At 47.1% G+C, this 283,965-nt stretch overlaps 6 protein-coding genes, 3 long non-coding RNA genes and 1 pseudogene across 60 annotated transcripts; 4 read left to right on the forward strand and 6 right to left on the reverse strand.

Moving 5' to 3' along the window:
- Positions 1–1,485: 1,485 nt before the first annotated feature.
- On the forward strand, positions 1,486–51,953 carry ADAR (adenosine deaminase RNA specific). 14 transcript variants are annotated; one of them, XR_013397760.1, is made up of 18 exons: positions 21,471–21,690; positions 26,995–28,577; positions 31,018–31,201; positions 31,628–31,776; positions 32,315–32,459; positions 32,587–32,777; positions 39,989–40,214; positions 40,474–40,645; positions 40,931–41,024; positions 41,722–41,844; positions 42,138–42,271; positions 44,031–44,213; positions 44,526–44,638; positions 45,095–45,222; positions 45,396–45,685; positions 49,207–49,466; positions 50,681–50,759; positions 51,507–51,953. XR_013397760.1 is itself a non-coding variant. In XM_077945380.1 (16 exons), exons 3-16 carry the CDS (start codon positions 27,862–27,864, stop codon positions 45,631–45,633), a joined length of 2,796 nt encoding a protein of 931 aa, XP_077801506.1. In that variant the 5' UTR covers positions 1,486–1,531; positions 26,995–27,236; positions 27,373–27,861; the 3' UTR covers positions 45,634–48,373. The 14 variants fall into 14 exon arrangements, 11 of the variants coding, with proteins under 11 accessions (XP_077801506.1, XP_014966287.1, XP_077801474.1 ...); XR_013397762.1 differs by having other exon boundaries at positions 39,989–40,136; XR_013397761.1 differs by lacking the exon at positions 51,507–51,953 and having other exon boundaries at positions 39,989–40,136; positions 50,681–51,107.
- LOC144330983 (uncharacterized) lies at positions 1,563–21,347 on the reverse strand. Its single transcript, XR_013397767.1, has 3 exons — positions 21,292–21,347; positions 3,882–5,333; positions 1,563–3,061 (listed from the first exon to the last, which is right to left on the reverse strand). It is a non-coding gene; the product is annotated as an uncharacterized LOC144330983 (long non-coding RNA).
- CHRNB2 (cholinergic receptor nicotinic beta 2 subunit) lies at positions 50,349–62,721 on the reverse strand. Of its 6 annotated transcripts, none has more exons than XM_077995239.1 (6): positions 62,409–62,721; positions 60,915–61,060; positions 60,686–60,730; positions 60,155–60,264; positions 58,241–59,333; positions 50,349–54,748 (listed from the first exon to the last, which is right to left on the reverse strand). In XM_077995239.1, the coding sequence occupies exons 1-5, from the start codon at positions 62,470–62,472 to the stop codon at positions 58,277–58,279; spliced, it is 1,422 nt and encodes a 473-aa protein (XP_077851365.1). In that variant the 5' UTR covers positions 62,473–62,721; the 3' UTR covers positions 50,349–54,748; positions 58,241–58,276.
- A 9,660-nt stretch (positions 62,722–72,381) lies between these two features.
- Positions 72,382–81,640, forward strand: UBE2Q1 (ubiquitin conjugating enzyme E2 Q1). Of its 6 annotated transcripts, none has more exons than XM_077945426.1 (14): positions 72,382–72,471; positions 72,599–72,831; positions 75,095–75,199; positions 75,531–75,635; positions 76,281–76,331; positions 78,441–78,581; positions 78,798–78,882; positions 79,156–79,216; positions 79,437–79,527; positions 79,643–79,701; positions 79,803–79,851; positions 80,127–80,222; positions 80,615–80,681; positions 81,152–81,640. In XM_077945426.1, the coding sequence occupies exons 4-14, from the start codon at positions 75,606–75,608 to the stop codon at positions 81,181–81,183; spliced, it is 762 nt and encodes a 253-aa protein (XP_077801552.1). In that variant the 5' UTR covers positions 72,382–72,471; positions 72,599–72,831; positions 75,095–75,199; positions 75,531–75,605; the 3' UTR covers positions 81,184–81,640. The 6 variants fall into 6 exon arrangements, with proteins under 6 accessions (XP_077801552.1, XP_077801546.1, XP_077801536.1 ...); XM_077945420.1 differs by having other exon boundaries at positions 72,382–72,464; positions 72,568–72,831; XM_077945410.1 differs by having other exon boundaries at positions 72,382–72,464.
- LOC144330984 (uncharacterized) lies at positions 76,045–78,004 on the reverse strand. The gene is made up of 2 exons (XR_013397768.1): positions 77,941–78,004; positions 76,045–76,417 (listed from the first exon to the last, which is right to left on the reverse strand). It is a non-coding gene; the product is annotated as an uncharacterized LOC144330984 (long non-coding RNA).
- A 1,830-nt stretch (positions 81,641–83,470) lies between the features above and the next one.
- TDRD10 (tudor domain containing 10) lies at positions 83,471–138,437 on the reverse strand. Of its 12 annotated transcripts, XR_013397989.1 has the most exons (14): positions 136,869–138,434; positions 132,700–132,728; positions 132,290–132,369; positions 130,906–130,964; positions 111,730–111,800; positions 110,628–110,784; positions 89,411–89,453; positions 88,640–88,730; positions 87,378–87,525; positions 86,972–87,117; positions 86,540–86,694; positions 85,936–86,058; positions 84,129–84,199; positions 83,471–83,933 (listed from the first exon to the last, which is right to left on the reverse strand). XR_013397989.1 is itself a non-coding variant. In XM_077946131.1 (13 exons), coding segments are annotated over exons 2-13 (1,239 nt in total). In that variant the 5' UTR covers positions 132,702–132,728; positions 136,869–138,437; the 3' UTR covers positions 83,471–83,900. The 12 variants fall into 12 exon arrangements, 10 of the variants coding, with proteins under 10 accessions (XP_077802257.1, XP_014966257.1, XP_077802295.1 ...); XM_077946131.1 differs by lacking the exon at positions 85,936–86,058 and having other exon boundaries at positions 87,378–87,708; positions 136,869–138,437; XM_015110771.3 differs by lacking the exon at positions 85,936–86,058.
- On the forward strand, positions 136,987–169,636 carry SHE (Src homology 2 domain containing E). Of its 9 annotated transcripts, none has more exons than XR_013397973.1 (7): positions 136,987–138,484; positions 140,693–140,819; positions 151,383–151,688; positions 153,717–153,873; positions 154,342–154,461; positions 156,053–156,583; positions 158,144–161,044. XR_013397973.1 is itself a non-coding variant. In XM_077946077.1 (7 exons), the coding sequence occupies exons 1-6, from the start codon at positions 137,894–137,896 to the stop codon at positions 156,237–156,239; spliced, it is 1,488 nt and encodes a 495-aa protein (XP_077802203.1). In that variant the 5' UTR covers positions 136,987–137,893; the 3' UTR covers positions 156,240–156,245; positions 158,450–161,044. The 9 variants fall into 9 exon arrangements, 6 of the variants coding, with proteins under 6 accessions (XP_077802203.1, XP_077802192.1, XP_077802196.1 ...); XM_077946077.1 differs by having other exon boundaries at positions 156,053–156,245; positions 158,450–161,044; XM_077946066.1 differs by having other exon boundaries at positions 156,053–156,240; positions 158,459–161,044.
- A 322-nt stretch (positions 169,637–169,958) lies between these two features.
- On the reverse strand, positions 169,959–232,677 carry IL6R (interleukin 6 receptor). Of its 10 annotated transcripts, none has more exons than XM_077945897.1 (11): positions 231,874–232,660; positions 209,618–209,866; positions 208,460–208,583; positions 204,406–204,587; positions 203,951–204,117; positions 202,688–202,829; positions 193,611–193,658; positions 190,671–190,717; positions 188,845–188,914; positions 183,954–184,047; positions 169,959–174,320 (listed from the first exon to the last, which is right to left on the reverse strand). In XM_077945897.1, the coding sequence occupies exons 1-11, from the start codon at positions 232,643–232,645 to the stop codon at positions 174,074–174,076; spliced, it is 2,142 nt and encodes a 713-aa protein (XP_077802023.1). In that variant the 5' UTR covers positions 232,646–232,660; the 3' UTR covers positions 169,959–174,073. The 10 variants fall into 10 exon arrangements, 8 of the variants coding, with proteins under 8 accessions (XP_077802023.1, XP_028684429.2, XP_077802030.1 ...); XM_028828596.2 differs by lacking the exon at positions 193,611–193,658 and adding an exon at positions 192,962–193,054 and having other exon boundaries at positions 231,874–232,168; XR_013397961.1 differs by lacking the exon at positions 193,611–193,658 and adding an exon at positions 205,970–206,080 and having other exon boundaries at positions 173,066–174,320; positions 203,951–204,141; positions 204,378–204,587; positions 231,874–232,677.
- On the forward strand, positions 223,423–224,448 carry LOC106992606 (26S proteasome non-ATPase regulatory subunit 8 pseudogene; annotated as a pseudogene).
- On the reverse strand, positions 225,797–231,734 carry LOC144331136 (uncharacterized). Its single transcript, XR_013398076.1, has 3 exons — positions 228,799–231,734; positions 226,652–228,373; positions 225,797–225,899 (listed from the first exon to the last, which is right to left on the reverse strand). It is a non-coding gene; the product is annotated as an uncharacterized LOC144331136 (long non-coding RNA).
- Positions 232,678–283,965: the final 51,288 nt, after the last annotated feature.

Raw genomic sequence — 283,965 nt, forward strand, 5'->3', positions numbered from 1 at the left:
CAGGCATTTTAGATATAACCCAACTAAGCAGATTTTTAGGCATTTAGAGCTGCTTGCCTGCTTTGTACACCTCATGAAACTGTGCCCAACATCTGTTAGTCATAGAAAAGATAAATCCATGGTTCATGAAGACTCCAATTTACTGCTGCCCTTGGGAGCTTTCTGAAACAGAGACTTCCCACAGGCCGCTGAACAACATCACCTGGACATGGTAAGGCCACTCCCTTCTGGAAGTTTCCTTCTCTCCTCCCTTTTTGGATGGTTTCTCTCCACCCCCAATCTCTGGATCTTCTCATGCTGCGAGGGACTTCCCTTAAATGCAAACCTGTCAAAGCTCACACAAATAAAGCTTGAGTGTGCTAATGCCACCTTTTGGTCATATATTTTTTTCTTGCTCAGTCCTAAAATCCCTCAAATGCCCTACACTGACATTTTACCGAAGAGAAACTACAGATGGACAACACACATCTAAAAGAGATGCTTAACCTCAATAAGGCCAGTTTGAGACCATGCATTAGCAAAAACCAAGAAATCTGAGGTGTTAGAGAAGATGTACATGCTGGTAGGAGTATAAACTGGTACAACCACTTTGGATAAAAATTTGGTACTATCATATAAAGTGGAATACTGGCATTCCAAAATCCTATCAATTTTATTCCTAGGTAAATACACCCAAGAGACATTTTTGCACGAGGCACCAGAAAGCAATGCTGATTTCCAACACTGTTGGAAATAGCAAGATACTGGAAATTGCACAAAGATTTGGCAGCTGGAGAATGGATCAATTATGGTATATAATGGATTTTTATGTAGCAGTGAAAATGAACAAAATGTAACTTCAGTCAACAAAGATGAATCTTAGTAACATGTTTGTAAAGAAAAATGTACCAGGCCCAGGACTCTAGATGAAAGTTTGGAAACATACACAAAACTAAAAAAGTAAAAATACATTGCTTAGTAATATATATAAATGCGAAAAATAATAGTTGTGTAAACACAAATTCAGGATGGGGGTTACTTCTGATGGAGAGGCAGTGGCAGAAGATGGGGACCACTTAAAAGTTGATGAAAGTTAATTGATAATATTTTAGTTCTTAGCATGTCAAGTTAAAGAAGGTGTTCATTATATTATTTTAAAAATGAATTAGTTTAATTTAATTTAAACGATCCATTCAAGGTCTACTGGTTATAACGTATTATTGGCTAATTCTGTGGTCTATTTTTAAAAAGAGGATTGTACCTACGTATCTTCTCAGGCCTTCCAGCCCAACCATGTTATAAATGACTAAGAAGGAGTTCAATCAAGGCCGTGGGCAAAAATGCAGCATCCTAAACCCATGTACCTACTCCCCACCCTACCCAAAACAGCGGCATTAACACAACGTAAAAAACCAAGGAAGACTTAGCAACAAAAACCTTGATTTCCTAGAGCGCAAACAAAAGAGGGTAGAATCACGTGGTTCTTCCTCCCACGCCCGGCGCGCCAATGATGTCACCAATCTGCGACCACACCATTGATTCCCGACTGAAGGTAGAGAGGGCTACGTGGTGGGGGAGGGCGGGGGGAGGGTATCGGCCGCACTGGCAGCCTCCGGGTGTTCGGCCGTGTCCGGAGGAAGTACAAGACCCGGTAAGAGGCTCTGTCCTTCTCGGCCACACCTTCCTGGGCTGGAACGCCCGGCGCGTGCGGCCTCTCCAGTCTCTGGCGTTGATGTTAGAGGAAGCGCGGGGGCGCCCCGGCGGGGCACTGAGAGTGGCCTCAGGGCTGGGTGGGGACGCGGCTGGTAGGGGCATAGTGGCCGGTCTCGGCAACTTTCCAGAAGGCGGACGCCCAGGGCCGGTGTACTTTTGTGCGTGTGTGTGCGCCCGTGTGTTCGCCTGTGTGTGCGCGGGTGTGGGCGGCAGAGGCTGCGCACGGATGCTCCGGCGCTCGTGCCAGCCGGAGCCCAACAGCTGGGTACCAAAGGCCCTTGTTTCCCTCTCGCCGACTCCCCCGCCTCGGAGAGTGACTGGAGAGCGAGGCTCCTGGGACTCGCCCCGGTAGGCGCTTTGCTGCGCCTGCTGCCACAAACTGCATTAGGACCGGCCCTTTATCCCAGAGATAACATCGCCGCCCTGGCGTGCCTTCCACAGGGAAGGCGTAGGAGGCCACTGTGGAGAGCCCACTGCGGGGTCACGGCCGCCGCACTCAGCCTGTTTGGCGCAGGAGGCCTAGTTGCGTCACCTCCCCTTCCTTCTCTGTTTAGCTTGATTTGGGGGCCCCACTAGAGGGTAATCCGGCCCCAGGTGTTTCGTGTTGGTGTCAGAGTTTGGGAAACTTGCCTTCCAAAAAGGGATACCTGTCATTGGATTTTGAATGTTGTGTGGAGGAGCCCAAGCATGCAGTTAACGGAGGGAGCAGAGTCTAGGCTGCTACGGGAGGAGACTTGCAAACAGAGGCCTACATAGTGTCTTCTTGCTAGCGAGGGAAGCAGGATTGCTAGAGCGGGTCATTGGGAGCAGAGAAGGCAAGGGCGTCAAACTGTCAGCAGTTGTGATGCCAACTTCTTTTTCTACCAGAGAAGCCTTGTTTCCCATCTTTTTAAAGATCTTGAAATATCTTGTTCGTTATTTACAAACAGTTAGTGCTTGCTATATGGGAAGCAGGGAAATAGAGTGGAAAGCAGACATGAACTTTGGAGTCAGGTCTGCCACTTAGCAGCTGTTTGACATTGAATGAGTTATTTAACCTCTCCATTCCTACTTGGGCTTATCTACAAAATGAGGATAATTATATCTACCTTGCCCTGGGTGTCAGAATTCGAAGTGTCTAGCTATTATTAGTAAGGGCCCAGTACCCAGGCGCTTGGACTTGCTCCCTTGCTTAAGGTTTCCTATTGGTACAGCTGCTTGAGAAGCAGGATAACTTTTTGCTATTTTAGATGTTTGCTATACTGCCAGATATGATACGTAGACTTGGGGGTGGTGGTGGGGGGGAATCTCAAAATCTGTAATCTCTCTGCTGTAAAATCTCTCTGCATTAAGTTCTAGAACTGCAAAGAGGTGAAAATCTCACTTTAGGCTGGGAGCAGTGGCTCATGCCTGTAATCCCAGCACTTTGGGAGGCTGAGGTAGGTGAATCACGTGAGGTCAGGAGTTCAAGACCAGCCTAGCCAACATGGTGAAACCCCGTCTCTACTAAAAATACAAAAATTAGCCCATTATGGTGGTGCACATCTGTGATCCCAGTACTCGGGAGACTGAGGCAGGAGAATCGCTCGAACCCCGGAGGTAGAGGTTGCAGTGAGCTGAGATCCCGTTATTGCACTCCAGCCTGGGTAATGAGAGCAAAACTCTGTCACAAAATAAAAACAAAACTCACTGTATTAATTATAGCTTCTCATTTTATTTTATTTTATATTATTTCTCATTTTATCCCAAGTAGCTGGCATCACAGATGTGCACCACCATGCCTGGCTAATTTTTTTTTTCTTTTTTTGAGAAGGAGTCTCACTCCATCCCGCAGGCTGGAGTGCAGTGGCGCGATCTCAGCTCACTGCAAACTCTACCTCCTGGGTTCAAGTGATTCTCCCTCCTCAGCCTCCCGAGTAGCTGGGATTACAGGAGCATGCCACCACGCCTGGCTAATTTTTGCATTTTTAGTAAGACAGGGTTTCACCATGTTGGCCAGGCTGGTCTCGAACTCCTGACCTCAGGTGATCCACCTGTCTCGGCCTCTGAAAGTGCTGGGATTACAGGTATGAGCCAATGTGCCTGGCCCATGCCCGGCTAATTTTTGTATTTTTAGTAGAGACGGTGTTTCACCATGTTGGCTGGGCTGGTCTCGAACTCCTGACCTCAAGTGATCTGCCCACCTCGGCCTCCCAGAGTGCTGGGATTACAGGCATGAGCCACCGCACCTGGCCTTTCGCTTCTCTTTATATAGCACTTGCTGTGTACCTGACACTGTGTCAAGCACTTTACATATACTAACTTATTTCATCCCTCCAGCAACCTAGTGCACTAAATATTATCCCCATTTTACAGATGGAGAAGTGAATCTTGGCTAAAGTCCTGACACTAGTTAACGACAGAGCTGGAACTGGAAGCCAGCTATGTGGTTTGAGTCTTGCTCTTTCTCAGTGACTAGTATCCCAGCAATGTAAACCTGGTGTGGTGGGGGAAAGGAGGCCCAGAGTTTAGTGGGCCAGCACTGGCTGCAAGAGTAACATCTCAAATTGTCCAATGATACATTACTTTTTATTTTACATTTTTTACTCAGTGTTGTCCAGATATGAACCAAGGTTTGGCCTTTTCACCCAGAGAAAAAGGAAAGGCTCATGGGCACACAGTGCTGGGATCATGGGTACAAAGTAGGTATTCGGAAAATGCTTGTGGAAAAAAGAAATCCTGAGGCATTGTTATTTCTGCCAGAAGGAGGCCCAGTGCTTATGACACAAACGCTCCTTAAGCCAGCTAATTTTATACTATAACACTGTAATATGAGCATTTTTCTGATTCTTGGATTTAAAGATTTGAAGCTGTGTTTCAGACCAAGATTGGTAGTATTATCTGTGACCAACTGATTAGAGTTCTCAGACATGTGAACAACAGAATCTGAGCTTTTGGGCTTCTGTAGTAATCTCTTGAGATAGAGCAATTTGTTTTGCTATAACATCTGTTAGACTTGGACCTTAATGGGTACAACTGCTTGAGTTTTCTGGAGAGCACTGGATGGTTGTTTCACATCAGGGATAAAGAGTTCAAAATATTGTATTTGTCTCAAAATTAAATATTTGGGAAAGACCTGTGATTGATGTGCATTCATTGTAGGAATAGTACACTAGTTTCAAACAGATGATATTCCTGGTATTTTTGATGAGCTATTCTGTGTCTTAAAGATATTTAAAGATGACTTATGGTTGCACAGTGAACTATTAGGAACATACAAAATTTATATAAGCCATCCATATAGACTGCGACTTACACACACACTTCTCAGTTTCTCCATCCAAGGAGGTCTAGTTGCTGCTTCTATACCCTCTGGTTACCTTGAAGCTACCTATTTCACCATATTTATCAGACTTAATAGGTGAGACCCTCTGACATCAGCCTCCCTTTCCTTCTGTACCACCCCTTGCCACATGCACACAGAATGAAGCTCTTCTCCAAAAGGACTGTATATTAATCTACTTGCAAGTGGCACAAACCCAGTGTAAATTAACTTAAGCAAAAGCAGTTTTTTTCCTCCCTTTGATTATTTAACTAGAAAGTCCAAAGGCAATCTTCAGGCATGGCTGGATCCTGGGTCTAAAATGATGTCATGAGGGCTTTCTTGGTCATTCCTTTTTCTACTCCGTTTTGTTTATTGACCTCATCCTCTTTTGCTGCTTTCTTTTCTTTTCTTTCTTTTTTTTTTTTTTAGATGGAGTCTTGCTTGTCTTTCTCTGTCGCCCAGGCTGGAGTGCAGTGGCACGATCTCAGCTCACGGCAATCTCCACCTCCCGGGTTCAAGTGATTCTCCTGCCTCAGCCTCCTGGGTAGCTAGGATTACAGGCACCCATCACTACCCCCAGCTAATTTTTGTATTTTTAGTAGAAACAGGGTTTCACTATGTTGGCCAGGCTGGTCTTGAACTTCTGACCTCAGGTGATCTGCCCACCTCAGCCTCCCAAAGTGCTGGGATTACAGGCATGAGCCACCGCGCCCGGCCTTCTTGCTGCTTTCTCTATGCATACTGAAAAAGCTCCCAGTCAGCAGCCCCAAGCCTATGACCTGATGGCTGTCTTTTAGCATTGTAACCTAACCATTGCTGACAAATAGGGAGACCACAATTGGAGAGGTCTGCATCATAGACTCACTCCTGGGATGAGAAAGTAAACTGCCCCTCCATAACCTTATGGGATGGGAAGTTCAGAGGTCCTAGGCAGGCAGAAACAGCACATGACTACTGCAGGGGTGTGTGTATGCACACTTGTGCTTACATGTGTGCTCTTATCTCACTTCTTTGGGGTCCTTCTAGAACCTTCCAACTGGAATGAATCCAGTGGGTTGTGTTTGTCCATCAAACTTAGACTCCCACTGTGGTATCCATTATGTGCTCTCCATCCTTTCTGTACCTTTGCATCTGCTGTTTGGGTTGCTCTTCCCCATTGCTTCATCTATCTGATCCTTATAGATTCAGGTCATGCTTCTCCCAGAAGCCTTCATTGACACCTTCCTTAATGATCGAGGCATCCCTTCTCTCTGCTCCCATAAACAGCTGAGCACAACCCCCTTTTAGATTTTATTTCTGTTTGATAATTGTCTGTTTATTGGTCATTTCTCCACTAGACTGAGAGCCCGTTGAGGACAGAGTGCCCTTTGCTTTGTATTCCTTATCTCCTACCCTTAGCTAGCATTATTTGTCTTCATAGCACTCATAACTGACATTGTATATTTATTTCTTTATTGCCTATCTCTCCTCATTGACTGTCTCTCATTAGCTCCATGAGAACAATGTGGAAAGGAATTTTCTTTGTTATCAGAGCAAAACAAAACTACCTTGAGGCCTAGGACAGTGCCTCATACTGGCATATAGTATATGTTCAGTAAATGTTTATTAAATGAATGAATGGAAATCTTCCCACAGGAAGAAAACGCTGGCATTATGTTGATGAACATTCCAATCTGCATGATAGATACACTTCTCACTGTAAAGATCTGAAACTTGAGTACCGTGGCATCCCAGGAAGGCAGCACACCTCTACCCATATGTGTTTGAACCTGCAGAGGTCAGGCCCAGGGAGTCTCCAGCTGGAAATTCTACCCTGTGTGATGTTTCACTCCTCTCAAACCTTTCTGAACTTTGATGGGTTGTATATTAAGGCTTTCTCCATATTTTCAGGCCCTTTCCTTGGAGTATTTATTTTTAAAACATTTATTTAAGAACTTACAAGGTGACAGGCACTGTTCTTAGTCCCTTATAAATAGGAACTCACTCTTGGACTGGAGTTTGGGGACCAAGGGTTGTCAACTTTAAAACTTTTTTCTTTTTAAATACCAAAACACTCAAGAACAGAAATAAGACTACTCTGCATCTAGTCCATCTCGCCCTCCATTAGAGCTATCTAACAGCCTGATATAGGTCTTGTCCCTGCCCTTTCCTCGAGTTTTTACAGCCATAGCTAGTAATTATACTGCATCTCATCGCCTTTGTTTGGTCTTCACCCAAATGCAGCCATGCTCTGCCGCAGGATATGTAGCAGAGCCAGGTGGGGAACCCGTGGCTCAGAGCCCACTCTGCTCTTCAGGACATGGGTTGCTCAAGCATCTGTCTTCAGCCTTCCCCCAGGAAGGGCCTAAACCCACATCCTCAGGCCCCTGCAGAGCACATCCATCTTCCTGGTTACATGTTACGCCTTATCTGCGGGAACCCTAGCCATGCCACACCCACCCCTCAACACATGAAGAAAGGGAAAAAATACCTCTTTCTTTCTTTCAACAACAACAACAACAAAGTACTTTTCATACAAATAGAGACTTGAAATGACAGGGTTATTATTTAACCCTGCTCTTACTCCAAACATCCAAGCAGCAGTTTCAGTCTAGCTACAGTACTCTGTTGTAGGGCTTAGTCCTGATTTGCTTCCTAAAAAGTGAATACCAGTTTCCACTGCCATCAGCAATGCCTGAGTACTTACTGTGCCTCTCCCTCACCCTACCCTCCTCTCCAGAACTGAGTATTTTACTAAAAAGGGAAAATCTTAGCTAAATTTGAAATAGCATCTCATTTTAATTTGCATTTTTATTATAATTAAGTTTGAGCCCTTTTTACCCATACTTAGCCATTTTTATTTTTACTTTTTAAATTTTTGGTTAATGTTTTGTCTATTCACTTACTGCGTTTAAGTGATTTCTTAAATATACAAATATTCTAAAAAACATGAGTTTGTCCTCATAAAAAGCAAACAATTTTGTTTGCAGTGAATTTTTTTTAGTTTATTGTCATCTAATTTTGGCTTTATCATTAAAAATACAAATCTAATTTTCACTCTTTTGTAGACAAATTTTATCCTTTTTGATTTCTTTTGCTTGTGAGCATAAAACGGTTTTTTTCCTTATTCCGTGTTCTAGTTTTTTTTTTATGGCTTGCATTTTTACATACGACTTTTAAAAAGCTAGCATTCAGTTTTATTTCAGATTTTAACAAGATATTTGATGAAAATAGTATAATATTTTAAATAAAATCAGTTTTAATTAAAGGTCTGTTTTGTTTTAAGGATGTTTATATTACTGTACTTATGTTTTTTCTTTTTAAATAATTTATTAAAATAGTAAAAAGCTTGCTTGACAAAACTAAGATTCACATATATAGATAATCATAATTTTAGTATTCTTAGTGTTTCCATAAATTGCTGCATGAAAATATATTTATGTATGGCTGTCTGGTTTAAAGAGGCACTTGTGCCTGGCAACAGCTTTTCAGCATGTAGCCAAGATGAGGAATTCAGCCTCTTCCAGTTCCCCTTCCTCACTATTTCCGTAAGACTTTTTTCATGGGGGTATATCTATGTGTACCTCCGTGCACAGATTTTATGTGTACCTTTCAATGTATTTTAACAAAAATATATACCATTTAACTATCCAAATCAAGAAGTAAAACATTTTTCATTACCTCAGAAAGCACCCGCAAAGGCCAACACTATTGATGTCTGATATCTATCACTATAGATTAGATTAGTTTTGCTTGTTCCTAAATTTCATGTCAGTATGTGCTTTTGTGTGTGGCTTCTTTCAGTGAGGATCAACCGTGTTGCATGTGTCAGTATCCATTGTGTGAATATGCATCAAGTTATTTATTCATTTAGTTGATTGACATTTGGGTTGTTCTGATTTGGGGCTATTAAGAATAAAGCTCTATGAACAGTTTTTTTCGTTTTTTTTTTTTTTTTGAGGAGGAGTCTTACTCTGTCGCCCAGGCTGGAGTGCAGTGGTGCAGTCTCGGTTCACTGCAAGCTGCGCCTCCCAGGTTCACACCATTCTCCTGCCTCAGCCTCTGCAGTAGCTGGGACTACCAGCGCCCACCACCACACCCGGCTAACTTTTTGTATTTTTAGTAGAGATGGGGTTTCACCGTGATAGCCAGGATGGTCTCGATCTCCTGACCTCATGATCTGCCCGCCTCGGCCTCCCAAAGTGCTGGGATTACAGGCGTAAGCCACTGCGCCTGGCCTCTATGAACAGTTTTTTTCCTGTCTTTTATTGTGGTAAAATACACAACATAAAATTTACCATCTTAAACCATATATATATATATTTTTTTTTTTTTTAAGACGGAGTCTCGCTCTGTTACCCAGGCTGGAGCGCAGTGGCACGATCTTGGCTCACTGCAACCTCTACCTCCCAGATTCAATTATCTGCCTTAGCCTCCCAAGTAGCTGGGATTACAGGCACCCACCACCATGCCTGGCTAATGTTTGTATTTTTAGTAGAGATGGGGTTTCACCACCTTGACTAGGCTGGTCTTGAACTCCTGACCTCGTGATCCACCCGCCTCGACCTCCCAAAGTGCTGGGATTACAGACATGAGCCACTGCACCCAGCCCTTAAACCATTTTTAAGTGTACAGTTCAGCAGTGTTAGGTATAGTCACATTGTAGGTATAGTCACATTGTTGTGCAACAAATCTCCAGAACTTTCTCATCTTGCAGATCTAAAACTATATGCATTAACAGCTCCTCTTTTCCCCCATCCTCCAGCTCCTGGTTCTATGAACATTCTTGTACAAATCTTTTTGTGGCCATTTTTCTTGGGTAAGTACCCAGGAGTATAAATGCTGGGTTTAGCCTTAGAAGAAACTGCCTTACAGTTTTCTCAAATGGTTGTACCATTTTATGTTCCCACGGTATACAAAAATGCTAGTTTGCTCCATATCCTCACCAACATTAGGTATTGTGAGTCTTTTTTATTTTAGCCATTCTGTAGCCGTGAAGTGGCATCCCATTATGGTTTTATCACATATTCTAGTCAGTTATTTACATGACTGTTCCCATTACTAGACTGTGAGCTTCATAAAGGCAAGATTCATGCAGTAAGTAGTTGGTTTTTGTTGTTGTTGTTGTTCTTACTAACCTTCCTCTTCTTATTTTGAGGGTGATACATGCCTTATTATTAAAAAGAACTTGAAAATTATAGAAAGCTATTAAAAAGTCAATAAAATCACAGGTTAGCCCACCTCTCAGACATCATCAGGAGTATTTTGGTCTTTCAGGCAGTGTTGTGTTGGTTCGTACAGATAGAGCAGTTCCCATGATGGTTGATTCAGCAACCCAGCAGTGTTCCAGCCCGCTGCCTTGCCGTCCTCTGGACATCACTTATTCCCAGCGAGGAGCCCTTTCTCTCAGACAGCCCCAGACAGATTGTTTTTGTGGTTTGCTGGTCACAAATGTTTCACATGTATCACTGACAAAAGAAGTGGAATCCTCAATACTGGATTAGATTAGATTAATTAACATCCTTCCTCTGGGGCTGGGGAGGGAACTTGGCCTTCTTAGGAAAGTGGACAGAATCACGGCACTCTCAGAAAGGGAGGCATGGTTCTAGCATAGGCCACTAGCACTATCTGCCTCATTTTTTTTTTTTAGATGGAATTTCACTCTGTCGCCCAGGCTGGAGTGCAGTGGCACAAACTCGACTCACTGCAACTTCTGCCTCCCGGGTTCAAGCGATCCTCCTGCCTCTGCCCCCCTAGTAGCTGGGATTACAGGTACCCACCACCATGCCCGGCTAATGTTTGTATTTTTAGTAGAGACGGGGTTTCACCGTGTTGGCCAGGCTGGCCTCAAACTCCAGACCTCAGGTGATCCACCTGCCTCGGCCTCCCAAAGTGCTGAGATTATAGGCATAAGCTACCGTGCCCAGCCTGTTTCTTGGTGTTTTTATTTAATTTTTTTACACTTAGTCTTTCAATACATTTGCAATTTGTTTTGGCTTATTAATATAAGGCTAGACCCTAGACTTTTTTTTTTTTTTCAAATAGCCATCCAGTTAGCCCAGCTCCATCTGTTGAATAACCCTTCTTCTCACTGCTGTTTTTGGTTCCTCCTCTTGCATTGGATTTCTGCACACACTAGGCTCTGTTTGGAGGGAGGTGGTTCTTTTCTGTTAGTCTGAAGCTCTACCCTTGCTTTATACCAGTGCTGCTTTGGTTTAATTAGCATAACTGTCTTCTTTTTTTAAAAAAACTGTTTTCTTTGTTCTTGTACTTGAACTTTATTTATTTATTCCCATCCAGTGACCTATCAATTGCATCTGAACTTTAGAGTAATCATTTTGTCAGGTATCCATTCCTTCCTGCCCCAACCTCATAGTATTTGCAGTAAATCGTTATTTAATTTGGTATTAATTAGCATTCATAAAGTATTCTGCCATCACATTTGAGACTGGTATGTCCTTCTATTTAAGACATATTCCTCAGCAGAGTTTGTACTTTTCCACATGTAAGCGCTTCACTTAGGGTTATTCCTAGATACTTCTTTTTTTTAATGTTTTATTTGCTACTGAGAATATGGTAATTTTCCCTGCATATAAAGAAGCTATTGTGTTTTATATATTTCTCTTATATTCAACCATATTCTTTGACTGGTATTGGTTCTAAGAGTTTTTCATTTGATCCTCTTGGATCAACTAGGGTTATGATGATATCATCTGCAAATAATCTGTTTTTCTTTTTAATAGTTTATCTCTTATTTTTGTTTTGTAATGTAGAATATGTAAGAATTTCCATATATGTAAAATATATTAAATATATATAGTAAACATGTGTTAAATACCATATTTCTTTTAAGACCATTGAGCATAAGGACATGCTATTGATTTAATAACAGATTTGGGGGACACTGTATTAAATGTGTACTTATACTATAATTCATATTCCAATATCAGAAATGTTAGGATGTAAAAAGCAGTGCATCTTAGAATTAAGGAAAATAGCAATGGTAATGGTAGCCCGCCTTTTTGTTTCTCATCTGAGTGGTAGTGTCTAACTGTTCCATTCTACGTATGGTATTGGCTGTTGATTTATGATAGATGGTCTTTATTATATTAAGTATCCTCTCACATCTTCCTGTTTGGAAGAGGTTTCATGTTGGTTTAATCAGCTTAGGAGGGAAAGGTGATCATTAGCGTCAATCACTTTCATGCAGAATCCCACCTCTGCCCACAATGCCTGCCTTCTTTGGACTTTGTTAAAGTAAGAATCTAGACTCTGGCATCAAAGATTGATATGCTAAGCAGAAGTTTTACTGCCCAGCAGAGAAGCAGTTCAGTGCAAAAGTTAGGCTCTGAGATGTAAGTTTTGGGGGTGGCAATGAGGGATGAGGTAGGTTTTTAAAACTCACAGTCTCTGTCCCATATTAGGGAATCAAAGTCTCCAAATGCTACTTATTGGCCAGTGTTATCTGGACTAGGCACTGTCTAAGCAACAAGCAGGACAGGATGCTTGCAGGGGCTTTTGATAAGTTCTCTCTCACTGTGTCTATGAGTCAGGATAATAGTGCCCCAGTCATTGTTTTGGTAGAAGTCCAGTCCACTGGCTAGGCAGCCATGTTGGGATTCATCACTTTGTAGTTTTTAACTTTTCACTGTACTCCATATTGGGAACTTTAGCCCTCCTCTGAGATACCCATTATCCACTAGAACTCCAGACAAGTGCTGGAGAGGGCAGTGGGCCAGGTCAGGAAGACATAAGCCAGAGTTGAAGTACAACAGTGGAAAGAACAAAGTCTTTAGAGCAGTGCTTCTTAACCTTCGATTTGGGTACACAGATCTATCTGGGAGTCTGAAAGCTATGGACTGTCTCTTGAGGGAAATGCGCATGTTGAGTTTTTCAGTAAATATTTTTGAGTACGCTGAAAGCAAAACACTAGTATAACCCTAGCTTCTTGGAACTTGTAGTAAGAGAGACGGACATTTACCAAAAAAACCACATGAAAAAATGTACAATTACAAATGTAAATATGAGAAGGGGAGCTTGAAAGCATGCAGTGGGAGGGGGTAGGGGTTAGAGCTCAAGCTCTTCCTCCAGAAGTGTGGACTACGCAGAGATCTGAAGGGTAAATCACAGTATAGTGAAAAGGATGGGAAATAATCCAGAGAGAGGGGCAAGTATGTGGCAGGAGGGAGCATGGCAATCTAGAGGGAGGGAAAGAAGGCTCAGGGAGGCTGGGGGACAGAGAGATGGGGCATGGTCCAACAGAAGGGAGAAAGGTGGCAGGGCTAGGCCATGTAAGGCCTTGGAGCCATTGTGTAAAGATGTTTGCCTTTATCTTAAGAGCATTGGGAAGCCATCAAAGTATTTTTTTGTTAATAATGTAAATATTTGATTTGCATAAAAGATTCCTGCAGCATATATGTATCACTGAAATACAATAATGAAATGAATGTGCGTGAACCTAACACCTTCCCCCGAACGAGAACCTTATCTGTATTGCTGAAGCCTCCCTTGTCCCCTCTTGGAACCCATCTCCCTGTGTTCCCCCTCCCCACTTAATTGCTAGTTTAGAATTTTCTTGAATTCCATGCATAACATGATCAGATTTTGGTTTTCAGAGATCACACAAGCTGTGTCGAGAAGACTGGATAGAAAAGAGGCCAAAGTACATGCGGGGAAACCGGTTAGGAGGTTGTAATCACAAAACACAATCTTTTTTTTTTTTTTTTTTTTTTTTTTTTTTGAGACGGAGTCTCACGCTGTTGCCCAGGCTGGAGTGCAGTGGCGCGATCTCGGCTCACTGCAAGCTCCGCCTCCCGGGTTCACGCCATTCTCCTGCCTCAGCCTCCTGAGTAGCTGGGACTACAGGCGCCCGCCACCGCGCCCGGCTAATTTTTTGTATTTTTAGTAGAGACGGGGTTTCACTGTGGTCTCGATCTCCTGACCTTGTGATCCGCCCGCCTCGGCCTCCCAAAGTGCTGGGATTACAGGCTTGAGCCACCGCGCCCGGCCCACAAAACACAATCTTACTAAAAGTTTGTCTGCATTTTATTTTATTGCCTTGGAAATTTATTTCTTTCACAGATGATTTATTTTCATCATTTAAAAAAATGTAAATTAATGGTATCTTCCTAGAAAAAAAAAATGAAATCAGACAAAACTAAAAGCACTAATTCTGTTGGACAATAACGAGAAGGCTGTACTGTTTGGTTTAACTAAAAAATGTGGCCAGGCATGGTGGCTCACGCCTGTAATTCCAGCACTCTGGGAGGCCAAGGCAGGCAAATCGCTTGAGCCCAGGAGTTCGAGACCAGCCTGGGCAACATAGTGCGGCCCTATTTCTACGAAAAAAAAATGTTTTTAATTAGCCGGGCATGGTGGTATGTGCCTGTAGTCCCAGCCACTCAGGAAGCTGAGGCAGGAGGATTGTTTGAGCCCAGGAGTTTGAGATTGCAGTGAGACATGACTGCACCACTGCACTCTGGCCTGGGTGACAGAGACCTTGTCTGTTTAAAAAAAAAAAAGGACATCATGGCTGTGTATAAGTACATCTATGACATCTAATCTGTTTTGGCCTTTTCCCTTTGATGTACCCAAATGCAGAAATTCCTGTCTGGCCTAGCAAAGCCTCTGGCAGCCCTGGACTTGGAGCTCCCTGGTTTGTACTGCCCAGCAAAGATGCTGTAGTAGTTTCCCATGGCTGTCTGCTGTAAAAAATAACCACAAACTAGGTGTTCTAAAACAACAGAAATTTATTCTGTGACAGTGCTAGAGCCCAAAAATCTGAAATCACTATCACTGGGCCATGTTGGCAGGGCTGTGCTCCCTCCAGAGGCTGTAGGGGAGAATCCATTCCTTTCCTCTCCCAGCCTCTGGTGGGTGCTGGCATCGATTGTCTTGCGGCCGCGTCGCTCTAGTCTTCAAGGCCAGCATCTTCAAATCATTCTCTACTCTGTCTTCACATGGCCCTCTCCTCTGTGTGTGTAGACGGAAATTTTTTTGAACTTGCCAACACTAAAAGAAACGCTTTTAAAGACAAGTGATCACTTGGAAATGGCTCTCTGTCAAATTCCAAGAAAACCAGTTCACTGAAAGTTCTACAAAAGCCTCTCCATCCTATCCCTTTGCCTCCTCAGTTTTCTCCTCAATCTTCTGCTCTGCAGCAGCAGGGAGAGAGCAGAGCACATTTCCTCTAAATTCTATTAAGAAGACAGAATAGGCCGGGCGCGGTGGCTCACGCCTGTAATCCCAGCACTTTGGGAGGCCGAGGCGGGCGGATCACAAGGTCAGGAGATCGAGACCATGGTGAAACCCCGTCTCTACTAAAAATAGAAAAAATTAGCCGGGCGCAGTGGCGGGCGCCTGTAGTACCAGCTACTCGGGAGGCTGAGGCAGGAGAATGGCGTGAACCTGGGAGGCGGAGCTTGCAGTGAGCCGAGATTGCGCCACTGCACTCCAGCCTGGGCGACAGAGCGAGACTCCGTCTCAAAAAAAAAAAAAAAAAAAAGAAGACAGAATAAAAACTGGTCAATTAAGACTGGGGAGATTTAAGAAAAAAGTAAATGCAACATATTGGTTGTTTCGTAAATTGGTTATTCAAGGAATTGACCATTTGGCAAATTGACTTTCCGCAAATTGGCTGTTGGTGAAATCAGCCTATTTCCCTGAGAAACACTGCAGAACTCAGGGCAGTGGCTGCCTTGAGCCTGCCCAGGACAGGACTGTGATTGTCCCCTCCTGTTTTCTACAAGCCATGGAGATGGGGGCATTGCTCTTGCATGAGGCTGGGACTGAGAGCAGCCCCCACAGGCTGGATCTGAATCCTAGGGAAGAAGAAGATGGGAGATCTCCCACTTTCGGTCCCCACTCAGTAGAACCCAAATGTAGGCCAGTAGCTGAACATCTGTGTTGGCCAGAGCCCGGCCAGAAGTCAGTCACGTGCTGCATCCAAGACCAATCTAGCATTGGAGAGGCGGCTTAAGGGTATCAGGATATAATGTATAAAACCACAAGTTGTATAGGGTCACCCTGTGGGCTAATTATCAGACTGAATGTACATTTATTGGTTATACATACTTGCAAAAGATTGTACACAGGCCTGTTAGTCATTATTATTAGTATTATTTTACATATGTAATATTATTACAAATGTTATATCTTTATTATATAATACTTAAGCCTGGCACGTATAGATAGTTGATAAATACCACTTTTTTTCTTTTTACTAGATAACTTACTGGATTGGATAAAGGCACTTAATAGCTCTTAGATACCTCTTTTTCTTCTGGAGGTACCTGAGGTATTTCTTTCTTTTCTTTTTTTTTTTTTTTTTTTTGAGATGGAGTTTTGCTCTTGTTGCCCAGGCTGGAGTGCAATGGCGCGATCTTGGCTCACTGCAACTTCCGCCTCCCAGGTTCAAGTGATTCTCCTGCCTCAGCCTCCGTAGTAGTTGGGATTACAGGCATGTGCCACCACGCCCGGCTAATTTTGTACTTTTAGTAGAGACGGAGTTTCTGCATGTTGGTCAGGCTGGTCTCGAACTCCTGACCTCAGTTGATCTGCCCGCCTCAGCCTCCCAAAGCACTGGGATTACAGGCATGAGCCACTGCACCCGGCCACATTTCTTGCTTTCTTGTAACTTCAAAAGCCAGTTGTAGCTGGGAGCAGTGGTTCACGCCTGTAATCCCAGCATTTTGAGAGGCCAAGGCAGACGGATCACCTGAGGTCAGGAGTTTGCAACCAGCCTGGCCAACATGGCAAGACCCCACCTCTACTAAAAACACAAAAACTAGCCAGGCATGATGGCGCATGCCTGTAGTCCCAGCTACTTGGGAGGCTGAGGCAGGAGAATCAGTTAAAGCTGGGAGGTAGAGGTTGCGGTGAGCTGAGATCACGCCACTGCACTCCAACCTGGGCAACAGAGCAAGACTCTGTCTCAAAAAAAAAAAAAAAAGAAAATTAATGTTGATTGTTAGGAGCTGTTTTAGTGGAATAAAGAACTCAATGATAAAGAATTGAGGAGAAACAACAGTAACAAAAAAGGAGGGCAATAAATTTGTGCCTAGCAACTCTGAATTGCTTGCTATGCATTTCCTAAGAGTTATTCTAAAATGATGCCCTGGTACTTAAAAATAACTGAGTAATTTATTACTTTCTTTGATAATATGTTGCAGATTGTTTAGGATACATTCACATGCAGTACATTTCTGTCCCAGTATCACTGTATGAGCAAATACTGAAGGAGTTTGCAGTTTGCAGACATCTGCTTTACAGTAGACAGGGAGATAGACGTTCCAATTGGATATAGCCCATATGTGTAGTAAAGTCTGGTTATAGGAAATTATAGACTAAAAAAGACTGTTGTAAATATGTATCCCTGCACGCAGTAAGGTTAAACAGAAGATCCACAACAAACCAAATTAACAATTACTAAGCCAGACTAACAGTTACTTATAGTTAAAAAGCAAAAATGGCAGGGATTGGAAAACAAAACCAACTCAGGAACCCTGATAATAGCATGTCCTTTCCTGTAAGTGGGGAAGTCTCACCCCCTGAATGCAGTTATGGAGCTAGAGCTTGGCACAGCTATGTGGAAGCCAGACTTCTGAGAATACTGAGTTTCTGAGTGCTTCATTTTTAGACAGTAACTCTTAATCATTTAGGTGGTTTTTATAAGTAACCCTAGGTGGTATAGACACATCTGGGGTCATTTCACAGGCCCCTGGGGAGGTGAGCCATTCTTTATAGGAAGAGCTCCTCCCTTGGGAGAGGACTGACCACCCATGTGTTGGCGGTGCCTTTGAGTGTTGGTGGTGCCTTTACGCACAGGGAAACCGCTGAAAGGGTAGGCACGGATGAATGATGAATTAACAATGGGTGATTTTTATTGTGTTTGCTGGTCTGTATTTTCTGAAATAAACCTATTACTTTTGTTTACTTTTTTAAAGACCTTCATCCAACTTGTCAAGTTCCTACAATAGAACAGTTAAAAAAAAAAAAAAAGACATCACCACCTCTCAACCTTGGGGGAGTTAAAACAATTACTGAGGAGGAGGAGAAAAAACATTTATGAATAAGACTGCAGTTACTTGAGCTGCTAAGATTAAATGACAATAGGAGTTGTTCTTTCAAGGCGTAAACTGACCTTCTTTCTGTCGAGGAAAGGTCACTGCTTCGCCACTGTGTCCTATGTTAGATTAAAAGGGATGGGGGGAGCAGCGGTCCAGCTTCCCTAACACAGTAGTTGTGATTAAAGCTTTTCTGGATCATTTCTGAAGAAGGGTTAAAGGCTTTCAGATTGTCTTGCCTGAAGACAAGAAAGCAGAGGTAAGATATAACTCCTGTTACTTAAAGGAAGGGAAAAAAAACATGGGAAAGTGGACTGGAATTGCAACAGCAAGAGTTTGTTGTGGTTCTTGTTTGTTTTTAGCTTTTAAATTTGTGAAATACAGCATATATATACAGAAACGTGAATAAAACATAAATGTATAATTAAATTATTGGAAAGCAAACATATGTAGCCACTACCCAAGTCAAGAGCTAGAACATCACCAGTACCCAAAGTATTTCTTCCCAGTCAAAACTCCCACCTTTCTACCTAGAAGTAATTAACCACAATTTTGTCTTTTTTTTTTTGGAGACAGATGTCTTGCTCTGTCCCCAGGCTGGAGTGCAGTGGCATGATCTTGGCTCACTGCAACCTCCGACTCCCTGGTTCAAGCGATTCTCCCACTTCAGTCTCCACAGTAGCTGGGATTACAGGCACCCGCCACCATGCCCAGCTAATTTTTTGTATTTTTCGTAGAGACGGGGTTTCACCATGTTGGCCAGGATGGTCTTGATCTCCTGACCTCGTGATCTGCCCACCTCGGCCTCCCAAAGTGCTGGGATTACAGGTGTGAGCCACCGTGCCTGGTCTCATTTTGTCTTTTATGCAGAGCATACTATAGTTTGGTTTTGCCTGGCTTGGGACTTTCTGTAAGTGGGACCATATAGTATACATATGACTTTTCCCACTCAGTATCATATTTATATAATTAGCTACCTTGTTGCATGTTAAGATCTTTCATTTTTGTTGCTGTATCATATTCCATCATAGGCATATGCCACTATTTATCCATTTTACTTTTGCCGGACATTTGGGTTTTTCCAGTTTGGGGGCTATTACAGACATTATGAATAATGCAACTATGAACTTCTTGGGGTGTGTATAGTCAGACCTTTCTAGATAATGGTAAACTGGTTTCCTGTAGTGACTAGGAGCTGCTCTGCATCCTTGCTGCCACTGGTCTGATCAGTTGGCTAATGCTGTCTGTTGGTGAATGGACAGTAGCTCTCTGTAGCTATACTGTGCATTTCTCTGATGCGATGGGGTTGAGGACCTTTTCATATGTTTGATATTTTGTTACCTCCTGTGAAGTTGTCTTTCGATTGTTTTGCCCTTGTCATACCTACTGAGTGGTCTATTATTCTTTCAACTAACCAGCCCTCTGAAGGCGAAATAGGGATATAAAATATGCTGCCTGCCCCCGAGGAGATGGCTTGACAATTCTAGAGGCAGATATATGAACAAGAAGTACATGATAATTGTGATTACTGAGGCATCCATCTTCCCCAACAGACTAGCTAAAGGATGGCACTCTTATTTGTGTCATATCCTGGGTGCTTAACACAGTATCTGCCTCATAATTAGGTGCTTAGTAAAGTTTTGTTAAATGATCGAATGGGGCATTTTTAGCGGAATGTGCAAGTGCCCTATTAGGGATAGGTGCCCAGTAACTCAAGAAGCATGGAGTAAGAAACCACAAACAGCACATGCTCCCCCTCCCCTCTCCTACCTGCTGTGGGGAAGGCCTCCCTTGTAGATTTGAAAGGTTGCTTTACTGGAAGCAGTGGAGGAGGCATGCTAGGCCAACGAATAGAATGTGCAAAGGCCCAGAAGGAAGACAGAGCTCAGCCTGCAAGGGAATGTTAATTTGGAGTGACTAACACGGTGAAAGGGCATCAGCTGGAAATACTGCTATAAAGGGACTGCCTTGTAATCTCAGAAGCAGGGGGGTAAAATTAAGATTAAACACAGGGAAAGAACTTTCTCACAGGTGAGGATGGTGTTGAACCCTACAATAATCGTTTCCCAGATACCTTGAACAAAAATCAAGTAGTTAAAGAAGCCTGACTGGCCGGGTGCCGTGGCTCAAGCCTGTAATCCCAGCACTTTGGGAGGCCGAGGCGGGCGGATCACGAAGTCAGGAGATCGAGACCATCCTGGCTAACACGGTGAAACCCCGACTCTACTAAAAAATACAAAAAATTAGCGGGGGCGTGGCAGCGGGCGCTTGTGGTCCCAGCTACTCAGGAAGCTGAGGCAGGAGAATGGCGTGAACCTGGGAAGCAGAGCTTGCAGTGAGCGGTGATTGCGCCACTGCACTCCAGCCTGAGCGACAGAGCGAGACTCCGAATTAAAAAAAAAAAAAAGAAGAATCCTGACCATGAAGCAAATCTGACTTTTGTCCCTCCAGATAACAAAAGTTATCTTTTTGAAAGTAATGGTGTAATTTGAATGAATGTAGAGAAGCCCCGAAGACTGAGCTTTCCGCCTTCAGACGTGGATTTAGCAGCAGCGTGGCCTTAGTCAAGCCTCGGTTTCTACACCTGCAAAGTGGGTATAATGCCTACCTTGGAGGGCTGTTGTGAAGATTAAGGGAGATGTAAACCATTGCCTGGTGGGATAGTTTTTATGACCTAGATCCAAAATTGTTCACTGCTGCTGTTGCTACTCTTGGTACTTTTTACTGGCTGGCATCTGCTTAAGTTTGTAACATAGTAGGAGCATTAACAAGGCCCCACGGTGGGGACCTTCGTCGTTTGAAGAGATCCGCGCTCCCGCCCCCCCCCCCCACCCCGCCACATTGGCGACGCGGCCACCACCGCGCTGGCGCAGAGGGAGGGAGGACAGGGCCTCATGCTGTTTCTGGCCTGAAGTTTTGCGTGCCTTTGTTTTTCTTTTGCTCTATTCGTGTATTCCTGCTTAAGGCCTGTGCGGGGAATTAGGAGCTCAGTACTGGAACGGCGGTTTTCCTAAAGATGAGTACCAGCCAGGCGGGGGGCTGATGCCTGTAATCCCAACACTTTGGGAGGCCGAGGTGGGCGGATCACTTGAAGCCAGGAGTTCGAGACCACCCTGGCCAACGTTGTGAAACCCTGTTCCTACTGGGGGAAAAAAAAAAATCCAGGAGTGATGGCGCGCGCCTGTAATCCCAGCTACTCGGGAGGCTGAGGCAGGAGAATCGCTTGAATCCGGGAGGCAGAGGTTGCAGTGAGCTGATACTGCGCCACTGCACTCCAGCCTGGGCAACAAGAGCGAGACTGCGTCTCAAAAAAAAAAAAAAAAAAAAAAGTTCCTTCCGTAGTTCTCATGCAAGGGAGGGGTTCGACTTGCAACCGACCTGAAACCAAGCACTGGCGCAAGATTTGCTCAAGCCCCTCCTCTTGGCCAAACTTTCCGGAGGGGAAGGCTTTCAGAGGAAACGAAAGCGAAATTGAACCGGAGCCATCTTGGGCCCGGCGCGCAGACCCGCAGAGTTTCCTGTGCCGACGCCTCGGGCTACTTGCAGTGCGAAGCAGCAGGGGTGTGGGGGCCTCGAGGGGCTGGCGCGGCCCAGCGGTCTGGCCAGGGTCGTGCCGCCGGCGGGTCGGGTTGGGTCGGGCAATGCCTCTCCGGCGCCATGAACCCGCGGCAGGTAAGCCGGGCCGGCCAGGCAGGCCCTGGACCTTCGCCGCCGTCTGGGCTTGTCTTATAACCTCACGGGCTTTGTGTTGGAGTGTATAGCGTGTGCTGTCTTGTGAGTGTGTGTGTGTGCGTGTGTGTGTGTGTCGTCTTGCCAAGCAGCATTGCTGGTTTAGGAATTTGTGCGTCTTGTGAGTGTTAGAGTGTGTGTGGGGGGGGTGTGTGTGTTTGTGTCTGTGTGTGGGTGTGTGTGTGGTCTTGCCAAGCAGCATTGCTGATTTAGGAATTTGTGAATTTGTATCCTGCTTATTAATTCTGCAGAATGGAGCAGTGAGTGAAGAGGGCTTGAGGGAAAATGCGCCCCCGTCTGAGTAGGAAGGCCTGAGCCCATGTCAAGGCAGACACCCCGTCTCCCTTTCTGCTAGGGCCCCTTGGGAACCCCCTACCCCCGCTTTAGCACCATTTGAACAACTTTCGGACTCTGAGCAGCGCACACTATCCTCAGCGTACCCTATCCACCTCCGGAAGGCCTTCCGGGAGTTAAAAATGGCCCTTCTTAAGCTGTAGGAGAAAGCTTGTTAACCGCTTTATAAATTATAGTTAAAAACTGGAAAAACACAAATGTCCTTCAGCAGGTTAACAGATAAACTGCTGAGCAGTGAGGAGGACCTACTGTTACAGGTAACAACACGGGTGATTCACAAGTGCGTTATGCTAAGCACGAGAGGCCAGACTCAAAAGACTGCATACTATATGAGTCCATTTATATGACATTCTGGAAAAAACACACAGTTATAGGGATGGAAAGTGGATCCGTGGGTGCCAGGGACTGGGTATCACGGAAGAAGTTGATTGTTGAGTGGCATGAAAAAACTTTTTAGGGAAATAGAAATGTTCTATATCTTGATTGTGGTGGCGATTGTCAAAACTCATAAATTTATACACTTAAAAGGATAAATTTTACTGTATCTAAATTATATACCTCAATTTCGTTAAGATATACATACATACCACTTCTTTGAAAGGATTAGGGATGCCTGCCTTGAAGGAAAAGCATTTCTGCACAGGTATCAGTGTATGACACTGTGGAACCTGTGTGGTAAAGGCAAAGGGGGTAGTGCTTATCTCTTGGTCTGGTAGTGAGACCAGATCAAAGTGAAATTTGGGGAACAATGAATGTTAAACAACTTGTTATGTAATTTGCATAGAGGCGATGCTGAGAGATTTAGAAATGATCATTATGGGTTGCTTGCTCACTTTCTTGCTCTCCTGTTCAGTAGCTTTCCAAATGGCTGTTCTCAGTGGTGGCTTGGTTTTTAGGGGATTTAAGGGAGCAAAAAGAAAAATTAATCTCCCCCTCTCCCTCTAACCCTACTGCCCTAAGATATCCTTTAGCAAATTTATATATCCTTTCTTTTCTCTGTGTTCATTCCAGTGTGCACACACATACACATTCATGGATTTTCTCTTTTTGTTTAGGGGAAAAAAATTATAATGTACATATTATTCTACAACTTTTTGTTGTTTTATTTAACATATGGTTCCTAAATTATCCCCAGATGAATACAAATAGATATGACACATTTTGAAAAAATAAAATAACTGACCGGGTGCGGTAGCTCATGCCTGTAATGCCAGCACTTTGGGAGGCCAAGGAGGGCAGATCATGAGATCAGGAGATCGAGACCGTCCTGGCCAGCATGGTGAAACCTCGTCTCTACTAAAAATACAAAAATTAGCTGGGTGTGGTGGCACGTGCCTGTAATCCCAGCTAAGGCAGGAGAATCACTTGAACCCGTGAGGCAGAGATTGCAGTGAGCTGAGATCGTACTGCACTCCAGCCTGATTGCAGTAAGCCGAGATCACGCCACTGCACTCCAGCCTGGCAACAGAGCGAGACTCCGTCTCAAAAAAAAAAAAGAAAAATAAAAATAACTGTGTAAGTACTATTCCATAGAATGAATGTATCATAATTTAACTCTTCTATAGACAAACATTAAAATATTTTCCAGATTTGGGCCAAGAGTAGCAGTTTAAAAAACATTTAGCTTTTAACTGACTTTAGCCACTTTGAAACACAGTTTTTTTTTCCCAAGGTCACTCAAAGAGCTAATAGGAGAACATCTAAGCTCTGGGAGCCAGCACTCACTCTACACACATTTGCCTCTGTTCCTAGCAATATGGTGGGCACGAAGGTGCAGCAAGAGGAACAAGGAAGAAGATATGATTGCTTGCATAGCGCATAGCGGCATCTTGTTCATGCAGTCATTAATTCAACAAATGTTTGTTGAGAATCAACTTTGTGCCAAGTGCTAGGGAGGCAGAGATGATTGAAGCATAGTCCTTGATCCCAGGAGCTCACCATGGAATCAACTGAAGCCCCTCATCAATACTGTGTTGGGAATGTTGAGAATAGAGAGTTGAGTATAACTTGTAGGACACCTAATGTTAATTACCTTTCAGACACTACAATCTGTGTGTGCCATTAAAAAAAAAAAAAAAAAAATCCATAACTCTTATACAAGGTAAAGTAAATGGTCTAACAGGTACTGAGTGGGAGAAGCTCAAGGAGAGGAAACCCCAAGGGCTGAAGAAGGTGGGAATCAAGGAGTTTCTTGAAGCAAGTGGCATTTAAGGAGCTCTATAAGGAAAGGGTCAGAGTTGTGATAGGTGGCGGTGGAGGGAGATGTGCCACCTGGATTGGCATGTAGAGGGATAGGAAGATTAGAGGCCGTTGCAGTGGCCCAGTAAGAGGTAATGAGGGGCTGGAACTGAAAGAAGACATGTAAGAGACAGTACAGAGGTGGCAGACAAGGCGGGACTTAGCAACTACCTGATTAGATCCAGGAGATGAGGCCAGGAGGCGGGCAGCAAAGATGACTCAGGTTTCTAGCCTTAGTAGGCTAGGAGGAGAGTGATGCCATTAGCAATAAGAACTACAGGAGAAGGAGCTGAGTTTGAGGGGATCTATTAATTTGGTTCAGAATATGTGCTGCTTGAATTATGGCAGGATATTTAAGTGGACAGATTGTCGACATAGTTGGAAATTCAGATCTTAAGCTCCCACACAAGGTAGTGGCTGGGCATAGTAGATTTGAGTGTTTTTGCCTCAGAGGGCTAGTTTAGGTTCGGGCAGTGATTAAAGCAACCTAGGAAATAAATTATAAAGGAAGAAGAGGTCCTTAAAACCTTGGAGACTGATTATATAAAGGGTGGAACCGTTAATACAGTAGCTATTAAAAAATTATAAGGGGTGGGAAAAAGGGACAAAGAAGAAAAAAAAGGTGAAAGACCTTTGGTGCTGTGTCACCAAACCCTGGGAGGAGAATTTTTTAAAAGAAGAGCGCTCAATCCACAGTGCACTAACGCATGTTTGTTAAACAGAATTGACCACCACACAGCGAAGACCCAACTGAAGTTGAAGAGAAGGAATTTTTATGGGCCCTGTTAGCATAAGTCAGGGTCCTTCTCCAGTACCATTGGGAAGCTTTGGAGAAGAAAAGGGGTACAGTGGGCCTTGGGTGGAGAAGGGAACTGACACGAGATCCAGGTGGGGTGAGGAGGTACGTGAAGTCAGAGTGGGGAAGAATCAGGGTGGCTGAATGGCGGCTTCGCCAGGGTCATGCGAGGAGCAGGTTTCACCAGAGTAAGGAGCGGAAGTTGTAGAAAGACAGGGAAGTCACCATCAGAAAAGAGCAGGAGTCAAGAAACGATGGCCCACAGGTACAGACTACCTGTTTTTATAAATAAAACTTCATGGTAAATGAACTGTAAATAAAGGTTTGGTTATTGTGTGAGGCTGTTTTTGCGCTACAGTGGCAGAGCTATCTGGCCCTTTATAGAAAAAGTTTGTCAGCCACTGTAAAAGAGTTGCAGGATTTGAGGTCTTGGTGTGATGGCCTAGGTTACAGTCATAGTGAGATTGAAGGAGTAGCTAGACAAGCCAATTGTGTGGCAGAAAGGTAGAGATGGAGATTACTGGGTTAAGGATCCCTGTAGCCAGGGCACCGTGAGAGTGATTGACAAGAATGCTAAAATCCCCTAAGTGTGTCAGGATGTGGAAGAGTAGAAGGCTAGAGTTATGCAAGAAAGGGTCCCAGCTCTACCTGTGCAGCCTTCAGGAGAGTCTGAGGAGGGGGTGGTGAGTGTGAGCAAATGTTGCCAGAATCTCTTCTCCCAGTCTGCAAGCCCCAGGGACAGGAAGCAAGGTATTTACTGACACCCCCAGGCTTGTAAGTACTTCTTGGCTCCATCACCCTCCAATGAACAGCCCTGGGGAGAAGACAGTACTGGTTTGCAGGTGGGTGGGTGGGGAAAGGGGTCACAGGTGCTCGGTGTTGTGGTAAATGTGCAGATGAGAACATGGAGTTGCTTATGCCCTGTCCGTCAGGGTTCAGAAGAACATGCGGTGGAAGCAGCTATGGGGAGGTAGCTAGGGAAGGAGGGCTGGTCTGAGGTGGTGAGGAGCAGATGCTGCCAGCTCCACACATCCAGGAGAGCCTGGGTGGTTTGGGCAAAAGTCTCTGGCATCCCTTCTGAGCCTGGGTACCACACTGAAGAGTGAGGACAGTGTGCCATTTTTATCAGGAAACCCTCCAGCTCCCTGAAAATGGAATTCTGATCCTCCCGGGATGGCAGTGGAGAGCCACAGAGATGACTCTCAGGTCCCGTGGCCTTTTCCCACCTGGAGGTTGTTTTTGTTACTGCACTGTTACAGCCTTGGAGGACTGGGGTTCAGTTTGATCCAATCAGATTTATTCTTTTGTCATAGTCATCCAAATGATAGATCTTAGAGACAGGTGGGCGGAGGTGCACTAGCTGTGCGCTAGTGAGCCCAACTCAAGGAGAGGTCATCTCGTCCCTTCCCTAGTCCCCTCTCCCTTGGTTATTTCATGTGATTGTACTGGTTATTTCAGGTTTCTGTTTTTGTTTTCAAAACAAAATAACATTTGTTTGTTGTTCTAATTTTAAAAGGGTAATTGTTTTGACTAGAAAATTTCCTTCTCAACTCCCTTAAATTCCATCAAAGGGAAAAGTAAGTTAGGTTGCTGGAGAGGCTATGCTGAGGCCTCAGAACCTCTGTGCTCCTGGAAGCTCTGCGGGCTTTGCTTCCTGCCCCCCTCTCCGTCTTCCTGTTGGCAGGCCCCTAGGCAGGTTTTAGGAGGTAGGCAAGTCACCCTAGCTGAGTCATAAGCCCATGGCTCAATTGCCTTCTCAGCCCATCAAGGGCTGTTCCACAGGCAGCAAAGGGAGGGGCCTCCACAGGTTCACCACTGCAGCCCTAATTCATTTTCTTTTCTGCTGTCTTATTCTGCAGGGGTATTCCCTCAACGGATACTACCCCCATCCATTTCAAGGCTATGAGCACAGAAAGCTCAGATACCAGCAGCCTGGGCCAGGATCTTCCCCCAATAGTTTCCTGCTTAAGCAAATAGAGTTTCTCAAGGGGCAGATCCCAGAAGCGCCGGTGATTGGAAAGCAGACACCATCACTGCCACCTTCCCTCCCAGGACTCCAGCCAAGGTTTCCAGTACTACCTGCCTCTAGTACCAGAGGCAGGCAAGTGGATATCAGGGGTGTCCCCAGGTGCGTGCATCTCGGAAGTCAGGGGCTCCAGAGAGGGTTCCAGCATCCTTCACCACGTGGCAGGATTCCGCCACGGAGAGGTGTTGATTGCCTTTCCTCACAATTCCAGGAACTGAGTATCAACCAAGATCAGGAACAAAGGATCTTAAAGTTCTTGGAAGAGCTTGGGGAAGGGAAGGCCACTACAGCACATGATCTGTCTTGGAAACTGGGGGCTCCAAAGAAAGAAATCAATCGAGTTTTATACTCCCTGGCAAAGAAGGGCAAGCTACAGAAAGAGGCAGGAACACCCCCTTTGTGGAAAATCGCGGTCTCCACTCAGGCTTGGAACCAGCACAGCAGAGTGGTAAGACCAGACGGTCATAGCCAAGGAGCCCCAAACTCAGACCCAAATTTGGAACCTGAAGACAGAAACTCCACATCTGTCTCAGAAGATCTTGAGCCTTTTATCTCAGTCTCAGCTCAGGCTTGGAACCAGCACAGCGGAGTGGTAAGACCAGACGGTCATAGCCAAGGAGCCCCAAACTCAGAGTCGAGTTTGGAACCTGAAGACAGAAACTCCACATCTGCCTTGGAAGATCCTCTTGAGTTTTTTGACATGGCTGAGATCAAGGAGAAAATCTGCGACTATCTCTTCAATGTGTCTGACTCCTCTGCCCTGAATTTGGCTAAAAATATTGGCCTCACCAAGGCCCGAGATATAAATGCCGTGCTAATTGACATGGAAAGGCAGGGGGATGTCTATAGACAAGGGACAACCCCTCCCATATGGCATTTGACAGACAAGAAGCGAGAGAGGATGCAAATCAAGAGAAATACGAACAGTGTTCCTGAAACCGCTCCAGCTGCAATCCCTGAGACCAAAAGAAACACAGAGTTCCTCACCTGTAATATACCCACATCAAATGCCTCAAATAACATAGTAACCACCGAAAAAGTGGAGAATGGGCAGGAACCTGTCATAAAGTTAGAAAACAGTCAGGAGGCAAGACCAGAACCAGTAAGACTGAAACCACCTGTTCATAACAATGGCCCCTCAAAAGCAGGGTATGTTGACTTTGAAAATGGCCAGTGGGCCACAGATGACATCCCAGATGACTTGAATAGTATCCGCGCAGCACCAGGTGAGTTTCGAGCCATCATGGAGATGCCCTCCTTCTACAGTCATGGCTTGCCACGGTGTTCACCCTACAAGAAACTGACAGAGTGCCAGCTGAAGAACCCCATCAGCGGGCTGTTAGAATATGCCCAGTTCGCTAGTCAAACCTGTGAGTTCAACATGATAGAGCAGAGTGGACCACCCCATGAACCTCGGTAAGAGACCACCCAGGACTGTACCTAGGGTTGGGGTCAGGTGCTCTTGCTCCTGACGCAGTCTTGGCTAGTTTGTGAGCAGTGCCATTTGGTGGCTCCTATCTTTTCCTCCTTCCCTTCTGCCTTTTAGCTAAATCCCCCTTGATTGGCCCTTTCTGCAGATGTTGAGCAGGGAATATAGACCTTGGACCAGCCAGAATCTTGGCTGAACAAGGGGGAGGTTGACTCTGTTGACTGTAATGAAGCTTCTTCAGAAATGATTGGTTTTGGCCGTATGCGGTGGCTCATGCCTGTAATCCCAGCACTTTGGGAGGCCGAAGCAGGCATATCACGACGTCAGGAGTTTGAGACCAACCTGGCCAACATGGTGATACCCTGTCTCTACTAAAAATACAAAAATTAGCCAGGCGTGGTGGCACGTGCCTGTAGTCCTAGCTACTCAGGAGTCTGAGATAGGAGAATCACTTGAACCCAGGAGGCAGAGGTAGCAGTGAGCTGAGATTGCACCACTGCACTCCATCCTGGGCCACAGAGCGAGACTCTGTCTCAAAAAAAGAGAAATGATTGGTCTTGAGGGTCAGGGGCAGTGGCTCACGCCGGTAATCCTGGTACTTTGGGAGGACAAGGCAGGTAGATCACGAGGTCAGGAGTTTGAGACCAGCCTGGCCAACATGGTGAAACCCCATCTCTACTAAAAATATAAAAATTAGTCGGCGGTGGTGGTGCTTGCCTATAATCCCAGCTACTTGGGAGGCTGAGGCAGGAGAATGCTTGAACCTAGGAGGTGGAAGTTGCAGTGAGCTGAGATGGTGCCACTGCACTCCGGCCTGGGTGACAGAGCGAGACTCCATCCCAGAAAAAAAAAAATGATTGGTCTCCATGCATCAGCATCATGCCTGCCTCCTAAGGCCAGAGGTAATAAAGACTTAACTCCCTTCTATAGGCCTTCCCGTCCTCCCTAAGCTGTTTCTGAGAGAGGTGCAGGAGCAGGTGGGTTGGGGCAGGCTGTATACACAGAGTGCGGGGTGGGTTGTGCTGCTAAGCATCTGCAGGTCCACAGTCCCCCCTCTGCATAGCTGCTGGGGGGAAAGGATGGAGGAGCGCATGCACGGCTGCCTGCCTGCCTATTGAAGGTGGTGGTTCTAATTTTATACACCACCTCTGCACAGATGGGTGGGCTAGTACTTGCTGCCACTCCTGAGCTGTGAAGTCAGCAATTACCTCACTCAGATAGCTGGTCAGGCCCTACACTGTAGGTCCTAATAGGCCAGTGGACAGATTAAGGAAAACAGGAGCTGCTGAAGGGCATAAAAGAGAGCAAAACCACTGAAGCTGAGTGGCTGCAGCTGTAGCCAAAGAAAGAGCCAGTAGGATGGGGGAGAATTCCACTGACCTTTATGTTTACATAGCCTGATTTCTAGGGGTGTAGATTCCTGGCTAGGGCCCTTATTCCTTGTCTTGACTGTCTTCATGATAACAATTTGGCATTTCAGAAGAGCTGTTAAGAGAAGGGGATGTGTGTGTCCAAAAGCTGGCAAGGCCAGAGCTGGATTGTTTGGGGTAGAGACTGGATGGCCGTCATTCTCTTTTGTCTCCATCCTTCCTCCCTAGAGTTGGAGGAAAGCAGTGGATTTTGTGGTTAATCATTCTTTGGACTCACACTATAAGAAACATTGGTGCCATGTTCAAATATATCAGAAGACCTAGGAAATAAGAAAGACCTACTTTTCTAAATGAAATCGCAGACTGAGCAAAGAGCTCACCACATTTGAACGCTTGAACAAAGGGGGGCCTAGGCTAAGTCCAGAAGCCTAGAACAAATGCTTTTTTATTTTCTACATAACAAGGGGAAATTCCTTGTTATGTAGAAAATAGCTTGAGACAAATGGAGCTATAGAGTGACTCTTAACAAACTACAGTGATACAGGTCTAGGGACAAAAGCCAGCCACTAATAAGTGGCAAATGCCTGATCCCCCTAGGTAGTGGGGAGCCTGAGACTGGGTTATAAGAAGCCTTCACTATCTTTTAGGACCCTCCCTTGAGGAAGCCAGTCTATCACAGTTGCTTTAGAATGAAGGTCTTTTGGTTGCTCACAAGACTGTAATGGCGATTTTTGGCCCATCAATTTTGTGTGGGGGGAGTTTATGTTAATTCATTGTTAAAAGATAGTGGGTTTCCCCTGAGCTAGTTTCCTATCATCTGTGCCTATGTTTGCTTCACTGAGCTATGGGGAAAGAGTCACTGGCTGCTTTGTTTACAAAAAGAAAGGACAGGCTCAACCTTAAGTAGTAGGAAGGAGTTCCTTGGCCTGTCCTTCATCTTACCCACAAGTCGAAAGTCCCTTAGCGTAGCAGAAAATTCCAGGTTGAAGGTCTCTTTGGAGAAGGCAGAAGGAATGACTTAGACTCCTGTTCACACATCTAACCACTTTCCGTCAAGATTTAAATTCCAGGTTGTCATCAATGGCCGAGAGTTTCCCCCAGCTGAAGCTGGAAGCAAGAAAGTGGCCAAGCAGGATGCAGCTATGAAAGCCATGACAATTCTGCTAGAGGAAGCCAAAGCCAAGGACAGTGGAAAATCAGAAGAATCATCCCACTATTCCACAGAAAAAGAATCAGAGAAGGTAGGTGTCCTCCTGCCATCTGGGAGGCTATCAGTTCCCTGTGAGTGTCTGGATTGTAACTGACTCCCCTGAAGTAATGCCAGCCTAAAGAACTGACACTATCTCGGAGTCAGCTTCCCACTGTTCCCTCTACCCTACCTCGCCAGCCCATCTTTCCTCCTCTCATATCCAGCTCCTCTCTCTGCTCCTTCCCAACATAATTGGATTTACAGAATTTCAGAGTTGAAAGAGACCTGAAAGGTTATTGAGGCCAATCTCCTCTCTTGGAAGATATGGAATGAGAGCCCCAGCAGCTCCTTTAACTTTGGAAAGCCAACCCGTTGACAGTTGGTGGGAAGAAAGTCCCCCATCCCCATCCCCTCTTCTGTGATGGACTAACCAGTGTTTTCTTAGTTTTGTTTTCTTCTTGTCTCTCATTTTCTCTAGACCACAGAGTCCCAGACCCCCACCCCTTCAGCTACATCCTTCTTTTCTGGGAAGAGCCCCGTCACCACACTGCTCGAGTGTATGCACAAATTGGGGAACTCCTGCGAATTCCGTCTCCTGTCCAAAGAAGGCCCTGCCCATGAGCCCAAGTATGTTCCACGTGTCCTCTATCCAGCTGAGGTTTTCTCAAAAAGAAAAAGAGACACATTTTCCTCCTTGCCTCCTCAGGGATGGCAGATTGACCAATTTCTCCTGTTTCAAAATGGGATGAGGAGGGCTCTAAGGGCCTGGTCGCTGCTTGTGAGGCAGAGAATTAGGGATTAGGAATTCAAAGGGAATTCCTGGCCCACTCTATCTACAAGCACTGGGGAGGTTCATGGCTTAGAGCTCACTCACTGTTGGTGGGACAGAAAGGTACAGGACCTGAGAAGCTGTCTGCCTGTGGGTTTGTAGACTCACATATTCAAGAGAGGTGTTCCTGGAAGAGGTGAAACTAGGTTGATGCTTAAATGTTGAAAGGGGTCAGCCAGGCTAAGAGACGCTGGCTGTTGAAGGCAGAAGTGACTGCACAGAGGTGATGTGTGCAAGGAAATTACCAGTAGTGGAGGATGGCAGCCTGCCAAAGGCTAGATCAGGCTCGTCAATCAAAATCATTTTAATCCTTCTACTTGCTTCATCTCCTATCAGGTTCCAGTACTGTGTTGCAGTGGGAGCCCAAACTTTCCCCAGTGTGAGTGCCCCCAGCAAGAAAGTGGCAAAGCAGATGGCCGCAGAAGAAGCCATGAAGGCCCTGCATGGGGAGGCAACCAACTCCATGACTTCTGATGACCAGGTAGGGCATTTTCCTACTCAAAAGATACAGGCCATTTTTAGCAACTGAGTGGTTTGAGATTGCCAGTGACTCCCTCGACATTTCCTGAAGTGTTTACGGCTCCTCTGTTTGACGGATTCTCCTTTAGCCCGAAGGTATGATCTCAGAGTCACTTGATAACTTGGAATCCGTGATGCCCAACAAGGTCAGGAAGATTGGCGAGCTCGTGAGATACTTGAACACCAATCCTGTGGGTGGCCTTTTGGAGTACGCCCGCTCCCATGGCTTTGCTGCTGAATTCAAGTTGGTCGACCAGTCTGGACCTCCTCACGAGCCCAAGTGAGTGTCCTAGTCCTGGCTAACGCATGTGTCACCAGTTGGGGCGGTCTGTAACCCAGGGAGAACAAGGGTGTGCTTTAGCTGTGTAGGACAGAAGGGGCGAGTTGAGGGAAACAAGTCCAGCCCTGTCTCCATGGCCTCTTAGAAGACAATAGACTTGCCAACAGTGAATGTGTTCACTCTTCCAATAAGCATGATCTTTTTTAATTTTTTGACTTTTTAATTTTTAAAGGAATGTATATGTACATTAAAAAATCAGTCAGGCCAGACATGTCACACGCCTGTAATCCCAGCACTTTGGGAGGTTGAGGCAGGTAGATTACCTGAGGAGGAGTTTGAGACCAGCCTGACCAATATGGTGAAACCCTGTGTCTACTAAAAATACAAAAATTAGCTGGGCGTGATGGCAGGCGCCTGTAATTCCAGCTACTCAGGAAGCTGAGACAGGGGAATTGCTTGAACCTGGGAGGTGGAGGTTGCAGTGAGCTGAGATCGCGCCACTGCACTCCAGCCTGGGCAACAGAGTGAGACTCCATCTTGAAAAAAATCATTTAAGCTGATTGAAAAAGTAGTCATTTCAATGAAAAGTCTCATTTGTGTCTCAGACTTCCAGTTTCTCTCCCCAGACCCATATACTACTATAGTCATGCATTAGCAACTGGGATGCGGTCTGAGAAACATGGTTTTGTTGTTGTGAGAACATCAGAGTGTATTTATATAAACCTAGATGGTATGGGCTCCTACACACGTACAGGCTGTGTGGTACGGCCTGTTGCTCCTAGGCTGCAAACCTGTACAGCATGTAACTATAGTGAATACTGTGGGCAGCTGCAACCCACTGGTAAGTATTGGTGTCTCTATCTAAACAGAGAAAAGACAGTAAAAAGACAGCATAAAGGATAAAAAATACTACACCTGTATAGGGCGCCTGCCATGAATGGAGCTTGTGGGACTAGAAGTTGCTGTGGGTGAGTCAGCCAGTGAGTGGAGAGTGAATGTGAGGGTCTAGGACATGACTGTACACTAGTGTAGGCTTTGTAAACACTGTTCACTTAGGCTAACTACATTTATTTAAAATAGTTTTCTTTAATAATAAATTAACCTTAGCTTACTGTAATTTTTTTACTTTATAAACTTTTTTATTTTTTGTTTCTTTTGTAATAATACTTAGCTTAAGACACAAACATGTACTGCTATCCAAAAATATTTCCTTTGTTTATATCCTTATCCTATAGTCTTTTTTCTGTTTTTAAATTTTATTTTTTTTTAAACTTTTTAAACTTTTTTCTTAAAAGCTAAGATGAAAATACATTAGCCATTAGCCTAGGCCGACAGGGGGTCAAGATCCTCAGTATCACCATCTTCCACCTCCACGTTTGTCCCACTGGAAGGTGTTCAGGGGCAATAACATGCATAGGAGCCGTCATCTCCTATGGTAACAGTGCTTTCTGGAATACCTGCCTGAGGCTTTTTTTAGTTACTTATTTTTCCAAAAGTAGAAGGAGTATACTCTGAAATAATGATAAAAATATAGTAAATACATAAGGAGCGTGCAACCTAGATCCCTTGCATGCACAGTTCACAGTAGAGTTCGCACTCCCTATGAGAATCTCACGCTGCTGCTGATCCGACAGGAGGCGGAGCTCGGACCGGAATGCTTGCTTGCCCGCCACTCACCTCTTGCTGTGTGCCCAGGTTCCTAACGGGTTACAGACCCCTGCACTTGGTGATAAGAATTTTTCAGCTCCATCATAATCTTACGGGACCCCTGTCATATGTGTGATTTGTCATTGAACAAAACATTGTTATGCAGTACGTGACTATACCAGTTTCTTGAGTCCTTCTAGAAATTGCTATGCATAACTAGCACATTTTCCCTTTTGTCTTTTTAAACAGATATGTCTTCTGTTTTACATGTTGACTGCTTTACTTACCAGACTCCTTGCATAGCTGCATAGTATTTCATTGAATAGAAGCTGACAAATTCAGTTTCTCAGAAAGAAATATTTAATAGGACTTAGGAACAGAAATGATGTATTGGGTGGCTGCAAGACGGTGGATCCCTGCACTTATCCTCCAGAAAGTATGCTTCCTATAGAGACTTTTTTGGTTAAACACGCAGCTGGTCACACTTTATACTTTCTTGTGAAACTTATGAGCACTAGCTGGCGGGGAGGCTTGGTAGAAATCTTTGCGTGGAGTTATTTATGCTACCAAACACCTTGGGATGCGGGAGTCAAATATTGGTGGTCATGGTGGTTTTGCATCAAGATGGCATCATTCTTGCCATGCAACAGGCATGTTTTCTTAATCTCTAAGGTCTATCACAAAGTGGAAAAGCAAGGTGTAAAGTGAGGGGAGAGGTGAAGATTGTATATGGCTAGAATATTTTCTTGAAGGATCGAAAAAACTGGCAACTGTGTTTGCTTCTGGGGAAGGAGGGACACTTTAAAACTTATAAAATGCTATCTTGTTACTTTAAATTTGTCTCTCCTTAATAGGAGTAATGTCAGCCGGGCATGGTGGCTTACGCCTATAATCCCAGCACTTCGGGAGGCTGAGGTTGGTGGATCATTTGAGGTCAGGAGTTTGAGACCAGCCTGGCCAACGTGGTAAAACCCCATCTCTACTAGAAATACAAAAATAGCTGAGCATGGTGGTACGCGCCTGTACTGCCAGCTACTCCAGAGGCTGAGGCAGGAGAATTACTTGAACCTGGGAGGCGGAAGTTGCAGTGAGCTGAGATTGTGCCACTGCAATCCAGCCTGGGTGACGGAGTGAGACTCCGTCTCAAAAAAAAAAAAATAGAAGTAATGTCATTTCATGTATTCATATTTATGTGTTATTTGCATTTCCTTTTCTGTGAACCACCTGCTCTTGTTCTTTTCCAGTTTTCTTTCAGGTTGTTACTCTTTATTGATACGTAAGAACTTTTAACATAATTTTTTAAAGTAGCCCTTTGCCCAACATGACCCAATTTAGAACACACATCTGCCCACTGTTTAAGCCATCTGGAAAAGGAGAGGCCCAGTCTCTCTCCAGCTGCTCTTCTACTACTTCATATCCTTCGCTTTCAATAAGCATCTCCTTATCTTTAAGCACAGGCCTTCACATGATAGGTTCAGTTCATTTCCTCCTTCTCTTCTGTGAAATCTTCTATGAAATCCTTTCTAGGACTTCAAGTCAGCCATTCATTGAGAATGTGAGAACTCACTATGAACTAGATTGAAGATATGAAAAAATGTTGCCCAAGTGCGTAGCAGACATATAGCCATAGCAGTATTGAAATGTGCCATCGGGCCGGGCGTGGTGGCTCACGCCTATAATCCCAGCACTTTGGAAGGCCGAGGCGGGTGAATCACAAGGTGAGGAGATCGAGACCATCCTGGCTAACATGGTGAAACCCCGTCTCTACTAAAAAATACAAAACGTTAGCCAGGTGCGGTGACGGGCGCCTGTAGTCGCAGCTACTCGGGAGGCTGAGGCAGGAGAATGGCGTGAACCCGGAAAGTGGAGGTTACAGTGAGCTGAGATTGCGCCACTGCACTCCAGCCTGGGTGACAGAGCGAGACTCCAAAAAAAAAAAAAAAGAAAAAGAAATGTGCCATCAGAGGTGAATGCAGAGTGCTGTGGGGACACAGAGGGCACTGCCGCCAGTGTCTGCCAGGGAGTTGAGGAAGGTTGCATAGAGAGGGGAAATGCTAATTGAGTAACTACGTTTCTTAATAACATACTCTCGTTCTTTCTTAATGTGAATTATGCTGGGTCTTTTTTTCCTTTCTCTCTACTCTTGTTGGTGACATTAACTAATTTTTTGACTTTTTTTTTCTTTCTTTCTTTCTTTTTTTGGAGGTGGAGTCTCACTCTGTCACCCAGGCTGGAGTGCAATGGCGCAATCTCTGCTCACTGCAACCTCCACCTCCGGGTTCAAACAATTCTCTTGCCTCAGCCTCCCGAGTAGCTGGGATTACAGGCATCTGCCACCACATCTGACTAACTTTTGTGTTTTTAGTAGAGACAGGGTTTTGGCCAGGCTGGTCTTGAACTCCTGACCTCAGATGATCCGCCCGCCTCGGCCTCCCAAAATGCTGAGATTACAGGCATGAACCACCACGCCGGCCATGACTTTTAATATCTAAATGCTGGAGACCACTCAGAGCTCCAGATTCCTCCATCTAGTTGCTTACTTGTCACTTCTCTTTGGATGAATGTCCCGAATCTGACATGTCCAAAGCAGAACTCTTGGGTTTTGCCCCCTTCACTTCATTTCCCTCCAGTCTTTCCCAGCTCAGTAAGTGATACCACTGTCTGCCCAGTGGCTGCAGTCAGAAACCTGAGGATCATCTTTTCCTCTACCTCCTTTACCTCCTTTGTCAACTCATCCTTAAGTCCTATTAGTTATACTTAGAATTTCTATCCCATATCCCTTCCTGTTCTTTCTACCTCCAGTGTCAGCACTCTAATCCAAGCCACTATCTCATCTAGACTGTCAAAATAGCCTCCTAACTGATCTTTCTACTTTATTTACTCAATGCTTATTTATGGAGTATCTTCTTTATTTTTTTTTTAGAACAGGAGCCAAACATTAACCAATTGTCACCTAAAAAAATGTAAGATCTCATATTTGATAAGTATTCCAAAGGGCTCGAGTTGCAGTGAGAATCAGTTATAGCACAATTTGACTTAGTAAGCAGAGGGGGAAGGGCTGCTCCAAGAAGTACTGCCTGAGCTGGGACTTTAAGGACGATGAAAGACAGACCAAGGGTTCTAGGTGAAGGACACTGTTAAATCCTGTGGTGGAAGAAGAGCAGAGCTGGCAAAGGGGCTGAGAGGAGGCCCTTACGGGTGAAGCAGAGAGCACAAGGGAAGGCTGGCACTAGAGGATATTAGAGAGGTAGTCAGGGTGGCCCACCAGGGCCTGCCTTGTTTAGTCACGTTAGTGCTTTGACCACAAAAGCAGTGGAGAGCTGTTGAAGGTTTTTAATAAAGGACTGTGACTTGCCCTTTCCCCACACTCTTGTCCCTTTCCCAGCATTTTTCTTCTTAATTTTCTTTCCTCTGCTGAGAGAACCATTTCAGACCTTTGCCTCTTTCTTCAGATTTCCACCCATACCCCGTTCCTCACTTTCAACTACCTTACTTCACACTTAATTGAAAAAATAGCAGTAAGCATACAAGAAATACCTTATCTTTCCATTACCAAACTACCCCGCTACCTCCATCTGTACCAGCAAGAGTGAAGGACGTATCCCTCATCCTATCCCTGTGTCCTAGATCCCCCATCCCTCTCATCTGCTCTAAGACTTTACCGCCTTGGTTGTCTCCTCTCCCCTCATCTGTAGCATCTCCGTCTCAGATCATTCCCACCAGCCTTGAAACATGCCCATGACCGTCTTTTAAAAACCTTCCCTCTACCCCATATCTTCCTGCAGCTACCATCTCATTTCTTTGCTTCTCTTACAGCCAAACTTCTCAGAGTTATTCATACTCATTGTCTTCACTTTAACTCATTTCACTAAAAAGGCCAACCACTAGCCACATGTGGTTATTGAGCACTTGAACTGTGGCTAGTGTGCTGTGGCACTGAATTATTAATTGCATTGTAATTAACGTAAATTCAGTAGCCCCATGTGGCTAGTGGCTACCATATTGGATAGCACAGCTCTAAAGGGTTCTAGTTGCATAATTAACAAACTTTTATCATGTATGTAAATATACTATTATAAAACTTTGCACATAAGAGTTCATATTCTTTTCAAACACATAGGGCAGTCATGAAATTCTCCTGGATCCCTGAGGTAAAGATCCTACACAATCTGTCCCTGACCCCCTTTCACCATCCTCTTTTCACGCCACTGTCCCTCTCATTCTGAACTTAAGCCCACTGGCCTGCACGAGCCTGCCAGCATGGGCAAAGAAAGGAGTGAAGGCATTCAGTTGCTTCAGATCATCAAGGAACAGTGAGAAACTCCATGTGGTTGAACATAAACGTTGATTCCTTTTACTGTCCGAGCTGCTAAGTCTTGAAACTGAAGCCTCTGTTGTATGCAGTTTGAGTATCCAAAGCTGGGTTCTCAGCCAATAGATTAGGATCTGGTTGAAAGCTAGGATTCTTGATGCCTTGTCTGATACATTTCCAAGCTGTTTTGCTTCACCGTGCCCTTCCCTCTGTGTTTGTGGAAATTCCCGGCCGGAGCAGTAGAAGCCACCTCCCTGCTCCACTTGGGCACTTTATTATCAGCACAGCTCATGGGCCCAGGATCCATTCCTTAACCCAGAGTTAGCTCAAGCCTGCCAGGAGTTGCAAAACAACTCCCAGAAAAGCCTGGGTGCCTGGCCTAAGGCCGACCTTGACCTAATGACCTTTCCAGGTCAAGTCCCCTTGAGCTAATAGGAAGTAAATGAGGGAACGGAGTTGGGTGCTTTAAAAATCAGTGTATGAAGTAAGAGTCCAAGTTGGTAACGGTATCTGGTCAGAATTTTATAACATGATTTTATCATATCCCGTTTTACAGCCACTTTCAATATGTGGCAGGTGATACTGGTTTTCCATTTACAATAGTGATACGAAGTTTCCTATTTCAGTGTGTTTACATTTTTATCTCTTTTTTCATACCTAGTATTACAGATATTTACATTTTTAAAGAGTCTGTTTATTTATTTTAGAGATGGGGATCTTGTTCTCTCGCCCAGGCTAGAGTGCAATGATAGGATCATAGCTCACTGCAGCCTTGACCTCCAGGGCTCAGGTGATCCTCTCACCCCAGCCTCCCGAGTAGCTGAGACTACAGGCACACACCACCATGCCCAGCTAAATTTTTTTTTCTTTTTTAAAGAAACAGGAGTCTTGCTATGTTGCCTGGGGGATTACTACGTTGCCCAGGCTGGTTTTGAACTCCTGGCCTCAAGTGATCTCCCACCTTAGCTCCTCAGGTTGCTGGGATTACAGGTGTGAGCCACAGTGGCTGACTCTAAGAAGTCAATTTAGAGAAAAATATTAAGTAATAGTCCAAGTGATACCTGGATCTGGCACAAATCATGTGGCGATTCATGAATGACCAAAATCTAGGACATGCTGCCTTAGAAACAGCTTCTGTTTGACAGGTCCATATGTTTGCAAGACCGGCCACATCTTCAGCAAAACTAACCCTTCCTTGGAACAACTGTCAGGATCTGGCGCTTGTCTTCATTCTCTGCTTCTCATCCCAAAGGTTCGTTTACCAAGCAAAAGTTGGGGGTCGCTGGTTCCCAGCCGTCTGCGCACACAGCAAGAAGCAAGGCAAGCAGGAAGCAGCAGATGCGGCTCTCCGTGTCTTGATTGGGGAGAACGAGAAGGCAGAACGCATGGGTTTCACAGAGGTAACCCCAGTGACAGGGGCCAGTCTCAGAAGAACTATGCTCCTCCTCTCAAGGTCCCCAGAAGCACAGCCAAAGACAGTTAAGACGTCTACTTTTGGTGCCTTTTTTTGGGGTGGGGGGTCCTCCTAACTTCTCTCTAAGTGGAGGTGGCTCTTGCTGTCATGCGAGTTATTCCTAGGCTTTACTTTTAGCCTCAAGAGAGCATATAACTGGGACACTAGATATAAGAAGGAAAAGATGACTCACACGACAAGTAGAGCTTGATCTCCCTGCCATGGTGAATATGGTGGACGCAGCCTCAGCTTTGTGGTGCTGACACAGCCTCCTTTCCCCACAGCTCCCTCTCACTGGCAGCACCTTCCATGACCAGATAGCCATGCTGAGCCACCGGTGCTTCAACACTCTGACTAACAGCTTCCAGCCTTCCTTGCTCGGCCGCAAGATTCTGGCCGCCATCGTTATGAAAAAAGACTCTGAGGACATGGGTGTCGTCGTCAGCTTGGGAACAGGTGAGTGAGGCTGAGTCATGCCGCCTCCTGTGGCGCCTGAAAGCGGGTCCCTCTCATCCTCCCCTGGAGTCCATGCAAGTCCAAGGCAGGGAGAAGGGACTTCATTTTAGCTGCAGTCAATTCAGAGTGAGGAATGAGTTAGTTCCTAGAGGAGAGAATATGGGAGTCTAGGATCTGAGAAGTTGAGGCTGTTTCTGCCTTGAAGCTTTCAGAACAAATAGCCATCATCCTGTTTGTCATCAGTTTCCTTCCATTATTCTATTTCTGTTTTAAACACCTTCCTAGGGAATCGCTGTGTGAAAGGAGATTCTCTCAGCCTGAAGGGAGAAACTGTCAATGACTGCCATGCAGAAATCATCTCCCGGAGAGGCTTCATCAGGTGAGCGAGATCAGAGCTGGGGCCTGGTTGCCCGGCTCTGGAGAGCTCCAGTTCCCTGTCGCACGTGGCTCTGACATGGCCTCTCTGAATCCCCCTCTGACAGACGGGTCATGATGTGGCAGTGGCAGCCTTTGCTTTTCACCCGTCCATTTGAACCTGTCTGGTGGAATCCATCCCCTCTGTGACCTGAGCTGCCTCCCACTACTCCGCGTGGTTTTAAATGCTGTCCTTTGTTCTGCCAACTCTGCTGCTTCGTGTCCTTTTCGGAAAACACAAAATGACCTTTTAGTCCTCAGGGCCTTGGGGATGAGGCAGCTTTCCATTTCTATTTGAGGACCTACACAACCTTGATGCCCCTGCCAGCTTTCTCCTCTAAGTCACCTTTTCTTTAATTTATGAAGGGAGAGACTTGGAAAGGAGCAACAGCTTCCTGTAGTCCTTGAATCAGTTTACTCTGCCCTAGAATCCCTGTAGCTGCCATAGCGAGGAGCCCTCAGCAGAAATGAAGGAGACCCAAAAGGCTAACTATGCTTTATGAAATGCTGGGGTCTCCCCTGGAGAATTTCCACCTGAGAAACTGTGAAAGGTCTGCAACATTGAGGCTTTTCCTTACTTGCTCATTTGGAGGTCAGATTATAGAAGCAACTGTTTTTCCCAGAATTGAACCTGCCTTCCTAACCAGACTTTGTTTTTGTAGGTTTCTCTACAGTGAGTTAATGAAATACAACCCCCAGACTGCGAAGGATAGTATATTTGAACCTGCTAAGGGAGGAGAAAAGCTCCAAATAAAAAAGACTGTGTCATTCCATCTCTATATCAGGTCTGTACAGTTCTTGTTGCTGCCAGGGTGGGCCCTGCCAGGCTGTTAGAATTGGGTATCCGAATGCTCTCTTGGCCTGTAAATCGGACCTCATACAATAAGCCACACTCCACCGTGGGTTTGAGGTCCATATTCAGGTGTAGAATGACTCACGTATACTGCTGTCCACCTCCAGTCTCCCATGGTAGGCCTTAGAAAACGTCCATTGCTTCTGTCACATCTAGTTGTTTTGGAGCCCCATGAAACTGCAGATTTCCCACAGGTGAGTTTTAACAGCCACTCCTGTTTTTCAGCACCGCTCCATGTGGAGATGGTGCCCTCTTTGACAAGTCCTGCAGCGACCGTGCTATGGAAAGCACAGACTCCCGCCACTACCCTGTCTTTGAGAATCCCAAACAAGGCAAGCTCCGCACCAAGGTGGAAAACGGTGAGTGATACATGCCCCCGCCTCCTTTTTGCAAAAGGCTCTGCAAGACCCCGGGCCCCCAAGTCTCTGCAAGGCCGTTAGGATTTTACCAGTAGTCACCGGGCACAGAGGTGCTGTTTACAGGAAAGGGAAGACCTGGGTGGGGAGCTGTGTGGTAAGATCAAGGTTCTATTTTGAATGTGTTAGTTTGGGAGACCTTGGAGATCCCCAAGTCAAATAGGAAGTGGGGGTTCCCATGTGAAGCTTAGAGGAGGGAGCTTGGCTGGAAATAGAAATATGGGAGTCATCCCCCTATAGGGTCTTCACGGCCACGGGAATGCATAGGATCGCCTCGAGAAAGGGGGCAGGAAATGAAGAGTGCGGCACAACCAAGCCCTAAGGAGGTGACAGATGAGGATGCCAAGTGCCCGGGTCCCTCCTGTCTAGCTGGCAGTTGACTCTGCATTGTCCACTGGCTCCTTCTCTCCTGTCCTCTCCTGTCTCCTTACTGTCTCCTCACATCCACTCCGTTGCGTTCAGGCCACGTCAGCAGTCATCATGGTGGCCCTGAAACCCTGCTGAATACCCTAAAGTATAGACACAGTTACATGGAGCCAGTGCTCCACTCCTAGGTGGATGCTCCAGAGAGATGGAGACCTGTGTCCACGCGGAAACTAATATGTGAATGTTCATGGCAGCGTTACTCACAAGAGCCAAAAAAGTGGAAACAACCCAGATGTCCATCAGCTAATGGATTCATAAATAAAACATGAAGTATATCCATAAATTGAGTATTATTTGGCCATAAAAAGAAGTGAAGTGCTGATACATGCTTACGATATGGATGCACTTGAAAACTTGATGCCAAATGAAAAAAGCCAGTCACAAAAGATCCCATATTGTATGATTCCATTTATATGAAATGTCCAGAATAGACAAATCCATAGAGACAGAAAGTAGATTAGTGGTTGCCAGGGCCAGGAGTGGGAGGGTTGGAGAGATGAGGAGTGACTGCTCCAATGGGTAGAAGGTTTCTTTTTGGAGCGATGAAATGTTCTAAAATTGACTGTGGTGACAGTTGCAGAAGTCTGTGAATATACTAAAAACGACTGAATTGTATGCTTTAAATGGGTGAACTGTATGGCATGTGAACTATATTTCAGTAAAGCTGTTTTTTTTTTTTTAAACCCTATGGTGGTTTCCCACTGCACTGCATATACAAGCAAAACCTGCTGTGATCACCCGGCCTCCTCTCATGCCACTTTCCCCATTCCTCACATACGCTGTGTCCACACTGGCTCTCTGTCTGCCCCCTAAACAGCCAATCCGCTGGCTACCTTGGGCCCGTTGCTTTTGTCCTGTGTGCCTGAAACACTCTTACTCCAGCTGTCCTTCTCCTCCATGTCTGGGTTCCCCTGCTGCTGCTGTCCCAGGAGGTTCCCCCTGTGGTCCTCCGTCATAGCTCCCTCAAAGCCTTCAGAGCACTATCAGCATGTGGAATTCTTCTGTATGTACTGGCTACTGGTTTAGTGTCTGTTCTCTCCCCTTTCAATCTCCTCACCACTGTAGATGTTTTAGGAGGACAAGCATCTTACTTGGTTTTGCTAACCAAGTTCTTTCCCAGCACCAAGCATAGTGCCTGGCACATAGCAGATGCTGTGAAATATGTGAAGAATGAATGAATGTTGCCTGTGGCTCAAGCTTAAGGAGGATAAAAACCACGCCAGGGAGTGGTTTGGTCCACTGGCCCCTGTAAGTCTGACCCAAGTCTCTCACATAGGAGAAGGCACAATCCCTGTGGAATCCAGTGACATTGTACCTACGTGGGATGGCATTCGGCTCGGGGAGAGACTCCGTACCATGTCCTGTAGTGACAAAATCCTACGCTGGAATGTGCTGGGCCTGCAAGGGGCACTGTTGACCCACTTCCTGCAGCCCATTTATCTCAAATCTGTTACATTGGGTAAGAGGCCTGCCTTGGGATCTGGAACTGGTGTGTCGTCCTTGTGCCCAAATCCCAAACGGCATGTTTTGTTGCCAGGTGTTTTGTCTCCCCTGTCAAAGTGAGCATGAGTCACCCCTCAGTTACTGGTTGTCCAGTCTGCTGTGCTAGGGAGATCCTGGGTAGCCCCGGTCAGAAGGTGCTTCCTAACAAGGCAGCTGTTTCTCTTTCTTGACAACTGCATTTTGTACCTCCAAAATCCCCACATGCCCCTGCCTCTTAACAGCATTTGGTGCAAACACAGGTATATATGTTTCTCTTTTTTGTACACAGGTTACCTTTTCAGCCAAGGGCATCTGACCCGGGCTATTTGCTGTCGTGTGACAAGAGATGGGAGTGCATTTGAGGATGGACTACGACATCCCTTTATTGTCAACCACCCCAAGGTGCTATAACCCCCCTTCTGTTTTCCCTGACATTTTTCTCCTTTTCAAGCAGTCACGTAAATAGAGGAAAATTGTACAATGTGAGCAAGGGGAGCATTGCCCGCAGTGGTAGCCCACATTGGAACATTGCCCCCAGGGGAGCACTGCCCGCAGTGGTAGCCCACAAGGGAACATTGCCCACAGTGGCCCACCACCAACATTTGTTGGTGTCCCAAGAACTTTAACTGTCTTCCTTTTGGATGCCAAGGGCTTTCCTTCTCTTAGTCTGGAATTAATCTGAATCGAGGTGGAGTTAGTATGTCTAGAGTGTGCTCTGTCTTAGCCAAACAGAACCCTAAATACAGGAGAAAGATCATGACTCTGCATTTCCTCTTTGCTATAAGTCTCGAGTCCCTGCTTCAGAATCTTATTCCTGAAAGGTTTCCATCTTTCTCCCATTGCTTCTGGGATTCCTAGGTTGGCAGAGTCAGCGTATATGATTCCAAAAGGCAATCTGGGAAGACTAAGGAGACAAGCGTCAACTGGTGTCTGGCTGATGGCTATGACCTGGAGATCCTGGATGGTACCAGAGGCACCGTGGATGGGTAAGGAGACAGGAGAGCGCAGTGAGGACCAAGCCTCTGCCCTGACTTGCAAGGGTGCATCATACCTCTGCAGTCTCAGGGCTTGAGAGCCACCTTCCCTGCCACGGTTTCTCCACTGTGAGCTCCTCATCTTACAGGTCCCAGGTGAATAATGAGTGCTTTTGTTTCTCTAGGCCACGGAATGAATTGTCCCGGGTCTCCAAAAAGAACATTTTTCTTCTATTTAAGAAGCTCTGCTCCTTCCGTTACCGCAGGGATCTACTGAGACTCTCCTATGGTGAGGCCAAGAAAGCTGCCCGTGACTACGAGACGGCCAAGAACTACTTCAAAAAAAGCTTGAAGGATATGGGCTATGGGAACTGGATTAGCAAACCCCAGGAGGAAAAGAACTTTTATCTCTGCCCAGTATAGTATGCTCCGGTGACAGATGGATTAGGGTGTGTCATACTAGGGTGAGAGAGAGGTAGGTCGTAGCGTTCCTCATCACATGGTCAGGGGATTTTTTTTTCCTCCTTTTTTTTCTTTTTAAGCCATAATTGGTGATACTGAAAACTTTGGGTTCCCATTTATCCTGCTTTCTTTGGGATTGCTAGGCAAGGTCTGGCCAGGCCCCCCTTTTTTTCCCCCAAGTGAAGAGGTAGAAACCTAAGAAGTTATCTTTTCTTTCTATAACTCAAAGCATACATAGTCACTGAGCACCTGCAGTCCATTTCCTCTTAAAAGTTTTTTTTTTTTTTTCCATTTCCTTTCCCTTTGTGTTTGCTACACTGACCTCTTGTGGTCTTGATTAGGTTTCAGTCAATTCTGGATCATGTCCGAGACTGATGATTTCTTTTGTGGATTACGCAGACCCCTCTACTTCCCCCTTCCCCTTCTGAGGTTCTTTCCTTGTGATCAGAATTTCTCCTTTTCTCCCTCAGAGGGTAAAAAGGTGAACTTAAAGGATCTGGTGAAACATTTGTAAGGGTAGGAGTTGAAAACTGCAGTTCCCAGTGCCACGGAAGTGTGATTGGAGCCTACAGATAATGCCCTGCCATCCTCCCATCCTGCACTTTAGCCAGCTGCAGGGCGGGCAAGGCAAGGAAAGCTGCTTCCCTGGAAGTGTGCCCCTTTCCCCGGCAGCAGGGAAGTCTAGAACCAGCCAGACTGGGTTAAGGGAGTTGCCCAAGCCATAGCGGAGGTTTCACCCAGCAAGGTGACACAGACCACTTCCCAGGAGCACGGGCATGCCTTGGGATATTGCCAAGCTTCCAGCTGCCTCTTCTCCTAAAGCACTCCTAGGAATTTGCCCTGCAAATGCTGGGCGTGCACCCTAGCCAACGTAGGAAAAAATCCAGGACAAATCCTAGAGGGTAGAAAATCATCTCTGCTCAGATAATCATGACTTAGCAAGAATAAGGGCAAAAAATCCTGTTTGGCTCACGTCACTGTTCTACCCTGCATAATATCTCTCATGACAGTGACACCAAGAGAAGTTGACTAAGTCATATGTAAATTAGGAGTGTTTAAAAGAATGCCATAGATGTTGATTCTTAACTGCTACAGACAACCTATAATTGAGCAGATTTAAAATTCAGGCATACTTTTCCATTTATCCAAGTGCTTTCATTTTTCCAGATGGCTTCAGAAGTAGGCTCGTGGGCAGAGCGCAGACCTGATCTTTATAGTGTTGACATAGAAAGCAGTAGTAGTGGGTGAAAGGACAGGTTGTCTTCAAACTCTGTGAGGTGGAATCTTTTGTCTACACCTCCATGAACATTGACTCGTGTGTTCAGAGCCTTTGGCCTCCCTGTGGAGTCTGGCTCTCTGGCTCCTGTGCATTCTTTGAATAGTCACTCGTAAAAATTGTCAATGCTTGAAACTATTTCTTTTACTCATGTTGAAGGGACTTTGTTGACTTTTAGAGTGTTGGTCATGACTCCAAGAGCAGAGCAGGGAAGAGCCCAAGCATAGACTTGAGTGCCGTGATGGCTGCGGTCCAGTTTTGTGATTCTGCTTTTACGTGTTACTTGGTAACAGTCAGCTAGACACACTCAGGAGGACTACTGAGGCTCTGCGACCTTCAGGACCTGAGCCTGCCTCTCTCCTTTAGATGACAGACCTGCTGAGCCAGCACCCTCAGATGATTTCCCTCCAAACTGCTGACTAGGTCACCCCTCTGTCTGGTAGAGACATTGACATCTTTGCTTTTATTCTATACCCTCGGTACTTTTGACCAAAAAATGACCAAAATAAGAAAATGCAACTTTAAAAAATAGACTAAGGATGCCTTTGCAGAACACCAAAGCATCCCAAGGAACCGGTAGGGAAATGATGCCTGTCTCCTGGGGTAGAAGAGGCCTGCTCCCTGGCTCTGGGTCTGCTGGGGGCACAGTAAATCAGTCTTGGCACCCACATCCAGGTCAGAGAGGTCTGTGGTTCTCAGCATCAGAAGGCAGCGCAGCCCCTCTCCAGGCTACAGGGTTGTCACCTGCTGAGTCCTCAAGCTGTTTGGCCTCTCTGGTCCGTCTTGGGCATTAGATTCTCCAGCAGAGCTCTGGCCAGCTGCCTCCTCTTTAACTGGGAACACGGGCTCTCACAAGATCAGAACCCCCACTCACCCCTGAGATCTTATCTAGCAAGCCTGTAGTATTCCGTTTCTGTTGTAGGAAGAGCGCGAGGCATCCCTGAATTCCATGCATCTGCTGGAAATGAGCCGTGTCAGATCGCACACCCCCGCGCCCCCATGCCCCTCTGAGTCACACGGGACAGAGGAGGCAGAGCTTCCGCCCACTGTTATCTTCAATTTCTTTGTCCAGTCTTTTGTTTTTAATAAGCAGTGCCCCTCCCCACTCTTCTTTTTAATGATTTTTGTAGTTGATTTGTCTGAACTGTGGCTACTGTGCATTCCTTGAATAATCACTTGTAAAAATTGTCAGTGCTTGAAGCTGTTTCCTTTACTCACATTGAAGGGACTTTGTTGGTTTTTTGGAGTCTTGGTTTTGACTCCAAGAAGAGAGTCAGGAAGACCCCAAGCATAGACTTGGGTACCGTGAAAATGGCTGCAGTCCAGTTTTATGATTCCGCTTTTATGTGTCCCTTGATAACAGTGACTTAACAATATACATTCCTCATAAATAAAAAAAAACCCAAGAATCTGAATTCTTAGAAAGTTTTAAGTCCTGGTTTCTTGGGGGAGGTGAAAATGGGAACAGGGGGACCTGTGGCCCTGGGGTTTCTGATAACAGCACCAGTGGCATCTGACATGAACCTGTTGGGGACAGGGCTGTCCCTCAACCTTTGGAAAGGAGCAGTTTCAAAGAACCTCCCTTTGTGGATAAGTTTGCGTCTGGGTGGGGTGGGGTTCATCAGGCACCTTTTGATTAACTTCCCCAGCAGAGCCCACTATTTATTTAGTTATTTAGAGATGGAGTATTGCTCTGTCGTCCAGACTGGAGTGCAGTGGCAGGATCTCAGCTCACTGCAAGCTCCGCCTCCTGGGTTCACGCCATTCTCCTGCCTCAGCCTCCCGAGTAGCTGGGACTACAGGCGCCCGCCCCCACGCCCAGCTAAAAATTTTTTTGTATTTTTAGTAGAGACGGGGTTTCCCTGTTAGCCAGGATGGTCTCGATCTCCTGACCTCATGATCTGCCCAGCTCGGCCTCCCAAAGTGCTGGGATTACAGGTGTGAGCCACCGCACCCAGTCAGAGCCCACTATTAAATATCGTGTCCCACGGGACTTGAGATGCAAGATTTCAAGGCCCAGAGCAGGAAAACATCCCTTGAGAGAGAATCACCTGTTAACATAATTCCAGCTCTCCTTCAGGGGTGTTTTCTACCTCCAAACCCCACTACTCCCAGCTGTTTGACTTCCAGGAATGTCCATATTTGGAGTAAAGTTGCAGCCAGGACCAGGACAGCCTTGGCTGTAGTTTTAGGAGATAGACCATTTTGTTTTTACATCATAGATGACATCCAAATTATCTCTCCATCTTGAATTTCAGAGAGAATGTACCTTTTTTCACATGTAACTTACATCAGAATTTCTAGAAGACTCATCCTGGACCTTTTAAAAATACCATACCAGAGGATCTAAAGTACCTAACAGGCTAAATCCCAATGAAACCTGCCTCATCCATTACACGGAAGGAACAACTGAGGCTAGAAGGGCCAGTGACATGTTGTTTGTGGGCATATTTCTTGAGGACCAGAACGTCACACCACCACAGGGGTTCTTCATCGTCTACTGAGATTACATTGCTGGGTGAGCTGAACAGTTGGTTTTTTGTTTTGTTTTGTTTTGTTTAAGACGAAGTTTCGCTTTCATTGCCCAGGCTGGAGTGCAATGGTGTGATCTTGGCTCACTGCAACCTCTGCCTGGGTTAAAGCAATTCTGCCTCAGCCTCCCAAGTAGCTGGGATTACAGGCATGTGCCTCCACCACACACAGCTAATGTTTTGTATACCATGTTGGCCAGGCCAGTCTCAAACTCCTGACCTCAGGTAATCCACCTGCCTCAGCCTCCCAAAGTGCTGGGATTACAGGCGTGAGCCACCGCACCTGGCCAACAGTTTTAAATTGAAGGACAGTGAAGGCCGTTGTCTCCGCCTGCTATGATGTACCAGGAACCTCGAGTGCCTCTGTCCTCTCTGTTCTCAGACTGCTCCTGTTCCACATGGAGGAAAATGTAGTGCCAGGTCTTTTAGAAAGTGGACAGTTTCCTTAAAGCCTGAGGCAAGTGCCCAGCCACTTTGTCTCCGGAGGGAACAACACTGTCCTCCCACAGCGCTCCCTGAGTGGGCTGGGAAGTAGGGCTGCCCTGTGGGAGTGCAAGAGGGAGTTTCTTCAGCTCATTTCAGTTGCTGTCCACCCTGCATTTCATTGAGGGGACTCACAATTTCATACTGTTTCCAGGATGTAGGCCCAGGTCTGCAGGTCTGGTCTTATGCAACCTGCAGCCTTAACTTCCCAGAGCACAGGGACTGTGAGAGGAAACCCCAGCCATCCCCACCTCCAGGAGAGTGGTCCTCGCCTCCGTCCAGTCCTTTACAAAGGACTCCGCCTACTCCAGGCCCAGTCGTTTGGCCATTTCTTTTACATCTGATGAGTGAATTTGTAAAGCAACAAATCACAGTGATTCAGCAGATTGTCACCACTCACCTTTTCTTTGGATTCTTGTGATGTATTTAACCTCTCATGAGTCCAGTTTCTCTAGCATTCTCCCTTTTTCCTGTATTGGCCAACACTGGCCCCCGCGGGCTCTCTCCCAACCCCCAAATAGAGTGACAAGACAAATTTGGAAACAACTTTCTTTACGAGAATCTTGAGTTCCTAATGAGTCTGACCTGGAGTGGGCTAGACCAGTGCCAATACTCTAGGAGTGCAGATGGGGGAGATGAATGGCAGTGTGGGGCAGATGGGGGCATCGAGGGTGGCTGAGTGAGTGTCCTAATAATTCCTAGACCTGTGGTCCCTTAGGAACCGCGTGGCCATCACACTGACCGTCTCGACCTGTTGGGATGAATACTAAAAGGTGGCTGTTCTCTGTCTAGTCAAGGTCGGTGAATGGGAGTCTGGCCAGCACTGGTGGGGCCGGGAGGGATGCTATGACACCTGCCTGACTCTGCCCAGAAACAGAGGAGGACAACTGGAACCGGGGTTCTACTCTGGCTTGGAGAGTGATTCAGAGAAGGCCCTGAATGCCCCTCACTTTCCTCCCGAGGAGCTCTTCTGCCTGCCTCAGCGGCTACAGCAAGAGTATGAACTTTGGGGTTCAGGCCTGGCACTTGGGGTTCAGGCCCAGCACTACTCACTAGCTGTCACTTGGTCTCTCTGAGCCGCATTTCTGTTATGTAGGTGGAGGCCCCTTCCCACAGGATTGTGAGGAATAAAGACAGCACACGCTGAGGACCTGGTGCAGAGCAGACCCTTAGTAACGGGAGCTAATACCGGGATACAAACAGCCCAGGGTCTCCAAACCACCCAAAGAGCCCTCCCTGAGGGGGAAACGGTCTTGCTCTTCCTCTGCCATAGCCTTCCTCAGCAGAACACACCACCTGGGGGCTGCTGTGTCTTGTTTGCTTTTAAATTTTCAGTAACTTGGTACCAGCTGTTACAGTATTTCTACCTCACTGCCAGGAAGCTGCCTTCCTCCCACTGCAACGCCACCTGTCAAAAGCAGAGAGCCTGTGCGCGCCTTCTTTTTAGACAAAAATAGTTCTTAGATCACCTGCGGCCTTGCCAGCTCTGATGGAGATCATCTCAACCTGTTTCCTCACTTCCCCCTCCCAAACCCTTGCTGCAGGTCTCCATCCAGTCTCTGCCTCCTCCGGATCTGGAGCTTCCTCCAGTCCTTGCCCAGCTTGGGCACCTGATTCTCTGCAGAGATAGCCCCACCACGGGAAGGAGGCATAGGGGCTTCCCTGACATCAAGAGAAGAGGACACAGGATCCAAGAGTGGAAGAGACTGTGGTTCCCCAAAGCTTCCCAGTGCACTTGAGGGTTCACACTCTGTCCCACCACATGGTAACACCCTGCCTGGGCAGTGGAGCCTCCACCTCTGCCCTCACCTCTTCCTTACTGTGATGGTCCCCAAAGGGCTGCATACAGAGATGGAGAGAATGACACTGCCCAGGTAACCCTCTCATATACACTGACCCCTTTCTTCCTTGCTGAAGACCTCAGCTAGCTCTGCCTTCTTCATTTTGTAGATGCAGCACGGCTGGCTCTTATAAGAGGTCAAACAGTAGACCACCTCTAGGCCTTTGTTTCCTTGTGTGTTAACCGGGTCATGGAGAGGAGCTGGATAAGCTGCTCTCTGCCATCCCCTCTAGCACCATTTGGTGACTTAACTTGGACAACAGCCACATATGGGAAATACTAAAAGTAAGCACGGCCACAGCAGCAGCTGCTGGGGCCTCCGGCTAGCCCAGGCCCTGGGAGAGCCAAGAGGGAGGGCCTCAGGCTGGCATCCTACCCTTCAGAGGGAGGCTCCTGTCCTGTTGCTACTTCTGGTTCCAAGACGCCTTCCCCAGGACCATGAGTTTGAGGAGCGTTCAGGCATAATACAGGCAGCTCCCAATCTGCTCTAGAAGAGGGGAAGTTTCCATAGTGCAGAGACACTCTCCTTGCTACCAAGAAAAGGTGTCCGTGAGCCCCTCCTGACAGACGAGGAGATGTGCTGAGGCCTGTCTCCTCAGCCACTGGCTTCCTGTCCCAGTGATGTGCTTCCACAGCCAGTAGAGGACTGGAGCCTGAGGGCCCTGAGCGCACACCTGTGTCAGGAGGCGCTGCACAGCCAGTCCAGGACTAGAGCCCAGGGTCCCTGAGCGCACACCTGCCCCAGAAGGGAGGTAGGGGCAGAGCAAGGGTTCAGCCCAGGAATGGAATGAAACTGCTGAGGGGGCTCCAGAGAGAAGCCCGCCCACCTGCTAGACTCCCTCTGGTGTTCCTGTAATGTTCCTCCCAGCTCCCCCAGCTCTTCCTGATAAGGGAGACTTGGTTTCCTCAGGGAAGAGATGGGGGAAGAGTGGGCCTGGGAGGGAGGCTGGCATGACAGTCGGGACCCCATTCTCACCAGCTCCAGTTGCGTCTCGGACTCAACAGTCATGAAGCATCTACTCTGTGCCAGGTACAGCACTAGGCTTTTTCACAAGCACTGCCTCATCCTCACAGCAACCCCAGGAAGAGGGCATTACCACCCACATTTTATAGGCCAGGAAGCTGAGCTCTAGCAAGGTGAAGGGACTTGCTCGAGCTGGCTCACATGAGTTATTAGCAGGGCTGGAACTTGAATCCAGACTCTGGGGTCACTGCCCCATGCTCTATTCCTGTGCTGTGTCTCCTCCCTCCTCTGCCCTGCCTAGAGAAGCAGGAGTCCCAGCTGGGCTCTAGGGACAAAATGACTTAGGTCAGGTCCCTCAGGTGCATTTGGCAGGCTGACCCCTCTGTAACCCACCATCTGCTGGCCCAGCATTGAGCCCAGGCTGGGAACACAAGCAAGCAGGAGATCCCTTAAGAGGTCTGTTCCCTGGGCTACCCAGCCAGGTGGCCTCCAGCCGGCCTCTGGGAGCAGAGTCAGGGTAGAGCTTCCAGGGACAGGAAGCCAAGGCTATGCTTTCTGAGGTGTCACTGGCAGCAGCAGCCCTGTCCTTCCCGAGTCCTGCTTCAAAGCTGCTCAGGTTTGGTTGGGAGGGGGAAGAGGAAGAGTAACAGCCAGAAGGATGGAGCCACGAGCAGAACAGACTGGAGCAGCACGGATGTAGCAGAGTTCCAGCTATTCACCTCAGTTCTGCTGTGGGCAAAGAGGCTGGGCTGGCTTAAAGCTAACATCCTTAGTTCACTTCCTTCGAGTAACCAGTCAGTTCAAAGTGGGGAAAAAACAGGGCACTCGACAGATGGATCTCAGGGCAGGGAGGAAGAGTCAGAGACCCACCTGGGCTTGAATCACCGTGTGGGTCAGTTTCTTCATCTGCAACATGGCTCATGTTGGAATCCATGGCTGTACAAAGTTCTTCCAGTTCCAAAAGCCCATGAACTTAGACTTCTCACAGAGTTCAAGTATTTGGACCTGAGACTCCAAGCAGGTCACCCAAAGATTCAGAACTTAGAAGCTCCCCTAATACTCAGCCTTGCCCACCACACCTTGAGCCTGAACAAGGAAGGAAGGAGAGGGAAGTCCAGAGGGCGCAGAATTCTTCAGTGGGGAAAGAGAATCTGGGGCAGGTATCTGGACCCCTTAGAAGCAAGGGGCTGTGGGAGTGATCTGGAAGCCTCCCCCAGGGGTCTGTGACAGTGGGGCCAGGCTAAACCTACTGGGCAGGAACAGCTGACCACTATGGGGCCCACCCAGTCCAGCTGCTGTCCACTCAAGTAGTGGCAGGTTTCAGGTCACACTCAGGCCTCTCTCCTCTTCCCCTCCCTTCAGAGCTACCATTGTGTCAGGCCATCCTGGTGCGGTCTGAGCTCCTGCCCTTCCACCCCTTGTCCTATACTCCTCTTCTCCCATGACTCGGAGGCAGCAGACGATCCTGGCCCCTTCCTGGCCCCTTGCCCATCACTCTCTCCTCAAGGTAGATGGCTCTGCTATCCCTGTCTTCCACTTCTCAGCAGCCTTGCTCCCTCATCAACACTATTGCCTGGGCTGGTACAAGAGGAGGAGAGCAGCCAAAACAGAAAGCAGCTGGTCCAGCCTCCAGGTTGGAGCTGCTGTGTGTGGATGGAGGTGTGAGGGAGGAGGGGCTCCAGATGAAGCAAAAGGATAGATCTGTGGGGGCGGCACCCCTCTTCTTGATAGCTCACTCGTCCGTCCTCCACCCAACACTACTGTGCAGCAGAGGGTGGCGGGGTGAAGGAGCATGGAGAAGAGGAAGGGCCTCACTTGGAGCTGGGGGCTGAGTGGTCTGAGTGGAGGAAGGTGGTGGTGGTGTAGTTCTGGAAGAGAGGCTGCAGGAACATGCCAATGGTGCCAAAGACACAAACAAAGACAAAGATCCAGAGGAAGAGGCGGTCGATCACCATGGCGACGTACTTCCAGTCCTCACTCACCTGGATGGAGGAGACGGAGGAGGCCCAGGTCACGTGATGCAGGATGGGAGGCAAACATGTATAAACGGGTCCCACCACGCAGACACACACCCCACTGCTCTCCTGCCATGATCCCAGAATGACCTTGCTGAAGCATGGCTCTGATCTTAGTAAAAGCCTCCAGTGGCCCCACTGCCTTCAGGGCCCATGCAAACTCCCAAGTCTGGAATCAAGACCCACCCATGACAAATATGAGCCTATCTCCTCCTCCTCCCACCGCATAACATAGCCCTACCAAACCCCAGTGTGTCCTCCCAGGTCTCTGTGTCTTTGGGTTTCGTTTATGTCTGGAAATCCTGAGCTCCCTTTCTCTACCTGGTATCCTCCTACATATCCTTCAAAGCCCAAATCAAACATCACCTTCTCTGAAGGCTGCCTCGACCCCCAGATCAGCATGAACTACTGGCTGCTCTGGGTTCCCTCTGCACTGTGTACATGTCTCCATCACAGTATATTTACTGTACTGTATTGTTTCAATTTGCATGCCTGTCCCCCTACTAAGCTACAAGTCCCCAAACAACAAGGACCCTGATTCATCTTTGTCATCTCAGCATCTGGAACAGAGTGTTGAGTAAATGGCTGATGCTTTAGTGAGTAAATGGCTGCCTCAGCCGGCCTGGCTCCTTTTACAATCACACATTGAGCCCCATCCAACCACACCACAGTCCCCAGAGGGTGAGGACCAGGTCCCAGATGTGAACAAATCAGTCAAAAAGGTAATCCTGTCTGTGAGTTTGAGAGCCAGTCACAAGGCTTGCACAAAGGGCCAGCGTCTCCTCAGAGCTGCTCCATTCCTGCCTGAGTCTGGGCCTTTGTGCACGTGTTCATCTGGAGCCCGGCCAGCTCGGGGTGGGGAGACAGCCACTGAACATCTTTATTTAGTCAGCAGCTGAAGAACTCATTCGAGTGGCAACTGTGCCTGTTATATACCTGGCACCATGCTACACACTGGGGATGCGAATGAACAACAGAAACGCATCCAGTGGTTTCCAGTCTACTGAGGGAGGCGGAGCAAAAATAAGCACAAATTTAAAAATTCCACACTGGCAAACAAAGGACTGAGATGAAGAAGAGGAGGAGGTATCATTTAGAGTGTGGTCTGGGAATGCCTTTTTGAGGAGGTGAGATTTAAACCAAGGTCTGATGAGTGAGAGAGAACCAGCTGCATGAGGAAAAAGTTGAATAAAGAAACAATCAGACAAACCCAAACGGAGGGACATTCAGCCCGCCTGGACCCTTTAAAAACGTTTATGCCATAAAGACAGAGGTGAGGAACTGTTCCAGATTGAAGGAAACTAGAGACACAACAACTAAATGTAATTTGAGACCCTGGATTAGGACAAGGGTGGGGGGTGATGCTACAAAGGACATCACTGGGACAATTGGGAAAATTTAAATGTGGAATTTATATGAGATAAAGACATCAATGCTAAATTTCCAGAAGTTGATGACCGAACCTGGGTTATGCAAGAGAGTGCCCCTGTTCTTAGGAGAGACACACCGAATTATTTGGGATAAAGGGTCACAGTGTCTACAATTTACTCTCAAATAGTAGAGTGAAAGTTAATAATTGTAATACTTTTTTTAAAAGAAAAAAACAGGGCATCTCAGGCAGAGGGACCGATGCATGCAAAGGTCCTGAGGCCACAAAAGAGCTTGGTTTGCTTAAGACAAGATGAGCCAGGCCGGGTGCAGTGGCTCATGCCTGTAATCCCTCCACCTTGGGAGGCTGAGGCAGGTGGATCACCTGAGGTCAGGGGTTCGAGACCAGCCTGACCAACATGGTAAAACCCATCTCTACTAAAAATACAAAAAAATTAGCTGGGCGTGGTGGCGGGAACCTGTAATCCCAGCTACTCTGGAGGCTGAGGCAGGAGAATCGCTTGAACCCGGGAGGCAGAGGTCGCAGTGAGCCGAGGTCATACCATTGCACTCCAGCCTGGGCAATAAAAGCGAAACGTCATATCAATTAAATAAATAAACAAACAAATAAAAGATAAGTCAGTGACCAGTGACCTGGGCAAGGAGGGAAAGGCATGAGCTGAGAGGGCGACATTGTTTGGATGCAGGAGCACAGGAACTGAAACAGGGAGACTATTAGGAGACTCTTGCCCTAGACCAGGCAAGAGCTGATGATGCTGAAAAGTGAATGAAGCTGAGAATTACTTTGGGGTTGTGACAGGACAAGACTTCTGATGACTTGGACAGAGAGGGAGGTGAGAAAGGACAGGGTCAAAGATCACTCCGAGTTTTCGGTCTGAGCCATTGAGTGAATGGTGACGCCGTGTGCTAAAAACTGGTGGAGGAGCAAGTTGGTGGTTAGGATGTAGACCAAATACTCGGTTTTGAGCATGTTGAGTTTGAGGTGCCTGTGAAGCATCCAAGTAGGTCACCACATCCTCAGCACCTAGCTCAATAAATGCACAATACATGCGTGACTGCAGCAGGAGAGGTGGAGGCGGTGACCGCAGCCTGCTGACTCCCTGTATCCCAGCATCTCCACTTGGCCTCAGCTGGCTCTAAGGTTCCCACCCCATCTCCTCTAGTGTTTGCCTCCCTCTTCTTCCATCAAGATTGTAAGATGTTCCCTGGCCCAAGCTTCAGCTCCAACCCATCTCCTGCTGTCCAGGGAAACAGATCTCTGAGGCCCACACCGCAATGCCCTTCCTCATCCCCCAGCCGAAATGGCAGCTGTCCCAGAGGAAACCTGGCCAGTCACCATGGCAACAGCTGAGTCTCAGCCTGGAACCAGCCAGGTAGCCAGAGACTGACCACAGGGTGGGTCTGGCCCCTGCCCAAAGTGCAGGGGGCGGGGGTGGATGTCAACCTATCATATCTCCCCTCAACTCTTGGTTCAGTCTCAAGGAAGCTCTTAGGGAACGCTGTAGAAGAAGTCAAAAACCGGGTGTGCAGAAAGCCTGGGGAAGGGGCCAAGGAGCCTTCTCCTTCACCCACCCCAATCTCCATAAATATTTCAGGAGGCCATCCCCTGGGACTCAGAAGAGCAGGGATATTGATTTGGGACTCCATCCTCCGTCACAAGCAGGCTCCTGGAATCTCTAACCCCGCCACCAACGCCACCCCTCCCCCAACACACACAACTCCTACTGTCCTCAATTTTGCCCCCTCCTGCCCTGGGGTGCACAAAGGACTCATCTCCACTGGTGCTAAGAACTGCAGGTTAACAACTTGGATGTGGGCATGCAAGCATAAGTGAGGGACTCTCGGGGACACGGCCACAGGCTGGCTGCCAACCCTAAAGGGCCTCCTCATGTTTCAGGCCTCCCTACCCATATAACGATGCCCAGCTCAGGGATTTTGCCCTGGGAGCTAGCCCTCAGGAAGCAGCAAGGTCATCCTCCACCAACCCCAATTTAGGCCGCACCATCTCCCGGAAGCCAACCCAGAAGGGCCCTAGCCAGCGCCCAGACCCGCAACACAGGCCTGACTCACATTTCCCTTTCCTGCACTCCTACGAGGTCTGCATGTCTACAGAACGCCGCTGCTTTCCAAACACCCGGGCCCTGGCAGACCCTGTATCTCACGCCTGGGGTCCCAGCCTGCGGCACTCACGCTCTGGTCGTCGTCCTCGCTCCGCATGTGGTCTGCGATGAAGCGCACGCCGTCCACCGCCTCCCGGAGGCCACAGCCACACGGCTCCCCTGAGCGCCCCGGGCCCGCCACCGGTGCAGGCTCAGCCCGGAAGGCCCCAGCCAAGCCCTGCACGGACGCGTGGTTGACGAAGCACGTGCAGGAGTCGGCCCCAGGGGCTTCGCGGAAGAGGAGAGCTCCGGCGCCCTCGCGCTCACGCTGACGTCTCCGCAAGCGCAGGCGCTGGCGGGCGCAATGGTGGCGTGGCTGCTGCATGAAGAGCAGCGCGGGCAGCTTCTCCAGGAAGACAACCTTCACCCAGGGCGCCATGGTGTGCGTGGTGGGCGAGCGATGGTGCACGTTGAGCACACACACGCTGGTGACGATGGAGAAGGTGACAAGCACCATGGTGAACATGAGGTACTTGCCGACGAGCGGCACGTCGAGGGAGGTGGGAGGCACGATCTTGGAGATGAGCAGCAGGAAGACCGTGAGCGCCAGCAGCACTGAGATGCACAACGTCATCTTCTCGCCGCAGTCGGATGGCAGGTAGAAGACAAGGATGGCTAGTGAGGTGATGAGCACACAGGGGATGATGAGGTTGATGGTGTAGAAGAGCGGCTTGCGGCGAATGATGAAGTCATACGTGATGTCCACGTACGTGGAGTCGTCGGGGTTCTCATTGCGCCGGCCCGGCAGCGCCACGATGTCCCACTCACCACTAGGTGTGAAGTCGTCCAGGCTGGCCACGTCACTCTTCAGCACCAGGTCGATCTCCGTGCGGTCGTAGGTCCACGAACGGAACTTCATGGTGCAGTTCTGCTGGTCAAATGGGAAGTGCTTTACTTCAATCTTGCATGCGCTCTTGTAGATGGCAGGCGGCAACCAGAAGATGCTGCCGTCATAGGAGACCACGGCATTGGAATAGAAGGAGACCTCGTACATGCCGTCAGCACTGCCAAGGGATGGGCACAGTCAGCCCTGGCCTAAGCATTCCTTCCTCCCTACCCATCAACCCAGCCCCTAGTTGGAGGAGAGCAAAACCAGAGGGAGACATGGGGAAGGGACACCTAGGTCTGAGAGTAACCTCCAGGAGTATAGAGAGGTGGAGCAGAAATTGAGCAAGAAGGGGATATGGGGGGTGGTGGTTAGTAACTAGAAGAAGTGTCCTGGTCAGAAGGCCTGTGTGACACCTCGCAGGTAGAAGGGGGTGGTGGGTGGATGGAGGGGACACGTCTGCTACTTGTCACATATTGTATAAGCTGGTTGATCTTCATGAGGGGGGAGAAGTTGGGGGAGCCAGGAGGCCAGTGTGAGGAGCCCCAAGCAATGGAAGGGGACAGGGCATGGTCCCATCAGTTGAGGAAGGTGGCTTTGCACCTTAGAGATGAGATGGATTATTGCAGGAGACAGGATAGAACCTGGAGGAGAAACTGGGACATTAAAGTTCTTTGATCCTTCCCAGGCTTCCAGGAAAGCCTGTTACTGAATCAGTTGAGGCACTGGGGGCTGTCAATACTTGTTTGTATCCCTACCACATCATCAAATACATACTGGGAGTCCTAACTGGCTGGGAGTGGGCTGGTCACTGCCCAGGTCACCTTGGCTGTCCACACTGTACCTCACTGGTCTGGGTCTGTCTGTCTAGGTAGTGACTGTATATCTATTACAAGTCCCTCCCCTCCCACAGCATAAGTTAATTTCTCTTATTTTCCCCATAACCCCTTCCCTCCCTGAGCCCTCCAATCTCTCCCCCAACCTTCCCATTGCTCCTACTTGTTGTACAGGACCACATCTGGGAGCCAGATGTGTTTGGAAGGGAGCCGAACTTTCTTCATATTGTCAAACTCTTCAGGTTTCCAGGTGAGGCGATAATCTTCCCACTCCTGGGAAATGAGAGAGGGAGGCAGTACCAACTTCTGCCCTGGGAGGGGCTCAAGGTTAAGGAAATGAACTAGAGGGGGCCCATATGGCTTGAGGGAGCTTTTAAAAGCCAGCCTCTTCCCCACAGTGACTTCTCTGCCCATCAAGTGTAGCTCATATGGTACTTTCTCATTTAATTTGCACAGCTAGGCCAAAGTACAGTATTAGAATCTACATTTACAAATGAGAAAATGAATCTTGGAGAGTTTAATATGTTTAAAGTCACAAAGCTGGTGAGTGCCATGATTCAAATCCAATTATTTAGGACTCCAAACTCTATACCTTTCTGCCTCTTTTGAGAGATTAAGAAAGAAAAAAGCACATGGGGGAAAAGGAGGAGACAGAAGGCCAGGGGTGTGGGTAGAAGAGAGCACTTATGCTTACCTGGGTCAGCCAGACATTGGTGGTCATGATCTGCTCCCGCTCATGCTGCAGGGAGGAAGAGAGGCTGCCGAGAAGGCCCCTCAGCCTGTGGGCTCACTGCCACCACCCAGGGTCCCTCTCACACCTCCCCAAGCCTTGGAAACACCAGAGGAGGAAGCACACCAGCATTAACACATTTTGGCGGGGCTGACTTCAGTAGCTGGGCAGAGAGTCTGGGACCCCCACTCACCACACTGATGAGCTGGGCCAGTGATACCATGAGCTGTACTGTGACCAGCTCAGAGCCATTGGTGGCTGGGCGGATAAGCTTGTTGTAGCGGGAAGGATCCAGGAGATGCTCCACCAGCCGCTCCTCTGTGTCTGTACCCCACACCCCTGGGCAGGGGAAAGGCAGGAAGAAAGTAAGCAGGCAAGGAGAACCCATCCAACATCCCACCCTCCCCGGGCAAATGGAACAATCCAGGCCCAACCAGTATCTGCCTACGTCCCTAAGGATACTGCAAAATGCTTAGATTACCCCCAGGGAAGCCCCAGATTAATGTCTTCGTAGAAAAGCCCCTCTCTGAGACCACTGACCAAGGAGTCCAGACAGCCCAACAGAGATGCCTTGAGACTAAGAACCCACTCTGCAAAGATTCGTGGAGACCAGCTCTTCCCCCAAAGTCTCAGAGGGCAGTTTGAGATTTCTGCTTCCATGGTTTCCCCAGCAAATACCTATGACTCAAGGGAGGTTTTGCAGGGCGGTGAAAGAGAACAGTTATTTGTCCCAGTTATTTGTGTCCCACAACACATGCCCTTTCTCCTGCTGATTGAGGAGAAAGCATATGTGTGGTGGGACACAAATAACTGTTCCCGTTCACCATTTACATGTGCAAATGGCATTATGTGCCTCACATAATGACACGTGACTGTGGTCACGACGCCATCCTCCCCTCTCCCTAAAGGCACTGAGTTGGAGTGGAATAGCTGGGCTGCCTAAGCTGTGGGTCAGGCATATATCTAGCCCCAAGTTTCACACACACAGCAGCCCACCCCCAGAGGTGGCCTGTAGGTGTGGAAAGCTCATTCGGTTGTGCATTCCTTTCGTGCCTGCCCTCCCCACAGTGCATCCCCCTCTGCAACTCTGCGCGAACACACCCCTTCCCATCCCCTCAGAGTTCCTTCCTAGTCCTCAGCCTGGCAGAGCTTCTTCCCTTCCAAGTCTCCTGTCCCACCCTACAAGAGGGTTGAAAAGTCCATTCCTTTCTCTCCCCTTCTCTGCCCCTGTGGGGTGACGAGAAACTGGAGCCCAATGGGGGGGATGGGAACCGATGGGGAGCCCAGGGAGGGGTGCTGGACCAGGTACCTTTCTTGAGATAATGATTCACAAAAAGTCAGATGGCATCTTAGCGCCCTCAGAGCCGGCCCTCCTGCCACCCCAGAACACCTAGGGAGATCCCCTGCCTCCTTGCTCTCTGTGCCTGCACCACCCCTACCACCGCTGGCCAGGTTTCCATCTCTTTTTTGCTTCACTTACTCCTTCGAGTATTGTCTCCTTCCCAGTGCAGCCTCCCAGGTGCTCTCTGCAGTCCCGGGGGTTCTCCCCTAACCCCCAGCAGACTCTCCCACCTCTAGGGAATCCCTTCTTCCACCTTCCGGCCTAGCAGGGGTGAGTCAGAGCACGCCGAGTCTTGGGCCGTTGGCTGGGGTAGGAGAACCTGGCCAGTGCCCGTCTTTCCCTTACCTGAGCACAGCCGGAGGAGGCCGAAGCCAAGGAGCAGCGCCACGGGGCCGCAGCGCCGGGCCATGCCGCGGGCATAGCTCGCTACCTCGCCTACACCGGCTGGAGCGCGCCGCCGGAGGGAGGGCCGCGGGCGGGGCGCTGTCCGTGGTGCTGAAGCCGCGCCCGCCTGGAGCTGGGCCCAGGTGGTGCCGGGCGCCGCGGTGGTTCCTGAGGCTCAGGGAGCCGGCTGCGAGGAGAAACCAGCTTCTCGCCTATCCCGGTCTGAGCAGGCGGAGGCTTTTCCGGCTGCTCTTCCAGGGAATACAATTGGGACCGTGAGGGGGAGGAGTCTGCGCCCCGGAGGCGGAAACGCTGGTTCCCAGAAAAAAAAAGGGGGGTCCCTGGGTGGGATAGTCTTCGATTGGTTCTGCCCGGGTAGGGTGTGGGTGAGGTAGAAGAAGGGCTGTCCCTCCACGGCACGGTGGAGGAGTTCTGAAGTCCTAAAGTTGGGGCAGGACCTGGAGAGTGGTCGGAGAAGGGACGCGAGACCCGCCGGGAAGCGGCAGCAGGAGTAAGACGAGTGGGTCAGGGCCTGCTTAGTACTGAGGGCCAGAGGGCCAGAACGAGGGTCGGGAGACAGGAGGAGTTTTCGGCCTCCTTTTTTCGCTTACCAAACCCAAATGATCCTGCTCCCCAGGGAGGCTGAGGATACAGCAGAGAAAATGCGTTTAGGCCCTTAAAGAGATAGGGGACTGTGGGTTTGCTATTTTTAAGAAAGCAAACGGCTTTGGAGTCTTGGAACAGCATCCCCTCACTTGTCCCCTTCTCTACTTCCCTGAAGTCCCTAAAAGGCTAAGCTTCCTGCCCACCCACTGAGGAGGTCTAGACTTGCCTGCAAAGAAGGTAGCCTTGAGGGTAAGAGTGGAAAGATGAATAGCCCCTATTCATCGGCCTTCCTCACCCCCTTCTCTTGACTCTAGCTGTTGGCTTCTGTGTGACTAGGGAGATCAGAGACCACTCACAGAGGCCTGACCAAGAGAGAAGCTAACACAAAGGAGACCAAGGATGAGAATCCTGAACTCTTAGCCCCTCTTTTTCCTTCAGTGGGTTTGTTGTCACTTTCAACCAAAATATTCCTAACGCAGACTTATCATACAGCAAGGCTCTGTCCTGTTCTGTCCCTGCTTACTTCAACCTCATCTGGGTCACTCCACCCGCAGCTCCACATTCCAACTATTGGCAAGGTCTTCAGGATCCTTGAACATTTTATCCGTGCCATCCCCCACACTTCAGGGACTTAAATGCATAGCTCTCTTTGGCTCTTTTATAACCCATGTTCCCCCTAATCACCTTCTACTTAACTTTGAGCATTTGGCAGGAATGTCAATTCCTCAAGGAAGCTGCGCTTGACCAAGGACTAGATCAGATACCTTGTTATATGTTTCCAGAGCATATCCAATGAATAAATGAATCCACCTGAGGCAGTGGCTGCCTCTCTAGATTATGAATCAACACAGTCCCTAAGGGCTCAACAGGTAAGGAAAAGGGCTAGTACTGGACTGACACTTTTTAATGTGTAGGGAAAATTCCTTTCTAAAAGCTCAGCTAGGGGCCAGGAGAGGTGACTCAAGCCCATAATCTCAGCACTTTCTAAGGCTGAGGCAGAAGGATCACTTGAGCACAGGCATTTGAAACCAGCCTGGGCAACATAATGGGATCATGTGTGTACAAAAAGTTTAAAAATTAGTCGGGCATGATGGTGTGTGCCTATAGTCCCAGCTACTCGAGAAGCTGAGGTAGGAAGATCACTTCAGCCAGGGAGGTCGGGGCTGCAGGTTGGGGTGTGATGGCGCCACTGCACTCCAGCCTGGGCAATGAAGCAAGACCCCATTTCAAAAACTAAACAAATAAATAAAAGCTCAGCTAAAAACAATGTATTTACCATGTCCCCAGGTCGTGGAATTAAGGGAAGAAGCAGAAAAGTTCTAGAAGAGGACTGAAGGAGGAGGACTACAGACCCAATGATGCACATGGAAATTGGTGTAAATCTGCACCACTTGCTCTGGGACATGCGCATGTGTAAACGCACAATAATCTCTTAAGAATTAAAGAAACTGGCCGGGCGCGGTGGCTCAAGCCTGTAATCCCAGCACTTTGGGAGGCCGAGACGGGCGGATCACGAGGTCAGGAGATCAAGACCATCCTGGCTAACACGGTGAAACCCCGTCTCTACTAAAAAATACAAAAAACTAGCCGGGCGAGGTGGCAGGCGCCTGTAGTCCCAGCTACTCGGGAGGCTGAGGCAGGAGAATGGTGTAAACTCGGGCGGCGGAGCTTGCAGTGAGCTGAAATCCGGCCACTGCACTCCAGCTTGGGCGACAGAGCGAGACTCCGTCTCAAAAAAAAAAAAAAAAAAAAAAAATTAAAGAAATCTTGGAACAAAGAAAAGGACTGAAGAAAAACCTTAAGGAAAAGGGAAGGAATGTGTGTGTAGTCTCTCTACTTAAGGAAAAGTTAGAGGGTGGGAAGAAGATCTTCCTTCAACAATTTAGATCAACATTTGTTAGGTACATGTGGTTTGCCAGGAAACCACGTGTGTTGTGGACCATATGTGTTGAGGATGCAGTGATCAAAAAGACTTAGTCCCAGCTATTAAGGAGATCACAGTTTGGCAGCAAATTATTATAGAATGTGGTGGCTGTTCCAACAGACATATAAAGAAAGTGCTATGGAAGCACAGAGGAAGAAGAGGTTAATAGTGTCTAAGAACCTAGAAGGGATGAAGATGAAAATTGAGATTTGAAAGGTGAGAAAGTCATTAAGACAAGGATGACTTAAAGGTATTCCAAACTCCTAAGAGATACAGGGAGTTTTGGTGGATGCAGAATGATTGAGGAAGGCTGTGAAAGTCTTCTCTTACAAAAATCTCTTTCTGTAATGGTTGCTTGTTTATGGGATGAGAAACTGGGGGGTTATTTGCTTGCTTAAAGCCTCTGGCTTTTCCTGATACAACTTCCAGGCCAGTCTACCTTCTCTTCTCAAATCCCCCAGCTTTTGCTTCAAGTTTACTTCCAGCCTGGCAAGGAGTGAGTCTTCTGAGCACAACCACTCTATGTGTCTAAGCAGGGCTGAAACACCCTCCTTCCTCATCTCTCCCACACATACTCCTTCCATACCCACCAAGAAGAAAGGCAGCCAGGAAGAGTGGACGGGTCCAGAACCACAGAGGGTGATGAACAGACGTAGAAGTATCAATCCTGAGGCTAAACAGTAATTGGGCAAAGTTTTGGTAAGACACTCCCATTGTCTCTGATGATAAGGAATGTTTTCTCTTGAAAGGCTTAAAATTGGTGGAAAGCGGTGGCTCACGCCTGTAATCCCAGCACATTGGGAGGCCGAGGCAGGTGGATGGACTGAGCTCAAGAGTTCAAGATCAGCATGGGCAACATGGTGAAACCCTGTTTCTACAAAAAAATTAAAACAATTAGCCAGGTGTGGTGGCATGTGCCTGTAGTCCCAGCTACTTGGGAGGCTGAGGGGGGAGGATATTGTGAGCCCTGGAGGTGGAGGTGATTGCAGTGAGCCGAGATTGTGTCACTGAATCCAGCCTGGGCAACAGAGCCAGACCCTGTCTCAAAAAAAAAAGGCGGAAAAAAAAAGGCTTAAAATCAATGTTATTGTCCTTTATTTAAGGTGTTTTAGACTGAGTGTGGTAGCTCACGCCTGTAATCTTGGCACTTAGGGGGCCGAGGCGGATCACCTGAGATCAAAAATTCAAGACCAGCCTGGCCAACACTGTGAAACCTCTACTGAAAAATACAAAAATTAGCCTGGTGTGGTGGCACACGCCTGTAATCCCAGATACTCGGGAGGCTGAGGCAGGAAGAAATGCTTGAACCCGGGAGGCAGAGGTTGCAGTGAGCCAAGACTGCACCACTGCACTCCCAGCCTGGGCAACAGAATGAAACTCTGTCTCAAAAAAAAAAGAAGATGTTTTAAATTTTAAAATTTTTATTGCAAAAGTAATACATGTATTCATGAATACCAATTGGAAAACAAGTTAGCAAAACATAGTAAGTACAAAATGGATTCATCCTCCTACCTCCCAGGAAAAAAAATCAGTGTTAGGCCGGGCGTGGTGGCTCAAGCCTGTAATCCCAGCACTTTGGGAGGCCGAGGCGGGTGGATCACGAGGTCAGGAGATCGAGACTATCCTGGCTAACATGGTGAAACCCCGTCTCTACTAAAAATACAAAAAACTAGCCGGGCGTGGTGGCGGGCGCCTGTAGTCTCAGCTACTTGGGAGGCTGAGGCGGGAGAATGGCGTGAACCCGGGAGGCGGAGCTTGCAGTGAGCCGAGATCACGCCACTGCACTCCAGCCTGGGAGACACAGCGAGACTCCGTCTCAAAAAAAAAAAAAAAAAAAAAAATCAGTGTTAGCAATATTTCACACACACCCCCCCCCCTCCAAATTTATCTATATGTACTTAGATGTAACATTCATACAGCAAAGTATACACAAGTGTATAGCTAATTTTTCACAACATAAACACAGCCATAGAGCCACCATTTAGATTTTTTTTTGGAACACACATAACTAATATCCAGAAGTCCCCATGATGACCCTTCCAGTAGTTATTCTCTTCTTCAAAAGTAACACCTTGGGGCCGGTGCGCTGGCTCACGCCTGTAATCTCAGCACTTTGCGAGGCCGAGGCCAGTGGATCACAAGGTCAGGAGATCGAGACCATCCTGGCTAACACAGTGAAACCCTGTCTCTACTAAAAATACAAAAAAATTAGCTGGGCGTGGTGGCGGGCGCCTGTAGTCCCAGCTACTCAGGAGGCTGAGGCAGGAGAACGGTGTTAACCCGGGAGGCGGAGTTTGCAGTGAGCCAAGATCGCACCACTGCACTCCAGCCTCGGCGACAGAGCAAGACTCCATCTCAAAAAAAAAAAAAAAAAACTAACATTTTGGGAGAAGGGAGGAATGGGGGAGTGGTGACTACTTACCTGGAACTAGACAGTGGTAATGGTTATACAATTTGTGAATGCACTGAATGCCACTGAGTTGTACACTTTAAAATACTTAAAGTAGCAGATTTTATGTGTATTTTACCACAATTTTAAAAAAATGACTGAAGGTAAAATAAATAACTACTGTCCTGTCTTCTAATAGCAGAGATCAACGTTGCCTGCGGAACTTTTTATAAATGGAATCATAATCTTTTGTGTATTTTTTTTTTTTTTTTGGCGTTTTGCTCTTGTTGCCCAGGCTGGCGTGATCTGGGCTCACTGCAACCTTTACCTCCTGGGTTCAAGCAATTCTCCTGCCTCAGCCTCCTGAGTAGCTGGGATTACAGGTATGTGCCACCACACCCGGCTAATTTTTTGTATTTTTAGTAGAGACAGAGTTTCACCATGTTGGTCAGGTTGGTCTCAAACTCCTGACCTCAGATGATCCACCTGCCTCGGCCTTCCAAAGTGCTGGGATTACAGGTGTGAGCTACCGTGCCCGGTCTGTGTCTGTTTTTTTTTTTTAAAAAACATGCCAGTGAGAATCGTGAACACTGCTGAATATAGTTGTAGTTCATTCACCTTCATTGCTGTGGACTATTCCATTGTATGAATATACTATCATTTATTAATTTCACCACTGATGGATATTTTGGTTGTTTCCTATTTGGGCTATTGAAAAATAATACTGCTGTGAACACTCTTTTTCATACTTTTGATATACAAATATAGTCATGTACCATGTAATGACTTCTCAGTCAACAACAGATTGCAATATACAAAGGTGGCCCCCATAAAATTATAACACTGTATTTTTGCTGTACCTTTCCTGTGTTTAGATAGATACACGAATACATATTATTGTGTTTCAACTGCCTACAGTAATTGCAGGAATTCTAGTTGGCACGGGGGATGCAGTGACTGTATTCAGTAGAGTATAACATGCAATACAGGTTTGTAGCCTAGGAGCCGTTAAACCCTATAGGCTAGGTGTGTAGTAGGCTACACCATCTAGGTTTGTGTAAGTACACTCTATGACACTTACACAACAAAAAGCCACCGAGACACATTTCTCAGAATGTATCCCATCATTAACTGACACATGACTATATATACATTTCTGATGGGTACATAACTAAATCACATATTTTTGTTAATGGAGCACACTGTAATATAGCTTTGTAACCACCTTTCTTTTTAAAATTTTTTAAATCTTCAGCTCACTTCAGTCTAATCTTTTTTCATTTACTATTTCTCAAACAACTCTCCATACCAATAAGTATTTTTGATAACTATTTTTCACAGGTACATAGCGTTCCCTTTTAGGCAAATTTGTGCACGTGCCTTTTCTTTCCAAGTGTAATTGCTGGGTTAAAGTTTTAACGTGTTTTTAATATTAATTGCTAAACTGACTTTCAGAAGCATTGATACTACCAGGCTATCAGGGTTACCCTGGGATCTCAGGCGATAGCACCAATGACCAACATCTCTACAACTCTTGCCTATGCTGAGCTCCCTCCTTGTCCCTTTCCCTCTTTTTTTTTTTTTTTTTTTTTTGAGTCAGAGTCTCACTGTCACCCAGGCTGGAGTGCAGTGGCACCATCTTGGCTCCTTGGCTCGCTGCAACGTCCGCCTCCTGCGTTCAAGTGTTTTTCGAGCCTCAGACTCCCGAGTAGCTGAGACTACAGGTGCCCCACCACCACACCCGGCTAATTGTTGTATTTTTAGTAGAGATGGGGTTTCACCATGTTGGCCAGGCTGGTCTCAAACTCCTGCCCTCATGTGATCTGCCCACCTCAGCTGCCTCCCAGTGTTGGGATTACAGGCGTGAGCCACCATACCAGCCCCCTTCTTAAGTCATTCTTTCTTTGTTTTAGACCTTTCTTCCCAACCTCCTTCTACTTTAGGGCCTAGTTCTTTCAGAATGTTCTCCCATTCCACCTAAGAAACTCTTACTTTCAAATTCTTTTTTGGGAGTTAATCCTATTAATAATATTGCCCTTCAAGGCCCTTCCCCTTCTTGATCCCTATTATTGTGTTCATCATACCGTATTACTGTCAGTGAGATCTGGCTTCACTTCATCCATCACTGCGTGCTCCTAAGGGCTGGAGCAAGAATACAACAAAAGTAATGAGTAGGAGCTGCCACGTTAGGAGCCTCTCCTCTGTACCACAAATCATGTTCCCACAGGAGCCATTGTCTTCTTTATCTCTGCATCCCCAGTGCCCTCTACAATTCCTGCAAAGACCAAGTGCTCAGGACATTATTTGTTGAGTCAATGACAGAATTCTATGCTCAGGGAGCAAGTCAAAGGAGGTTGCTCACTCTACTCCAAATATGGGCACCTGTAATGAATGATTTTTTGGAGGAAAAAAAAAATCCCTACAATCCATTTTCCACAGAACAGCCAGAGTGATCTTTTAAATTTGTTTTTGTTTTTAAGACGGAGTCTTCCTCTGTCGCCCAGGCTGGGGTGCAGTGGCACGATCTCGGCTCACTGCAAGCTCCGCCTCCCAGGTTAACGCCATTCTCCTGCCTCAGCCTCTGGAGTAGCTGGACTACAGGTGCCCGCCACCACGCCCGGCTAATTTTTTGTATTTTGTTTAAAAGAGACGGAATTTCATTGTGTCAGCCAGAAAGGTCTCGATCTCCTGACCTCGTTATCCACCCACCTTGGCCTCCCAAAGCGCTGGGATTACAAGCGTGAGCCACCACAAGAGGCCATCTTTTAAATTTTTAAATCAGCTCATGCCACTTTCTGCTTAAAATCCTCCAGGGGTTTCCCATTGTGCTTTGAATAAAACCCAATGTACTGTGGTCTCCATAATCTAGCCCCTGCTTTCTTCACTGGACTTATCTCCTACCCTTCTCTCCGTTCACTAGACACAAGCCATGCTGAGCCCCGATTTTTAAAAAAATGTTTGAGTTCTTACCACTGGCACTATTTTATGCACTTTACGTGTGTTCTTACATAATCCTCCTAACAAGTCGGTACTATTATGATCTCCATTTTACAGGTGTGAAAACTGAGGCACAAACAAGCTAAGTAATTTCCCCACAGTCACATCATTAGTAGTTGGCAGAGCTGGGGTTCAAAGCACTAAAAAAGGCAGAGTGGGGTACAAGGGCATGGACTTTGGAGACAGGCCTAGAAACTCTTGTTTACAGGCTGTATCTCCTTACAGAGTCACTCCGTTCCCCCAGTTGTAAATAGGGGTAAAAATACTTACCTTGCAATGTTGTTGGGAGATTTAAAAATATTTGTACCTGGGCACAGTGGCTCACCTCTGTAATCCCAGCACTTTGGGAGGCTGAGATGGGCAGATCACTTGAGCCCAGGAGTTTGAGACCAGCCTGGACAACATACCAAGACCCCTTTCTACAAAAAAATAAAAAAATTAGCCAGCTGTGGTAGCACGCACCTGTAACCCCAGCTACTTGGGAGGCTGAGGTGGGAGGATAGCTTGAGGCCTCCTTGAGGTCGAGCCTGCAGTGAGCTGAGATTGTGCCCCTGCACTCCAGCCTGGGCGAGGTAGCAAGACCCTGTCTTAAAAAAAAATATATATATAAACACCTTCGCTCAGGAAATAATAAACAGGAATTCCTACCACAGGCTTTTAAGCTTTCAGCTTGCACACACAGACACAAAGTCAACATGTAACGAACTGTTCAGGCTACCCAAACCAGACAAATGGCCCCAGGAAGACCAGGAGCAGACTGTAACCGTAATCATCTTCAAATATCCGTACCCCAACTTGACCAAAGGAGGCCTCTGCAGAGGCAACTGAATAGTCTTTCAGGAAAGGCTAGCTTATTTTAGTCCAAGTGGGAGAGAAAGCGGGCAATCCGGCTGGTGTAAGGGCTGAGTTGGCCCAGCAGAAATGACCAGGCCTTACCACAGGCTAACACCACCTGCCCTTGGCAAACGAACGCCAGCTCGGGATTTCTGTAGCTTCAGCCAGCTTTGTCCTTTGTGATGGTGCCACCTAGCGAGGGTCCGGAGGCACTACCTACTCCCGGCAACTGCCAGGACCACTGCGACAAGGTGTTAGCCATTTAGGCCTAGGAAGGGTAATGGGGTCCACCCGAGTCAGCACCCTTCCATGACTCCGTAGAGGAAGCCCATGCTGTCCTTCCCCCAACCTCGTCCAGACCCATGGGGTCTGAAAAGCGCGAAAGGCCAGATACTAACACTTGTACATAACCGAGCAGTGATCTATTATCATTCCTCATTTTATGGTGTCCTCGCATCGAATCCCTCCCTGGGAATAGGAAAAACAGGCATCATCCTCATGAGAGCCACTGTACAGATGAGGAAACTGAGACTTGGCGGGAAAGTGGTTAACCCAAGGTCACAAAACGCCATCAGAGAAAGGGCTGGGACAAGAATCCCCGCCACTTGCATTCCGGTCCCCGGCTTCTACCCCGACCACACACCCCTCAGTTTGAAGACGCCGCATGCCCACCCCCACGGGGACCAGAGGCTCCGGTATCCTGCGCCGAAGACCAGCATGGGGGCGCAGGATAAAGACTGCACGGCGAAGACCGCACTTCTTTCTTCTCTGTCCATGGAGCGCCGGGCACGCTCGTCACGGCTCGGGGGCGGGGGAAGCGGGGCCCGAGGCAGGAAACAGCGTCCTGCGCGGGTAGCCCCTGGGAGCACGCGGCGCCGGGTCACGTGAGAGGGGAGCGCAGGAGAAGGGGCGTCGCGCGCAAGCACGCACGACGTACGCAAACACGCACAGAGGCGCTCACAGAGGCAAGCCCCAGACCCCGGGTCACATGTGGAGGGTGGCAGGCGAGAACAGGGGGGCGGGAAAGACGGAGAGATCACGTGGAGGAGGCCAGAGCAGGGAAGTCACGTGAGGGGGACGGAGGCGGGGCCGCCCAGGAGGAGGAGGAGGAGGAGGGGCGCGCGGCTTCCGGCGGCTGGGGGGGGGGCCAGCGAGCGGAGGGGGGGGCCTGTCCCGGAGGTGGCGGCGGCGCCATCTTGGCGAAGGGGGGATCAGGAAGTGCGGACCGCGGCGGCGGCGGCGGCGGAGCCCGGAGCGGAGGCCGGAGGCTCCCGGCCCGCCGGCCCCGGAGCGGAGCGGAGCGGAGGATGCAGCAGCCGCAGCCGCAGGGGCAGCAGCAGCCGGGGCCGGGGCAGCAGCTGGGGGGCCAGGGGGCGGCGCCGGGGGCCGGGGGCGGCCCAGGGGGGGGCCCGGGGCCGGGGCCCTGCCTGAGGCGAGAGCTGAAGCTGCTCGAGTCCATCTTCCACCGCGGCCACGAGCGCTTCCGCATTGCCAGCGCCTGCCTGGACGAGCTGAGCTGCGAGTTCCTGCTGGCTGGGGCCGGAGGGGCCGGGGCGGGGGCCGCGCCTGGACCGCATCTCCCCCCACGGGGGTCGGTGCCTGGGGATCCTGTCCGCATCCACTGCAACATCACGGTGAGGACCCCCTCTCGTGCTTCTCTGTGGGGGCCCCTTGTCAGGGACCCAGGATCACTCCATCCAGCTTTTTGCTCTTGAAGGACCTGGGAGGCCGAAGCCCCTCTTAGGGCTCAGCTCTTTCTCTCCAGGTTACATTTGTTTCTGCTGCTAGAGGTTATGCGGTGCATCCAGAATCTCTACCATTGACCCCGATAGTGAGGGACACCCCGACATATGGCGCTTAGACTACCCGTTTCCACGAACCCACCCACCATCCCAAGGTTCACGATTTTGGCTCTTTTTGGCTACTCCTCCACAACTTTATCTTGCTACCTAGGAATGCACCTTTCTTCCCCTTACTCTTATTTCAAGATATTAGGCCTCGGCACTGATCCTAGCTGCAAAGACCTGGCCTGAAACCCTCTGCACATTTCAGTGATGCCCCCTTCTCAGTAGTACCTCTGACTTAGGAGGTTGCCACCTGTGGGATCCCCGCCTAGGTATCCCTCAGGCAGCCCCTCTTGCTCTCTCAACTTCACCAAGTGATAGTTTGCAATTCGTTGACTCCTCTTCCTTCTCTCCTTTTAATTCTCTCTTTCTGGTGTAACCTCTAACTCTCCTCTTTTTGCCTCAGCTGGTAGCAGTTCTGCCACTCCCCTCCCTGTTCCCTGTGGATATGTCCATTTGCCCTGGGTTGTTGCTTTTCCTGGTAATGATAGTGATGTGATGTGCCAGCGCTACCCCCATTTATTATAGGCAGTAACAGTTCCATTTCTCCCCTGTGAGCGTCATTCCATCCTAGGCATACACCTTACATGTCTCCTGCCTGATCTATCCTCAGACATCCCTTGAATAGAGAATTGGCTTCTGCTAATTTAGGAATGTCTGGTACTGCATGGTATAGCACTTACATTGGTTGGTGTTACCTGCTGTGATGGTATTCTCTCTACCGGAGCAGTAGCTGAAATGCTAGCAGACAGTACTTTATCCAAGCAGGCAGACCTAATCGGAGTAGCCTGGGGAAAGGCAGAGTTGTGAATTCTCTGCTACTTGGGGGACTGAATTCAACTTACATGGTGTTTTCTGTCCGTTTTCTCAATCAGACCAGGTTAAGGTTTGGTGAGGTAAAGCCTCAGTTTGGATTGATTGGTGACCCACCAAAACTCGTATGTCCCATTTCTCTTTCATTTCCTTTCTCTTTTCCTGCTAGAAACTTAAAATTGAAGGACTAGGAGTGGCTTAGTCAAGTGAAGACTTGGGCATCTTTGATAATTATTTTTCCTTCAGCATTGAGGATTAGAGTCATGACAATGCTAAGATACCCAGTGGAGGTGGATAAGGTTTCCCTGGCTTGTGTGGGAACTTCAAGAGTTAATTTTGTTCCTGAATTAAGCTTCTAATTCCTTAAGGGTAGGTTTGCCCCCATCCAGCTGCTCTTTCTGTTGCCAGAGGCCATTTACTGCTTTTGTCCCTGGCAGGAAGTTAAATTTAGGGGGTCCTCAGCCAGACTCCCCATGGCTATAAAGGATACTTGGCCTAAACTAGCCCCCTTGGTTTGGGCAGAGGGGGAGTCTGGTCAGGCTGCATTTGGCACCGTGGCTCAGGAATGCTGGGAATGTCAGAAGCGTAGGCTTTCTCCCAGCCTGCCATGTGGAGCCCTACAGCCCACGCCTGGACTGAGAAGGTGGCAGGTTCCCAAGGGAGAGGTGGGGAGAATTGGTCTTTGAGGGGCTCTTCTGGGAGCGGTGTGGGTAGATTCTTGCCAGTACCCTTTTACTCTTGGGTTCTGGAGATACAGTCTAGTTTTTATACTTTCCTACAGAACTCTGCTTTTTTCACTTCAGTGTCATTGTGATGAGGTGATCCCTTCCTCAGCCCATTCTGGAGTTTGAAAAGCAAGCTTGGAGGACTCTGTTCTGGGTCCAGGGAGAACCTGAAGTCTAGAACTTGTATAGGCAGTGCAGGAGATGAGGACTCCCCCTTCGCTGTTAGCCAGGTTTGGCTGTGCTAGGTTTCCTGGTTTGTACTCTCGAGGAAAGAATGAAAAGGTTCCAGTCTGCTGCTTGGAAAGGGTCATCCCAGGGACTGTTTTTCGTCCAGTTTAGAATTTGTTGTGAAGCTCCTTGGTTAGATGCTGACCTGAGTTGGGCTTTTATGTGTGTGTAGGGGGTGGGGGTGGGAAGAAAAGGGGCTAGAAGTCTTGGGGGGAAGAGGACAGGCAAAATTTGGCTTTTCCCAGAGTCACCCATTTTGATTGCTCTTGTTGCTCTTTTCCCTTCAGGAGTCATATCCTGCTGTGCCCCCCATCTGGTCGGTGGAGTCTGATGACCCTAACTTGGCTGCTGTCTTGGAGAGGCTGGTGGACATAAAGAAAGGGAATACTCTGGTGAGGGGGCCACAGGGTAGGGGTGCATTTTGTTCCTATGAGGCCCATGCCACAAAAGCATCCTGTGAAAGGGATCCTGAAAAGTGGACAGTACACAGCTCAACATTTAGGGTACGATCTCTCAAGGGGAGTTGCTTACCGAATCCAGAGGGAGACCCTGCACCGGCCCCGGGACTGGTCCATCAGGAGACTCATTCCCACCGCCACATGGCCCATAAGGCTTAGAGAACTAGGTATTGGTGTGGGGCCTGAACTAAGAGCTCATCCATGTACTTGTCCAGATTGGAGTGGGGAAGGAGTATTTGATATCTCTGTGCTCCCCTACCTGTAGCTATTGCAGCATCTGAAGAGGATCATCTCCGACCTGTGTAAACTCTATAACCTCCCTCAGCATCCAGATGTGGAGATGCTGGATCAACCCTTGCCAGCAGAGCAGGTGAGCAGCTGAGGAGCCTCGGGCCCTGTTGTGCAGAGTTGCCCCACAGAGTACTCAGTAAATAAATGAGACAAATCTGCAGTAGTTTTTCTCCATCCCCACCAGCTCCCAAAAACGTACATGTCTTATGACTCTCACCCTTGTTCTTCTCCAGATGGGAATCTTCTCTTGCTAAATGGGGCACTGGTAGCTTCATCTCTCATATCAAAACTCACTCTCATGGGCAGCATCCCAAATGTTGAAAGCGAGCAGGGGAATTTTTACCATTATCTTAGCAATAACAGTTGGTGGCCACTGGGGACCCAGGCCCCTTAGTGAGAACCAAGAATGCAATATCAGTCTAAAGAAGATCAAGTAAAGGAGGGGTTCTTAGGAAAATTAAACTGGGATTTATGAGGTGGGTGACAGAGACAGCCATTTTGCTTTTCTTTTATTCTTTGGCAGTGATAGGCGAAAAATAATGGGCTGGTAGCAAAGCCATTCCCTGGGCTGTTGCTTCCACTCAGATCTGGCTGGTGGAGAGACTGGCAACATGACAGGCAGGCACACAGCTTCCAGACCTGGGGACTCAGGGGAGTAGGTTGGAGGCTGCATTGTAGCAAGCCACTGGGGCTCTGATCTCCATCTTTCCCCTCCCTGCTGCAGTGCACACAGGAAGACGTGTCTTCAGAAGATGAAGATGAGGAGATGCCTGAGGTAGGCTTGCCCCCTGAGGTGGCACTGGCTGGAAGCTCTTTCAGTCAGCAGCATTGATCACCCATATCCAGAACTCCAGTCTAGAACTGGAGAGAGAAAAATACCAAAGGAATTGATCACCCATATCCAGAACTCCAGTCTAGAACTGGAGAGAGAAAAATACCAAAGGAATTGATCACCCATATCCAGAACTCCAGTCTAGAACTGGAGAGAGAAAAATACCAAAGGAATTGATCACCCATATCCAGAACTCCAGTCTAGAACTGGAGAGAGAAAAATACCAAAGGAATTGATCACCCATATCCAGAACTCCAGTCTAGAACTGGAGGGAGAAAAATGTGAAAGAAATAAAGACAGATTTACTGACCCGGAGGAATAGCCAGTGTAGTAGAGGAGACAGGGCACCCATATCCAACCACTGAAGACAGGTGCAACGTGGTTCAAACCAAATACTGGGTAAGTTAATTTCAAATGACTTTGGAGTCCAAGAAACCTGTGTTTGTATCCTAGCTATCCTAATTGAGGAATTTTATGTAATCTCACTAAGCTACAGTTTTCTTTTTTTTTTTTTTTTTTTTTGAGACAGTCTCGCTTTGTCGCCCAGGCTGCAGTGCAGTGTCGTGATCTGCACTCACTGCAATCTCCACCTCCCGGGTTCACGCCATTCTCCTGCCTCAGCCTCCCTAGTAGCTGGGACTATAGGTGCCCGCCACCACGCCCGGCTAATTTTTTGTATTTTTAGTAGAGACAGGATTTCACCATGTTAGCCAGGATGGTCTTGATCTCCTGACCTCGTGATCCGCCCACTTCGGCCTCCCAAAGTGCTGTGATTACAGGCGTGAGCCACCGCGCCCGGCCTAGTTGTCTTACCTATAAAGTAGGATTATAATACCTACTACGTATGGTGGTTTTGAGATTAAATGAGGTGTTATATGTAAAATACTTTAGACGATACATAAGTGCTAAACAATCTATCTGATATACTCTCTAAAAACATGCTTGTACAGAATATAAAATCATGGTTAGGAATTTGAGATTTAGAGCTAGACAGAACTTGACTGAATCTTAGCTCTGCTAAGAGTTCTGTGACTTTGGGCATGATAATCAACCTCACTAGACTCAGCTTCCGCATCTGTAAAATGGATAATGATAGAATAATGAGTGGTGGTGGTAAGAATGGAATGAGCTAGTATGTGTGGCACCTAGGACAGAACCTGGCATGTAATAAACACTCAGTACACGTTACCTGCTGATGTAATTAGGTATGTCCTGCCAGAAATGGGGAGATCACTCTGATTACTTTTATTTCCTAACATTAGGTTAATATCCCAGGTTCTATAACCCTGTAAGGTTCTTGAGACTGGCAAAGGGCTGATGACATGAAATTTACTACTGCCAGACAGTGGACAGCCCTCTGGGCCACACCCCCAACATCTGGCTGAGGGGCTGAACCCTAGATAGGGTCTCCTCCTCCCCTGTGCTCAGTGAGCTAGCTGCTTGCTCACTTAGAGCAGGATGAATAAGGGGCTAATTCTGTTATTGACCTCTTCCATGTATCTCTCTGGACATCCTTTCTCATTTCCATCTGGCAGTGGGTGCCTCCGCATACCTGATTCATGCCCTCCATTTGTAGCGAGGAGAGGAGATTTAATGATCCAGGTTGCTCTTTTAGGCTTGGGGCCCTGAGAACTCCCGGGTGAAACATGAGCTTTGAGTCACAGGGTCAGGCCCAAGTCATTTCTGCTAGGAATTAGGGCAGAGTTTCTGCTGCCAAGGGAGTTTTAGGAACAGTTGGAGCAGGGTCAGTCCAGGGAACAAGAGGGCTAAGTCCCTGCCTCAGTCTCAGCTGCAGCTCTGCTCGCTTCCTAAGTCCTTGCTGTAGCTTGAGAGCTGAAGAAGACATTTGCCTTAATCCTTTAGACTGTAGGGGGAATGGGGCTGGAAATTGTTCTAAAAATGGGAAGCGTGTCACGTTAATAAGACTTGCTGGATGGACTGCTGCACCTTAACTTTTGGCTCTTTGCCAAATGGGACTGGGAAGGTGGTGGTCATTCTCTAACCTGTGGTTTTTTTCCTTTTCTTTTCACTCCCACCCCACACCTCCCCCAGGACACAGAAGACTTAGATCACTATGAAATGAAAGAGGAAGAGCCAGCTGAGGGCAAGAAATCTGAAGATGATGGCATTGGAAAAGAAAACTTGGCCATCCTAGAGAAAATTAAAAAGAACCAGAGGCAAGATTACTTAAATGTACGTGCCTTCTAGAGAGAGGCTGGTGAAGGGGTTGGTGGGAAATGGCTGGGAAGTAGTAGGCCATCGTATCTCAGTATGGAGAGCAGACTCCTTTTTTGGGGTGTACCTAATCCTTCCTTAAATCCTGGGCAAGCTGCCAGACTGCCCCTAAGGTCTAACGTGTGTTTACAAACCACACAACCAAGGAATGTTCATGTCATCCGTCCCTCACAGGGTGCAGTGTCTGGCTCGGTGCAGGCCACTGACCGGCTGATGAAGGAGCTCAGGGATATATACCGATCACAGAGTTTCAAAGGCGGTGAGTTTGCCCCAGAGAGGGGCCTGCACAGGAGTCACCCATAAAGAAGGGTATGGTGGCAAGGGGCCCAAGAGGTTCTGGGGTCTGGGACTGCTTATGAACTTTTCAGGCCAAGAATGGAGTTCCTCAAGCCAGTGGCTTGGTTGCATGTCCATCTGTGGTGAACCTACAGCTGTTGATCTTTTTCTCTCAGTCTGGGAAAGGGGTCTGCATTAGAATCCACTCTCACCACCTGGACCATCCTACTAACACCTATCTTTTCCCTCCTTCCAGGAAACTATGCAGTCGAACTCGTGAATGACAGTCTGTATGATTGGAATGTCAAACTCCTCAAGTGAGTGGGGACTCTGGGATTGGAGAGGAAGTTGAGGGGGAGTATGAGTGGGGCTACTGTGGTGGGATCTCCAAGGCAGCCCCATCCAGCATTTTCGTTCAGGGTCCCGGAGTGGGTGTGGGCAGTGGTTTGGTGGTCTGCTGCCAGCCAGGGCAGGGGAGCCCTTATGAAGCTCCTGAGCTGGAACCAGGCATCTGAGCCTAGGGTTGTTGCTTCTTAGGGTTGACCAGGACAGCGCTTTGCACAACGATCTCCAGATCCTCAAAGAGAAAGAAGGAGCTGACTTCATCCTACTTAACTTTTCCTTTAAAGTAAGGCTTTTCCTTTCCAGTGTCTCCCTCTGGCCTAGGCTGCCCTGCCTGCCTGACAGTCCTGTGGAGGATGTTGGCCTCCCTCCCCTGATTGTCATCTCTCTGTCTCTCTCAGGATAACTTTCCCTTTGACCCACCATTTGTCAGGGTTGTGTCTCCAGTCCTCTCTGGAGGGTGAGTGGCTGGCATGCGGAAGAGGGCATCTCCTCTGGCAGAGGGCGGGGAAGAGACTTGGAGCTTTTGTCAGGCACAGCTGACTAACCTTTCTCATGCAGGTATGTTCTGGGCGGAGGGGCCATCTGCATGGAACTTCTCACCAAACAGGTGAGCCTGCTTCTCCTTGGCCAGGCCAGCCTGGCTGGGGATTGGCTGAGCTTTACAGCATAAACCCCTGCAGGCTGGGTGATAGGCATGATGTGGTCCTTTCATTCTGCTGGGCTGGGTCTGCACCCACTGACCCAGAAAGACAGGTGGTGGCAGTGCTGGGGGCAAAGGGCAAGGGCCCTCCTATAGACATAGCTGACTGCCCAGAGGACAAGCATGAGGCTTCTCTGGAAGCTCCATCCAGACCTGCTTGCCTTGTCCCTCCCTTCACCCAGGGCTGGAGCAGTGCCTACTCCATAGAGTCAGTGATCATGCAGATCAGTGCCACACTGGTGAAGGGGAAAGCACGAGTGCAGTTTGGAGCCAACAAAGTAAGGATCTTGGCCTTGGGGCCGGTGGGGCTGGGTGGAGCCAAGTACACTTGGGGCCACTAGCAGGCCAAGGCTGCCTTCTTTAGAGGAATGAGCATAAGGCCCCTGGACTGGTGGCATTGGATGAGAGGGCCTAGGGTCCCCACATTGGAACAACTGTGCCTTGGCCCCTAGGGACACCCCTAGGACTTTTGGGAGGGTGCCGGTCTGGAAAAGGAAGACTATGGGATTATGCCCCCAACGGACCTCCCAGGTGGAGGGTACTTAGTGTTTTACTAGACCACAATGCTGGGAGCTGGGACTCCGGGGTCTCTGGGTGACAGCCTGCAGAAGGTGAGGGGCAGTAAGGCCACAGCTGGCCATGGCCTGATGTGGTGGCTTCCTCCTCCCAGTCTCAATACAGTCTGACAAGAGCACAGCAGTCCTACAAGTCCTTGGTGCAGATCCACGAAAAAAACGGTGAGGCTGGAGCCAGGACTCAGGAGATTCGGACACTTGCCACGCCCAGGTTTTCACTTCCAGCCACAGAGGAAGAACCCCTTCTGGGTTTCTGATATTTAACCACCGATTAGCACAGCACCTGCCCCAGTTCTCCCAGGAGGGACTGGCGGTGGCTAACGTTCACAACCTCTTCCAGAAACACACCAAAATGATCATATCACCGATAAACTTGGTGCTACCCACTTCTTAACCACCTTTTGAAACAGCTCATCTAACTCCCCCATCATCTCAGGTTGGGCACATCATTCTCCTTTCTTTCTCATCTCCAGGTATGCAGGCTCTCAGCTTCCCATACACCTCTCCCCACACAGCATAGCCCTCCCCAACATCCTCTTACCTCTGACACTGGAGACATCGTCAGGGATTGGGGCAGGACAGGGAGGGTGGGCCTGAACCTCCACCTCACTGACCGTTCCATTTCTTTGCAGGCTGGTACACACCCCCAAAGGAAGACGGCTAACCCTGGAGTATCACCCTTCCTCCCTCCCCAGGCACCACTGGACCAATTACCTTTGAATGCTGTATTTGGATCTCACGCTGCCTCTGTGGTTCCCTCCCTCATTTTTCCTGGACGTGATAGCTCTGCCTATTGCAGGACAATGATGGCTATTCTAAACGCTAAGGAAAAAAAAAACAAACACAGAACTGTTTCAAGTACTCAAGACTGACTTACAGACCAACCAACCACCTTGCTGGAACCCTTGCTAGCAGGCATTCTTATAAAAGAAACTTTCGAGCCTCCTTATATTGCTGGAAACTCAGCTGTGCTCCAGACTAGAGCCTCCTTACCTATGCTATGGATTTTTAATTTATTTTCTCTTATTTCATGTACACTGCTTTTTTTGGTTACAGTGTATGATGGATGTGTATGAAAAAAATGTATCTTTGGGAAAACAATTACAGTTTGTTAATTTGAAGATGCTGGTCTTGACTCATCTTTATTTTTATTCGCACATCCCACCCCATCCCCTGAACTACTTGGGAGGTGGGGTGGGGTACAAGTCCAGTGTTGCTTTGGTAGAGATGAGAGGCTGCGTTTTGCTGCTAAAGCAAGAGAAACATGGAGCTGAAGCACGCACTTGGTCTGCCCCTAGATTCTCCTCAAGGCCTCTGGAGCAACCAGCACTTGCCCCCTTGGAATGCAGAGCCTGGCCTGCCAAACTGCGATGTGGTAGGCTGAAACGATGGTGGTAATTCTTAGGACTACTTTTCTAGTCACAGATGTTTTCAAATTTCTAGGAAAAAGAAAATGAGGCTCAAGAGGCTGCTTCGTAGAATTCCTTTTGAATGAATTGAGTGGGGATGGGGACACAGTCTCCAAGTGTGTATGTGGTCTTTTCTGATCTCAGCTGTGTGGCTGCAACTCTTCGCTGTTCACTGGTTCCTCTCCTGGAAAGTGGCTTCTAACCAGCACCGGATGGTGATCATTGGTAAGCTCTGCTCACCTTCCTCTCTTGCTTCATTTGGCTTTATCAAAAAGAACAGGTGTAGCTCTGAAGTTGTTTGGCTTGGGAAATTATGGATTCTTTCAAGCCACTCCCCCTAGGTGGGTCCTACTAGAAAGGGTTAGCATTTTAAGGGGGTTGTTCTATACACCTGTGTCCTTATCCCAGGCTCAGGAACATCCAGGAAGGGAAGGTGAGGTGGGGAGTCTGTACTGAGATGGAACTGTCAGTGCTGTGTTGTATGTACTTGCTGTTGTAAAAGTTTGGGCATGACTTTACATCTAGCGGGTGCTGCCTGTATCACTTTGTCTATAAGCTTGCTCTGGGACTGAGACAGCCTCTTAGGACCTACGATGCCAGCAGCTCTCATAAAGATGGAAATTACAGAGGCCAAGGATGGCCAAGTGAAGACCCAAGTCTCAGAAAACCCAGACTTGGGACAGCTGCCTGGGAACTCTAGGATGCTAGAGCAGTTCTGTAATGCTTTGAGACACGGCAATTTTCACATTGGCCATTCTTTCCCCCTCCCCCACCCCTTTTCTTTTGAGGGACTTTTAATGTTTGCTGCTTTAGGTGGATGGAGAGTCCACCAGTCCCACTCAATGCTGCTCTAACCCTACCCACACCCACATAATTAGGGGTGCTAATAAAACATATGCTGAGGTTGAGATAAAGACGGGACATAAGGGGAAAATTCATTCCATAGAGCTGAAATCTGGTTTTCAAGGCCTCTGTGGCTTTCTTCTGAACTTACCACCAGCCCTGGCTGGAATGTAGATTGTGTTTTTAGTAACGTGTACTGTGAGCTGTCTTCTGTATAATGTATTTTGTAATGTATTTTTCTCATCTACCAAAGGATGAAACAAATAAAATTATTTAAATAGTTTGGCTCTAATAAAATTATTTGAAGAAACAGTGGGGTTCATGTTCACTTGACATAGAGGGAAATGCCTGCTCCTGTGAGTTGCATGACACCAACTCTAAGAGAATCCTCCATTTTTCTTGCCGAACCCAGCACTCCCTTTTATGACCTTAAGTTTAGGGTTCTAATAAAGTACAAAGTATAAAAAAGAATCAAGGCCATATCATCATGAAACAATTTTCTTCTCTCCACTTAGAAGGCAAGAAGAAATGAAACTAACTCTTACCCTATACCTCAAGCATGTATCTATATCCCAGGCAGGGTTTGCATGGCCCAGAGCCCACACTGGCAGGCTCTAATCTCACTGCAGCAGTTTTAGAGGGCAGGGCAGGGCAGGGCAGTGGAAGGGTGGCTGGAAAGAAGTATCAATCACTCCAAACTCATGAAACATGCCAACATTTATTTGCTCATTGGTTAAATATTCTCTACCTATTCTACATTGAATGCCAGGAGAACTAGCAGAGGGCTTCTCCATTATCCAGAATCTGTTAGGACCACTTATATCATGCTCTGGGGTACAAAGAAGAGACACAAGAAAGACCATCCCAGCTGCCTCAGGCTTTCAACCTAATGGTATGTTTGGTTCAAATGTTCATGCCAAGTTGGGGAACTAAAGACACATGACAAATGAGACTTCACTCTCTTTTGGGAGAGAAGTTGGGAGTAAAAGCAAAATGAAAATCAATCCTGGGCACAGTCTGGCTTTTTTCACCTCCCAGGCCTCAAGGGTGAAAGGGGTACGAGAAGGCAGGGCAGGTGGCCTCTGGATCCGTGGCAAACAGGAGAGGGAACATGCTGAGGGGAGCCCCATTATTTAGACTCTTCAAACTTTAGGATGTGCGACTGGAAGAGAAAGACAAAGCCTTGGTGGGAAGGAAGGCCCACCCAGCCAGTTCACCCAACCCCTCAGATAAGCAATTCATTTGATCTAAGAATGCCAGGTAAATACTGTATCCAGGCCTAGGCTGCAGCCTGCTGCACAGACCCCAAGGGCAGGAGTGGAGGGAGAATAGCCAAGTTAGAAGCAGGGGCAGTTACCTCCGAGTTCAAAGCACCAGTGATTTTCCCTTTGAGGATTCGATGAACAACCTCATATGAACTCAAAATGTCTGCAAAACAAGACACAACAACAAAACCTCAGTGGCACGGGGCTGGGCAGGAGGAGCAAAGGAGGGAAGCAAAAGGCGGGGGCTGCAGGGAAAGTGCTCTGGCCGCCAACCAGCTCCAACCAGCAAGTCTCTGCTAGTTCCTGCTAAATCCCTGCTGCCAGGATCAAATGAGATGATAAATGCTGAAAAGGTAGCATGGGGGAGGGCAAAATAACAGCAGATAAAGGGAGGAGGCACTTGTTAAAATAATTACAGGGATCTGGGATTTTTAATGAGAAATTCTACTGGGGACAGAAAATCATGTTCACTGAACTCTGTTCTGAGAGTTTCGGCTGGATAGAGCAAGGTTAAAAGTGGAGAGGTTTTCACCATGAGAAGCGGGCACTCTTACACGCTGGAACCAGGCAGGGAGCTCATCAAAAACCCACCTTTCCCAAGGATGCTGTCCCTCATGCAACTCCCACCATCCCACCACAGCCCCCAAACTCTGGGACTCTCTGTATGCATGAAACTGAATCACTAAGAGTCAGACCTAGGTTTCATCCCCAGCTATGCCATTTTCTTGCTATTAAGTACAAGTTCATTTCACTTTTCTGAGCCGTTATTTTCCTCATCCATAAAGGGAAGAAAACTGACACTTGTCTGACTTATCTCTGGGTTGGGGATTCTGGCCCTTCTGACAGGCTGGGATCTGCACTTTGAGACAGGAAGCTCCTCTTCCCTGGGTCACCTGAAGAAGCTCCTGATGCCTGACTGTTCCCAGGCTGGGCAGCAGGGACCCTCTTCATGCAATGACCCAAGACAACCTCTGGGTGGTGCTCCCTGCCCACTGGGCACAAGCCCCACCAGCCTCCCAGGAAGCCTTGGCCCTGCACAATTGGGAGATGCCTTTCCATCTTTAAATATATAGATATATTTTGGCTGGGAGTGGTGGCTCGCACCTCTAATCCCAGGACTTTGGGAGGCTGAGGCAGAGAGCTCACAAGGTCAGGAGTTCGAGACCAGCCTGACCAACATCGTGAAACCCCATCATTATTAAAAACAGAAAAATTGGCCAGGCGTGGTGGTGCATGCCTGTAATGCCAGCTATTCAGGAGGCCGAGGCAGGAAGATCACTTGATCCTGGGAGGCGAAGATTGCAGTGAGCTGAGATCGCGCCACTGCACTCCAGCCTGGGCGACAGAGCGAGCCTCCATCTCAAGACTTAGTTTGTCTGAGGGCCAGGTGGCTCACACCTGTAATCCCAGAACTTTGGGAGGCCAAGGCAGACGCATCACGAGGTCACGAGTTCGAGACCAGTCTGGCCAACATAGTGAAACCCCATCTCTACTAAAAATTTAAAAAAAAAAATAGCTGGGTGTGGTGGCGGGCACCTGTAATCCCAGCTACTCAGGAGGCTGAGGCAGGAGAATTGTGTGAACCTGGGAGACAGAGTTGGCAGTGAGCCAAGATCACGCCACTGCACTCCAGCCTGGGCGACAGAATGAGAGTCCATCTCAAAAAAAAAAAAAAAAAAACTTAGTTTTTCTGTAAAATGTTTCCATCTCAGCTAAGCACAGCAGCTCATGCCTATAATCTCAGCACTTTGAGAGGCCAAGGTGGGAGGATCGCTTGAGCCCAGGAGTTTGAGGCTGCAATGAGTTATGATTATGCCACTGCACTCCAGCATGGGCAACAGAGTGAGACCCTGCCTCTGGCAAAAAAAAATTTTTTTAAATAAAACTTTTCCATCTTACTTCCTGTGTATGTATATGTATGCTTCTTCATCTCCACTTCTTCTGACTGCCCCCTAAAGCATTCTTTCATCTTTTTACATTTCACCTAACTTCGATCTTGAGAAGGGGCCTCTTCATTTCCACCTATGGAGAAACCCGCAGGTGTCTGAGGCTAAATGAACCACATTAGGAGAGTGCGGTGCTAAGTGGTGTGCTCCGGCCTCTAGCACTGGTATTCGAGTGCTAATTTTCTTCTATGGCAGAATCCTTTTCCAGTGAAATCTGAAGCAACATGCAAAGTATGTAAAACAGATGAAAGCTGAATAGCTCTGGTGGAAGCAGGGGTGGGAAATCTGCCCTCTTCTCTTCCCTTCCAGAGAACTCAGCCTTTGGGCAGCATCTGAGGTCCCCCTTGGGATCTTGGGCTCCAGACCCCAGGCATGAAAACCAACACTTGAGAGGCAGCTTTGCTGGGGTCAGATGCTGAAAACGGGGGTTGGGTTTTCTGAAAGAGAAACTGAAGCACCTTGGCCGCCCACTATGCTGTTTCCTGCTCAGGTCCCAGAAGCAACCATGGCTTCTCCTGTCCCTGAAACCCTCAGCAGGAAGGTAGAAGATGTCTCACCTTTCTCCAGCATGAATGGCTGAGTCAGGGGTGGGATGGTCCAGAAGTCGTCACTGTCCAGGCTGCGCAGAGACTGCACAGGGATGGTGGCCAACTGTCCAAAATCAATGAACATGACCACAGCCCAGGTGTCCACCCTGTCCAGCACCCAACACCTGGCAGAGGAAAGGAGAAAGACAGAGGGAAGTCATTCCGCCTAGTGCCATGCACAGCAGTCTTCAACAAAGCGGATGTGAAAGTGGAGGTGGGAGGGAGGAAGAGCGAGTTTGCTCTGTTTCTCCCCAATTCTTGAGTGAGGAAATAATGATAAAGATGATTTTGAGAGAAGAAGCCACAAGAAAAAAAACCAGAGCCCAAAGGAAGAGAATGCAAGAAGGCAGCATTTTCCCTGCACACCTCTCCCATAGACTCTACCCCTGCCCAGGCACACACCTGTTCCAGGCGTGTCCATAATCCCCCAGGTGGTACTCTGCCAGACAGCGAGTCCCACGCTTAACAGCGGAGTCCTCCAGGTAGGGCTGCTGCTCCTCCGCCTGAGCCAGGGTGCTAAACAGCGCCTGCATGTTCTGGTGCAGAGCCTGTGGGATGCAAAATGCAACGGCCCCACTGCCTGCACTGCATTACAAATCTGCCTCTGTAGATGTCACCTGTTACATTAGCACTGCTAATCTTTCCCAAAGGAAAAAGGTAGGAGGTGGGAGAGAACGAAACTGAACCTGGGGATCAGACTGTAGTTACCCTGCATCTCCACCACTGACCGGCCCTGTCACCGTGCCCACCCTAGGAAGGCCACGCAGGAAGGCACAGGAGCCTGAGGGGGCCAACAACCAGTCCATACCTCAGTGATGTGCATGGCCCAGAAAAACGGGGTCTTCGGAACGATACTGGTCACCAGCAGCCCTGCCTCCCCACGGACACTGTGGATGAGCGCCAGCCAGCTCAGGTCTCGGAAGCATTCCCTCAGGAGCAGCACCAGGAAGGACCCTCTGCGGGAAGAGCAAGGAGAGCAAGGAAAGGAACGACTGGACCAACGCCTGTCCTGCAGGAGGCTGAACTGCCTGAGGGATGAGTTCCCTAAGCAGGAGGGCTGTGCCCACCCTCTCCAGGGTGGGAGCCAAAGCCAGTTCCCAAGTAATCCCAGTCCACGGCAGAGGAAAGGAAGGGCCAGTCTGGGGGCGCACAGGTTGAAGAGTGCAGGAAAAGGACGCAGCAGAGGGAAACAAAAACACATTGAGAAACTCCGAGACAGAGAGGTGGACTGAAGTCCTCAATGGGTAGATTTTGGGTCTCCTAAGTGATTTATGAGTCTCTAAATGATGCAGGTGTGGACTGTCCACCATGCAGGATGTGCCTTCCATCCCAAAGCTGCTCCTCCCTTGCATTTACACACATTCCAAATGTCACCCTGCTGCTCCACTCAACCACCTGCCTAAACCACATGTGACAAGTGACAAAAAGCCACAGACCCTACAGCATTTCAAGCCAAACTGATAATTCTGGCACTCCTGACATTAAGAACGGTATCCACTGTTAAAGCAAAGCAGGGAACATGGTTGGCATGATCTCCTGGCATCCAGGGCAGCGGACAGTCACAGGCCTTCGCTGTACGTAAGTGGAAGATTATTTATTTATTTATTTATTTATTTTGAGATAGAGTCTCACTCTGTTGCTCAGGCTGAACTACAGTGGCACAATCTCAGCTCACTGCAACCTTTGCCTCCTGGGTTCAAGCAATTCTCCTGCCTCAGCCTCCCGAGCAGCTGGGACTACAGATGCCCACCACCACGCCCAGCTAATTTTTGTATTTTTAGTAGAGACGGGGTTTTGCCATGTTGGCCAGGCTGGTCTTGAACTCCTGACCTCAAGTGATCCACCCACTTTGGCCTCCCAAAGTGCTGGGATTACAGGCATGAGCCACCGGGGCCAGCTGGAAAGCTGATTTTATAAGTCAGTGTGGGTCACAGCCTTACAGCTTGGATCTGACACACGAGTTCCCGAAAACTATCCCCCACCCCAGTACTATCCCTGTCCCCACTCTCTGTGGGACAGAGATGTCTGTAATCGCCATTTGCCCTGGTGGTCTTTCTATACCTTGCTCACCTCATTTCCAAGGGGACTGCAAAGAAGGCTGCCCTCAGTTTCTCTGTCTCACACAGGTCAACAGGAGCTTTAGGAGCGAGCTGTATAATAGCTAGAAAGCAGAAGACTAAGTCCCGGAGGCACCAGAGCTACCCATAGAGGAATGTGCTCCCCTAACCCATAAGAGGCCTTCGCCCTGCCCTCAAAGGAAGCATAAAATGGGCCAAGAAGCTGCACCCTCCCAATTCTGTCTCTAGATTCTCATCTGGGTGGGAAGGGTCGGTCGGATGATATTCTTTAATTAAGAAAGCATCCTAGGGCTCGTTATGGTGGCTCACACCTGTAATCCCAGCACTTTGGGAGGCTGAGGTGGAAGGATCACTTAAGGCAAGGAGTTTAAGACCAGCCTAGGCAACATAGCAAGACTCCATCTCACAAAAAATTTTAACAATTAGCCAGGCATGGTGATGCACACCTGTAGTCCTAGCTACTGTGGAGGCTGAGAAGGAAGGATGGCTTGAGCCCAGGAGATCGAGGCTGCAGCGAGCTATGACCACGCCACTGCACTATAACCTGGGTGACAGAGCGAGACCTTATCTCAAAGAAAAAATACAAGCAAGCAAGCATCCTAGAGGAACAAAGGGAAAAGGGTATTTCTACACTAAGGGTCACCAGGGGATGGAGCTGGAAGGGAGGCTGCAGAAGGGGGAGCCACCCCAAGTGGGGCTGGAAGAGGTCCATTAGGAGCTGCAAAGCCACATCCTGGGAACAGACGGCAGCGCAGAATCTCACCAGCGGTTTTGCCAAATCCTTCACCAGAAGCCTTCTCCAACACCTGGGGAGAAAAATGAAAGGTCTCACTCAGCCACAGTGGCATTTGTTTTATTGATTTCTATGCTGAATCACTCCAGGTAGACTGGGAGACAGAGCATCGGCAGCCCCTGTTTTGACTCCGACTTTAGAGCTGACTTTTGAGACATCCACCCACTTTCTCCATCCTCATGGCATCCTGAGCCAACCCAAAGAAAAGATGATCAGGAGCAGGGAAGGCAGGGAGCAGGGCTGCTGCCAGGGAGCGCTCATCCGGAGGTACAGTCACAGAATGAGCTGCCCAGCAGCCTTCCCCAGACAGGGGCAGAAGGCACCACCGGGACACTTAGCCTGGTGCCCTGCTGGCACTACCTGCAGGGAGGAAGACAAGAGGTAGCAGTCACACTGATGCAGGGCTGGGTGGGGACAGAAAGGCCTAGGTGCCCTGCCACTCTCCACAGCCCTGCAGCCCCCAACCCACGCTGGTCTCCCTCTCACCACTGTTCTCACCTGAAAAACCCCCAACCCTGGGGACACCCAAGTATCTGTCCCCCTTCCCACTGCCCTGCATCCAGGTGCTTCCATCCCACTACCACCACCCACCACACGCCTCGACTTTCCTTCTCTCCAAAGGACCTCATATCCTCTCCTTTCTTCAAAATGCCCACAACCCCTGCCCATTAACTTGCCTCTTCATCAGAGAGCAAATGGGAAGCAATGAGACGGGATGTCCTCTTCTCCCCACCCCGACCACCAGCCCCTCTCCCACTCCTGCCCTCCCTGCCATCCCTCCCCTGCACACTTGGCTGCATGGACCTGCTTCCTCCCGCTCTGGCTCAAGCCCTTACTCTGCAGACCCACCCTGCTGCTGCTCCAGCACTGTCTCCCTCCCGTGTGGGCCTTTTCCACAGCAAAACAAGCAGGATCTAACACCCATTTGGAAAGACCCTGACTGACCTCACAGCTCCCCCAATTCCTGCTTCTGTGTTCCTCTCACTGCAACTCCACAGTTTTACGGTCTCTGTGCTGATTACATCCACACTCACAAGTCTCCTCTCAGGCTTCCCCAAAATGGCCCTGCACAGGGTCAGCATGAACTGTCACGCTGCCAAATCCAAGTCACTTCCCTGTTCTGAATCCACCTGCAGTATTCTCTCCGCTCCCTCTTTCCAGAAACGCATCTCTTGGCATCACATGTATCTGGTTCTCCTTCTCTTTTCCTGGCTGGCCTTCCCAGTTCAACTGCTCAACACTGGCACATCTCAGGACTTGTCCTCTCCCCATCCACCTTCTCTCCAAGGCCATCTCCAGTGCAACGGTTTTAGGTATCAAGAATGTACCGTGCACTCTCAAAGCTGCAGCCCCAGCCCTCATCATTCTCTGGAATTCCACTCACATGTGATGTCCACTTGACAGGACAGTGAAGAGGTACACAGACTTAGCAAGTCTGCATCAGACTCACTCAAGGAGTTGCAATCACAAACAAATAAAGCAGACCTTCCCCAGGCTAGCTTTCTCCATTTGAGTGAACTGCATCTTTTGTTGTTGTTGTTGTTGTTGTTGTTGTTGTTGTTGCAGAGATGGGGTTTCACTATGTTGCCCAAACTGGTCTTGAACTCCTGGGCTCAAGCAATCCGCCTGCCTCAGCCTTCCAGAGTGCTGGGATTACAGGCATGAGCCACTGTGCTCAGCCTACCGCATCACTAACTACAAAGCAGTTCACCAAAGTTCTCTCTCCCAAGCTCCCTACATCAAATTCATCAGCAAGCCAAGCTACCTCCTCCTCCAAAACACACCTGGGCTCATGAACATTTTTCTCCGTGTCCATACCCACCACCCCAGTACTCGCCATCTCTTACCAGAATGACAACGACAGCAAACAGGGAGCTCTGCTGCGGCACCTGCCCACACAATCCAATCACCTGAGGACAGTGATCTTTTCCAAACAAAAAGCAGATCACATGACATCACTGGTTAAAATCTTCCAACATCTCTCCATCATGCTTACAAATAAAACCCAGTCTTGACCTTGGCTCTCAAGGCTTACCAACGGACGCCCCTTCCCAGTGACCTCTCTGCCTACTCCACTCCCCTTCACCCACCAGGCTCATACCTTGGGCCACTTGCAGGCCTCCCTCTGCCTGGAATGTTCTTAGTCTGGTCTTCCAAGTGGCTGGCTCTGAGCTGGCATTCAGATCGCAGTAGAGATGTCACTACCCCACAAAAGGGGCCTCCCTAAGAACCATCTAAAGAAGTGACATCTCACTCTTCATCACATCATCATATTTTAGTTCTCCAGCTGCTACTCATTATCTGGTATTTTCTTTTTTATTGTCTCTTTTACCACTGGAATGTAAGCATCGCAAGAACAAGAATGACAAGTGTCTTCCAACAATTACCTTGATCATGGAGGTAACACCAGGGCCTAGGAAATGCCTGGTGCATATTAAGCTCTCAGTAAATATGTGCCGAATGAAAGAATCAAATAAGAAATGACCTGGCGGCTGGGTGCCGTGGATCACACCTCTAATCCCAGCACTTTGGGAGGCCTAAGTGGGCAGATCACATGAGGCCAGGAGTTCTAGACCAGCCTGGCTAACATGGCAAAACCCAATCTCTACTAAAAATACAAACAATTAGCCGGCCATGATGGCAGGTGCCTGTAATCTCAGCTACTCAGGAGGCTGAGGCAGGAGAATCGCTTGAACCCGGGAGGCGGAGATTGCAGTGAGCCAAGATTGTGCCATTGCACTCCAGCCTGGGTGACAAAGTGAGACTCTGTCCAAAAAAAAGAAAAAAGAAAAGAGAGACAAGAAAGAAAGAAATGACCTAGGGCAAATTATTCACTCTCTAAATCTTGGTTTCCTTTTCCACACCAGGAATCCCACCTGCCTTGATATGAGGATTTAGTTGGGCTCAGGACAATGACACGCAGTAGGTACTAAGAAACAGAAGCAGCACAACACAGCAGTTACAAGTGCGGATTCAGGAGTTAGCTGTCTGGACCCCAATCCTGGTTGGGAGATTGGCTGCTTAAGTCTGGGTGAGTTACTTGGTGTTCACATCTGCAGAATGGGATAGTTAACAGCACCTACTGCTGTAATTAAATGAGTTCATACAGTAAAACAATTAGACAGTGAGTCCTCCGTGAAAGTTAACTACTGTTATCAATCAATGAGACCCAAATTGAACCTTTCCTCGCTAAACCAACCACATTCTGCCTCTCTTCTTTATCCATAACAAAGCCAAGCCACGGTACTAAAAATTGGCCCCCTCTAGGCAAGCACATAAGGTGCCTTTTTATTCAGAATCTCGCTCTGTCACCCAGGCTGGAGTGCAGTGGTGTGATCTCGGCTCACTGCAAGCTCCGCCTCCCAGGTTCATACCATTCTCCTGCCTCAGCCTCCCAAGTAGCTGAGACTACAAGTGCCCACCACCACGCCTGGCTAATTTTCTGTATTTTTAGTAGAGATGGGGTTTCACGGTGTTACCCAGGATAGTCTCAATCTCCTGACCTCGTGATCCACCCTCCTTGGCCTCCCAAAGTGCTGGGATTACAGGCGTGAGCCACCGTGCCCGGCCTCTCCTACGGCAGTTCTAAATACCAATCCCACAAACCAATTATCACCAGCAGTTTCAAGCTAAAAATGATTATTGGCCGGGCGCGGTGGCTCAAGCCTGTAATCCCAGCACTTTGGGAGGCCAAGACGGGCGGATCACAAGGTCAGGAGATCGAGACCATCCTGGCTAACCCGGTGAAACCCCGTCTCTACTAAAAAAAATACAAAAAACTAGCCGGGCGAGGTGGCGGGCGCCTGTAGTCCCAGCTACTCCGGAGGCTGAGGCAGGAGAATGGCGTGAACCCGGGAGGCGGAGCTTGCAGTGAGCTGAAATCCGGCCACTGCACTCCAGCCTGGGTGACAGAGCGAGACTCCGTCTCAAAAAAAAAAAAAAAAAAAAAAAAAAAAATGATTATTAATACAGAAGCATTTTACATCATTTTTGGTCTAATTATTATTCCCTAATGATTTAAGTGATAAATATAACAAGCCTGTTTTGACAGTTTGTAAAATTAAGTTCCAGAGGAAAATCTACATAATTATCATCCAACAGCCACAGCAGGCATGTCACCTAAACACAGACCTCCAATTTCCAGATGTGTCTGTAATACAAAGGTGGCCACATGGAAGCCATAGAGATCAAGGCAGCACCTCAATAGCTGCAAGATCAGCTAATTTTAATTAAGTTCCATTGTTGCTACAAGCATGGTCACCCTCATGCCCAGATCAATCAACAGCTGTTAATTATCCCTTTACTTTGTTCTGGGACATTTCTACCAGCTGGTCAAGTGTTCTAAGAGGTGCGCCTGCTCCAGAGTGATGCTGGGGAGTCCGTGCAGTGGGAGAGGAGAAACAGGAACACAAAAGTTGGTGGGCAGAAGGCTTGGAGGTGGGACCATCCATCCAGTCCCCTCCACACACCTGGGAGAAGTTCTTGCATACACTCAGCAGGGTACAGCCTCATGACACCCAGAACACAGGCAGCTTCCCAACCTGCAGCCTCCACGTCTGCTCACTGCCACAACCCTGGGCCAACTCTCTTTAAGTGCTGTCTACCCCTGCCCTGACCTCCACCAACCTGGGGAACTGCACCTGGGAATACCTGAGGAGCCCATCCTGGTGGAAATTTCACATTTGCAGCTCTAACCTCAATTGCTTCCCTTTCATTCTTTAATCACTTGCACTGCTATGTGCCAGACACAAAATGACAAAGATGAAAGACAAAGACCTTTGCATGGGCTCCTCAGGGAACCCCATTTAGTCACCCACAAATATAAAATGCCACCACAAAGCTCACATTCTCCTGGGGGCAGCAGACACTAAATAAATATACAAAGAGGAATAATGTCTTTGGCTGGCAGTAAAAGGGATGAAGAGACACAACTCAGAGAGAGGGGATGAAGGGAGCCAGGGGTGGGTGCTGTCTCACGGAAAGTCCTCCTGAGGTGGTGACTGCTCAATGGAGCCTAGAATGAAGGGAGCCGGCAAACCCTATAGACACCCGGGAGAAGAGACTTTTGGGCTAACAATGGTAGGTCCAGAGGCCCTAAGGTGGGGATGCACTTGGCGTGTTTGGGGGGCGGCCTCAGGGCTGGTGTGACAATATATTTTCATCTCTTCCCTGGACTGCCAGAAGCAGGTCTTCCTGCCTCCATTCTGGCCTCCTCCAGTGGGTTCTAGAAGGTCCCTTTAAAAGTTAAATCTAGGTGCAAGGACGAGTAAATGGTGGCACATGATACAACAGAGTATCACTTAGCAATAAAAAAAGAACTGCTGATGGTGCAAACACATGGATGCATCTCAATAACATTCCGCTGAATGACAGAAGCCAGACACAAAGAAGCACGCACACCCTGATGCCATTTACAGGACACGCTGGAAAAGCTCCATCTCATCGAAAGGATGGACAACAGCTGAGGGCTGCTGGGGGCCCTGAAGGGGGAATCTTTTGGGCGACTGAAATGTTCTCTATCTTGATTGTGACAGTGGTTACATCCTGCATGCACTAGTCAAAATTCATCAAGCTGTACACTTAAATGGGTTCACTTTAAGTAAATTATACTTCAGTAAGTATACTGAATACTTCAACAAAGTTGATTTTCTAAAACATATGAACATGTGAATGGGTTCTAATCTGGCTATGTCACCGCCTGCTCAAACCCTCCAGTGTTCTATTATGTGACTGAAAATCCTGATCACTATTGAATCAAGTCATGTGTTATTTTTTATTCTTAAGCAACTTTTTTTTTTTTTTTTTTTTTTTTTTTTTTTTTTGAGACGGAGTCTCGCTCTGCCGCCCAGGCTGGAGTGCAGTGGCACGACCTCGGCTCACTGCAAGCTCCGCCTCCCGGGTTCACGCCATTCTCCTGCCTCAGCCTCCCGAGTAGCTGGGACCACAGGCACCCGCCACTATGCCCGGCTAATTTTTTTGCATTTTTAGTAGAGACGGGGTTTCACTGTGTTAGCCAGGATGGTCTCGATCTCCTGACCTCGTGATCCGCCTGACTCGGCCTCCCAAAGTGCTGGGATTACAGGTGTGAGCCACCGCGCCCGGCCTTTTTTTTTTTTAAAGATGGAGTTTCGCTCGTATTGTCCAGGCTGGAGTGCAATGGCACAATCTCAGCTCACTGCAACCTCTGCCTCCCAAGTTCAAGCGATTCTCCCGCCTCAGCCTCCTGAGTAGCTAGGATTACAGGCATGTGCTACCACACCCAGTTAGTTTTTGTATTTTTAGTAGAGACGGGGTTTCACCCATTTTGGCCAGGCTGGTCTCGAACACCTGACCTCATGATCCACCCCACCCAGCCTGCAACCTTTTCTTAGGAATTAACTGCTGCTTTTTCCCCAGTCCATTTACTTGGATTTCCTTGAATCTTTGGCTAAGTTTTCCTGTAACCTCCAGTGACCCTTTTCCATTTTTCTTCCTGTCAACGTCACCCCTAGAGTCTCACCCCGTCCTGCTCTGTTCTGGACTGCCTGCTGCACTGTTCCAGGACTGCCTGTGGCCAATCTGGGAAGCCTCTCATCTCTCTCCTCTTGGATCTGGGTTGGATACCAGACTCTGTCTTGTTTTGGCTTTACTGATTCATTTTTGTTGGAACACACTCCTTCATAGCTTTCTGAGAACATGTACATGGGAACATGTACATGGGGCACACATGTTTTGAGACCCTACCTTTCTGAGCAAGTCTTTTTCTACCTTTTTTTAAAAGTGACAGTGTCTTACTTTGTTACCCAGGCTGGAGTGCTGGCACAATCATAGCTCACTGCAACCTCAGACTCCTTCAGCTCAAGTGACCCTCCCATTTCGGCCTCACCAGTAGTTGGGACTACATGTGTGTGCCACCACACCTGGCACATTTTTTGAAGACAGGGTTGCCCAGGATGTTCTCAAACTCCTAGCCTGAAGCAATCCTCCTGCCTCAGCTTCCCAAATCCCAAATCCCAAAGCACTGGGATTACAGGTGCACACCACTGCAGATGGCCTAACCATATATATATATACACACACACACATATGTGTGTGTGTGTGTGTATGTGTGTGTATATATATATATATATATATATATATATATATATATTTTTTTTTTTTTTTTTTTTTTGAGATGGAGTCTTGCTCTGATGCCCAGGCTGGAGTGCAGCGGCATGATTTTGGCTCACTGCAACGTCTGTCTCCTGGGTTCAAACGATTCTTCTGCCTCAGCCTCCCAAGTAGCTGGAATTACAGGTGTACACCATCACGCCTGGCTAATTTTTGTATTTTTAATAGAGATGGGGTTTCACCATGTTAGCCAGGTTGTTCTCAAATTCCTGACTTCAAGTGATCCGCCCATCTTGGCCTCCCGAAGTGCTACCCTTATTCTTGACTGACTTGTTTGGGCTTGGGTATTATTTTCCTGAAGAATTCTATCACACCACCTGATTCCATATCCTTCAATATGGATTCTCTTCCTAAGGCTTATCCCTAGTATTCTAAAATACTTTGTAAAGTGCCTTCATGTAGGTTTTTATTTTCTCATTCATTATCCTGGGCACTCATTGGCTGCTTTGTATCTGAAAACTCACATCCTTCCCCCATGGGAAATTATCTTACAACATTTGATAATCTCTCCCCCATGCTGACCTGAACTCTGCCTGGATGTGTGTGTTGTGCTACCTAAGCTGATCTTCTAATGTTACCTTTTCTTTTCTTTAAAACAATTTTACTACAAAATATTTCAATCAACAAATCCTCTCCCCAAAAAGCAATAACAAATCTTGACAAACTGTCAAAAACAACCACTTTAGGACTCTGGAAATTGACTGAAGCATACTTGAAATTGAACACATCTATTAAAAAGAAAACAGTAACAATGACTGACCCTTGTATGAAAACAGTGAGCATCTGGGGCTTCCCCATTCCCTGCTCCTTCGGCAGATAGTTCTACCAGGATGGGCAAAACCACAGAAACCAGCAGCATCAAAGGTGGCTGACTCGACTGGAGCAGGTGATGGAAAACCACCAGGTGCCTGGGTGTTGTCAGAAACTGCCACCTTGTGGTAAGCAACGGGAAAGTTGCAGCCTGCGGATGTGGTCCTGCTGGCTTTTATGTATCTCCACCTACAAAATGCCTATTCCTAGCTCTTGCCCATTTTTCTATTAGGTTGTTTCTTTCTCGCATTGATTTCCAGGCACTTTCATCCTGTTTTTTTTATTTTTATTTTTTAAAAAATAGCCTAGATCTTAGCCCAGGAACTGGCAAACTTTTTCTGCAAAGGGCCAAATAGTAACTATTTTAGATTTGGGGGGACTTACTGTCTGTCACGAGTCCACTCTGCTGCTGCAGTGAGGAAGCAGTCACAGGCAATCTGTAAACAAACGGCTGAGGCTGCATGCCAGGAATGCTTCACGGACACAAACTGAATTTCATACAATTTTCATGTGTCATGAAATATTCTTCATTTTTTTTCCCATTTAAAAATACGGCTGGGGGTCTCACACCAATATAATCCCAGCAGTTTGGGAAGTGCAGGGGAGAGGATTGCTTGAGCCCAGAAGTTCAAGACCAGCCTGGGCAACATAGTGGGACCCTCTACAAATAGAAATTTGTAGAGTGGGATCTCTACAAATAGAAAATGAAAAAATATATATATATATGGCTGGGCCTAGTGGCTCCCCTGCAATCCCAGCACTTTGGGAGGCTAAGCAGGAGGACTGCTTGAGGCCAAATTAGCTGGGCATGGTGGTACACACCTGTAGTCCCAGCTACTTATGAGGCTGAGGCAGTATTGCTTGAGCCCAGGAGTTCGACGTTGCAGTAAGTTCAGATCACGCCACTGCACTGAAGTCTGGGCAATAGAGCAAGACCCTGCTCTAAAAATATAAATAAATAAAAATTGTTCTTAGAACCTCCACTCTGAGAAGATGAAATATACATACTTCATCTTAGTTCTGTTAAACACAACTAAGAGCCTGGAACATTACATATAAAACAAACATAAGAAGACTCTGGGAGGTGGAGAGAAGGGAACAGGCTGGCCAGAGACCTTGGAACTCAGGGTACAACGTGGTGATGACTTCTCTGGGTTTTCCTTTTGCTTTATATATTCCAAACTTAGAACTGAAGAGGCCAGCAACCCAGAAACACCAATAGGCACAGAAAAAAAAAAGCCCCAACAAAAGCCTGCTCTTTCTAGCCAAAGCACCAGAAAGGAGACAGGCTAGGAAGACAGAAAGCTTGTAGATAATAACTCCTCTACTCCAGCTAAACGCCACCAAAAAGGCAAGCCCAACTCCACGCATGCCAGCAAAGACAGCATGCAGGGCCCAGACTTCTGCCCTCATGAGGCTGGGATGAGTCGCCCAATATCCCCACCCTGATCACAAAGGGCCAAGCAGGCAGCCAGGGATTTCATCCCCCACCCAATAACGAAACCGATCTCTCCCTACGGCCACCCTGCCTGGGTGTCAATATAAACTACTTGGGAACCTGGACTTCCATACCCACCTCACAGACAGAAAGCCCCCAATCTCTCCCTATTGGGGTGGTGTCAGAAGAGGTGTAGTGGAGAGTCAAGACTTTCCCCAGGGGTAATGAAACCATCCAAGCCAAGATGTCAGTGGAGACCACAAACCAGAACTAGCAGTAACAAGGGGCTCCCTGCCGCCTTAGAGGCTGAGTAGGGAGCCTGACTTTCATTCTCACCTGGCAGCAGCGAGGCAGTACCATGTTCCCCTCTGGGAGCAGCGTCAGAGGAAGCCAGCTAAAACACAAGGTATACACAAAATCCAGTCCGGCAATATAACAAGAAAATGTCCAAGTTTCCTGTGAAACTCACTCATACCAAGAACCAGGAAAATCTCATGTGGAATGAAAAAAGACAATCAACACCTGCCAATGCCGAGACGACACTGGTGCTGGCACTACCTGACAAACATTTTAAAGCAGCCATGACAAAATGCTTCAAGGAACAATGACAAGCACCTTTAAAACAAATGAAAAAAAAATAGAAACTCTCCGCAAAGAAACCAAGTCTCAGCAAAAAACAGTATTTAAAAATGGAAATTTTAGGCCAGAAGTGGTGGCTCACACCTGTAAATCCTAGCACTTTGGAAGGCTGAGGCGGGAGGATCACTTGAGGTCAGGAGTTCAAGACCAGCCTGGCCAACATGATGAAACCCCATCTCTACTAAAAATACAAAAAAATTAGCTGGGCGTGGTGGCGGGCCCCTGTAGTCCCACCTACTTGGGAGGCAGAGGCAGGAGAACCGCTTGAACCTAAGAGGCCGAGGTTGTAGTGAGCCAAGATTGTGCCAATGCACTCCAGCCTGGGTAACAGAGTGAGACTCATCTCAAAAAAAAAAAAAATTTAAACTGAGAAATACAATAACCAAAATAAAAAGCTCAGTGGGTAAACTCTACAACAGAATGGAGGACCAGAAGAAAGAACTGGTGACTGGAAGGCACAGCAATAAAAATTATGCAATCTGAACAACAGAAAGACGGTAGACCAAGAAGACCTAGACTCAAAAAGGCAAGTGAACCCAAAACAGCAAAAGCACAAATTCTGCATGCCAAGACATATCATAATTAAACTTCTGAAAACTAAAAACCAAGCAAAAATCTTGAATGCAGAAAAAAACAATTTGAATGACAAAAGATTTTTCATCAGAAACCATGGAGGCTCAGCTGGGTAATCTCAGCACTGTGGGAGGTTGAGGCAGGTGAATCACTTAAGTCCAGGGGTTCAAGACCAGCCTGAGCAACATGGTGAAACCCCACCTCTGTTTCAAAAGAAAAAAAAAATTTTAATGAAAAAAATCCTTAAAAAAAAAAAAAAGAAAGAAACCATGGAAGCTGGAAGAAAGTGGCACAATTATGTTTCCAGTTTGAAATAAAAAACTGTTTATCTAATGAAAATGTTTTTAGGCCAGACACTTCATGCCTCTAATCCCAGCATTCTGGGAGACCAAGGCGGGCAGATCACCGCAGGTCAGGAGTTCAAAACCAGCCTGGCCAACATGGTGAAACCCTGTCTCTACTAAAAATGCAAAAATTAGTTGGGCATGGTTGGCAGGTGCCTGTAATTCCAGCTCCTCGGGTGGCTGAGGCAGGAGAATCACTTGAACCCGGGAGGCAGAAGTTGCAGTGAGCCGAGATCGTGTCATTGTACTCCAGCCAGCCTGGGCAACAACAGCGAAGACTCTGTCTCAGAAAAAAAAAAAAGAAAAAGAAAATATTCTTTAGAAATGAAGGGGAAATTAACACATTCTCAGATGAAGGAAAAGTAAGAATTTGTTACTACAAGACCTACCCTAGGAGAACAGCCAAAGGAAGTTCTCTAAACAGGAAAGAAATGATAAAAGGTAGAACTTTGGGACGTTAGCAAGTAAGAAAGAAGCCGGGCGTGGTAGCTCACACCTGTAATCCTGGCACTTTGGGAGGCCAAGACAGGAAGATCACCTGAGGTCAGGAGTCCAAGACCAGCCTGGCCAATGTAGTGAAACCCCATCTCTACTATATATAAAAATATAAAAATGTCTGGGCGCAGTGGCTCACGCCTGTAATCCCAGCACTTTGGGAGGCCAAGACAGGTGGATCACGAGGTCAGATCGAGACCATCCTGGCTAACACGGTGAAACCCCATCTCTACTAAAAAATACAAAAAACTAGCCAGGCGAGGTGGTGGGTGCCTATAGTCCCAGCTACTCGGGAGGCTGAGGCAGGAGAATGGTGTGAACCCGGGAGGCGGAGCTTGCAGTGAGCTGAGATCGCGCCACTGCACTCTAGTCTGGGCGACAGAGCAAGACTCCATCTCCAAAAAAAATATATGTGTGTGTGTGTGTGTGTGTGTGTGTATATATATATATAAATTAGCTGGTGTGGTGGTGGGCGCCTATAATCCCAGCTACTTGGGAGGCTGAGGCAGGAGAATTGCTTGAACCTGGGAGGCAGAGGTTGCAGTGGTCCGAGATTATACCACGCCATTATACTTCAGTCTGGTCAAAAGGAGTGAAACTCCGTCTCAAAAAAACAAAAAAGAAAAAAAGAATGAACACAGAAAACACACAGGTAGGCCGGGCGCGGTGGCTCAAGCCTGTAATCCCAGCACTTTGGGAGGCCGAGGTGGGCGGATCACAAGGTCAGGAGATCAAGACCACAGTGAAACCCCGTCTCTACTAAAAATACAAAAAATTAGCCGGGCGCGGTGGCGGGCGCCTGTAGTCCCAGCTACTCAGGAGGCTGAGGCAGGAGAATGGCGGGAACCCGGGAGGTGGAGCTTGCAGTGAGCCGAGATCGCGCCACTGCACTCCAGCCTGGGCAACAGCGTGAGACTCCGTCTCAAAAAAAAAAAAAAGAGAAAAAAAGAAAACACACAGGTAAATACTACATTGGTGCAAAAGTTATTGCGGTTTTTGCTATTACTTTTAATGGCAAAAACTACACTTACTTTTGCACCAACCAATACATCTTCCTTCTCCTGAGTTTTCTGTTATATTTGACAGTTGAAGCAAAAATTATGTTTTCTAGCCAGGTGTGGTGGCTCACACCTATAATCCCAGCACTTTGGGAGGCTGAGATGGGTGGATCACCTGAGGTCAGGAGTTCAAGACCTGCCTGGTCCACATGGCAAGGTCTCTACTAAAAATACAAAATTAGCTGGGTGTGGTGGCACATGCCTGTGATCCCAGTTACTCGGGAGGCTGAGGCAGGAGAATTGCTTGAACCTGGGAGGTGGAGGCTGCAGTGAGCTGAGATCACGCCACTACACTCCAGCCTAGGTGACAAGAGGAAAACTCCGTCTCAAAAAAAAAAAAAAAAAAAAAAAATTATAATTCTTTCCGACTTGGATCTAAATGTTTATAGAGTAAATATTTTATTTCAAATACAACTGCATTATTAACAGGGAAAGGTAAAGGGAAGTAAACAGATGTACTCAAACTGGTGAAACCAACATGAGTAAGCTGTAAGTTATATGTATATAATGTAATAATGTAACATCTAGCACAACCATTTAAAAAGGTATACAAAGAGATGCACTTAACACTATAGATAAATAAAAATGGAATTCTACTTATTTTTTATTATCATTACTTTTTTTTGAGACAGAGTCTCACTCTGTAGCCCAAGCTGGAGTGCAGTGGCGCGATCTCACTCACTGCAACCTCTGCCTCCCGGGTTCAGGTTCTCCTGCCTCAGCTTCCCGAGTAGCTGGAATTACAGGCATGCACCACCACACCCGGCTAATTTTTGTATTTTTAGCAGAGACAGGGTTTCACCATGTGGGCCAGGCTGGTCTCCGCCCATCTCAGCCTCCCAAAGTGCTGGGAGTACAGACATGAGCCATTGTACCCGGCCTATTTATTATTTTCATTTTTTGTTGTTTTTTTTTTTTTGAGACGGAGTCTTGCTCTGTCGCCCAGGCTGGAGTGCAGTGGTGCAATCTCGGCTCACTGCAAGCTCTGCCTCCCAGGTTCACGCCATTCTCCTGCCTCAGCCTCCTGAGTAGCTGGGACTACAGGTGCCCACCACCATGCCCGGCTAATTTTTTGTATTTTTAGTAGGGACAGGGTGTGTTAGCCAGGATGGTCTTGATCTCCTGACCTCGTGATCCACCCGCCTCAGCCTCCCAAAGTGCTGGGATTACAGGCATGAGCCACCGCACCTGGCCTATTTATTATTTTTATGTTTAAAAAAATTTTAGTGGTAGGGCGCAGCATGTCACACCTGTAATCCCAGCACTTTGGGAGGCTGAGGCGGGCGGATCACCTGAGGTCGGGAGTTCTAGATCAGCCTGGCCAACATGGTGAGACCCCATCTCTACTAAACATACAAAAAAATTTGCTGGGCGTGGTGGTGCACGCCTGTAGTCCCAGCTACTAGGGAGTCTGAGGAAGGAGAATCTCGAACCCAGGAGGCAGAGGTTGTCCAGTGAGTGAAGATCGTGCCACTGCACTCCAGCCTGGGCAACAGAGCAAGACTCCATCTCAAAATAGATGAGGTTTCCCTATGTTGACCAGGTTGGTCTCAAACTTCTGGCCTCAAGCCATCCCTCACCTTGGCCTCCCAAAGTGCTGTGATTACAGGCATGAAGCCACTGCACTCAGCCAAGAAATGGAATTCTAAAAAATGGTCAAATAAGCCTCAGGAAAACAGAGAAACAAAAACTATAGAACAGACAAAAAGTAAAATGTTCTGTATTTGGACTGGGTCAATGTTACTATCCTGGTTGTGATAGTTTTTGTAAGATGTTACACTAGGGAGAAACTGGATAAAGAGTATATGGGATCTTTCTGTATTGTTGTTACAATTGTACGTGAATCTGCTATTAATCTCAAAATAAAAAGTGTAATAAAAAAGCATTTTTAGCTTGTCAGCAGTATAAAAATGGGCAACAGGCCATATTTGAATCACTGGCCAAAGTCTATGACACTTTTCCTGATCCTTTGTTAGTTATATTATTGCAAATATCTTCTCCCAGTTCTCAGCTTGAATTTATCTTCCTTTATATATCAACTTTCAAAGAGGTGGTCTTTATTTTAACTTATCCATCTTTGTTTTTCACCTGATGCTTTATGCCTTGACAAATCCTATCTGAGATCATATCTAGTAGGACATCTGATAAGATCATCTTCACTGAGATCAAAAAAATATTCGACTACGTTTCTTCTAAGTTTTTAAGTTTTGCCTTTCATTACCAAGTTTATAATCCACCTAGAATTTTTGTGCATGGGATAAGGTAAGGATATAATTTCATAGTTTTCTTCATGAATAAGCAATTGTCCCAGTTCAATTTACTGAAGTGTGTACCTTTCCCCAGAGATCTACCACTCTACCTGAATAATAGTTTCTGTGTACGAATGAGCCTCTTTTTGAGTTATCTATTATATGTTATTGGTCAAACTGTCTGGCCCTAAGCCAATACAGCTGGTCTTCTATATCTGTAGTTTCTACATCCACAGATTCAACAAATATTAAAAAAAAAATTCAGGGCCAGGCGCAGTGGCTCACGCCTGTAATCCCAGCACTTTGGGAGGCAGAGGCGGGTGGATGACCCGCATCAGGAGTTCGAGACCAGTCTGGCCAACATGGCGAAATCCCATCTGTACTAAAAATACAAAAACTAGGCGGGCATGGTGGCAGGTGCCTGTAATCCCAGCTACTCGGGAGACCAAGGCAGGGAGAACTGCTTGAACCCAGAAGGCAGAGGCTGCAGTGAGCCGAGACTGCGCCACTGCACTCCAGCCTGGCGAGTGAGTGAGACTCCATCTCAAAAAAAAAAAAAAAATTCAGGCAGGTTGCAGTGGCTCACACCTATAATCCCAGCACTTTGGGAGGCCAAAGCAGGCAATTACTTGAGGTCAGGAGTTGGAGACCAGCCTCGCCAACGTGATGAAATGCCATCTCTACAAAAATACAAAAATTAGCTGGGAATGGTGGTGTGTGCCTGTAATCCCAGCTGCTTGGGAGGCTGAGGTAGGAAAATCGCTTGAACTCAGGAGGCAAAGGTTACAGTGAGCTGAGATCACACCACTGTACTCCAGCCAGGCGAAAGAGCAAGACTTTGTCTTAAATAAAAACCAAAAAAAAGTGAAAGTTTTGTTTTTTTGTTTTTTTTTTAGAGAAAGGGTTTCACTCTGTTGCCCAGGCTGGAGTGAAGTGGCATTATCATAGCTCACTACACCTCCCAGGCTCAAGTGATCCTACCACCTCAGCCTGCTAAAGCGCCTGTAGGCGTGAGCCCTTGTGCCTGGCTAGATTTTTTTTTTTTTTTAATTTCAATAATGTCAACTTTTTTTTTTTTTCTTTTTTGAGATGGAGTCTCACTTTGTTGCCAGGCTGGAGTGCAGTGGCACAATCTCAGCTCACTGCAACCTCCCAGGTTCAAGCAATTTTCCTGCCTCAGCCTCCCAAGTAGCTTGGGACTACAGGTGCATGCCACCACGCCTGGCTAGTTTTTCTTCTTTGTTGTTGTTGTTAGAGACGGGGTTTCACCATATTGGCCAGGCTGGTCTCGAACTCCTGACCTTGTGATCCGCCCACCTCAGCCTCCCAAAGTGCCAGGATTACAGGTATGAGCCACTGCACCCAGCCTTTTTTTTTTTTTGATACAGAGTCTTGCTCTGTTGCCCAGGCTGGAGTGCAGTGGCGCAATCTCAGCTCACTGTAACCTCCACCTCCGGGGTTCAAACAATTCTCCCTGCCTCAGTCTCCCAAGTAGCTGGGATTACAGGCACTCACCACCATGCCCGGCTAATTTTTGTGTTTTTTAGTAGAGATGGGGTTTTGCCATGTTGGCCAGGCTGCTCTTGAACTCCTGACTCAGATGATCTGCCCACCTTGGCCTTCCAAAGTGCTGGGAATACAGGTGTGAGCCACCGTGTCCGGCCATTAATGTCTACTTTCTACTTGGATTTCAAAATTACCTACTTCTTCAATCAACTCTTAGCTTATTAATATTCAACCTTTCTTCTTTGCTCCTCTAAGGTTGGATGAACCTCTAAATATTGTCTTCACTATATCCCGAAACTTTTCAGGGGTAGTATTTTCCTCATTCAGTTCTAAGTGTTTTTAAGTTTCTTTATAATTTCTTATTTGACCCATGTGTTGTTTACATAGGAATGTTTTTAAATGTCCACATGTATGGAGATTTTGTGTTCAAATTTTGTGTACTTATTTCTAATTCAAAAGCAGTGGGAACACTGGAAAATCATCTTTATCCCAAGAGAAAAAAAAAGGTGAGAGCCATGATTCTCTTTTCCAGTATCTGGTTCCGGCATGACACAACTTAACTCTCATCCCAAACAACTCTAAAACTGGACAAAATACAGGAACTCACCGTTTCCAGCATAGAACTAATGAGAGTAGATGGCAGAGGGCTGTTTCCTGAGCAAAGGAAAGCACGTGAGTGCCACATTCACCCTGGCCTTCTGCCTGGGGGCATTTTCCCAAACCACAGCAACGGGAAACAGAGCCCAAGCAGAAAGTGGCTGTCTCACTGGGCAGCAACAGAGTTTGGGTGGCAGGAATCTGGGGACAGAGGACCAAAGAGGAAGGAGACACACAGAAATCCAAGGAATCTAGGTGTCTACCTCAGGTCCTTGGTTGAGGCCTAAGCTGTCCGTGGTGCAGGACAAGTACCAGGAGGCCTTAAAGAGAACAGCTGCTGTGAAGGTGGGGGAGAGGGCACTGAGAGAGGACACAGATGCCGGAGGTCTCACAGTGCTGGAGACAATGGAGTTCCAACCCAGGAAGGGGGACAGACCTTGGCAAGCACCCGGAGCACTCACCTGGGACCCTACAAAAGCCAAGCCTTAGGAAAAATGATGTTACCCAAGAAGAAGGCTCACAATGAAACATTCCAATCCTAACTATGACACACACACAAAAACCCTTAATAAGATTAAAGATCTGCTAGTAATTTAATCTTTGCTAGAAAAATTTCAACACCATTTAGAGGACAATAACATAAGTCTCCACAATATAGCATCCATAATGTCCAACATACAATAAAAAATTACTATAGGCTAAGGCCGGGCGCGGTGGCTCAAGCCTGTAATCCCAGCACTTTGGGAGGCCGAGACGGGCGGATCACGAGGTCAGGAGATCGAGACCATCCTGGCTAACACGGTGAAACCCCGTCTCTACTAAAAAATACAAAAAAACTAGCCGGGCGAAGTGGCGGGCGCCTGTAGTCCCAGCTACTTGGGAGGCTGAGGCAGGAGAATGGCGTGAACCCGGGAGGCGGAGCTTGCAGTGAGCTGAGATCCGGCCACTGCACTCCAGCCTGGGCGACAGAGCATGACTCCGTCTCAAAAAAAAAAAAAAAAAAAAAAAAATTACTATAGGCTAGGTGCAGTGGCTCAGCTCATGGCTATAATCCCAGCACTTTGAGAGGCCAAGGTGGGCAGATCACTTAAACCCAGGAGTTTGAGACCAGCCTGGGCAACATGACGAAATCCCATTTCTACAAAAAATACAAAAATTAGCCAGGCAAGGTGGTGCATGCCTGTAGTCCCAGCTACTAGGGAGGCTGAGGCGGAAGGATGGCTTGAGCCCAAGAGGTGGAGGTTGCAGTGAGCCGTGATTGAGCCACTGCACTCCAGCCTGGGTGACAGAGCAACACCTTGTCTCAGGAAAAAACAAAAAACTATTTGTAAAAGGACCTGAAAATTTTACCCATAATCAAGGGATAAATGTCAATAGAAGCAGATTCACAAATGACTCAAATGTGGGAATTAGCAGAAAACGATTTTATAATAACTACTATAAAAATATTATCTTAAAAAAAGAGACAAAATAGGTGAAAAGATGAAAAAGTTCAGCAGATAAATGGAAAAAAAGAATCAAATGGAAGTTGAAAAATATCTACAACGGAAAATTCATTAGATGGGCTTAAGAGCAGATTGGACATAGGAGGAGAAAAGATCAGAGAATTCCAAAACAGGTCAGTTTGGAACAGCGGGAAAGCCTGTGACCATACACACATACTGAGACCAGTTAGCAAGGTTGTGTGAATGTCTTCAGGGGCTCAGACGGTGGGTTCAGAATAGGCAGAGGGCTGGCTTCAACTAGGATTAGTGTTCTGCAAGCTATAACCTAGTGAGAAAAGGGCAATGGAGTTAAAGATGTTTGAACTAAGGTAGTTATTAACTATAGAATTTAGGCTAAGAGAAAATGAAAGAACAAAGAGAATATTGAATAATGAAAAAACGGTGGGGTCAGTGGACTTTGGGTGCCTATGTGTGCCAATGCATCAACTGTTGGACTGAGGCTATAGAGCCTTGCTACTAAAATGTGGTCACAGAGCCAGGAGCATCAGCACCACCTGAAGCTTGTGCAAATTCCCAGGCCCTACCCTACATGTACTGAGTCAGAATCGCTGAGGCTAGGACTCAGAAAGCTGTGTTCATAAACTCTTTTGTTGATTCTGATGCTTGTTAAAGCTTGAGAACCATTCTTCCAGAGTAAGAGAGCTGCAAAGACTAGGGGACAGTGCAGAGTGGGATGCTTGAAATGGTTACAGTGATGACAAGGTCTGAAATAGAGCTACGGGAATGAGAAACTGTGACCAAGTGGAAGAAAAGATCATTAAAGATACAACAATCCAGGTGGAGTGCAGTGGCTCACGCCTGTAATCCCAGCACTTAGGGAGGCTGAGGTGGGCAGAGCATTTGAGGTCAGGAAGGAGTCTGAGATCAGCCTGGTCAACGTGGTGAAACCCTGTCTCTACCAAAAAACACAAAAATTAGTCAGACATGGTGGTTCACACCTGTAGTCCCAGCTGAGGTGGGAGAATCCCTTGAACCTAGGAGGCAGAGGTTGCAGTGAGCTGAGATCGCTCCACTGCACTCCAGCCTGCGTGACAGAATGAGACCCTGTCTCAAAAAAAAAAAGATACGGCCGGGCACGGTGGCTCAAGCCTGTAATCCCAGCACTTTGGGAGGCCGAGACGGGTGGATCACGAGGTCAGGAGATCGAGGCCATCCTGGCTAACACGGTGAAACCCCGTCTCTACTAAAAATTACAAAAAAACTCAGCCGGGCGCGGTGGCGGGCGCCTGTAGTCCCAGCTACTCGGGAGGCTGAGGCAGGAGAATGGCGTAAACCCGGGAGGCAGAGCTTGCAGTGAGCTGAGATCTGGCCACTGCACTCCAGCCTGGGCAACAGAGCCAAACTCCGTCTCAAAAAAAAAAAAAAAAGATACAACAGTCCAGGAAGTAAGTGACTGGACTCTTAGACAAATCATCTATGTGGATGCTAAATCTGCATGATGATAAGACAGAAAGATAATGAGCCTGAAGCGGAAGTTTTCAGTGAAGGGCATAACACAGAGAAGAGCAGACAACTGCTACTAGGAAGGTTCCTAAGCAGTATAGTCTGACAGTTTGCCCTTTCAAAGAGGGCTTAAGAGACAAGGGAAGAGAAAGAGTTTGAAATTAGCAAAGGGAGTCACCTCTGATAATCTTTTTTTTTTTTTTTTTTTCCTGTTTATAGAGATGGGGTCTTGCCATGTTGGCCAGGTTGGTCTCAAAGTCCTGACTTTAAGCCATCCTCCTGCTTCGGTCTCCCAGTGTTGGGATTACAGGTGTGAGCCATTGCGCCCGGCCCACCTCTGAAAATCTTATTGTAGTCAATAATTCCAACCCATCTCTCCGCCTCCACCTCCAACCTCTCTAGCTCTGTGGCTGACCTTGTTAACTGCCAGCCATATGCATGCTCTGCTTCCTTGCTGACAGAACCCCAAGTTTAGCAACAATGTGTCTATCTTTCAAAACTACATCTCTCAGCATCTGCGCACTTAAGGCCACGCGTTACAGGGATATCCAGTGAAACACAAGCAGAACTGTGGTCAGGGCTTCTGGAAAGCCTTTTAAGCGGACACAGGCCCCTTTTGCCCTCTGCTTCTCCCCTTCTTCCTGCCTAGAACCCTGATACCACCATGGAGGCTCCAGAGCAACCCTGGACTCCCTACCTCCTGACTTCTACAGGAAAGAAAAACAAATCGCTAACTTGTTTAAGCCACTATTGTTCAGATTTCCTCATATGTGCAGCCAAGTGTCAGCTTCTAGCACTAACACTTCAGGCTCTGGAATGGGATCTTTTTCTCCTGGTTCACCTCTGTGTACCTAGAACGGGCCCTCCTCCTTTTGAGGGAAGTTCCCAGGGGTTAGTTATGGACCTTATCTTCTCCGCCTGCAGAGGCAGCCTCCACCATTAACTGCCCCTCATACCTCATATTTGGCAATGTTTATCTTCCTGCCAGGAAGAACTGGATTTTATTGACTTTTGTCTTATACTTCACACCAGCAGCCAGAACAGGGCTGTACAAATAGTAGACACTCAATGTCTGCTACATTAACAAGGAAAACCTAAATTTCAATATTCCAGGTTGTAAAAGCCCTTACTAAATTGCCTAATGACCCTTTTTATCCTTGCCAAAAATATAGTCTCCTTAATTTACAAATTCCAAGTTTTCTGCATCTGACCTTACTTCTGACTGTTAAAGGCCACAAAAGTTTCCTGATTTCACCCAAGACCCTGCCTGCTTCTCCAGTCAGACTGGACTAGAGGTGGATGAAAGCACTGAAAGCAAAGTCAGCCGCACTCCAAAGGGTGAAAAGGGAACGCCCCAGAGCAGAAAGGCCAGAAGACATACCAGTGGCACCCGGGGCTGCTGTATCACATCAGGGGTCCTCTTGGGGGGCCTTCTGCTTGTATTCACGAACAGTTTTCGCTTGTGGAAGAGTTTGCCATTCAGCTCCTGGATTGCAAGTGTCACTTTCTGCATGGAGCCCAGATCTACAAATGCAAAGCTGAAAAGGGAAGAGAGAGAGGGCAGCTTTGCGCACATCTCCAGAGAAGCCCAGAGCTGCAGGGAGGCACCAAGCCCGAGCTGGAAGGGCAGTGTCCTCTCTCTCTGCAGTGACAGAATACGAACAAGCAGGCTACAAGTATGTCCAGACTTGGGCCTGCGCCACTGTGAGATACTGTCATGGACCTCTAAGGAGCAGAAGAAATGAGCTGACTTTCACTATGCAGCATATGTCTATGACTTTGAGTTTCATTAATACTACTGCCCCAAAAGTTCAAAGCAAGCCAGGGGTGGTGGCTCACCTCTACAATCCCAGCACTTTGGGAGGCCAAGACAGGAGGATCACTTGAGTCCAGGAGTTTCAGACCAGCCTGGGCAACATGACAAAACCCCATCTCTACAAAAAAATACACTAATTAGCCAGATGTGGTGGTGTACACCTGTAGTCCCAGCTACTTCGGAGGCTGAGGTGGGAGGACTGCTTGAGCCTGGGAGGCAGAAATTGCAGTGAGCCGAGACTGTACCACAGCACTCCAGCCTGAGCAACAGAGTGAGACCTTGTCTCAAACAAACAAACGTTTAAACCACTTTTTACTGCCTTGAAAATAAGAAAGGGAAAATATAAGTAGGTCTGGTTTTCAGGAACAACTAAGGCTGAGGGTGGTATAGTAACTTATCTCAAGTCAGAAAACACAGCAAGGGCATGACCAAATATATACCCAGGTCTCTGGACTTCTAAGCCAGGATTGTGTTGATAAGACAGTATTCGCTGCTGGGTCAGAGGGTTAAATATGGAAAGGGGGTTTCCCAAATGTTCCTTTGCCAAGTCAGAGTGGGTGTGGATGCGGCGGTTGCTGGGCTAGTCTGCAACGTGAGTGCATCAGCAAAATGAACAGGGAGGAAAGGAGCTGCTTCCCAAAGAAAACAAAGGAAGAACAGTCATTACCATTTGCAGCCATTCTGGATTTTGTGGACATCAAGAGGGTTGAAGTCCTTTAGAAGGTACAGAATTTCTTCCTACAACACCAGGGTTTAAAAGAGAGAGACCCAGAGACATAACTTACAAACAGTTCTCAAGGTTTCAGATCCCCAGACAGCAAGTCTGGATCCAATTTAACCCATACTTAATGAGGATCTATTATGCGCTGTATGTGCCAGGTTTTGTAGGATACACAAGAAAGACCACAGCCCTGTCTTCAGTGAAGCTCACCAGTCAAGCAGGGATGCAGACAACACAATCAAGTAAACAGACCGTTTCATCACTGCACATACAGCTGGCTATGGATGCACACGTCCTGTCATTTAATCCAGATTTGGAGGGAAAGGAGGTGGTCAGGGCATGCTCCCAGGAGGAAGTGACTTCCGAAGCTTTGCAAGCACCTCCTCCTCACTGCTTCTCAACCCTGCCTGGCCTCTGCCCAGGGATATGGTTCCCTTCCTCTTCCCCAGACACTTCCCCACACCCTTCTTAACTCCTCTCCTAGTCTGCCCTCAGGCCATCTTCCTCACCCCATCCCCTGCTCCCCATCCTGCTCCACGGGCTTGGGTTGCTGTCTACACAAAGGCATCAACCTCCCCTGCTTTATGATAATGTCTATGCAACCCTGAGGCCTTTTCGAGCTACACCCTATTTTTTCTCTTTTCTGCCAAACTTGTAGAAAGAGCCGTCTCCACCTAATGCCTCCGTTTCCTCCCTGCCCACTCCCTTCTGACTGCCTGTGCCAGGCTGGTTCCAGCCCTACTGAAATGCTTCCTTGCAGGTCACAGACGTGCGCTTGCTGCCTACTGTGATGGCTTCACTTCAGGCTTCAGCTCTTTCAACTCCTGCCTGTACCCCTCAATACTTCCTCCTTCCTTGGCTTCCCCACAAGAGTGTTAATGATTATAACATTTCACAACCATGATGAAAACCAATTTTTCTCTGGAAAACTCTATTTTGGAAAAAATTTATATTTATACCATCTTCCAAAGTCACTTTGTTGGCTCAAGAAAATAGAAATGCATTATGTATAACTCATTTTTCTCAGTCTTCATGTTTATACTATGTTTATATTCAAATTTTCTAATTTGCTTTATCTTAAATATTTAATGTTTATTACACATGAATCTACAAGATGCTGAGCAACAAGCAATTTGTGAGAACGAGCAATGTGTGCTTAGCATTTTCAGTTTACCAAGCACTTTCATATCCTTTATTCCATTTGGTTTTCACAACCACCCTATAAAGTACACATTATTACTACACTCATTGCACAGAGGCATAAAATAAGGATCAGAGAGGTTAAATGATGTCTCTACGGCTATACAGCCAATTTAGAAACAGGACTTGAACTCCAGACTCCGAACTTCAAATCCTACATTTTTTTTCCATTATATAGTGCAAAATCGTAGTTTTCTTCTCAGGTTTTACCATTGTTAAAATAAAATAGAAAACGAATATTTTGGCAGGTATCAGGAAACCATAACCTTGGGCCAAATCCAGTCCACCACCTTTTTTTGTAAATAAAGTTTTACTGGAACACAGCTATGCACATCCATTCACTCATTGTCTACAGCTGCTTTCAGGTTACAATGGCCTTCAACGCATAAAGTATTTACTATGTGGCCGGGCACAGTGGCTCAAGCTTGAAATCCCAGCACTTTGGGAGGCTGAGGTAGACGGATTGCTTGAATCCAGAAGTTCAAGACCAGCCTGGGCAACATGAGACCCTGTCTCTACAAAAAATACAAAAAATTAGCTGGGCATGGTGGTGCATGCCTGTAGTCCCAGTTACTCAGCAGGCTGAGGTGGGAGGATAGATTGAGCCCAGGAAGTAGAGGTTGCGGTGAGCTGAGATCATACCACTGCACTCTAGCCTGGGCAACACAGCAAGACCCTGTCTCAAAAAAAAAAAAAACAAAACAGGAAAACAAAACAACAAAAAGCATTTACTATCTGACCCTTTACAGAAAAAGTTTGCAAACCCTTGTGCCACAGCAATGGTTCTCTATTTCGACTACAGACAACATTCAGTTGGGGAGTAAATACTTTTTCTCTTTTAATTACCAATGCAACACCTAGCCCACTCCAGGTATACAAAACCAGAATTGCTGGGGTTGGGACTAAGGCATCGGTGTTTTTTAAGAAGCTCCCCAGATTATTTCAATACACAGCCAAGACTGAAAACGAAAATGACTGTTCCATGGTTTCAGATTTAGAAAGCACGAGTTTCCAGAAAATGTGCCTGAGGGCGAGAGAAGAATCTCCCTCGCTCCCCACAACATACACACACAAATACTAAAAACCCAATGACATCTTTTCATCCATGGGATTTCTTATTTTCTTTTTTTTTTTTTTTTTTTTTGAGATAAGAGTTTGCTCTTGTTGCCCAGGCTGGAATGCAAAGGCGCAATCTCAGCTCACTGCAATCTCCGCCTCCTGGGTTCAAGCAATTCTCCTGCCTCAGCCTCCCAAGTAGTTGGGATTATAGGCACCCACCACCATGCCCGGCTAATTTTTTGTGTTTTTAGTAGAGACAGTGTTTCACCATGTTGGTCAGGCTGGTCTTGAACTACTGACCTCAGGTGATCCGTCCGTCTCAGCCTCCTAAAGTGCTGGGATTACAGGCGTGAGCCACTGCGCCCGGCCTATCCATGGAATTTCAATCAGTGTTATCAGTAAGGGTGCCCCATCAGCAGATGCTGCTACAGTTGATAGTTATCACTAGGAATTTCTAAAATCTGAAAGCATGCCCTAATTTTGACATTTTTTCCTGCCCCTTAACAATTTAATTTGTTTATTTAAAAATGTTTTGATCGGCTGGGCACGGTGGCTCACATGCCTGTAATCCCAGCACTTTGGGAGGCTGAGGCAGGCAGATCACAAGGTCAGGAGATTGAGACCATCCTAGCTAACACGGTGAAACCCCATCTCTACTAAAAATCCAAAAAGAAATTAGCCGGGCGTGGTGGGGGGCGCCTGTAGTCCCAGCTACTCAGAAGGCTGAGACAGGAGAATGGCATGAACCTGGGAGGTGGAGCTTGCAGTGAGCCAAGATTGTGCCACTGCACTCCAGCCTGGGTGACAGAGCAAGATTCCACCTCGGAAAAAAAAAAAAAAGGTTTTGATCAATTATAGATATGAAAGGAGGCTTGGTACATTAAGCTAAAATTGCCTCATGCCCCGTAGGGAATTCTACATCTCATTTTAAATCATAAAAGTAACTTACCAGGATTTTTTAAAATTACAAAGACATTGAATGTTTATTGTAGAATTTTTTTAAAAAAACACAGATAAGCAAACTAGAAGTATTGTTCATAATCCTGCCAAAATATGAACACTTCACATCTACTATAAATATCATGAAATCATACTGTACCTTCTGCTTTGTAACCTATTTCACTTAAAGACACATCCCTTTCAGTTAATCACCGCCAACCACATGGTTTAAAGGATCTATAGCCTGTTATTAGTTAAGGCACCAGCATTTATGGACCACTGTCTCTGTGCCAGACAGGCAGGAGGTTACTGCAGTCACCTAAGTGCTAAGTAATTTCATGCCAATCCAACTGGCAGCAATTTAACAGTTGGGCAACACCAAGCATTCATGACAGAGGAACCCTGTGCTGCTGGTGGGAGTGCAAGTCAGTCCCCTTCCTGGTCCAGCTGCGAGGACCATGCAGCCCAGATGCCCCACACCTAGGTACAGGCCCCAGAGGCACTCACACCTCGCACACTGATACGCGTACAAGCTGGTTCACTGAAGCTCTGCTTAAGGTAGCAAAACCTAGGAAAATATTAGTTTGAACCATGTGAAATTGATGATTTTGCAGATTAAAAAAATGGTCCAAGCCGGGCACAGTGGCTTAGGCCTGTAATCCCAGCACTTTGGGAGGCTGAGATGGGCAGATCCCCTGAAGTCAGGAGTTCCAGACTAGCCTGACCAACACATCTACTAAAAATACAAAATTAGCCAGGGATGGTGGCGGGTGCCTGTAATCCCAGCTACTTGGGAGGCTGAGGCAATCCCTTAAACCCTGGGGGGCAGAGGTTGCAGTGAGCCGAGATTGCACCACTGCACTCCAGCCTGGGCAACAAGAGCAAGATTCCATCTCAAAAAAAAAAAAAAAGGTCCAATACCAGCAATTTCATATGGTACAACCTAAGAACTGGAATGTCTATTTGCAGGTAAACATACTGTGGTAGGTTCATACAAAGGAATATTGTAACAGCCGAAATTTCTGCCTAGAGCTGCACATGCCAACACAGACATGATCAAAGCAAGCCACAGACAAACACACAGACAGAAGGTGAGGGATCAACAACCACCTGCCCAGCACCTCAGCTCCCTGCTTTCCAGGGAACACCCCAGACATGGTCATTCCCAATGCCTACCCCCAAATGACAGCTTTGAACCCCGCACTCTCTGACCCCCTCCTATCTTTCCTGCTCACACCTCTGGTTCTCCAACTCCTTTCCTCCGTACTGGGACCCTTCAGACTCCACCGCTTTCCACCCTCCTGCAAACCCCTGACTCTGACCCTTTTCTCCTAACCGTCCTGCCCCACCCGAACCTACAATGTTCTTGCTGTGCTTTTTTTTTTTAGTCAGGGTCTGGCTCTGTTGCCCAGGCTGGAGTGCAGTGACATGATCTTGGCTCACTACAGCCTCTGCCTCCCAGGCTCAAGCCAACCTCCCACCTTAACCTCCCAAGTAGCTGAGATTACAGGCATGCGCCACCAGGCCTGGCTTATTTCTGTATTTTTCATAGACACGGGGTTTTGTCATGTTGCTCAGGCTAATCCGAAACTCCTAACCTCAAGCAATCCACCTACCTGGGCCTCCCAAAGGGCTGGGATGACAGGCATGAGCCACCATGCAATGCTCCTGGCCCCGTGCTGTGCTCACTAACCAGCTTAGGTGCCTGGGTCTGTCACTGCAATCACTACCTTGTGTCCAGTACTTCATGGCATTCCTACTACCTATTCCTCATCATCAGACCCCCACTCTCCTAGAAAAAACTACCGTACACACTTTGCACATCCTTTCTATTCAGCAGAGAACCCTGATTTTTATTTCACTAAGAGAAGCAACCAAAGGGGAACTTTCATTCTCCCACCACCCCCGCATCTGTACTCATCCCTCTACGTGGAAGCCCTCTCCCTGCCCCGATCTCTTCCTTCCCACCTTCTCGAGGCCTCTGCCGCTAAATCAGCTCCTCTCTTTCCAGCATCAGTTTCCCTCTCCATTGGATGAGCATACGAATTCGCCATGTTAATACTTATTACACATAACATCTCAGACCCCTTACACCCCTCCAGCTACGACTCTATCTCCCTACTCTTCTTTTTGACTAAAATCCTTGAAAAAGTCATCAACGCTATCTTCACTTCCTCTTACTCTTTCATTCAATAGATACTTATTAGGTGCCCACTCTGTGCTAGAAATGTGTTAGGTGCAGAAAGCAGAGCCCTCCTGGGCTCATTTTTTATGGGGAAGAGATCATCACTAAGAGGAGTAAGTAGCAGGTGGCAGGGCATGGTGGCTCACGCCTGTAATCCCAGCACTTTTGGAGGCTGAGGCAGGCAGATCACCTGAGGTCAGGAGTTTGAGATCAGCCTGGCCAACAAGGTGAAATCCCATCTTTACTAAAAAAATACAAAAATTAACTGGGTGTGGTGGTGGGTGCCTATAATCCCAGCTACTCGGGAGGCTGAGGCAGGAGAATCGCTTAAGGAGGCGGAGGTGGCAGTGAGTCAAGAGCGCACCATTGCATTCCAGCCTGGGTGACAAGAGCGAAATTCCATCTCAAAAAATAAAAAAATAAGAGGAGTAAGTAGCAGGTGTGGTGAGTTCAATGGTGGAAAGTATTAAGGAGACATAGAGCAGGAAGGACAGGAAGAATGGGGGCTGCAACTGAGGGAGAAGAGCCAGGGAGGGCCTCTGAGAAGGCCACCTCCGAAGCAGAGCAGTGAGCAGAGGAAACTGCAGGTGCAAGGCCCTACGGCAGGTTCTGGGCTGAGCAAGGCCAGAGAAGTTGCTGTGGAGCAAACAAGGAAGAAGGCAGGAGTGAGGCAGGCACAGGGAGTGGTTCACGCAAGACCACAAGGGACTCTGCTCTTCCTAAATAAGAAGGGAAGCCACTGGAGGCTTCTAAGTGGAGCGGGGCCAAGACCTGCTTGCCACTTTATGGGGTCACTCTGGCTGCTATGTTAAGATTAGACTGCAGGGGAGCAAGGCAGAAGCAAGAAGAGCGGGCTGGGTGTGGTGGCTCATATCTGTAATCCCAGCACTTTGGGAGGCCGAGGCAGGCAGATCACTTGAGCCCAGGAGTTTGAGACCAACCTGAGCAACACGGTGAAATCCCATCATAAAAATTAGCCAGAGCCTGAGCGCGGTGGCTCACTCCTATAATCCCAGCACTCTGGGAAGCCAAGGTGGGCAGATCGCCAAGGTGGGCGGATCATTTGAGGTCAGGTGTTCGAGACCAGCCTGGCCAACCCGGTGAAGCCCCATTTTTAGAAGCCCTCTACTAAAAACACAAAAATTAGCCAGGCGTGGTAGTGCACGCCTGTAACCCCAGCTACACAGGAGGCTGAGGCAGGAAAATCGCTTGAATCCAAGAGGCAGAGGTTGCAGTGAGCTGAGATCACGCCGCTGTACTCCAGCCTGGACAACAGAGTAAGGCTTCGTCTCAAAAAAACAAATACATAAATAAATTAAAAAGCCGGGTATGGTGATGTGTTCCTGTGGTACCAGCTACATGGGAGGCCGAGGTAGAAGGCTTGCTTGGGCCCGGGCGCTCAAGGCTGCAGTGAGCCATAACTGCACCACTGCATTCTAGCCTGGGTAACAGAGCAAGACCCTGTCTCAAAAAAAAAAAAAAAAAAAAGACAAATGAACTAAGATCCCTGGCAGTAATCTAGATGGGACAGCAGTGGGTTGGCCGGGGTGCAAGCAGTGGCGTGACAACAGGTGCCAGGTTCTGGATGTAGGTAACTTTTTGTTATGAAATAATTCCAAACATACACAGAAGTAGAGAGTACAATAAACTCCCACAAGCCCATCACCATGCTTCAACCAGCACCCCCATTCCGTGTGTTTCCCGTCTCTCCACCCCTTATTCACCAGTGTCTTAGAGAATCCCAGGCATTCTGTCATCTCACCCTTAAATACTTTAGCCTACTCCTCAAAGAGGCATTTTCTCACTAGACACACCATTATCAAGCTAAGAAAAACAATAATGTCTTACTATCAACAGGTAAACCTCACCAATTGTCTCAGAAATGTCTTTTTGTGGTTGTTTTGTCCAAAACAGGATCAAGACAAAGGCTAATCATTGTATTTCACTGTCATTTCTAAGTCTCTTCTATTTTATTTTATTTTTGAGACAGAATCTTGCTCTGTCACCCAGGCTGGAATGCAGTGGTGCGACCTCAGCTCGCTGCAACCTCCGCCTCCCAAGTTCAAACAATTCTCCTGTCTCAGCCTCCCGAGTAGCTGGAATTATAGGCACCCACCACCATGTCTGGCTAATTTTTGTATTTTTAGTAGAGATGGGGTTTCACCATATTGGTCAGGGTGACCTGTCTTGGCCTCCCAAAGTGCTGGGATTACAGGCACGAGCCACCACACCCAGCCCCTAAGTCTCTTCCAAATCTCCTTAAATCTCTATCAGATCTACTTCAATTTTTCCATGACTGACTTGTTCTGGAAATCAGGTCAGCTGTTCTATAGACAAGAGTGCTACTGCTTTATGGCGGCATTGTTATTTTTTTATTTTTTTATTTTTAGGTTTTTTTTTTTAATTATTATACTTTAAGTTCTAGAGTACATGTGCACCATGTGCAGGTTTGTTACATATGTATACATGTGCCATGTTGGTGTGCTGCACCCATCAACTCGTCAGCACCCTTCAACTTGTCATTTACATCAGGTATAACTCCCAGTGCCATCCCTCCCCGCTCCCCCCTCCCCACAATAGGCCCCAGTGTGTGATGTTCCCCTTCCCGTGTCTAAGTGATCTCAATGTTCAATTCCCACCTATGAGTGAGAACATGCGGTGTTTGGTTTTCTGTTCTTGCGATAGTTTGCTGAGAATGATGGTTTCCAGCTGCATCCATGTCCCTACAAAAGACACAAACTCATCCTTTTTTATGGCTGCATAGTATTCCATGGTGTATATGGGCCACATTTTCTTAATCCAGTCTGTCACTGATGGACATTTGGGTTGATTCCAAGTCTTTGCTATTGTGAATAGTGCCACAATAAACATACGTGTGCATGTCTTTACAGCAGCACGATTTATAATCCTCTGGGTATATACCCAGTAATGGGATGGCTGGGTCATATGGTATTTCTAGTTCTAGATCCTTGAGGAACCGCCATACTATTTTCCACAATGGTTGAACTAGTTTACAATCCCACCAACAGTGTAAAAGTGTTCCTATTTCTCCACATCCTCTCCAGCACCTGTTGTTGCCTGACTTTTTAATGATTGCCATTCTAACTGGTGTGAGATGGTATCTCATTGTGGTTTTGATTTGCATTTCTCTGATGGCCAGTGGTGATGAGCATTTTTTCATGTGTCTGTTGGTTGTATGAATGTCTTCTTTTGAGAAATGTCTGTTCATATCCTTTGCCCACTTTTTGATGGGGTTGTTTTTTTCTTGTAAATTTGTTTAAGTTCTTTGTAGGTTCTGGATATTAGCCCTTTGTCAGATGAGTAGATTGCAAAAATTTTCTCCCATTCTGTAGGTTGCCTGTTCACTCTGATGATAGTTTCTTTTGCTGTGCAGAAGCTCTTTAGTTTAATTAGATCCCATTTGTCAATTTTGGCTTTTGTTGCCTTTGCTTTTGGTGTTTTAGACATGAAGTCCTTGCCCATGCCTATGTCCTGAATGGTATTACCTAGGTTTTCTTCTAGAGTTTTTATGGTATTAGGTCTAACATTTAAGTCTCTAATTCATCTTGAATTAATTTTCATATAAGGAGTAAGAAAAGGATCCAGTTTCAGCTTTCTGCTTATAGCTAGCCAATTTTCCCAGCACCATTTATTAAATAAGGAATCCTTTCCCCGTTTCTTGTTTTTGTCAGGTTTGTCAAAGATCAGATGGCTGTAGATGTGTGGTATTATTTCTGAGGACTCTATTCTGTTCCATTGGTCTATATCTCTGTTTTGGTACCAGTATCATGCTGTTTTGGTTACTGTAGCCTTGTAGTATAGTTTGAAGTCAGGTAGCATGATGCCTCCAGCTTTGTTCTTTTGACTTAGGATTGTCTTGGCAATGCGGGCTCTTTTTTGGTTCCATATGAACACTAAAGCAGTTTTTTCCAATTCTGTGAAGAAAGTCATTGGTAGCTTGATGGGGATGGCATTGAATCTATAAATTACCTTGGACGGTATGGCCATTTTCACAATATTGATTCTTCCTATCCATGAGCATGGTATGTTCTTCCATTTGTTTGTGTCCTCTTTTATTTCACTGAGCAGTGGTTTGTAGTTCTCCTTGAAGAGGTCCTTCACATCCCTTGTAATTTGGATTCCTAGGTATTTTTTCTCTTTGAAGCTATCGTGAATGGGAGTTCATTCATGATTTGGCTCTCTCTTTGTCTGTTACTGGTGTATAAGAATGCTTGTGATTTTTGCACATTGATTTTGTATCCTGAGACTTCGCTGAAGTAGTTTATCAGCTTAAGGAGATTTTGGGCTGAGACGATGGGGTTTCTAAATATACAATCATGTCATCTGCAAACAGGGACAATTTGACTTCTTCTTTTCCTAACTGAATACCCTTGATTTCTTTCTCTTGCCTGATTGCCCTGGCCAGAACTTCCAACACTATGTTGAATAGGAGTGGTGAGAGAGGGCATCCCTGTCTTGTGCAGGTTTTCAAAGGGAATGCTTCCAGTTTTTGCCCATTCGGTATGATATTGGCTGTGGGTCTGTCATAAATAACTCTTATTATTTTGAGATACATTCCATCAACACCAAATTTATTGAGAGTTTTTAGCATGAAGGGCTGTTGAATTTTATCAAAGGCCTTTTCTGCATCTATTGAGATAATCATGTGGTTTTTGTCTTTGGTTCTGTTTATATGCTGGATTATGTTTATTGATTTGCATATGTTGAACCTGCCTTGAATCCCAGGGATGAAGCCCTCTTGATCATGGTGGATAAGCTTTTTGATGTGCTGCTGGATTCGGTTTGCCATTATTTGATTGAGGATTTTTGCATCGATGTTCATCAGGGAATATTGGTCTAAAATTCTCTTTTTTTGTTGTGTCTCTGCCAGGCTTTGGTATCAGGATGATGTTGGCCTCATAAAATGAGTTAGGGAGGATTCCCTCTTTTCCTATTGATTGGAATAGTTTCAGAAGGAATGGTACCAGCTCCTCCTTGTACCTCTGGTAGAATTCGGCTGTGAATCCATCTGGTCCTGGACTTTTTTTGGTTGGTAGGCTATTAATTATTGCCTCAATTTCAGAGCCTGTTATTGGTCTATTCAGGGATTCAACTTATTCCTGGTTTAGTCTTGAGAGAGTGTGTCCAGGAAATTATCCGTTTCTTCTAGGTTTTCTAGTTTATTTGCATAGAGGTGTTTATAGTATTCTCTGATGGTAGTTTGTATTTCTGTGGGGTTGGTGGTGATATCCCCTTTATCATTTTTTATTGCATCTATTTGATTCTTCTCTCTTTTCTTCTTTATTAGGCTTGCTAACGGTCTATTAATTTTGTTGATCTTTTCAAAAACAAACTCCTGGATTCATTGGTTTTTTGGAGGGTTTTTTGTGTCTCTATCTCCTTCAGTTCTGCTCTGATCTTAGTTATTTCTCGCCTTCTGCTAGCTTTTGAATGTATTTGCTCTTACTTCTCTAGTTCTTTTAATTGTGATGTTAAGATGTCAATTTTAGATCTTTCCAGCTTTCTCTTGTGGGCATTTAGGGCTATAAATTTCCCTCTACACATGCTTTAAATGTGTCCCAGAGATTCTGGTATGTTGTACCTTTGTTCTCATTGGTTTCAAAGAACATCTTTATTTCTGCCTTCATTTCGTTATGTACCCAGTAGTCATTCAGGAGCAGGTTGTTCAGTTTCCATGTAGTTGAGCGGTTTTGATTTTCTTAGTCCTGCGTTCTAGTTTGATTGCACTGTTGTCTGAGAGACAGTTTGTTATACTTTCTGTTCTTTCACATTTGCTGAGGAGTGCTTTACTTCCAACTATGTGGTCAATTTTGGAATAACTGCGATGTAGTGCTGAGAAGAATGTATATTCTATTGATTTGGGGTGGAGAGTTCTGTAGATGTCTATTAGGTCTGCTTGGTGCAGAGATGAGTTCAATTCCTGAATATCCTTGTTAACTTTGTCTCGTTGATCTAATGTTGACAGTGGGGTGTTGAAGTCTCCCATTATTATTGTATGGGAGTCTAAGTCTCTTTGTAAGTCTCTAAGGACTTGCTTTATGAATCTGGGTGCTCCTGTATTGGGTACATATATATTTAGGATAGTTAGCTCTTCCTGTTGAATTGATCCCTTTACCATTATGTAATGGCCTTCTTTGTCTCTTTTGATCTTTGTTGGTTTAAAGTCTGTTTTATCAGAGACTAGGATTGCAACCCCTGCCTTGTTTTGTTTTCCATTTGCTTGGTAGATCTTCCTCCATCCCTTTATTTTGAGCCTATGTGTGTCTCTGCATGTGAGATGGGTCTCCTGAATACAGCAAACTGATGGGTCTTGACTCTATCCAATTTGCCAGACTGTATCTTTTAATTGGACCATTTAGTCCATTTACATTTAAGGTTAATATTGTTATGTGTGAACTTGATCCTGTCATTGTGATATTAGCTGGTTATTCTGCTCATTAGTTGATGCAGTTTCTTCCTAGCATCAATGGTCTTTACATTTTGGCATGTTTTTGCAATGGCTGGTACCAGTTGTTCCTTTCCATGTTTAGTGCTTCCTTCAGGATCTCTTGTAGGGCAGGCTTGGTGGTGACAAAATCTCTAAGCATTTGCTTGTCTGTAAAGGATTTTATTTCTCCTTCACTTACGAAGCTTAGTTTGGCTGGATATGAAATTCTGGGTTGAAAATTCTTTTCTTTAAGAATGTTGAATATTGGCCCCCACTCTCTTCTGGCTTGTAGAGTTTCTGCTGAGAGATCCGCTGTTAGTCTGATGGTCTTCCCTTTATGGGTAACCCGACCTTTCTCTCTGGCTGCCCTTAACATTTTTTCCTTCATTTCAATTTTGGTGAATCTGACAATTATGTGCCTTGGTGCATAACTGGGAAAGGAGTATCTTTGTGGCGTTCTCTGTATTTCCTGAATTTGAATGTTGGCCTGCCTTACTAGGTTGGGGAAGTTCTCCTGGATGATATCCTGAAGAGTGTTTTCCAACTTGGTTCCATTTTCCCCCTCACTTTCAGGCACACCAATCAGATGCAGATTTGGTCTTTTCACATAATCCCATATTTCTTGGAGGCTTTGTTCATTTCTTTTTCCTCTTTTTTCTCTAGACTTCTCTTCTCACTTCATTTCATTCATTTGATCTTCAGTCATTGATACTTTCTTCCAATTGATCGAGTCGGTTACTGAAGCTTGTGCATTTGTCACGTAGTTCTCGTGTCATGGTTTTTATCTCTATCAGTTCATTTATGGCCTTCTCTGCATTGATTATTCTAGTTATCCATTCTTCCATTCTTTTTTCAAGATTTTTAGTTTCTTTGCACTCGGTAAGTTCCTCCTTTAGCTCTGAGTTTGATTGACTGAAGCCTTCTTCTCTCAACTCATCAAAGTCATTCTCCGTCCAGCTTTGATCCATTGCTGGCAATGAGCTGCATTCCTTTGGAGGGGGAGATGCGCTCTGATTTTTTGAATTTCCAGCTTTTCTGCCCTGCTTTTTCCCCATCTTTGTGGTTTTATCTGCCTTTGGTCTTTGATGATGATGACGTACTGATGGGGTTTTGGTGTGGGTGTACTTTCTGTTTGTTAGTTTTCCTTCTAACAGTCAGTACACTCAGCTGCAGGTCTGTTGGAGTTTGCTTGAGGTCCACTCCAGACCCTGTTTGCCTGGGTATCAGCAGAGGATGCTGCAGAAGGTAGAATATTGCTGAACAGCGAGTGTTGCTGTCTGATTCTTGCTCTGGAAATTTCGTTTCAGAGGTGTGCCCAGCCATGTGAGGTGTGAGGTGTCAGTCTGCACCTAGTGGGGGATGTCTCCCAGTTAGGTTACTCAAGGGTCAGGGACCCACTTAAGCATGCAGTCTGTCCGCTCTCAGATCTCAACCTCCAAGCTGGGAGACCCACTGCTCTCTTCAAAGCTGTCAGACAGGGTCATTTACATCTGCAGAAGTTTCTGCTTTTTGTTTAGCTATGCCCTGTCCCCAGAGGTGGAGTCTATAGAGGCTGGCAGGCCTCCTTGACCTGCGGTGGTCTCCACCCAGTTTGAGCTTCCTGGCGGCTTTGTTTACCTACTTAAGCCTCAGCAATGGCGGGCACCCCTCCCCCAGCCTCACTGCTGCCTTTCAGTTAGATCTCAGACTGCTGTGCTAGCAAGGAGGGAGGCTCCGTGGGCGTGGGGCCCTCTGGGCCAGGTGTGGGATATAATCTGCTGGTCTGCTAAGACCCTTGGTAAAGCACAGTATTAGGGTGGGAGTTACCCGATTTTCCAGGTGTTGTGTGTCTCAGTTTCCCTTGGCTAGGAAAAGGGATTCTCTTCCCCCTCGCGCTTCCCAGGTGAGGCAATGCCTCGCCCTGCTTCAGCTCTCGCTGGTCGGGCTGCACCAGCTGACTAGTACCAATTGTCCAGCACTCCCCAGTGAGATGGACCCAGTACCTCAGTTGAAAATGCAGAAATCACGCTCTTCTGTGTCGCTCGTGCTGGGAGCTGGAGGCTGGAGCTGTTCCTATTCAGCCATCTTGCTGAGGATCTCAGTGGCATTATTTTGGTCTTCTATTCCCTATATTTCCTTTTGACTACAAATCTGTCATAGAGCTTGACTAGTATAGGTGTTTTTTTTTTGGTAGAACTTTAAAATGCTGTGGTTGCCTTTATCTCGCATCACTTTTTAGGGGGCTCATATCTGGTTATCTCATTTTTAGTGAGGCTAAAATTAGCAAGTTCAAACGGTAACATCCTGATCCATCCATTGTAAAAGTGCTCATCAATACTTTACCTGATGAATTAAGGAAGCTCAGATAACCACTGTCTGAAACAGGTATCTTACTGGGCTTTGCACAATGGTCATTTTTTAATTCTATCATTTCTTCTGCATTTATGAGCTAGAGTTCTTCTGTAAAGAACTTTCTCTCATTCACTAGCGTTTTTTTGCTCTGAAAATGCTATTACATTGGCGTTGGAAAAACAAGATAAATACTTCTCCCTTCTCTTTAATTATCAAGTTTTATGTTAATGAACCATTATCTTTCCATTTTTAGTTATGTCCAGTGTTATTTCTCCCTTCTTTATACCATTACAAATTAATGCTTTTTTAAATCATTGGTGAATTTTAATCAAATGTAGTACTTGATGCTCAAATTGCTCCGTCTTTGGCGCATGGGACACCCTCTTTGTTTGCTCTTGTGTCTTTTTCTTTTTGTTTGGAAACTTTCAAATCAGAATAAAAACAGATAAAATAGTATTACAAATCCCTATATGCCTATTACTCAGCAGCCTCAGCAATTCTCAATTCATGGCCATTCCCATTTCATTGTAACATCTCTCCCGGCCACTAGGCTATTCCGAAACAAATCTCAAACACCACATTGCTTCACATGCAAACACTTCAGCACAAACTCCAAGAAATAAGAACACCACCTCTAAATAAACCACCTCTGAATAAAACCTCCTGTCTTTTCATTCAAATTTCAATAGTCTTTGATAGCTTTCTGGCATAACAGCTCCAGATCTGGAATCAGTCATTTTTCTAAGAAGGCCTGGTTCTCTTTAGTGGAAAAGAACACAATCTATGGGCTAGGTGTGTTACTGCTATTGGGTAATCAGAGCTCCAAGGTCTCTCAGCGGACAGAGCTAGAAGATATGCACCTTAAAAGAGGAAAAAGTCGCCGGGTGCAGTGTCTCATGCCTGTAATCCCAGCACTTCGGGAGGCTGAGGCGGGCAGATCACCTGAGGTCAGGGGTTCGAAACCAGCCTGACCATCATGGAGAAACCCCATCTCTACTAAAAATACAAATTGAGCCAGGCGTGGTGGCGCATGCCTGCAATCCCAGCTACTCGGGAGACTAAAGCACAACTTCTTGAACCTGGGAGTCAGAGGTTGCAGTGAACTGAGATCCAGCCACTCTGCACTCCAGCCCGGGCAACAAGAGCGAAACTGTCTAAAAAAAAAAAGGAACAAAATACTAAGACACTCTAACACAAATGAACCCTAAAAACATGCTTAGTGAAAGAAAACACAAAATTCCACATTGTATGATTCTATTGATATAAAATGTCCAGAATAGGAAATCCTTAAGAGACAGAAAGTAGATTCGTGGTTACCAGGGGCTAGGAGGAAGGGGGAAAGGGAAGGACTGCTAATGGGTATGAGGTTTATTTTGGGGGTGATGAAAATGTTCAGAAGTTAGTATTGATGGCTGCACAATCTTGTGAATATACTAGTAACTGAATTGTACTTTTTTTTTTTTTTGGAGACACAGTTTCACTCTGTCGCCCAGGCTGGAGTGCAGTGGCTCGATCTCGTCTCACTGCACTCTCTGTCTCCTGGGTTCAAGCGATTCTTGTGCCTCAACTTCCTGAGTAGCTGGGATTACAGGTATGTGCCACTATGCCTGGATAATTTTGTTGTTGTTGTTGTTGTTATTGTTGTTGTTGTTTGAAATGGAGTCTCGCTCTGTTGCCAGGCTGCAGTCCAGTGGGGCAATCTTGCCTCGTAGCAACCTCCACCTCCCGAGTTCAAGTGATTTCCCTGTCTCAGCCTCTTGAGTAGCTGGGACTACAGGCACGTGCCACCATGCCCAGCTAATTTTTTATATTTTAGTAGAGACAGGGTTTCACCATGTTGGCCAGGCTGGTCTCGAACTCCTGACCTTGTGATCCACCCACCTCAGCCTCCCAAAGTGCTGGGATTACAGGTGTGAGCCACCGCGCCCGGCTAATTTTTGTATTATTACTAGAGATGGGGTTTCACTATGTTGACCAGGCTGTTCTAAAACTTCTGATGTCAAGTTATCCACCCGCCTCGGCCTCCCAAAGTGCTGGGATTATAGGCATGAGTCACCACACCCGGCCTGAATTGTACATTTTTAAATAACAAATTTTCCAGACTGGGCAACATGGTAAGACTCCATCTCTACTAAAATTACAAAAACATAGCCAGGCATGGTGGTGCGCACCTGTGGTCCCAGCTACATATGAGGCTAGGATCGCTTGAGCCTTGAAGGCAGAGGTTGCAGTGAGCTGAGACCGCAACACTGCATTCCAGTCTCGGTGACAAAATGAGACCCCGTCTCAAACAAACAAACAAACAAACAAACAAAAAGTTAATGGTAAATTTTAAGATATGTAAATAATATCTATAATTAAAATTTTTTTTTTTTTGAAACAGGGTCTTACTCTTGTTGCCCAGGCTGGAGCACAATGGCACGTGATCTCAGCTCACTGCAACCTCCACCTCCTGGGTTCAAGTGATTCTCCTGCCTTAGCCTCCCGAGTAGCTGAGATTACAAGCATGTGCCACCACGCCCAGCTAATTTTTGTATTTTTAGTAGAGGCAGGGTTTCTCCATGTTGGTCAGGCTGGTCTCGAACACCTGACCTCAGGTGATCCGCCCGCCTCTGCCTCCCAAAGTGCTGGGATTACAGGCGTGAGCCACCATGCCCAGACTTTAAAATGTTAATTACATGAAAAGTTTTTTTTAAATATTGGCTATTATAGTAGATGATCTTTCAACTCTGACCCAAGATTCTGTGTCTTCTACCAGAAACTTGGAAACTGCCGCAGGCCAATTTATTAGTTTGTAATCAGGGTAAAATCTCAGACGTTTCAGTTTTTTTGTTTTTGTTTTTGTTTTTTTGAGATGGAGTCTCACTGTGTTGCCCAGGCTGGAGTGCAGTGGCACAATCTTGACTCACTGCAAGCTTCACCTGCCGGGTTCACGCCATTCTCTTGCCTCAGCCTTCCGAGTAGCTGGGACTACAGGCGCCCGCCACCATGCCCGGCTAATTTTTTGTATTTTTAGTAGAGGCAGGGTTTCAGCGTGTTAGCCAGGATGGTCTTGATCTCCTGACCTTGTGATCCGCCCGCCTCGGCCTCCCAAAGTGCTGGGATTACAGGTGTGAACCACCACACTCGGCTCGTTTCACAGTTCTTGACACGGCATTAATGTTATCATTAGAAATTTCTTTCTCTCTTTTCTTTTTTTGTTTTAAGAGACGTGGTCTCACTATGTTGCCTAGGCTGGTCTTGAACTCCTTGGGCTCAAGTGATCCTTCTGCCTCAGCCTCCCAAAGTACTGGGATTATAGCTGTAAACTACCATGCCTGGTCTAGAAATTTCTTTTTAAAACCCTACTCCTTCTCTAAAGCACAACTCAAATCTCTCTTATGAGGCTGGTCCAAGTTTGAGTCGAAAGAAGGCACTACAGGGAGGGCTGCTGCTTTCTGTGAAGGGGATGAGGATGAAACGTTCCCTTACCATGGTGTGGGACAGTATGGCCAAGCAAGCCCCAGGTGCTGGGCTCTGGAATGGGGTCTACTGGGTAGCGGGGAAAAGAGAGGTGGCAGGACTACTCAGCATCTTACCTCCCCCGACCACTGCAGGACCCACATGTAGGGCTCCTCTGCCCACTGCACTGTCAAGTAACAGGTTGGAGTAGCCTGCCAAAACGGGGGAGAAGAACCAGCCCCAATAGGCTCATCTATCAGGTGCCAAGAATCCCCCAGCCTGCCCCTTTGATTGAACATGATTTCATTTATTGGATCACAATGACTTACTATGCTCCAATACCATTTTCTTCTCTCTGTCAGACAAAACATAATGGTCCATCTTTTATTTGGTGAGTTATTTCCATATCTTATCGGTTACATGATTTGGCACAAAGCAAAGAACATGGGACTTGGGAGCAACTGAACCTGGATTCCACTCCTGGCTGACCACTCACTAGGTCTGTGTACTTAGCTGAGGGACGTGACCTCTCAGAGCCTTGGCTGTCTCATCTCCAAGATGGAGGCATTACCACCAACCAGAGTTACAATAATAATTTAATAAAATCACATGAATAAAGCATTTAGCTTACTTCCTAGAGCATGCCTGACAGTTAAAATATAGTAAATAGTGTAAAGGAATAAAGTACAACTGGGCGGAGATGATTGAGTGGAACTGGTTAGCAAGGGAAAATGGAGACAAGAAAATTGTGAAAAATGTCTGGCATGCTGCAGGGGATCCACAAAGGTTAGTTTCTCTCATCCTTCTTCCAGGATTGAGCTCCTTGAGGGCAAGGACTAGGCTGTTTATCTTTAAGCATGACAAACTGGGGGCACAATATTTTGCGTGTAGTAGATGACCAAAAAAAAAGTCAGGCGGTGCTTCAATTCAATAGATCACACTTTCATTCTCCTTTCATCTGTATTTCAAATATACTTACTACAAAATTTAAGCACTTATATTGTTTTATAATTATTTCAGGTTTGTTGGTCTGGCCTCTCCAAATAGACAGCAAGGTGCCTGGGGTCAAAAATAGGATTGCTTACATTCTACTCTCTAAGTCCCACTAACACAGCACTGACCTAACCAGCTCATTTCAAAGTCAAATAGGTGTCATTTTTTTTGGCTGAAACCAACAACTCCCCATTACCAAAGGATCAGCAGCTGAGCCCTAACAAGGTCCCTTCCTAAAAAGAAGCTGCCTCAACCCAAAGTGACAAGAAGGCTGACCAACCCTCCAGGTATACAGGGATAAAGAGTGGGACTAACTGTCCGGGATGCCAGTTTAGCATTTCAGTGCTAAAACTGGGAAAGTCCGAGGCAAACTGTGATGCATTGGTTACCCTAGTCACCAACCAGTGACTGTCTGCACTATCATAGCTCTCAAACATCTTTAAAAACTGGGGAAATTAAGTTACTGGCAGGTTACTAAGTCATATGGGAAGGCCAAGGAAGATAAACAGCCTATTGTGAAGAATACCTTAGAAATATCCAGTGGAAGATTGCCAACATACACCTCTGTCTCTCTTTTCTTGAATCCTAAGAAGAAAAACAGCACTAAATGGCAGGCATACATACGGTTACAGGATTCAGAAGAGTCAGAACACATAAGTCACTTTTTGTATTTCTTTCTTTCTTCTTTTTGTTTTCTTTCTTGAGACAGAGTCATGCTCTGTCACCCAGGCTGGAGTGCAGTGGTATGATCACGGCTCACTACAGCCTCGACCTCCCAGGTCTACACAATCCTCCCACCTCAGCCCCACAAGTGACTGGGACTACAGGCACATGCCACTATAACTGGCTTTTTTTTTTTTTTTTTTTTTTTTTTGGTAGAGATAGTGTCTCTCTATGTTGCCCAGCCTGGTCTCAAATTCCTGTGCTCAAGCAATCCTCCTACCTCAGTCTCCCAAAGTCCTGGGATTACAGGCGTGAGCCACTGCACCTGACTTCACTTTTTCTTCAATGTTAAAATATTCCCATGCACATACACCCCTACAAACATCCCCCAACCCCCGTGAACACTGAATGGCTATACTGTACCCAATCATTCAGCAATACTTATCAATATTAAGGAGTGGTCCATGATAAGTGCTGGCCGTGCATATCCCTGCCTTCCCCCCAGCAGGGGATCACTCTGCAGGGACCTAGAGCCATGGGCACACCAGGAATTCAGCGCTTGCAATCAGAGAAGTAATTATGAAGTGTTTCAGGACCCATGGGGTTGTGCTTCCCGAGTTAACACTAAGCTGACAGTGGGGAGCATGCAGGGACCCAGGGGAATGCAGGAGGCAGGCTGAAGGGAATCCAGGCAGAGGGAACAGCCCATGCCAGGACATGGAGATACGAAAAAGCTCAGCACATTTGGGAAATTGCTCACAGCCAGGACTAGGTGCCAGGTGGATTGCACACTGCATGCAATGAGTGGTGAGAGAGGAGGCTAGAAAGGCAGGTGAGGCCAAACTATGAAATAACAGAAGGTTGTGCCACAGCAGTCACAGTTTATTCCACTGGCTGGGTGATATGGGTGAGGGCTGTAACTGGTTGGGGGGTGTCAATAGACCTCGGTTTCAGAAAGATCACTTTGGAGATGGTAGAGGGAAAATTGGAAGAAGGCACAAGTGAAACAGAAGCACGGGATTAGGTGCAGCAGGTGCACCAGGGAGTAAGGGTCTGCATCGCAGCAGTGGCAGGCGTCACATCCACTATGAGACAGGAAACATGGTGGCTCACTGGAGGAAAAGCAGAATTTAGGCAGATCCCAAGTTTCACACTGAACAGAAACTGGGCAGACTGGGAACCATTAACTGGGATCCAAGTTGTAGGATGAGAGTTCCAGCACCAGCAAATCCCCCAGCCTAACTTACCTGGAGATTTCTGCTCTTCCAACACTCCATTCTTCCCAAACAGTTTAGCAGACAGTTGGGGGTCACTACTATTCCAGGACCTGTCAAACACAGGTGTCAGCATCGAGCCTCCCAAGCTCAGACTCCGACAAAAGGAAACATGTGCTAGGCATAACCAGAGGGGCCTTGCATAAACCTCCATTCCCCTTCCTGACCAAGGACTTCCCTTCCTCCTCCCAGAATCAGGTTCCAAGCCAGGAAGACCTTCACTAGACCTTTTAATTCACTAACAGTTAAAGTATACTTAGGGTTAGGATTGACTGGCAAGAGATGCCAGTCTTAAGACCGGGGCATGGTGAGACAGGAATGGGAGAAAGAGAAGGCTGGGGGATGGAGCAAGGCTTGTTCATTAGCAAAAGGAAGTGACTTACATGCTGCAGTTGCTTTCCAACAGGATCTCCTGCAAAGCCAACCGGCCACAGTTAAGAGGAATGCCAGGATAGTTCACCATCATGTAACCACTGAATAGGTACTGTGGTAAGCAGAATAATGCCCCCCTCCCCCGACCAAAAGTGGTCTACATCCTAATCCTTAGAATCTGTGAATATATTAGATTCATGGCAAGGTTGCAGATAGAGTTAAGGTTGCCCATCAACTGACAAAACAGGCCCGGCACGGTAGCTCACGCTTGTAATCCCAACACTTTGGGAGGCCAAGGCGGGTGGATCACCTGAGGTCAGGAGTTCGAGACCAGCCTGGCCAACATGGCGAAAACCTGTCTCTACCAAAAATACAAAAATTAGCTGGGTGTGGTGACAGGCACCTGTAATCCCAGCTACTCAGGTGGCTGAGGCAGGAGAATTGCTTGAACTCGGGAGGCAGAGGTTTCAGTGAGCCAAGATTGGGCCACTGCACTCCAGCCTGGGCGACAGAGTGAGACAACATCTCAAAAAAAAAAAAAAAGAGAGAGAGAGAGGTGACAACTGAAACAAAGTTTCAAAGTGATGTGATATGAGAAGGACTGGACTACTGTTGTTGGCTTTGAAGATGGAGGAAGGGGCTGCAGGCCAAGGAATGCTGGCAGCCTCTAGAAGCTGGAAAAGGCAGGGAAATGGATTCTCCAACTAAAGCCTCCAGAAGGAACACAGCCCTGTCGAAACCTTGATTTTAGCCCACTGAGACGTGTGACAGACTTGTGACTTACAGAACTGTGGGATAATATTTGTGTTGTTTAAGCCACTAAGGTTGTAGTATTTTGTTATGAAAGCAAATAGAAAACTAATACAGATAGCATGAGCAACTTTAAAACCACACACAGCTCCTCACAGTGGCTGGCCTGTGGAAATAACAGAACTTTTGGAGTTAGATGCACCTGTGAGTCCAGTCCAGCGACCTTGGGCAAATTTCAACTGTCAAATCAGAATCAAAACACCCATGTCATAGATCATGGCAGTGAACTGAGACACTGCACTTAAAGCACTTGCCAGGTGTCAAGAACTCAATGGTAGTTATTGTGTTTATTTTTATGGTTTTCACGGGCACTTTCCTACAATTCCGTGAGTATTATCTTCCCATTTTACAAATGAGAAAACCAAAGCTCAAGGATATCAGGTGATTTTATAAAATTATAAAAGATACTGAGGTAACTCAGTCCTGTGATTCCAAAGCCTTGGTTCTCTTTCTACAGATAACAAGGCTGTTAAAGTCATTTTAAAGGGATTTTTTTTCCTGTACTTTACAGAAAACATAAATTAAAACATTAAATTTTAAAATAAAACAGTAACTCCTTTCTCTAAATTATTCCCAGCTGTAGGAGAGAACAACCATTTTAGCTGCAACCAATTCTAAATAGAACTAAAAGTAGTTCGGGCCGGGCGTGGTGGCTCAAGCCTGTAATCCCAGCACTTTGGGAGGCCAAGACGGGCGGATCATGAGGTCAGGAGATCGAGACCATCCTGGCTAACACGGTGAAACCCCGTCTCTACTAAAAATACAAGAAAATTAGCCGGGCGAGGTGGCGGGCGCCTGTAGTCCCAGCTACTCGGGAGGCTGAGGCAGGAGAATGGCGTGAACCCGGGGGAGCGGAGCTTGCAGTGAGCCGAGATCGCGCCACTGCACTCCAGCCTGGGGCACAGAGCAAGACTCCGTGTCAAAAAAAAAAAAAAAAAAAAAAAGAACTAAAAGTAGTTCGGATAATTAAAAGACTTAGGTATGGATGGATAAAAATGGAGAGAGGTTTGTAGGCAAAATCAGAGATAAAGGATGTTAGTCCCAGTTCCTGGTAATCCCTGGAAAAGCCTATGGGCTTCTAGAACAGAACAGGCACTGAGACCTCCCAAGCCAAGGCCCAGCATAAATCTGTCCAAGATGCCTTTAAGGGCCTGCCGGGTACTATGCTAAGCAGCTAATACACATTCTCATTTAATCCTCACTCAAACTCTAAGAGGGAGACATTGTTAACCCACGTTACAGATGAAGTCCCGGAGGTGCAGAGGTGATGACCTAGTATCTGGCTAAGATCACTTAGTACCCATGCTCACAAATGGGAGAAGCCTGTTTTTGTTGTGAATCCAAACCATATGACCGTATGATTCCAAAGTGCTGAGTTTCTTTCCAATCTATTGTTTGGTCTGGAGAAGTATCCTATTTGCGTTTTTGTTGTTGTTGCTTTTTGTTTTTTTGTTTTTGTGTCGCCCAGGCTGGAGTGCAATGGTGCGATCTTGGCTCACTGCAACCTCTGCCTCCCACGTTCAAGCGAATCTCCCACCTCAGCCTCCCAGATTGGTGGGACTACAGGCACGCACTACCACGTCGGCTAATTTTTGTGTTTTTAGTAGAGACGAGGTTTCACCATGTTGGCCAGGCTTTATTTGTGTTTTTAAAAAGACCTAAAGAATATATAAGGTGCTCTTACGACTCACCAACAAAGACAACAAATAAACCGATTAAAAAGTGAGCAAAGGATCTGCTAGATATTTCTCCAAAAATATACAAATGGCCAATAAGCACATGAAAAGATGCTCTGCATCTTTGGCCATTAGGAAAGTGCAAATCAAAACCACAAATCAAAAACACTTCATATCAATCAGGGTGGCTAAAAGCAAGAGATACAGATAACATCCTGTATTTCTAACAAGTGTTAAGGACATGAAGAAACATGTCCTTAACTTAATGCTGGTAGGAATGTAAAATGGTGCAGCCACTTTGGAAAAGTTTAGTAGGCTCTCAAAAAGTTAGACAGGGAATTACCATATGACCCAGCAAGTCCACTCCTGGGTAACTATTCAAGAGAAATTCAAATATGTGTCCACACAAAGACTTTTCCACAAATATTCATAGTAGTGTTGCTTATAATAGCCAAAAAGTGAAAACAATCCAAATATCCATCAACTGATGAATGAATGAAGTGCGGTATAGCAATACAATAGAATATTATTTGGCGATGTAAAAGCAATGAAGTAGTAATACATGCTATACAACCTGGATGAATCTCAAAAATGATGCTAAGGGAAAGAAGGCCACATATTCCATGATTCCACCTCTCTGAATAGACAAATCAGTAAAGACAGAAAGTAGATTAGTGGCTGTCCAGGATTGGGGAGGCAGAGAGGGAAATGAGGAGTGACTGCTAACTGACAGGAGATCTCTTTTCGGGGGGATGGAGATGTTCTAAAATTAGATTGTTGTGATGGTTGTACTATAAACACACCAAATATACTGAAAACACTTGAGGTGCACACTTAGAACAGGTGAATTTTATGGTATGTGAATTATATCTCAATAAAGCTTTAAAAAATGTCAATACGCATTTTCAAGAACGGTCAGTATGAGCACGCATTTCTTCAGCTTTCCAACCTCACAAACCACCACCCACACAAATGAGGCCGTCCACAGCCGGGATCATTCTGTTTCCATGACTTGTATATAAGGACTCAGTGTTGCTCAGCTCCTGCAGCACATTTAGTTTGCTAAACTAAAAGATTTCTGTTCAGCAAACTAAGCTTAAATTTCGTTTTCTAAACCATAAAGTTTTTTTTTGGCTTTTTGAGACAGAGTCTCGCTCTGTCGCCCAGGCTGGAGTGCAATGACACGATCTTAGCTCACTGCAACCTCTGCCTCCCGGGTTCAAGCGATTCTCCTGCCTCAGCCTCCTGAGTAGCTGAAACTATAGGCGCGTACCACCACGCCCAGCTAATTTTTGTATTTTTAGTAGAGACCGGGTTTCACCATATTGGCCAGGCTGGGCTCGAACTCTTGACCTCAGGTGATCTGCCGGCCTCGGCCTCCCAAGTGCTGGGATTACAGTCGTGAGCCACCGCGCCCGGCCTCAGAAAGTTTTTAAAGGGCTTCAAAGGGACGGAGGAATGGCACAGGTGTCTTTTCCCATAAAGAGGCCACAGTTCTGCACATGGCGCTCCCCGCCTGCACAAATAAGGACTAGGAGGGCCGCTCCCACCCGGCGCGAGCGAGCGACGTCCCCGCGGGAACAGCGACCCCTTTCCCCCGTCCATCGGGACGAGGGCGTTTTCCATAGCTGCCTGCCGACGCCCCTCCCTCCCAACCCTCGCCCGGCAGCCCGGGACCTGGGAACAAGTCATACCTCGTCTCGCGGGCCACGCGCGTCCACCTGCGGTCGCGACGCCCAGCCTTCGCGCCTTCTCCCTCCGCGCTCCGCCCCCTCAGAGCCCGGGGGCACGGGGCGGGGCTTGCCGGCAGCCAATCCCCAGCGGCCACGGGGATAAGAGCCTCGCGGCGCCCAGGACCTTGTGCCGCGGGAGAGTAACGGAACTAGCGCAGGAGCTGGCGACCGTTGTCCCTGCGCCCGACCCTCAGCCCGCAACCTCTGCCCTACCGCCAAAAATAACGTTTGCAGAAAGAGTGCAGCGGAGTAGGTGGGCGAGGGGCGCCTAGCGCAGTGCGGCCAAGGGGCTTCCTTCCTGGGGGTGAGCGGCGCACGTGACACACTCCTGGGCGCGTGTGAAGGCAGCGCCCGGCCGAGACCGGCTCCGTGCAGACGCGGGCTGTCGGCGGCAGCAGGGAGCTCTCCGCACAGTGGGGCGCGGCCGGTTCGCACGTGCGGCCGCCGCCCCTTTCTCCCGACCTCGTAGCCTCGGACCCGCCTCTCCCGTGGCGCTCACCCCGCCGCCCCTGGCTCTGGGCAGGAGGTGGCGGGGCTGGGAGGCGCCAGCCGCGGAGGGGAGGGGCGCGCGAAGTTGATGGGCCGTCCGCCGTCCGTCCACCGTCTGTCGCGGCGCCGAGGACACTCCCGCCGCCTCCGCTCGGTCCCCTCTGGTCCCTGGGAGCGTGGGCTGGGCCGCAGGGGGCTTCCGTGGGCCTGGCTCTCCCACAGCGGGAGCAAAGAGCAGGGGGAAGACCCCGGCGCCCGCTGTCTCCGAGAGCTACGGCGTCCTCGGGACGGGCAGGCGTTGAAGACGAGCCCGGGCGGGGCCCCCGTGCGTCGTGCCTGTCGCCTGCCGTGTCCGGAGCAGAGGCTAGCGTCCGCCCGCTCGGCGCCCCGGGCCGTGAGGACCCCACCCTGCCGGGCGTGGGCGACGGCCGGACGGGTGCGCGCGGAGCAGCCGTCGCGGGGCCTCGCCGCGGCCTCCAGCGCCCGAGTCACGGGGAATGCAGTGGCCCCCGACCCCTGGCGCCTCTGCGTGTCTGGGCTGGGCCTCCTCGCTCGCCTCCTCCACGGCCGCGACGCTCCTAGGCCGAGCCGGCCCGGGCCCCCTCATGGCGGCCAAGTGGTTCAAGGAGTTCCCCCTGAACCTGAAGACCGTGTCGGAGCGGGCCAAGCCCGGGGGCGGCGGCGGCAAACTGCGCAAGAACTCGGAGGCGGGCGGCGCTGGGCCGGGTCCTGGCAAGGGCCGCAAGAACTCGGCGGCCGAGCTGGGGAGCGGCAGGGCCGGCGTCGGCCCCAAGGACAGCCGGCTGTCCCGCGACAGCCTGCAGGGTCTGATTCAGGCCGCCGCGGGCAAGGGCCGCAAAAACTCCCGGGCCACAGAGGAGGAGCCCCACCGGGGTGCGACCAAGAGCTCTGGCTGCAGCACCTACATCAACAGGCTCATCAAGGTGGACACTCAGGAGAAGAACGGGAAGAGCAACTATCCCAGTAGCAGTAGCTCCAGCTCCAGCTCCTCTTCCTCCGCGTCCTCTTCCCCTTCCTCCCTGGGGCCAGAGCTGGACAAGAGCAAGATTATTAAGCAGCAAGACACGGTAAGAATACAGCCTCCCACTTCTCAGTTGAAGGGGAGCCCGGGGCACCTGCTAAGCCCTAAGCTTCTTTAGACCTAAGAGGCGGTGAGGATAGGTTTCCTAAGGTCCTTTCTCTCTCCACAATTCGGGAACTTCTAAACGACCATTTAAAATTCTTAGACTGTTTTTTAATTCTTGAAAAATTCTTATTCTAGGGGTGGAGAGCTTTGCAGAAATGTACTAGCCATTGAATTTTGTTAGCAGTTTAGAAGAGTCGTTGAATGAGATATTCCTGTTTGGTTACATTTGACCCCTTTATCGGTGTAGTTTATTTTAATTTTGATATTCAGGGGAATTGCAAAGCTAGACTTGTGTATGACTTTTATGCTTCTTGAACATAAGGAATGGTAACCTCTCAACTGTGAAGTATGCATTTCAAAGCTTCAGGAAATGGGTTGACCAACCGCCTTCTCCACTGATTTGGAAGTTCCATCATTTTCTGCAGTTCCACCGAGTAAAGGGCTCCTCGGAGCTTCAGCAAGTCTCCAAGACTGCTGCCCTTTCATTCATTCCATGGGTATTTGTGGTGCAGCAACCATATGAGAAAAGGGGCACAGGGCATCAGAGACTTTGGGGAATACAGAATATGACAAGAAAATGCTCTCAAGGAGATTACAGATGAGAAGAGAGGGTGTGTCCTGCGACCGACACACTGGAGGTTTTCTGGGTGCTGTCCAGTGTGGAAAAGTTAAGAAAAGGAGTGTGAACATAGGACGGGACTCCATCCATTCTTGCTGAGTTGAGTTGGTCTGATTTGGTTGTTTTTATCTTCTCTCCGATGTGAAACGGGAAAAGAAAAGAGCTCAAACCGAGATTTCAGACTCCGGTCCAGGCGATCATTTCCTAACATGGGAGCTTTAATATTCTCTTGCCCTGGCTTCAAACCTGTTACCTCCCTGTATGAAGTCAAGAGCCCATAACACATGCTATGTATGTCTGCATTGAGCACTTCTACTTACTCCTCCATTTTTTCATGCTGTAAATACAGCATGCCCACCCTGAGCCAGGCACTGAGTGGAGAGCTGTGTAAAGATGGGACAGGGACCCAGCTCATATGTTATTCAGTGGTCCACCTGACTGTGTGACTAAATCATAATCACCTTGAAGCCAAGGGCTGAGTATCATCTTAGGTTCCTCACTGTATCTTGCAACTGCAGTACACATGGTGGGTAGTCAAAATAAATGTTGCTTAAGTGAATGGCAGTCGCAGTCACAGTCCCTTGCAGTGGTTGTCTGGTTATTTTTATGGTTGTCACTTCTGGATGTCTGAGGTTTCTGAGGCTATTTCCAGGCTGTTTCCTCCTCTTCGCTTCTCCTCATGTATCTGAATTCTCACCAACTCCAGTGTTATTTCTAAACTCTTTGGAGAATGTAACGGGGGTTGTGGAGCAAGGCCTGGAGCTTCCTCCCTGAGAAGGGTCCCCTAACCTCTAGTGTTGTCACCCATGTTGTCACACATCACCTCCTCAGGCACCTTCTATTTTTGGAAAGACAGATGCTTTCTGAAACAAAATAGGAGATCCCAGATAGGGATCAAAACCCTATCTGGTCTGTAGCCTGTGACAGTCAATTTGCCTGTGAATTATTGAACGAAGAACGCGTACAATACTGTTTAGTACTGATCTATTTCTCATTTATGAAGCCTGTCTCTTTGGAGCTGTGATCCACTCCTTGAGGACAGGAAGCATGTCTTAGGTTTATTTTGACTCCCTCACAGTGCCTAGCCAGTGCTGGTGGATGACTGACTGACTCATTAGGACTGTACTGCTCAGCGGATTGAAGTTTGAAAAACTCAATTCATAGGGTATATGGTAAAGCCACATACCCTTTTTGCTGTAAAGCCACAGGTACCCTTCACTCCCCACATCCACCCCTGCCACCCTCTAACCCAGAAAATGTTTTATTGCTTGGGGAAATAAAGGAAGGTATAAAGAGCCTTGGGGATAAGTGAAAGAGTTTAGATGAATTGTTGCAAATGAACTATACAACCAAAAAAAATCAGGTGTTTGTCTAACTGGGACACATAATCAAGTGCAAAAGCTATCTGGAACTGGTTGTAGAGATTTTGACCTCTTTGGAGATGCAGGAGATGTCAGTAGCCATTTTGATACCATTGCCATTTTGGTTTATGGTGGCCCTTAGCAACTGTCCTCTCTTGTTCTTTTACAGGTCATCATTTTAGAAGACTATGCTGACCCTTATGACGCCAAACGGACGAAGGGTCAAAGGGATGCAGAGAGAGTTGGAGAGAACGACGGTTACATGGAACCATATGATGCACAACAAATGATAACAGGTTTGTAAGCAGGCTCTGCAGAATAGGGACTGAAATCTCACACTCAGTGAGAGTGTTGTAATACAGCAACCCGTGTCTATTGGGGAAGAGGGATAAAACAATTTAACCAGATCCTGCTGACTTGAAGAAACAGAAATTAGACCCCAAACTAATGTCAGACTAGGTAACTTCCTTTATGATTTAGTATCCTTCAGAGTTTTAGAATTTAAAGGAGTCTTTATAGTTTTTCTAGTTCTGTGCAAGGTGACATTTATGAGTGCAGATCTGCTCAGAATGTGATGTTCAGTTTTAACATGATTATATACATTTTGGGGCCACTTTCAGAAGCTTTAACATTCACAATGGGAGTCATACATCTTACCAAGGATCTAATACATACTTAAGGGAGTTTAATCTATTAAAAAATGCAAGCATGGCCAGGCACAGTAGCTCATACCTGTAATCCCAGCACTTTGGAAGAGAGGTGGGCAGATCACATGAGGCCAGGAGTTTGAGACCAGCCTGGCCAACATAGCGAAACCCCATCTCTACTAAAAATACAAAAATTAGCTGGACATGGTGGTGTGTACCTGTAATCCCAGCTATTTGAGGATCTGAGGCATGAGAATCACTTGAACCAGGGAGGAAGAGGTTGCAACAAGCCAAGATCACGCCACGGCACTCCAGCCTGGGCGACAAAGCGGGGGAAAAAAAAAAAAGGCCTGGCACAGTGGCTCACGCCAATAATCCCAGCACTTTGGTAGGCTGAAGTGGGAGGATCACCTGAGGTCGGGAGTTCAAGACCAGCCTGACCAATGTGGAGAAACCCTGTCTCTACTGAAAAAAACAAAAAACACAAAATTAGCCAGGCATGGTGGTGCATGCCTGTAATCCCAGCTACTCGGGAGGCTGAGTCAGGAGAATCGCTTGAACCTGGGAGGCGGAGGTTGCAGTGAGCTGAGATCATGCCATTACACTCCAGCCTGGGCAACAGGAATGAAATTCTTTCTTTAAAAAAAAAAATGCAAATATGATGCGATTCTGCATTTTGTGGTAGAAGACTTTCTCAAGTTCTACAATATTGGAGCCAAAAGTTTAATTACTAAGCAATAATTAACAATCACTGCTGGCCGGGTGTGGTGGCTCACACCTGTAATCCCAGCACTTTTGGAGGCCGAGGTGGGCGGATCACCTGAGGTCAGGAGTTCGAGATCAGCCTGACCAACATAGAGAAATCCCGTCTCTACTAAAAATACAAAAAATTAGCCAGCATCATAGTGCATGCCTGTAATTCCAGCTATTCGGGAGGCTGAGGCAGGAGAATCACTTGAACTCGCGAGGCAGAGGTGGTAGTGAGCCGAGATCGTGCCGTTGCACTCCAGCCTGGCCAAGAAGAGCGAAATTCTGTCTCAAAAAACAAAACAAAACAAAACTGGTGTAAACCAAGCCATTCAAGGCAAACCACCTAAAACCAAAGACTAATCTTATAACTTTTCAAGTCAGAACAATTCCAATTTGTGAGCTAAGCAGTCACTCTGTCATTCTTAGTGTCAAACTTTTCCCTTTTAGTCATAATTAAGTTGATATAAATGATACTTAAATAGAAATAATATAGAGTTATTTGTGAACTTTATGTATTCACCTAGTTTTCCTTAAACATTCTTCTATCCATAATGAAAAATGTAGTTGCTGAGTGCTGCCTCAAGGGAGCCTTATTTGAATCTTGTGGGTTTCATGCCTGGGAAGAGTAACTGGTCCCACATGAAAGACTCTGTCCCTTCTGTTTAGAACCGATTGAAGAGCTGTCAAGCTCAGGTTCTGTAACTATAGTCTCAGAATGAGTTGAGCAGAGGGTAGCGGCAGCACACTGGAAGGGCCAAGACAGGCTTCAGAATGAAAACGAGCTGGAACAGGAAAGCCTGGCTCCGCTTCCTGCTTCTCTGCTTACAGAGATAAGGCAGTCCGTGTGGGGAGGGTGTACCCTGGCCAGGCTGTGACCCTGAAGGTCACTGGACTGTGACCTCTAATGAAATCTGTGAATGAAAGGAAGTGAAAATGAACTGTCAGAGTTTTAAAAAACATCAGAGCCTTGAAAGGAATAGGGAAAAGGATTTACTTTTACATAAAATTGAGGAAAAGGATTTTCTTAGTTTTATGCTTAATTGTGATTCACCTTTCTTTGTCCTTGGGTTATTATTCTTTTTCTTTAACTAAAGTAGGTAGTTTATACCGTACATCTGTTTATTTGGAGAGCTGCACTGATAAGAGGGAACGTGCTGTGATTTTATAAAAATGAATATAATTTTGGGGTTTTTTTTGTTTGTTTTTTCATGTAATTCCCACAAGAGCTCTGTAAGCTAGGGGACTACAATGCTGTCCCCCTCGTGACAGGGTGAAAAAAAACAAGATCAAAGGGATTCAGGCTTGCCCGTGTTCAGGAGACGTTTTAAGAGACAGAGCAGGAATTAGCACCCGGATCTCCCACTCCACATTGAGTGGTCTGCCCCCGACACCACATGGCGTTTAGGACACACTTGAAATGCCATATGCAAAACCACCGTAAACTTCACCCATACGTGAGGCATCTTTCCACCCAACCGAGAATGTTGTCTTTAGAAGTCAAAATTGTCCAACATGGAATAAATGTAATAATCACTAGCATTTAATATTTGAGGATGTATTAAGTTCCATGCTCTATTTTAAACAATTTCTGAAAATACATTTAGGAATACAAAATTAATATATTCAATTGGCAAATAAATTCAAATTTATTAAAAATCCAAATTACTTACTTTCTAAACTAGTGATCTAAGTATACTTTGCTCTTAACTTTAAAAAAATTTTATTTGTGGATTTTAAAGTTTCTTCATTTCGAATATTCGAAATCAGTGTAGAGACTCTACCTTTTATTCTACTCATAGGTTAGAAGCTGGACAGAATAACAGGAAGTGAGTTTATCGGAAGCTAGAAATAAAAGATTTGCTGCTGGGCTTTTGTTTTTTGTTTTTTAAACCTTTTACTTTTTTATTCAGTTTGCTCCTTGTGTACCTGATTGTCAAGTCCGAGTTCAGAAATTTCCCATCTTTCTTGAGAAACGATAGAGATTTTTTTTACTTGTTTCAGCGTTTCTGGAGATGGAAAGGATTTTAATGAACACAGTTAAACTGTGGAGTGGTTAAATCTGTGTTGCCATTTCTGTATTGCCTTTTTTCTACCAGTGAAATGGGAATTACAGGCCTGGTTTTAACAGTATCTTAGGTGTGTGGAATACTGCCCATATGTTGTTTTAGAATACCCAACAAATATTTCTTGGGAGTTGTTATGTACTAGGCCCTGTCCTGAGCTCTGGGCATACAGGAAACAAGACCCACATGATTTCTGCCCTTGGACCTCACAACCTAAGGGGGAAACAGACCTAACACCAGCAAAGAAAATAAGTCATTGAAAAGCATGATTAAGTGCCATGAAGTTGAGAATAGGAGCCAGCATCTACCTCAGGGGCAGAGGAAACCCAGAGAAGCCGGCTTCATGGCTTTCCTGTGGACAAATCGCTATGGCACCCAGGCTCCCTGGGTCTCCCCAAAACTTTGCTCTTTTAAAAGTTAAGAATTTATGAATTTATGAGTAAATTATCACTGAGATTTATCCAAAGGATTATTCATAAAAAGATATGACTGAATACAAGGCAATATTCATATAAACCTCTGTTTTTCTGCTAAATTCACAGGAACATTTTAACTAGTCTAGCTAAAATATTTAGCTAAATATTTAGCAGAAATATTCTACATAGTCTAGCATTAGGAGTTTTAGCCAGCACTTTGAAACGTTAGCATTGGACGGGTCTTTAAAAGTTCCCATTGGCTAGTTAGCATGAGGATTCTTTCTGCAGTTGATGTCATGCAGCTGTAAATTGAGAGCTTACTAGGTACCAGCCTGGCCAAATTACCTCACTAAATCTTGCAGCAACCCTGTAAAGTGTTTTGTTTGTTGAGATGGAGTCTTGCTGTGTTGCCCAGGCTGGAATGCAATCTCAGCTCACTGCAACCTCTGCCTCACGGGTTCAAGTGATTCTCCTGCCTCAGCCTCCCAAGTAGCTGGGATTACAGGCATGTGCCACCACACCTGGCTAATTATTGTATTTTTAGTAGAGACAGGGTTTCACCATGTTGGTCAGACTGGTCTCAAACTCCTGACCTCAAGTGATCCTCATGCCTCGGCCTCCCAAAGTACTGGGATTGCCAGCCACAAAGTGAGCCACCATGCAAGTGGGTTTCTTTATACGGTTGAGGAAACCTAGGTTCAGAAAGATTAAATAATTTGTCCAAATTACACAACTGAAAATACCATGTCATTCAGCAAGCTGTGGTTTTAGCTTTTGAGCTCCAGTTGAAGATTATTTTTAAAATTTTATTTTTACTTCCAAATGATTTTGTTGGTTTGTTTAAATAGCCGAATCTAAAAGAGAACCTCACTGTTCGAGTCTCCATTAAAAAAAAAAAAAAAGCTATTATGTCCATCTGGCCAGGCCCAGTGGCTCGTGCCTGTAATCCTAGCACTCTGGGAGGCCAAGGTGGGAGGATCGGTTGAGACCAGGAGTTCAAGACCAACCTAGCCAACATCGTGAGACCCCATCTCTAAAATAAAAAATAAAAAATTATGTCCATCTTTGCCTGAGATTTAAACAGAAAAAACCTTATGGAAAAAAGTGCAAATGAAGACTGGTTTTGATTTGTCTTTATTCTCCTTGCTAAATTTCAGGGTTTCTGAATTATACTTGCTTTTGTTCAGATGTTTAGATTTATTCAGTAAGAAAATATTAAAGTGATTTTAAAAGCTTGAGCACTGATCAAAGATGTGAGTAAAAAATTGCCCAACACCCCTGTTTCTGATGCCAGAAGGAAAATAGAGTCTTAAGAGGCTCTAAGTTTAATGTTTTGGAAACATGAAATGGATTAAAATGGATTAGGGAAAAAGGCACATTATTTGGAAATTGGAATTAACGTTTTACATGAAATCATTTGAGCATAAGGCATGGACTCTGGAGTTGGTAATAATTGGCCTCACCATAGCTACTGCATGACTGTGGCTTCCGTGTATTCACCTGTGAAAATGGGGTAACACATCTGTCACTGCCTTAGTGAGGCATCAGTGAGATTCTGGGCATAATACACCTAGCAGGTGTATACCTAGTCGATACAGCCGGGAGTTAGACACTCCAGAGACAATTCTATTTTCATAGAGCATTCTGGACTATATAGGGCAATACTTACTGCTAACTACAATTAATTTAGTAAAAGAAAATCTTAGTCTTCTGCTAACTTTCTTGTTTTTGTGTGAATGGCATAATTACCTGCAGCAAGTTGGGGATTGAGAAGGGAAAATTTTGGGCCCCTATAATGTTTCACACCAACCAACCGCATGTTTTTAGTAAGTGCAGGTCAGTCCTGAGCTTCAGCCCCAGGCGCAAATGAGTGTTTATCTGCTGCCCGTCCCCTGCATTCTGTTGTCTGCTGTGGTAAATGGCCTCTATCGGCAGCCAGGGTGTAGCTTCCTCTTGCCATTTCCTCCTTCTCAGGCTCGTTTCCTCTTGGAGCCAGCTCTGCACGTCAGGGGCTATTCTCCCTGCAGGAAGGGTCGGCTTGCGGCCCCACGATTGTTTCTGTTTCTGTGGCGCCTCAGGTTTGGGGGCAGCCAGGTGTTGGAATGGACTGGAAGGTTACTCCCCTTGAAGGGAGCGGGTGGTATGGGGAGGGGAGGCCTGTGCTCAAGCCCTTTCTCCCCCTAGTTAAACATTGATTCAAAAGATGATAGCAGTTTGCAGATTTTGCCTAATCCCAGGATCCTGCAAGAAAGCATTCTCAACTCCATGCTTTGTGTATCTCCCAGAACTTTAAGTATGGGGAGACTGTCTATATAGAAGGACCTCATTGCAAAAGTAAAAACTCAAACACGTGTAATAACTCAAGATTCTAATCACTATACATCATTTTATTTTATTTTAGGGGAGGTGGGCTGGAGGGCCTGGTGGGAACACTGCCCGTCCACCCTGTACATCATTTTAATCCAAATGTATTGAAATGTCCTTGTGAGCAGGGCTCCTTCTGTCTTAAGGTTGGAATCACCTCTTTTTCTTCTTAGTTTAGCTGGGGCAGAATTGCAGCGAGGACCTTGGGAAAGGGTTTCCCCAGCCTGTGCCAGATGGTCTCAACTGAGTGTAAACTATGATTAGAAACCTAAAAATTCTATTCTATATTCATCCTTCGAACTCCTTTGTGTTTTCTGCTTCCCTTTTCTTAGTTCTTTAGAAAAGTTCCTTTTAAAAAAATTACAGCCTTGTCTTAATTGAACCAAGAACAGAGTATGTTTTTGTTTCTTGTTTCCCATATCTCTGTTTGGAGTAAGCAATGAAGAAGAAAAGCTGTAGGACTGAGAGTCCAGGAACTCAGGAGATGCAGCTCTGACCTCAGACAACCCCAGATACCTGGCCTGGCCTGGGGGTGGGGGCCAGGGACAGTTCTTCCGACTCCTACATTCTGATGTGGAAGTTGTAGACACAGGCAGTACCTTTCTCCTCAGGATGGGACTAGCAATGACAGATGGGCTCCGGAGCATGAGGAAGCAGGATGGGGACTATGGGCACCCAGGAGGTGTGGAAGTGGTTCTCAGGTTTAGCTGCTCTTTAGAATCACCTGGGGGATTTTTACACTCTGACTCCCACACTGCGCCCCAGACCAATCCAATCCGAACCTCTGGTGGTTAAAGCAGTATGCGTTAAAGCCCCCAGGTGATTTCAATGAGCTGTCCCTGCACAGAATTTGAGACAGCTGCTGACGGCCCCTAGTCAGCAGAGAACTATAACCTCAGCCTGTACCTAAGTTTTGCGCTTTTGAATTTGGTGTCCTGATTTTAATAACGTTTCCCTGATTTGTTGCCCTCTTTTTGTTATAGAGGTCTTAATGAGTCAGTGGTATTTCTCCACGGGCCATCCCCATGCCTGTTTTGAAGTTACAGATAGAAAGTCTTTCCACTCTTTGTGTCTGCGGCCCTGCGGTCTCTTAAGCCTCTTCCTCCTCACCTGACCCCTCAGCCTTCTTGGCTGGCACCTCTCCTTCCAGCCACCCTTAACTGAAGGAGTCCCAGATTCTGCCTTTGATCCTCTCTCGTTTTCAGTCTGCCCTCCTTTTCTCTTGTGATTGCTTTCATTCTCACAATATGCACAACGATCCATTTGTTAACCCCTTGACATTCATCCAGATCCACACTGTCACCTGCCTGGAGACATTCTACAGCTCCCTCCCCTCCCTCTCCTCCCATCCATCCGTCCAGTCATTATTTAGCACAATGATATGTCCTGCAATAATAAACAAGATATGGTGGTCTCTGCCCTGGCAGACTCCACCAAATTGAAAATACAAATGCATCAACATATAAATGGATGCAGTGGGAGAAGAGCAGGGTGAGAGTGGGTTGGTCCAGCCTTAGCACCTGATCAACTCTGTGGGGCATCAGAGAAGAAGGTGGGCAGGAAAGGCTTCTCCAGAGAGGAGAAGATGCTGAGTTAGATTGTAAAGGATTGCAAGATTGCCAGGACACCGGTGGGCTCAAGACAGTGTAGTATGCAGGGAACTGTAGAAGTTCCACTTGGTCAGAGCAAAGCGTTGAATTGTGGAGAGATGGGGCAGGGTAGTGTCAAGAAATTGGGGAGAAAGACAGTGACCTACTCATACAAGCCTCCTATGCCGTTCTGAGTGTTCTTCACTTCTTTTTTTTTTTTGAGACAAAGTCTGGCTCTGTCTCCCAGGCTGGAGTGCAGTGGCGCGATCTCGGCTCACTGCAACCTCCACCTCCTGGGTTCACACGATTCTCCTGCCTCAGCCTCCCGAGTAGCTGGGACTACAGGCGCCTGCCACCACGCCCAGCTAATTTTTTGTATCTTTAGTAGAAACAGGGTTTCACTGTGTTCTCCAGGATGGTCTCGATCTCCTGACCTTGTGATCCGCCCACCTTGGCCTCCCAAAGTGCTGGGATTACAGGCGTGAGCCACCACGCCCAGCCTCTTCACTTCTTAAGTAGACCGTCGGGAGCTTATGAGGTGTTAAGAGGTGAGATGAGATGAGATATCTGCATATAGAAAGTTTCTCCTTGACTATGACCAGGTAGAGGATGGTTTGAAGGCTTCCTGATGGGCGTTTAGAAGAGCCACAAAAATGATGCTTCTGTTGGTATATAATGTAGACTCTATATCACCAGCTCTGGTTGTCCAGACTGCAGCCATCTCTAAGTCTACCTGGCAAGGCCCCTTGACCCCAGGCTGCTCACCACCCTGTGCTGCTAGTTCCTTTTCACTGTGGCTGGCTGGCTGGTTAGCTAGCTAGTAGTTGGTTGGTTTGCATCTGGTTTTTTCCATCTATTTTTATGCCCCAGTTCAGACTGTACCTTTCTGATTTACTCTATCCTGTACACCATGGTTAGAGTTATCTTCCAGTGAAACACACATGTAATTGTTATTCCTTGCTAAAAACAAACATACAAACAAAAAACCTTATAATGGTTTTGTATTACATACACAACCGTCTCAACTTTGTGTCCTTACTTTTAAAATGTCTACATCTTGGCACCTGGCTTGCCTATGCTTCCAGCTGCTTCTCCCACTACCCATTGCCTCTCTCCTTTGTGGCCTTCTGGCCTTTAGACTCATCTCTCAGCTCCTCATTATGGAACAAGACCTCTGTCGTTCCCACCTCCATATCTTCACTCATGCAGCTTCCTCCACTGGAAATGACCTTCTCTATCAAAGTCAACTCATCTTCCATTTCTCTTCCACTTGGAGTCAATCCAAGTGTAGTGGCTAAAGAGTATAGCTTCTAGAGCCCAACTTCCTGCTTCTGAATCCAGGCTTTGGCACTTACTGGTTTAGGCAATTTCCTTAAACTCTTTGTGCTTCAGTTTTCTCTTCTATAATAAATAATGATATCCCATAATCGCAGAGTGATTGCGAAAGTTACTAGATACTTAGAATAGTGCTTCATACATGTTAAGCCATTGATAAATGTTAGCTGCTGAGTTGTTATTACTGGTTTTCCTTGTAACACTTCTTTTACTTTGATTTATCCTGGAGTTATTAGCCGAATACATATTATTTGTGAATGTGTCTGGCTTCCCCCAGTTTATTGAAACTGCATAGGAGTCAAGAATTCTGACTGATGCACATAAATGCTTTAACTCAGTGTATATGCAGCAGTGCTTTGAATATCCAGACAGTCCTTGACTTACTGTGGTTTGACTTACAATTTTCAACCTTTACAGTGGTGCAAAAGTGATATGCATTCAGTAGAAATTGTACTTTGAGTCGCATATAACCATTCTGGTGTTTACTTTCAGCATTCAGTAGATTACATGAGATATTCTTTTTTTTCTTTTTTTTTTGAGACGGAGTCTCGCTCTGTCGCCCAGGCTGGAGTGCAGTGGCACAATCTTGACTCACTGCAAGCTCCGCCTCCCGGGTTCACGCCATTCTCCTGCCTCAGCCTCCCGAGTAGCTGGACTACAGGCGCCCGCCACCTCGCCCGGCTAGTTTTTTGTATTCTTTTGAGTAGAGACGGGGTTTCACCGTGTTAGCCAGGATGGTCTCGATCTCCTGACCTCGTGATCCGCCCGTCTCGGCCTCCCAAAGTGCTGGGATTACAGGCTTGAGCCACCGCGCCCGGCCAGATTACATGAGATATTCAAAACTTTATTACAAAATGGGCTTTGTGTCAGATAGTCGTGTCCAGCTGTGGGCTAATGTGTTCGTTTAAGGTGGGCTAGGCTAAACCATGATACTGAGTAGATTAGATGTATTAAATGCATTTTTGACTTGCAGTCCATTTTATTACAATTCTTTTATCTGGGCTTCCTGACAAGATAAAAAAACTTGGAAGGTGAGCTATACTCAGCAGACACCAGAACCTGGAACTTAAGCAGGTTACCCTGAGGCCACTACTTACAAACTGCAAGTGGCACCCCAGAGGTGTGCTTGTCTTCAGATGTAATCTCCCACCTTAAAAGTGGATCCCAGCCGGCACGGTGGCTCATGCCTGTAATCCCAGCACTTTGGAAGGCCAAGGTGGGCGGATCATGAAATCAGATCGAGACCATCCTGCCTAACACAGTGAAACCCCATCTCTACTAAAAATACAAAAAAAGAAAAAAAAATTAGCCGGGCGTGGTGGCAGGCGCCTGTAGTCCCAGCTGCTCGGGAGGCTGAGGCAGGAGAATGGCCTGAACCCAGGAGGCGGAGGTTGCGGTGAGCCGAGATCTCACCAATGCACTCCAGCCTGGGCGACAGAGCAGGACTGCGTCTCATAGGAGAAAAAAAAGGTGGATCCCATTATCTGACTCAGGCAGCTGGAGGGAAGAAGTTGTAGGCACCTTCGTTTTGCTTTTGTAACACAGCTGAGAAGTAATCAGCCCATCAGGGAACAATCTTGGAGTTATCTGCCACCTTCAGACAGACAGACAGAGGTGCTGAGGTAATTGGGTTAATGACCAGGCTTTTATGGCACCTTTGCTTTCAAGGCATTGTGTATGGTGTGTGTTTTTCAGAAATTAGACGACGGGGTTCCAAAGATCCCCTGGTGAAGGCTCTCCAGCTGCTTGACAGTCCCTGTGAACCTGCAGAGGGTGGCCTGAAGTCAGAGACCTTGGCCAAAAGACGGAGTTCCAAGGACCTCCTGGGGAAGCCGCCACAGCTGTACGACACTCCCTACGAGCCTGCAGAAGGGGGGCCCAGGGCAGAGGGGAAGGCACGGCCCCCTGACAGCCGGCTGCCCGAGAATGACGAGCGGCCCGCGGCTGAGTATGAGCAGCCGTGGGAGTGGAAGAAGGAGCAGATCGTGCGGGCTCTGTCAGGTGAGGGCGCCAGGCCAGGCCCGCCCCAGTGTGACTTCAGGCTTCCAGCCACCGCACCGTCCCGGCATTTGTTTTTTTCCTTGTGGGTACCTTTATATTCCTTTCTCTTCTCAGTGTGCAGCTGTTTTGGAAATGCCTGAAATGACCATTGGAAGAACACACCTGGCTGGGTGGGTGGCTTGTGCCTATAGTCCAAGTCACTTTGGGAGGGCGAGGCAGGTGGATCACTTGACCCCAGGAGTTCAAGACCAGCCTGGCCAACATGGCGAAACTCCATCTCTACTAAAAACACAAAAATGAGCTGGGCCTGGTGGCGGGCACCTATAATCCCAGGTACTGGGCAGGCTGAGACAGGAGAATCGCTTGAACCCAAGAGGTAGAGAGGTTGCAGTGAGCCAAGATCACGCCAGTGCACTCCAGCCTGGGCGACAGAGCAAGATTCTGACTCAATAATAATACAAAAGTATAACCAGGCCGGGCGTGGTAGCTCATGCCTGTAATCCTAGCACTTTGGGAGGCCGAGGTGGGCGGATCACTAGGTCAAGAGATGGAGACCATCCTGCCAACATGGTGAAACCCCATCTGTACTAGAAACACAAAAGTTAGCTGGGTGTTGTGGCACACACCTGTAGTCCCAGCTACAGCTCGAGAGGCTAAGACAGGAGAATTGCTTGAACCCGGGAGGTGGAGGTTGCAGTGAGCTGAGATCTCCCCACTGAACTCCAGCCTGGGTGACAGAGCGAGACTCCGTCTCAAAAAAAAAAAAAAAAGTATAACCAATGTGAAGGGAGAAGGTAATATATTTGATAGCAAGCATTTGGGTCAGTTTTTGTCTTTTTTCTTGTTTTTTGAGACAGGGTCTCACTCTGTCACCCAGGCTGGAGTGCGTTGGTGCAATCATGGCTCACTGCATCCTCAACCTCCTAAGCTCAGGCAATCTTCTCACCTCAGCCCCCCAAAGAGCTGGGACTACAGGTGTGCACCACCACTCCCGGATTTTTCTTTAATTTTTTAGAGATGGAATCTCACTATGCTGCCCAGGTGGGTCTTGAACTCCTGAGCTCAAGTGTTCCTCTCACCTCAGCCTCCCAAAGTGCTGAGATTACAGGCAAGAGCTACCATGCCCAGCCTGGAGTCAGTTTCATTTGATTTGAGTCGCCTTCTCAGGTACCTGCTCATCTCTCAGTCCTGTACCAGGTGCTGCCATTTCATCTCCTTCTGTCCAGCCTAGGTGTCATGGCATCTCAGATGTATTATTTGGTAGTCTCTTTCTGTTTCTGAGTTGTCTTTTCTTTTTGCTTTATTATTTCATATTAAAAACTGTTGGTTTGGTTTTATAGGATGGTACACATTCTTGCAAGGATTCAACCTGTAACTATGTTTAATCTTTTATTCTAAACATAGCAAAACAACAAGTAGTTTGACTTTTTTTTTTTTTTTTTTTTTTTTGAGACAGAGTCTCACTCTGTTGCCAGGCTGGAGTGCAGTGGCACCATCTTGGCTCACTGCAACCTCTGCCTCCCAGGTTCAAGTGATTCTCCTGCCTCAGTCTCCCAATAATTGGCACCACAGGCACGTGCCGCCACGCCCAGCTAATTTTTGTATTTTTAGTAGAGACGGGGTTTCACCAGATTAGCCAGGATAGTCTTGATCTCTTGACCTTGTGATCCGCCTGCTTTGGCCTCCTGAAGTGCTGGGATTACAGGCATGAGCCACCGTGCCTGGCCGCAAAACCACAAGTTTTTTGAAAGTCCATGTTGAAATAAAGTGGTTTCCTCTCATAATCTAAAACTGTTTTATACTGATGAATATTTTACAGAAAAAGTGTCTGTATGTGGGATGCTAGCAGTGTGATAAGATATCAAAGACAGCAGGAGCTCAGCTAGCCAGGGTAATTTGCAGTATATTATAGTTAAAGGGGGAAAATGCTTATTTCCTGAGCCAAGGCAGGCAAAGAGGATTTTTTCCTTTGGAGTTTACATGGATCATCCCAGTGGCCTGCGATGTTAAATGGAGTCTTTCTTCCAGTCCAGTTTGAAGGAGCTGAGCGACCTTCCGTCAGGGAGGAGACAGTGAGGCAGCACCACCGGCAGAAGAGCTGGACCCAGAAGATCCTGAAGCCAGCCCTCTCGGACCACAGTGAGGGGGAGAAAGTGGACCCGGGCCTGCCCCTGGAGAAGCAGCCGTGAGTCTCCTCCTCAGACCCTTGTAACAGACAATAGCTGGGAGCTTACTGACAGATTTGTATCAGGGAGCACACTGGCCCATTTCACATGATTATTTTTGTTAATGAATAGTTGCCTAGATGGGCCTTTTAATGAAAACCCATCTTCAAAGCCCACTGCATTGTGCAAAATGGAAAGTGCACTGCATCTCAACAAGCTGATTGTAAATCTTATTCTTCTGTAGAGAGTGAAAACTGTTGAAATGACACTAGCGCCGTTAACTCACTCTTGTATGATTGATAGGCTTTGTGATCCGGGATCACCCAGATCTGCATTTTGTCTGTTCTGAATGTGAAGCAGGATCTAGTTCAGGCTGTTGCATCTCTGCCAGAAGTTCATTTCAAACAACGCTTTATGGAACGATGCCCAGTCTGGATTTGTATTTTGACACTCATGGTGCCTTCCCTTCTTCCACCCCCATTTTTCAGCTGGTATCATGGTGCCATCAGCCGTGCTGAGGCTGAGAGTCGACTACAGCCCTGCAAAGAAGCTGGTTACCTGGTTCGAAATAGTGAATCAGGGAACAGCAGGTACTCCATTGCCCTAAAGTAAGTAAGCCCCATGGCTTTCCTCATCTCCAAGGGGAAGGAACACTGTGTGACAGTCTTCTAGTCAAAAAAGACATACTGTGAAGGTGGTTCACAGGAGTGTGCATTGCAGAAAATAAGAGGCATTTGTTTGGACAACGGAACATGAGACACTCGGATGAGAATGCAAAATTGGTATTGGGTAAATGCCTCCATTATCTATTATGATAATGAAGGTCTTATTGCATTATCTTTGTGCATTAGTCAATTTGTACCTTACATTACCTAATCTGGAGTAGGTCCTCTCAGTAGAGAAATAATTCCTGATGAAAAGAATTATTTATAACAGGTAGTACAGTCATTTTTCTTTTATTGCCTAGTATTGGGGATTTAATAAATAAAGATCCCCAATGATTGTCAAAATGCCAACTGCAATTTTGACACCAGTTTCTTCTGGTAAAGAAGGAAATACTAACTTGCTTGTTGCTCCCCCTGTCTGATCGTACACAGAAAATTCACTTTTGCCTGGTAGGCCTGGTGGAGTGTGTATGATGGAAATTCTCACTGCTCTGTGAGTTCAGTGGCCCTATATTGGAGGATCATTGTCAAGAGCTCTAACAGCATTTCCTTCCTGAGGAAGCTGAGCCCCTGCAGCTGAAACAATCAGACTGGAGAAGAACAGAGTGGGGCGGGGGAGTTGAGCAATATGGCTCAGAAAATGGGATAGGCCACCAGATATACAATACCAGGAATAGCTCGACTGTGTTCCTGAAATTGGTGCTTGTGGATTAAATCTTTGAGCTTTCTGTGCCAGCTTTCATTTTATACAACCAGGAATGGTCTTTCCAGATGCGAGGGGAGGAAATGGTTATTATTATTATTTATGTGTCCTTTTTGGGAAAAAAAGGGAAGAAGAACCCTTACATATGTCCTTTTAGCTGTGGTGAGAAGGATGAGGTTTTTTGTTTTTTTGTTTTTTTGTTTTGAGGTTGAGTCTGACTGTTGCCTAGGCCAGAATGCAGTGGCATAATCTCGGCTCACTACAACCTTTGCCTCCTGGGTTCAAGTGATTCTCCTGCCTCAGCCTCCCAAGTAGCTGGGATTACAGGTGCCTGCCACCACGCCTGGCTAATTTTTTTGTATTTTTTAGTAGAGATGAGGTTTTACCATATTGGCCAGGCTGGACATGAACTCCTGACCTCAAGTCATCTGCCCACTTCGGCCTCCCACAGTGCTGGGATTACAGGCCTGAGCCACCATGCCCAGCCGAGGATGAGTTTCTATCTCACCTTAGTAGCCTCGTGCTTGGGCGTAAGCACGGGTTTTGCAATTTGAGGGCTAGAAGGGACTTGGCATTCTTTTTAATTGTTTTCTTTGTTCCAGTACCTGATGACTCATATGTAATAAGGATAAACCACTCAAGGATTACATGCATTTAGACTGAAATTTCTGAGAGCTCCACTAGAGTGTCAGATGCATTTCTGTGTGTGTAGAACCATTCCGGGAATGGATGAGAACCTACCAACTTAGTGTGAATCTGGCTGCAGTTGTTTCCAGTGGGGAGGGATCCTCTGCCCACTCATTCATGTCTCCTCCTTGATTTTTATTCTAGGACTAGTCAAGGATGTGTCCACATCATAGTGGCTCAGACCAAAGACAACAAATACACACTGAATCAGACAAGCGCTGTGTTTGACAGCATCCCTGAAGTGGTACACTATTATTCCAATGAAAAGTTGCCTTTCAAAGGGGCAGAACACATGACTTTACTCTACCCCGTGCACAGCAAGCTTCACTAAGGTTCAGCCACTGCAAGCCCTGGGCCTCTGGCACCTGCAAGGGCACCATCAGCGCACAACCAGCATCTCAGAGGACAAGGCTGGACTAGCAATTGCTAGAAAATGGGAGTCTTCCTTGAAAAGTCGGAGTCTTTTGTTTTGTTTGAGACAAAGTCTCGCTGTGTCGCCTAGGCTGGAGTGCAATGGCGCAGTCTTGGCTCACTGCAACCCCTGACTGCTGGGTTCAAGCCATTCTCCTGCCTCAGCCTCCCAAGTAGCTAGGACTATTAAGTGCGCGCCACCACTCCTGGCTAATTTTTTGTTTTGTATTTTTAGTAGAGACGGGGTTTCACCATATTGGTCAGGCTGGTCTTAAACTCCTGACCTCAAATGATCCACCCACCTCAGCCTCCCAAAGTGCTGAGATTACAGGCATGAGCCACCGCACCTGGCCAAGTCTTTGGTCTTAAAGTGATTGCATGACACTTTGTTTCTGACCTGTCCCTTGTTTCCTTGCTAAGTAGTTCTACAATAAGAAATCATGATTTAGCTGTTGCCTCCAGCTTGAGTTTGGTGTTCTTTTTATGGTGTGACCCTCAGGAAAGTTAAGTCAAGAGTTCAGGAGCATCAGAGTTCTCCAGAAATGTGCCTACTTACTACCTGGAATACCTGGTCTCTAAACAAACCAACAGAAAATCCACGTGGCTTTTTCACACGATGGTGCGGACTGGAAGAGTATGTTATATCGGACTCATTATTGGGGAAATAAATGAGCAGTAGAAAATGTGAATGACGGGCAAGAAGGTTGTATTTCTCCCTCAGAAGTCCTAATTCAGCTCTAGAGTTCATGGAAATTCACAACTTCAGAGTGTGGCCTAAGGATTATTTTGTTGGTCAGCCTTTCCAAGAAAGTGTATGTTCTCTCAATCTCTATGGATTTTCTCATTTTTTAGCAAATCAATGAGATAAGCATAAATAGGAAGATACCCCAGGTTTACGTATCACCAATATTGTTAGGCATTGGCATCATTATTAGAATTCTGAATTATAGAATAAAAGGTACAACAAAGATTGCATTTCTGAATTTTAAAATTCTGGAAATTTGCAAAGCTCCACAACTGTTTTGTTACTGAATTCATTATGTATAACTTCTGTGTCTTTTGTTTCATCATCATTGGGCATTTTAGTTGCTATGGAATAATTTTTAATTTTTGTCTCTAAAATTAGATTTGCTTTGTGTTTGTAGTAAATTTTTTAAAAATATAACCCTGAAATCTGATTGTACGAACTGGGTCTCTAAAGCCCACAAAGATTCTCTCATTCTGTACTGAACAGACTGCCTTGTCCTTTACAGAAGTGTTTGAAAAGACCTGGAGGTTTTCTCTTAAATACCGTTACTTAAGATTCATAGTATTAGAATCTTTATGATTTATCATGAGCTTATATCACCGGTTTATTTACTGTGAAAAGAAACCATGGGAATGGCATACTGTGAGAAGAGTACTATGGTGAGTGGCTCCAGAATTAAAATTCAGCAGATGTGTCTGTATTCTGGGGTTGGTCACTTGGGTCTCAAAACTGCCCCATATGCAAATGTACTGACTGTCATCAATCAAAAGTTAACCTTTGTAGCTTATAAATACACACAAAATGTTGATTTGGTTAATTTTTTAGGAAAATATACCTTTCTAGTTATTAGTTATATTTAACTATAAGATTTAGAGGTTAGTAAATTTTTGCTGCTTTATTCAGATAAGATCTCAGCCAAAAGGTTGTGTGATCTTTGATTTTAAAAATTTAAGAGGAACTTTTCTTCACTGGAACACAGTGATTTTATTAATAAAGAATGTAGGCTGGGTGTGGTGGCTCATGCCTGTAGTCCCAACAATTTGGGAGGCTGAGGCAGGCAGATCACCTGAGGTCAGGAGTTCTGACGCCAGCCTGGCCAACATGGCAAAACCCCACCTCTACAAAAAATACAAAAATTAGGCCAGGCACGGTGGCTCACACCTGTAATCCTAGCACTTTGGGAGGCCCAAGCAGGAAGATCATTTGAGGTCAGGAGTTTGAGACCAGCCTGGCCAACATGGTGAAACCCCGTCTCTACTAAAAACACAAAAATTAGCTGGGCATGGTGGTGGGCACCTGTAGTCCCAGCTACTTGGGAGGCTGAGACATGAGAATCACTTGAGGCACGAGAATCACTTGAGCCCAGGAGGTAGAGGTTGCAGTGAGCCAAGATCACGCCACTGCACTCCAGCCTGGGTGACAAGAGTGAAACTCCATCTCGGGAAAAAAAAAAAAATTAGCCTGGCCTGGTGGTGGATGCCTGTGGTTCCAGTTCAGGAGGCTGAGGTAGATGGATCACCTGAGCCCAGAAGGTCAAGGCTGCAGCGAGCCGTGATCACACCACTGCACTCCAGCCTGAGTGACAGAGTTGAGACCGTGTCTCAACAAGCAACCAACCAACCAAAAGGAATGTTTTTTTTCAGATACTGATAGAATGTTTTAAATGTGTATTGGTTCATTTACTATATCTTTAAGATTTTAAAAGGTTTTTTCAGCATCCATTCAACAAATATTTATTATCTTTTTTATACAAATTATTCATTGTGTTAAACATTTTTAGTTTAACATTCTAGAAATGAAACCTTTTAACCTTATTCTACAAAGGGAATACAGCAGTTATTCTAATTTTAATAAATGCTAAAAGCTTTATACAATTTTTCTTTGTGCACTAAATGATTTTTGGCCCATACCCAGCAACTGTGATGAATGTATAATGAAGTAACATTTTGAAAACAGGCCAGATACATTAAGTATTTATTGAGCTTCTATCATATGCCCAGGATTGTGCTGCTTCTATACTGTTTCTCTGTGACAAGTCATACTATATTCTTTATAGAATTAAAAGTAGAGGAGAGGCAGGGTTTATATATTGTCCAGTTGCTTTACAGTTGTACAGGAGGTTATAAGAAGAAATACAGTAAATTAGTGGGAAGTGGGAGGTGGGGGGGTTAGTGAGCTACTGTTTTCTTCTTGAGGTTGTGACACAGGCTGACAAAAGCCAGGGAGTTCACAGCTGTGTGGTGGCACAAAGTTCCATATGTTCTAAAAACAATTAGGCCCAGCAGGGTGTCCCTAATGGCTTCCTTGTTAAGCCTCCCTGGCCAGCTGATCTGAAGCTCTGTGACATGTTCTCTGAGCTCAGAATGCTTTGGCTTTTTGTCATTTTGTCTTGAGACAAGTATTTTCCTGTAGTCCTCATTGCTTTGAGTTACTCCATCTCCCAGGATATTCTCTCGTGAGAAGAATGTCTTTTAGTGAATTTGCCTTGAATTTAGCATTCGTAGAGCTGTGTCAGTGTTGTTCTTGCTCACACCTCTTTTAAAAAATACTCTGCTTGTGATGGCTGGGCAAGTTCATTGGGTTAGTTTCAGGCCTGTAAGAATAGAGAGTAAAGGACCTTGTTATTTACTTTGATGCCATAGTTCTATCTATCAGGATGGCCTGCAAACCACTGGCCTTGTGTGTATTTAAGCTAGGAATAAAATAATGGAGAAATGTTAATATGTCTACCAAAAGGTAAATATTGATATACCTACTCTCTGTTGGGGGCAGAAGTGTCATTTCAAGTTATTCAAAGCACTTTCTTAAGCATTTTAGAAAGCCTTTATTCTTTGCTGTTGGAAGTCTCCGTACTTTGCAGAATTGGTATTTGTGTACTAGCCTCTGCCACAGGATGGGGAGGTGGGCAGGTAGTTGATAAGGCAGCCAGGAGTTTTTGAGGCGGGTGGGAAATTGTCCTAATTTGTTAATTGGATTATGTAACTCTGTTACTAGTCTGTTATTGGCTGTTATTATTGGACGCATCTTGATACTCAGAACAACTGTGAGGCATTCTTCAGTTGCTTGTGAAGTGGGGTTAGTTTCTGTTCTATCAGATGCCCTTTTTCAGTCAAAGGTTAGCTCCTTGTTTCTGCCTCCTTCCAGGGTCCAGGGAGTGCAGTGATGTCGCTTTCATTTCCCTTCCCTGCACACCCTTGACACTCAGCAGGATTGCACTGAAACCCTTCTCAGATCTCTCGTTCATTAGTTGTCTCCTATTTTTCCATAACAAGCACTGGTTTGGCCTTATGACCTGGTTAGAATCGCTCTTCTGTATTCTCCTTTCTAATTTTTGTACTCCACCGACTTGGACTTAGATAAACTTGGCCTGCTGTGCAGTGGGCCTTCTCTTCAACTTACCCTCCTTCACCACTGACCCTGTGTGAAGAAAGATGGTGCGTTACTGCCATCTAGTGGAAAAAGAGAAAACTGCAGTTGGGAAAAGCAGCTATGCATTTAAGGGTAGGGCTTTCTGAAGGATTTCTGATACAGTCCGGAAAGGGGAAAATGATGACACAGCAGTTGCCATCTTGAAAAATGCCCCTTCCTGCAGAAAGGGTGCTTTTAAGCCTGATACAACTATCACAAGGTCCCTGGACTAGGGCTGGATCGTGTAATTTAGAATCTCAAATTGTATTTTAATTAATATGCTGGCAACAGAATCATTGAGACAGGCATCTCATTTTGTCAAGTTCTTAGCCGTTCAGTTTGTCAGGGGCTTTAATATTTTAGATATCAACTAATACATAGTTTCAACTTTTAAAAATATTTGAAGATTGTATGTAATATAGGTGCCTATCTGTAGTGCCTTAGTAATTTATATCAGAAATGTTTTATAAAATTTCTGGTTGTATTGCAGTAGCCAATACAGGCTTCATGCCCTCCTGAAGATGGTTTCCTCTGAAATGTAACTTTAAATAAACATTATTCCAAGAAAACTACAGTGGTTTTGCTTAATTTAGTTAGCTCTGAGAATCATCTTCCTTCAGAAAAAGACTTCCCATGGTAAGAGCTACAGCAGAGTTTCATTTGCAATTACCATTAATGAAATATAGAAACACCATGATGGAACATAACCAGCAGAATTCGATCTTTTCTTTCCTCTTTCACATTTAGAGTCCTTCTATTATGTTTTTCTTCCCAAGTAAAATAGTAATACAGGGACGTTTTACTCCCATTTCCTTGGCCCATTTCTTCCTGAGTCGAAAGTGCACTGGTTCTCATCCCTCTCTAGATAGAAGATTTGGGCTCTGCTTCTGTTTTTATCAGTTTGTTATTAATACAAATGCCCCATGCCATCTGTGGGATGCTCTAAGTCTGTTGCAAAGTTCAAAACCCTATTTTTAAAAAGATTCTACCAGGTGATTTGGATACACAGCCAATGGTGGAGAAGCCCCGTTGGAAGCTCCTATTTGGAAATGCATAAATAAATTCACGTGAGGTCCTAGAAGGGCATACTGTAGAGTCTGCTGTCAAAAAGTTTTCCCCTGAAAATTCCTGTTTAGCATGGTATCAAGTTTTTAACTTCCATTAAACATTTATGTAAGTTGCCACCAGGTGGAACAAGTGCCTATTGTTTTTTCCCCATCTGTGTTTAAGAGAAGAGGAAGTTCACATTAAGCAATGCTGCTGCCAACCAGCACCCGAGCAATTGAGAGTAATGGTTTTCAGAATTCAGATTGAACACATGTTTACAAGCACCCAGGGTTTGGGTGTTGAATGTTGGATTCTGACCCTGTGAAAGGCCAAGATGTAAGTCGTGAGAATAGACTCTCTCCGCACCAGGTGTGCTGCTGGACAAATGCTTTTCATCATAACAGCGTCTCATTTTAACCTGCCACAACTCAGCCAGGTGGGAAGTTGGTTTTTCACATAAAGACACGGGTGCTTAGAATGATGAAATGACTTGTCCTGGGTCAGTCATAGAGTAAGTGGTAGAGCCCAGATTGTGGCCCAGGTCTCACTCTAGAGTGACTTTTTTGGTTTTTTGGGTTTTTTTGGGTTTTTTTGCACTTTTTATGGTTTCATTTAAAAACAAAACATACACTGAGCTGTCTATTCATTTTCTTCACTGCACAGCCTGGCCTTGGGAGTGGTGACTGGTGGCCCACGGGGCTGCTCGCTCCACAATGGCCTGTGGTTCTGGAGGAAACATTGTGAGCAGTCTCAGCTCAGTATAATTTGTTGCACATCAGCAGCACTTCACTTCCAGCTCCTTGACCTTGTAGATCAGGAATTTCTGGAGGCCACTGGGCAGCATGTGCTTCGTTATCTTGCTAATCCCGTAACTGATGCTGGCAATACAGGGGAGTATCATTCAGCTTCAACAAGGAAGTGAATCCTGACACAGCCTACAGCATGGATGAACCATGAGACCATTACGCTGAGTGAAACCAGTCAGTCACAAAAAGACAAATGCTATATGATTCCACTTACATGAGGTACCCAGTCAAATTCATAGAAAGTAGCGGGGAAAAAGGAAATGGGGAGTTGTTGTTTAATGAGTGCAGAGTTTCTTTTCTTTTCTTTTCTTTTTTTTTTTTTTTTTTTTTTTTTTTTTTTTGAGGCAGGATCTAGCTCTGTCGCCCGTGCTGGAGTGCAGTGGCGCAATCTCAACTTACTGCAACCTCCACCTCCCGGGTTCAAGCAGTTCTACTGCCTCAGCCTCCCAAGCACTACAGGCATGCACCACAATGCCCAGCTAATTTTTGTATTGTTAGTAGAGACAGGGTTTCACCATGTTGGCCAGGCTAGTCTCAAACTCGTGACCTCATGTGATCCACCTGCCTTGGCCTCCCAAAGTGCTGAGATTATAGGCACGAGCCACCACGTCCAGCCCAGAGTTTCTGCGTGAAATAATTATAAAAGTCCTGGAGATTGGTTGCACAACAATATTAATGTAGTTATTCATAACACTGCTGAATTGCACACTTAGAAATGGTTAACATAGGCCAAGCGTAGTGGCTCGTGCCTGTAATCCTAGGGCTTTGGGCCAAAGTAGGCGGATCACTTGAGCCCAGGAGTTCCAGACCAGCCCAGGCAACATAGTGAAACCCCATCTCTTATTTAAAAAATTAGGTGGTTAAGATGGTAAATTTTATGTTAATGCATTTGTTACCACACACACACACACAGAAATGCCAGTCTATTATCTTACAATGGAAATGCATCTAGCAGACTGCACGTTCAGGTCACCTGTGTGATCAATGTGCTCTCTACCCATAGAGGGGCCACATGGATTCAGAGCAAGGGAAATAGGAATTGCGTTTTCGGTATCCACCTCCACCTCCAGGACAATCCTCTGCTGGGTCTGGCAAGTTGTGTGCATGGGCCTAGGCAGCCTTTCCCCTGCTTGGGAGAGGCTCTGCCTGTAGAACTGGGTAGTGTGAAGTCCTTCAGGTCATTCAAGCTCTGATAAGCATACCTTGAGGAGATTCAGTCTGAGGCATGAGGTTATCATTTCCAGAATCCACAGGTAGCACCAGAATTACTTCCCCTTTGTGAATCATGTAGTATGAATCACCGTAATATCTTGATTCAAATTTAAAATACTTCCTACATGACATTTTTAAATGGTTGCCTTCTAATTTATGTGCATAAATAAACAGGTTTACTAATTTGGATTGAGGGAAAGATAAATTATTACTTGATGAGCACATAAAAGCCAATTTGTTGATCAAGCTATCAACCAGCATGTTGGTAAGAAACGTATTTTACTTAAAAGATAAGAAAGGTGTGGATTATTTCAGATTGCTTTAATTTTTTTTTCTTTTTTTTTGGGGGGGGGATGGTGTGGTTTATTTTGGATTGCTTTACTTTTTTTTTTTTTTTTTTTTTGAGACAGAGTCTCACTCTGTCACCTAGGCTGGAGTGCAGTGATGCAATCTTGGCTCACTGCAACCTCTGCCTCCCTGGTTCAAGCCTCAGCCTCCTAAGTAGCTGGGATTACAGGCGCCCACCACCACACCTGGCTAATTTTTGTATTTTTAGTAGAGACAGGGTCTCACTATGTTGGCCAAGCTGGTCTCGAACTCCTGACCTTGTGATCCTCGTGCCTCAGCCTCCCAAAGTGCTGGGATTACAGGCGTGAACCACCATACTCAGCCTTATTTTACGTTATTTTTGAGACAGGGTCTTCTCTGTTGCCCAGGCAGGAGTGCAGTGGTGTGATCATGGCTCACCACAACCTTGACTTACTAGGCTCAAGCAATTCTCCCATCTCAGCTTCCCAAGTAGCTGGGACCACAGGTGTGTACCACCACACCTGGCTAATTTTTTGATTTTTTGTAGCAACAAGGTCTCACTATATTGCTTAGGCTGATCTTGAACTCCTGGGCTGAAGCGATCCTCCTGACTTAGCCTCCCAAAATACATGGATTATAGGTATGAGCCACTGCACCGTCCTGGGCTGCTTCAGATGGTGTGCTTGCAAGTGAAACATTCTTTCTAAAACACTTGCACATTTTAAAATGGAGAATCTCCAGCTTTTTTTTAGAAACGAATACAATGGGCCAGGCACTGTGGCTCACGCCTGTAATCCCAGCACTTTGGGAGGCCGAGGCAGATGGATCACTTGAGGTCAGGAGTGATCCACCTCCAACCGGGAGGTGGAAGTTGCAGTTAGCTGAGATTGTGCCACTGCACTCCAGCCTGGGCAACAGAGTGAGACTCTGTCTCAAAAGAAATGAATACAATGAACCACACTGTCCCATCACCCAGCTTCAACAATTATTGTCTTACAGCCAATTTTGTTTTGTCTGTGATCCCCACCCACTTCTTGTACATTTTAATAAACAATTTTTGTAGGCCATATAATATGATTGGATTATTCCAAAATAGAGGGGTTATAATTGTTTAATCAAGCTATCTTTAATTCTAAAAACAATGCTCATTAAAAGAAATTTAAATATGTACACAAGAAAAAAGAGCAAATCTGGTCTTCAGTGACTTCGTAAATGTGCTTAGAACATTGCAGAGGTTTGGCCGGGCGCGGTGGTTCAAGCCTGTAATCCCAGCACTTTGGGAGGCCAAGGCAGGCGGATCACCTGAGGTTGGGAGTTCAAGACCAGCCTGGCCAACATGGAGAAACCCTGTCTCTACTGAAAAATACAAAATTAGCCAGGCGTGGTGGCGCATGCCTGTAATCCCAACTACTGTGAAGGCTGAGGCAGGAGAATCGCTTGAACCTGGGAGGCGGAGGTTGTGGTGAGCCAAGATTGCGCCATTGCACTCCAGCCTGGGCAAAAAGAGTGAAACTTCGTCTCAAAAAAAAAAAAAAAGAACATTGCAGAGGTGCTCAATATAGTAGACATCCAAGGCAGCCTCTCTCCCACCGGGCCCCCGCCCTCAGCCCTCCCCTGCAGCCCTGGGCAGGCCTCCCCCTCCCCAGACCCTCCTACTCTGCTCCCTCACTCCCTAGATCAGATTAGTCATTTGCTCCCAGACACAGCATTTGCTTGTTAATTGTGTGGCTGGCCAGGCACACTGCCAACTCCTGGAGGAGGACATCGGTTCCTCTTGTACCCCACACCCAGCACAGTGGCCTAGTAAACATGCCTTGAATGAATCGTTGCACCCAGAGAGCAACTCCACTCACAGAGTGGTGACCATCGTTTCAGAGGGAGTGGATGTAATAAGGCAATAAAGCACAGTTTGGCTGGATGTGGTGGCTGACGCCTGTAATAGCACTTTGGGAGGCCAAGGTGGGCAGATCACTTGAGGTCAGGAGTTCGAGACCAGCCTGGCCAACATAGCAAAACCCCATCTCTACTAAAAATACAAAAATTAGCCGGGCATGGTGGTGTGCGCCTCTAATCCCAGCTACTCAGGAGGCTGAGGCAGGAGAATCGCTTGAACCTGGGAGGCAGTTGCAGTGAGCCGAGATCACACCACGGCACTCCAACCTGGGCGACAAAGCAAGACTCTGTCTGAGAAATAATAATAAATAAAGCACAATTGGAAGATTTGCAGGAAGTTCACCAAAATTTATACCAAGGAACCAACAGGAGAAATCCAAACCATTCACGCAGTACAGAGGTGTGGATAGGTATAGATGGAGGGGAAGTGGCTTGATTTGGCCCCTGATCAGAGAGTTACTGTGTCAGAAACCAGTTGCAGCCCCTCTCCTTTGTGACCCATCTCTGGCTGCCGCTGCCTTAAGGTCATCTATGGGAGCCCCGAAGCCATGCCTTTGTATGTGTGCTCAGACTCCCACGGGTTAGCCTCCAGCCCTAGCTCACACTGATAAACGTGACAAACCACATGAGGACACCAGGTCCATCTCCTCCCAGGGTGAGTGAGTTAGGCCCCACCCCACACAGGGTGAGGGCGCCTGGCCTGAGAAAGGGCTTGGTAAGAGAAGCCCCTGAGTGGCTGGGGCCTGAGCCCCATGGCAAAAGCAAAGAGCACTTAGAGTCCAGCAGACCCAGGTTTGGAGTCTAGTTCAGCCTCTTAACTAGCATGGGCATCTTGGACCACTGTCTTCAATATAAGCCTCAGGTGTCTTATCTGTAAACGGGTGAGAATAATTACATTGCAGCCACATTAAGGAAGAATATCCTGTTTACAAAGCACGTGGTGGAGAGGCAGTAAATGGGAGCCGTTTTTTTGTTTTTGTTTTTGTTTTTGAGGCAGGGTCTCACTTGTCACCCAGGCTGGAGGACAGTGGTGTGATCACAGCCCACTGCAGCCTCAGACTCCCAGGCTCAAGTGATCCTACCACCTCAGCCTCCCGAGGAGCTACGACTACAGGCGCGTGCCAGCATGCCCAGCTAGTTTTTTGTATTTTTAGTAAAGACAGGGTTTTGCCATGTTGGCCAGGCTGGTCTCAAACTCCTGGGCTCAAGCAATCCACCCACCTCAGCCTCCCAAAGTGCTGGGATTACAAGCATGAGCCACAGCACCCAGCTGCCATTATTTTTTTTCCTTTCTTCTCCTTCCACCCCTGTCCCCCCGACACACAGTATCTCAACCTGTTGCCCAGGCTGGAGTACAGTGGTACTATCACAGCTCACTGCAGCCTCCAACTCCTGGGCTAAAGGGATTCTCCTGCTTCAGCCTCCCAAGTAGCTGGGACTACAGGCATGCACCACTATGCTTGATTAATTGGTTTTTAAAAAATTATTTTGTAGAGCCAGGCACAGTGGCTCACTGTAATCCCAGCACTTTGGGAGGCTGAGACGGGCAGATCACCTGAGGTCGGGAGTTCAAGACCAGCCTGACCAACACGAAGAAACCCTGTCTCTACTAAAAATACAAAAAATTAGCCGAGCATGGTGGTACATGCTTGTAATCCCAGCTACTCGAGAGGCTGAGGCAGGAGAATCGTTTGAACCTGGGAGGCAGAGGTTGCGGTGAGCCGAGATTGTGCCATTGTACTCCAGACTGGGCAACAACAGCAAAACTCAGTCTCAAACAAACAAACAAAAAATTATTTTGTAGAGATGGGTCTCACTATGTTGCCCAGGTTTGTCTTGAACTCCTGGCCTCAAGCCATCCTCCCACCTTGGTCTCCCAAAATGCTGGAATTACAGGTGTGAGCCACTGCGCCCAGCCTGTAGCCATTATTATTAGGTAATTTTAGTAGATATCTCTACCATAAAGGGCCTGTGAACTTCTAGGTAACCAGTAAGGCCAGTGGTGTACTGCTTTGCTGCCATAGATTTTTGTTTCCTAGTTAATACCCACGGAAACATGAATCTTACCTCTAGCCCTGCGGTCCCCGGCACAGAGATCTTCAAAGCTGGCTGCACAGCAGCATCACCTGTGGAACTTACGCTCATGCTATTGTGATTGCCCGGGTCGAAGGTTGGCACCTGGCCTCCTCCTGATGCACAGGCCCACCCACAGAAGGGATCCACTGAAGCCCACCACGTCCGGAAGTATGAGGAACCCCCAGCACCCACCTCATTGTGGAACTCACAGTCCAGCCACTCTCAGGATGGATCACCACCTTCATCAGAACCATCTGAGCAGCTTATATAGCTTTCTGGGGGCCCAGCTCAGACCTGTTGAACTGGAATCCCCGAGGGTGAAGCCAGGAATGGGGTTCTAACAAGCTGGCCACAGTGCATGCCAAAGCATTTATGTTCTGCAGGAAAACACGCTGCCTGCGTGAGTGGTGCATGCAGGTGCTGGCTTCCATAAAGACACTAGAGATTGGGCAGTGTTTGAAAGATGGTGCAACAGGCCCCTCACCCTGGGGCCCGCGGGCTCACCACTCTGCCTAAGGAGTTGCTCTGAGCTCTCGCCCCAGCCCTTGTACACGGCAGTGCTGCATTTGAACCTTTCTTTAATTTTTTTGTTTTTTTTTTTTGAGATAGAGTCTCACTCACTCTGTCACCCAGGCTGGAGTGCAGTGGTGTGATCTCAGCTCACTGAAACCTCCACCTCCCAGGTTCAAGCAGTCTTTCTGCCTCAGCCTCCCTTGCAGCCAGAATTAAGGTGGCCACCACCATGCCGGGCAAATTTTTTTATTTTTTTGAGACGGTGTCTGGCTCTGTTGACCAGGCTAGAGTGCAATGGCATGATCTCAGCTCACTACAACCTCTGTCTTCCAGGTTCAAGCGATTCTCCTGCCTCATCCTCCAGAATAGCTGGGATTACAGGTGCCCACCACCACGCCCAGCTAATTTTTGTATTTTTAGTAGAGATGGGGTTTTGCCACGTTGGCCAGGCTGGTCTCGAACTCCTGACCTCAAGTGATCCACCCACCTCGGCCTCCCAAAAGTGTTGGGATTACAGGAGTGAGCCACTGCACCTGGCCTTAAAGGCCTTTCACCTCGCCAGCACACCTTTGCTGCTGGAGGATGGCAAACACTGTTTCCTGCCCCTGTGCTGTAATTCTCACAGATATGCAGAAAGATTTGTTTGCCCTGCCTCAGTAAATAAGGAAAATACTTTCTTAGGAGGCTGTTCCAATAACTGCGTGTTCCTTGCCGTCCTCTACAGAAATCACCATCTGCTCTCCCAAGTTCTTCTGGAAAGAGCACCGTAACCATGTCATCCTAACAGCGATGCCATGAAGAAAGGGAGGCAACTCCCTCCATGTCCTGGCTCCAGTGCCCACTCCTGTGTCCCCTCCACGGCCCACACAGCCTGGCCACCTGGGTGACATCTGGTGCCTGTGTCACTTTCTGCAAGACAAGGACCAGCCTCAAAGAGGAGAGCATGTTGTTCTGAAGGAGATGGTGGCTGCCATCACCTGTCCTGTGGCTTTCCTCTGACTGCCCAGGTGGGGGCCCAGTGGCGGCGCCTCTCACTCCAGTGGAGTTACATAATTTCCAGGCTTCCCTGCAGTTTTCTCCTCCCCATCCCTGAACTGTTTACACAGCAGCTCTCACCCACAGAGAGTCCGTGTGATGGCTTTTCCTCTGTTTGGAAGATGTGGATGGCTGTGTCCCAAGTTTTTCCTACCTAAGATCCTTTTCAGTAGGGGATGGATTCGGCCTATCTGATGATCAAGAGATCAGGGTGGCCTTTGTGATACTGTTATGCCCGCTCCCAGGTCCAATAAACAGTCTTCTGACAAATAATGGCCCTTCCTTTTCCTTCCCCACCTGTCCACTACCTGGTAATGTAAGCGTGGCAAAATCCCACACACCCCTTCCAGAAATCCCAGGACTCGTGTGGGAAATACTTGCATAATTAAAGCCTTCTGAGAAATTGCTTCTTCCTACTTTTGAGAACTTACCTACTTTTGAGCGGTGCTTTAATCCTGTATTAAGGGGACACCCCCCAAAAATGGTTCTACTTAATTACCCACCCTTCCTCAATCCTTTCTCCTCATTAATCATGCAAGCCTTTTTTTTAGATGACCCAAGTGCCCAAAGCAATAATTATATTTCAAGTGTATTTTTAAAAATCATTTATTACAAACATTTACAATGTTCACTTTAAATGCAAAATAGCTTGTAAAAGAAAAAAAAACACTGAAAAATATACTGACCCTTTGCCCCATATACAGACATCAGCCTTTGGTATTTGCTTTCAGGTAATTAGGTAAAACAAACAAACAAAAACTTGAAACTATTATTTATCTCCAAGAAAACAACGTAGAGTTGAGGTATTCTATTTAACAGATGTGATCTCCATCCAATAAGGTCTCTCTGTTAATTAACAGTCTTGCAACATGCTGTTCCAATCCTTTCCTCCTAAAGTAGAATTTCATTTGAGCATATGTTCATAAAACTGACAATGTTCCTTAATAATCACTAAGGTTGCCATAGAAACTCCCTGGTGCTGGCGCCCAGCCGCACAGAGGACAGGAGGCTGAAGGGCCCTTACAGGGCACTGAACTGGCCCTGAACTGGCCCGCCTGCCCCTCCATGTGCAGCCCCCCGCCCACGGCTGCACAGGACAGCTGGGTGCAGGGCTCTTGCCTCAAAGGGTCACAGGTTGCCCCTGCATCTCCAAGTTAAGACAGATTTCTCACCAACTCCACCTGGAGCTGGTGTCAGCATCCTCCCCACCTGGGTTAGCCTTCAGGACGTGCTGTGAGATAACAGAGCTCAGCACCAAAGCAGCCAAGAAGACATTCTTGAACATTCTCCAGGACACAAACCCATAGACCACAACACTCCTAGCCTGCCCCGCTGGGCCCTGTTCACTACCAGGTGGGCTTCCAGCCTGGTTCCAGCAGCAGATTCCACACCCTGCCGCCACAACCAGTTTCCTTTCTCCCAAGACAGCAGGGAAATGCCAGAGGCTCCGTGTGAGCTCAGAGCCTGATAAAGAAAGTGCAAGGGCAAGTCGCCATCGGGGCCAAGAGCTTTCTGAGTTACCAAAGGCCTCGTCAGCATAGCCAATGCTACCCCCGGACACATTTCTTGAAAATATTTCATTAATGCTACAAACATTATTTATCATTTTACTTTAGACCTTGAACCAGCATATTTTTTACTTTCCCCACCCAGCAAGATAAGCTGTTGTATTTAATCTAAATGGTCTCTGTCCCAGCGTTTCATGTCTGGCTGTGTGGCAGATGGCTACAGGTATTAGGCAAATAACAGCACTGCTGGGGACTCAAGGCAGTGGGGGTGCTGCAGAAATACAGGTAGAAATGCCCCGTGGATTGCGACACATATTCAGTCACCACAAATTAGAGAACAGAGAGAGCTTAGGATGTATACCTGTGTACACTGAGCCAGGCCTACAGCCCAGAGAAGACACTTTTTCTTCATTTACAGTAGCTTATGAAAAATAAAGGGAAAAAAACCCTCTTCAATACAAAAACAAAACAAAGAAAAAAAAGCAAAAAAAAAAAAAAAAAAAAAAGCAGTTCCATTACAATAAAAATGAAAGCAATAACAATTTGGAGATCAAAGCTGCCTAGCTCTTGGCAATAATGAGCTATCTGAATTTCACATCTTCCGCTAGCATGGTTCTGCCCGGCTTCGGTAATACCACATGTGGGTAAAACGGTATAAAGAATTAACTGTGGGCACATAATCACCCTTCATGCAGATTCTCATTCTTAATATTTCCCTTTAACAGCATTTTTGCTGTTCTCAAGTCTCAGAAACTTTATGCAGCAGGATGGGAGGGAACCACCATAACCACCTGCCTGCCTTTTTTTTTTCTTAAATGTTATTGTTTATAATAGAGATGGTATCTCACTATGTTACCCAGGTTGGTCTCAAATTCCTGAGCTCAAGCAATCCTCCCACCTCGGCCTCCCAAAGTGCTAGGATTACAGGCGTGAGCCACCACACCCAGCCGTCCTGCCTTTTTGCCAACTTAAGATGAGGTGCCTCAAGCAGCAATAGGGTCTAAAATCTACAGACAAACCCAGCAATGAAAAGCACGGCTTGCTGAAGACAGTAACAGCTTAAACCTGGAAAACAGTAAACAAAACATGGTCACTTTCCTCCTTTTGCACCTGTCTGGTGATGGTGGCTGTTTTTCTAAGAGGGTAGAGTATTAGAAAGGTTTTGTGGTCTGGTATATCCCCACTGTGGAGTACCCTGATAACTTGAGAGCTAACTGGGTAACCACTAACACCACTGAATTTTCAAAGCTCGGGCAGAAAAGTCAGCTGAAGTGGTTAATCACGGTGTTACAATTAGACATTTAGTTCTGCTTCAATTCTTGCAGAGCTGAATCAACTCAAGGAGCTAAATAAAAAGAGGAAGGCACCGAGGTAAGGGATTTTTTTTAAATGGGATTTTTACCTTTACCTCAGTAAGGGATTTTTTAAAAACCTGCCCCTTTGATAGCAGAAGGCTCAGGGCTTTCAGGGTGGGGAATTTCTAGGACCCTGCCGGGTAGTCGTGGGAGGCTCCCTTCTCAGCACTGGGACAGGGACCGGACGCCCTCTCCATAACCGCCTGGGGGAGTAGTCACACACTGGTTTTTCCCTAGAGTAGAGAAGAGGCAGGCTATTTTTCCACTTTTTAAGACAAAAACAAAATACACAATGAAACCACAATCTCTTCTCTAACAGGGAAAATATTTTTTCTTTTCTTTTTCCTTTTCTTTTTTGAGACAGGGTCTCACTTGCTCAGTCACCCAGGCTGGAGTGCAGTGGTGCAATCTCGGCTCACTGCAGCCTTGACCTCCCAGGCTCAAGAGATCCTCCCACCTCAGCCTCCCAACTAACTGGGACTTCAGGTGCACTCTACCATACCTGGCTAATTTTTATGCTTTTTGTTGAGATGAGGTTTTACCACATTGCCCAGGCTGGTCTCAAACTCCTGGACTCAAGTGATCGTCCCGCCTCGACCTCCCAGAGTGCTGGGATTACAGGCGTGAACCACCATGCCTGGCAGGAAAAATATTATTTCTCTTCCTCCTTTTTCACTTGACTTAGTTTTGGGCTAAACAAAGTTATGGTGCTTCCCCCACACCTAAGTAAGTTACTTCTATGCTGACACAGCGCATATTGGATATTCCACCCTCTCAAGAGAAAACAGTCAGCAGTTTTTTAAAAACCAAGTTAAAATGCATTCTTGCCGGGCTCATTTTTCTTTTCACATTGTCTTCCTTAATATTATCTTCCCTAGTTACCCAGGTTCGGCTGACAACAAACAAAGCTGCAGTAAAACAGTTTTGATCTCAGCACTGGCAGAAGCCCTCCCTGCTGCCAGCTCTCCTTTGTGGGAGGTGGAGAACAGAGAACATTGGTTTTCAGAGGCTGTGATCCCCCGCGCAGCTCCCACTCTACAGGGGATGGTGGAGACCCTGTGCCCCTCTCCTCTCCTTCCTCTGCTTCTCACCTGAGGTCCTGCAACCCAAAGCCAATGCAGTTGCCTCTGTATTCAGCAAATGCCTAGGATTATCATTCACATTTAGCAAAATGCTAATGAGGAACTAATTATAATTCCGTTGAAAACGACCAGGCCCTGAGATACTGTATTATTCACCCACCCACCCTCAGCTGTTTTTCAACTGTGGGGAAGAAAGGGAGGAGAGAGCTTCTTTCCCCAGCCTTGGCGGTTTAAGTAAAAGCCGTCCCCAGGCTCAGAAAAACAGAATTTGCAAAGGCACTTGGGTTTTAGGAGTTTGAGCTGGAAGATGAAATGATGCAGTGGGCCAGGAGCGTGGCGGCTGAAGGAGGCTTTGGCTGGAAATCCGCCCCCCCCTGCCTGAGGGCGCAGCTTGTGCAGAGGTGTTGGGGGGTGGGCTGCCAGCCGCTTCTCCACACTGAGGCCCCCACCAAGCTGCCCAGCTTTTGAGTGTCCGTGTTGAATGTCCAAAGAGTCTTGACATGCTTCTCTTCACAGTGGCCCAAGTTCACTCTAACCCCTTTAAGCCAGACATTTGGAAAGGGAGGTTTGAAATCTCAACCAGCTGAACAGCTGGAGCAGGCTGATTTTCCCCTGGTGTCGAACCTTCCGCAAGGCTCTTCCGTGAAGCCAAAGGCCCCACTCCCCTGAGATAAGCTGGCATGGCAGTAAGAAGCATCCTTTGCTGAGCCCGTTTGTGCTCTGTCATCCACAGGGTCCAGCCTGCTAGTGCCCCCTGGCCAGCTATCTGGGGAAGAAGTAGTCTGTATTGCTGATGTCGTAAGGGCTCCGTGGGTCCCTGGTATCTGGTCGGTTGTGGCTCGAGGTGTTGTCAGACCCCAGGCTGCTGGGGGACACTGGTGGGGAGATGAGAGGAACAAGCACTGGGGTGGGTCGCGGCCTCTCTGGGACCAGCTGCCCCAAAGAATACGGCGGGTGCATGCTTGTCTTGCCTTCCTTCAGAGCCCGCAGCTTCCACGTCTTCTTGAACCTTCACATAAACACACAAAGACAAACCACACAGATGTTTAGCTCCCCCTGTGACAAGCCCACATTGGAAAACACCAACAGCTGGCTGCCCTGGTGGCCTGGCGCTCCCAGGTTTCAGCTCAAAGAAGCAAAAACTATCAGCTGTCTTTTTGGTTTTTGTTCATTTGTTTGTTTTGAGACAGGGTCTTGCTCTGTTACCCAAGCTGGAGTGCAGTGGCATGATCTCAGCTCACGGCAGCCGCAACCTCCTTGGGCTCAGGTGATTCTCCCACCTCGGCCTCCTGAGTAGCTGGGGCTACAGGCGCGTGCCACTACATCCAGCTGATTTTTGTATTTCTCATAGAGATGGGGTTTCACCACGTTGCTCAGGCTGGTCTTGAATTCCTGGGCTCAAGCGATCCGCCCGCCTTGGCCTCCCAAAGTGCTGGGATTACAGGTATGAGCCAGCACACCCGACCCGACTGCTTTTATCACCAGGGAGTTCACCATACTCTGAAGAGTTGCTGAGTTTCCAAAACATTCCCAAGGAAATAGGTATTATTGGACCAATTTACAACTGAGGAAACTGAGGCACCAAAAAGTCACTTAACAGTCCCTTAATTGTCCCATTCCAGAGGCTGTTCATTAGGTACACATCATCAGTCCCAAATACATTTACTTAAAAAAGAGAAAAATAGGCTGGGTGCAGTGGCTCACGCCTGTAATCCCAACACATTGGGAGGCTGAGGTGGGCAGATCACCTGAGGTCAGGAGTTCAAGACCAGCCTGGCCAACGTGGTGAAACCCCATCTCTACTAAAAATACAAAAATTAGCTGGGCGTAGTGGCAGGTGCCTGTAATCCCAGCTACTTGGGAAGCTGAGGCAGGAGAATCGCTTGAACCCGGGAAGCAGAGGTTGCAGTGAGCCGAGATCGCGCCACTGCACTTCAGCCTGGGCAACAAGAGCGAAACTCTGTCTCAAAAAAGAAAGAAAGAAAGAAAAGAACAGAAAAGAAAAATAAAGTATTATTTTAGTAGGGAAAGAAAATGGGCCTCTCAGTCAAAGTAAGGCTGGCAGGAGGCAGATAATTTGCAACTGCCATGTAATAGCAGGAAAAGGGTCCCACTGCTCCCTCAACTGCCCTCCTGTTCCTCTTGCTCCTAATGTTGCCAACCTCCCCAGTTCTCTCTACGCCTCTGGGTCCACTCCTACCATGCTGGTGAGTTCCCACAGACTCAACTGTGGGCACCACTGGGCACAATTTGACTCATCTAACAGGAAAGTCAATGCTACACAGGAAGGAGATAGACATCTCTCTGCTCACAGCTTCGTTCACAGTGCTCCACTCTGGGCCCAAAGCCAGGGCTCAGTAACTGAGAAAAGTCACTTGACAGCTCAAAGAAAGATGAAATGGTGACATGGATCTTCAAAAGCACAGTCACGTCCCCTTCCTGAAGGGGCTCTTCAACTGTGCCAGGGTGGCCAGTGCGCCAAGCCTCAGCCCCTCCCTCTTGCTTCCCACTTTGTGACTGACATGCCTACTAACCCCAAAGTGGGAACAAGGTGGCCTCCCTCAATTCCATGGAAGATCAGTTACTCCAGGAAGGGCTGGGAAAGAGGAGGGGAAACCAATGTCAAAAACAAGATTGGGGGATTTTCCTTGGGTTTCTTTTTATATCGACAGGTTATTCCTGTCCTTGTTATGATAAATAATTAATAGTTGGCTCCAAATCTGCCACTGGCTTTTACCTTGGTATCCAAATGGAATAAACAATCTGCAGAATGTTATTTAGGGCTTCACCATGTGGACACCACACAGGAAGAGAGCCCAGTAGGGCTGCTGACTGGAGCTATGCTGAGTCACTGAATGGAGTTCTCCTGTAGGAAAGGACTGAGGAGAGAGTCATTACACTCTGGATTTCAAAGAATTCAGACTCTCTGACCCAGGAATTCTACTTCTGGGAAAAGAAAGAACATAGCTATAAAATAAAAAAACCTTCATGCACAAAGATGTTCAACACAGTGTTGTTTATAAAAGCAAAATAAGGCTGGGTGCGATGGCTCATGCCTGCAATCCTAACACTTTGGGAGGCCGAGGTGGGTGGATCACTTGAGGTCAGGAGTTCAAGACCAGCCTGGTCAATGTGGCAAAACCCCGTCTCTACTAAAAATACAAAAAGAATTAGCCGGGTGTCATGGCGCATGCCTGTAATCCCAGCTACTGGGAGGCTGAGGCAGGAGAATTGCTTGAACCCAGGAAGCGGAGGTTGCAGTGTGCTGAGATCGTGCCACTGCACTCCAGCCTGGGCCACAGAGTGATATGTCTCAATAAATAGATAAATAAATAAATAATAAATAAATAAATAAAATAAAAGCAAAATAACACCCAAATAATTGGTAATGTTTGGGTGCCACCAATTAGAAGTAATAGGAGGTTGATTAAGAGAACTCGGTATATTCACCTAATACTACAGCTAATGAAAGTGAGATTTATGGCCAGGTGTGGTGGCTCACACCTGTAATCCCAGCACTCTGGGAAGCCAAGGCGGACAGATAACGAGGTCAGGAGTTCGAGACCAGCCTGACCAACATTGTGAAACCCTGTCTCTACAGAAAAATACAAAAATTAGCCAGGCGTGGTAGCAGGCGCCTGTAATCCCAGCTACTCAGGAGACTGAGGCAGGAGAACTGCTTGAACCCAGAAGGCGGAGGTTGCAGTGAGCTGAGATTGCACCATTGCACTCCAGCCTGGGCAATAAGAGTGAAACTCCGTCTCAAAAAAAAAAAAAAGAAAGTGAGATTTACAAAGAATTTGTACTAATGTGAAAGAATGCCTATGTTATAGTGCTAAGTGTGAAAGGCAGGATACTGAGTTGAGGATACAGAATAATCATGGCTGTGTAAAAACAAACAAGAAACTAGGCAGAGGAAAAAGACTCAGGAAATTTGTCTAAATATTAAGTGTTCTTGATCTGGGTGTTGATTGTGAAACCATCTCCACAGGGTTGACAAAAATTGCATGCTGGGCTCTGGACAGAAATACATTAATAGTTATAATGAAGCAGTAATCAGGCTGCACTTTGGCCCATTTCCTTATTGCAAAAAGTCACGTAGCCCTAGACACTGACCATCTGCAACCCCGTTGTTTCTGTAGATAGGATTTCTGACATTAGGATCCTAAGACTTTTGTTTAAGGATCACTTAAGATGTTTTACAGACCCCGAATTCCGGCAACCAGTTTGAAGACCCTCACAGAGGAATGGGATTGGCATGAGAAGACAGCTTGTTCATCTCCCTGTCCCTGGACCTCACCCTACACCCTGCAACCAGTCAATCATCTCCACACTTTGGCCCAGTCCAACATTTTTACAACCCTAGCCCCAAATTCCTTGGGGAGATGGATTTGAGATGCTGGCGGAGGATTACCTAGGTGCCGAGGCAAGAGACTGAAGGCACAAACTGTTTCAGTATGCTAAAGAAAATAGAGTAGGCTGGGCGCGGTGGCTCACGCCTGTAATCCCAGCACTTTGGGAGGCTGAGATGGACGGATCACAAGATCATCAAGACCATCCTGGTTAACACAGTGAAACCCCATCTTTACTAAAAATACAAAAAATTAGCCGGGCGTGGTGGCAGGTGCCTGTAGTCCCAGCTACTTGGGAGGCTGAGGCAGGAGAATGGCGTGAACCCAGGAGGTGGAGCTTGCAGTAAGCCGAGATAGCGACACTGCACTCCAGCCTGGGGGACAAAGCAAGATTCCGTCTCAAAAAAAAGAAAGAAAATAGTTAGAATAAGAATAGTCATAATACAAATTAGATATACAGATGATCATTGACAATTATCAATCATTATTATAAACATTATTAATCATTAGCTTTTAATATTACTCCTTGTTGCATTACTAATACAACCTAGGAATAACGGGTGGGTATAGGGTCAGGAGCTGAAAGGACATTGTGAGACATGACCTAGAAGGCAAGAGGTGAGCCTTCTGTCATGCCCGCGCAAGGGCCGCTTGAGGGCTCCTTCGTCAAGCAGTAACACCAGTGTCTGGGAAGGCACCCGTTACTTAGCAGACCACAAAAGGGAGTCTCCTTTCCTTGGAGGAGTCAGGGAACACTCTGCTCCACCAGCTTCTTGTGGAAGGCTGATATTATCCAGGCCTGCCTGCAGTCATCCGGAGGCCTAAACCCCTCCCTGTAGTGCTGTGCTTCAATGGTCACGCTCCTTGTCCATTTTCATGCTCCTCCCGCACTCGTGGTTCCTCTTTGAAGTTCATAGTAGATAGCAGTAGAAGAAATAGTGAAAGTCTTAAAGTCTTTGATCTTATAAGTGCAGAGAAGAAAACGCTAATGTATGCTGCCTTCTCTCTCTGCTTCGGCTACCTAAAAGGGAAGGGCCCCCTATCCTGTAATCACGTGACTTGCTTCACCTTGTAAACCACTTAGAAGATTCACCCTCCTTACCCTGTCCCCTTGTCTCGTATGCAATAAATATCAGCGCGCCCAGCGGTTCGGGGCCACTACTGGTCTCCGCATCTTGATGGTAGTGGTCCCCCGGGCCCGGCTGCTTCCTCTTTATCTCTTTGTCTTGTGTCTTTATTTATTACAATCTCTCATCTCCGCACATGGGGAGAATAACCACTAAGCCCCGTAGGGCTGGATCCCACAGAGGTTTCCTCCCATCTCCTCCTTAGGTGACCCTCTGATTAAACCTCTTTCTCTGCTGCAACCTGGTGTCTTGGCATCTTGACTTGCCACGTGCATCTCATTATAATTACAATGACATGGGTGCGTACACTTCATGGCACTGTACACACGATGTGGGAACTTTTCTGTATATTTGTTAGACTTTAATCACATTTACATTTTGAAAATTAACAGTGGCTCTCTTTGGATGACATATTTTTTCCATTTGTCATTATTTAAGTCCCTATGGACCTAATATGGAAGCAATCTCTGTCCTTAGTTTTTTTTTTTTTTTTTTTCCCAAAGTAACCGAATGGGTAACCAAGAACGGTGAGCTTTCCTTTTGAAATATTCTAAGGAGAGTATGAATCCTTTTCTGAAAATCACTAAACTCAAAGAGGACTCTGAAACCAGCCAACCTGAGGGTGTCCAGAGCTGGCCTGGATGGGTGTGAGCAGGGCCTGGGGGCTGGAGAGGACGCGGGGCAGGCAGATAGAAGAAACAGATGAGCTCTCTGCTGCCTTCTTTTGCACCTGGACCTCCACCTTTTATCTATTTTACATATTTGGGCTTCAAAAAGTTTTGTTTAAAGAAAAGATTCTGTAGCTAAAAGAAGTTTTTAAAAATGCTCAAAACTCTCACTTTTTTAGAAAGATATGTAGAAACCAAGGTGCCACCCCTTACCCCAAAGGCCACAGACAGTGCCCACTGCACCCAGCCACCTCCACGGCCCAGAACACCATGAAAGTCCCTCTGCCTGTCCCCCAGCTGTGGAGGTAGGAGAAGCTCTTAAAATACCAGAATGATACACTACATTCAAAACAAAATGATGTTTAAGTCATAGGCATACACATAGGAAGTCCTCATTTAATGATGTAAGTTCATTCTAGATAAATATGCAGAAAAATAATTATTTACTAGGAGAATCCTATTTTCCCAATGCCTGATAACCTAAAATAAAGACAGAGAATCCGTGGGGGACAGGGAATAGGGTGGGAAGAATTGGCCCCTGTAAGATGGCAAGCCTTTTCAATAGCCTATTTAAATTTTAAAAAATCATCTATGATTCAGAAAAAAAGAATGAGTAATAAAAGACAAAGAAAAAAATCACCGATATTGCTGGAAAAAGATTTAGGGCCATACAAAAAATATAGTATAGACTGGCAGGATGAAGTCAACCTGCCTCTCACACTTCACCTACTGTAAATGTGGCCATCCCATGGTAACCACGGTTCAGCCATTTTGGCAGCCCAGAGCCCCACAGTATTTCTAAGTTTATACTCTTTGCTAGACAGAGGGGATTTGGGGAATAGAAGGATTCTTCATCGCCTGAAATAACTGGCCTCTTTCCAAACAAATTTGCCTTCTACAGAAGAAAATGGAAACTCACTAGGCTAGGAAATAAATTCCTGGCATGTCCTCAGCACAGGGCACTGGCCCTGTCTGTGCCTGCAGGGACTCTGGTTGTTTAGCAACCAGCCAGTGTCCAAGCATCATCAGCAGAATAGCAAACCAGGTCTGTTCCCAACCTGATGCTCCTCTATTTGCCATTACGACACACCAAGATGGTGCTGTGTGTTAAGGGCCAGTGGTGGGCCGATGGGAGCAGCTGGGCCCAGCTCTTAGCCAAGAGCAGGCGGGTGCCATAGGCAGGGACTCTCAGGGCATGTGTTCCACTTCTGGTTCTTGCTTGTCCTTAGGCAAGTCATTTTACCTTTGGGGGCTGTTTCCTCATTTATAAAATAAAAGAGTTTGACCAGATGACCCCTAAGGCCCTATAGAAAGGAGTTTTTAGTTTGATTCTTGGCCGCCTTCTTCTGCTGCTGCCCAGGCTGGAGTGCAGTGGCACGATCTCGGCTCACTGCAACCTCTGCCTCCTGGGTTCAAGCCATTCTCCTGCCTCAGCCTCCTGAGTAGCTGGGATTACAGGCGTGCACCACCACGCCCAGCTAATTTTTGTATTTTTAGTAAAGGCAGAGTTTCGCCATGTTGGCCAGGCTGGTCTCGAACTCCTGACCTCAGGTGATCCACTCGCCTTGGCCTCCCAAAGTGCTAGGATTACAGGCGTGAGCCACTGTGCCTGGCCTATTCTTACTAGCTGTTATCATACCATCTCTTTTAGCTTCAGTTTCCTTCCCTGTCAAATGGATATCACATCTGCTCTACAGGGCCTGTAGTGGGTTATGAGAAAAGCCTGTTGAATCCCTAATATAGACACAGAGCCAGAACACAGGAGGGTATACCTAGGGTGAGGCAAGGAATCCTTTGACAGGCAGGAGGTGGACCCGTGAATGCTGACATGGCCCCTCACTGGCCAAAATATATAAAAGGCTTTGTGTCCTCCAAGAAGCTACCTCCACTCATCAAGAATCTTATCTTCCACACACCCTTTAGATGGCTTGTTCTCTACTTCATTGAAAAAGCAAAGTGAAGGCCGGGCATGGTGGCTCACGCCTGTAATCCCAGCACTTTGGGAGGCCGAGGCGGGCGGATCACGAGGTCAGGAGACTGAGACCATCATGGCTAACACAGTGAAACCCCCTCTCTACTATGAAATCCCCTCTCTACTAAAAAAAAACACAAAAAATTAGCCAGGCATGGTGGCGGGCGCCTGTTGGTCCAGCTACTCAGGAGACTGAGGCAGGAAAACAGCATGAACCTGGGAGGCGGAGGTTGCAGTGAGCTGAGATCGCACCATTGCACTCCAGCCTGGGCAGCAAAGTGAGACTCCATCTCAAAAAAAAAAAAGAAAAAGAAAAGTGAAAACAACCCTGAACCCAATTTGAGAAGGCATCTTGCTAATCTTTCAACCCAAACCACAGTTGGTAGTCAAGCTAGGTCAGGGCTACTGGCAGGGTCTGATGAGCTAACGTGTAGGAAGCTCTCTACGTGTAGAAAGATGGACTGAGTGCAATGTCACCTCCACTTGTATATTATCACAATAAACCACTGCCCAGAAGACCCAGCCTGACTTATTTTAGGGTTTCAGCTTATGAAAAACAGCCAGTTCCTGCAGTAAAATTGTGAACACTGAAAAATTTCATTATTGCTTGTTCGTTGAAGGCACTGTTGGCTGACTTTTCTGCAAACTTGGAAATGAATGACAAAACCAATGACCAAATGGAATGAAGATGATTGGGATGAAATGGGCATGAGGAGACAGAGGCCAGGGTGCAGCTCAGCCTGAAAGAGTATTTCCTAACCATGGATGGAAAAGAACACTAGAGCAGAGCATTTAAAGGTGACCTTTAAGTTCCTGGATTGATACATAGAATATTCCTAAGGAGGTCCTGCTGGGCGCCTTGGATTTAACTGTGTGGTGCTTCTCAAATGTTATTTTTTATTTTTTATTTTTTTTGAGACGGAGTCTTGCTCTGTTGCCCAGGCTGGAGTGCAGTGGTGCAATCTCAGCTCACCGCAACCTCTGCCTCCTGGGTTCAAGCAATTCTCCTGCCTTAGCCTCCCGAGTAGCTAAGATTATAGGAATGTGCCACTATGCCCAGCTAAATTTTGTGTTTTTAGTAGAGATGTTTTTGCCATGTTGGTCAGGCTGGTCTTGAACTCCTGACATCAGGTGATCCGCCCACCTCAGCCTCCCAAAGTGCTGGCGCAAGCTGCAGTGAGAAGAGATCACACCACTGCACTCCAGCCTGGGCAACGGAAGCAAAACTCCATCTCAAAAAAAAAAAAAAGAATCAATTCATGGCTCTCCAATCCATTGCCACCATCCTAAACAGTTTCTTATTATCTCTTGCCCAGACCCTGGGCTACTGTATCCATTTTCACCCACCTCATCCAGTCTCCAAACTGCATTGAGAGTGACTTTTTGGTTTTCTTTATTTGAGATGAGCCTCATTCTGTCGCCCAGGCTGGAGCGCAGTGGTGCAATCTCAGCTCACTGCAACCTCCACTTCCTGGGTTCAAGTGATCCTCCTGCCTCAGTCTCCCGAGTAGTTGGGATTACAGGCATGCACTACCATGCCCGGCTAATTTTTGTATTTTTAGTAGAGATAGGGTTTTATCATTTTGGCCAGGCTGGTCTTGAACTCCTGACCTCAGGTGATCCACCTGCCTCGGCCTCCCAAAGTGATGGAATTACAGGCGTGAGCCACTGCGCCTGGCCCAGGTTCTTCTTAAAACTCCAAAGACACTCATTATCCTCAAGAAAAGGCCTAAATTCCTCCCACCTCTCTTTCAAGGCCTTTTATGACCTGGCACCAGCCTACCTCTCCACTCTTCCCACCCCATATTGCCCCAATCACGCTGCCCCCCAACAGACACGTGCATGCACACACTGTCAACCATATTACATCCTGGGCTTCTCTCATAAGAACCCTCTTTGGGCCAGGCGTGGTAGCTCACACCTGTAATCCCAAAACATTGGGAGGCCAAGGCAGGTGGCTCACTTGAGCCTAGGAGTCCGAGACCAGCCTGGGCAACATGAGACCTCATCTCTACAAAAAATAGAAAAATTAGCTAGGCAGGGTGGTGTGCACCTGCAGTCCCAGCTACTCCAGAGGCTAAGGTGGGAGGATCACTTGAACCTGGGAGGCAGAGGTTGTCCTGTGAGGTGAGATTGCACCACGGCACTCTAGCCTGGATGACAGAGTGAGATGCTGACTCAAAAATAGAACCCTCTTCTTTCTCAGACCAATTCCTCTTCCTCCTTAATGCCAGGTCAGTTCTCCTCACTATGGCATGCTTTGTGTAGCTCTTACCACAGCAGTGATTACCTCTTAGTGTCTGGCTTCTTCCTGAGACTGTATCTGCCCTGCCCAGCATTGTCTCCTGCAGCACCTAAAACAGGGCTTGGCATAATACTAGGTGCAGTGTGTGCTGTGGTGTGTGCATTCATTTGATGAATGGATAAATGAATAAATAAATGCACTGTAAATTTCATAATGGGCAAAGGAAAGCTACATAAATATGAGAACACCACAGGGCCATCCCCCAGGACCCATCTCACCTCAGAACAATGGCAATGCACAGGAGCGTTCCGAACGCCAGGCTCCCTCCAGCAACCAGGAATGTGGGCAGTGGTACCGAAGAAGAATCTTGCACTAGGTTAAAAAAAAAAAAAAAGAAGATAGAGGAGGAAGAGGAGAATATGGAGAAAAAGGACCAGGAGGAGGAGAAGAAAACCACTTAGCTGGTGCTGTCAAAAGCCTCAAAGGAACCTTCCCCTCCAACCCCTCTCCCAGAAAATGAAACGGCTCTGCCAACCAACAGGCCACTTGACAAGCTTCACTGTTTTTTGTTTGTTTGTTTCTTAATAAAGCCCACTCTAGAAGAATCACCCCCAGCTTAATCTGGCAGACCTCAGGATTCCACCATGTGGCAAGAGAGACGCCTCAAGCTCAGGGTTTCTGAGTGCCTGTGGCTGGCCATGGGCTCCTATTCACTTTCAGAGTGGTTTTTCTGGTGGCATTCTACCGGCCCCCATAAGACACAAATTGGGTACAAGAAATGGAAGGCTTTGGGGACCTCCTTGATGGCAGTTCCTTTGAGGACAATGTCAGAGAGGATTGGATGCTTTAAACCAAATATTTGGAAGCAGTTTTCTCCATGCGGATGTCATCTCTTGCCTGTCCCCGCATTTGGTACTCAAGCCCCAGCCATAGGAACATCATTCATTTCTCCAACAAGCCATGATCTTTTTCCTCCAGGGCTCTCCACACACGTTCCCTCTTCTCGCCTGTCTGCTTTCTCCACCTTTGCTGTACACCTTTGCTGTCCAGTCCCTACTTGGCCTTTGGATCTCAGATGAAGTGATGTCCCTTCCTTTGAGAACTGACCCCACTCCAAGCTGAGCAAGCGCCCCTCCCAGTTATTTCTCCAGTTCCACCTCTAGATTGAGTTTCCTGACGGCAGGGACCGCATGTGTCTTTTTCACTCTAACACTGCCAGCAGCTTACACGGTGCCGAATACAAAGTAGGATCTCCAAAATATTTCCTTGAATGAAGGAAAGAACAAACTAGCTTTGCAAGCAGCCATGTCTTCCCACAGAAAGGCTCTTCCTACCACTGCCAGAGTCCCTGGACTGGACAGAGGGCACATCTAAGCAAAACCATCTCCTTCTGCTGGGAATGCAGTCACAGTTGTATGGACCCAGCATTCAGGCTCTTTTACCCAAAATGCAGTCCACTGCTGAAGAAGAGGCTGCCTGCCAGCCATCACTTCAGATGCCTACTGGAGGCAGGCAGTGCAATGAGCCCAGACTGGTGAGTGGGCAGTGGCTGCAAGGACAAGTTTCTCCAAGCGTGTCCCATGTCTCTTGAGAGATGCAGCCATGTAATGAAAGCAGTATGCTTGGCTTGCTTATTTATTAATATTTCATCATCTTTTATATTTGTTCCTTTTTTTTTTTAAATGGAGTCTCACTCTTGTCACCCAGGCTGGAGTGCAGTGGTGTGATCTCTGCTCACTGCAGCCTCCACCTCCTGGGTTCAAGCAATTCTCCTACCTCAGCCTCCCAAGTACCTGGGACAACAGGCACGCGCCACCACGCCCGGCTAATTTTTGTATTTTTTGTAGAGATGGGGTTTTGCCATGTTGCCCAAGCTGGTCTCCAACTCCTGACCTTAGGGCATCCGCCCACCTCGGCCTCCAAAAGTGCTGGGATTACAGGCATGAGCCATGGCACCAAGCCATATATTTGTTCCTTCTTTCATCCAACAAATACTCTTTGAGTGCCTATCATGTGCCTAAATGGATCTTACATCCAATCAAGGAAGACAGACAAACAAATGTTTTTTAAAAAAATTCTCAGGAAAAGGTTCCTGGAGAAGGGTGCAACTGAGCAGAGACTTGAGTGATAGGAAGGAGCTGGCCAAGTGGACGTCAGAGGAAGCCTGTCCAGGCAGAGCACACAGCAAGTACAAAGGCCCTGAGGTAGAGCATGTGTGGAGGAGCAAGGAGGGCACTGTGGCTGGGGCAGAGCGAGGAAACGGATAATGGAGAGGCAACGTCTAAAGATAGGGGACCACATGGCTTCGCTGGGACTCCCCGTAGAAACTGGGGACTTTGTCAGGACTTTGACTTATACTCTGGGGGAGATGGCACTGAGCCAGAGAGAGCTTGGATTTGTGTTTTAAGGGACACTCTAGGTGCTGGTTGGAAAAGAGTTGGTTGGGGGTTAAGCCTAGAAGTTGGTAGACCAGTTGGCAGCCCAGGAAATCCTGCTGGATGAGAGGTGGCAGGGGCTGGACTGGGTGTTGGCGCTGGAGATGGTGAGGAGTGGTGAGCTCCTAGATACGTCTCAAAGCACAAGGACAACACTTGCTGAGGGACTGGCCACAGGATGAGGAGTAGGGAGGAAGTGTGCCCAATCCCCCGCATCTGAGCAAATGCGGTACCAGTTATTGAGATCAGGAAGATGGAGAAGAACAGATCTGGGTTGAAGAGGTGGGGAAGTGTCAGGTGTTCTCTTTCAGACATGTTAAATTTGAGAATGCTGGCCAGGCACGGTGGCTCACACCTGTAATCCCAGCACTTTGGGAGACTGAGGCGGGCAGATCACCTGAGGTCGGAAGTTTGAGACCAGCCTGACCAACATGGAGAAACCCTGTTTCTACTAAAAATACAAAATCAGCTGGGCGTGGTGGCGCATCCCTGTAATCTCAGCTACTCAGGAGGCTGAGGCAGGAGAATCGCTTGACCCCAGGAGGCAGACGTTGCGGTGAGCTGAGATCACACCATTGCACTCCAGTCTGGGCAACAAGAGCAAAAATCTATCTTAAAAAAAAAATATGTATATATATATATATATATATATTTGAGACTGCTAGCGGATGTCCCATGTGTCAACTAGGCAGTTGGGTACATTAGTCTGGGTCTTAGTGGACAGATCAGGGTAGGGATATAAAATTGGGAGTTGCCAGCCTGTGGATGGTCTTTAGTGACATGAAGCTAGATAAAATCATCAGTGACAGGCTGGGCACAGTGGTTCACACCTGTAATCCCAGCACTTTGGGAGGCCAAGGCGGGTAGATCACAAGGTCAGGAGATTGAGACCATCCTGGCTAACACAGTGAAACCCCATCTCTACTAAAAATACAAATAATTAGCCGGGTGTGGTGGCGGGCGCCTGTAGTGCCAGCTACTCGGGAGGCTGAGGCAGGAGAATGGCATGAACCCGGGAGGCGGAGCTTGCAGTGAGCCGAGATCGTGCCATTGCACTCCAGCCTGAGCGAGACTCCATCTCAGGAAAAAAAAAAAAAAAAAAAAAAAAGACCTCACTAAAGACCATCCATGGGCTGATCTTTAAAAAAAGTTAAAAAAAAAATCATCAGTGAGGGTGGACGGAGAGGACTGGAGGGTCCCCTCCTCCATAGCAGCCTTTGTTTTTGTTGTTGCTGTTGCTTTTGGTTTTTTTTGACATGGAGTCTCACTCTGTGGCCCAGGATAGAGTGCAGTGGCTCAATCTTGGCTCACTGCAACCTCCACCTCCCGGGTTCAAGCGATTCTCCTGCCTCAGCCTCCCAAGTAGCTGGGATTATAGGCACCCACCATCACGCCCGGCTAATTTTTGTATTTTTTAGTAGACATGGGGTTTCACCATGTTGACCAGGCTAGTCTTGAACTCCTGATCTCAGGTGATTCTCCCACCTCAGACTCCCAAAGTGCTGGGATTACAGGCGTGAGCCACTGCGCCCGGCCCATAGCAATCTTTGAACACTCAACCTCTTGCATCCCACCCATACCATTCAAAGTCTATTTCAAATGGCACCTCCTCCATGAGCTTTCTGTGACTGCTCAGCTTGATGCACTCTCTCAAATCTCTAAATTCCACTTTGCTTTATCTGTGCCTCCCTTTCCGCCCATCTCACATTCTGGTCTTTGTCACAGTTACCAGTTTACTCTTTGTGGGGGCCTGGACTGTAGCCTCCTTGAGAAGAGGGAGGGCTCTAATCCTCTCTGAGTCCCCAGCTGTGCAGAGCTCAGGCCCAGGTATTTAGCAGGTCTTCCACAGGTGCACTGCACCATGGTAGGGCTTGGCAGCTGGGCTGTTGTAGCAGAGGCAGCCAGCATCAGGTGCAGGCAGGAATCCACCCAGGGATGGGGAACGAGGGCAAGGACTGCCTCACAAAGCCCAAGAGTCATCAGCTGGAGCCACTCAACTACTGAACCTCTGGAGTCTGGATTCCATAAGTCCCATACACCTAGTCAAACACAGGACTTGTGATCTTTCTTGATTCAAATACTGGTAAGTTTTCCTGGTCTTGCAGGGATAGGGAATCAGAAGCATTGAAATCAAGAGCTCCCAAAATAAAGATTTCCCTCAACAGGTATTCCATTTCAGACTCCAGTAATCTTGTTTGCAGCACATTCATTTGTATTGTGGGCCAATTGTGAAATATCTCACTGATTTATCCCATTTTTCTTACGGTCTCCTCATTATATCTTAGCTAACAATATCAAACTTCAACATATAAAGTAATAAAAGAGTATTTCTGGCCAGGCACGGTGGCTCGTGCCTGTAATCTCAGCACTTTGGGAGGCCGAGGCAGGCAGATCACGAGGTCAGGAGTTCGAGACCAGCCTGGCCAACACGGTGAAACCCCGTCTCTGCTAAAAATACAAAAATTAGCCGGGCATGGTGGCATGCCCCTGTAATCCCAGCTACTCGGGAGGCTAAGGCAGGAGAATTGCTTGAACTCGGGAAGTGGAGGTTGTGGTGAGCCGAGATCGCACTGCACTCCAGCCTAGGCAACAGAGCAAGACTCTGTCTCAAAAAAAAAAAAAAAAAAAATTTCTGCCATTGATCCTCTGACGACCTGTCCAAATAAGAAAGGACTTTCCGCAGAGACAAATCTGTCCCACAGACCCCGTGAATATGAAAATACCCAGTCCTTACCTGGGAGGCTTGTCGCATTTGCAGAATCTCTGGAGAGAATATTATCATCATCTTTATTAGTAGTAGGTGCCTAAAAGAGACATTCCTCACCATCAGCCTGTTTCTGCAGATTCCACCACCATTCAGAACCAGTTCAAGAGGTACCTCCTCCTCAGAGCCCTCCCTGATCCGCCCAAAGCATTCCTTTCTCCATTTCATTCGTAACAGTGGAAAAATCAATAATACGATTATTTGCATTTTTTCTATCCACACCGTGTCTGCTAAGGGTGGGGCTTTCTTTGCACCTGCCTCTCCACCAAAAGCTGAAGGGCACAGCACCCTGCACAGAGAAGATGCTCAGTGGATACACTGAAGCAGCTGTTGTCCTTACAGGTCCGATGCAAGGGTGCAGGTACCACTGTGACTGGAATCCTGGCTCCACCACTTACGAGCTATGTCACCTTGGACAGATTTCTTTTTATTTTTTGTTTTTTTGTGAAATGGAGTTTCACAAAAGAAATGGAGATTCTCGTCACCCAAGCTGGAGTGCAATGGCATAATCTCAGCTCACTGCAACCTATGCTTCCTGTGCTCAAGTGATTCTCCAGCCTCAGCCTCCTGAATAGCTGGGATTACATGCACGCGCCACCACGCCCAGCTAATTTTTGTGTTTTTGGTACAGACGAGGTTTCACCATGTTGGTCAGGCTGGTCTGGAACTCCTGACCTCAGGTGATCCACCCGCCTCAGCCTCCCAAAGTGCTGGGATTACAGGAGTGAGCCACCGCGCCCGGCCTCATACTTCTCTTTTTTTTTTTTTTTCTTTTTTTGAGATGGAGTTTCGTTCTTGTTGCCCAGGCTGGAGTGTAATGGTGCGATCTTGGCTTACCGCACCCTCCGCCTCCAAGGTTCAAGCAATTCTCCTGCCTCAGCCTCCCAAATAGCTGGGATTACAGGCATGTGCCACCACACCCAGCTGATTGTATTTTCAGTAGAGACAGGGTTTCTCCATGTTGGTCAGGCTGGTCTTGAACTCCTCACCTCAGATGATCTGCCCGCCTTGGCCTCCCAAAGTGCTGGGATTACAAGCGTGAGCCCTGGCACCTGGCCCTGGCCTCAGACTTCTTACCCCATGTTAAGCAGCCCTTGCAAGCACTCCCTTGTAACATTAACATAAGGAGCCAATGAAATAGCAAATGCAAGGCTCACAGTTTAGCAGGATGAGGCCAGTCCTCAGTCGGTGTCAGTTTCCCCAGAACCTGTGTTGGGAGCACTCTAGCCCCATGGGTATGGGCTCCACCTGCAGCTGTTCCTACATGGAACACAGATAAGGTTCAAGAGCCCCAGGCTCCTTCCCTGTGCTGCACAGCTCCAGAAGTGGCTGTGCCTCCCAGCTTAGCATTTAGGGAATTAAGGGCCACAGGAGTAGATATAGTTGGATAGGAAATTGGATTACTCATGGAATTTGTTAAGCAGCTTCAGAGGTAATCCTCTTTCCAGCAAGTTATGACACCAGGACTCCACAGGGGAAGGACTCAGATGAACAGAATCCAATCTCAAGCTAAGCCGTTAGCAGTGTTCAAAAAGCTCAGAGATGAAATAGCTGCCGCTAGATGCAGGGCAGTTCTGCGTGCCAGGCCAACGCTGCTCCACTCTTTACAGTCCTGGGACAAGATAATTTTTATGATTCCCTTTCACAGAGTCTTGAAAAGCACAGATAACTCACCACAGCCACATTTCTACTAAGTGACAGAGCTGGGATTTAAACCAAATTCAGTCTGGCATCCGCCCACACTCCTAACCACTAGGTGCTGCTGCCCTGACCCTTTTACAAGAACAGGAGCTCACCTGCGTGGGGGTGGACACCTCGTTCTCAGCTGGAGGACTCCTGGATTCTGTGGACAGAAGAAACAGTTGTTATTAGTGATTCACGGGCCCCGGAGTCCTGTCTCAGGCGCTTGAAAATCAGAAAAAAGTTCATCTCGGCCGGGCGCGGTGGCTCACGCCTGTAATCCCAGCACTTTGGGAGGCCGAGGCGGGCGGATCACAAGGTCAGGAGATCGAGACCACGGTGAAACCCCGTCTCTACTAAAAATACAAAAAATTAGCCGGGCGCGGTTGTGGGCGCCTGTAGTCCCAGCTACTCGGGAGGCTGAGGCAGGAGAATGGCGTGAACCCGGGAGGCGGAGCTTGCAGTGAGCCGAGATCGCGCCACTGCACTCCAGCCTGGGCGACAGAGCGAGACTCCGTCTCAAAAAAAAAAAGAAAAGAAAAGAAAAAAGTTCATCTCAATGTTATTTAAAAGAATAGCATGGACTGGGCGCGGTGGCTTATATCTGTAATCCCAGCACTTTGGGAAGCTGGGCGGATCATCTGAGGTCGGGAGTCCCAGACCAGCCTGACCAACATGGAGAAACTCCATCTCTACCGAAAATACAAAATTAGCCGGGTATGCTGGCACATGCCTGTAATCCCAGCTACTCGGGAGGCTGAGGCAGGAGAATCACTTGAACCCGGGAGGCAGAGGTTGCGGTAAGCAGAGATCATGCCATTGCACTCCAGCCTGGGCAACAAGAGTGAAACTCTGTCTCAAAAAAAAAAAAACCCAGCATGCTGGAGATAACCAAATATCCAACCATAAGGGACTAGTTATAGAAATTATGATATAACTACATAATGCAGAAACCTTTAAAATTTATTTATATATATATATATATATTTTGAGATGGAGTTTCACTCTTTCACCCAGGCTGGAGTGAAGTGGCACGATCTTGGCTCACTGCAACCTCCACCTACTGGGTTCAAGTGATTCTTCTGCCTTAGCCTCCCAAGTACTTGGGATTATAGGCGCCCGCCACTACACCCAGCTAATTTTTGTATTTTTAGTAGAGACAGGGTTTCACCATATTCACCAGGCTGGTCTCGAACTCCTGACCTCAGGTGATCTACCCGCTTTGCCTCCCAAAGTGCTCGGATTACAGGCATGAGCTATCGTGCCTGGCCAGTTATTATACATTTTCAGAGACAGGGTCTCCCTCTGTCGCCAGGCTGCAGTGCAATGGCATGACGATGGCTCACTCACTGTAGCTTAACTTCTGGGCTTCAGTGATCCTCCCATCTCAGCTTCCCAAGTGTCTGGGACTACAGCCGTGTGCCACCACGCCCGGCCAAAACTGTTTTAGAAAAACATTGAAGACATGACATAATGCTGTACAAAAAATGCAAGACAAGAAAAATTCCACGTATTTTGATCCAAACTTTCTAAAGAAATATATTTTTATGATTATTTATTGTGTACTACAGTATATATAATAATACTATATATTTGCACACAGGAAGAAAATGGAAAGATACACATCACCAGAGATAAGCACTATTTCAATTTCCTTCTATGCACCTTTTTGCAATAAAAAATATATAACAAACAAATATTCATTTGCCTGTGTGGGTTTAGTACACATTGCAGCAGCAGGGATGTGGACCAGGCACCCTCACGGCTCCCTCCCCCTCCACGGGAACAGTGTGTCTGCAGAAACCCCAAGGCAAGAGGAGGCTAAGCATCCAAGCAAAAGCCCGGGCCTGGGCCTTAACCGTAACAGGCAGTGAGTGGAATGCTCTGGATTTCAAAATATTCTCTTGTCAGCTCATCATTTTTCCATCAAGAATTCTAAAATTCCACAGAATGGTTTATACAAAAATCATGAGCCTCACTGGGCCAGGAGTAAGAAGGACTAGCAAGGAGGCGGGGAGAGGGTGACCCTGCTTCTGCATGGGGGAGGGTTTCCAGAATTCCTGGAATATGCTGTCACCAGTAAGGGGGAAACCACACACCCGAAGCACTAGAGGGAGTATAAGAATGCATCCACTCTTCCCATTGTACAGAGGGGAAACAGAGGCCCAGAGAGGGAAAGCGACTTGTTCAAGGCCGCACAGCAAGTGTGACCAGAATTGAACCTAGAATTTATGGGCGGGACCCAGTTTCTTATTCCTTTGTGTTCTTCCCAGCTCAGTCCAGCCCAGCAGAGAACAGTCATACACTCATAGCCCAGGGTATCTAAAGCATGACCTGAGGGCATGGAGAAGCTAGAATGAAAGCTAAAATCAGAAGACAAAGAAGACGGAGCAGGCCGGACTCACACCTGTAATCCCAGCACTTTGGGAGACTGAGGCGGGAGAATCCCTTGAGGCCAGGAGTTTGAGACCAGCCTGGGTAACATAGTCAAACCTTGTCTCTAAAAAAAAAAAAAAAGAAGAAAACAAGAAGATGGGGCAGCCCTAAATAGAAAATATGGCTTCCCACGGATGCTCATGCGGCCCAGCAGTTTGCCAAACCCAGCCAGAGTCAGTTTCATCTGGAGCCTTGTAGGCTCCACCTTGCTTGTCGCCGCAGAACCATGGAAATGAGACTCAGTCATTAGGGTTTTTTAAAGGCTCCCCATACTATACTCAAGACAGATGCTTCAGGAAGAAAGTTTCTACCCACAGTCCTGACCCCCAACACCACCTGTGGCCCAGAGAATGAATGCCCAGTAACCTCTGGAGGCTCAGGTTGCTGGGGTTAAAGTGGGAATGAACCACAAAGCCACAGGAAGAGGGGAGGAGAGACCGTGGGACCCACAGGCTCAGCAGCGCCAGGCAGCTCCTCCATGCTGAGCCAGCAGACCCTACTTCACACTTTTCCTCACAGCCTTTCAACCACCCAACAGACAGCTCATCACTGCTCCTCTATTCATACAGAAACAAATACATAAACCTCACTGAGGAGCCTCCCAAGGAGAAATGACTCACCTCCAGCTGGGTCCCAAACGCCACTCGGAATGGTCTGCAGAGAGAAGCCTAGTGGCTTCAGACAAGGCTGTGTGTACATCTCCACGGTGTCTGGTGCCAAAAGCGCCCCTTGTTCTCAGGTTTCACCCTTTCTCATTTGGGGGGACGGGTGTGTGGGAGCCGTTAAAGCAAGGTCGTTTTTTGTTATTAAGACAGGGTCTGGCTCTGTTGCCCAGGCTGGAGTGCAGTGGTGCAATCATAGGTCATTGCAGCCTCCAACTGCTGGGCTCAGGTGATCCTCCCACCTCAGCCTCCCACTTAGCTAGGACTACAGGTATGCACTGCTATGCTCGACTAATTTTTTTTAAACTTTTTTTTTTTTTTTTTTGTAAAGACAGGGTCTCCTTATGGTAGCTGGCTGGTCTCTATCTCCTGGGCTCAGGCAATCCTCCCCCCTCAGCGTCCTAAAGTGCTGGGATTATAGGCCTGAGCCACCATGCCCAACCAAGCATCTTTTCTTTTAAGAAATTATGGTGATGGTTGGCCAGGCGCAGTGGCTCACACCTGTAATCCCAGCACTTTGGGAGGCCGAGGCGGGCGGATCACGAGGTCAGGAGATGGAGACCATCCTGGCGAACACGGCGAAACCCCATCTCTACTAAAAACACAAAAAAATTAGCCGGGCATGGTGGCGGGTGCCTGTAGTCCCAGCTTCTAGGGAGCCTGAGGCAGGAGAATGGCGTGAACCCAGGAGGCGGCGGAGCTTGCAGTGAGCAGAGATGGCGCCACTGCACTCCAGCCTGGGCGACAGAGCGAGACTCTGTCTCTAAAAAAAAAAAAAAAAGCTGGCAACCTTAATTGGTCCCCAGAATTGTTTTTGAAATTTTATAGACCCGTAAAATCCCAATGTTTAGGAATTGCCCAGTTGTGCACAGGGATGTCAGGTGGGTAGGCAAGGGGAGGATGCGGGAGGAGGGGTCGTGGAGAGAGGCAGGAAGAGTGGAGTGCACCAGGACGGCTGACTGCTAGATACTACTGAGATGTGGTGAGAATCCAAACCAAGGCAGAGACGTTTGGCGTGATGTGCAAGCTCCTGGCTGGGTGGCTGGGTGGGTGGCGTGTCTGTCCCCTGGACAAGCAGGACAGGAAGGTCTGTGAGGGGGTGTGATATGTTTGGTTTGGGTCATGCTGAGCACCTGGCACAGGAGGGAGGATCTGGCCAGAAGTCTGGGCCGAGTTGAAGACATGAATCCAGAGCTCGAGAGACAGGCTTGGCAGGAGACATGGGTGAAAGGCAGTCCTGCTGGCATTTATTGCACCCTTGTCATGTGCCAGGCTCTGTGCTAATTGCTTCTCACCTCATTGAAGACTCACAACCCAGCAAGGCTGGGGTTCGGGTTTTTTGAGGCAGGCATTACTATTCCCACTTGACAAATAAGCTAACTGAGTCTCAGTGAGGTACTTCCCCAGGGTCGTGCTGGTCAAGGGCAAGGGCAGCAACTACACCGAATGCTACCTGACTCCAGAGTCAGTGCTCTGCACAAAGTGGCAGGTGATGCAGTAGAAGTGGCGGGGCCCCCAGTGGAATGTTCCAGAAAGCTGCAGAAAACAGGGCCGAGAGGGAATTCGGGGATGCCACATGGAGAAGTGAACAGGGCAAAATCTCTCCAGAAATGTGTAACCAAGGCTCTGTAACCCCAGAATGTCCCACTTGGGAGTGCTGCAGAGAGGAACAAAACAAACTCCTCCAGAATGGACCGCCAAAGAGTTTGAGAAGATAATATATAGCTGGAGGGACCGACTGCTCAGTCTTGGCTTCAGGGCACCCCCTCATGTGCAAATGCAAACCTTTGGCAGTACCTCCTCCAACAGGTGTGATTCCCATTCTTGGGGAATAAAGGAGGGAGTTAAAGGGATGTGTGAGGAGCAAGGAATAATCCCCTTGTGCCTAATGGGCTTTTCCCAGGCATTTTGCCCCATGCCCTCTTTGAAAAGGGGCTCCAGCCTGGCTCAGTGGCTCATGGCTATAAATCCCAGAGCTTTGGGAGGCCGAGGCAGGAGGATCACTCAAGGCCTGTGCAACATAGGGTGACCTCATCTCTGTAAAATATTTTTTAAAAAATTAGCCGGGCATCGTGATGCACGCCTATAGTGCTAGCTACTCAGAGGCTGAGGCAGGAGTTCAAGGCTGGAGTGAGCTATGATTACGCCACTGCACTCCGGCTTGGGCAACAGAGTGAGACCCCATCTCTTAAAAAAAAAAAAAAAAGAAAAGAAAAGAAAAAAAAAAAAGAAGAATATGATTTTGTGGTTCCCCCAGACTCAGTGTTGATGTGACAGGCAGAACTCCCATCAGGGGAGGATAAATTCAGAACTCCCGCTTGAGAGAAAGCCGCCAACCATGCGCCCTGTCCACGGGTACCAGCCTGCACAATTTCCATAAGCCGCCGCTGCAGGTGCTGACAGACGTGACCTGGCCTTGCTGGCCAAAGCAGGGCTATGACAGAGTGACTCTGGGACCCCCAACTTCATGCAAAAGGCTGTCCTGGGCTACAGTCTGTGCTGGGGCCAAGCCCCAGCCTCAAGGGTACCTTCAGCACCTGCTGAAGTCCAGGCTCCAGAGCCCCCCTCTATGGCATTCCACTTCCACTCCTACAGGGGCCCACCAAGGCCGGCCTCCACCTGTCCCACTCAGACCACCCACCCACACATGTGTCAGCCTCACCAAGCAGCTCCCTGCCACCCTCCCCTTGCTCACAGTTCCGTGCCTTTGTACCTGCTGTTCCCTCTGCCTACAATCCCCATTTTCTATCTGGGACCCTCCTACACATCCTTTAAGACACAATTCAATTGTCACCTCCTCCATGAAGCTTTTCCTGCTATCTCTAAACCGCCCCAACAGAACAGTCTGCTTACAGCCTTATCGTGCTGTAAGCACCATCTATTACATATTAGATATACTACGGTGGGGCATGCGCCCTCCTCCAGCCCCCTCAAGCACATACTAAAACCACCAGGAAAGTTTTCTCAAACCGCCCACTCCATTTCCTCCTCCAGACTCTAACGCAGTGAGTTCAGGATGGCCTCCAGGATACTGATTCTGGGATGCCTCTGGTCCCACTCTCCTCCTCCCAAGCAGCAGCACTGTCCTGTAATTGCTGATCCCCTTACATGTGCAGTATGCTTTAGCATTTCTAAAGAATATTTTTTCATCAGACTCACAAAAACTCTCTGAAAGGAACAAGATTGGTGCTATCATCCCTACTTTACAGATGACAAGACTGAGGCTCTGAGAGCTGAACTAACTTTACCAAGGTCATACAACCTGACTCCCAGGTGCTTCCCAGGACCTCTGTGTCTCCCAAAGGCCACCACTCCCACACCTAGGCTGGGAGGCAGGTGCATCCTGTCTGTCTGGGCCTTGAGAGCTGAAGGTCCTTGGGGTGGGTAAGCTCACCCCACACGGTGATACAGTGTCTAGTACACTGACGCATCCCTAACAGCCTAATAACTGTGGTCCATAACAAACACCTCACCTAGTGTTCTAACCTTCCTCTTATTTTTCAGAACTGTCTGCCAGTTTCCAACCTGAATCCCCCTCTTGCATCAGAATCATCCAAGTTCCTCTTGTTCGCCCTCAGCAGAGAGGGGAGCAGCAGGTTTCTTTCTTGGATATATTCACCACTGGGTTTTGAAGACTTCCCCTGCCTCAAACCACATATGTATAGGGTGGAGGGCTCAAATTCTTCCGCTCCTTATGTGAGAAGAAACCAACTGTTCTGTCTGAGCTCCCACAGAAGCTGTGTGCATGCCTCAGAAGTATGTCCACCCGAGGCTGGAAAGTGAAGGCCATACCCAGTGCTGGCCAGACAGCCCCCACCACACCATCTTCCAAGAGAGGGAGGGTGTCAGCAACTTAAAGAGGGACATCCACAAATGAGACCAGATTCAGAGGAAGGGAGCCAGACAGGTAAAGAATTCACAGACCATCCCATATAACAGCCTGGGAAGAGGAGCCCAAGCAGATGCAAGTCTGGGAACTCCAAAAGAATTCAGAGAGAGCAGACTAGGAAATTTGTCATCGGTTATCCCTGAGGACAGAGCAAGGGCCAGTGAGGCCAGAGTTAGGTTCACATAAGAAAGAACTTTCTATTTAAATAGATATTTCTCCAAAGATACATGAATGGCCAAGAAGCACATGAAAAGATGCTCAGCCTGGGTGTGGTGGCTCACGCCTGTAATACCAGTACTTTGAGAGGCCTAGACGGATGGCTCACTTGAGGTCAGGAGTTGAGAGCAGCCTCGCCAACACGGCAAAACCCCATCTCTGCTAAAAATACAAAATTTAGCTGGGTGTGGTGGTGCACGCCAATCCCAACTACTTGGGAAGCTGAGGCACGAAAATCACTTGAACCCAGGAGGTGGAGGTTGCAGTGAGCCAAGATCACCCCACTGCACTCCAGACTGGGTGACAGAGTGAGACTCTGTCTCAAAAAAGACATTAATCATTAGGGAAATGCAAATCAAAACCACAATGAGATAACACTTCACATCCACAAGGAGGACTACTGCAGCAAAATGAAAAATAACAAGTGTTGGCAAGGATGTGGAGAAATTGGAATCCATATACACTCTGGTGTAAGTGTAAAATGGTGCAGCCACTGTGGAAAACGGCATGGCATTTCCATGAAAATTTAAAATTAGAATTACCATATGATACCACAAATATACTTCTGAGTATATACACACAAAAGAACTGAAAGCAGGAATCTAAACAGATACTTCACAGCCACATTTATAGCAGCATTATGCACAACAACCAAAATGGGGAAGCAAACCCAGTGTCCCCTGACGAACGAATGAATCAACAAAGTATGGTGTCTCTACACAATGGAATAGTATTCAGCCTTAAAAAGGGAGGAAAGTCTGACACATGTTATAACATGAATAAATCTTGAAGATACTATGCTAAGTGAAGTAAGTCAGTAACCAAAAGACAAATACTCTCTGATTCCACTTATTTGAAGTACCTGGAGTGCAGCCTGGGCAACATGGTGAAACCTTGTCTCTATAAAAAATACAAAAATTAGCCAGGCATGGTGGTGCATACCTGTAGTCCCAGCTATTTGGGAGACTGAGGTGGGAGGATTTCTTGAGCCCAGGAGGTCAAGGCTGCAGTGAGCATGATCGCACGCCACTGCACCCCAGCCTGGGTGGTAGAGGGAGAACCTATCTCAAAAAAAAAAAAAGAAAAGAAAAGAAAAAAGAAAGAAAAAGAGAGAGGGAGAGGGCCAGGCGCAGTGGCTCACGCTTGTAATCTCAGCACTTTGACGAATCACTTGAGGTCAGGAATTCAAGACCGGCCTGGCCAACATGGTGAAACCCCATCTCTACTAAAAATAAAAAAATTAGCCAGGCGTAGTGGCAGATGCTTGTAATCCCAGCTACTCAGGAGTCTGAGGCTGGAGAATTGCTTGAACCCGGGAGGCAGAGGTTGCAGTGAGCCAAGATCACGACAGTGCACTCCAGCCTGGGTGGGCGACAGAGTGAGACTCAGTCTCAAAAAGAAAAAAAAAAAAAAAAAAAAAGAGAGAGAGAGAGAGAAAGAGACAAAGGCAGGTAGGCAGGCAGGCATGCAAGCAAGCAAACAGTCAAGCAAATGAAGTACCTAGAGTAGTCAAACTCACAGAGAAAGCAAGTAGAATGGTGGTTGCCATGAGCTGGGGGAAGGAGTGGGTGAAAGGAGAGTTACTGTTTAACAGATTCTGAGTTTCAATTTTACAAGATGAAAAAAGTCCTGGAGAAGTAAAGTGGTGATGGTTGCACAACGATACTTAATGCCACAGAGCTGTACACTTAAAAATAATATAAATGGGCAGGGCGCGGTGGCTCATGCTGTAATCTCAGCACTTTGGGAGGCTGAGGTTGGTGAATCACCTGAGGTCAGGGGTTCAAGACCAGCCTGACCAATATGGTGAAACCTCATCTCCACTAAAAATACAAAAATTAGCCAGGCACGGTGGCAGGTGCCTGTAGTCCCAGCTACTCAGGACGCTGGGATAGGAGAATTGCTTGAACCCGGGAGGTGGAGGTTGCATTGAGCTGAGATCACGCCACTGCACTCTAGCCTGGGTGACAGAGCAAGACTCCATCTCAAAAAATAATAATAATAATATAAATGGTAAATATTATATTATATATATTTTACAATTTGAAAATTTTTAGACGAGGAAACTTTCTAACAAAATGAGATTGCTTCAAGCTGCTTATGACTATCTAAACTAAGCGGCTGGAATAAAAGGTAAAATAGGGGTCAGCCTATATCTGGAATTCCTATTCCTCTGCATGATGTTAGAGCTGATTTCCGCCCCCCACCTTAAAAAGGCCCCCAAAGCCATACTGATGCTCAGCATTCAGATAAGTCAGTGTATTTGGCTCAAAGTATACACAAATCAAAGAAAACCATGGACAGGTCAATATGATCTACCCTGAAGGATGCACTGATTTATTAAAATGGTCTAAGATATAGTAGTTAGGCCCCACTCCTTGTCCAGGCCTGAGCAGGAAAAAAGCTTTTGAGGAGAGGGCCCAATAGAAAGCTGCCTCCTGTTCTTGATGAACAGGGAAAGTGCCAACAAAGATGGAAGCTTGTACTTGATATTACTGCATCCAACTAGGATTACATCCTAAGCCCCAGCCTACTCCTCTGGCTCTCCCCAGGACAGGAAAGACAAGGGACAAGGACCCCACAGAACAAAGCCAGCCAGGAGGCACAGCCATCACCCCACACCATCCAATCTGGCAGAAGAATGTGCAGCTGACAGATGAAAGCCTTCTCTCCCTGGGGCCAGGGCTGGGAGAAAGTGGCAGGGGTAGGGATGGGACTGATGTCAATTCTGCCTTTTCCTTTTTATCCATACTTACTCAAATACATGGGTATCTTATTCTTTTTTTTTTTTTCCTAACCGCGAGTTATTTAAGAATGATTAATTTGATTCAACTATGCCACAGGGCTAGAAACATTTGACCCCAAAGTGAGCCAGGAGGCCATTCTACAACAAAAACACTGGGAAAAATAAAACAGATTGCTACAAGAGGTAGTAAGCTCTCTGGCTCTGGAAGCATTCAAGCAGAGGCTGGCTGACCACTGTCTGGGTTGTGGTCAGGGAGATTCCTGCATTCTAGGTCTGCTTAATCCTAACCTTTCATAGCAGGGTGTTGATAGATAATGTCTCAAGTGGTTTTATCGGGAAAAGAAAAAAAAGCCATATAAGCTTGTTGTTTAGAGTTAAAGAGGGCACCAACAGAGGAACTAGAAACAGAAAGAGTCAAGCAACTTCCTTAGAAAGCAGGACTAGAAATGGAAGGCATGGGACAAGGGACCACTGCTCAGTGTTATAAGCTGTTTATTACTTCTTTGCCACGTGCATGTATTAATTTGATTACAATTTTAAAAGTTTAGGCCAGGCGCGGTGGCTCACACCTGTAATCCCAGCACTTTAGGAGGCTGAGACGGGTGGATCACGAGGTCAGGAGTTCAAGAGCAGCCTGGCCAAAATAGTGAAACCCCATCTCTACTAAAAAATACAAAAATTAGCTGGGCGTGGTAGCGTGCGCTTATAGTCCCAGTTACTCGGGAGGCTGAGGCAGGAGAATGGTGTGAACCCGGGAGGCAGAGTTTGCAGTGAGCCGAGATCACGTCACTGCACTCCAGCCTGGGTGACAGAGCGAGACTCCGTCTCAAAAAAAAAAAAAAAAATTTTTTTTTTTTTAAGTTTAGCCAGGTGCGGTGGCTCACACCAGTAATCCCAGCACTTTGGGAGTCTGAGGCTGGTGGATTGCTTGAGGCCAAGAGTTCAAGACCAGCCTGGGCAACATGGTGAAACTCTGTCTCTACAAAAAAATTTTTTAAAATTAGCCAGGCGTGGTGGCACATGCCTGTGGTCCCAGCTACTTAGGAGACTGAGGCAGGAGGATTGCTTGAACTCAGGAGGCAGAGGTTGCAGTGACCTGCGATTACACTGCTGTACTCCATCCTGGGTAACAAGGAGAAACCCTGTCTCCAAAAAAAAAAAAAAAATTTAAGTTTAAAAAAATTTCCATGGGGTTTTTAAAAATATATACTGATGATGGAGTTACTAAGTTTCCAAAAGTAACTGACAACATGGGGAATATCACGTTTATACATATAAATACACACACACATACATGTACCTAGAAAAAGGAAAGCAGCATACTAACATGATCTCACTGGTTTTCTCTAGGGAGTAAAACTACTGGTGATAATTATTCTTCATATTTTTCTGGAATTTTTCATGTTCTACAACAAACATGCTAATTTCAACAGTCCTCAAATGGCAATTATTATTACCTTTAACATTTGAAAAAAATAAAAAGCATGAGTGACTGCCCTAGATTAAATACGGCTAACTTCGCATCCCTCCAGCAGTGGCGGGATCCCCACCCGCCTGCCCTGAGTCTGGGCTGGCAGCTGAGGATGAGAAGCCACAGGGAGAACCAAGGGCCCCGGCCACCAGCCAGCACCATCGTCAGACATGTGACCAAGGCCACCTCAGACCATCCCAATCTGATGGCAGCTGCATTCCTGATTCAGGCAAGACCAGCAGAAAAGCTGCCTAACTGACTGTATTTTTGGAATCTCAAGCAGATAAATGATTGCCGTTTTAAGCTGCTAGCTGTTTATTTCTTTTGAGACAGAGTTTCGTTCCTGTCGTCCAGGCTGGAGTGCAATGGTGTGATTTCGGCTCACTGCAACCTCTGCCTCCCGGGTTCAAGAGATTCTCCTGCCTTAGCCTCCTGAGTAGCTGGGATTATAGGCAACCGCCACCATGTCCAGCTAATTTTTTGTACTTTTAGTAGAGACGGGGGTTTCACCACATTGGCCAGGCTGGTCTCGAAATCCTGACCTCAGGCAATCCACCCGCCTCAGCCTCCCTCCCAAAATGCTGGGATTACCAGTGTGAGCCACCGCACCTGGCCTAAGCCACTAGTTTTGAGGCGACTTGTCACATAGCAATGGATATCTGATGCAATGACAGTTGAAACATCCCTTCCTTCCTCAGTGCCCACCCCAGTACCTGTCCAAGGTGTGCCCATGGCCTCCGGGCTCCACTCGCTCCACTCGCCTTGCCCGAACTCCTCCTGGGCACGAAGCTGCACCACGTGCCTCAGGCCGCTCCAGGCGTCGTGGATGACACAGTGATGCTGGAGGTCCTTGACCTGAGGGCGGGGGCACAGTGACTGGGGAGGGGTCCAGGGTGGTGCTGGGCAGGCATCTCCCCAGTGGGTTGGTGCCTTGACCAGCCCTGTGCTTCAGCTGGCAGAGGCCTCTAGAGGCTCCCACCACCCCGGAGGCTCCACTAGTGAGGGGTTGCCCTCAGGGCCCACGGGAGCTGAATCAGAAAGTCCCTGCCCCACCCATGCACTACAGAATCCTGCAAGCCACAATGCTTGACATGTTTATAGCCCAAATCCCTTCCCACATTGCTCTCCTCACAGGCAAGCCTGGGAAGAGGAGACTGGCCTAGCATTATCCTTCTCATTTAATAAGTGATATATCACCAAGGCTCAGAAAGCTTAAAACATTTATCCAAAGCAACGAAGGTAGCCAATTTTGAAGCAGGACCTAGAGCCTATGGTTTTCTTTTTAGTACTCTTTCTTTCTTTCTTTCTCTCTTTTTGAGATGGAGTCTCAGGCCGGGCGCAGTGGCTCAAGCCTGTAGTCCCAGCACTTTGGGAGGCCGAGGCGGGCGGATCACAAGGTCAGGAGATCGAGACCACAGTGAAACCCCGTCTCTACTAAAAATACAAAAAATTAGCCGGGCGCGGTGGCGGGCGCCTGTAGTCCTAGCTACTCAGGAGGCTGAGGCAGGAGAATGGTGTGAACCCAGGAGGCGGAGCTTGCAGTGAGCCGAGATCGCGCCACTGCACTCCAGCCTGGGCAACAGCGTGAGACTCCGTCTCAAAAAAAAAAAAAAAAAAAAAAAAAGAGATGGAGTCTCACTCTGTCACCCAGGCTGGAGTGCAGTGGTGTGATCTCCACTCACCGCAACCTCCACCTCCCGGGTTCAAGGGATTCTCCTGTCTCAGCCCCCGAGTGGGTAGGATTACAGGCGTGCACCACCACGCCTGGCTATTTTTCGTAATTTTAGTAGAGATGGCATTTCACCATGTTGGCCAGGCTGGTCTCCAACTCCTGACCTCACATGATCCGCCCACCTTGGCCTCCCAAAGTGCTGGGATTACAGGCGTGAGCCACCATGCCTGGCCTCTAGTATCCTTTCTACTATGCCTAAGCATCTGGGGGCACCTCTCTGACCAGAAGTAAAACATAAATTTACCATCCATGTTGTGAATGTCTTTGACCGTTCAGCTCGATATCTGAGCTCAAACCGTAGTCTGTAGAAAGATGAGTTCCAGGAGTGGGGGTCTTGCCAGGTGACACTGAGCCAGCGGGGGTTTCTGGCCACGGCAGTGACTGTGATGTTGGCAGGCGGATCAGGCTGCACTGTGGGAAAAGGGAGCATGGCTCCTATGCAGCAGCAAATATAGTGTAGAGAAGCTCATGTAGGCTGAGTTCCCAGCAGGCAGGGCCCCACCCAGCCCCGTTCACTCCCCAGGCACAGCTCCACAAGGGCCTGCTTCATCATTGCCACACCTCCCCGCAAGCAACGCCCAAAAGCCACCAACTCACCAAATCCCTCAACCACCCCTTCCCTGCCCCTCTGAGAAGTCGATAAGAAGGATTAAATCAAAAATGAAGGAAACTGCTGGAGAGAGGGAAGAGCTTACGTACAGATTCCACAACCCTGAAAGGTCTGAGTTTTGCTGAGCTTGCTCCCGACACTACTGGCGACGCACATGGACACTATGTAGAAAGAGCTGTCTCCCTCCGGGACTGCCAACTGGCAGGAGAACTTCTGGGACTCCTGGGAATACTGGCACGGCTCCTGGAAGTCTTCGGCCGGACTGTTCTGACTGTTAGACACAAAACAAGGGCAGGGCTCGCCTGTCAGTTTCGCATAGACTCAAGAGCGGAGAGAAGGGGGAAATGGAATCCCGGGGTTTGAATCCCAGCTCCAGACTCATGAGCCCTGTATCTCTAAGTCTTCTTTTCTCATTTACAAACAGGAATATTAATACTACCTATCTCGTAGGGGTTCTGTTAAGATTATTATTATTATTTTTTTTTGAGATGGAGTCTCACTGTGTCGCCCAGGCTGGTGTACAGTGGTGCAATCTTGGCTCACTGCAACCTCTGCCTCCAGGTTCAAGAGATTCTCCTGCCTCAGCCTACCGAGTGTGCCCGGCTAATTTTTGTGTTTTTAATAGAGATGGGGTTTCACCATGTTGCCCAGGCTGTTGGCAACATGTTGCACCACGTAAGCCATCATGCCTGGCTGGTTCTGTTAAGACTGAAAAATAAGGGCTGGGCGTGGTGGCTCATGCCTGTAATTCCAGCACTTTGGGAGGGCAAGGAGAGCAGATCATGAGGTCAGGAGTTCGAGACCAACCTGGCCAATACGGTGAAACCCTGTCTCTACTAAAAAAAAAAAAAAAAAAAAAATTAGCCTGGCGTGGTGGCACATGCCTGTCCCAGTTACTCGGGAGGCTGAGGTAGAAGAATCACATGAACCCAGGAGGCAGAGGTTGCAGTGAGCAGAGATCGCGCCACTGCACTCCAGCCTGGGCGACAGAGTGAGACTCCATCTCAAAAAAAAAAAAAAAAAAAAAGAGCAATAAATGTAAAATCTACAGATGAGGAAACTAGCTGGATTTATAAATATATATAAACATGTAGCCTAGCGCCTGGCACGAAGGGTGAGGGGAGCTAGGCTGGAGGGCTCAGCCAATCACTCAGGCCTTGGTGGGCTGGCCAGCTCTGGTCTCCCGCTGGGTCTGTGCTCTTGGCACTGTAGGGGATGTAGAAATGAATCGAGAGGCCCCACCCTGGCTTTAAGGCACTAACAAAAAAGACCTGTCCTCAGATGACTAGACAGACACCCAGCAGAAACGCCACTCCAGAGACTCAAAAAGTGCTAGAGGGGTTCTGGCAGGTGAGTCCAGAAAAGAATTCTGGGTGACTGAAGACGTTCGAGGTGAGTCAGTCACCATCCCACCTGGCCTGGAAACCTAAGGTTTCACCCTTTTATGACACATGTGGGGATATGAGGCCACGTCAGCCACTCACCCTCTGGCTGGGGTGATGAGTCTGCCATCTCTGACTTGGGTTCGAACCCTGGGCTCCTGCTGAGTCCAGCACATGGGACAAACCCAACCTTTCCAGGATGAGTTAAAGCCCCCTTTCTCCTCCCCCCAACACCACCCAGCCACAAAGGCAGGGTCACCGACTGCTTTACGTGTGTGCCCAGGCGGGGTCAGAGGGCCGGGGCTCAGTCTTGTTGGCCTGCGTCTCTCCCACTGCCCCAGCATCACGCCTGGTCCAAGGCAGAGGCTGAATTCGCCCATGCCTGTGGAAGAAGGAGTGAATGGTGCTGCAACTGGGCCAGGGTATGAAAGCAGACACACAAGAGAAAAAAGCAGAGAAAAAGCAGAGCTCCCAGTAATCCCTTTCCAGGGGCCTGTCTCTTCCAGGCCCTGCAGTGGCCTGAGGTCCGGGTGGGGCCTCAGTGGGGGCTGGGGCCCCTGAGGCTCTCGCAGCTACTTCCCCTGCTCTTTCCTCACTTCAAAGGTGCCCAGTGGCCATGCTGACTTTTCAAAGCAGATGGAAGCAAAGGCTCGAGGCTGCTCAGGAGGAGGACAAGCACTGCAACACGGACACCGCACTCTCTCCCACTCCTGCTGTCAACATGGAAAGTATTCCAGTCAAGCCGGGCGCGGTGGCTCACGCCTGTAATCCCAGCACTTTGGGAGGCCGAGATAGGTGGATCACCCTAGGTCAGGAGACCAGCCCAGCTAACATGGTGAAACCCCATCTCTACTAAAAATACAAAGATTAGCCGGGCGTGGTGGCGTGTGCCTGTAATCTCAGCTACTCAGGAGGCTGAGGCTGGAGAATCGCTTGAGCCCAGGAGGCGGAGGTTGCAGTGGGCCGAGATCATGCCACTGCACTCCAGCCTGGGCGACAGAGCGAAACTCCATCTCAAAAAAAAAAAAAAAAAGTATTTCATTTGAAGTGTCAGACGTGACAGAGATTTCCACAGGCTGGCCTGGGAAGTTGCCAGCCACCGTCTCTATCCTGCCTATTCCTGTCTATGGTACAAGCCTTTGAGGTACAAACAAGGCGTATCCTTCGCTGGACTGTGAAGCTACCCAGGCTTGGGGCATGAGCTGACAGTGCTGATGGCAGCTGCATCACTCACAGATGGGTAATCCGCACTTTTCATCATAGAGGACAGAACAAAAATAAGCCTGCTGGGCAGCCCAGTAACTCTGTGGAAACAGACCCAAGTGGGAGCCGAACCACCCTGCTGTCACTGCTCTGGCTTTCTGATGCAGTAGTCCTGCCTTATCTGAGGTTTTGCTTTCCAAGATTTCGGTTACCTGTGGTCAACTGCGGTCCAAAAATATTAAATGGAAAATTCCAGAAATAAGCACTTCGGAAGTTTTAAACTGCCCTCTGTTCTGAGAAGTGTGATGAGATTTCATGCCGTCCCGCCCAGGACGTGAATCATCGCTTTGTTCAGCATTCCCGCGCTGTACATGCTACTCGTCGCTCGTCCTGACATCCACCGCCATCATCATGGCTCGGTGATCCAGAGTCACCCAAAACAGGTGATCCTCCTTCTGACACATGGTCAGAAAGTCCTAGTAGCCTAACACCAAGTCACAATGCCTACATCATTCACCTCACTTCATCCCATCATGCAGGCATTTCACGACCTCACATCATCACAAGAAGGGTGAGTACAGTAATAAGAGATTTTGAGAGAGAGACCACATTCGCATAACTGTTATTACAGTATATTATTATCATTGTTCTATGCTATTATTATTAACTTCTTACTGTACCTAACTTATAAATTAAACTATCATAAGTACATATCTATAGAAAAACATAGTATATATAGAGTTCAGCACCATTTGCAATTTCAGGCATCCACTAGGGGTCTTGGAATGTGTCCTCCTTGCCACTGTAGTCTGATGACTGATAGCTCAAAATCAATTGCAAACCTCTGGACTGGGGAGACGGTGGCTCTGGGATGGAGACCGGCAAAACCGCAGAGGCAGATTTGTTTTCAGCATCTTCTACCTCCTCTACATGCATGCCTGAACCCATCCCAAGTCTTCCCACGTTAAGCCGTCTTCCTGTGATGATGCAGGGACCCTCAGGCACCCTCAGGCAGGCGTGACTTCTTGCCCCATGGCCCCTAGCTCCCTCTCCCCTGCCCATCACCGCTTTCTCTCTCATGCCTTTATCATGGAAATAGCCTGATATGCCCACAAGGGCCCAGACACTGATAAGAGGCTGGCTGTGCTACCCTCTCCTAGGGACATTTGCATGTTTTTCAGAGCAACCTTTGGACTTTGAGTGAAATCAGACAGACTGGGACTGAATTCTCAGCAGAACCACTTACTAGTTAAGTGACCCAAACCCATTAATCAGTCTCTGGGCCTCAGTGTCTCCATCTGTTAAGTGAGAAAAATAACGCCCACTTCCCATAGCTGTTGTGATAACAGTGAATAGGACAAGATTGCAAGCACAAGCACAGTGCCTAGCTCAGGGGGGCAGTCAAATGTAAATCTCAGTTTCCTCTCATCTCCTCTTCCTCAGCCTGAAGGAATTACTTCCTAATGATAACGTTTTGAAATCACCTGAACCAGCCCCTCTCTGGGGGCCTCGGAAAGGAGGGAGCCGACGTGCACCCAGCTCAGCCCAAGATACTTACAACTTCCTCACCAACAGCACAGCCTTGGTCGTCGGAGATGGGGTGCTCCGAGGACCCCACTCACAAACAACGTTGCTGAGGGGGCTCTTCCGGAAGCAGGAGAGCTGGGGCTCCTCGGGGGGAACTGAAAAGAGAGCATCACAGGTGTGAGCAGGCCGGCGGGGATCCTAGGGTACACCCAACCTCGCAGGCAGGGCAGCCTCCCTTGAAGGGAACGCATGGCTAGGGGCCAGTCCTGGGGCCAGTCAGGACCAGACACCATGGCCACACTTCGCCACACACGAATGGAATCGCAGCTTGGAAATTAAAGGCTACCAAAGACCTCATGTCAGTCTGGGACACGCATCCGGGACAGGGGAAGGGAAGCACCTCAGGGCCAACTTGTCTGAAGAGGAGATAGGATGATCGAAAAAAAAGTGCTTTGGAGTCACACAGACCTGGCTATGTGGCCTTGGGCAAGTCGTAGCCACTCTTCAGTTTCCTCATGTATAAAATAAACTGATGATAATGTAATGATGATGGCAATGATGATAAGCCTGCTTTCTCTGACAAGGCTGCTGAAGGATTACAAGAGATAGAAGAAAGTGCCTTGGCATAGGGCTTGGCACACAGGACACTGGTTCCAGCAAGTCTTTATCTATGTGTGAGGGAGCTAAGAACTTGCTAATTCTAAAAAAAATAAGAATAGCTAATTTGAGAGCTTAGGATGTGCTATACAGACTTTTTAGCACCATATGTGTATGATACACACATACACACACACACAGGCAAATTCACATATACCCCCTTTGCAACAACTCTAAGGTAAGGTAATAAAATTAACCTTATTTTGCCAAAGATGACACTGAGGGGCGGAGAAGTTAAGCTGTATGTGAAGGAGCAGGATTTAAACCCAGGCTGCCTGACTCCGGGCCCCAGGCTATTCACCAGTTCACAGGAAGTCCTAACTCCCAAAGCCAATGTTTCCCATCAGTCAGACGCTCCCACCCAGCAGCTGTCTTTGCCGGCATCTGGGTGGCAGACATTGGTGGGCTTTCCCCAAAATTCTTGCACCAAGGAAACGGCGGGAGTTTGAAGGCTCAGACAGGGACTGTCTGGAATGCACAGAGCCTCATTTCTTATGAGAACTATCTCCAGGAGCTCTGAGGCACAACTCACCATCCACCAGCAAGTGCACAGTTCCAGCCGGGCGGCCGGCCCGGTAGCATGAATAGTTTCCAGAGTCATGGAGCTGCACCGACCTCAGCAGCAGCCTCCTTCCCACGCCAGCCCATCTGCTGAGGTGGGAGCCTACAGCTGGCTTCCTGAGAACCCAGTGAACAGTGGCATTGTCTTCCGGCTCTCCCCCTGGGCAGGTCAGAGTCACGCTGTCTCCTGGCAGACTGGTCAGCACACCTCTCGCCACCTCTGGAAGAGGGAGAAAACACTCGGTGAGCCCATAGCCACTGAAGAAGGGGCTTCGTTCTGGTCTGAGGAAGCCACGAGAGGCCTCAGTGATAATCATGAAGTGGTCCAGGCTACCGTCACCTCTGCCTGGATTAGGGCAGCAGTCTCCTGGTGGCCTCCCCAACCTGGTCCTCACCATCCAGCTGCCTGGGAGAGCCTTCTGAAGCTACAATCCAGCCGCCCCACTCCCGGGATTAGAAAACCCTTCAAGGGCCTGCCACCATCCACAGGATGAGGTCCGAGCTCCTCAGCGTGGCCCGCAGGGCCCTGCCGTCCTTGGAGGTCTCATCTCTCCCCACTCCTTAGAAGGTGTGGAGCTCTCCCCTCAGCTCCCGTAGCTCTCCTCCTCACTCGTTCTTCACACATCATCCCCTCGACAATTCCTCCTTTTCCAGGTCTTGGCCTAAATATCGTTTCCGGTCCCTCAGCTGCACTAGGCCCTCATTCTGCACTACGTCGCCCACACGCTGCCATGTAATTACCAATTCCGTGTCTCCCTTTCCCTCAAGACTCCAAGCACCACAGGAATAGGCACCCTGCTCTGTTGTTCTCTGTTACATTCCAGTGCCCGGGACGTTGCCTGGCCCATGGCAGGGGCCTGCTGAGCGCCTGATGAATGTGTGAATGAATGGATGCCCTTAGGAATGAATGCCAGGCACCCAAGTACACATGTACACAGGAGGCCTCCGAATCGCAGGGTATTCATGGCAGAATGCCTATTGTACAGTTGGCAACCAAGGCACAGAAGGATCAGGAGACTGGCCCAGATGCACAGCTGGGGTAGAAACCAGAGCTTCTGGTTCCCTGTTCCACGCTCCCTCCAGTACCCTACATCTACTACAGTAATGCTGTGTTTACTCTAGGGACCAAACTGGAAGGTTAAAAAACAAAATGCATTATCTACCCCTTGAAAAAAAATTGGGTGTATTCTACTATTCAAGAAAAAGGAGATTAAAGATTAAAGGAACAAGTACACTTTTTTTGAGTAGCAGTTATAGATTCATAGAATCTAAGATAAAAATTAGCCCAACCACCTTGCACTCATTTATTAACCAATCAATCAAATTAGTCCAACCAGCTAAGGAAACAGAGGCCAGGGAACACAGCCAGTTTTCATGTAAGCACACTTGGTCCTTCGAACCAAATACATAACCGTTTATTAGCAAGCAGTAGCAATATATCTGGCCAAAGATTTCAGAAAGGACCAGCAGCTGCTGAGTGCCTGACCTCACCTCCTGGCCCATGCTCCTGGGACTCAGAAGCAGCACGAGGCTCCCTGCCTGGCCTGCAAAGCCCTTCTTGTTTATGAGGCGTTATCTCATACTTAGCAGACTGTCCTTCCTTTCACCTCATCCAAGGTGGCTGTCAGAGGAGGGAGTAAGGATCAGTGACTCCCAGGCAGATAACACCCCCAAAGCTGGTGAGGTTGGAGCCCACACTAGCTACTGGCCACAGTCCAGGGAGAGAGACATAGACATCAAAGGGGCAGAGATAGCTCTGCCTGGCATTGGGCCCTGCCTAGCTATACAGATACCCTTCACACTTCCCTCTCACTTTCACACCTGGAGCCAGAGTCCTCCTCCGTGGCACCCTCTACCCAGAGGCTGACAGAAAAGGGACAGATACAAGGCCATCATGGCAGCCGGTCATCTAAGGTTTTCTCTGGTCACCAACAGAGCCCTGGACCTTGGGTAAGAAAGGTGGTTGAATTGTCACCACGCAGCCAGGGGAGTTTGGGCAGGTTCCTAAGACCCCTGTGGCCTTACTTTCTCCCACAGTGAGCAAGTCCTATGTTTGATAAACATTCAAGGAGGCTGTAGCAGCCAGGCACTGGCGAGGAAGACACAATCAGGCATCCCAGAGACCTGCCCTTGAGAGATGGGGATGCATTCACTGCTGCAAGGCCGGGACACAGTATACAGTACTCTCCTGGTCCTCAGCAAAATCTGAGTCCCAGCTGGGCCTCGCACCTGTAATCCCAGCACTTTGGGAGGCTGAGGCAGGTGGATCACCTGAGGTCAGGAGTTCGAGACCAGCCTGGCAAACGTGGTGAAACACCATCTCTACTAAAAACACAAAAATTAGCTGGCCATGGTGGTGCATGCCTGTAATCCTAGCTACTCAAGAGGCTGAGGCAGGAGAATCGCTTGAACCTGGGAGGCGGAGGTTGCAGTGAGTCGAGATTGTGCCACTGCTCTCCAGCCTGGGTGACAGAGTGAGACTCTGTTTCAAAAAAAAAAAAAAAATCTGAGTCCCTAGAAGGTGAAGTCCACTGAGGGCAATAAGGAGTGGACTGCTACTGCCCAGAGGGCTTGAAAGGGTTATAAAAAGCCCCAACTACAATATAGCTTTCACATAGAATTTTCAACAATATATTTTTAGCATTGCAAACATCATTTTTTAATATATTACATAATCCATGCAAATTCATATATGTAATGTATGTAAAAGCTACATACATAAAAGTTAATTTAGGAAGCATAAAACACCCAGGAGAGCCCACCAACCTAACTTTTAAAAATAGGTTCACTACCCCTGGATCCCTAAATTTTTCTTAACTTTGCTTCATTTTTGAGCTTCATATAAATGGTTTGTATATAGTCTTCTGCTGTGATGTGCTTTTCTCTTTTCTTTTTTTTTTTTTTTGCGGGGGAAGGGACAGTCTCACTCTGTCACCTAGGCTGGAGCGCAGTGGCGCGATCTCGGCTCACTACATCCTCAACTTCCCATGTTCAAGCAATTCTGTCTCAGACTCCCAAGTAGTTGGGACTACAGGCACACACCACCACATCTGGCGAATTTTTTTTTTTTTTTTTTTTTTTTTTTGTATTTTTAGTAGAGATGGGATTTCACCATATTGGTCAGGCTGGTCTTGAACTCCTGATCTCAGGTGATCCACCCGCCTCTGCCTCCCAAAGTGCTGGGATTACAGGCATGAGCCACCACGCCCAGCTGGTGCTTTTCTCGAACTTCCTTTGTGTGTGTGTGTGTGTGTGTGTGTGTGAGATACAGTGTCTCAGTCTGCTGCCCAGGCTAGAGTGCAGTGGCACAATCATAGCTTTTTGCAACCTCAAACTCCTGGGCTCAAGCAATCCTCCCACCTTAGCCCTCTGAGTAACTGGGACTATAGGTGCATACCACCATTCCCGGCTAATTTTTTAATTTTTACTAGAGACAAGTTCTCGATATATTGCCCAGGCTGGTCTTTAACTCCTGGCCTCAAGCCATCCTCCCGCCTTAGCCTCCCAAAGTGCTGGGATTACAGGCATGAGGCATCGTGCCCAGCTGCTCTTTTTTTTTTTTTTTTTTTCTTTTTCTTGGAACAGGGTCTCACTCTGTCACTCAGGCTGAAGTACAGTGGCATAATTACAGTTCACTGCAACTTCAAATTCCTGGGCTCAACTGATCCTCCCACCTCAGTTTCCCAAGTAGCTGGGACTACAGGTACATGCTACCATGCCTGGCTATTTTCTTTTCTTTTCTTTTTTTTTTTTTTTGAGACATGAAGTTTCACTATATTGCCCGGGCTAGTCTCAAACTCCTGGCCTCAAGCAATCCTCCCACCTGGGCCTCCAAAATGTTGGGATTACAGGCATGACACCACCTGGCCCAGCCTCATTGATATGTTTCTCTGATTCACTGACATATATAGTTAATTCAGTTTCACTGCTATGTAGTATTCTGTTGTGTGACCCTATCATTCTCTCACTGAGGGAGGTTTGGGGTCATTCCCAGTGTTTTGCCACATCAAAGAGGGCGGCTATTAACTTTCTCATGACTCAGTGCACTTGCCCAGGAACTTCCCTAAGAGTGAAACTGCTGGTGTTGGCGTGTGTGTGATATGTGCCCTTTTCCTTCACAACTGAACACATGGTCCAGTGCGTTGAACTCCAGTGGGCACCTGATGGAGGCAGCAGTTTACCACATCCAGTCCACATCTTGAAGTCCATCAGTGCCTGAATGTGGTTACGTATGGAAGATGCAACGACACTTCTAATCAATGCACCAATATTTCCACTTTTCCATTTTCCACTTGATAAAGCAGCTGTCAAGATAAAGCCTAACACGGACTTCAAGTTCCTGCACAAATGACAAACTTGCAGGAACAAAGATGGAAACAGTGCCCAAAGAGAACCGCTCCCAGTGCAATGCTTGCAATATCCCTTCCTCAGCTGATTAGCAGAAATCAGAATTCACAGGGCAGTCTAGGAGCACCAGCATGCAACAGACACAAGTGCAGGATGCATGAAGGTTGAAGGCAGGGGTCAAGGACCACCACGGCTCATCCAATCACTGGCACTTTTCACACGGCACAGTCCTCAACTATAAAAAGGTCCCTTCCCCAACCATGGTGACAACACTGGAAGCTCCTGGTCATCACTCATCAGAGAACTCAGTAGGTGCTTAATGCATGTTTGTTGAATATAGGGCACGTTAGGGGTACCTACGGGGAGGGTCTCGGCACCAAAAACTCCCAGGAGCACGGTTTGCGGAGAGGGGGTCTAAGTGGTGCCCTCTCGTGTTGTGCGACGGGCAGGCCCAGGCTGGAGGGCAGAAGAGCCCGCTGAGGCAAGGAAATAGACTCCTGGAGCCAGAGGAAGCTCTCTTTTCTGCTTCTGCCTTTGCCAAATCCAGTAAATACGTCTTTCTGGTCATTTCCCCTACCCCAGTTCAGCGGGAAGCTCTTGCCATGTTCAGCGGCCAGCCTGAACAATAGCAGGGGCTGTTCTGCTCCTGCACTCACTAACAATGGCCAAAGTATCTGAGCAGCTCAGAGAAATACCAAATAAAAATACTTTTTTTTTTTCCTCTTCCACAAAAGCAGAGCTGCAGGGAGCAGCATAATGGCCACTTCCTCTGCCAAGGAACTTGAGTAATGGTTTTCTGAATCTTTAAAACTGAGTCACTATTTTTTAAAATAGGGAATGATTAATTATAAACCACCCATTGGCAAGTACTGCCTGTCACAGCCCTCCTTCACAATATATTTCCTCTAGAACCTGCGAACAACACTGTGTTAACTACGCTTTTAAAAGCACTGTATGCAGAATGATCAAAGAAATACTCATAAAGACCATAAGAAAATATACTTGCTAAAGTCAGAGTGGGCAGCACCACCCCTCCCCTCAAACCCACTCAGCCCTCTGCCTCCTGACCCAAATCTCTGACTCAGTACCCATGACAGCCGGGTGGCAGTGGGGAAGCCTCATGTGTGACTCTCAGAACAAGTAACATTCACAGAAGTGTCCTCTTGCTACCTCTGCCCTCCTCTCCAAATGATGGTGCTGGAAGTGATTTCTTTCTCTTCCCTGCGTCTTTCTGTAGTGTTTGAATTTTCTATAAGTTGCCTATATTGCTCTTATAATGAATATATATATATATATATAATTAAACAGGCTAGATGGCCTGGGTCAGTCTGAGTTAGGATTTCTAGGAAGGAGGGAGAGGGTACGGCAGAGCACAGTGGGCACTGAGGGATATCGGGGGATGAGGGTGGGTTTTTCAATACAAGCAGCTTCTGAGCACCTTCAGGCCAGACAGTACCACTTTGCCCTTGCACTGCTGAGTTCTCTCACTGTCACTGTCACTGAATTCTGCACCCATAGCCCAGCCTTCCCCTGTAGGCCTGATTCCCTAGCGGACACAAGACACCATCCCTGGGCTCAGCCTTGATTCCTCCCATCTGTCCCTGTTTTTCTGTTCCCTGGGAATCTGCTGGGGCCCTCCCTAAATAGGCCCCACCAAAGAGAAGGGCCAAAAGGAAGACACACGATGGGGAACCAGGTGAGGAGGGGCTCCTGAGAGCAGTCCTTCCTGCTCCTGGGAGATATGCCCAGTCGTTTTCATGCTCCCCGCTGGCCTGACACACAGGCCTTGCATAGCAGGCCCTAGGAGACGGCGGGCAGGCGGGGGCGAAGGCGTGGCTGGTGCACACTCTGAAATTTAGCAAAGAGCACACAATCAACAGAGCATTTGTCCGTGAGCAATTGCTAGCATTTAGAGCCAGGATTACAAGCCTATGCCTGTCCCTTCTTTAAGAATTCAATAATTTTTGTGCACCCATGATGTGCAAGTTCAGAAGTTCCTAATCCAGGAAATAAAACTCCATATTGAAGTTACTGAGTATCTACGATGCACTGGCACTCCTTCCTGTCTTTTCTATATCGTAATCTTCTTTAAACCCCACAAAGCCCTAGAACTTAAAACTATCTATAATACAGGCCAACCTGATATAAATGTCTCCAACATACTGAGGGAACTAAGAAGAGGGATCAATTATTCTAAAGGGGGAAGAGAGATTTGATCGATCAAGGCCTTGATAAATGGATGGGGGTTTGATAAGTCGAGCCACAGGGAGTTATATTCCATAAAGAGAGAACAGCATATGCAAGGCATTAAGCATATGCAAGGCATTAAGAACTGAGAATCACCGGGCGTAATCCCAGCACTGTGCAAGGCCAAGGTGGGCAGATCACCTGAGGTCGGGAGTTCCAGACCAGCCTGACCAACATGGAGAAACCCCATACGAAAAATACAAAATTAGACGGGTGTGATGGCACACGCCTGTAATCCCAGCTACTCGGGAGGCTGAGGAAGGAGAATTGCTTGAGCCCAGGAGGCGGAGATTGCAGTGAGCTGAGATCGTGCCATTGCACTCCAGCCTGGGCCACAAAAGCAAAACTCCATCTCCAAAATAGTAATAATAATAATAATAATAATAAAAGAATTGAGAGTCACCAGGCACCGTGGCTCACACTTGTCATCCCAACACTTTGGGAGGCTGAGATGGGAGGATCATTTGCACCCAGGAGGTTGAGACCAGCCTGGGTAACATGGCAAAACTCCATCTCTACCAAAAAACTCTAAAATTAGCTGGGCATGGTGACACATGTCTGTGGTCCCAGCTATCTGGGAGGTTGCGGCAGAAGGATCACTTGAGCCTGGGAGGTCAAGGCTGAAGTGAGCTGTGATTGTGCCACTGCACTCCAGCTAGGACACAGAGTAAGACTGTGTCTCAAAAAAAAAAAAAAAAAAAAAAAACCGTGAGAGTTCTGGGGACGGCTGGTGTCTGGAGTATCTGAAACGCAGTAAGGAGGGAAGGAGGACCTGCAGGGGAACATGGAAGGTGTTAGCACCCTCAAGGAGATCAGGCCTGACTCCACAGGCCGGGGCACCTTCGGTTCCTCTGTGGCCCCTTCTGAAATGCTATGCCTTTGCAACCCAAGAGCCTGGGTTAGGTTGGAGGCTGTCCTGTGCTGCCAGCTAGCCTGGACAGCGGGGACCCATGTCCCTGCTCAGAAACCCAGGCAGTGGGATGGGATTGGCAGGCATGAGCCAAGCCTGTCAAAATTATGTGCAGGCTCAATGGCTTCCCCACTTCTCTCCACTGCCCCACCAGCCTCCAGGACAGGAGCATTTCATTGCTTCTTGTTTCTGTTCTCTTCCAATCTCCCTGAGAAAAAACCGACTGTCCCCTGCCCCTCCTTGGCTCCTGTGCACCATGAAGCAGTACAGAGGCAGGATGGAGGAAGGGGCACCCAAGGACTGCGGCAAGGCCAGGGTCACATACGGGGAGGGAGCACCTTCAGCCCAGGCTAAGAAGGAATGGGATTCTGCAGAGAGGACAAGGAAGCACCTCACCTGGGACTAAGATCACAAAAGGAGGCAGTATTGCCTACCGAAAACAAACCCCTAAGCTCCTCCTGAACAGTCAATGGCACTTGGTGTCTGGTCTGGTCTGGTCAGTTTAATCACTGACTATTAATTGTGTGGGGTTGGGCTGACACAAACATACAGTCTGCCTTGATTTGTTCTTTAATATAAAGTACATCTCAGCAGGATGCGGTGGCTCACGCCTGTAATCTCAGCATTTTGGGAGGCCGAGGTGGGTGGATCACTTGAGGTCAGGAGTTCGAGACCAGCCTGGCCAATATGGTGAAACCCCATCTCTATTAAAAATACAAAAATTAGCCAGGTACGGTGGTGCGTGCCTGTAATCCCAGCTACTCAGGAGGCTGAGGCAGGAGAATCGCTTGAACCCGGGAAGCAGAGGCTGCAGTGAGCCAAAGGCTGCACTGAGCCGAGATTGCACCACTGCACTCCAGCCTGGGCAAGACTCCTTCTCAAAAATAAATAAATAAATAAATAAATAAAATAAAGTACATCTCCACAAGCAGGAGGCCCCTTGGTGTAGAGGAAACAGCTCTGTGCTGTCAGGCGACCTGAGTTCTATTCCTGGTCTTGTGATGACTCACAGGCAGCCACGGGCACGTCACTGCCCCTAGCAGAGCCCACTGGCCTTCCTGTGAAATGAGGGTTCAGACTGTGACCTGCAGGACCCCCACGGGCCCCCACTCCTGTGGTCTAGCATCCCATAGCGCCCAATCATTAGCTCTCAGAGGGCAAGAAGCAGACAATACTCAGCTTGAAAACACATAATTAATCTATGGATTTATTATTTTAGTAGTTGATGGCTTTGGGAGAAGGATGATGACCAGATCGTCCCAGTGCCCTCAGAAAAATGCTTCTTTATCCCTGGAGAGCTCTAGAGGAGGGAAAATTCCCACAACCTCCCTTGCCTCCTATTCCTCAAGGGAAAGAGAGTTTAGGTCCTAGTAACTCCCAGCAAGCAAGCCCGTACCTCCCTGTCCCAGTGGCCTAGGAATCTCCCTCCCAGGGGTACTGGGACCCCCACCATAGCCCAGACACCCCTTGGCCTGGGGACCCTGCAGCACAGCTCTGGTAAAGTGGGGTTCCTTCCTAGTTGGGATGTAAGTTTGGGTGCAAGGAACCCAAACAGCTTTGTTGTTTTTCTACTTTTTCCCCCTTTTCAAGTAAACTTGCAAATGTCAATAACCAGAGAAAAACACGCACATGGAGACACATATTTCTCAACTCTCTTGCAGCTTGCCGCGGCTCTTGCCAGCAAAAACAAGTTCAGCTTCCTGGCCCCGTTTATGTAAGCGGTGAACCAGCTGCCTGGCCTGCCACCGAGGACATAGACTTGGCTCGTGCCTGCTAATCCCATCCCACCACCCCGGTTTCTGAGCAGGGACGTAGGTCCCCGCTGCCCAGGCCAGCTGGCAGCACAGGAGGCCCCCCAGCCTGACCCAGCTTCTTGGGTTGCAAAGGCATAGGATTTCAGAAGGGGCCACAGAGAAACCAAAGGTCCCCTGCCAGCAATAATGGTCTTGATCTAAAAGTAGGTGGGTGCTGAGAAGCCTCCAGGAGAAGCCTGTGGGCACCTTGTGTCCAAATGGAAACAAATGTAGAATCTGCTCCCACGAGGGCTAGGACAAGTCCCAGGGCTCTTGGTTGCCTGTTCTTGCATTCTCCATCTTTGGACCGAGACTGGCTCCTGGCTTTGATATGATGATAACTGTAACAATCATTAGCAGTTGCGACACTTACCCTGAGCCCTGGGCTTTCCCTACGAGCACACTACTCCTCACCAAAAGTCTTCCAGGGAGGAAGTCTTGTCCCCATTTCATTGTTGAGGCGACAAGAGATCAGAGAAGTTAGGGAACTTGCCCAAATTCACACAGCTCACGCGTGAGGGAATCCATGCTGGACACAGGTGAGCCTGGCCAAAGCCTCTCCCTCCTTGGCCCAGGTAGCTCTCCATACTCCACCCCCAGCTCCCTTCTCTGGGCTCCCCACCAGCCTCTCTCTCCCCCTCTCCCAATTTCCTCTCCTCTTCCCCGCTCTTCTCAGATCTTTCTACCCTTCAGAGCCCAGGGAAGGGAATGCTGAGGCTTGAGGGGTGTGCATAAGTGGGGGGTCAGCGCCATCACTGCAGCTACCAACCTAATAGGATACCGGGGGACTCTCAGGAGCCAGGAGTCATGCCCTTGGCCTTTCTTTCCCTTCCCCACAGCCGCAGCGTGTATAGGATGAGTTAGACCCTAAAACTGCCTCCCCTTGGACTCTAAATCTCGCGTCCTCCCCAGGTCACCCCATCGTCTGGGCCCATTCATTTCTCCTTAACATTTCAGAGGGCACCCTCGGCCACTGTCCAGGAAGAGGCAAGGCCGCAGGCTACGGCAAGTCAAGGCTCCCAGGCTCTAACCAGAGGCCCAGGGGCCTTCTCTGACTCAGCTCCCAGCCCCACCTGTCCACAACCCCCTCTTCTCAGATGACTAGCTCTGGCTGGCAGGCCTTCGCTCCCTCCCCCACATATGTATTTGTACTTCTTGTACCTGCTTGTATTTGTCTTGTATTTGGCGGAGTCAGTATTTACCTTGGCCTTGCCTTCCTCCCATCCACACCATGGACCGTATACTGCTAGAGAGAGGGTCTGGGAGGGAGGTTCTTTTGGACCCATAAACAGGTAATGCTCAATGCTGACTCAGAGACCCGCGTGCGCATGTGACCAACTCAGGAGATAAAACATTTAATCCTCCCCTGGCAGCATCAGAGATAACCACCTGGCTCCAGTCCAAGAAGGTCCAGTCTGGGTCAACTCTCAGAGATTATAGACTAATTAGAGGAAAAGATATCTAAGGCCGTGTGCTGCAGCTCACGCCTGTAATCCCAGCACTTTGGGAGACCGAGGTGGGTAGATCACAAGGTCAGGAGTTTGAGACCAGCCTGGCCAACATGGTGAAACCCTGTCTCTACTAAAAATACAAAAATTAGCCGTGTGTGGTGGCAGGTGCCTGTAATCCCAGCTATTCGGGAGGCTGAGGCAGGAGAATCGCTTGAAACCAGAAGGTTGCTGTGAGCTGAGATTATGCCACTGCACTCCAGCCTGGGCAACAAGAGTAAAACTCTGTCTCAAAAACAAAAAACAAACAAAAAAAATTAGCTAGGCATGGTGGTGCGTGCCTGTAATCCCAGCTACTCGGGAGGCTGGGGTAGGAGAATCACTTGAACCCTGGAGATGGAGTTTGCAGTGAGCCAAGATCGCACCACTGCACTCCATCCTGGGCGACCCTGTCTGAAAAAAAGAAAGATATCTAAGGAGGGCAAACAATCCACTCCCTGGCCCCAACCTAACCCCAGGAGCAGAGAGAGAAATAAAGAGATGAAAGGCAGGACACAGTAGGGCCTGAGAAGAAAGCCATTAGTACCTGCAGATGGACACACACAGGATTTTGGTCCCAAAAGGGACAGTGAGAGGCTACAGCCAGGGAGTGGGGTGCTGAGATGAGGAGTGCTATTTTAAGGCTATTCAGGGCTCTTAAGGACAACTCAGGCCAACCTACTCATTTTGGTGGATGAGGAGAACCAGGGCCCAGAAGTCACGCAGCAGTGAACGATGTCGCCAGGACTGGAGCTGGGCTCTGGGACTCTCGGTCCAGGCTTAACACGCAGCCCTCTGCCTTCCCAGAAGTACAGCCTAAAAGGTCTTGTCTTCTAGCTCTGAGCACAGTCTCAGAGTGTAACAGGGAGGCTGGCCCTCAGTCAGATTTTTTTATGTGCTTCTGGAGGGCAGGGAGAGGGAGGGACCTGATGTAAGCACCCGCATTCCATATCTACAGACTCCCCAGCTTCCCCTCCCTGATCCCTTTAGCTATGAGGCCGCAAAGCTGAAGATTTAAGAAGTCATGTGGAGGTGTGGATGGAGCAGCCGGTAGGAGTAAGGGGAGGTTGGAGGGGTGTGCACAGGGGGCTTTAGGGCTCCCCTGAGGATGCTTCTGTTCAGTTCTTACTCTGGGTGGTGGTTCCACGCGTGTGTTCAGTTTGTGAAAACTCACCCAGTGTGAGACCTATGCTGACCACACTCTTCTGTAGGTGTGTCACTCTGCCATAGCACTTTTTCATACAGGCCCCAAAGTCCCCACTCTTGCATTCCAATCACTGCTGAGCCATCCCCACCCACCCCCCACCCCATGTGCCATGAGCTTGGGTACACACATGCATGTACACACTGGTCCAGCTCACTCCACATCACCGTCAAGGAAGCAGTTCCGAATGGAAGTGTCATGGGCACATCTCCCCTCAGTGAGACCTGAATGTTGGGCTCTCCTGCCCCAGCTCCTCCTCCCTCATAAATAAGCCCCATCAGGCCTACCAAGAGATAGGAAGACTCGGCATTATAAATACATCAATGTTCCCTAAGTAATCTCTAAAGTTTACTTGGCCAGGTGTAGTGGCTTATGCCTGTAATCCCAACACTTTGGGAGGCTGAGACGAGAGGATCTCTTGAGATGAGGAGTTCAAGACCAGCCCAGGCAACATAGCAAGACTCCATCTCAACAACAACAACAAAAAAAACTTTTTTTTAAAAATTAACCAGTTATGGTGTCACTCACCTGTGGTCCTGGCTGTCAGAAAACTAAGGGAAGAGGACTGCTTGAGTACAGGAGTTCAAGATTGCAGTGAGCTGTGATCGAGACACTGCACTCCAGCCTCAGCAACACAGTGAGACCCTGTCTCTAAAAATGTGAGACCTGTCTCTAAAAAAGTAAGAAGGAAAAAATAAAGCTACATAATTAAAACAGTGCAATACTGGCACATGGGGATAGGGAGACCAAATTAAGAGACTAGAAAGTTCGGAACTAATAAAAATAAAAAATAGTTCAGTCTGCACTACTGATCTGTATACTTTTTTTTTTTTTTTTTTTGAGACGGAGTCTGGCTCTGTCACCCAGGCTGGAGTGCGGTGGCCGGATCTCAGCTCACTGCAAGCTCCGCCTCCCGGGTTTACGCCATTCTCCTGCCTCAGCCTCCCGAGTAGCTGGGACTGCAGGTGCCCACCACCTCGCCCGGCTAGTTTTTTTGTATTTTTTAGTAGAGACGGGGTTTCACCGTGTTAGCCAGGATGGTCTCGATCTCCTGATCTCATGATCCGCCCGTCTTGGCCTCCCAAAGTGCTGGGATTACAGGCTTGAGCCACCACGCCCGGCCCTGATCTGTATACTTTAAAGTGGTTATGATATATATATATATATATTTTTTTTTTTTTTTTTTTTTTTTTGAGACAGAGTGTCACTCTTGTCGCCCAGGCTGGAGTGCAATGGCACGATCCCAGCTCACTGCAACCTCTGCCTCCCGGGTTCAAGTGATGTTCATGCCTCAGCCTCCCGAGTAGCTGGGATTACAGGTGCCTGCCACCATGCCTGGCTAATTTTTGTATTTTTAGTAGAGATGGGGTTTCACAATGTTGGCCATGCTGGTTTCAAACTCCTGACTTCAAATGATCCGCCTGCCTCAGCCTCCCAAAGTGCTGGGATTACAGGCGTGAGCCACTGCACCTGGCTGATACATTTTATATTATGTGTATTTTACCCCATTAAAAAAAATAATAACTTAGTCTAAGTGCCTGCTACACATACAGGCAGTTTCTAAGTGTGCTGCATGGATTAACTATCTTGATCTTCTCAATAGTCAATTTGACAGAAGAAGAGACTGAGGTTATATAGCTAATCAGGGGTGACCTGGATTCAAGTCCAGACAACTGGGCCTCAGACTTTGTGCTTTTAACTACTCACTATGCCAAGAGGCAGTATAAACCCAAGTATACAGGAATTTGGTAGTTTTAAAATGTAACTTTGAAAATCGGTGGGGGAAACATGGATTCAATAAACTGTAAAGGGATGTCAGGTGACAATTGGAAAGAAAAAGCTGGAGTCAGACTTTATACCTCATCCTTAATATTAATAAGTTCAAAAATTGATCAAATATTTAAACTTTTGAAACTCTTAACAATACCAGAAAAGGAGAATCTTTTAAAATATTGGAATGAGGGGAGGTGAACGGTGCAGCCGGTGCCGTGAGCTCCAGGCCCATGGCGACCTAGGGCCCTGTCCTGCAGGCTGCAGACGGCAAGTACAAGCAACTCAAGGGTGAGTGGAACCATAAAAGCCTCAACCTTAGCAAGTGCAGGGAAGGGCTGAGCCGCCTCAAGCTAGTTCTTCTGGAGCTCAAATTCTTGCCAACCACAGGGACCAAGCTGACCAAACAGCAGCTCATTCTAGCCCGTGACATACTGGAGATCGGGGCCAGTGGAGCATCCTATGCAAGGACATCCTCTCCTTCAAGCGCCACATGGCCCAGCCCAAATGGTGCTACTTTGATTACAAGGAACAGCTTCCCGAGTCAGCCTACATGCACCAGCTCTTGGGCCTCAACCTCCTCTTCCTGCTGTCCCAGAAGCAGGTGGCTGAGTTCCACATGGAGTTGGAGCGGCTGCCTGCCAAGGACATCCAGACCAATGTCTACATCAAACACCCTGTGCCACTGGAGCAATACCTGATGGAGGGCAGCTACAACAAAGTGTTCCTGGCCAAGGGTAACATCCCCGCCGAGAGCTACACCTTCTTCATCGACATCCTGCTTAACACTATCAGGGATGAGCTCGCCGGGTGCATTGAGAAAGCCTATGAGAAAATCCCTTTCACCGAGGCCACCAGATCCTTTTCTTCAACACACCCAAAAAGACGACCGACTACACCAAGAAGTGAGGGTGGGTCCTGGGTCCCAACAACTAATATAGTTTTGCCAGCCAGCAGCAGGAGTCAGAAGACATTACCATTCCCTCCACAGAACTGGCCAAACAGGTCACCGAGTATGCCCGGCAGCTGAAGATGATCATCTGAGCCCACCAGGCACGGGGTGGGGCAGGGCACACATTATTTAAAACAGTTACAGTGCAAGGTTTCCTCCAATAAAGGTGGATTGACCTTCTCTAAAAAAATAAGTAAAATAAAATATTGGAATGGGAAGGATGTTATTAAGTATGACACAAAACCCAGAAGCTATAAAAAAGACTGGTAAATTCAATTACAGTTGGAAAAAAAAGTCTGCAGCCAGGCACAGTGGCTCACACCCGTAATCCCAGCACTTTGGGAGGCCAAGGAGGAAGGATTGCTTGAACCCAGAGTTTGAGACCAGTCTGAGCAACATGGCAAAATCCCGTCTCTACAAAAAATACAAAGACTAGTCAAATGTGGTGGTGTGCGCCTGTAGTCCCAGCTACTCGGAAGGCTGAGGCAGGAGGATCGCTTGAGTCCCAGGAAATTGAGGCTGCAGTGAGCCATGAGCATGCCACTGCACTCCAGCCTGGGTGACACAGTGAGACCCTGAGAGAGAGAGAGAGAAATTTCATGGCAAAAACCACCCCCATCACCAAAAAAAGAGTCAAAGACAAATTGGAAAAATATGCAACTCCTGTATGACATGTTAATATGTTAAGAGCCCCTGTAAACAATAAGATCAATGACCCAATCAAAATAAAATTAGCATTGAATATGAATAGGCAGGTCATAGCAGATTATGCAAATGTCAGTTATACATTAAAAAACCCATACAATCTTTTTCAGATAAGATAAATGCAAATTAATTCCACACAGAAGCCATTGTCTGTATAGATACCAGGTTAATAGCACACTTTTGGCAAGGGCGTAGGGACACAGGTATTCTCACAATGCTGCTGGAAGTATAAATTGGTGCAACTTCTATTCTCTCAAAATGACAAATCTCATGGCCTTTGCCCATCAATTCCCCTTCGGGGAATATATCCTGCAGGAGTACTTGCACTCACACAACAAGAGGCATATGCAAAGTTGTTCCCCACAGCAGGGTGTGTAAGAGCAAAAAGGGAACAACTGTAATCCCAGCACTTTGGGAGGCCAAGGTGGGCGGATCACAAGGTCAGGAGTTTGAGACCAGCCTGGCCAACATGGTGAAACCCCATTTTTACTAAAAATACAAAAATTAGCTGGGCTTGGTGGCGCATGCCTGTAATCCCAGCTACTTGGGAGGCTGAGGCAGGAGAATTGCTTGAACCTGGGAGGCGGAAGTTGCAGTAAGCCAAGATCACTCCACTGTACTCAAGCCTGGGCGACAGAGCAAGACTCCGTCTCAAGGAAAAAAAAAAATGACTCTTAGGATCAATAACATTTATCAAGCATGCATTTTTGTCTGTTACAGTATTTTATACTCTTCTTTTTCTTTTTTTTTCTTTTTGAGACAGGCTGGAGTGCAGTGTTGCTGTCATGGTTCACTGCAGCCTCGAACTCCTGGGCTCAAGTGATCCTCCTGCCTTGGCCTCCTAAAGCACTGGCATGACAGTCATGATACACCACACCCGGCCTCAAAAAGTATTTTATACTTTAAAGCTTGTAGTGACTTGCCCAAAGGTCCCCTGGCTGGTGAAGCAGTTAATGAGGAGACAGGCCTGGATTGCCTGTCCCGAAAGCTGTTTTCTCTCTGCTACCTCAGCTGCCTCTCTCAGAGACAGAGGAAATTCATTTATAGTGATGTGGATTGTAAAACATTCCCCTGACCAAAAGTCCTATGAATAGATGTGGGGGACCTCAGCCACTCTCAGGGCTTGAAATAATATCTGCCAGCACGTGACTCCCACATTTACATCTCAAGCTCAGTCTTCATCCCCAAATTTCTGACTCCCATATCCAACTCCTTCTCAGTATCCTCTCTTGATTGTCTAGCAGACACTTCCATTTCGGCCAGGCGCGGTGGTTCACGCCTGCAATCCTATAGCACTTTGGGAGGCCAAGGCAGGCAGATCACTTGAGGTCAGGAGTTCCAGACCAGCCTGGCAACCTGGTGAAACCCCTTCTCTACTAAAAATACAAAAATTAGCCAGTTGTGGTGGTGTGCACCTGTAACACCAGCTACTCTGGAGGCTGAGGCAGAAGAATCGCTTGAACCCAGGAGGCAGAGGTTGCAGTGAGCCAAGATCACTGCACTCCAGCCTGGGAGACAGAGACTCTGTCTCAATACAAAAACGAAAACAAAAACAAAAGACATTTCAGTTTCCATATGTGCAAAACTGGCCTCTCATCTTGTCCTGCAGCCCACCATCTATGCAATGGGGCCAGCACTCCTCTCACCTGAGGCTATTTTGAAGATTACATGAGATCGCAGATGCCAAGGGCCTAGCGCGGCTACTTGCACACAGTTGACACACCATAAATGTTAACAGTTATTGTAACCGTCATATAGAGAGGGAAGACCAAAGGATGCTTTTCGGGAAAGCAGTTGGGAAGTGGAGTGGGAACTTGATTCAGAGAACAGGTGCTGGGGAGAATAGGCTGGATGCAGGGCCTCAGGGGCACACTCCTAAGGGTACAAACTACCCGACAGAGCTGGCAAGGGATGAGCAGGAGTCAGGGAGGCTGCTGAGGTCCAGCTAACGTCAAGTCTGAACTCAGTGGCAGAAAAGCCTCTGCCTTAGCCAGGGACTTTTGACCTCTTCAGATCCCAGGCAAGAGGCGAGGGTAAAGAACAAAGATTAACTACACAAAAAAAAACCTCCCAGCTGGACACAAAGGCTCACGCCTGTAATCCCAGCACTTTGGGAGGCCAAGGAGGGTGAACTGCTTGAGCCTAGGTGTTCCAGACCAGTCTGCAACATGGCAAAACCCTGTCTCTACAAGAAATACAAAAAATTAGCCAGACGTGGTGGTGCACACCTGTAGTCTCAGCTACTCAGGAAGCTGAGGTGAGAGGTCTACAGGAGTAACATCCTGTATTCAAAAAATAAAAAAGGCTTTTCTTTGCCACCTTCCCCTTGCTACTCCAGCCCTCAAGGATCCCACCTGCAGACTTGCAGTTAATGACCTGGCATTTAGCACTTCCCTCTGCTAGACTTCAAGGGGCTAAAGGGCCGAGGACTTGTTACCCCAGAGATACCTCTCCAGGGCAGGGGCATCCACAGAGCCCTCTGCTCCAGAACATAACACATCCTCAGGTGGTACACATTGTTAAAGAGGAGGCAAGAATTTTCCTGCCCAAGACGGACATATAGAGAATCTAAAGATTTGTATATTTCCTTCAGATCTTCACTCAAACATTATGTTCTCAGCAAGGCCTTCCCTGGCCTCCCATCTAAGGCACCTTGCCACCCCACCCTGCCACAAACACACACGGGGCCTGTCTCCCTCTCGACTTTAGTTTTTCTCCTTAGCACTAGTCGCTAGCATACCACATATTTAATTTACGTCCCATTAATAGTCTCCCACACTAGAAGGAAACTCAACTAAGCCTGGAATTTTTGTCTCTTTTATTCACAGTGTATCTCCAGCTCTTAGAATCGTGCCTGGAACAGAGTAGGAGCTCAAAATATATTTTTGGAGTGAATGAATGATTACCCACACTTATTTAAGCACTTGCTGTGTGCTAGCGACTTCTGTAAACACTCTATTTAATACCTTACTTAGCTCATCTCATCTTCATAACCACTCTTCGAGGTAATACAATTATTTCTATTTTCTAGAACACTGGCTCTCAGAGAAGTCAAATCACTTGCCCAAGGTCTTACAATTTTTACTTGGCAGGGCAGGGCAGAGATGTGTCTGGCTTGCAGGCCTTAGCCATTACCTACACAAAATGAGCTGTGTTCAGGTGGAGGAGAGCAGCAGGTAGAGGGGGATAAAGGAAAAAGAGAGCAGAAAACCTCTGGAAGAAACTGACTAACACTCTAGCCCAGCACTGGCCGGTAGGCGTTTCTGCAATGATGGAAGAGATCGGTATCTGCACTGTTCAGTACAGTAGCCACTAGCAACAGGTGACTGTTGAGCACTTTAAATGTGACTAGTGCAACTAAGAAACTAAGTTTTTTATTTGATTTCATTTAAATTAATTTACTTTTTTTTGGAGACAGGGTCTCCTGTCGCCCAGACTGGCGTTCGGTAGTGCAAACATGGCTCCATGCAGACTGGACTCCAGTGATTCTCCCACCTCAGCCTTCAGAGTAGCAGGGACTACAGGCTCCTGTCACTGTGCCCAGCTAATTTTTAAAAATCTTTTTGTAGAGACAGCATCTCACCCTGTTGCCCAGGTCGGTCTCCAACTCCTGAGCTCAAGAGATCCTCCTGCCTCAGCCTCCCAAAGTGCTGGGATTACAGGCGTGAGTCACTGCACTGGCATAATTTAAATTTAAATAGGTACACATGGCTAGTGGCTACCGTATTACAGAGCACAGCTTCAATCCAGACTAGATTCAGTGACTGGAAACGAGGTTGCTTGCTGGGTCTGTGGCTTCCAGGCCTGGTGGGACGGGGATTCAGGAGAGGGGGGAAGGGAGTGTATATTTTCAGCAGTGAGTGCCTAGGTTACTTTGTGTAATCTACGAATACCCAGGGAGGGGAGTATTTGTTTACCCCGGCTGCTAAGGGCTGGAGATGAGGCTCACGGTCAGGATCAGTGTGCCTGCTGCCTTGGGATCTTGGTCCTCAGTCAAAGGAACTTCCTCTCTCTAACCACCCCCCACCCCAAGCCAGACAATCTGTTCACGGGTAGTTGGTACCGAGTGGCCCGGTCAGAGTCTGGGGCTTCTCATTCCTTCTCAGGATTTACCCATGTCCATTTTCAGGCTCCTTTTAGGGTGGAGTCTGCAGAGCTGATCCTACACAGGCCTCACAGGCTTTACACGGACTCAAGAAATGTTTGCTGCAATGAATAAACAAGCAGCAAGCCAAAGCAAGGAGAGATTTCTGGCAACAGAGAGCCCGAGGGGGCAGGGCCTTCATTCAGCTCCTCAACGACACCATTTAGGAAGCCGTCCTCAAAACTGACAGTCCCTAAGAATCATGACGGGCAGTTTGTTTAAAATGACATGCCCCAGGCCTCACTCCCAGGTGTTCTTATTTAATAAATCTGGGTTAGGGTTCAAAAATCATGATGTTTACCAAGCCCTCCCACCCAACACACACACTAAGTCTGGTGCTAGGCTCAGAATTAAGCTTTTGAGAAATACTGATTTAGGGTGAGGCTAGGCATGTATGTGGGTATTGGGGGCAGGAAGAGGTTGCCCTAGAAGGAAATTCAGAAGCTGAGATAAGTCTTTGAGATACTTAAAGGTATACATACTTCTTTTGTGTATTTTCTTGCATTGCAGTAGCAAGAGGGAACTTGAGTCACCCAAGTCCAGCCTTCCAGCACCAGAGTGTTGGAACTGGCAGAAGCCTAAGTCCCAGCTAGTCCAGGCCCTTAGACAACGAGTACACCTGAGAAGTCCTGGCAGCTACAGGGTGTGTGGGCGGTAGCTGATCCCCAGGAAAACAAATCTCTGGGCTGTAAGAGCCCCGCAGGTGCGGATTTCCCCTCTCAGCCAACTCCAGCCTCTGCTCCCCCTCTGCTCCTCAGTTCTCTAAAGCGAAACATCTCACAGTCATTTGCTCCATGCTTCCTGTACGATTTCTTTATTTTTACTCTCCAGTTTGTGGGCTGAGTCTGTGTGGGTGTGGGAGAGGAGCTGGGTATTTCTACTTTTCTGCGTTTTCCTTCTGAGCTGGGAGGACTTTCACTTCCTCCCCAATCTCTCAGTTCTGCCTTTCATGGGCTGTCCAGGTCATGAGACCTCCTCTCCTATCCTTCCTGAGCACCAGGGAAACAGAAAACTGACTGCAACTGGCTGCCCTGGAAGGGCCTAGCATCCACTCAGGAGCAACAGGTGGTGGCAACTACAGCAGTAACAATAACCTCCCTGGGCCAGGAGCCCTGGGCTGGCGTGACAGCAACGGAGGCAGCCAAGGGAGCCCTGCTTGCTCCTGAGGCCATCCGAGGCCTGAAACCTGTCTTGCGTCCCTCTAACACCACCATGGGCAAGCCTGGGCCTCCACTTCCCTCCCTCAGCCTTTTCTGCCCCAGCACTCAGCCAGACAAAAGTGACTCTCAGCTTGCCCCAGTGCCCCCAGCTCTGCCTGCTGATCTAGTTCTATATTTGAGAGTCTTAGACATCTACCACACTGGAGCACAGAGCCACGGGAGGGGTCAGCCTCCACCACCGGGGCCTGACAACCTGCCTTCCCAACCTCCCTGAACCTCAGTCTCCTCTTTCAAACAGTTATATGTAGATACAGAGGAGGATTAGAAAACATTGAATGGGTGCCTCAATCAACAGTGGCTGTTAGTGGCAGGAGTTATAAATGTGTATTGAAAAAGGAATTCCTTCCTTTTTTCTTCCAATCATAAGGACCACAACCATCCAAATAGCAAAGAGAGCCTCAGACACTCCAGCTCAGCCTCTAGCTGCAGAAAGTCACCTTCCCAAAGGGAGAGATCAGTGTTCACCTAGGACTGGAACGCAGTGTGATCTAGTGGTTGAAAGTCTTAGCCTTCAGCCTCCCCAGCCTCGTCAGCTGTTCCAGAAGCCTGTCAGCTGCCCCTTAGTTTTCTGCTGTGTCCTCAAAGAAGCACTTGGACCCTAAAATAAACCTCTGGAGAGCCAGTTGCCCAGCTCTTCCAGAAGAGACTAGACACACAGCTGGGCATGCGGCCAGAGTCCAGGAAAAGCCTGGATTGCCAGGGGCAGATTACTGTCAACAGGAGCAACAAGTGCCTCTGCCCTCTCCCTTACAGCTCCTTCTCTTGTCCGGAGGGGAGTCCAGCACGTGCCAGCCCCAGGAGGTCTCATTCCCTTGCCAGCCTCCCGACTCAATTCCCAGGACTGGGGCACTTGGCTTCCCAGAGTTGGTGGCTGCCGAACTGACTCCGTGCAGCGGCAAGATCCGTGACTCAGCGCCCATGATGTCAGTCCCTTCATAGTCAGGGCACTGTCATCCACACATGCACCCGCGGGGGTCGGGGGAGGACAAGGCGAGGTGGACCCCCAATGCAGAGGGAGAAGAGGGGCCCTGCTGGTACAAAGGACTTCCCAGGCGGGTTCATCACCCCGCTGGGGCGCGCCCTCTCCGGCCGTCTCCCCTTAGAGTAACCCGGCTCGCGGTTGTGTAAAGGCTCATGGGGGCACTGGGAAGGAGAGTCAGGTTTGCAAGGACACAGTCCTATACACTGACCTCAGGGAGCTTCCCGCACAGCTTCACAGGGCATTCCGGGGAGAGCTCCGGGCCAAGGGAGCAAGCGCAGCAGGGGGCGCAAGAGCCACTGCCCGCGACCACACAGCTAGGTGCCCGCCGGGCCTCAAGGCAGCCACAGAAAAGGGGAGCCGTCGCACCTCCTTTCCTCCCTCCAACCTCCCCCAGACTGCGGTGGCCACGGCGGTTTCCCCCAGCCGCCAGCTGCCCCAGCCCTCCAGGTGCGCCCGAAGCCCTTACCCTGCGCAGGGCAGCCCCCCGGGGCCAGCGCCGCCCCCGGCGCGGCCAGCAGGGCAGCCAGCAGCGCGCAGCCGACGGCCAGCATGCTTCCTCCTCGGCTACCGCTCCATGGTCCCGCAGAGGCGGACAGGCTGGTGGGAACCGGGCGGCAGGGGCGGGGCGGTGGGCGGGCAGGCTGGCTCAGTCTCCGGGGGCAGCCCCCATTCGCAGGAGCCCGGCGCTCTATATACACTGCGAGTCCCTCAGCCCCGCGCCGCGCTCGGCTCCGCTCCCTCTGGCCGGTCTCAGTGTCAGTGAGACTTCCCACTCGCACATGACTCAGAGCGGCGGACGGTCCTGGCAACACAGGAAAACATTTGAGGAACTCGCGCTGGAGCGTCTCTGGGCCGTCCCAGGGTGCGGTTACGAAAGCTGGAGCGGATGGCGCAACAGCCCCGCGCACCGGCCGACCGAGGGGGTGGCTTCCTGCCACAGCGCCGCACCTGAGCGGGGAGAACAGGGGACCGCCAGCCCCGTCAGAGCCCTTCCTCCCGGTTCTGTTGATGAGAAAAGGGCACTTGTTTTGATTTTTGGTTTCGTGAACAGGATTACGCTGTGAAAGGCACACCTGGAGAGCCCTCGAGGAGGCGATGTGACTCTTACCCTTATGATAAAGCAGTGCTTGGTAGCCTGGTTGCCCACTGGAATCAGCCGGGAGCCCCAAAACCCACCAATGTCTCGGTTGGGGCTCCAGAGATTCTGATTTCATCGGTCTGGGGTGAGGCTTGGGCATCGGAAGACTCACCACCTAAAGGCACAGTCTCTCTGCCCAGCTGCTCCTCGCAGGCTGGAGCAGAGGCAAGGAAACGGTTTGGACTTTGCAGTCAGATAGACCTGGGTCCCCATTTAGACCCACCATCTACTGTGTCTGTGACTTCGGTTCAGAATCTGAGTCTCCATTTCCTCATCTGTTAGAGATAAGAAAGCCTACGCTGCCCAGGGTTATTAGGAAGGTTCTGTGGATGGCACCTAAACACCCGATACACGGTCTGGGCCACAGGTGCTCCGTAGACATCAGAACGTGCATGGCTGCCCTCCCGACTTGACAGACAGAAACTAACACCAGGGGCAGTGGCTCACGCCTGTAACCCCAACACTTTGGGAGACCCAGGTGGGTGGGTTGCTTCGGTCCAGGAATTCCAGACCAGCCTGGGTAACAAAGTGAGACCCCCCATTTCTATAAAAAATTTAAAAATTAGCTGGGTGTGGTGGTGCACGCCTGTAGTCCCATCTACTAGGGAAGCTGAGGTGGGAGAATTGCTTGAGTCCCAGAGACCCAGGCTACAGTGAGCTGTGATTGGGGGCCACTACTCCAGCCTGGATGACAGTGAGACCCTGTCTGAGAAAAAAAAAGAAAAGAAAAAGAAAACAAAAAGAAGGAAGGAAGGCAGGAGGGAGGGGAAGGAAGGAAAGGAAGGAAAGAAAAAAAGAAAGAAACTAGTGCTTGGCTTTTGAGCAACCACAAGGACCCTGAAGGGAACCATCTGTCGGTCCCTTGGAGGGGAACTCTCTCAAGGATCCCACAGAGCCTAAAGCTGATAGGATGGCCTCATGGCTGAATTCAGAGGGAAAGAAAAATGCTGAAATAAAGTTTAGGCTGAGAAGCTTCTAGACCAGCAACTGCTCATTAGAATGTGTTTTTCTGCTTTGGGTTTCAGGCCCATCCTAACCCAGATCAAAGATCCTGGGACAGCTGGAAGAGGCATGGCCTAATGGAACTCCCAAGTGGACAGCGCCAGGCATGGAGGGACAGAGCTTCTGAAACAGTCCTCAGAGTCTGTGCATCTGGGTCTTTCTGTAGGAACCGCCCCATCAGCAGTGCCAGGCCGAACCAAGCACACGCACTGATCTACCGCACGATGGGGGCTGCTGTGGGTGGGTTTGTTTGCTTCAGCCATGTCCGCAGACAGGAACAGAAGAGCACGCTGGAGGCCACCAGCCCTCTCGCCTGCTAGTTCAAAAGGGGTTGCAGCAGGGCTGGAAAGCGGTTCCCACTGTGGTTGCCCCCTTCCTCTCTGTGGCACACACAGACCTGAAAATAACCAGAGAGGGACTGCAAGCTGCCAGCCTAAAACAGGAAGGCTGCAGAAAGTCCTAGGCTCAGATAGGAGAGTTTAAAAGAATGTTGAAACCAAGAATAGGCATCACAGATCCCACCTGTCTCTGCACCAAAGCAGACCTCCCCCTCTCTAATCTACTGATGGGGAGCCTGTGTGCTCTGTAGTCACGCAAATCGAGTTCCCATCCCGGCTTTACCACTTGCTGGCTGTATGACTTAAGCAAGTTACTTAACCTCTCTGAGCCCCTATTTCCTGATTTGCAAGATAAGAGCAGCAACATACAAATTTTTAGTGGTGTGGTTCACATGAAAAAATGTAGTCCTGGCCAGGCCAGGCGCAGTGCTTCACACCTGTAATCCCAGCACTTTAGTCGAGACCAGCCTGACCCACATGGTAAAACCCCATCTCTACTAAAAATACAAAAATTAGCCGGGCGTGGTGGTGCACACCTGTTGTCCCAGCTACTCAGGAAGCTGAGACAGGAGAATCACATGAACCCAGGAGGCAGACGTTGCAGTGAGCTGAGATGGCACCACTGCACTCCAGCCTGGGCAACAAGAACGAAACTCCATCTCAAAAAAAGAAAAGAAAAGAAAAGAAAAAAAGAAAGAGAAGAAAACATACCTGCACAATTCAGCCTGACTTGCCCTCACCTAGACAACAGAAGGAACAGCGAAGACTTTAGTTGTCTGAGCCAGAATACCTCTCGGATAACCGCTGCTTACAAATTGCTTCATATACACAATCTCCTCTGAAATTCTAAACCCTGAGTGCTGGGAGGTATTGCCCCTAATTTTCAGATGAGTAGACTGAGGCTAAGAGAGGTAAAGTGGCTTGTTCAAAACTGCACTACCAGTAACTGGCAGCTCTAGGGTGAAGTCTGGCTCCTGGCCCAGGACTCTCACTGAGCAAGGGCTCGGTGGGCCCACCCAGGACCAAAGACACTGCAGACCATGGCAGCAGGCACTTGGTGTTCTGTAGTCTGTGAGGGGAGAGCAGAGGGCAGAACTTGGTGTGTAGGACACCCTGTCCATTACGGGTGTTCCTGCAGGGACCCTCCGTCTCCCCTAAAGGGGGAAGCCCGAGGTTGACTCCCAGCAAGCAAGTCGTCTCTTACCTTCCACCTGAAGTGACGAAGCATCTTAAAGTTTGCCAAAAGCAGAAGTCTATAGGAGACTCCACAGAATAAATACGTGAGGTTTTTTGGAAACCAAAAGGGACTTGGTCATCATCTGCTCCTCCTCCTTCACTTTTCAGAGAAGGAAGCGAGGCCTCAAGAAGAGAAGTTGTTTGGTAAAGAGGGCACAGGGAGTTGGTGACAGAGCTGGTCAAGATCCCAGATACCCTGACTCAGAGTGGTCTTTTTAAATTCCCACCCTGCCCCCAACCTCCAGGTCTGGGCTGATGTGTTGGGGCCATTCTCAATTGTGAGAGTTTAAAACTATGCACTTTATTCTCTATTCACCATGTGAATCCATCTTTAGGGACAACGATTATTCTGAGAAGTGCAGTGGGGTAGGGCTGGACTGACCCGCAGATCCCGCCCTGGCCTCTGGCCCTGGAGCCAGCCCCTGGTTAATCAATAATTACAGGAAGGTGCTCCTTATTCTCTGAAACCTTCCCCTCCTGCTTTCTCATCAGCCTGGGAGGAGGTTACGTGGGCAGACAGAGGTCTAATAACAGAACTCAGTGTCTGGCCAGTGGCATCCCTCAGAGTCAGGCTCCAGCCAGGGCCCATTGAGGGCCTCAGCCTGACCGTGGAGACCCTCACTTTCACAGTGGAGGAATGCAGCATCCCCGGCTGCGGCAGCATGACAGTGTGGCTCCCCGTTGCATCACCAGGTGAGTTTACACGTAGAAAAGGGATTTTTTTTAGTACCATTCTCAGAAAGGGGTCATAAAGTTTATCCCCTTCTTGTAATATTTAGAGAATGTTATGATTTTATAACTGCTAAAAAGCATCACAGTTATAGCTGGGCATGGTGGCACATGCCTGTAGTCCCAGCTGCTTGGGAGATTGAGGCAGGAGGACTGCATGAGCCCAGGAGGTCAAGGCTGCAGTGACCTATGATTCCACCTTTGGCACTCCAGCCTGGGCAACAGGGCAAGACCCTGTCTTTAAAAATAAAAATAAAAATAAGGCCAGGCACAATGGCTCACGCCTGTAATCCCAACACTTTGGGAGGCCAAGGCGGGCAGATCATATGAGATCAGGAGTTCGAGGTCAGCCTGACCAACATGGTGACACCCGTCTTTACTAAAAATACAAAAATTAGCAGGGCTTGGTGGCACATTTCTGTAATCCCAGCTACTTGGGAGGCTGAGGCACAGGAATTGCTTGAACCCAGGAGGCGGAGGTTACAGTGAGCTGAGATCGCACCACTGCACTCCAGCCTGGGCAACAGAGTGAGACTCTGTCTCAAAAAATAAATAAATAAATAAACAGCATTGCAATTAAAATTAAACATAGAATTGTCATATAATCTAGCAGTTTCACTTCTGGATATATTCATTAAAAAATTGAAAGCAGGGACTGGAACAGATATTTGTACACCCATATTTTTAGCAGCATTATTTACAATAGCCAAAAAGTAGAAATAATTCAAAAGTCCATCAAGAGATGAATGGATAAGCAAAATGTGGTATGTACATATAATTGAATATTACTTAGTCTTAAAAAGGAAGGAAATTCTGACATATGCTACAACATGATAAACCTTGAAGACATTATTCTAAGTGAAATAAACCAGCCACAAAAGGACAAATATTATATGATTTCATTTATATGAGGTACCTAGAGTAAACAAATTCATAGAGATAGGAAGCAGAGTGGTAGCTGCCAGGGGTTAGTAGGAGGAGAGTGGGAAGTTATTGTTTAATGGGTACAGAGCTTCCGTTTTTGCAAGATGAAAAGAGTTCTGGAGATGGATAGTGGTTATAGTTTCACAATAATGTGAATGTGCTTAAAGCCACTGAACCACTTAAAAATGGTTAAAATGCCCATGTGAGGGGGATTGCTTGAGGCCAGGAGTTCAAGGCTAGCCTGGTCAACACAGCAAGACCCTATCTCTACAAAAAATGTAAAAATTAGCCGGGCATGGTGATACACATCTGTAGTCCCAGCTACTCGGAAAGATAGCTTGAGGCAAGGAGTTCAAGGATGCAGCCAGATATGACAGCGCCACTGTACTCCAGCCTGGGAGACAGAAAAAGACCTTCCTTATCTTAAATAAATAAATAAGGTAAAACGGGAAATTTCATGTTTGTATATTTTATCACATTTTTAATAAAGCATTGCAATTATAAAATTAAACAAGCTAGATGCTTGGAAATCCAGAAAACAGATTGCATTATTGAGTGGGTGGGGAAGGGAAGATAACTTATATTTTTAAAGGATATAGAATGAGATTCCTTTAAGATAGTGGACTTTTTTTGGTGACTATACAATATAATTCTATGAATACAAACTCTGGAGCCAAAGTGCCTGCATTCAAATCTCAGTTCTGCCACTTATCAGCTGTTTGTCTCTGAACAAGTCACTTAACTTCTCTGTGTCTCAATGTCTTCATCTAAAAAATAGGGGGGAATACCCTCATAGAATTCTAATGTGAATTAAATTAGTTAACATATGTAAAACGTTTATAACAATGACAATACATGATAAACTCTATATGAGGGTTTGTTAAATAAATGTAAATAAGTAAACTTTCCCAGAACATATTCTTTCTAGACACAGAAGTTCATCCAAATGTTTTTTAAAATATAATTCATTATATTACCCGTAAAATGAATATGTTGAAGTAGAATTTGGTCATTAGCTCTTCTGTGAGGTCCCTTCTCAGAAGATCCATGGATTTAACGTGAAGGGCCATTGGTAGCAGGTCCTCCGATGACATCATTTAGGTCAATGTTTCAAAATAATATATATATAATATTATATATATATCATATATATTATTATATAATATATATCATATATATTATATATATATTATATATGATACATTATATATTATATTATATATTTTATATAATATATATGATATATATTTTTTTTTGAGGCAGAGTTTCGCTCTTGTTGCCCAGGCTACAGTGCAATGGCACGATCTCGGCTCACTGCAACCTCCGCCTCCTGAGTTGAAGCGATTCTCCTGCCTCAGCCTCCTGAGTAGCTGGGATTACAGGCATGTGCCACCATGCCTAGCTAATTTTTGTACTTTTAGTACAGACAGGGTTTCACCATGTTGGTCAGGCTGGTCTCCAACTCCTGATCTCAGGTGATCCAGCCGCCTGGGCCTCCCAAAGTGCTGGGATTACAGGCGTGAGCCGCTGTGCCTGGCTGAAATAACATTTTTTTTGAGATGACGTCTTGCTCTTTTGCGGCCCAGGCTGGTGCAGTGGCACCATCTTGGCTCACTGCAACCTCTGCCTTCTGGATTCAAGCGATTCTTCTGCCTTAGGCTCCAGAGTACCTGCGACTACAGGTGCATGCCACCACACCAGGCTAAATGATAATTTTTATAAGGAAAAAAATCTATTCCCAGCCTGGGCCCCTGTCTGTGTGGAGTTTGCATGCTCCCCCAATGCCTGTGTGGGTTTTCTTCTGGTACTCTGAGATGTGCCTGTTAGGTTAATCAGCATGTCTAAACTGTCCCGGTCTGAGAAAGACAGAGAGAGAGAGGGGGTGGGTGGGGGAGAGAGAGAGAGAGGGAGTGTGTGTGTGTACCCTGTGATGGGATAGCGTCCTGTCTGGGGCTGTTTCTTGCCTTGCACCAAGTTGCTGTGATAGGCTCCACCACCCACAACAGAGACACTAAACTGAAATAACTGGGTACATAATGTTCTTCGTTACTTTGATTAATCTTTCTTAAATGTATATATAGCTCACATTTATTTCAATGTTTGATATTAGAAGTGTTTTGGGCCTTACTTAGAAGTTTGGTGATGTCTTTGTGACCAGAAATGCCGTAGAAACTTAACTCTAGTTTATATCAATTGGCCTATGGTAAAATTGGTTTCGTTATACGTTGTTTTGCTTAAAGTCGCAGTTTTCAAGAACCTGTTAACAAGGTTAAGTGAGGACTTACTGTACTAGCTGACTTAACAGTTTCAGTCAGGTTTGCTTCTGCTGTTAACAGCAATCTGTTGTCAGAGCTAGGGCCCTGCAGTTACTACCTCTGCCTGCCATTTTACCTTTTCTGGAAGATAGTCTAAACTGGGACTTCACAAGTACGCGTGAGCTATTTGCTCTTACACTTCCTGGCAGAGGCTGCATTACACCGTGGATTTGTGCAGAATGAGGGTTGAGTAATAATTACCGTTCACGTGCCAATCACGTGCTCCATTTGCATTCATTATTAGCATGCTCTTTAGCAATCACTTGTCTATGCCGAGCTATTTATATAGACACAGACATGTGAGCAGATTCCTGAGCCAAACTGCCTGAGTTCAAATCTAGCTCTGCCATTGACCAGCTGGGACCTTGGATGCTGTAATTTTATCTAAACTTCACTTTCCTTTTCTATAAAATGAGAATATTAAGAGTGTCTGCTGCACAGGGTTATTGTGAGGATTAACTGATAAAACTACCTAAAGTAATTAATACAGTCCTGGCACCCAGTAAATGCTCAGTTAGCCTGATAATGACAATAATCTGTACATATGGTAACCTCATCCATTCCAGGGAGAAGAGGAAGAAGGTGGGTATCAGTTAGAATCAATTTTTTTCTGTTAAGTGAAATTTCCCTCCAAGGAAAAAACCTTACTTATATTAACCATTACATAAGTCTTTTTTTTTTTTTTTTTTTTTTTTGAGACGGATTCTCGCTCTGTCGCCCAGGCTAGAGTGCAGTGGCGCGATCTCAGCTCGCTGCAAGCTCCGCCTCCCGGGTTTACGCCATTCTCCTACCTCAGCCTCCCAAGTAGCTGGGACTACAGGCGCCCGCCACTACGCCCGGCTAATTTTTTTGTATTTTTTAGTAGAGACGGGGTTTCACCATGTTAGCCAGGATGGTCTCGATCTCCTGACCTCGTGATCCGCCCGTCTCGGCCTCCCAAAGTGCTGGGATTACAGGCTTGAGCCACCGCGCCTGGCCTATAAGTCTTTTTTTCTAAACATGCTGTACAATTTTCTGGCCCATAAAATGAATTAGGCTGACCATAATTTTAACAAAGTTGAAGCAATACAGCATAAAGATTAAAAGCTTTTTCAGCACCATAGGAAAGGTAAAAAAATAAAAATAAAATTAAGACTGGGTGCAGTGGCTTACACCTGTAATCCCAAAACTTTGAGAGGCCAAGGCAAGCAGATCACTTGAAGGCAGGAGTTTGAGAGCAGCCTGGCCAACATGGAAAAATCTCATTGCTACTAAAATTACAAAAATTAGGTCAGGCGCAGTGTCTCATGCCTGTAATCCTAGCACTTTGGGAGGCTGAGGTGGGCAAGACACTTGAGGTCAGGAGTTCAAGACCAGCCTGGCCAACATGGTGAAAACCCATCTCTACTGAAAATACAAAATTGGCCAGATGTGGTGATGCACACCTGTAATCCCAGGTACTTGGGAAGCTGAGGCAGGAGAATCACTTGAACTTGGGAGGCGGGGGTTGCAGTGAGCTGAGATCCCCCACCGCCACTGCACTCCAACCTGGGTCACAGAGCAAGACTCCATCTCAAAAAAAAAAAAAATACAAATACAAAAATTAGCCGGATGTGGTGGTGCATGTCTGTAATCCCAGCTACTCGGGAGGCTGAGGCATGAGAATCACTTGAACCCAGGAGGCCGAGGTTATAGTGAGCCAAGATCATGCCACCACACTCCACCCTGGGTGACAGTGCAAGACTCCATCTTAAATAAATAAATAAATAAAGTATTTGAACTTGCTATAATCAAAAAGTCATATTATAACAAGTGTTGGTGGGCAAGCTAATTTAATTTTTGTATGTTTAGTAGAGATGGGGTTTCACCATGTTGACCAGGCTGGCCTCGAACTCCTGACCTCAGGCGATCTGCCCTCCTCGGCCTCCCAAAGTGCTGGATTACAGAGCCACTGATAATAATTCGTTAGATGACAGCCATGTGCCAGACTTTTTTTGCTCCTCTCCCCACTACAACAAATTCAAAGACAAATAAGGCACAGATTTTGCCCTTCTCACCTAATGCTAATACCTCCAAGGATTACTCCTACCCCCCTTCTCTAGAGCCTTAAGCTGTGAATTATCCCCCTCTTCTCCTGTGTTAAACCTCTCCCTCTCCAATGAATCCTACTGATGAGCATTTAACATGCTCTAGTCTCTTCCATCTTAAGAAGCAACTTTCCCTGTGCTACCACTACCTGCCTGACATCTGCAATTGGAGATCTCATACACATCTCAAACTCAACATACCCAAACCTGAGCTTTATCTTCCTGTCCCTACTTGCTCTCCCCTTATGTTCTCTATCTAAGGGATTTGCCCCACCATTTGCTCATGTTAGAAACCTAAGAATCATCCTTAACTCCTCCTTCTTCCTCTCCTCTGTCATCCAGTTCTTACAATGTTGCTTCAACCTCGAGAAGAGATTTCAAATCCATCTGCCTCTCTCTGCATTCACTGCTACCATACATGTCCAAGTTACTACCATCTCTCTCAGACTTCTAAAGTATTAACCACTGATTTTTCCCATTAAGTATTTCCGCTTCAATCTATTCTCCACATTTCACAGGATGCTTTAAAAATATGTAAATTAAATCGTGTTATTTTTCTGCTTAAAACCCTTCAACACATTCCCATGGGCACTGTGTCTGTCTAGCCATTGCTTTATCTTCAGTGCATAAAACAATACTAGGCACAGAGTAGACACTCAATAAATAATTGTTTTATGAATAAAAAATAATATTCATGACTTTATTCAAGGTCTCTATTTAATAAATGTGGAAGGAAGAATGAAGGCCGTATTTTTAAAAACCCACAGCTAAATCATATTTCATGGTGAAGGAATAAAAGCTTTTCTCTCTAAGATCTGAAATAAGACAAGTATGCCCACTTTTGCCACTTCTGTTCAACATAATATAACAATTTCTAGCCAGAGCAATTAGGCAAGAAAAAGAAATTAAAGGCATCCAAATTGGAAAGAAAGAAGTAAAAAAGTTTTTTGTTTTTTTGAGACAGAGTCTCGTCCTGTTGCCCAGGCTGGAGTGCAGTGGCGCCATCTTGGCTCACTCAAGCTCGGTCCCCCAGGTTCACGCTATTCTCCCGCCTCAGCCTCCCGAGTGGCTGGGACTACAGACGCCCGCCACTGAGCCCGGCTAACTTTTTGTATTGTTAGTAGAGACGGGGTTTCACCTTGTTCTCAATCTCTTGACCTTGTGATCCGCCCGCCTCAGCCTCCCAAAGTGCTGGGATTACAGGCGTGAGCCACCGCGCCCGGCCAGAAAGAAGTAAAATTATCTCTGCTCACAGATGACATGATCTCTTATATGTAGAAAACTCTAGGCCGGACGGTGGCTCAGGCCTGTAATCCCAGCACTTTGGGAGGCCAAGGCGGGCGGATCACGAGGTCAGAAGATCGAGACCATCTTGGCCAACATAGTGAAACCCTCTCTACTAAAAATACAAAAATTAATCAGGTGTGGTGGCGGGCGCCTGTAGTTCCAGCTACTCGGGAGGCTGAGGCACGAGAATCACTTGAACCCAGGAGGCGGAGGTTGCAGAGAGCCAAGATTGCACCACTGCACTCCAGCCTGGCAACAGAGCGAGACTCCGTCCAAAAAGAAAAAGAAAAAGAAAATGCTAAAGATAACACACACACACATAAATACAAATAAACAGCTAATAAATGAAATTCAGTAAAGTTGCAGTATACAAAATCAACACTTATGACTTCCTGATGGTAAGGATTTTTTTAAATTAAATTTTAAAAATTAAAAGAAAACAAGATTAACTCATAAAAGTTAGTCAGGCCGGGCACAGTGGCTCACGCCTGTAATCCCAGCACTTTGGGAGGCCGAGACGGGCGGATCACGAGGTCAGGAAATCGAGACCATCCTGACTAACACGGTGAAACCCCGTCTCTACCAAAAATACAAAAATTAGCCGGGCGCGGTGGCGGGCGCCTGTAGTCCCAGCTACTCGGGAGGCTGAGGCAGGAGAATGGAGTGAACCCGGGAGGCGGAGCTTGCAGTGAGTGGAGATCAGGCCACCGCACTCCGGCCTGGGCGACAGAGCGAGACTCCCTCTCAAAAAAAAAAAAAAAAAAAAAAAAGTTAGTTGCATTTCCATACACTAGCAATGAACAATAAGAAAAAGAAATTAAAATTTTTTTTCATTTATAATAGTATCCAAAAAAGTAAAATACTTGAGAATATATTTTACCAAGGAGGTAAAATACTTGTACATAGAATACTGCAAAACATTGCTGAAATAAATAAGAAGACCCAAATAAATAGAAAGACATCTCATGTTCATGGATTGGAAGTCTTAATATGGTTAAGACAACAATGCTACCCCAAATAACCTACAGACTCAATGTAATTCCTATCAAAATCCCTACAGCAATTAGCCAGGCATGATGATGCACACCTGTAGTCCACCACCTCAGGAGTCTAAGGTGGATCACTTAAGCCCAGGAGTTCAAAGCTACAGTGAACGCTGATTGTGCCACTGCATTCCTATCTGGGCAACGGAGAGAGACAAGGTAAAAAAAAAAAAAAAAAAAAAAAAAGAAATCTCAACAGCAATTTTTGCAGAACTAGAAAAAAATCCTAAAATCTCAAAAAATCCTGAATAGCCAAAACAATCCTGGGAAAAAGGAGCAAAGTTGGAGAGCTTAACATTTTCTAATTTTAAAACTCACTACAAAGCTACAGTACTCAAAACAATACAGGAGGCTAGGCAAGGTGGTTCATGCTTGTAATCCCACCACTTTGAGAGGCCAAGGCGGGTGGATCACTTGAGGCTGGGAGTTCGAGACCAGCCTGGCCAGCATGGTGAAACCTTGTCTCTACTCAAAATACAAAAATTAGCCAGGCATGGTGGCGGGCACCTGTAATCCCAGTTACTTAGGAGGCTGAGGCAGGAGAATTGCTTGAACCCAGGAAGCAGAGGTTGCAGTGAACCGAGATCATACCACTGCACTCCAGCCTGGGTGACAGAGCAAGACTCTGTCTCAAAAAAAAAAAAAAAAAAAAAAAAAAAAGACAACTTACAGAATGGGAGAAAATATTTGCAAATCATAAATCTGATAAGGAGATTAATATCCAGAATATATAGAGAACTCCCACAACTCAACAACAAAAAGAAACAACCCAATTTGGCCGGGTAATCCTAGCACTTTGGGAGGCCAAGGCAGGTGGATCACCTGAGGCCAGGAGTTAGAGAGCAGCCCAGCCAGCATGTTGAAACCCTGTCTCTACTAAAAATACAAAAATTAGCCAGAAATTGCTTGAACCCCGGAGGCGGAGCTTGCAGTGAGCCAAGATCGTGCCACTGCGCTCCAGCCTAGGCAACAGAGTGAGACTCCGTCTCAAAAAAAAAAAAGAAAAAGAAACAACCCAATTAAAAAATGGGCAAAAACAGTCTGGCCAACATGGCAAAACCCCATCTCTACTAAAAACACAAAAATTAGCTGGGTATGGTGACGCACGCCTATAGTCCCAGCTACTTGGGAGGCTGAGGTAAGAGGATCACTTGAACCCTAGAGGTGAAGGTTGCAGTGAGCCAAGATGGCACTACTGCACTACAGCCTGGGTGACAGAGCAAGACCCCACTTAAAAAAAAAAAAAAAATTGGGAGGGCAAAACACTAAAATAGACATTTCCCCAAAGAAGATACACAAATGACCAACAAGCACATAAAAATATGTTCAATCAACATCATTAGCCATCAAGGAAATGCAAGTCAAAACTATAATGAGACCATAGCCATTAGGATGATAGCTGCTATTCAAAGAAACAGGAAAGTAACAACCCTGGGTGAGGACGTGGAGAAACTGGAATCCTTGTTCATTGCTGGTGGGAGTATAAAGTGGTGCAGCATCTGGGGAAATGTTTGGTGGTTGCTTAAAAATTAAAAGTAAAATTACCATATGGCCCAGCACAGTAGTGTGCACCTATAGTCCCAGCTACTCAGGAGGCTACAGTGAGCCTTGCTTGAGCCAAGGAGTTCCAGTCCAGCCTGGGCAACGTAGCAAGATCCTATCTCTAAAAATTAAAAAAAAGCCCGGCGTGGTGGCTCGCACCTGTAATCCCAGCACCTTGGGAGACCAAGGCAGGCAGATCACCTGAGGTCGGGAGTTTGAGACCAGCCTGACCAACGTGGAGAGACCCTGTCTACTAAAAATAGAAAAATTAGCTGGGCATGGTGGCTCATGCCTGTAATCCTATCTACTGGGGAGGCTGAGGCAGGAGAATCGCTTGAACCCGGGAGGCAGAGGTTGTGGTGAGCTGAGATCGTGCCATGGCACTCCAACCTGGGTAACAAAAGTGAAACTCCATCTCAAAATAAATAAATAAATAAATAAATAAAATTTTAAAAATTTAAAGAATCCAGACAAGTCTGATTTTCTCTCTCTCTCTCTTTCTTATTTTCTTTCTTTCTTTTTTTTTTTTTTTTTGAGATGGAGTCTTGCTGTGTCACGCAGGCTGGAGTGCAGTGGCACAATCTCAGCTCACTGCAACCTCCGCCTCCCAGGTTCGAGCAATTCTTCCTCAGCCTCCCGAATAGCTGGGATTACAGGCGCCCACCACCACGCCCAGCTAATTTTTTTATATTTTTAGTAGAGATGAGGTTTCACCAAGTTGGCCAGGCTGGTCTTCAACCCCTGATCATGATCCCACCTGCCTCGGCCTCCTAAAGTGCTGGGATTACAGGCATGAGCCACCACACCCGGCCTATGTCTGATTTTCATAAATCAGAGATATGCTTAAGAAAACAAAAACCACACCAAGTATTTCAGACTAAGGGAATGTAATATAAGGAGCTAGTTACAGGCCGGGCGTGGTGGCTCACGCCTGTAATCCCAGCACTTTGGGAGGCCGAGGTGGGCGGATCACAAGGTCAGGAGATCGAGACCATGGTGAAACCCCGTCTCTACTAAAAATAGAAAAAATTAGCCGGGCGCAGGGGCGGGCACCTGTAGTCCCAGCTACTCGGGAGGCTGAGGCAGGAGAATGGCGTGAACCCGGGAGGCGGAGCTTGCAGTGAGCCGAGATTGCGCCACTGCACTCCAGCCTGGGTGACAGAGCGAGACTCCGTCTCAAAAAAAAAAAAAAAAGGAGCTAGTTACAAAGATGTTGGAAGGGCTAAAAGAACAAAAGGAGAAAGTGAAGGTACTCAAATATTAGTAGTTACAGGAAGGTACCACCACTTCTAGGCTGTAGGAGCAAACAGGAAAGAGTGTTTTTGTTGTTTGTGTGTTTGTTTTGAAGACAGAATCTCACTCTGTCGCCCAGGCTGGAGTGCAGTAGCGCCATCACTGCAACCTCCATCTCCAGGGCTCCAGCAATTCTCCTGCCTCAGCCTCCCAAGTAGCTGGGATTACAGGTGCCTGCCACCAAGCCTGGCTAATTTTTGTAATTTCTGTAGAGACAGGGTTTCACCATGTTGGCCAGGCTGGTCTTGAACTCCTGGCCTCAGGTGATCTGCTCTCCTTGGCCTCCCAAAGTGCTGGGATTATAGATGTGAGCCACTGCACCCAGCCAGAAGGTGTTAAAGTCCATGATGACTGCACCATCAAGGCTGCTGGAGCCTCCACTGCTGCTATGGTTCTCATTGGAATCACTGCAGATATCACCTTGCAGGGAAGGAGTGCATTCCTGCTGTTGTTACAAGAGCCCAAAGTCACACCACTGTTGCTGCCTCCTCCAGCCCCAGAGTCCACAGTCACTGTGCTGCTGTGGCCACAATCACTGTGCTCGTGAAGCAAGGAATCTAGGAGCCTGCATCCACCTGCTGCTGCCACTGTCAGAGGAACTGCCAAAAGAAGAGAACAAGAAGACCTATTCCTTTAGCTTCCCTTCTCATCTTTCACCAGGGACACCCATTGCAGAACCTAGCCAGAAGCCAGCTGGAAAGAGAGTTGGGGGAAAGTAGCTTGCAGGTTCCCAGTTCCTTACAATACAACCAAAGCAAGGAAGTGCAGTGTGACAGTTAATTTTATGTGTTGGTGGCATGCTGACTCCCGCTTGTAATCCTAGCGCTTTGGGAGGCAGAGGCAAGACGATTGCTTAGGCTAGCAGTTTGAGAAAAGACTGGGCAATGTGGCAAGACCCTATTTCTACAAAAAATTTTGAATTGCTGGGTGTGATGTCTCACACCTGTAATCCCAGCACTTTGGGAGACCCAGGTGGGAAGGTTGTTTAAGCCCAAGAGTTCGTGACTAGCCTGGGCAAGATAGCAAGACCTCGTCTCTACTAAACAATTAGCCAGGCATGGTAGTACATGCCTGTAATCTCAGCTACTCCAGAGGCTGAGGCACAAGAATCTCTTGAACCCAGGAAGTGGAGTGTTGTCACTGCACTCCAGCCTGGGCAACGGAACCAGACTCCATCTTAAAAAAAAAAAAAAAAAAAATTAGCCAGGCTTGGTGGCACACCTACTGAAAAGGCTGAGGTGGGAGGATCGCTTAAGCCCAGGAGTTCAAGGCTATGATCAATTCATTGTACCCCAGCCTGGGTGACAGAGTGAGATCCCATCTCAAAAAAAAAAAAAATTATGTGTGAATTTCACTGGGCCATGGCATACCTCAAACATTGTTATTAGAGTTTCTGTAAGGATGTTTTAAGGGTAGCTTTTTTTTTTTTTTTTTTTTTTTGAGGTAGAGTCTCGCTTCATCACCCAGGCTGGAGTGCAGTGGCACCATCTTGGCTCACTGCAACTGCCACCTCCTAGGTTCAAGCCATTCTCCTGTCTCAGCCTCCCAAGTAGCTGGGATTACAAGCATTCGCCACCACGCCTGGCTAATTTTTGTATATTAGTAGAGACAGGGTTTCACCATGTTAGCCAGGCTGGTCTCAAACTCCTGACCTCAAGTAATCCGTCCACCTCTGACTCCCAAAGTGCTGGGATTAGAGGCATAAATCACTGCACCCAGCCTGTTAGGGTGTTTTTGGATGGGGTTAACATTTAGGCCAGGTATAGTCGTTTACACCTGTCATCCCAGCAGTTTGGGAGGTTCAGGTGGGTGGATCCCTTGAGCCCAGGAGTTCAAGATCTGGAGATCAGCCTGGGCAACGTGACAAAACCACATCTCTACAAAAAAATACAACCATCAGCCAGGCATGCTGGTATGTGCCTGTGGTTTCAGCTACCCAGGAGGCTGAGGTGGGAGGATCACCTGAGCCTGGGAGGTGGAGGTTGCAGTGAGCTGAGATCATGCCACTGTACTCCAGCCTGGACCAGAGTCCCTATCTCAAAAAAAAAAAAAAAAAAAAAAAAAGAAGAAAAAAAGGTTGGTTGCAGTGGCTCATGCCTGTAATCCCAGCACTTTGGGAGGCCAAGGCAGGTGGATCACCTGAAGTCAGGAGTTAGTTCCATACCAGCCTGGCCAACATGGTGAAACCACGTTTCTTTTTTTTTTTTTTTTTGAGACAGAGTCTTGCTCTGTTGCCCAGGCTGGAGTGCAATGGCAAGATCCTGGCTCACTGCAACTTCTGCCTCCCAGATTCAGGCAATTCTCCTGCCTCAGCCTCCTGAGTAGCTGGGATTACAGTTGCGCACCACCACGCCCGGGTAATTTTTATATTTTTAGTAGAGATGGGGTTTCACCATGTTGATCAGGCTGGTCTCGAACTCCTGACTCATGATCCACCTGCCTTGGCCTCCCAAAGTGCTGGGATTACAGGCGTGAGCCACCACGCCTGTCCGGTGAAACCACATTTCTACTAAAAATACAAAACTAGCTGGGAGTGGTGGTGGGCACCTGTAATCCCAGCTACTTGGGAGGCTGAGGCAGGAGAATCACTTGAACCCAGGAGTTGGAGGTAACAGTGAGCTGAGATCATGCCATTGCACTCTACCCTGGGCGACAGAGTGAGACCATGTCCCAAATAAATTAATTAATAATTAATTTTTTTAAAATAATTAGACTGAGTAAAGCAGATTGCCCTCCCTAATGTAAGTAGTTCTCATCCAATCCGCTGAAGGCCTGAATAGAGCATAAAGGCTGACTATTCCCCTAGTAAGAATTCCTCCTGCCTGACTGCCTTTGAAACAGAGAACACTGGCTTTTTCCTACCTTTGAACGGAACATCAGCTCTTCCGGAGTGTCAAGACTTTCACCCTTCAGGCTGGAACTCCACCATCAGCTGTCCTAGGTCTCCAGCTTGCTGACTCACCCTACAGATCTTGGGATTCACCAGCTCCAAGCCTCTGTAATTGCACAAACCAATTCCTTAATACACACACATATATATATAATATTAACATATTATATGTAATATATTATTGTATTAATATATTTATATGTTATATATTATAGTAATATAATGTTTTATATAGTATATAAAGAGAAGATACATATTCTATATATACAGAAGATATGTATCTATAACATATATATTTATATAGAAGATGTATATTCTATATATACAGAAGATATATATTCTATATCCACATATGTATATATAGAAGATAAATATATATTCTGTTTCTCTGGAGAACCTTGACTAATACAGGTGGGCAGGAATGGAGGTGAGAAAAAAATGGCCATCGTTAAAGTTTGAAAGTTCTCATGTAGTTTGAGGGCAGCGGACTCATAGTAAAGTTGACCTTTAGCTGGGCCTTAAAGATACCATTTCTTTTTTTTTTTTTAGATGGAGTCTCACTCTGTGACACATGCTGGAGGTTGGGCCTCGGCTTCCCAGAGTGCTGGGATTGTAGGCGTGAGCCACTGTGCCCAGTCAAAGGTATCATTTCTATAAGTAGAGATGGATGGATTGGAGAGGTGAGGGAGAAGATAGAGAAAACTCCAAGCCAAAGCAACAGTATAAGCAAGGACAAAGACAGGAACATTCTGGCTGCATTCAAAAAATAATGCATCACATTAGTACAGCACTTTATAGTTTACTGTTTCCACACCCCTACTGAGGCATCATATAGGAAGCAATAAAAAATTGGGACTTGGCCGGGTGTGGTGGCCCACGCCTGTAATCCCAGCACTTTGGGAGGCCAAGGCAGGCAGATCACAAGATCAGGAGTTCGACACCAGCCTGGCCAACATGGTGAAATCCCATCTCTACTAAAAATACAAAAATTAGCCAGGCATGGTGGCAGGCGCCTGTAATCCCAGCTAATTGGGAGGCTGAAGTGGGAGCCAGAGGTTGCAGTGAGCCAAGATTGCGCCACTGCACTCTAGCCTGGGTGACAGAGCGAGGCTCCATCTCAAAAAAAAAAAAAGAAAGAAAGAAAATTGGGACCTAATAGATAATAAACTTCTCAAAGGACCCATGTACCTAGACCTCAGTTGCTATCTCCCACCCCTAAACCCATGGTCTCTAGAGTTAAGTACAACCTACTTGGCCAGGTGCGGTGGCTCACACCTGTAATCCCAGCACTTTGGGAGGCCAAGGCGGGCGGATCATGAGGTCAAGAGATCGAGACCAGCCTGACCAACATGGTGAAACCCCATCTCTACTAAAAATACAAAATTAGCCTGGCATGGTGGCACATGCCTGTAATCCCAGCTACTCGGGAGGCTGAGGTAGGAGTATCACTTGAACCTGGGAGGCGGAGGTTACAGTGAGCCAAGATCACTCCATTGCACTCCATCCTGGGCAACAAGAGCAAAACTCCATCTCAAAAAAAAAAAAGTACAATCTACTCAAACACTTCCCAGTCTGGCCCCAGGATGCCTTTTCTTCCTCTTTCTTGCAAGCCCTCTCTCAAATATACTGTGTTTCAGCCAAAGAAGATTTGAAAATTCCAGATGTAGCCCAGGAACCAGAAAACCCTCTGGGTTTAGGTGGCAACTGATGTAGGCAACTCGAAATATCCAAATCCTGGCCAGGCACAGTGGCTCACGCCTATAATCCCAGCACTCTGGGAAGCCGAGGAGGCGGGTCATTTGAAGTCAGGAATTCAAGACCAGCTTGGCCAACGTGGTGAAACTCCCTCTCTACTAAAAGTACAAAAATTAGCTGGGTGTGGTGGTGCACGCCTGTAGCCCTAGCTACTTGGGAGGCTGAGGCAGGAGAATCTCTTGAACCCGGGAGGTGGAGGTTGCAGCAAACCAAGATCATGCTACTGCCTGGGCAACAGAGCGAGAATATGGACTCAAAAAAAAAAAAAAAAGAAAAAAAGAAAGGAAAGAAAAGAAAAAGAAAAACAAGCCAAATCCTAAATGGCCAGCAGAGAAAACTGAGAAGCAACCCATCTATTCATAAAATCCTCAAAATGTTCATGAGCTGTCAGCTCCAAGCACCTCTGGAACTGAGTTTGTGTGTCTCAGAATGTGTGAATGTGTGAACAAGGAGGACTGGTTGAAAGCTGTTTGAGAAGCATCCTTCATTACTGAGTAACTACCCCTCCCTTCCTCCCACAGAAATCTGCAAGCTTGTTCTCTGTACAGAATAAAACAGAGGGTCTCTGAACTGGGTGATATCAGGCACATTTGACAGCATGGCTATGGCTTGTAAACTAGGGAACTAAGGGACTGTGTATGCCAAATGCCCCCGGCTGAGACCCACAGCCCTCTGCCTCCTTTCGGGGGCCAGAACACTGGCAGCCTGGCCTGTTCCCTCCTAGAAGGAGATTCTTCTCTGGGTAACCTGACTGACCCCAAAGGAAAGACCTAAAGATCCAGACATGTGGGGATTCCCCCGGCAAACAGTCCCGTCCAGATGCTCGCCACGTGAGCTTCCAGTCAGCGCCTTGGTTCCCATATCAGAGCTTTCTCTTTGCTTCTCCCCACCCACGCTGCCTGGCCCTCTGCACTGGGGGTATTCCAGGAAGAGACCACATGAGCAATACCCCACACCCTCTGACTTGCAGTTGGTCTAGACAACACAGAACCCAGGAAGAAGCCCAGAGGGAGGAGGAGAGTGAGATCAAGGTATCTGTTCCTCTGGTTCCTCTCTTAGGGGTCACCTTTGGCTGCCTGTGTCTCTCAACCAGAGGTTATAGCTCTCCTATACTCTGTCTTTGTAAATGGCCATTTTGTAAAGAAAACCTCCTAAAATGATCCTAACTTGAGTGAACCATATGTTTAAGGACTTAACAGATATTTGCCTGTCTTATAAATAATCAAAGATCACCAGACAGCTGAAAAAACCTCAAGCATGGACGATAAAAACAAATGAGCAAAAAGCAGACTGAAAAGCAATTTTCAGAAATAGATTCTATACAGGAAGAAGAAAACTTCAAAAGAAAAGTATCAAATAATACTTCAGAGAAGCTGGGCGCAGTGGCTGACACCTGTAATTCCAGCACTTTGGGAGGCTGAGGCGGGTGGATCACCTAAGGTCAGGAGTTCAAGACCAGCCTGGCCAACGTGGTGAAACCTCATCTCTACTAAAAATACAAAAATTAGCCAGGCATGGTGGCACTTGCCTATAATCCCAGCTACCTGGGAGACTGAGGCAGGAGAATCGCTTGAACGCGGGAGGTGGAGGTTGCCAGGAGGTGGAGGTTGCCATGAGCAGGAGGACACGTGAGTTTGAGGCTTCATACAAACGTGTGGTCAATAACAGAACAGGCCTGTGTTTACCTGTGTACAAAAATGCCTGTGTGTCTACAGCTCCAGACAACCCACTATGAAACAACTAATCATTTCCTCATTGCTTTCGGAATCAGTCTTCTCCTCCAGACATGCTTAGCTGTGGTTTAGGAGCTGCCCGGCTTACGGGGTCTTTCCAGTGCCTTCCTAGCGCCTTCCTTTCCTCTCTCAACCCTACGCCCTCTGCCCGCAGGGTTCCCAGGTTAAACAATCAAGATACACACTTCCGCCTCCAGGCACCACACCCCATCCTCTTCCTGGAGCTCCACCCACAACAAGGTACTGAAGAGGAGGTGAGGCAAGTAGAGAGGAAGAACTCTAGATTATTGAATAAATAACTTGAGAATTGAATAAATTGGAAGTTAGCCCTATTGTTAACCTTTGAACCATGGGAAATGGTAGCATGGGAAGAAAGACCCCTAAAGTCATTGGGTTTAAAACCCCTCAGGGCTCTGGCTTATTCCCAGGATAAGGCTGAAATGCCATCACCGAGAAAAGGGTTCTCCAGAAGTCACCCTGCTTTTGTCTCCTGCCTCATCTCTTGCCACTTTCTCCTTATTATCTGGGCTCCAGCCACAATAAACAATGTTCTTGCAGACAAGAGCATTGACTTGATGTGGGTAAGTGTGGTTCTTGTCCCGGGCCTCATGGTTAGAGGACCCTGAATTATTCACACATGTGCACACATTCATTTAACACACACTGCTCCTCTGTCATTTGGGATCGGGTGCTTTCTGCTGACCTAGAGAAACCCCACATCTGAAACCTATTCTGCTCTCAGGAGTGGTAGTAATTGTCACTGCTCATTGATAAACACTCCCTGTCTTCATTGGAGCAGGCCCAGGGGTTGTTGGGTTTGACTCCATCCCAAGTTCCAGGGATGAACCAGGTTGATGTAAGCTAGTCAGGGGATCTCTCTCCATCTGTGTCTTCCCTGCACCCACAAGCATGCACAAACAGGGCACAGCACTTCCCTGGTCAAAGGGCTCGGTTTGATCAAGGACAGAGTGGGTGGACGGCACAGGAGACGCTCCCCTCCCTTGCTCTGAATCGGGCAGAATGTAGACGTGAGGTCTGGGGATGATAACAGCCATTTAGTTCCCTCAAGATAAGTCAGACTTGGAACATTGCCACTTGACACCCCCATTACCCAAAGACAACTGCAGATAGCTGAGCTAAAGCTCATGCACCTGCCATTTGGAGTGTGTGTGTGTTTGTTTGTTTTCAGACAGGGTCTCTGTCACCCGGGCTGGAGTGCAGCAGCATGATCTTGGCTGACTTCAACCTCTGCCTCCCAGTTTCAAGTGATTCTCCTGCCTCAGCCTCCCAAGTAGCTGGGATTACAGGCCCACATCACCATGCCCAACTAATTTTTGTATTTTTAGTAGAGATGGGGTTTCACCATGTTGCCCAGGCTGGTCTTGAACTCCTGACCTCAAGTGATCTGCCCACCTCAGCCTCCAAAAGTGCTGATATTACAGGCATGAGCCATAGCACCACTGCACTCCAGCCTGGGCGATAGAGTGAGACTTTGTCTTCAAAAAGGGCCGGGCGTGGTGGCTCACTCCGGTAATCCCAGCACTTTGGGAGGCTGAGGCGGGCAGATCATCTGAGCTCAGGAGTTTGAGACCAACCTGGTCAACATTGTGAAACCCCATCTCTGCTAAAAATACAAAAATTATCCAGGTGTAGTAGCTCACGCCTGTAATCCTAGCCACTCGGGAGGCTGAGGCATGAGAATCGATTGAACCTAGGAGGCGGAGAGTGCAGTGAGCCGAGATCATGCCATTGCACTCCAGCCTGGGTGACACAACAAGACTCTGTCTCCAAAAAGAAAAAGAAAAACCATTGCCCTCAGGTCTCATCTGGCCCACTACCTATTTTTATACAGCATGTAATGGTAAATCTCATGAACATAAAAGACGCACAGACGCACATTACAAAATAGTATATACTACGTGATTCCATTTATATAAGGTGCAAAAATGATCTATAGTGTTGGGGATCAGGATACAGGCTTCCTTTGGGGGATGGGGAATAGTGTCTGAGACAGGACACAAAGGGATGTTTGTTTGTTTGATTGTTTGTTTGTTTTTGAGATGGAGTCTCGCTCTGTAGCCCAGGCTGGAGTACAGTGGTGCCATCTTGACTCACTGCAATCTCCGTCTCCCAAGTTCAAGCAATTCTACTACCTCAGCCTCCTGAGTAGCTGGGATTACAGGTGTGCACCACCACACCTGGCTAATTTTTGTATTTTAGTAGAGATGGGGTTTCACCATGTTTATCAGGCTGGTCTTGAACTCCTGACCTCAAGTGATCCACCTGCCTTGCCCTCCCAAAGTGCTGGGATGACAGGCATGAGCCACGGTGCCCGGCCAAATAGTATTTTTATATACCTTTTTATTAAAATATATTATACATAGCTGTGAAGTGCGTTAATATGAAGTGCATAGTTCAATAAAGCTTTGCATAGGAATACATCCAGGAAAGCACCACCCAGATTAAGATATAGAACATTTCTTTCTTTTTTTTTTTTCCAGACGGAGTTTCACTCTTGTTGCCCAGGCTGGAGTGCAATGCCTCAATCTCGGCTCACTGCAACTTCCACCTCCTGGATTCAAGCGATTCTCTTGCCTCAGCCTCCGGATTAGCTGGGATTACAGGCATGTGCCACCACGCACAGCTAATTTTTGTATTTTTAGTACAGACGGGGTTTCTCCATGTTGGTCAGGCTGGTCTTGAACTCCTGACCTCAGGTGATCCGCCTGCCTTGGCCTCCCAAAGGGCTGGAATTACAGGTGTGAGCCACTGAGCTCAGCAAGATATAGAACATTTGTTTTTTTGTTTGTTTGTTTTTTGAGACAGAGTCTCGCTCTATTGGCAGGCTGGAGTGCAGTGGCGCGATCTTGGCTCACTGCAACCTCTGCCTCCCAGATTCAAGCAATTCTCTTGCCTCAGGCTCCCGAGTAGCTGGGACTACAGGTGCATGCCACCACACCTGGCTAATTTTTGCATTTCTAGTAGGGACGAGTTTCACCATGTTGGCCAGGATGGTCTCTTCTCGATCTCTTGACCTCGTGATCCACCTGCCTCGGCCTCCCAAAGTGCTGGGATTACAGGCATGAGCCACCGCGCCCGGCCAGAACATTTCTCTATCTAATAAAGATATCCCATATGGTTCCTCCCTACCCCCACCCCTCCACCCCCTGAAAGTTTAACCATGGATTTGTTTTGCCTCTCTTGATTCTAGCATAAATGAAGTCATATACAAAGTTACCTTTTGTATCTGGCTTATTCTGTTCAGCAGAATGAATGTGAGATTAATTCATGCTGTTGGGTTATCTATTGCTCATTCTTTCTATTGCCATATATTACCTCATTATATGAGTATAAAATTTGTTTATTCTCCAGTTGATACTCTTGAGCTATTTTGACATTTTGGCTGCCGTGAATAAAGTTGCTGTAAATAATCTTGAACATGTCTTTTGATGGATATATGCACGTACTTCTCTCACCTAAGAAGTTAATTTTCTGGTCATAGGGTGGGCATACTTTTAGCTAATACAGTGGTAGATGCTGCCAAACTGTTTTCCAAAGTGTATGAACCCACCAGGCATGGTCAGTGATCACTCCTGTAATTCTAGCACTTTGGGAGTACAAGCGGGGAGGATGGCTTGAGCCCAGGAACTCAAGACCAACCTGGACAACGTAATGAGACCTTGTCTCTTAATAAAACAAAAACACTGCTAAATATGACTGGCTTAAAAAAAAAATTTAAAACAAGTTTTTAAAAAGTGCGTGAACTGGCCAGGCGCGGTGGCTCAAGCCTGTAATCCCAGCACTTTGGGAGGCCGAGACGGGCGGATCACGAGGTCAGGAGATCGAGACCATCCTGGCTAACACAATGAAACCCCGTCTCCACTAAAAATACAAAAAAATTAGCCGGGCGTGGTGGCGGCGCCTGTAGTCCCAGCTACTCGGGAGGCTGAGGCAGGAGAATGGCGGGAACCCAGGAGGCGGAGCTTGCAGTGAGCCGAGATCGCCCCACTGCACTCTAGCCTGGGCGACAGAGCGAGACTCCGCCTCAAAAAAAAAAAAAAAAAAAAAAAAAGTGCGTGAACCAATTTACAATCCCACCAGCAAAATATAAAAGTCACAGTTGCTTCACATTCTTGCCAACACTTGGTATTGCCAGTCTATTTTAGTTCCTCTAGTAAGTATGTAGTAGTGTCTACTTGTGGTTTTAATGTACATTTCCCTGTGGTTAAATATATTTCATATTTATTGGCCCTTTGGATATCATCTTTTTTGAAATGCCCATTAAAATCTTATGCCCAATTTTTAGATGGAAGATTGCCTTTTACTTATTTGTAGTTATTTATATATTCCAATGTAAATTGTTTGGGTATGTGTAATTCAAATATCTTCTGCCAGTGAAGCTGCATCTTCACTCAGTAATGACTTTTTTTCTTTTTGAAACAGAGTTTAGCTCTTGTCACCCAGGCTGGAGTGCAGTGGTGTGATCTCGGCTCACTACAACCTCCGCCTCCCAGGTTCAGGCGATTCTTCTGCCTCAGCCTCCCGAATAGCTGGGATTACAGGCATGCACCACCACAGACTGCTAATTTTGTATTTTTAGTAGTGACGAGGTTTCTCCATGTTGGTCAGACTGATCTCGAACTCCTGACCTCAGGTGATCTGCCTGCCTTGGCCTCCCAAAGTGTTGGGATTACAGGCATGAGCCACCGCGCCCAGCCACTGCTTTTTCTTAAAAGTCATCATTGGCCAATCACGATGGCTCACGCCTGTAAACCCCAGCACTTTGGGAGGCCAAGGCGGGCAGATCACGAGGTCAGGAGATTGAAACCATCCTGGCTAACACGGTGAAATCCTGTCTCTACTAAAAATACAAAAAAAACTAGCTGGGCATGGTGGCGGGCGCCTGTAGTCCCAGCTACTCGGGAGTCTGAGGCAGGAGAATTGCTTAAACCCGGGAGGCAGGGGTGGCAGTGAGTCGAGAAATAGTGCCACTGCGCTCCAGCCTGGGCGACAAGAGCAAAACTCCATCTCAAAAAAAAAAAAAAAAGAGAGACCAACCTGGCCAACAAAGACACCACATCTCTCAAAAAAAACAAAAACAAAAACAAAAAAAACATTTTAAGGATAAACAAATGTGTTTAACCCTTTTCCTGTCTGCCCCAGGAATATTTGCCAGCAGTGCTTGTGGTTGCAGTGTTTACCTCAAGATAACTTTGCCAGGAAATATCTTGCTTTTATTATTATTTTGCATCATTCTAGTATATCACATCTTTGGAAACAAAAGCCATCGTTCTATTTATAGCATTCTGTTTTTAGTAGTGGTATTTCCATTTACAAAACATAGTAATTCTCGATCACTGAAAATGTCAAATCTTAGAAAATGTAGCATTCCTATGCGTGATGTTAACATCGTTCTGGAACAGTTGTTGGCTGAAGATTCATTTGATGAATCGGGTTTTTCTGAAATAGATGATTCTGATGATTCAGACGATTCTGATGTTAACTCTGTTCAGAAATAACTCCAAGAACAGTTTTGATATTTTATTTTCATATTGAAAATCAGTCAGATTTGCTTCAGCCTCAGAGAGCCTGTTTATGTAAAATTAAATGAGCGCTGGCAGTGAGCTGCACTTTTTTTTCTAAATGGGAAATTAAAGAAGCTCTGTGTAACTTGGTTGCCTCGGTAAAGAAAGAAGAAAATAAATAAATAAAAGAAGCTCCATGAAAAGGGGAAACCAAGTAAAGGAAAAGGGAAAAAAGCAGTAAAAACAAAATAGTGTCGGCCCATCAAGAGGGGAAATTTCTTCTTCAGTGACAGAAAAAAAGTGTATTTATTAGCCAGGTGTGGTGGCATGAGCCTGTAATCCCAGCACTTTGGGAGGCCGAGGCAGACGGATCACCTGAGATCAGGAGTTCAAATACCATCCTGGCCAACATGGTGAAAACCCTGTTTCTACTAAAAATACAAAAATGAGCCAGGCATGGTGGCACGTGCCTGTAATTCTAATTACTTGGGAATCTGAGGCACAAGAATTACTTGAACCCAGGAGACAGGTTGCAGTGAGCTGAGATGGCACCATTGCACTCCAGCCTGGGGGACACAGTGAGACTCTGTCTCAAAAAAAAATAATAATTACAATCATAAAATAAAAAAGGAAAAGTATTTGTTGTCTTTCCAGATAATGGCGGAATGTAATATTCCTAAATGAAGGTTATTTAGAGGAACACTGTGTTGAAGTCTAATCCAGTTAAATTGTAACTGGTTTCTTGACCACATTCTAACCTTGCAAAATTATTTTGCTATGGCTTTGTGATCCGAGGTTTACCTAATTTTCTGATGAAATGAGTACACTAAAAAAAAAAAAAAAAGAAATATAGGCCGGGCGCAGTGGCTCACGCCTATAATCCCAGAACTTTGGAAGGCCGAGGCAGGCGGATCACGAGGTCAGAAGATCGAGACCATCCTGGCTAATAAGGTGAAACCCCGTCTCTACTAAAAATACAAAAAATTAACCGAGCATGCTGTCACTTGCCTGTAGTCCCAGCTACTCAGGAGGCTGAGGCAGGAGAATGGCTTGAACCCGGGAGGCAGAGGTTGCAGTGAGCTGAGATCACGCCACTGCACTCCAGCTTGGGCGACAGAGCAAGACTCCATCTCAAAAAAAAAAAAAAAAAAATGTTTATTAATCCTAGTTCTTTTAAACAAACCAACTTTTTGCTTTGTTGATTTATACTATTCTATGTTTGTTTTTTGTTTCACTAGTTTCTGTTCTTAGATTTATTATTTCCTTCTTCTTTTTTTTTTTTAAACAGAGACTCTGTCTGTCTTCCAGGCTGAAGTGCAGAGGCACCATCTCGGCTCGCTGAAACCTCTGCCTCCTGGGTTCAAGCGATTCTCTGGCCTCAGCCTCCCGAGTAGCTGAGACTACAGGCATGCACCACCATGCCTGGCTAATTTTTATTTTTGTATTTTTAGTAGAGACAGGGTTTTGCCATGTTAGCCAGGCTGGTCTCGAACTTCTGATCTCCAGGATCCACCTGCCTCAGCCTCCCAAAGTGCTGGGATTACAGGAGTGAGCCACCCGGCCCTATGTGTTTTTGTTTTATTTTATTTTATTTATTTATTTACTTTTTGAGACACGGTCTCGCTCTGTGGCCCAGGCTGGAGTGCAGTGCCATGATCTTGGCTCCCTGCAACCTCCACCTCTCGGGTTCAAGGCATTCTCCTGCCTCAGCCTCCCTAGTAGCTCGAATTTCAAGCATACGCCACCAAGCCTGGCTAATTTTTATATTTTTAATAGAAATGGGATGTCGCTATGTTGGCCAGGCTGGTCTTGAACTCCCGGCCTCAAGTAATCCACCTGCAGCCTCAGCCTCCCAAAGTGCTGGGAATACAAGAGCAAAACTCCGTCTCAAACAAACAAAAAAAAATAATAATAATTAAGGCTGGCCGGGCGTGGTGGCTCATGCCTGTATCTCAGCACACTGGGAGACTGAGGCGGTGTGAGCCACCATACCTGTCCCATATGTGTTATTTTATTTTATTTTTATTTATTTATTTATTTTTGAGATGGAGTCTCACACTGTCACCAGGCTGGCGTGCAGTGGAGCAATCTCGGCTCATTGCAACATCCGCCTCCCAGGTTCAAGTGATTCTCCTGCCTCAGCCTCCTGAATAGCTGGATTTACACGTGCCCGCCACCACGCCCGGCTAGTATTTTTTGTATTTTTAGTAAAGACAGGGTTTCACTATGTTGGCCAGACTGATCTCAAACTCCTGACCTCGTGATCCGCTGGCTAAAAACTAAAGCCCAGGGCCAACCAGGCCCAAAATGAGGCAGTTGAGTAGAAGACCAAGGTCATAAGAGAGTATCAAGGTCACAAGGTCACAAGAGACTATTAATATCACAAGAGAGTATTAAGACAGGCAGTATTAGTAGAAATGTGGCAGGACGAGCCGCAGACAAGAACCCCTCAGACACCGAGTTGTAGAAGGAAAGGAGAGCATGGGAGCATCGGTGGACTCACGTCTCCAAAAACCAAGCTCCCCGAGCGAGCAATTCCTGTCCCTTTTAAGGGCTTACAACTCTAGGGGGGTCCACGTGAGAGGGTCGTGATTGATTGAGCAGGCAGTAGGTACATGACTGGGGGCTGGCTGCATGCACCGATAATCAGAACGGGACGAACAGGATGGGGATTTTCACGATGCTTTTCCATACAATGTCTGAAATCTAACGTCTGAAATCTATAGATAAAACAAGCAGTTAGGTCAGGGGCTGATTTTTAACTACCAAGCTCAGGGTTCAATGCTGGGCTATCTGCCTGTGAATTCCATTTCTGCCTTTTAGTTTTTACTTCTTCTTTCTTTGGAGGCAGAAATTGGGCATAAGACAATATGAGGGGTCGTCTCTTCCCTTAGAAATAAAGGAGAAAAATGACCTTGGCCCCCAATATACTCTACAGGTAGAACTTCAGGGTCTCTCTGTTCTCTTCGAATATCTGCTTCTTCTCTCCTGGGCCCACTTTGCCTTTGGGCACCATGGTGTAATGCAGACACCCAGCTAGGGAAACAAGAGAGAGCTACTGAAACTACAGTCAGTAGGTACCATGTTGACAATGCATGCACTTCTCATGCAGACTAAAGTCTTTTTTTTTTTTTTTGAGACGGAGTCTCGCTCTGTCACCAGGCTGGAGTGCAGTAGTGTGATCTCGGCTCACTACAACCTTCACCTCCCAGGTTCAATCGATTCTCCTGCTTCAGCCTCCCAAGTAACTGGAATTATAGGCGTATGCCAACACGCCTGACTAATTTTTTGTATTTTTTTTTTTAATTAGAAATGGAGTTTCACCATATTGGCCAGGCTGGTCTCGAACTCCTGACCTTGTGATCTGCCCACCTTGGCCTCCCAAAGTGCTGGGATTACAGGTGTGAGCCACTGCATCCAGCCCAATTATACACTCTTTTACTATTTTTATTGATTATCCTAGAACGGCTATTTTATTATTATTATTATTATTATTATTATTATTACTATTTTTTGAGACAAGGTCTTGCTCTGTCACCCAGGCTGCAGTGCAGTGGCGCAATCTTGGCTCACTACAGCCTCGACTTCCCCGGTTCAAGTGATCCTCCCAAGTAGCCTTCCAAGTAGCTGGGACTACAGGTGCATACCACTACACCCAGCTAATTTTTGTATTTTTTGTAGAGATTCAGTTTTCCCATGATACCCAGGCCAGTCTTAAACTCCTGACCTCAGGTGATCTGTCCACCTCAGCCTCCCAACATGCTGGGATACAAGCATGAGCCATTACGCCAGCCTTAATTATTATTTTTGTTTTGTTTTGTTTGAGATGTAGTTATACTCTTGTCTCCCAGGCTGGAGTGCAATGGCGCCATCTCAGCTCACTGCAACCTCTGCCTCCTGGGTTCAAGCCATTCTCCTGCCTCAGCCTCCCAAGTAGCTGGGATTACAGGCATGCACCACCATGCCTGGCTAATTTTTGTATTTTTAGTAGAGACGGGGTTTTGCCATGTTGGTAAGGCTGGTCTCAAACTCCTGACCTCAGACAATCCATCCACTTTGGCCTCCCAAAGTGCTGGGATTATAGACATGAGCCACTGTGCCCTGTGCCTTAATTATTTTTAAATTGACAAATAAAAATTGTATATATTTAGGGTGTAGGCTGGGAATGAAATAATTAAATTTTTTTCTGGCCGGGTGCAGTGGCTCACGCCTGTAATCCCAGCACTTTGGGAGGCTGAGGTGGGCAGATCATGAGGTCAGGAGATCAAGACCATCCTGGGTAACATAGTGAAACCCCGTCTCTACTAAAAAAAAAAAATACAAAAAATTAGCCGGGCATAGTGGCGGGCATCTGTAGTCCCAGCTACTCGGGAGACTGAGGCAGGAGAATGGCATGAACGTGGGAGGCAGAGCTTGCAGTGAGCCAAGATCGGGCCACTGCACTCCAGCCTGAGTGATAGACCAAAACTCCATCTCAAAAATGACCTTAAATGACCTGATGGAGCTGAAAACCATGGCACAAGAACCTGACACATGCACAAGCTTCAGTAGCCAATTCGATCAACTGGAAGAAAGGGTATCAGTGGTTGAAGATCAAATGAATGAAATGAAGCGAGATGAGAAGTTTAGAGAAAAAAGAGTAAAAAGAAATGAACAAAGCCTCCAAGAAATATGGGACTATGTTAAAAGACCAAATCTACATCTGATTGATGTACCTGAAAATGATGGGGAGGATGGAACCAAGTTGGAAAACACTCTTCAGGATATTATCCAGGAGAACTTCCCCAACCTAGCAAGGCAGGCCAACGTTCAAATTCAGGAAATACAGAGGACACCACAAAGATACTCCTTGAGAAGAGCAACTCCAAGACACTTAATTGTCAGATTCACCAAAGTTGAAATGAAGGAAAAAATGTTAAGGACAGCCAGAGAGAAAGGTCGGGTTACCCACAAAGGGAAGCCCATCAGACTAACAGCGGATCTCTCAGCAGAAGCTCTACAAGCCAGAAGAGAGTGGGGGGCAATATTCAACATTCTTAAAGAAAAGAATTTTCAACCTAGAATTTCATATCCAGCCAAACTAAGCTTCATAAGTGAAGGAGAAATAAAATCCTTTACAGACAAGCAAATGCTTAGAGATTTTGTCACCACCAGGCCTGCCTTACAAGAGCTCCTGAAGAAAGCACTAAACATGGAAAGGAACAACTGGTACCAACCACTGCAAAAACATGCCAAATTGTAAAGACCATTGATGCTAGGAAGAAACTGCATCAACTAATGAGCAAAATAACCAGTTACCATCATAATGACAAGACCAAATTCACATATAACAATATTAACCTTAAATGTAAATGAGCTAAATGCTCCAATTAAAAGATACAGACTGGCAAATTGGATAGAGTCAAGACCCATCAGTGTGCTGCATTCAGGAGACCCATCTCATGTTCAGAGACACACATAGGCTCAAAATAAAGGGATGGAGGAAGATCTACCAAGCAAATGAAAAACAAAAAAAAGCAGGGGTTGCAATCCTAGTCTCTGATAAAACAGACTTTAAACCAACAAAGATCAAAAGAGACAAAGAAGGCCATTACATAATGGTAAAGGAATCAATTCAACAAGAACAGCTAACTATCCTAAATATATATGCACCCAAGACAGGAGCACCCAGATTCATAAAGCAAGTCCTTAGAGACCTACAAAGAGACTTAGACTCCCACACAATAATAATGGGAGACTTTAACACCCCGCTGTCAACATTAGACAAATCAATGAGACAGGAAGTTAACAAGGATATCCAGGAATTGAACTCAACTCTGCACCAAGTGGACCTGATAGACATCTACAGAACTCTGCACCCCAAATCAACAGAATATACATTCTTCTCAGCACCACATTGCACTTATTCCAAAATTGACCACATAGTCAGAAGTAAAGCACTCCTCAGCAAATGTACAAGAACAGAAATTATAACAAACTGTCTCTCAGACCACAGTGCAATCAAACTAGAACTCAGGATTAAGAAACTCACTCAAAACTGCTCAACTACATGGAAACCGAACGACCTGCTCCTGAATGACTACTGGGTACATAATGAAATAAAGGCAGAAATAAAGATATTCTTTGAAACCAATGAGAATAAAGACACAACATACCAGAATCTCTGGGACACATTTAAAGCAGTGTGTGGAGGGAAATTTATAGCACTAAATGCCCACAAGAGAAAGCTGGAAAGATCTAAAATTGACACCCTAACATCACAATTAAAAGAACTAAAGAAGCAAGAGCAAACACATTCAAAAGCTAGCAGAAGGCAAGAAATAACTAAGATCAGAGCAGAAGTGAAGGGGATAGAGACACAAAAAAAACCCTTCAAAAAAATCAATGAATCCAGGAGCTGGTTTTTTGAAAAGATCAACAAAATTGATAGACCACTAGCAAGACCAATAAAGAATAAAAGAGAGAAGAATCAAATAGATGCAATAAAAAATGATAAAGGGTTATCACCACTGATCCCACAGAAATATCAACTACCATCAGAGAATACTATAAACACCTCTATGCAAATAAACTAGAAAATGCTAGAAGAAATGGATAAATTCCTGGACACATACACTCTCCCAAGACTAAACCAGGAATAAGTTGATTTCCTGAATAGACCAATAACAGACTCTGAAATTGAGGCAATAATTAATAGCCTACCAACCAAAAAAAGTCCAGGACCAGATGGATTCACAGCTGAATTCTACCAGAGGTACAAGGAGGAGGCGGTACCATTCCTTCTGAAACTATTCCAAGTGATAGAAAAAGAGGGAATCCTCCCTGACTCATTTTATGAGGGCAGTATCATTCTCATACCAAAGCCTGGCAGAGACACAACATAAAAAGAGAATTTTAGACCAATAACCCTGACGAACATCGATGCAAAAATCCTCAATAAAATACTGGCAAACCAAGTCCAGCAACACATCAAAAAGCTTATCCACCATGATTAAGTGGGCTTCATCCCTGGGATGCAAGGCTAGTTCAACATACACAAATCAATAAATGTAATCCATCATATAAACAGAACCAAAGACAAAAACCACATGATTATCTCAGATACAGAAAAGGCCTGCGACAAAATTAAACAGCCCTTCATGCTAAAAACTCTCAATAAATTCAGTATTGATGGGACGTATCTCAAAATAATAAGAGCTATGTTTGACAAACCCACAGCCAGCATCATACTGAATGGGCAAAAACTGGAAGCATTCCCTTTGAAAACCTGCACAAGACAGGGATGCCCTCTCTCACCACTCCTATTCAACTTAGTGTTGGAAGTTCTGGCCAAGGCAATCAGGCAGAAGAAATAAATAAAGGGTATTCAATTAGGAAAAGAGGAAGTCAAATTGTCCCTGTTTGCAGATGACATGATTGTATATTTAGAAAACCCCATCATCTCAGCCCAAAATCTCCTTAAGCTGATATGCAACTTTAGCAAAGTCTCAGGATACAAAATCAATGTGCAAAAATCACAAGCATTCCTATACACCAATAACAGACAAACAAAGAACCAAATCATGAGTGAACTCCAATTCACAGTTGCTTCAAAGAGAATAAAATACCTAGGAATCCAACTAACAAGGAATGTGAAGGATCTCTTCAAGAACTACAAACCACTGCTCAATGAAATAAAAGAGGACACAAACAAATGGAAGAACATTCCATGTTCATGGATAGGAAGAATCAATATCGTGAAAATGGCCATACTGCCCAAGGTAATTTATAGATTCAATGCCATCCCCATCAAGCTACCAATTACTTTCTTCACAGAATTGTAAAAAAACTACTTTAAAGTTCATATGGAACCGAAAAAGAGCCCACATTGCCAAGACAATCCTAAGCCAAAAGAACAAAGCTGGAAGCATCATGCTACGTAACTTCAAACTATACTACAAGGCTACAGTAATCAAAACAGCATGGTACTGGTACCAAAACAGAGATATAGACCAATGGAACAGAACAGAGCCCTGAGAAATAATACCACACATCTACAACCATCTGATCTTTGACAAACCTGACAAAAACAAGAAATGGGGAAAGCATTCCCTATTTAATAAATGGTGCTGGGAAAACCAGCTAGCCATATGTAGAAAGCTGAAACTGGATCCCTTCCTTACGCCTTATACAAAAATTAATTCAAGATGGATTAAAGACTTAAATGTTAGACCTAAAACCATAAAAATCCTAGAAGAAAATCGAGGCAATACCTTTCAGGACATAGGCATGGGCAAGGATTTCATGTCGAAAACACCAAAAGCAATGGCAACAAAAGTCAAAATTGACAAACGGGATCTAATTAAACTAAAGAGCTTCTGCACAGCAAAAGAAACTACCATCAGAGTGAACAGGCAACCTACAGAATGGGAGAAAATTTTTGCAATCTACCCATCTGACAAAGGGCTAATATGTAGAATCTACAAAGAACTTAAACAAATTTACAAGAAAAAAATCAAACAATCCCATCAAAAAGTGGGCAAAGGATATGAACAGACACTTCTCAAAAGAAGACATTTATGCAGCCAACAGACACATGAAAAATTGCTCATCATCACTGGCCATCAGAGAATGCAAATCAAAACCACAATGAGATACCATCTCACACCAGTTAGAATGGCGATCATTAAAAAGTCAGGAAACAACAGGTGCTGGAGAGGATATGGAGAAATAGGAATACTTTTACACTGTTGGTGGGACTGTAAACTAGTTGAACCATTGTGGAAGACAGTGTGGCAATTCCTCAAGGATCTAGAACTAGAAATACCATTTGACCCAGACATCTCATTACTGGATATATACCCAAAGGATTATAAATCATGCTGCTATAAAGACACATGCACACGTATGTTATTGTGGCACTATTCATAATAGCAAAGACTTGGAACCAACCCAAATGCCCATCAATGATAGACTGGATTAAGAAAATGTGGCACATACACACCATGGAATACTGTGCAGCCATAGAAAAGGATAAGTTCATGTCCTTTGTAGGGACATGGATGAAGCTGGAAACCATCATTCTAGCAAACTATCGCAAGGACAGAAAACCAAACTCCACACGTTCTCACTCATAGTTGGGAATTGAACAATTAGAGCACTTGGACACAGGAAGGGAACATCACACACTGGGGCCTGTTGTGGGGTGGGGGAGGAAGGAGGGATAGCATTAGGAGATATACCTAATGTAAATGACCAGTTAATGGGTGCAGCACACCAACATGGCACATGTATACATATATAACAAACCTGCACGTTGTGCATATGTACCCTAGAACTTAAAGTATAATAATTTAAAAAAAGTGTATGTGTGTGTGTATGTGTGTGTGTGTGTGTGTGTGTGTATATATATATATATAAATGTATATCCAGTGGAAAAAAATTCTTTTCTATTTTTTTTTTTTTTCTGTTTTTTGATACAGGGTCTTGCTCTGTCATCCAGAATGCAGTACAGTGGTATAATAATAGCTCACTGGCCAGGCATGGTGGCTCACACATGTAATCCCAGCACTTTGGAAGGCTGAGGTGGGTGGATCACGAGGTCAAGAGATTGAGACCATCCTGGCCAACTTGGTGAAATCCTGTCTCTATTAAAGATACAAAAATTAGCTGGGAGTGGTGGCGGGCACCTGTAGTCCCAGCTACTCGGGAGGCTGAGGCAGGAGAATCGCTTGAACCTGGGAGGTAGAGGTTGCAGTGAGCCCAGATTGTGCCACTGCACTCCAGTCTGGTGACAGAGAAAGACTCCATCTCAAGAAAATAAATAAATAAATAATAAATAAAATAAATATTTATGTTATACAACATGATGTTTTGAAATACGTATGCACTGTGGAATGGCTAAATCAATCTAGCAACTGCATTATCTCACATACTTTTCATTTTTTTGTGATGGGAACATTTAAAATCTGCTTATTGATTTTCATATACATAATATATATTAAATTCTTTTTTTATACAGACAGGATTTTGCTATGTTGTCCAGGCTGGTCTTGCACTCCTAGGCTCAAGGAGTCTGCCCTCCCTGGTCTCCCAAAGTACTAGGAATACAGGCATGAGCAAATATGCCGGCCAATAGACATTATTATTAACTACAGTCACCATTTGGCACGATAGATCTCTGTCTTAATTGAAATTTTGAGCCACGGGCAGTGACTCATGCCTGTAATCCCAGCACTTTGGGAGGCTGAGGTGGGAGGATCACTTGAGCCCAGGAGTTCTAGGCTGTAGTGAGCCGTGATGATGCCACTGCATCATCATGAGACACAGCAAGACCCTGTTTCAAAAAAAAAAAACAAAAAAATTAAAAAGACAAAATAATTATACTAAAAACAAAGATTGTTGAGAACACAATTGGATATCTACATGTAAAAGACTGAAGCTGGGGCTGGGCATGGTGGCTCACTCCTGTAATCCCAGCACTTTGGGAGGCCAAGGCAGGTGATCACTTGAGGTCAGGAGTTCAAGACCAGCCTGGCCCAAACAGTGAATTTTTGTATTTCTACAAAAAATACAAAAATTAGTAGGGCGTGGTGTAATCCATGCCTGTAATCCATGCCTGTAATCCCAGCTACTGGGGAGGCTGAGGCAAGATGATTACTTGAGCCTAGGAGTTTGAGACCATAGTGAGCTAGAAATTAAAATATATATATATATGTAAAATAAATATATATATATATTTTGAGACTGTATCTCTCTGTCAGTCAAGCTGGAGTTCAGGGGCAAAGTCACAGTTCACTGTAAACTTGACCTTCAAGCCATCCTCCCAACTCAGCCTGCTGAGTAACTGGAACCACAGGCAGGCACCACAACACCTGGCTAATTATTTATGTATTTATGTATTTATTTATTTATTTAGAGACAAAATCTCACTCTGTCGCCCAGGCTAGAGTGCAGTGGTGTGATCTCCGCTCACTGCAACTTCTGCCTCCTGCATTCAAATGATTCTCCTGCCTCAACCTCCCAAGCAGCTGGGACTACAGGCGCCCACCACCATTCCTGGCTAATTTTTGTATTTTTAGTAGAGACAGGATTTCACCATGTTAGCCAGGCTGGTCTCAAAACCCTGACCTCAAGTGATCCACCAGCCTTGGCCTCCCAAAGTGCTGGGATTACAGGTGTGAGCTACCATACCCAGCCCATAATAATTATTTTATTTTATTTTATTTATTTTGAGATGGAGTCTCTCTCTGTTGCCCAGGCTGGAGTGCAGTGGCATGATCTCGTCTCACTGCAACCTGTGCCTCCCGGGTTCAAGTGATTCTCATTTCTCAGCCTCCCTAGTAGCTGGGATTACAGGCACCCGCCATCACGCCCTGCTAATTTTTGTTTTTGTTTTTGTTTTTGTGGTGAAACAGAGTTTCGCTCATGTTACCCGGGCTGGAGTGCAGTGAGTGATCTCGGCTCCCTGCAACCTCCGCCTCCTGGGTTCAAGCGATTCTTCTGCCTCAGCCTCCCGAGTAGCCTGGATTACATACATGCACCACCACGCCTGACTAATTTTTTTGTATTTTTTAGTAGAGACGTGATTTCTCCATGTTGGTCAAACTGGTCCCAAACTCCCAACCTCAGGTGATCCGCCCGCCTCAGGCTCCCAAAGTGTTGGGATTACAGGCGTGAGCCACCACGCCTGGCCCAATTTTTGTACTTTTAGTTAAGATGGGGTTTCGCCACATTGGTCAGGCTGGTCTTGCACTCCTGACCTCAAGTGACCCACCCACCTCAGCCTCAAAAGGTGCTGGGATTACGGGTGGGAGCCACCAGGCCTGGTAATAATTTTTTTTTTTTTTTTTTGAGATGGAGTCTTGCTGTCGCCCAGGCTGGAGTGCAGTGGCGCAATCTCGGCTCCCTGCAAGCTCCGCCTCCCGGGTTCACGCCATTCTCCTGCCTCAGCCTCCGGAGTAGCTGGAACTACAGGTGCCCGCCACCATGCCCGGCTAATTTTTTGTGTTTTTTTTTTTTTACTAGAGATGAGGTTTCACCGTGTTAGCCAGGATGGTCTCGATCTCCTGACCTCGTGATCCGCCCGCCTCGGCCTCCCAAAGTGCTGGGATTACAGGCGTGAGCCACTGCGCCCAGCTGCCAGCAATAATTATTTCAAAAAGGAAAGTAGGCCGGGGAATGGAAAATGAATATGAAATGGTACAGCTGCTGTGGAAAACAATTTGGCAGTTTCTCAATAAGTTAAACATAGCATTGCCATATGACCAGCAATTTTACTCCTAGTATATAACCAAAATAATTGAAAACAGGTGTTCAAATCAAAACTTGCACAAAAATGTTTTGTTTTGTTTTTTTTTTGAGACAGAATTTTGCACTTGTTGCCCTGGCTAGAGTGCAATGGCGTGATCTCAGTTCACTGCAATCTCCACCCCCCGGGTTCAAGAGATTCTCCTGCTTCAGCCTCCCAAGTAGCTGGGATTACAGGCACCCATCACCACGCCTAGCTAAGTTTTGTACTTTTAGTAGAGGTGGGGTTTCACCATTTTGGCCAGGCTGGTCTCAAACTCCAGACCTCAGGTGATCCACCTGCCTCAGCCTCCCAAAGTGCTGGGATTATAGGCTTGAGCCACCGCGCCCGGCAGCACATGAATGTTTATAGCAGCCCTATTCACACTAGCCAAAGGTGGAAATAAAACCAAAAGCAGTGGTGCGCCTGTAGTCCCAGCTATTCAGGAGTTTAAGGAGGGAGGATCACTTGAGCCCAGTAGTTTCAGGCTGTACGGTATGGTATGATCATGCCTGTGAATAGCCATTGCACTCAGCCCGGACAACGTAGCAAGACTGTCTCTAAACAAAATGGTTTTTTGGCTGGGCATGGTGGCTCACACCTGTAATCCCAGCACTTTGGGAGGCCGAGGTGGACGGATTACGAGGTCAGGAGTTTGGGACCAGCCTGGCCAGCATGGTGAAACCCCGTCTCTACTAAAACTACAAAAAATTTGCGGGGCATGGTGGTGTGCACCTGTAATCCCAGCTACTCAGCAGGCTGAGTCAAGAGAATGACTTGAACCCAGGAAGTGGAGGTTGCAGTGAACTGAGATCCCGCCACTGTACCCCTGTACCCCAGCCTGGGCAATAGAGCGAGACTTTGTCTCAAAAAAAAAAAAAAAAAGAAAAGAAAAGAAAGAAAAAAAGGCATTTTTTTGGCATAGGATCTGTCTCTGTCACCCAGGCTGGAGTGCAGTGGTGTGAACACACAGCAGCCTGGAACTCCTGGGCTCAAGTGATCCTCCTGCTTAATAGTGTCCTGAGTAGCTGGGACTACAAGCGTGCATCCCCATGCACGGCTAATTTTTCAATTTCTTTCTTTCTTTTTTTTTTTTTTTTTTTGAGACAGAGTCTCGCTCTGTCACCCAGCCTGGAGTGCAGTGGTGCGATCTCGGCTCACTGCAAGCTCTGCCTCCCGGGTTTACGCCATTCTCCTGCCTCAGCCTCCCGAGTAGCTGGGACTACAGGCACCCGCCACCTCGCCCGGCTAGTTTTTCATATTTTTTAGTAGAGACGGGGTTTCACCATGGTAGCCAGGATGATTTCGATCTCCCGACCTCGTGATCTGCCCGTCTCGGCCTCCCAAAGTGCAGGGATTACAGGGTTGAGCCACCGCACCCGGCCTTTTTTTTTTTTTTTTGAGATTGAGTTTTACTCTTGTTTCCCAGGCTGGAGTGCAACGGCACGATCTCAGTTCACTACAACCCTACCTCCGCCTACTCAGAAGGCTGAGGCAGGAGAATTGTATTTTCAGTAGAGACGGAGATGGGGTTTCACCATATTGGCCAGCCTGGTCTCGAACTCCTGCCCCAGCCTCCCAAAGTGCTGGGATTACAGGCGTGAGCCACCGCACCCGGCCTCAACCGTTACCATTATCTAAGTCCCAGGGCTCTTTCATTACCCCAAGTAGAAACTTCAAACCTAGTAAGTAGCCACTCCCATGTCCCTCTCCCACCCCAGATCTGGGCAACCACTAATCTGCTTTTTGTTTCTATGGGTTATGCCTGTTATGGAAATTTCATACAAATGGAAATATGATTCTCCTGCCTCAGCCTCCTGAGTAGCTGGGATTACAGGCGCCCGCCACCACACCCAGCTAATTTTTGTATTTTTAGTAGAGATGGGACTTCGCCATGTTGGCCAGGCTGGTCTCCCGACCTCAGGTGATCCACCTGCCTTGGCCTCCCAAAATGCTGGGATTAGAGGCATGAGCCACCGCGCCCTGTCTTTTAAAAATTTTTGTAGAGACTAGGTGTTTCCATGTTGCCCAGGGTATTCTCAAACTCTGGGGCTCAAGCGATCCTCCTGTCTTAGCCTCCCAAATTCTGGGATTACAAACTTGAGCCACCATCCTCAGCCTAAAAAAAAATTTTTTTAAGGTAGAAACAACGTAAGATGTCCATCAGAGGAATGGATAATCAAAATGTGGTATATTCATACAATGGAATATTATTTGACCATAGAAAGGATTAAGTAATAGTACATGATGAACTTTGAAATATTATGCTAAGTGAAAGAAGCCAGAGACACAAAAGGTCACATATTATATTTCCATTTGTATGAAATTTCCATAGTAGAAATAACCCACAGAAACAGAAAGCAGATGAGTGGTTGCCGAGATCTGGGGTGGCAGAGGAACATGGGAGTGGCCATTTTCTAGGTATGAAGTTCCTACTTGGGGTAATGAGAGACCTGAGACTTAGATAATGGTAATGGTTGAGGCCAGATGCAGTGGCTCACGCCTGTAATCCCAACACTTTGGGAGGCTGGGAAGGGGGAATCACAAGGTCAGGAGATCGAGACCAGCCTGGCCAACATGGTGAAACCCCATCTCTACTCAAATACAAAAATTAGCCGGGTGTGGTGGTGTGCGCCTGTAGTACCAGCTACTTGGGAGGCTGAGGCAGAATAATTGCTTGAACCCAGGAGGCAGAGGTTGCATGAGCCGAGATCACGCCACTGCACTCCAGCCTGGGTGACAGAGCAAGACTCCATATCAAAAAAAAAAAAAAAAAAAAAGCTAACGGTTGAACAACATTATGAATGTACTTAAAGCCACTTTGTTGTACACTTTGAAATGGTTACAATGGTAAATTTTATATTATCTATTTTATCATAATTTTAAAAATATTGAGGACTCCAAAGAGCCTTTGTTTATGTGAGTTATGTCTAAGAATATTTACCATATTAGAAATTAAAAGTGTCTGGCCGGGCACGGTGGCTCAAGCCTGTAATCCCAGCACTTTGGGAGGCCGAGACGGGTGGATCACGAGGTCAGGAGATTGAGACCATCCTGGCTAACACGGTGAAACCCCGTCTCTACTAAGAAATACAAAAAACTACCCGGGCGAGGTGGTGGGCGCCTGTAGTCTCAGCTACTGGGGAGGCTGAGGCCGGAGAATGGCGTGAACCCGGGAGGCGGAGCTTGCAGTGAGCTGAGATCCGGCCACTGCACTCCAGCCCGGGCGACAGAGCGAGACTCCGTCTCAAAAAAAAAAAAAAAAAGAAATTAAAAGTGTCCAGGCACAGGCCAGGAGCAGTGGCTCACATCTGTAATTCCAGCACTTTGGGAGGTCAAAGTGATCAGGAGATCAAGTCCAGTCTGGCCAACGTGGTGAGATCAAGTCCAGTCTGGCCAACGTGGTGAAACCTTGTCTCTACTAAAAATGCCAAAATTAGCCCGGCGTGGTAGCGTGCGCCTGTAGAACCAGCTGCTCAGGAGGCTAAAGTGGGAGAATCACTTGAGCCTGGGAGGCGGGGTAGAGATAGGGTTTTAGTAGAGAGAGGGTTTCACCATGTTGGCCAAGCTGGTCTTGGACTCCCGGCCTCAAGTGATCTGCTCTCCTGGGCCACCCAAAGTGCTGGGATTTTAGGCGTGTGCCGCTGCGCCCAGACAATTTTTTTTTTTTTTGAGACAGAATCTCTCTCTGTCACCCAGGCTAGAGTGCAGTGGTGAGATCTTGGCTCACTGCAACCTCTGACTCCTAGGTTCAAACGATTCTCCTGCCTCAGCCTCCCAAGTAGCTGGAATTACAGGTGCATGCCACCACACCTGTCTAGTTGTTTAGTAGAGACAGGGTTTTGCCGTGTTGGCCAGGCTGCTCTTGAACTCCCAACCTCAGATGATCTGTCCACCTCGGCCTCCCAAAATGCTGGGATTACAGGCATGAGCCACTGTGCCCCACCAAATTTTTGTTTGTTTAAAATAAAGAGAAATAAGAGAGGCATTGTTTTACAATTTTTGCTTTTACTTTAATGTCTGGCTTATAAAAGACAATATGAATCTAATTTTGGCTTCTATATTCAATCTGTTCCTATATGATGGTTTAGTTGAAGTATACAAAGAAGGTTTGAGGAGGCTGAGGCAGGAGAATGGCGGGAACCCGGGAGGCGGAGCTTGCAGTGAGCCGAGATCGCGCCACTGCACTCTAGCCTGGGCAACAGCGTGAGACTCCGTCTCAAAAAAAAAAAAAAAAAAAAAAAAAAAAAAAAAAAAAAGAAGGTTTGGCCCTACATAGATATGTAGTTGGAAAATGGAGAATTTTAATAGCCTTTTCAGATAATTGTGGATTTTCTTTTTTGATGTAAAACTCAACAAGTGGTAGTTTATTTTATTTTACTTTATTTATTTTTAACAAAGTTCTCACTCTATCTTCCAGGCTGGAGTGCAGTTGTATGATTGTGGCTCGCTGTAGCCTCCATCTCCTGGGCTCACGTGTTCTGCCTGCCTTAGCCTCCAAGTAGCAAAGGCTCCAGGTATGCACCACCACACCCAATTAATTTTTTTTTTTTTTTGAGACAGGGTCTCTTTTGCCCAGGCTGGAGTGCAGTGGCTGATCTTGGCTCACTGCAAACTCTGCCTCCCAGGCTCAAGCAATCTTCCTGCCTCAGCACCCCCAAGTATTAATAACTGGGACTACAGGTGTGCACCCCTACACCCAGCTAATTTTTGTATGAGACCGGCTTTTGTCATGTTGCCCAGGCAGGCCTCAAACTCCTAGGCTCAAGCGATCTGCCTGCCTTGGCCTTTCATAGTACTAGGATTACAGGCATAAGCCACCTCCCCTGGCTAATTGTTTTATTTTTTGTAGCGACAGTGCTCTCACTTTGTTGCCCACTCTGGTCTCGAACTCTTGGCCTCAAGCAATCCACCCGCCTCAGACTCCCAAAGTGCTAGGATTACAGGCATGAGTTTGCACACCTGGCCAACAAGTGGTATTTCCTTAAGGACTAGTTGCAATATGGAATCTGAAACCAAATTTCAACTTCATAAAGTTTTCTTTTTTTTTTTTTGAGACGGAGTCTCCTCTGTCTCCCAGGCTGGAGTCCAGTGGCGTGATCTTGGCTCACTGCAACCTCTGCCTCCCGGGTTCAAGCGATTCTCCTGCCTCAGCCTCTCGAGTAGCTGGGATTACAGGTGCATGCCACCATGCCCGGCTAATTTTAAGTTTTTTTTTAGTAGACACAGGGTTTCACCATATTGGCCAGGCTGTTCTCAAACTCCTGACCTCGTGATCCACCCATCTCAGCCTCCCAAAGTGTTGGGATTACAGGCGTGAGCCACCGCACCTGGCTAAGTTTTCATATTTTTTGTACATGAAAATCCATTGTTCTGTCTTGCAAGTTAAGTGTTTTTTTTAAACTATACAAAATTTTGTAACATCATGCATTGGTTATTTGGAAAATACTGGGTCACTAAGTTATAAAGATTGTTGACATAATTCATCATACAATGTCAAAAAAATCACATTTGTTAATACCACCATTCTCATCAAAAGTCTTTTACATACTGGTAGCCAAGTAATAATGGTGAATACAGTTCAAGTAAATGTGATCAACAATCTGAGTCTCGTGGAACTAATTTTCATTCTAGTGGTTTTGCATCAGCACGCTGACGTCATGAGGTCACCTACTGCGGAACTGAAATGATCCTAGGAATTCTGAGTCTTGGGTCCTTCGTTTCATTCTTTCCTCTGTGTTCCTAAGGTTATCTTTCTTGGATGTTTCTTCCAGAAGACCCTATTGGGGTCTGTACCATACAGCAAGGGCCCTGAGGCTTGTGTGAGAGGACAGCAAAAACCATCAGCTGATGGCATCCGGAATGACTTAGATTTGTAAACCCAAAATATCCGAGACAGGCCTCAACCAATTTAGAAAGTGTATTTTGCTGGCTGGGCGTGGTGGCTCGCGCCTGTAATCCCAGCACTTTGGGAGGCCAAGGCAGGCGGATCTTGAGATCAAGAGATGGAGACCATCTTGACTAACGTGGTGAAACCCCATATCTACTAAAAATACAAAAGATTAGCCGAGTGTGGTGGCGAGCACCTGTAGTTCCAGCTACTCGGGAGCCTGAGGCAGGAGAATGGCGTGAACCTGGGAGGTGGAGCTTGCAGTGAGCTGAGATTGCGCCACTGCACTCCAGTCTGGGCAACAGAGTGTGACTCTGTCTCAAGAAAATTATTTTGCCAAGGTTAAGGACACATCCATGACACAGCCTCCGGAGGTCCTGAGGACATGTGCCCAAGGTGGTCGGGATACAGCCTGCTTTCATACATTTTAGGGAGCCGTGAGACATCAATCAATATGTGCAAGATGTACACTGGCTCTATCTGGTAAGGAGGGACAAGTCGAAGTACGGGGGAGCGCTTCCAGATCATAGGTAGATAAGAAAAAAAAGTTGTATTCTTTTCAGTCCTTGATCAGCCTTTCACAGAGTACACAATTTATTCTGGCTCAGTGAATCTGCATTTTAACATTAACAATAGGGCAGAGGAAGCAATAAGATAAGAATTTGTCTCAAGTCAGCAGAGGGATGACTTTCTGTCCTGTACATGTGAAAATAAGCTAACAGTTTACATTGCCAGGGTGAAATTCAACAGAACTATTTTAGGATAAAGATTTTGAGGCCCACAAGGAATTTCCTTGTGGACAGATTGTGAGGGAGGTATGTAGCTCTTTTATCTTTGTAGCTATCTTATTTAGCAATAAAATGGGAGGCAGGTCTGCCTGATGCAATTCCCAGCTTGACTTTTCCCTTGGCTTAGTGACTCTGGGGTCCTGAGATTTACCTTCCTTTCACAGATTGATGGGTCACAGTGTCTGAAAACATCAGAAGGTCTTTTTATTTTTTATTTTTTGAGACAGGGTCTTGCTCTGTCACCAGGCTGAAGTGCAGCGGCGTAATCATTGCAACCTTGACCTCCTGAGTTCAAGCGATCCTCCCAGCTCAGCCCCACCGCCCGCCCTTCGCCCCCCAGTAGCTGGGACTACCGGCGAGTGCAACCATTCCTGGCTAATTTTCGTATTTTTTCTAGAGACGTGGTCTCACCATGTTGTCCAGGCTAGTCTTGAACTCCTGGGCTCAAGTGATCCTTCCGCCTCAGGCTCCCAAAGTGCTGGGATTACAGGCGTGAGCCACCGTGCCTGGCCAGGATGTCTTTTTATAAAAACATTTATTAGCAGTTATCATTCCATTTAGGTGAGTACAGTTGTTTATACTCTCCTTCTCTGAAATATTTAGTGGAAGTAAAGCAGCTTATCTGACCAGTAAAGCCAGCAAAGGAAATTTAGAAAGTTCAGATTAATTAAACTTTGCAAAAATAAAGTCTTGGATAAACTAATATTATGCAAACAATACTTTCCACACTGTAATAAAATTAGAAGAAGGTAAAAAGCAAGGTTGTGTTTTTTTTCTTCTTCTTCTCTTTTTCTTTTCTTTCTTTCTTTCTTTTTTTGAGACGGAGTTGTTTCACTCATGTCACCCAGGCTGGAGTGCAGTGGTGCAACCTCAGCTCACTGCAATCTCTGCCTCCCAGGTTAAAGCACATCTCCTGCCTCAGCCTCTCAAGTAGCTGGGACCACAGATGTGTACCACCATGCCCAGCTCAAGAGCTGTCCTCTAGGATGATCTAAAGCTATCCAATCAGTCTGTATTAGTCAACTCCAGCTGCTGTAACAAAATACTGGCCGGGGGCCGGGCGTGGTGGCTCAAGCCTGTAATCCCAGCACTTTGGGAGGCCGAGATGGGCGGATCACGAGGTCAGGAGATCGAGACCATCCTGGCTAACACGGTGAAACCCTGTCTGTACTAAAAAAAATGCAAAAAACTAGCCGGGTGAAGTGGCGAGCGCCTGTAGTGCCAGCTACTCAGGAGGCTGAGGCAGGAGAATGGCTAAACTCGGGAGGTGGAACTTGCAGTGAGCTGAGATCCAGCCACTGCACTCAGCCTGGGCGACAGAGCGAGACTCCGTCTCAAAAAAAAAAAAAAAAAAAAATACTGGCCGGGAACAGTGGCTCATACCTATAATCCAGCACTTTGGGAGGCCAAGGCAGGCAGATCACTTGAGCTCAGGAATTTGAGATAAGACTGGGCAACATGGCAAGACCCTGTCCCTACAAAAATTACCTGGGCATGGTGGTGTGTGCCTATAGTTCTAGCTACTCAGGAGGCAGATGAAGGAGGATGGTTTGAGCCCCAGAGGCCGAGATTGCAGTCAGCCGAGACTGTGCCACTACACTGCAGCCTGGGTGATAGAGTGAGACTGTCTCAAAATCAAAACAAAATAAACAAACAAAAACAAATACAGTCACATTAGGGGTTATGACTTCAACATATGAATTGAGGGGGGGATACAATTTATTTCATAGCACAGTCTTATTTATCTAAAGATTTATTTTGACACACCTGGTTTACTTGAACTTTGATGCTTGTAACATATTTCTGTATTTACACATCAAATAGTAAAAACCAAATCAAAATTTTGATATCAAAAAGTTTTCAGCCCAGCATGGTAGTACAAACCTATAATCCCAGCTACTCAGGAGGATGAGGTGGGAAGATTGCTTGAGGCCAGGAGTTGGAGAACAGATTGGGCAACATAGCAAGACCCCATCCTGAAAAAAACAACCTTTTTAAATTAAAAAAATAAGAATTAAGCTCTTCTGTCATATAACAGATTTCCTCATTTATGAATACATACCATGCCTTTGATTCCCTTGCCTGTCATTGGCCACTGGCCCAGTGGAGACTTAGCACCATGATATGAGATAATACTTCAGACTTCTTGATAAGTCATGCTAGAATTCCTACACAGTTCAGGGGTCTACATCCCACTACATCCCTTCATCATGCTGTTACCAGAAAGGGGTCCCAATCCAGACCCCAAGAGAGGGTTCTTAGATCTCGAGAAAGAAAGATTTTGAGGCAAATCAATAAAGTGAAAGCAAGTTTATTAAGAAAGTAAAGGAATAGGCCAGGCACCATGGCTCATGCCTGTAATCCCAGCACTTTGGGAGGCCGAGGCGGGCGAATAGTTTGAGCTCAGGAGTTTGAGACCAGCCTGGGCAACATGGCAAAACCCTGACTCTAGTAAAAATACAAAAATTACCCAGGTATAGTGGTTCATGCCTGTAATATCATTTACTTGGGAGGCTGAGGCACGAGAATCTCTTGAACCCAAAAGGCAGAGGTTGCAGTGAGAGGTTGCAGTGAGATCACACCACTGCACTCCAGCCTGGGTGACAGAGTGAGACTCTGTCTCAAAAAAAAAAAAAAGAAAGAAAGTAAAAGAATAAAAGAATGGCTATTCCATAGGCAGAGCAGTGGCATGGGCTGCCCAACTGATAATATAACTTGGCTGTGTCCCCACCCAAATCTCATCTTTTAGTTCCTATAATCCCCACTTGTTATGGGAGGGACCTGGTGGGAGGTAATTGAATCATGGAGGCAGTTTCCCCCATTCTATTCTCATGATAGTAAGTACTCACAAGATCTGATGGTTTTATAAGGGGCTTCCCGCTTCGCATGGCTCTCATTCTTACCCTGGCTGCCACCATGTGGAGAAGGACATGTTTGCTTCCCCTTCTGCCATAATTGTAAGTTTCCTGAGGCCTCCCCAGCCATGCTGAATTGTGAGTCAATTAAACCTCTTTCCTTTATAAATTACCCAGTCTTGGGTATGTCTTTATTAGCAGCATGAGAACAGACTAATCAAGTAACAATTGATTATACTTATAGTTACTTTTTGATTATGTGCTAAACAGGGAGTGGACTATTCATGAGTTTTCCAGGAAAGAGGTGGGCAATTCCTGGAACTGAGGAGAGTATTACTCCCCCCACCCCGCTTTTTTTTTTTTAACTATATAGGGTAACTTCCAGACGTTGCCATGGTATTTGTAAACTGTCATGGCACAGGTGGGAGTGTCTTTTAGGCTGCTAATAATTAGCATATAATGAGCAGTGAGGACAACCGGAGGTCACTTGTGTCACCATCTTGGTTTTGGTGGGTTTTGGCTGGCTTCTTTACTGCATCCTATTTTATCAGCAAGGTCTTTGTGACCTGTATCTTGTGCTGACCTCCTAGCTCATCCTATAACTAAGAATGTCTAACCTCCTGGAAATGCAGCCCAGTAGGTCTCAGCCCTATTTTACCCAGACCCTATTCAAGATGGACTTGCTCTGGTTCAAACGCCTCTGACAATACCACCCAGACTCAGACAAGAAAGGCTACTGATGCAGGCTCATCTAGAGAGCTCCCTTCACCACCACCACCTCTGGCCATGCCCTTCCCATAAAATGATGAGTCAAATGGGCCGACTGGACTTGCCCAGTTAGAGCCCACACTGCCTCCTTCTAGACCAGCGCACTCAAATTGTGGCCCTTGAACTACTGACATTCAACAGACGGCTTATTACTGGACCACAATGAGCCAAGTACAGAAATGAAAAGCAGCAGAGGCTAGGCACCGTGGCTCACGCCTGTAATCCCAGCACCTTGGGAGGCCGAGGCAGGCGGATCACCTGAGGTTGGGAGTTCAAGACCAGCCTGACCAACATGGAGAAACCCTGTGTCTACTAAAAATACAAAAAAAATTAGCCAGGCATGGTGGCGCATGCTTGTAATCCCAGCTACTCAGGAGGCTGAGGCAGGAGAATCGCTTGAACCTGGGAGGCGGAGGTTGCAGTGAGCGGAGATGATGCCATTGCACTCCAGCCTGGGCAACAAGAGTGAAACTCTGTCTCAAAAAAAAAAGAAAGAAAGAAAGAAAGAAAAGAAAAGCAGTAGGGCACAGTGGCTCACACCTATAATCCCAGCATTTGGGAGGCCGAGGCAGGTGGATCACATGAGGTCAGGAGTTCGAGACCAGCCTGGCCAACATGGCAAAATCCCATCTCTATTAAAAATACAAAAATCAGGCCAGGTGCAGTGGCTCACATCTGTAATAACAGCACTTTGGGAGGCCAAGGCAGGCGGATCACAAAATCAGGAGATCGAGACCATCCTGACTAACACAGTGAAACCCATCTCTACTAAAAATACAAAAAATTAGCCGGGCTTGGTGGCGGGTGCCTGTAGTCCCAGCTACTCGGAAGGCTGAGGCAGAAGAATGGCATGAGCCCAGGAGATGGAGCTTGCAGTGAGCAGAAATTGCGCCACTGCACTCCAGCCTGAGCGACAGAGTGAGACTCCGTCTCAAAAAAAAAAAAAAATTAGTTGGGCGTGCTGGCACCCACCTGTAGTCCCAGCTACTTGGCTACTCGGGAGGCTGAAGCAGGAGAATTGCTTGAATCCAGGAGGTGGAGGTTGCAGTGAGCCAAGATTGTGCCACTGCACTCCAGCCTGGGTGACAGAGTGAGACTCCACCTCAAAAAAAAAAAAAAAAAAAAAAAGAAAAGAAAAGAAAAGAAATGAAAAGCCAAGCATTTAGAAACTTTCATCACAATTTGACTTTGCTGCAACATCCAAGCTCCTGATCATTTTCCATTTTCCAGGAATTTGTTTTCATTGTATTTTATAAAAGTATCAGCCAGCCTATCACAGATTGGAAATTTTATTTATTTATTTTCAAGAAGGGAAAGAAAGGCTGGGCACAGTGGCTCACACCTGTAATCCCAGCACTTTGGAAGGCTGAGGTGGGCGGATCACTTGAGGTCAGGAGTTCAAAACCAGCCTGGCAAACATGGTGAAACCCCATCTCTACTAAAAATACAAAAACTAGCCTGGTGTAGTGCCGGACGCCTGTAATCCCAGCTACCTAGGAGGCTGAGGCAAGAGAATTGCTTGAACCCAGGAGGCAGAGGTTGCAGTGAGCCAAGACAGCACTACTACACTCCAGCCTGGGCAACAGAGTGAGACTCCGTCTCAAAAAAAAAAAAGAAAGGAAAGAAATTTAACAGATTGGAAACTTTAAAAGCTGGTCATTCACCTGAAGCACTGTTCTAGACTCTGGCATTTTTCTACCCAAACGGTGTTGAGTTCATTTCCAAGGTCTCTGCAGCCTTCTGCCTCAGGTATTCTCTGGCAAGCAGACCCGTCTGCCAGTGTGCACACCTGGCTCCAGTAAATGGCCAGGAACAGCTGTTCGCAGGTGTGCAGATGGAGCTTGGACTTGTGTGCTGGGGTGTGCTGCAGGAGCAAGGCCCCTCACAGTGCAGAATGGGACACGGAGGGAAGTGGGAAGAGGAGGGGCAGGCTGGGGGCTGTAAGGCCAAAGGGGCAGGTTCTAAATTTAAACCTGCCATTCCAAGTTGTTAGCAAGATATATCTGTCAAGGTAGGAGGACAGAGCATACATTGATCTCATAACTCCTCTGTACTCAGACACGTGGTATGTGGGCCTCCATTTGCTACTTGCCCTGAGTCCCGTGAACATTTAGGGCAGGCCTGCCTCAGGCATCCCTAGGTGAACAGCTGAGGAGCCTATTAAACTGCATGCACTTTGTAAAAGTACATGAGCATTTCATCACATGGCTTCACTGGATTTTCAGAGGTGAACCTGAGCCAAAAGGATGCAGAACCACAGTCCCAGACATTGCAGAAAACCTGACAGGCAGGGCAAGTTGGCCTGTTCCACCCTGCTGGATCCAAAGCCGGGGTCCAAGGCTATCCCACCCACTTCTTTGCGTGAGGGTAGACCTAGAGAACAGCCAGCATCTGGGGGTACTAAGGAGGTGTATAGTCTTCTGGTATCCTTAATACCTCCACAGAATAGACTTTCTGCATTTCTAGAAATCTTCCCTTCCCCTGCAGAGGAGAACCAACCCCCGGGCCCAGACTCCTGCATGTTCGCTCCCATCCCCAGCGGTTCTCCAGGTGTTGTAGAAGCAGCTACTCAGCTGTGCAGCCACCTGCTTCCCGCCCCGGGGGTGTCCCTCCCTGCGTGGGGGGCTCAGGCACAGGAGCAGGCGCCCAGAAGGTTCTGGCAGAAGTGCTGCACCCAAGGTAGTGGGGGACCAGAAAAAGCGGCACCCCCAGCTTGTAGCTGTACACTGCGGGGCTGCGAGTAAAATGAAGAGCAGCCCGTGAGGAAGGAGTGGGGAGTGAGACATGGTCCTTTCCTTCCACCTGTCACCCCCTCCTCACCTCCTGCATGCCCTTGAGTAAACCTGGGCATCCTCTCCTCCTTGCCCCAGTCCTGGGGCCCACACAAGTCCCTGCTGGGCCCCGAGAGACAGAAAACACGGCTCAGGCCTCCCAGTCCTATTCCCAGTAGCAGGGTGGAAGATTTCTGCAGAATTTCCAGCCCAGGCCAAATGCAGGCTGTGCTAGGCTGGAGGAACTCCCTCTTTCTGTGTCCAAAAACACTCCTTTTTTTTTTTTTTTTTTTTGAGACGGAGTCTCGCTCTGTCGCCCAGGCGGGAGTGCAGTGGCCAGATCTCAGCTCACTGCAAGCTCCGCCTCCCGGGTTTACGCCATTCTCCTGCCTCAGCCTCCCG

The sequence above is a fragment of the Macaca mulatta genome, chromosome 1 (genome assembly GCF_049350105.2).
Source record: "Macaca mulatta isolate MMU2019108-1 chromosome 1, T2T-MMU8v2.0, whole genome shotgun sequence".
NCBI classification, from domain to species: domain Eukaryota; kingdom Metazoa; phylum Chordata; class Mammalia; order Primates; family Cercopithecidae; genus Macaca; species Macaca mulatta.

Coding starts and splice junctions, on each gene's coding strand:
- ADAR (XM_015110801.3), top strand. CDS start 1,487: ATGATGTCACCAATCTGCGACCACACCATTGATTCCCGACTGAAG. Junction 40,646..40,930: donor CGTCGTCAGCTTGGGAACAG/GTGAGTGAGGCT, acceptor ACACCTTCCTAG/GGAATCGCTGTGTGAAAGGA. Junction 45,223..45,395: donor ACCAGAGGCACCGTGGATGG/GTAAGGAGACAG, acceptor TTGTTTCTCTAG/GCCACGGAATGAATTGTCCC.
- CHRNB2 (XM_015109913.3), bottom strand. CDS start 62,483: ATGCCCGCGGCATGGCCCGGCGCTGCGGCCCCGTGGCGCTGCTCCTTG. Junction 61,061..62,408: donor CCTCCTCCGGCTGTGCTCAG/GTAAGGGAAAGA, acceptor TCCCCTGCCCAG/GGGTGTGGGGTACAGACACA. Junction 54,749..58,360: donor GCGAGGACGACGACCAGAGC/GTGAGTGCCGCA, acceptor TCCTCCATCCAG/GTGAGTGAGGACTGGAAGTA.
- UBE2Q1 (XM_015110778.3), top strand. CDS start 72,505: ATGCAGCAGCCGCAGCCGCAGGGGCAGCAGCAGCCGGGGCCGGGGCAG. Junction 79,217..79,436: donor TGGAATGTCAAACTCCTCAA/GTGAGTGGGGAC, acceptor GTTGCTTCTTAG/GGTTGACCAGGACAGCGCTT. Junction 80,682..81,151: donor GCAGATCCACGAAAAAAACG/GTGAGGCTGGAG, acceptor ATTTCTTTGCAG/GCTGGTACACACCCCCAAAG.
- TDRD10 (XM_077946115.1), bottom strand. CDS start 132,470: ATGGAGGTTTATGCAAGGCCCCTCTGGTTATGCCTAGCACATGTTTCC. Junction 110,785..111,729: donor ATCCAGAATGGCTGCAAATG/GTAATGACTGTT, acceptor TTCCCTTTTCAG/CTTTGCATTTGTAGATCTGG. Junction 88,731..89,410: donor AGGATTTGGCAAAACCGCTG/GTGAGATTCTGC, acceptor TCTGCTTTCTAG/CTATTATACAGCTCGCTCCT.
- SHE (XM_077946077.1), top strand. CDS start 137,894: ATGCAGTGGCCCCCGACCCCTGGCGCCTCTGCGTGTCTGGGCTGGGCC. Junction 151,689..153,716: donor GATCGTGCGGGCTCTGTCAG/GTGAGGGCGCCA, acceptor TCTTTCTTCCAG/TCCAGTTTGAAGGAGCTGAG. Junction 154,462..156,052: donor AGGTACTCCATTGCCCTAAA/GTAAGTAAGCCC, acceptor TTTTTATTCTAG/GACTAGTCAAGGATGTGTCC.
- IL6R (XM_077945897.1), bottom strand. CDS start 232,645: ATGCCCAAGCCTCACCCCAGACCGATGAAATCAGAATCTCTGGAGCCC. Junction 209,867..231,873: donor GGGGGGCTGCCCTGCGCAGG/GTAAGGGCTTCG, acceptor TCCCTCTTCCAG/AGGTGGCGAGAGGTGTGCTG. Junction 204,118..204,405: donor CTTTCAGGGTTGTGGAATCT/GTACGTAAGCTC, acceptor CTTTTCCCACAG/TGCAGCCTGATCCGCCTGCC.